Source organism: Macaca thibetana, chromosome 9, assembly GCF_024542745.1.
Source record: "Macaca thibetana thibetana isolate TM-01 chromosome 9, ASM2454274v1, whole genome shotgun sequence".
NCBI classification, from domain to species: Eukaryota; Metazoa; Chordata; class Mammalia; order Primates; family Cercopithecidae; genus Macaca; species Macaca thibetana.
Window position 1 is genome coordinate 42,298,665 of NC_065586.1, and position 244,580 is coordinate 42,543,244.

General features: G+C 42.3%; 2 protein-coding genes across 15 annotated transcripts; one reads left to right on the forward strand and one right to left on the reverse strand.

Annotated features, from left to right (window-relative positions):
* Positions 1-11,966: 11,966 nt before the first annotated feature.
* ALOX5 (arachidonate 5-lipoxygenase) lies at positions 11,967-72,648 on the forward strand. 2 transcript variants are annotated; one of them, XM_050805326.1, is made up of 14 exons: positions 11,967-12,223; positions 20,914-21,112; positions 25,653-25,734; positions 40,985-41,107; positions 50,497-50,603; positions 51,438-51,610; positions 55,257-55,403; positions 66,997-67,200; positions 67,911-67,997; positions 69,574-69,752; positions 69,951-70,072; positions 70,263-70,363; positions 70,650-70,820; positions 72,039-72,648. In XM_050805326.1, exons 1-14 carry the CDS (start codon positions 12,074-12,076, stop codon positions 72,216-72,218), a joined length of 2,025 nt encoding a protein of 674 aa, XP_050661283.1. In that variant the 5' UTR covers positions 11,967-12,073; the 3' UTR covers positions 72,219-72,648. The 2 variants fall into 2 exon arrangements, with proteins under 2 accessions (XP_050661283.1, XP_050661284.1); XM_050805327.1 differs by lacking the exons at positions 11,967-12,223; positions 20,914-21,112 and adding an exon at positions 21,587-21,782.
* Positions 72,649-84,340: 11,692 nt separating this feature from the next.
* MARCHF8 (membrane associated ring-CH-type finger 8) lies at positions 84,341-228,155 on the reverse strand. 13 transcript variants are annotated; one of them, XM_050805342.1, is made up of 10 exons: positions 227,523-228,007; positions 190,189-190,281; positions 177,358-177,448; positions 171,222-171,401; positions 125,886-125,936; positions 93,927-94,015; positions 92,838-93,683; positions 90,925-91,105; positions 88,821-88,968; positions 84,341-88,253 (listed from the first exon to the last, which is right to left on the reverse strand). In XM_050805342.1, the coding sequence occupies exons 4-10, from the start codon at positions 171,321-171,323 to the stop codon at positions 87,949-87,951; spliced, it is 1,722 nt and encodes a 573-aa protein (XP_050661299.1). In that variant the 5' UTR covers positions 171,324-171,401; positions 177,358-177,448; positions 190,189-190,281; positions 227,523-228,007; the 3' UTR covers positions 84,341-87,948. The 13 variants fall into 13 exon arrangements, with proteins under 13 accessions (XP_050661299.1, XP_050661301.1, XP_050661296.1 ...); XM_050805344.1 differs by lacking the exons at positions 177,358-177,448; positions 190,189-190,281 and adding exons at positions 222,608-222,721; positions 224,224-224,274; XM_050805339.1 differs by lacking the exons at positions 177,358-177,448; positions 227,523-228,007 and adding an exon at positions 228,025-228,155.
* Between the last annotated feature and the right edge of the window lie 16,425 nt (positions 228,156-244,580).

A 244,580-nucleotide genomic window follows, 5' to 3' on the forward strand; every position in this document is an offset into this window, starting at 1 on the left:
CCTCAAGTGGGTCACTAAACTCCATGTAGCCTAACTGAGAGACACCTCCCAGTAGGGGCTGACAGACACCTCATACAGGTGGGTGCCACTCTGGGACGAAGCTTCCAGAGGAAGGATCAGGAAGCAATATTTACTCTTCTGCAATATTTGCTGTTCTGCAGCCTCTGCTGGTGATACCCAGGCAAACAGGGTCTGGAATGGACCTCTAGCAAACTCCAACAGACTTGCAGCTAAGGGACCTGACTGTTAGAAGGAAAACTGACAGAAAGGAATAGCATCAGCATTGACAAAAAGGACATCCACACCAAAACCTCATCTGTAGTCACCAACATCAAAGACCAAAGGTAGATAAAACCATAAAGATAGGGAGAAACCAGAGCAGAAAAGCTGAAAATTCTAAAAACCGAGCACCACTTCTCCTCCAAAGGATCACAACTCCTTGCCAGCAATGGGACGAAGCTGGATGGAGAATGATTTTGACAAGTTGGCAGAATTAGGCTTCAGAAGGTTGGTAATAACAAACTACTCCGAACTAAAGGAGCATGTTCTAACCCATCACAAGGAAGCTAAAAACCTTGAAAAAAGGTTAGACGATTGGCTAACTAGAATAAACAGCGTAGAGAAGAACTTACGTGACCTGATGGAGCTGAAAACCATGGCACAAGGACTTCGTGATGCATGCACAACCTTCAATACCTGATTAAATCAAGTGGAAGAAAGGATATCAGTGATCAAAGATCAAATTAACAAAATAAAGCAAGAAGACAAGATTAGAGAAAAAAAGAATAAAAAGAAATGAAAAGTGCCTCCAAGAAATATAAGACTATGTGAAAAGACCAAATCTACGTTTGATTGGTGTACCTGAAAGTGATGGAGAGAATGAAATCAAGTTGGAAAACACTCTTCAGAATATTATCCAGGAGAACTTCCCCAAACTAGCAAGGCAAGCCAACATTCAAACTCAAGAAATACAGAGAACACCACAAAGATACTCCTCAAGAAGAGCAACTCCAAGACCAAGACACATAATTGTCAGATTCACCAAGGTTGAAATGAAGGAAAAAAATGTTAAGAGCAACCAGAGAGAAATGTCGGGTTACCCACAAAGGGAAACGCATCAGGCTAACAGTGGATCTCTCAAGAGACACCCTATAAGCCAGAAGAGAGTAGGGGCCAATATTCAACATTCTTAAAGAAAATAATTTTCAACCCAGAATTTCATATCCAGCCAAACTAAGTTTCATAAGCCAAGAAGAAATAAAATCCTTCACAGAAAAGCAAATGTGAGAGATTTTGTCACCATCAGGCCTGTCTTAAAAGAGCTCCTGAAGGAAGCACTAAACATGGAAAGGAACAACCAGTACCAGCCACTGCAAAAACATGCCAAATTGTAAAGACCATCGATGCTATGAAGAAACTGCAACAATTAACAGGCAAAATAACCAGCTAATATCATAATGACAGGATCAAGTTCGCACATAACAATATTAACCTTAAATGTAAATGGGCTAAATGCCTCAATTAAAAGACACACATGAGTAAATTGGATGGAGTCAAGACCCATCAGTGTGCCGTATTCAGGAGACCCATCTCACATGCAAAGACACACATAGGCTCAAAATAAAGGGATAGAGGAAGATCCACCAAGCAAATGGAAAGAAAAAAAAAAAAAAAGCAAGGGTTGCAATCCTAGTCTCTGATAAAACAGACTTTAAACCAACAAAGATCAAAAGAGACAAAGAAAGCCATTACATAATGGTAAAGGGATCAATGCAACAAGAAGAACTAACTATCCTAAATATATATGCACCCAATACAGGAGCACCCAGATTCATAAAGCTAGTCCTTAAAGACCTACAAAGAGATGTAGACTCCCACACAATAATAATGGGAGACTTTAACACCCCACTGTCAATATTAGGCAGACCAACGAGACAGAAGGTTAACAAGGATATCCAGTAATTGAACTCAGCTCTGCACCGAGCGGACCTAATAGACAGCTAGAGAACTCTACACCCCAAATCAACAGAATATACATTCTTCTCAGCACCACATTGCACTTATTCCAAAATTGACCACATAGTTGGAAGTAAAACACTCCTCAGCAAATGTGAAAGAACAGAAATCACAACAAACTGTCTCTCAGACCACAGTGCAAACAAATTAGAACCCAGGATTTAAAAACTCACTCAAAACTGCACAACTACATGGAAACTGAACAAAGTGCTCCTGAGTGACTACTGGGTAAATAACAAAATGAAAGCAGATATAAAGATGTTCTTTGAAACCAATGAGAACAAAGACACAATGTACCAGAATCTCTGGGTCACATTTAAAGCAGTGTGTAGAGGGAAATTTATAGCACTAAAAGCCCACAAGAGAAAGCAGGAAAGAACTAAAATTGACACCTAACATCACAACGAAAAGAACTAGAGAAGCAAGAGCAACACATTCAAAAGCTAGCAGAAGGCAAGAAATAACTAAGATCAGTGTAGAACTGAAGGATATAGAGACACAAAAACCCTTCAAAAAAATCAATGAATCCAGGAGCTGGTTTTTGAAAAGATCAACAAAATTGATAGACCACTAGCAAGACTAACAAAGAAGAAAAGAGAGAAGAATCAAATAGACACAATAAAAAAAGATAAAGGGGATATCACCATTGATCCCGCAGAAATACTAACTACCATTAGAGAATACTATAAACACGTCTACACAATTCAATAGAAAATCTAGAAGAAATGGGTAAATTCCTGGACACATACACCCTCCCAAGACTAAACAGGAAGAAGTAGAATCTCTAAATAGACCAATAACAGGCTATGAAATTGAGGCAATAATTAATAGCCTACTAACCAAAAAATTCCAGGACCAGATGGATTTACAGCCGAATTCTACCAGAGGTACAAAGAGGAGCTGGTACCATTCCTTCTGAAACTATTCCAATCAATAGCAAAAAAGGGAATCCTCCCTAACTCATTTTATGAGGCCAGCATCATCCTGATACCAAAGCCTGGCAGAGACACAACAAAAAAAGAGAACTTTAGACTAATATCCCTGATGAATATCGATGCAAAAATCCTCAACAAAATACTGGCAAACCCGACCAGGTACAGTGGCTCACGCCTGTAATCCCAGCACTTTGGGAGGCCGAGGTGGGCGGATCACGAGGTCAGGAGATCGAGATCATCCTGGCTAACACGGTGAAACCCCGTCTCTATTAAAAACACAAAAAATTAGCCAGGCGTGGTGGCAGGCGCCTGTAGTCCCAGCTACTTGGGAGGCTGAGGTAGGAGAATGGCGTGAACCCAGGAGGCAGAGCTTGCAGTGAGCCAAGATTGTGCCACTGCACTCCAGCCTGGGGAACAGAGTGAGACTCGGTCTCAAAAAAAAAAAAAAAAAAAAAAAGAGAAAAAGAAAAAATACTGGCAAACCGAATCCAGTAGCACATCAAAAAACTTATCCACCACAATCCAGTAGGCTTCATCCCTGGGTTGCAAGGCTGGTTCAACACACACAAATCAATAAATGTAATCCATCACATAAACAGAACCGATGACAAAAACTACATGATTATCTCAATAGATGCAGAAAAGACCTTTGACAAAATCCAAGAGCCCTTCATGCTAAAAACTCTCAATAAACTATGTATTGATGGGACATATCTCAAAATAATAAGAACTATTTGTGAGAAACCCACAGCCAATATGCTGAATGTGCAAAAATTGGAAGCATTCCCTTTGAAAACTGGCATAAGACAAGGATGCCCTCTCTCACCACTCCTATTCAACATAGTATTGGAAGAGCTGGCCAGGGCAATCAGACAACAGAAAGAAATAAAGGGTATTCAATTAGGAAAAGAAGAAGTCAAATTGTCTCTGTTTGCAGATGACATGATTGTGTATTCAGAAAACCCCATCGTCTCAGCCCAAAATCTCCTTAAGCTGATAAAGAACTTCAGCAAAGTCTCAAGATACAAAATCAATGTTCAAGCATCACAAGTATTCCTATACACCAATAACAGACAAACAGAGAGCCAGATCATGAGTGACCACCCATTCACAGTTGCTGCAAAGAGAATAAAATACCTAGGAATCCAACTTACAAGGGATGTGAAGGAACTCTTCAAGGACAACTACAAACAACTGTTCAATGAAATAAAAGAGGACACAAACAAATGGAAGAACATTTCATGCTAATGGATAGGAAGAATCAATATCATGAAAATGGCCATACTGCCCAAGGTAATTTATAGATTCAATGGCAGCCCTATCAAGTTACCAATGACTTTCTTCACAGAATTGGGAAAAACTACTTTAAAGTTCATATGGAACCAAAAAAGAGCCCGCATAACCAAGACAATTCTAAGCAAAAAGAACAAAGTTGGAGGCATCACACTACTTGACTTCAAACTATACTACCAGGCTACAGTAACAAAAACAGCATGGTACTGGTACCAAAACAGATATATAGACCAATGGAAAAGAACAGAGGCCTCAGAAATAACACCACACATCTAAAACAATCTGACCTTTGACAAACCTGACAAAAACAAGAAATGGGGAAAGGATTCCCTATTTAATAAATGGTGCTGGGAAAACAGGTTAACCATATGTAGAAAGCTGAAACTGGATCCCTTCCTTACATCTTATACAAAAATTAGTTCAAGAAGGATTAAAGACTTAAATGTAAGACCATTTAACCATAAAACCCTAGAAGAAAACCTAGGCAATACCATTCAGGACATAGGCATGGGCAAAGACTTCATGACTAAAACACCAAAAGCAATGGCAACAAAAGCCAACATTGACAAACAGGATCTAATTAAACTAAAGAGCTTCTGCACAGCAAAAGAAACTACCATCAGAGTGAACAGGCAACATACAGAATGGGAAAAAATTTTTGCAATCTACCCATCTGACAAAGGGCTAATATCCAGAATCTACAAAGAGCCTAAACAAATTTACAAGAAAAAAACAATCCTATCAAAAAGTGGGCAAAGTATAAGAACAGACACTTCTCAAAAGAAGACATTTATGCAGCCAACAGACACATGAAAAAATGTTCATCATCACTGGTCATCAGAGAAATGCAAATCAAAACGACAATGAGATACCATCTCATGACAGTTAGAATAGTGATCATTAAAAAGTCAGGAAACAACAGATGCTGGAGAGGACGTGGAGAAATAGGAATGCTTTTCCACTGTTGGTGGGAGTGTAAATTAGTTCAATCATTGTGGAAGACAGTGTGCCGATTCCTCAAGGATCTAGAATTAGAAATACCATTTGACCCAGCCATCCCATTATGGGGTGTATACCAAAAGGATTATAAATGGTGCAACTATAAAGACATGCACACATATGTTTGTTGTGGCACTATTCACAATAGCAAAGACTTCTAACAAACCCAGATGTCCATCAATGATAGATTGGATTAAGAAAATGTGGCACATATACACCATGGAATACTATGCATCCACAAAAAAGGATGAGTTCATGTCCTTTGCAGGGACATAGATGAAGCTGGAAACCATCATTCTCCGCAAACTATGACAAGAACAGAAAAACAAACACCACATGTTCTCACTCATAGGTGGGAACTGAACAATGAGAACACTTGGACACAGGGCAGGGAACATCACACACCAGGGCCTGTCGGTGGGTGGTGGGCTGGGGGAGGGATAGCATTAGGAGAAACACCTAATGTAAATGACGAGTTGATGGATGCAACAAACCAACATGGCACATGTATACCTATGTAAGAAACCTGCACGTTGTGCACAAGTACCCTAGAACTTAAAGTATAATAAAAATAAAAAATTAAAAAAAGAAAATGTTACTAGCAAATTGTAGATGAGTATAACTAATATAACTCTGCATGTGCACATATGTGTCTGGATACACATGGAAAGTATTCAGGTATATACACCAAATTGTTAAAATAAATCCGCTTCCAACATTAGGAGTGGCTGGGAAGCAGATGGCTTTCAATTTTGCACTTTCCATGGTGCCAGGGTAACACCAGATCACAATAGTAAATAGCAAAAATAGCAACCTTAAGTTTAGATTTTCTTATCTAAATTTCAATTCTGTGAAAAAGTTTCCATTTCCCTTTTTCACATCGGGATAGTAGAATGCAGTTTAGAAAGAGTGAGATCACTTGTTAGACTGTACAATTTTTAAGCATCAGTGAAGTATACCATTAAACTTCTCTACCAATCCATTCTCTAAACTTTCCAGCCCCCAAAAAAGAAATACATAAAATTGAAATGAAGAAAACAATACAAAAGATCAAGAAAAATGAAACATTGGTTTTTAAAAAGATAAACAAAAGTGACAAACATTTAGCCAGACTAAGAAAAAGAAAAGATCCAAATAAATAAAAACAGAGATGAAAAAGCAGACATTATAACTGATACTGCAGAAATTCAAAGGATCATTAGTGGCTACTGTGAGCAACTATATACCAAAAATTGGAAAATCTTGAAGAAATGGATAAGTTCCTAGACACACACAACCTACCAAGATTCAACCATGAAGAAATTCAAAATCTGAACAGACCAAAAACAAGTAACAAGATCAAAGCCATAATAAAAATTCTCCCAACAAAGAAAAGCCTGAGACCCAATGGCTTCACTGCTGAATTCTATCAAACACTTAAAGAAGAACTAATCCCAATCCTACTCAAACTATTCCAAAAAATAGAAGAGGAGGGAATATTTCCAAACTTATTCTATTAGGCTGTTACTGCTCCAATATCAAAACCAAAGGCACATCAAAAAAAGAAAACTATAGGCCAATATCTCACATGAATATTCATGCAGAAATCCTCAAAAAATGCTAGCAAACTGAATCCAACAACACATTAAAAATCATTCATTACGACCAAATGGGATTTATCCCAGGGATGCAAGTATGGTTCAACATATACAAATCAATCAATGTAACATATCATATCAACAGAATGAAGAAGAAAAACCATATGGTCATGTTAATTGATGCTGTAAAAGTACTTGAGAGAATTCAACATCTCTTCATGACAAAAACCCTCAAAAAAACTGGAGATAGAAGGAACATACCTCAACATAATAAACAGACATATATGACAGACTTACAGCTAGAATCATACTAAATGGGGAGAAACCGAAAGCCTTTCCTCTAAGATCTGGAACAAGACAAGGATGCTGATTTTCATCAGTGTTAGTGGAACATAGTACTGAAAGTCCTAGCTAGAACAGACAAAAGACAGAAATAAAGGGCATCCAAACTGGGAAGAGAAATGTTGGATTACCCTTGTTCGCAGATAGTATGATCTGTTTGGAAAAAACCTAAAGACTCCATTAAAAAAAGACTAGAACTGATAAATTCAGTAAAGTTTCACGATACAAAGTTAACATACAAAATCCATAGCATTTCTATATGCCAATAGCAAACAATCTGAAAAGGAAATCAAGGAAGTAATCCCATTTCCCATTTGCAATAGCTATAAATAAAATTAATAATAATCTCATCTCTTCAATAAGTGGTGTTGGGAAAACTGCATGTCCACATACAAAAGAATAAAATTAGACCCTTTTAATATACAAAACTGGACCCAAGTTAATATACAGAAATTAACTTGAAATGAATTAAAGACTTAAATGTAAGATCTGAAACCAAAAACTCTTAGAGGGAAACATAGGGGAAAAGCTCCTTGACATTGGCCTTGACGATAATTTTTTGGGATATTACACCAAAAGCACAGACTTTTGAAAAAATAAACAAGTAGGACTACATCAAACTAAAAAGCTTCTGCATGGCAAAAGAAAGTCAACAATATGAAAAGGCAACCTACAGAATGGAGGGAAATATTTGCAAACCATATACCTGATAAGAAGTTAATATCAAAATATGCAAAGTATGTAAGGAACTCACATATCTTAATAGCAAAAAAGTAATAACCTGTTTTATAATGGACAAAGGGCCTGAATAGACATTTTTTCAAAGAAGACACACAGATGGCCAACGAGTGTAGGAGAAGACGTTCAACATCACTAATCATCAGAGAAATGCAAATCAAAACCACAATGAGATATCACCCCACACCTGTTAGGAAAGCTATTATGAAAAATGCAAGAGACAATGAATATTGGCAAGGGCATGGAGAAAAAAGAACCCTTGTACACTGTTGGTAGAAATGTAAATTGCAATGCCATTATGGAAAATAGAATGGAGGTTCCTCAAAAAATAAAAATAGAACTACCATACAATCTAGCAATTCCACTTATGAATGCACATCTAAAGGAATCAAATCACAATGTCAAAGAGATATCTGTACTTCCATGTTTACTGCAGCTTTATTCCCAGTAGCTATGATAATGAAAAAATCTAAATGTCCACCAATGGATAAAGAAAATGTGGTTGGTGTGTGTGGGTGTGTGTGTGCATTTATACATATGCAATGGACTATTTTTCAGCCATAACAAAGAAGGAAACCCTGCCATTTGTGACAATATGAATGAACCCAGAGGACATTATGCTAAGTGAAATAAGCCAGAAACAGAAAGACAAATATTGTATGATCTCACTTACATGTGGAATCTAAAAATTTCAAACTTGAAGACCTATAAAGTAGAACAGTATTTATCAGGAGGTAGGGGATGTGGGGAACAAAAAAAATGTTGGGCAAAGAGTATAAACTTTCAGTTATAAGATGAAGGCCAGGTGAAATGGCTCATGTTGGTAATTCCAACACTTTGGAAGGCTGCGGCGGAGGGATTGCTTGAGACCAGCCTAGGCAAGAAAGTGAGACCTCCTCTCTACAAAAAATAAAAGAATTAGCTGGGAGTGGTGGCACATACTGTAGTCCCAGCTATTCAGGTGGCTGAGGTGGGAGGATCATTTGAAACTAGAAAGTCAAGGCTGCAGTCAGCCAAAATTGTGCCACTGCATTGCAGCCTGGGTGACAGAGTGAAACCCTGTCTCAAAAAAAAAAAGATGAATAAGTTCTGGGGATCAAATGTACAGCATAGTGACTATAGTCTATAACTGTGTTATTACTTTAAATTGGATAAGAGCAGATTTTAAGCATCCCCAGCACCCCCTACAAAAACACACGCACAAACGGTAACTATAGATGGTGATGGATATGTTAATTTGACTGTCACAATCAGCATTCAATATATAAATATATCAAATCATCACATTTTACACCTTGAAATAGAAATTTTTATTTGTCAATCAAATATTTTTAAATAAAAATAATCATAATATTAATATAGCATAAAGGAAAAATTGCATATCTCAACTGATACAGGAAACTATTTTGATAAGAGTCAGTATCCTTTCATGATAAAAACACTTTAAAACAAAAGGAATAAAAGAGAACTCCCGCAACCTGATAGATGACACCTGTGAAAACCCCCAGCCGGCATCAGACTTAATAGTGAAAGGCTGGGCGTTCACCTCTTGAACCAGGAACAAGACAAAGATGCCTACTTTTGCCACTTCCGTTTTACCTTGTACTGAGGTTCTGGCTAGGGCAATTATCCATGAAAAAGAAATAAAAGGCTTCCAGATAAAAGAAGAAGTAAAACTATCTCTACTCGCTCATGACATGATCTTGCATATAGAAAATATGCACATGTGCATACGCACAAACCATTAGAACTAATAAACAAGTTCAGCAAGTTTGCAGAATATAAAATGAATGTACAAAAATCAAGTGTTTTTCAATACACTAGCAATTAACAATCCCAAAATGAATTAAAATTCTCTTTACAATAGTATCAAAAATAAATTATTTAGAAATAAAAAAGTGCACTGAAAACTACAAAATATTTTGAAATAAATCAGAAAAGATTTAAGTAAATTGATCACTTGAACCCGGGAAGCAGAGGTTGTAGTGAGCCGAGATTGCACCATTGCACTTCAGCCTGGGCAACAGAGGGAGACTCCATCTCGAAAAAAAAAAAAAGGAAAGAAAGGGAAGGGAAGGGAACAGAAGGGAAGGGAAGGGGAGCGGAGGGGAGGGAAAGGGAGGGGAGGGAAAGGGAGGGGAGAGAAAGGGAGGGGAAGGGAGGGGAGGGAAAGATAATATTTAAATAAACTGAAACATATTCTTTGGATCAGAAGACTTAATATTGTTAAAGTGACAATATTCCCCAAATTGATCTGTAGCTTCACCTCAACCCCTATCGATATCCCAGCTTGCTTTTTGGCTGAAATTGACGAGCTGATTCTATAATTTATAAGGAATCTCAAAGGATCCAGAATAACCAAAACAATATTGAAAAATAAAGAACAGCGTTGGTGGATTAACATTTTCCAATTTCAAAACTTACTATAACACTGAGGTAATCAAGTAGTGTCGCACTGTATAGCATGTACATTACAGATCAATGGACTAGAATCGAATGTCCAGAAATAAACCGTTATGTTTATAATGAATTACTTTTTAATAAGGTGTCAAGACAACGCAATGGGAAAAGAATAATGAATTCAACAAATGATGCATGGACAACCGGACATGCACATGCAACACAATGAATTTGAATTCCTCTATCACAGCATGCATAACAACTAACTTAAAACGGATCACGAATGTAAATGAAAAGCTAAAATTATAATAATCCTAGAGGAAAACGTACGAGTAAATCTTTAAGATCTTATTGTAGGCAGTGGTTTCTTAGATATGACCCCAACATCACAAAAGAAATTGGACTTAAATATTTTTGTGCTTCAAATATCATCAAGAAAGTGAAAACACAACCCGCAGAAGCAATAAAAATGCCTGTAAGTCATATATCCGATCAGAGACTTCTATCTAGGATACATAAATAATGCAATTCAATGGTAAAAAAAAAAAAAAAAAAAAAAAAGATAAATAGCCTAATTTTCCAAAGACTCAAGTATCTTAATATACATCTCTCCAAAGATATAGCCAATAAGCATCTGAAAATATGTTCAACGCCATTTGCCAGGTGCACAAAACCAAGATAGCATGAGGAGACGCTACAGGGACTCTGCTGCTTCACAGACATGAAGCGTTGGTGAGAGCGTAGGCAGCCGCCTTTGGGAATTTCACATCCCGGCCGCCCCACGCATGGTGCGCTCGTGTTTAAACTTAGCCGAGATCGTTACACGCGATTGAGTGTGTGCCCGTCAGACCCTGCGCTGCCGACTGGGATGGGGAAGGCGGGAGCCGGGAGTGGGCGGGGACCTGGGGGTCAGGCCCCAGGCGCGGGAAGCCGCCCAGGGGCGCGCAAAACCTTCTCCATATTCCAGACCCCTTCCAAGCATTTGCCTGCCGCGATTTAGAGAGCCGACCCGTGATCCCTGGCCTCCCCTAGACAGCCTCGGACGTCCAGGTGTGGTGACCCAGTCCAGCTTGCCTCCTGCGAGCAATGACCATCTCCCGGCCTGGGCGGGGTCTCGGCGCCCGCCTGCCCCCCGGCCAGAAGCCGCAGGTCCAGCCAGTGAGGACCCCGGCGCTGAGGGAGCCTCTGTGCTCCAGAATCCAAACTTTGTATCAGCGCTGGGGTGGCCTCCTCCAGGAAGCCCTCCTGATTCCCCCATGGGTCGCTCTTCCCCTACAGACTCTCGGAGCACCCCTGCTCTAAATACCGCGGCGTGGCACTGAGAACTTGCGGAGAGCAGAGGCTGCGGCTAGATTTCTAGGGGATCCCCGCAGCTCCACCCCAGCGCCTACAGGCGAAGCCAAGGCAGGCAGGCAGGACAAAGGGTGGAAGCAATGCAGGAGAGACCGAGTGAACGAATGGATGAGGGATGGCAGCCGAGGTTGCCGCAGTCCCCTGGCTGCAGATACAGACACCTTGCTGAGGAGGAGAGACCCAGGAGCGAGGCCCCCTGCCCAGTCCAAGGCGAGGTCCAGCGCAGTCGGCGCCGTGTGAAGGGTGGGAGGGAAGTACTGTGGGGGCCGGGGCGGGGGCGGCCGGGAGCCGGGGGCCAGGCCGGGGCGGGGCCGGGACCGCGGCCCCGACCAGTGGTGGGAGGAGGCTGCGGCGCCAGATTCGGACGCCTGGACAGCCGAGCCGAGGCTCCCCGCGCTCGCTGCGCCCGCGGCCCGTGCCATGCCCTCCTACACGGTCACCGTGGCCACTGGCAGCCAGTGGTTTGCCGGCACTGACGACTACATCTACCTCAGCCTCCTGGGCTCGGCGGGCTGCAGCGAGAAGCACCTGCTGGACAAGCCCTTCTACAACGACTTCGAGCGCGGCGCGGTGAGCGTGGGCGGGGCGCGGGCTGGGGGGCGTCCGGGACCCGGTTTGGAACGCAGAGGCCTGGGCCGGGGCGCTGAGGGCCCGTCGGGGCGGCCCGGACAGGGGTGGGGGTGTCTAGGACTCCGTCGGGGCGGGCAGAACAGCGGTGGGGCGCGCCCTGGGCTCCCAGCGGCCGGTAGGTACCCCGGTGGGGAAGCGTCCAGGACCCCTGACTGCGGCCGCGACCCGCGTGGGAAACGGGAGACTTCCCGCCTGCCGTCTGCAGGGCGCCGCACGTCTTCCCTGGGAGGAGAAGGCCCAAGGTTTCCTCTCCACTTCAAGATCTGGGTTCGGAGGCTCTGGAGCCGCCTTCACTGGTCCGCATTTCTTGTGCCACCGCTTCCTCAGGCCCCTTCCGCAGGTGGCACTGGGAGGGAGAGGCAGAGGGGTCATGCTCACAGAACTCTGAGGGCACCTCAGAGCAGCATGCTGTGAGCCGTGGGGGAGGGTGCAGGTCAGCGGGTCCAGAGGCCTGAGTTTTGTCCAGACATGACCATCAGCTCACTCTACCTTTAGTCTGGGCCTCAGTTTCCCCAGCTGTAAAGTGAAGGGTTGACTTCAGTCTGGTCCATGAGTCGTGGGTGAGCCCAGGCCCATCTGGTGGCTCAGACAGCACCTGGGCAGCTTACATTCTCAGGACAGGCCCCAGAGAAAATTAAAGGGAAGGAACAGAACCCAGGCGAGGAGAGGCCTTTCTTAAATGGAGGGCCTGCACTCCCTCCCAGCAGAATGTACACCAGGGAACACTTCCACGCTAGGTGTGAGGACTCGGGGGAGCCCTCAGCATTTGGAAGCTAGTTCCTAATGCTGATCTGGACCTGAATTCCAGCCCCAGGACTCTTTTCCATGAGCATGGGCAGGTCGCAGTTCTCACTGAGCCTTTAATGAAATGCCTACGCCTGTAATCCCAGCACTTTGGGAGGCCGAGGCGGGCGGATCACGAGCTCAGAAGATCGAGACCATCCTGGCTAACACGGTGAAACCCCGTCTTTACTAAAAATACAAAAAATTAGCCGGGCGTGGTGGTGCATGCCTGTAGTCCCAGCTACTTGGGAGGCTGAGGCAGGAGAATGGCGTGAACCCAGGAGGCGGAGCTTGCAGTGAGCCGAGATGGTGCCACTGCACTCCAGCCTGGGCGACAAAGTGAGACTCCGTCTCAAAAAAAAAAAAAAAAAAAAAAAAAAAAAAAAAAAAAAAAAAAAAAAAAAAAAAAAAACCAGAAATGCCTACTTCAGTACCTGGCAGAGGAAGCGCTCCATAAATGACTGGTAATAGTCCCAGACATACTGCATGTGCACAGGGAATATCAGTTCCCTTCCACCCCCACCCCAGCTCCTAACTGGACCAAAAAGATTTAGACTTTACCAAGCTGCCTTCTCACCATTTAGTTTACTATTTGATCAAACCGTATGAAATTGCTTATAATGGACAAATACAACTGGCAAGTTCATGTTTCAACTGATTATTCTTGGATAAAATTTGCCATCTTTTAGGTGTGCAGAGCCTGAAGTAAGTAAAAATGATTCTTTTTATGGATTCCAACCTCTCCATGAGTTCGATTCCTATCCAGGAGCCTCAGACCCTCTCTGTAGCACGACATGGTCCTCAGCCAAGGTCGTTAGCAACCTGGCTTGAGCTCCCTTCAAGAAGAGTTAGGCATTGAGTACAAGACCAACCTTCAGTTGCTTAGTTGCCCCAGTCAGGGAACTGGCCCTGAGGACTGCTGTGCCTTGGAGTTAATGTGTCATCCATTTAGGGTGATGGCTCGCTCTGCCATTTCTGATGCACCTTCATTTACTTCCGTTATTTCATGGATTCCCCCACACCTAGGGGAGAAGGACAGGATACAGAGTACTTCCCCTTTGTAAGTGCTTTCCCCTCCCCATTCTCCTCCACACATCATAAGGTTCTAGAAGCACAGGCCATCGGTGTGCTCACACTGCGTGGCACGGGCTTTTCCCCCTGGAGGGGACACCCTAACATGGCCATAGCGGGCTCTTCGGACGAAGAGTGAAGGCACTGTTTTGTCTACTATCTCCCTCTCTGGGTCTGTCTTCCCCACCCTGAGAAGTCATTCAAATGACATTATAATTAAACACCTCAGCCGGAATCCCGGGTGCAAATTTCAGGAGAGGTTTGCATGTCACATTTCCATTGGGTTGAGAGGGCTCTAAATCAGGGGGTGGGGGGGATGGGGGTGGGGGCTACCGCAGGGTGGGGAACCAGCTAAGGCTGAAAGTTTCCTTGAAAAATTCAGCTTTTGAGAAAGTTCCTGTTGATGCAAAGTTACTCCACACTTTCTCTTGCCCAGCCCAAAACTACTTCCTCATTCTCCCAGCTTGGTATCTGTAAAGACAATCATCCTTTTTGGGTAAAGGTAAAAGAAAAACCCTAGAGGAGGTACTTGCTGAGAAGACAAGGTTATCCCATTTTACAGGGAAAAGTGTTAAAATCTGTATTGTTAACAGTAGTAATGATAGCAATAACAATAAAGGTATTGCCACACAATTCAATCATTTCCAAGTTATTGGCAGGTCCACATCCCCCTCCTCTAGGGCATAGTTCAGTCGAATAATGAACAGGACTGATTTTTTCCTTGATAAAAGTGAGTCACAAGTCCCTTGTTATTCTCATCAGAGTTCTGCATAGTGGTTCAGTCAGGACTGGGAATCAAGCTCTTTGCAGGTGGGATTATCCTATAAACAGTTGTGTCTTCCTTGGCTCCCCACTGTCTGCTGGAGAAAGCCAGGATCCTACACAGAATGGCCTTATTTCCAGAGGCTAACCCAAGTCTAGGCAAATTTAACAAATTGATTTGTTTCTTTTTTTTTTTTTTTTTTTTTGAGACGGAGTCTCGCTCTGTCACCCAGGCTGGAGTGCAGTGGCCGGATCTCAGCTCACTGCAAGCTCCGCCTCCCGGGTTCACGCCATTCTCCTGCCTCAGCCTCCCGAGTAGCTGGGACTACAGGCGCCCGCCACCTCGCCCGGCTAGTTTTTTGTATTTTTTTAGTAGAGACGGGGTTTCACCGTGTTAACCAGGATGGTCTCGATCTCCTGACCTCGTGATCCGCCCGTCTCGGCCTCCCAAAGTGCTGGGATTACAGGCTTGAGCCACCGCGCCCGGCCTGATTTGTTTCTTTAACTCTGTAAATTTAAAGTAATTCAGATCGGATACGATGACTGTAACAGATCTGAAGGTTTCTGAGAAATCTTAGTTGGCCCATTTCATTCCGTGCTAGTACTTTTAAGAAAGCTAAGGGTAATAGGGTGGTGTTTAATATATGATACTTGAATGTGTTCAACAAGTGTAGAAAAGTCTTATAACGATACATGCTTCTTAAATATAGTCAGTGAGTATTCTAACATTCATGAAAAATTAATTCTAGAATACCTCTTTCTTGTGAATGGAAATATATTAGTGGAGCATAAATATTTCTTTGTTATGACCCTCAATCCCTCTGTCATCTCCCAGTCTTCCCCTCTGAGCCATCTTTTCCCTACATTCTGCCCCCTCTTCTGCCTCCTCTTCCTTCCCCTGTTCCCAGTCCCCTCAATGCTCCCCATTTCTGCTCTCTGCCTTAAAACTCTCCCTTCTCTTCTGCTCTGAATTTTTCTCTACACTGTCTTCCAGCCACCTCTTGGAGGCCCCTTCTCTGCTCCCTCAATCTCCGGCTCTCTGTCCCACATTTTCCCCTTCTCTGCCCCTTGGTCTCCCTATCCACTGTCCCCATCCCTCTCTCCATCCCTTGCTCTCCCCAGCTCTTCCCCATAACCTCCTCCTCTCTCATCCCGAGTCTCTGTTTTATCTGACCCCCAGTCTTCCTCTCTGTTCTACAGCCTCCTCCTTCCACAAGCCCCTCATTGGTCCCCCTCCAATATGCGTAGCCTGGAGCTGGGGCACACATCCTTGCTTCTGCAGAGAGATCCATTTCCCTGTCCCAGCAACAGCAGAAATCTGATGAAAGGCAGATGAAAACTTTCCTAAAATGCTGATAGAAAGCTCACATGAAAACTGACCAACTCACACTTTGCTGAAATATTCAAAAGCTTTAAAACTACATATCCAATAAAAAGTTAAAAGCAATAAGCAAAATCAGCAAAGTGGCCCCTTGTGAAAGGAGGCCGGTGAGTTGCAGGTGTTCCCTTGTCTCTCTCCAGCATCTGCACCACCACGCCACCCACTTCTGTCCCCAGAAACTGTGCCCAGCCTTCCTCCTCCCACGTGTGAATTCCCCTGGGGACCCTGCCCTCCCAGTTCTCCACATCTGAAATGTCCTACCCATGCCCGTCCTCCTGCTAACCTCCCCTCTGAAATCTGATCAGCACCCAAAAGCTGCCTCAAATACCCTCTCTTATGAAGCTTTTACACTGTCCTTCCACGCCACTCCGCATTGCCCCTTTATACTCCATCCAGTGTACGAACCAGGGCTCAAAGCTAGGCCTTCTAGCTTCTGGTTCAGGGCTTTTCTCAAGATGTGGCCTTGGGGAACTGTGGGAGGAACCTGGGCTTGGCCATCACACAGGTGTAGGTTCTGATCTTGAGGCCACCATTGGTCTCTGAGCCTCAGTTTCTATCTATAAAGCAGGACAGTCACCTGCTCGGCCATTCCCAGGTCCAGTGCTTCCTGAGGGCCTGTTGTGGGGTGTCCACTGTTGATAGTGCCCATCATAATTCAATGTGTCACCTGAGAATTTAATGTGTCACATCTAATAGACAAATACAGCATCACCCCAGTGTACTTGGCCCACAGAGGAGGGAGGAAGATGGGCAATGTAGTTCCACACACCTTCCAAAGACCTTACTTGGCAGTTTGACACATGTGACCCTGGTATTTTCCTGGAGGGAGGCCTTTCTCTATCTGTCATTCTTCCAGTAGTACCCCCTGGGATGTTGGAACCACAGCCACCAAGCTTTGTATTTTACTTCCTGAGTTGGGTCGAGGCTGGAGCCCTCCGCCCCTTGTTCACCTCTTATCACATTCAGGCCTGAAGCCAGCACCAGGAAAGTGGCTGGGCTGGCCATAGACCGCCAGACTGCAGGCCTGGCCCCCTCCTGATGTGGAAGGCTCCGTCAGATGGCAGATGGAGTCCTCGTAAATCTGCCTAGTGATTTTACTCCAAGTGAAACTCGGGGCTCTCCACCAGGTGCCTGCAGGTGTGGATAGAGCAGGGGGCCAGGAGTGTCCCAGTCCCCTGTGACTGCACCACAGATGTGCTGGAGGGTCACCCCACTGTCCGCTTCTTCAGAGAAGCTGCTCAGTCTCTTTGTGTGGGTCATCACCCCCAGGCAGACAACAGGCTCTCCCTGTGGGACCTGTGCAGTCCTGGAATGCCTCCTCGGCCCATCTCCCTCTCCTCTTAGTCCAAGGTACTGGGCGCCTCCCTCCTATGAGAGTGTCCCCTTCAGCTTCTCCTGCCCCTCCTCCAGCTTTCCTGGCATCTATCCCCCAGGGACACCTTCCTCCCTCTCCAGCCCCTCAGAGCCACAGGAAAGCCACTTCCCCTGCAGCAGCCACACTCTGGCCCAGGCCCAGGCCTCTGGTGGCCGCCCCTCAGTCCTCACTGCACATGAACTTGCTCTGCCTGCCCCACCAGCACTCAGAATGCCTCCCACTCTCCCTCTGTCCTCACAGCCCTGTCTCCACCCTTTCAGGAGTTCCTTCTGGGCTTTGAGCAAAGGGGTTTGAGGTCACAGGTTCAGTTTCCTCCTCCCATGTGTGCTCTGGTTACTTGGATTGGCACATGTAGTCACGAAGGGGCTGCAACGCAGGGGCCCGTGCTAGCTCACAGGCAGTGCAGGGCCTGGTGTCCTGCAACCTCCTGGATTCGGGAAGGGGCACCGGTGGTTCTGACACACACAACCAGTGGCCTGTGCCTCTGGAGAAAGGAGGCCACCCAGGACGGTGTCACTTCGTTTTCTTAATGGTCCTGTAAGTGAGGGGTTATCATCCTTGGGTAGATGAAGAAACAGCTTCAGAGAATGAAGCAATGTGCCATCCAGCTAGTTGCCTGAAGCTGGGATGTGAATTCAGAGCTCCAGACCCCACGGCCCACCCAGCCTTCTGCCCCTCACTGCCCTCTTCCCATCATTAGTGGGATCAGGAATCTCTGTCTTGGCTCACAACCTGCAGCTGAGGTCTCTGTAAATCCCTGTGGCGTGCAGGGCCTGGCGTGGGGCAGGCCCAATGCGTATCCAGTCCTGGGCCACTCAGCCCCCACTCTACTCCTCCAGATGAGCCTGAGCCCCTGAGATGCTGAGACTCCTGTCCCATCAGAATCTGCCCGCCCTGCCCATGATGGGTGAGGCCTTGTCTGTGGCCCTGCTCTCCTGAGGATGAGCTGTGGCAGGAAGGCTCTTTCTCAGAGGTGAAAGGTGAGGCTGGTACTCTGCCTGCAGGAGGGGGATTCTCGTGGGGCCGAGGCTGGTCCACATGTGGCTGGATCCAAGACATGTCATCCCAGCACATGGGCCTGGTTCCTCTGCCATCAGAAACTGTTCCTAGGACCTCTGGCCTAAACCACAGAGCACAGGGAGGAAGCTTCCGCTTTCTGACCACAAGCGTCTGGCCTCAGTGTCAGCCACCCCAAACTGCTCACAGCGTTCAGAGCCAAGAGGTTTGCGGAAAACACTTGACTTCCCATTCCTCTTAGGAAGCCCTCCAGGGGTCCTCCTGGCAGCTTGGAGGCAGGGCATGGAATGGGGATGCCTGGGCTCAGACAAAGGATGATACCCCTTGCCCCTTCCACTTTGCCATCGTGCTGAGAAGTCTAGGTTCTGCTGCCTTGGATAAAGCTCAAGGGTTGATTAATCTGACTTAGAAAGTGCCTTGGAGGGGCCAGGCACAGTGGCTCATGACTGTAATCCCAGCACTTTGGGAGGCCGAGGCAGGTGGAACTTGAGGTCAGGAGTTCAAGACCAGCCTGGCCAACATGGTGAAACCCTGTCTCTACTAAAAATGCAAAACTTAGCCAGATGTGGTAGCAGGTGCCTGTAGTCCAAGCTACTTGGGAGTCTGAGGCAGAAGAATCACTTGAACCTTGGAAGTGGAGGTTGCAATGAGCCGCGATCGAGACGCTGTACTCCAGCCTGAGCAACACAGTGAGACTCCACCTCAAAATAAAAAAGAAAATGCCTTGGAGGGCATCAAGTCCAGGGCTTTCCAAACCTGCTGGTCATCAGAATATGTAATGCAATGCCTGAGCCTCTCATCCCACCTTCCTGTTTGCCATCCATTGCTGCAGAGACACAAGCCCTCTAGAAGCTATGGCTGCTGCCTCAGAGCCACCTGTGTCCTGGAAGCAGAAGCCTGGCAGGGAGGAGGCCAAGCAGCCTTGTCCCAGAGGCCTGGGCAGCAGCACTGTACACAGCCTGGGGTGGTGCCTTCTAGTTGCAAGGCCAGTCTCACCCTGCCACCAGTAATACCACAGGTGCAGCCGGAGCCGCTTGATCTCACTGTTCTCTAGGCATCACCATGCGGCTGTGAACTGCAGATGTCCCAGGAGGACTCAAATCCATGCAAGTTCCCTGTATCTAAGCCTCACCATTTTCACTCACTTATTAGCTACACTGATAACTGGAAAGAGAGGAAGTGGCTGTGATGGAAAGGCCTGGGGCGGGGCTCCAGCTCTGCTCTAAGTGGCAGAGGTGGGAGTCACTGAGCCTCGCTGTCTTCATCTGTGGAAGGGGTCATAACTCCCCTGCACTCCCAGTGTCGTTGTGGAGATCCACTTTCAGCAAGCCCATCACCAGTTGTAAAGGCCTCCCACAAGGCTGTCCCATGTGGGGGCAACTGCGGACCCTCACTGGGCACAGCCTCACAGGTGCAGGCATGAGCCGGGGCGTCTCCCTATCCTCCAGCCTGAGCTAAGTGCAGACAGCAGACGTTGCCCTCTGAGCAGCACGGCACTGTCCTGGCTCACTGGATTCTCTCTCCTCAAGAGTAGGGCCCAGGACTTGTCCATTTCTGCCACCTGCCTGGGTCTTAGCACTGAGCCTTGTCAGGGGCAGGCCTTCAGTGAATGTCTTGACTAAATGAATTCAGGAGTTCATTTAAGGTGTTCATGAAGCATCTTGGCTCCATGAACTTTAGTGGAGGCAGAACTCTACCTCTTCGCATTTTGGCTAGGCCTGAGAATCGGCATAAGACAGATTCATGGGCAAAAGCATACAGATTTCTTTAATACAAGTTGTACGTGGCATGGGAGCCCTCTTAAAAAGATGAAGACCCCAAGAAGCAGTTAGAGTCAATCCCCCTTAGATACTGCATTGGATGATTAGTTGTGAAAGGTGATAAGGCCAAGGGGCTTGGGCTGGGGCAGGTAATTGGGCAGAGAAGTGACTCGGGAGGTCAGGGCGCGTTGTACAAGATCTGTTTGGATTTATTTTGGCTTCAGCTTCCCAAACTTGATGAAAAGAGTGTTACTTTCCTTTTGGTGTAGGGAGGACATCTTTCACAGGGGACTTTCATCTCCTGCTTCTAAGAAACAGCACGAATGTCAGAGTGATCTTGCACCTGCTGTTTTTTAAGTGCTTTTCATTCAACATAGTCCCTATGCCAGAGCAGCATACTTTGGGGTGACAAATTCTTAATACCTTCAGAACAAAGGCTCAGGAGACCACACATGGCCTGATTGCCTGTCCTCCTTCCCAGGTGGATTCGTACGACGTGACTGTGGATGAGGAACTGGGCGAGATCCAGCTGGTCAAAATCGAGAAGCGCAAGTACTGGCTGCATGACGACTGGTACCTGAAGTACATCACGCTGAAGACGCCCCAAGGGGACTACATCGAGTTCCCCTGCTACCGCTGGATCACCGGTGATGGCGAGGTAGTCCTGAGGGATGGACGCGGTGAGCAGCTCAGGCCCCTTCTGCCCCGGGCTTCCCGAGAACCGAAAGTTCTTCCTGTCCTCAAAGCACTGTAGTCATAGGAGGAATGACACTGCTGTGCAGGGGCGAGAAGTGGGAGGGCTCTGCCCTGTGTCTCGACGCACCTGCAGGAGGCGTGACTTTCTTTGGGATTCATCCAAGCCCCTGAGGGTGGAGCAGGTGGCCCTAGGCTTCACTGCCATCATGTCCTCACTCTGTGCTACAGTTCTACAGGGGAGGGTTGTGCCTCCCTTTTTGTCAGTGGGTAACTAAGGTCCACTGAGGCAGATAGCTATGGGACATGCCCCTGGAGGGGCATTTCTCCAGTTGCCAGGGTGTGACATCACTTTCTAGGTTCATAGCCTGCCCTCTCTGAGATCACAGTAGGGCTCAGGCAAGCTCGGGGTGCCCTTGTGGGCCTGGGGAGTGAAGGGGTGGACAAGGAGCACCCCAAGTGCCAGCTCCGAGGGGCGATGGACAGGCCTGTAAATCACAGTTACCAGTTCTTCAACCCCAAGTCTCACTTTTTGCTGAAAGAGAGAAGAACCTCAAATCTGCTCCCCTTAGTCAGATCCCAGTCAGGAGGCCATTCTTTGTAAGGAACACACAGCTGACCTGGTACAGAGCATCAGAGAGAGAAGCAGGCATCAAGGTCAGCCAAGGCCACTCTCCCTGAATGAACCGCCTTGCACACCCAGCCTCCTAGTGTACCCGGCAAAATCCTACCTCACTTCAAGTCATAACCCTTCTGCTTGCTCTCAGTTTAAACCTGGAAAGATAAGTCTTCAAAGGCCAGGCAGCCACTGTAATAATAAGAGGAAGCCACTGCTTCTGCCATGACAGCTTCAAACTCTTCCTCTTTGACAAGTTTCCTGTAGCTAGTGTGTTTTTCACAGAAGTCTGGTGGGGTAGGTAGGAAGAAATGACTATTATCCCCATTATATAGCTAAGAAAACTGAGACAAAGGATAAAAATGTTATTATGTACCTGCTGTTCTTAAGCTACCAGGCCACATCCCATCGTTTCTGATGTGGAGTTTGACTTAAGAAACCAAATTTCCAGAATATTTCTGAACACGGAGATAAGAGGATTTTTGTCCCCCTACCTAATGACAGGAAAAAAATCACAAAGTTCATTTATTCTTGTGGTCGTCAGAATGTGGAAAGTTGTGGAGAGGGCACTTCTCCTTTTCTGGTAGTTAGAAAATGCTGGCTCTGAAACTCCCTCCTGCCCATCTACCCAAGGTCTCAGTTATGAAGCCCTTCTTCCTGCAGACCCTTCAGCTCATCTCGGGAAAAAACAGATGGTACACTAGGATGAGGGTTTAAGAAAGGGGCATCACAAAGCTGTGGGCCCATGCGCAGAGGGACCATGCAGAGTGTGGGGCCATCAGCACCACTAGTCCTGATGCAGGTGGAGGGAGAAGGTTGTGGGAGTAATCCAGAAGTATCCTGGAGACAGTACCCTTGGAGGAGCTGCGGCCCTCAGTAGAAAGGTGCTGGGGAGTAATTGGCCTCTCCTTGCTCTATATATTCCCTCCTTTCTGGTCAGAGTTCCCAGTGGGAAGCCCATTGAGGCATCTCATTCCAATCACTTTCAGGGATAGCACTGGTTGGAGGGTGAGCATAGAGAAGCTGTCCAGCAATTTTCACTCTCTCTACTGCTGTAAAACCAACCTCCTTGGTAGTTTTAAATAGCCATTTAATTTTGTTCATGCTCTTGCAGGTCAGGAATTTGGGAAAGGCTTCACTGGGCGGTTCATCTGTGGCCATGTAGCATCAGCTTAGGGAACTGGGGCTTCTCCTCTCTAGGCTCCTTGGCCTCTCTGTCCATATGGAGTCTCATTCTTTAAGGCTTCTCACAGAATAGTGTCCTCTGGGTGCTTGCGTTTCTTACATGATGGCTGGCTTCCAAGAGCAAGTTTTCTAAGAGACAGAAAGTTGAAGCTGCCAGTCTCTTCAGGCTTGGGCCTAGAAACTGGCACACTGTAACTTCCACCATATTCTACTGGTCCAAGCAGTCACAGAGCCCACCCAGACTCCAGAGGAGGGGATGCAGATCCCCCATCTCTCAATGGAAGGAATGTCAAAGAATTTGTGGCCTATTATTATTGTTGTTATTATTATTATTATTTTGAGACAAAGTCTCGCTCTGTTGCCCAAGCTGGAAGGCAGTGGCACGATCTCAGCTCACTGCAACCTCTGCCTCCCAGGTTCAAGCGATTCTCCTGCCTCAGCCTCCCAGGTAGCTGGGATTACAGGCTCCAGCCACCATGCCTGGCTAATTTTTGTATTTTTACTAGAGATAGGGTTTTGCCATGTTGGCCAGGGTGGTCTGGAACTCCTGACCTCAGGTGATCCATTTGCCTTGGCCTCCCAAGTTGCTAGGATTACAGTCGTGAGCCACCACGCCCAGCTGTGGCCGATTATTAATCCACCACATGGCACAACAACCAATCCCTTGAACAACCTGGAAATGAGGGGGGGCCAACCTACAAGTGATTCAATTACTCACCATATGATCACCCCTTAAATCTAATATTTCACCACTACACCTTGGGTGAACATGAATGTCAGAGGGCCATTACTGTGGCCCCATGGATCCAGAGCATCTGTGTGAAGGGACAGTTTCATTAAGGCACTGTGTCAGTCCTTGGAACCTGCCCTGCTGAGCTCTTCTGCCATCAGTCCAGGCTTTCTCATCCTGTCATACTCCCAGAACTTCATCAGCCATTGGGTAGATTCTTCAAACACCTTTGGGGCCAGAGGAGAAGGACCATTCTCTTTTTTAAACTTGGCATGTTGCAATTGTGCATGTACTGACTTATTCATACCAGTGAAACTGAAGAGATCCAGCACCTCAGAGTCGAGGTGCCCAAGAGATTAGCTGGTTCCTTAAGGTATATAAGAGATGATGAATGTTGAGTGCCTCCAGAATTACCCCCATAGCCAATGATAACAGTTATTGTCACTATTAATACTCACCTTGCCTTCCGTGGCCTCAAGCCTCCCCTCTTGGCTGGCCTTACATCCCCAGGGGAGAATGCAGAGGTATCCCGCTAATATTCCTTTTTGGGCCCCAGTTCCAAGCTCAAGGATGAAGTTGCCTCAGCCTGGAAGTGCTATGGGGTGGACAGCTCAGAGTGTGGCCTGGGTGTCATCTGAGAACTGGGTCCAGGTCTGCAGTTAGATCAGTACAGAGGTTGAAGCCTATAGTTCCAGCACTTTGGGTGGCCAAGGCGAGAGGATTGTTTGAGTCTAGGATTTTGACACAAGCCTGGGCAACGTAGAGAGACCCCATCTCTACAAAAAAAAAAATTGAAAATTAGCCAGGGGCCAAGGTGGGCGGATCATGAGGTCAGGAGATTTAGACCATCCTAGCTAACACAGTGAAACCCTGTCTCTACTAAAAATACAAAAAATTAGCCGGGCGTGGTGGGACACCTGCAGTTCCAGCTACTCAGGAGGCTGAGGAAGGAGAATGGCGTGAACTCGGGAGGCGGAGCTTGCAGTGAACTGAGATCAGGCCACTGCACTCCAGCCTGGGTGATAGAGCAAGATCCCATCTCAAAAAAAAAAAAAAAAAAATTAACCAGGTGTGGTGGTGTGTGCCTGTAGTCCCAACTACTTAGAAGGCTGAGGTTGGGGAACCACTTGAGTCCTGAAGTTCAAGGCTCCAGGGAGCTATGATCATGCCACTGCACTCTAGCCTGGGAGACAGAGGGAGACCCTGTCTCTAAAAAAAAAATAAAATAAATACAAAATAAAATACAAAGACTCAGAGTAGGGGTTTTGGAAACTTTTAAAGCAAGTTAACAGAACAATTTTATGACTTTTGTACTTAATAAGAAAAAAAATGACTTGCATTTTGAATATCTTTGGGTTTTGTAAATTTCATTTTCATTTTTTCTAGTAATTAATTGTTATTATATTTTACAAAAATATCAATCTGTGTTGAAAAGAAAGTTTTAAAACGTAATGCTTCACCATGAGAGCTACAGAAACTATTCCAGGATCTGTTTTCAGGAGATCTGGGTTCCCCCTACTCACAGCTCTATGGGCTGCATTCACAGGCTTGGCCTTAAGCAATAGTTTAAAGAGTGGTCATGATATGACCTGGTCTGCTGTAAAGGCTCTGAGAAGCAGCCCTGCCCTTAGCTACCTGCTCCAACTCCTGCAGTGAGAGACACGCTGAGAGATAAGATGCTTTCAGAGCCAGGCTTAGAGGGAGGAGCAGAACCCTCAGGCCAATGATGACTATAGGCATGATAATGGTCATTGTTTCCATCCATTGGCATTTGCTGCATGCCAGGTGCTGTGTGGAGGGCTTTCCTGCATTCTCTCCCCAAATGCACACCATGACCCGGAGAAGTAGGCATTATCATCTCCATTTTACATGTGAAGGGGTCAGGGCAACTCTTGGTCACACAGCTTCAGTGATGGAACCCAAGTCCAAGCACATGTGCATTGGGCATTGTTATTGTTCTTCCTAAGGCTCCTCTCATGTTGTTCTTTCTTTACAGCAAAGTTGGCCCGAGATGACCAAATACACATTCTCAAGCAACACCGACGTAAAGAACTGGAAACACGGCAAAAACAGTATCGGTGAGTTATGACATCAGATCAGGTGGTCACGGGGGCCTTGATTTCTTCTAGCTCAAGTGCATGGTATGAAATAAACCCTTTTCACGGCGTATGGCCCATCACTGCTGGAAAGTCACCAAGGCACCAACTCCCAGTGTGGCTGCACAATCCCCAAACTTCACCTTACCTACAACTCCAGACGAGAGATGGAGAGGAGAGTAATGAAACTTTGAATCAATCATATTGGCATGTAGGAAGAGTGGGCAGAAAAGCTTGAGTGTATCTTAATGTTCTCCATTGTGGGAGTTGCCTCTTACTTCTTATGTCTTCTTATAACAATTCAATTATAAAAGTGATATGTGATCAGCAACAAAATTGACAACTCTTCGGCCAACTGACCAGAGGATTCAAACTATTAAAAGCCCAGACCCAGATAACTTCACTGGCTAATTCCATCAAACATTTAAATAATTAATACCAATCTTGCATAAACTCTTTTACGAAATAGCAGGAACACTTCCCAACTCATTGTCTCATACCAGTATTATACCAAAACTAAAGGCATCACAAGAAAACTATAAACCAATATCCCTTAGCAATATAGATATAAACATTTTCAACGAAATACTAGCAAACCTAACTCAGCAATATATAAAAGGCATTAAACAATATGAACATGTGGGATTTAGCCCAGGAATGCAAAGTTGGTTTAACATCCAAAAATCTATTAATCTATTAATTGAATACACCATATCAATAGAGTAAAGAACAAAACAAAGTACATAATCATTTCAATAGACATACAAAAAAAGGCATTTGACAAAATCAACACCCATTCATGATAAAACACTCAAAAAATAGGAATTGAAGAGAGTGTCCTCAACCTGATAAAGGTTTGAAAATTCACAATTAGGCTGGGTGCGGTGACTCATGCCTGTAATCCCAGCACTTTGGGAGGCCGAGGTGGGCAGATCACGAGGTCAAGAGATTGAGACCATCCTGGCCAACATGGTGAAACCCCATCTATACTAAAAATACAAAAAGTGGCTGGGTGTGGTGGCATACGCTTGTAGTCCCAGCTACTCAGGAGGCTGAGGCAGGAGAATCACTTGAATGCAGGAGGCAGAGGTTGCAGTGAGCTGAGATCATGCTACTGCACTCCGGCATGGTGACAGAGCAAAGAAAAAAAAGAAAATTCATGGTTAACATTATACTTCATGATGAAAGATTGAATCCAGAAACAGGATAAGGATGTTCACTTTTGCTACTTCTATTCAACATTGTACTGGAGGGTCTAGCCAGGTCAGTTAGGGAAGTAAAAGATAAGTAAAGGCACCCACACTGGAGTACAGTAAGTAAAACTATCACAATTTACAAATGACATGATCTTATATATAGAAAATCTGAAGGCATTCACCAAAAGAAACTATTAGAACTAATAAACAAGCAAGGTTGCAAGATACAAGATGATCAATTGTTTTTCTGTATATTAACAACCAACGATGTGAAAATAAAAGTAAAAAAAAGTTCAATTTACAATAGCATCAAAACAATAAACATTTATGAATAAATTTAACAAAGTAGTCTGAGACTTGTACAATGAAACTACAAAACATTGTTTAACATAATTAAAAATGATCTAAATAGATTGAAAGACATTTCATGTTCATGAATCAGAGGACTTAATTTTGTTAAAATAGCCATTTTAAAAAAGTAATAACCTGTACGTACATAACAAAGTAATGTGCAAGTTCAACACAACCCTTATCAAAATTCTAGCTGATTTCTTGGCAGAAATTGACAAAGTGTTCCTAAAATTCATATGGAAATGGAAGAGATCCAGAATAGCCAAAACAATCTTGATAAAAAGAAAACAAAAATGGAGGACTTGCACTTCTCAATATCAAAATTACTACACAGCTATGGTATTCAAGACAATGTGATATTGGCATAAGGATAGATACATGGATCAATGAAATAGACTTGAGAGTCCAGAAATAAGCCCTTACACTTATGGCCAATTAATTTTTGACAAAAGTAGCAAGACAATTTAACAGAGAAACAATAGTCTTTTCAAAAAATGTCCCTAGCAAAACTGTATAGCCACATACAAAAGAATGAAGTTGGATCCTTAGCTCACACCATATACATAAATTAACACAAAATCAATCAAATACCTACCTAAATGTAACAGCTAAAACTATAAAACTCTTTTAAGAAAACACAGGAGTAAACCTTCATAATTTTGGATTTGACAAAGGACTCTTTATATGACACCAAAAGCATCAGCAACAAAAGAAAAATAGATAAAATGATGTCATCAAATTTGCAAACCTTTATGTTTCAAAGGACACCATCAAGAAAGTGAAAAGACGAACCACAGAATGGAAGAAATATTTACAAATTGTATATCTGATAAGGGCCTTCCATCCAGAATTTATAAAGAACTCTTAAACTCAATAAAGACAAATAGCCCAATTAAAAAATGAAAAAAATGAGTGAGGATCTGAATAGATATTTCTCCAAGGACCCATTAGTCATCTAGGAAATGCAAATCAACACCACAATGAGATACCACTTGATACTCACTAGGATGGCTAGAATCAAAAAGTCAGACAAGAACAAGTGTTGACAAGGATGTGGAAAAATCAGAACCCTCATACACTGCTGGTAGGAATGTAAAATGGCACAGCTGCGTGGAAAAGAGTCTGCTAGCTCCTAACTGTTCAACAGAGAGTCACAATATGACAGCATTTCCACTCTTAAGCATATTCCCAACAGAAATGGAAACATATGCTCACACAAAAACTTGTACATTGATGATTATAGCAGCATTGCTTGTAACTATCAAAAGGTGTACACAACCCAAATGTCTGTTAATGGATGAGTGGATAAAATATAATATATCTATATAATTTGACCATGAAAAAAGAATGAAATACTGACACTTGCTACAACATGGATGAATCTCGAAAACATTATGCTAAGTGAAAGAAACCAGTCACAAAAGATCATATATTGTATGATTCCTTTTATATGAAATTTCTGGAAGAGAAAAATCTGTACAGACAGAAAGTAGATTACTGGTTGTCTAGGGGCAGGGGGTGAGGAAGTGGTCATGGGAGTGACAGCTAATGGATACAGTGTTCCTTTTGCGGGGGATGAAAATGTTCTACAACTGATGGTTGTCCGTTGTGTAAAAATTAATACTAAACATCCTTGAATTGAACACTTTAAATGGATAAATTTTATAGTATGTGACATATTTCAATAATGCTGCTAGAGAAATTTAAAAATTCAAAATGGATTATAGATCTAAAAGTAAGGGCTAGCAACATAACACTCTTGGAAGAAAACATACGAGTAAGTCTTCATAATCTTGGGTTCAGCAAAGCCTCTTAGATATGGCACCAAGAACGCAGGCAGCAAAAGAAAGTAGCCAAGTTAGACGTCATTAAAATGTAAAAGATCTATACTTCAAAAGACATCATCAATAAAGTGAAAAGGCAACCCACAGAATGGAGAAAATATGTAAATCATATGTCTGATAAGGGACTTGTATCCAGAATATATAAAGAATTCTGACAACTCAATTTAAAAATATTCTGTATGAATAACCCAGTTTAAAAATTAGCAAAGCATTTAATTAAATAGTTCTCCAGAGAAAATTTGTGAATCTCCAATAAGCATGTGAAAATATGCTCAACATTACTAATCATCAGGAAATTTCAAATCAAAACCACAAGATACAATTTCACACCCACTAAAATGGTTAGAATAAAAAAGACAGATAGTAACAAGTGCTGCCAAGGATGTGGAGAAACTGGAACCCTGATGCTGCTACTGGAATGTAAGATGATGCAGCCACTTCAGATAACAGTTTAGTGGTTCCTCAAAATCTTAAACCCAGCTACAATATGACCCAGCAATTCTACTCCTAGTCCTCTACCCAAGAATAATGAAACCATACATCTACACAAAAACTTGTACACACGTATTTATAGCACCATTGTTCACAATAGCCAAAAAGTAGAAACAAGCTAAATTCCATTAACTGAGGAATGAATAAACAAAATATAGTTTATCCATACAATGGGATTTTTTTGGCATTAAAAAGGAATGAATGCTGGGCACGGAGGCTCACACCTGTAATCCTAGCACTTTGGGAGGCTGAGATGGGCAGATCTCTTGAGGTCAGGAGTTTGAGACCAGCCTGGCCAACATGGTGAAACCCTGTGTCTACAAAAATACAAAAATTAGTCAGGCGTGGTGGTGCGCACCTGTAATCCCAGCTGCTCGGGAGGCTAAGGCAGGAGAATCACTTGAACCCGGGAGGCGGAGGTTGCAGTAAGCCTAGATTCCCGCACTGCACTCCAGCCTAGGCGACAGAGCAAGACTCCATTTCAAATAGAAAAAAAAAGAAATGAAATGAGCTACAGATACATGCCAAACACTGAATGAACTTCAAAAATATGCTAAATGGAAAACTCACTTACGGAAGACCCCATATTGTATGATTCTATCTGTATGAAATGTCCAGAATAGGCAAACCCACAGGGTCAGATTAGTAGGTGAGTAGTTACCTAGGACTAGGAGTTGGGGAGGGGGAACAAGGAGTGAGTGTTAATGGGTTCGAGGTGTCCTTTGGGGATGAGATTATTTCAAAATTAGGTTATAATGATGGTTACACATACAACTCTGCAAATACATTAAAATCTTTCAATAGCATACTTTTAAGGGGTGAATTTAATGGTATGTAAAGGTATCTCAATAAAGCTTTTTGGAAGATAATAATAATAACACATTACAGAGTACTCCTCTGGAAATGGGTGGCTGATGGGCTGTATCCAGCCTCTACAAGTGTTTGATGGATCATTGTTGACTTTTGAGTAAACAGAGATATTCTTCAGGCTTCCCCAGTCCACACCTGTCTGTTGTCTATATCAAGGTTTTCTCTCATTTCGTTTCCTGCTTTGGCCCCTGGAAACATTTGAGTCTGTGTCTAAGTGGAAGGAATCATTCTGTATGGACAGTGAAGTTACCTGGGCTGCAGAGGGGCCTTTGGGAGCCAATATTGTGATACTTTTCTACATATTCCTCAATAGTTGAACTTCTTACAAGGAATATGTAGTATATCTGGGTTGTTTTCTTTAACTCAAAAAAGTAAAAGAAGGAAAATAATATAGAAGCAGAAAAATACCTATAATTCATGTTTAGTTGTTTTCACTTTGTCTTATTCACTTTTTAAATGTGGGATTGTGCTATATATACCACTTTGCATCCTCCTTGCTGCACTTTAGCAGTATAGCAAAATCATTTTCCCATATTTTCAAAATCTCCTCATAAACATTATTCTAGTTTCTATGTAATATTCCATTGAATGAATGCCTCATCATTCACTTAAACACCCGGCCTCCCTGGACATTTAGGAGGTTTCTAATTTTTATATTCTTATAAGCAATGTGAAAACCCTTGTATGTGAAATTTGTATGCATTATTAAGTATTTTCCTAGGATAGATGCCCAGATGTGACATTACCAAATAGTAAAAGTTATTAGTACACATTAACAAATTTCTCCTCAAAAATCTTTAACCAGTTTTCATGAGCCATGTAAGGGTCCCTGTTTCACCAAACACTTGCCATAGCTGAGTAGTATCTTCATTTTTCTTAATTTTTCTAAGTTGCAACAGCATCTCTCAGCCCTGTAGCTTCTTCTTCCCCTATGCCCAGCCACCCTGTCAAGGGGTGAGAAATCCCACACCAAGAACACAATTGCCCCATCCTCAAAACTATCTTTAGCTCCATCCCCCTTTTCATCACAAACATTCCATGAAACAGAATAAAGAAACAAGAAACAGCCACACATATGTGGTTACTGAGTCTGTTATGGAGGGCTCGGCTGATGGGTGGCACTGGGCCACTAGATGTGCATCGTGAGGACAGGGGCCTGCCAGCACAGAGGGCTGAAGGAGAAGGAGAAGAAATCGGAATCCACCTCTTGCCATTCAGGAGACTCAGCTTGGGGTTGATTAGACTGAAAAGTTAAAGACAAAACTGTAAGACATTTAGACTACAGATGATTATTCTTCCAGGTCTCAAGCTAAAAGGATTTTTCAAACAAGGCTCAGAACGTGTTAAACACAAAGGAAAAGATTGGTACGTTAAGGACACTCTGTTCATTGAAAGACACCAGGAGAGAGAGAAGGCAAGTCATAGAGTGACTGACGAGAGTTATTCCTAGCATGTGAAGGACCTGCAAATCTTTAAGAAGGGGAGTGTCATTCGCTAGAAAATGGGCAAGAGGTTTGAGTACTCACTGTACAAAATATAAGCAGCAAGTATACAAAAGGTGTTCAGCTTCATTAGGAATCAGAAGATCACAGTGAACTGCTGCTACTACCACACACATGCCCCCCAGATGGGCAACACTTCAACAACTGACAACACCTGAGTATTAAAGAAGATCCAGAGGGCTGGGAACACTCACGTACTGCCCAGCAGGAGGACAAATTGATATGACCTCTGTGGAAAACAATTTAGCAATATCTAGTAAAACTGAAGCTACACTATAATCTATGACCCAGAAATCCTATAGTGGGATCCAAATTTGTGTGCATGTGCGCCTGGATACTCACAACAGCATTACTCATGATGGCCAAAAAATGGCAACAGCTCAATGTCCAACAGCAGTAGAATAGGTAAATAAATTGTCAAGGAAAATTCTACCCAACAAGGAAAATCAACAAACTGCTGCTAACATGGACAAACCTCACCGACGCGGTGTTGAAGGAAAGAAGCCAGGAGCATGTCTGGCCAATTCATAACTTTGGAATTAAATTGTTTAGGGAGGTGTGTCGAAGCGGAACCTTAAACAATAACAAGAAAATGATTATCATAAAGCTGACAATGGTGATTACCGGGGGTGGAAGGAGGGTTGATTGGGAAAGGTAGGGGGTGAGGGTACGGACAACGTTCTGATTTTTGACCTGGATGGTGGTCGTACGGGTGTTTTGTACATTTTTCTGCATGTGTGAGTGTGTGTGTGCATATATACATATCCATACATATTTTATATATTCTATTTCCCCATTGAAAAATCAAAAATAAAACTTATATGCCATTAGTGTCAAGTGTGGGAGAGTAACCTGCTGTGCTGTGGGTCACGTTAAGGGTATATAAATGTGTGATTTGTTTTAGAGTATTTGTGCACAAGCCTCTCAGCTCAGGCACCATATGATGTGTTTCCAGACTTTCGTACCTGGTGCAGTGCACACATTGTACTTGAGCTCTGCCTCCCATCCCAAAGGGCTGTTGTTTCAATGCTTCTTCCTCGACTCCCTCAGCCACCTCTGGCAAAGCCCCTGCAGCCAGTTCTCGGAGTACTTCTGGCCTGTGAATCTGGGTTAAGATAAAATACCTGTAAAATTCGTTTAATTTGTTATAAGCCATTGACACTTTAGTATGAATTAGTGGGGAAATCTAATTAAACTTTGCTATCTACTCATCTAAGATAACACAAACTAGCCCAATTCTCTGGGAGCTGCTTAACATTATCACAATGTTGCAGCAGGGGGCTTCTGGTGAGATAGTTTCCCCCTTTCTTAGATTTAATCATTTTTTTCTTCCTCCTTCCACTCATCTGTCCTTTTCAGAAACCCTCCTTTGCTTCCGTTCAGGAAACACTGAACTTTGCACTGTCTGCACAATCCTGGAGTTCCTCTTTCTCACAAGATTTCTCAGGCTTCTAGATCAGAGTTTGGAAGTAAAGCAATGACTAAGAATAGTCCCCACTATGTCAGAAAGCTGGTGCTTCTCGCCGGCCCTCCTTACTCACTCAGCCACACAGGGAGAAGGAGAAGCAGACCCAGGTCATAGCCCACAGCCTGTGCTCTCCCACTGTGACCGCATCTGTCTGTGTTACATGCACACTCACACACGGCAGTAAATGGCAAAGTGTGGGTGTTTGTTAATCGATGTAATTTAATCTAATCATTCTGTGACCTGCACTTTTCACTCATCATTACGTATTGAAGAGGATCTGGTTGACACGGACAGATGTGGTTCATGCAGTTAACTTCTTCATGGAACATCAGTATCTGAATAACCCAGGTGCTCATCCGCTCTCCTGCTGATGGGCAAGCAGGCTGTCTTTAATTTCTAGCTGTTACAAACCAAGCTACAATGAGCTTTCTCACACATCTCTCTGTGCTCTCACAGAAGAGTTACTGTAGGGAATATTCCAAGAAGTAGAGTTGCAGGGTTGCAGACCACATGTGTTTTTAAGCTTTCTAGATATTGCTGATTGTTTTCCAAAGGCATTCTGCCAGTGGACACCCCAGCAACTGTTTCTGAGATTCACTGTTTCCCTGCATCATCAACACTTCGCATCTTCAGATGTTTTCATTCTTGTGTGTGAAATAGTATCTCATTTATTTTCCTCTTCTTAAACTGCTACTTATTTCTTGCCTTCTGGGAATGCACCATAATTTACTCAGCCATTCCCCTATTCACTGACATTCAGTTCATTTCCCATTTGTAAGTGTGTCTGTTTGTTTTGGGTGCTTGCAGTACAAACAATGCTGTCAGAACCAATCTTGTACAAACATCTTGATGTACTGGTGCTTTAGTTACTGGCAGATCCATTTCCAGAACGCAGACTGCTGGAACAAATCAGCATTTTTTTCATTTTAAGAAATACCAACAAAAATCGTTTCACAAAATTGTATAGTAATTTGCAGTCCTACCAACTGTGTATGAAAAGATACTTTTACCCACCCATACATTTATCAGTACCCGATGACCTTGTTTGACAGTCTACAAACCCCTAAGACCTTGTGGTTGTTTTAATCTGCACTCCCCTGACCACTAATAAGTTAAGCATCACTGCATTGCCTATTTATAAGCTTTTTTTTTTCCCTATTGTTCTTTCAATTATTAATCTAAAGGAGCTCTTTCTATATCAGGATAGTATCCGTTTGTTACATATGTATAGCATTTATTATTTGTCTTCTGTTGCTTTTGCCACAGGAGATTTTGGTTCTTTATTTTATTAACTATGTATTGTTTACATCTATAACTTTTGGGTTTCCTACTTTGCTTAAGAAAGCCCTCTCCACCCCAGTGTTACACAAATACTTCCCCTGTAATTTTGTCTAATACTTTTATAATTTCCTCTTTGAGTTTGCACCTTTCATTCATCTACCTTTTTTTTTTTCTTTTTTTTTTTTTTTTTTTTTTTTTTGAGACAGAGTCTTGCTCTGTTTCCTAGGCTGGAGTGCAGTGGCATGATCACGGTTCACTGCAGCCTCAAACTCCCAGGCTCAATCCATCCTCCCACCTCAGCCTCCCAAGTAGCTGGGGAGTGTAAGTAGCATGGTGGGGAGCACCAAGTAGCATGGTGCACCACCATGCCCCACTCCTGCCACATGTTTTCATACATGCTGCAAAGTAGGGGTGGAACTCTCCCGGTAGCATTCCTTCCTGACTTGGATGACAGGGATGATGTCCTTCCTCCTGACTTGGATGACAGGGATGATGACACCCACAGTACAAGCTGGCATAGGATGGTAGTCGTGAGCTCTGGAGTTGAGTGTCTGGGCTCAACTCACACTTACCGGCACTTTCTCCAGTCCTGTGAAAGTTGTTTAATCTGTCTGTGCCTCAGTTCCCTCGGCTATAAAATGGGGGAAATAACAGTGCCTTCCTTTTAGGGATTTTGAGATAATAAGTTAAACCATGAAAACACAGAGAATAGTATTTGGCACGTAGAAAGCACTGGATAAGTGTTGGCGAGTTTTGTATTATGTACACATAGTTTCTGGGTCTGTTTCTGCACTTCATGTGTTAGCCTATTTTTCTACTTCAGACCCCAGCACCATTTTTTGGTTATCATAACTTTCTAATAAATGTTAATTTCTGTTTCATATCTCACTGTTCTTTCTTAAGATTTTCATAATGAGAATTACTTTGAATTTCACATAACTGTGTTATATGTCGGCATTTTAGTGAGATTCAGTCTTTCTATCCAAGAACACAGCATGTCTTTCCTCCTCTTTAGATCCTGTGTCATGTCCTTCCATAGAATTTCTAGTTTTCTTCATGCAGGTCCTTCACCTTTCTAGCTACTCTACATGTAGCATTTGCTGTTCTGAGCAGGATATTTTTCTGTTTGCAAAAATGTTGCTGGGATAAATGTAAATTACTTGTTTCTTACATTTACTGTACATTGGTCTCTTACTGAATTCTTTCATTGGTTCTAATCACTTATTCTTGTTTGTTTATTGTTAGTGAGCCTGGTTAGTTAATGTGCTCGTATTATCTAAATGATAATAATTTTGTCTCTTACTTTCCATTATCTACATGACTGATATTCTTTTCTTATTGCATGGCTGGAATTCTCAAAACAAGTAGTGGTGGTAGGGATGAACATCGCTCTCATATTTTTGTTTCTTTGTTTACTATTATATTTGCTGTAGTTTTATAATGAATATTCTTTGCTGTATTTAGGAGTTTATTGATTCATTCTAATTTAATTTTTGTTCAGCTGAACGCGTTCAATTAATTTCCTCAGAAGGTTCATGTGTAGTGTAAGATCTGAGTCTGTGCTTGTCCTCCTGTCCCCCCACCCATCCCCTCAAAACAAATTCCTCTGCCTTCATTGATGACAATATGAGAGGCTTAGATGAAGATCTAAAAAAAGTCTGTATACACTTCATTCTTCCCATTTTCAGAATGACAAAGGAGAAATATGATAGTTTGATTGTTTCTTTTCCTAGAGTTTCTATCTCCCTCCCTCCCCCACTTTCTTCCTCTCTCGTTCACTCTCTGCATCTCTTTCCTTCTCTCTCTCTTTCGCTTATGTTCTCCTGCCTCTTGGACATTTTAAATTTTAATCAGTATACACCTAGATGTATCTTTTTCCTTTTTTTTTTCCACCTAAGACTTGTCATTGAGAAAAATGATGAGACGAGTCTCAATCATTTTAGGAGACTTATTTGCGAAAGTTAAGGATGTATGCCTGGGAGACAGCTCTATGTCTTTCTCTGAAGATGATTTTGAGGGCTCCAAATTTAAAGGGGAAAGGGCGGGATATTGAGAAGTACACAATTTTCATGTAAGAGCAGGGCAGGGAAAAATAGTCATTCATGCCTTTGTCTGGCTCAGTGAATCTGCATTTTTTAACATAAGATGATATAAACAAATGGGGCAGAGGAAAATGCAGGGAATCTGCATTTTACATAAGAGAAAATAGACAAAATAGGGCAGGGGAACAATCAGATATGCATTTGTATCTGGTGGGTGACTGCGCTTGTAAAGATAAGCGATCAATTTGCATTGCCATGGTGAAATTTTAACAGTTCACTAGGAATTTCCTTGTGAGCAAAATACGGTGGAGACATGTAGCTTTTCATCATAGCCATCTTATTTAGGAACCAAAAGGGGGAGGCAGGTTTGCATGACACAGTTCCCAGCTCGACATTTCCCTTTGGCTAAATGAGTCTGGGGTCCTAAAATTTAATTTCCTTTCACAGACTTAAGATATTGAAGTATTTTTCAACTTAAGGAAGTTCTTTTATTTATTTGATTTTTTTTCACTTCTCCATATATTACTCTCCTTTTAGAGCTCTTCCTCCTTGCTTATTACATCTGCATCTGGCTTTCATGTCTGTTAATGAAAAGAGTCACACTCTGTGAAGTATTTGAAAAGATTTATTCTGAGCCAAATATGACTGACCAACAGCCCATGATGCAGCCCCAGCAGATCCTGAGAACATGCACCCAAGGTGGTTGGGGTACAGCTTGGTTTTATACATTTTAGACAGACATAAGACATCAGTCTCATGTAAGATGGACAGTGGTTCAATTTGGAAAGGTGAGACAACATGGGGGAGGGGAGCTTCCAGGTCAGAGGCAGATTCAAAGATTTTTGGATTGGCAACTGTTTAAAAGAATTATTATCTAAAAATTTGGAATGTCTAGGTTAAGATAAGGGGTTGTGGAAACAAAGTTTTTATCATGCAGATGAAGCCTCCACATAGCAGGCTTCAGGTAGAATCAATTGTAAATGTTTCTTATCAATCTTAAAGAGTCTGTTCTATCAGACTTAACATCTCTGTGTTGATGTGAATGCTGATCAGCTGTGCCTGAATTCCAGGAAGGAAGAGAGTACAATGAGGCATGTTTAGCCACCCATCCCTATTATGGCCTGAACTAATTTTTCAGGTTAACTTTGAAATGCCCTTGGCCAAGGGAAGGGTCCATCAGTCAGTTGCAGGGCTTAGAATTTTATTTTTGGTTTATATGTTTCTCATAGTTTCATTTATGGCTTCCATTTCTTTGTAGTTTTGCCCTGTATTGGGGTTACATGTTCTTCTATTTTGCACAAAGCACTTCCTGGCACGTAGTAGGTGCTCCATAATTAGTTATTGAATGAACACCTTCTCTCTTCTAGGTGTTAATGAGTTTAACTTAAACCTTTCTCCTTACATATTTTAAATTCAGCCTAAAAGTTTCTCTGTACATAGTGAACTGTAACCTAACTGGACATGTAAACAGACTGTCACCTACTCTCATAGCAAGTAACCAAGTCTCAGCCAATCACAGCAGCCAGACTTCAGCCACTCACAGTGGCCAGCTGTTCAAACTGGGCTCAAGTAAGGCAAATGCTGAGCCATCACCAATCTGGCTCTTTCTGTACCTCATTTCCATTTTCTGTACATCACGTTCCTTTTTCTGCCCATAAATCCTGTCCAACTACAAGGCAGCATCAAAGTCACTCTGAGCTGAATAAAATACCTAGGAATCCAACTTACAAGGTATGTGAAGGACCTCTTCAAGGAGAACTACCAACCACTGCTCAGTGAAATAAAAGAGGACAAAAACAAATGGAAGAACATTCAATGCTCATGGATAGGAAGAATCAATATCATGAAAATGGCCATACTGCTCAAGGTAATTTATAGATTCAATGCCTTCCCCAAGGTAATTTATAGATTCAATGACTTTCTTCACAGAACTGGAAAAAACTACTTTAAAGTTCATATGGAACCAAAAAAGAGCCCACATTGCCAAGTCAATCCTAAGCCAAAAGAACAAAGCTGGAGGCATCACGCTACCTGACTTCAAACTATACTACAAGGCTACAGTAACCAAAACAGCATGGTACTGGTACCAAAACAGAGATATAGACCAATGGAACAGAACAGAGTCCTCAGAAATAATACCACACATCTACAGCCATCTGATCTTTGACAAACTTGACAAAAACAAGAAATGGGGAAAGGATTCCCTATTTAATAAATGGTCCTGGGAAAACTGGCTAGCCATATGTAGAATGCTAAAAATGGATCCCTTCCTTACACCTTATACAAAAATTAATTCAAGATGGATCAAAGACTTAAATATTAGACGTAAAACCATAGAAATCCTAGAAGAAAACCTAGGTAATACCATTCAGGACATAGGCATGGGCAAAGACTTCATGTCTAAAACACCAAAAGCAATGGCAACAAAAGCCAAAATTGACAAATGGGATCTAATTAAACTAAAGAGATTCTGCACAGCAAAAGAAACTACCATCAGAGTGAACAGGCAACCTACAGAATGGGAGAAGATTTTTGCAATCTACTCATCTGACAAAGGGCTAATATCCAGAATCTACAAAGAACTCAAACAAATTTACAAGAAAAAAACAAGCAACCCCATCAAAAAGTGGGCAAACGATATGAACAGACACTTCTCAAAAGAAGACATTTATGCAGCCAACAGACACATGAAAAAATGCTCATCATCACTGGCCATCAGAGAAATGCAAATCAAAACCACAATGAGATACCATGTCACACCAGTCAGAATGGCGATCATTAAAAAATCAGGAAACAACAGGTGCTGGAGAGGATGTGGAGAAATAGGAACACTTTTACACTGTTGGTGGGACTGTAAACTAGTTCAACCATTGTGGAAGACAGCAAGTTTATTAAGAGTGTAAAGCAATAAAGAATGGCTACTCCACAGGCAGAGCAGTAGCGTGGGCTGCTTGACTGAGCATACTTATAGTTACTTCTTGATCATGTGCTAAACAATGGGTGGATTATTCATGAGTTTTCCAGGAAAGGGGTGGGCAATTCCAGGAACTGAGGGTTCCTCCCTTTTTTAGACCATATAGGGTAACTTCCTGACATTGCCATGGCATTTGTAAACTGTCATGGCACTGGTGGGAGTGTCTTTTAGCATGCTAATGCATTATAATTAGCATATAATGAGTAGTGAGGATGACCATAGGTCACTTTCATCACCATCTTAGTTTCATTGGGTTTTGGCCAGCTTCTTTATCACAACCCGTTTTATCAGCGAGGTCTTTGTGCCCTATATCTTGCATCAACGTCCTAACTCATCCTGTGACTTAGAATGCCTAACCTCCTGAGAATGTTGCCCAGTAGGTCTCAGCCTTATTTTACCCAGCCCCTACTCAAGATGGAGTTGCTGTGGTTCAAACACCTCTGACATTTTCACTGCTTAAGTTTAGTCAATAAGTAAACAAAAAGAAAAGCAAAATAAACATTTTTGAAAACGCAAATGCCCAATGCCACAGGATAAGTTTCAAGGATGCCAGGATCTGAGCATGTTTATTGGATGCAGTGCATGGCTTGTCTTTGGGGAAGCTGTTTTGATTGTAATAATCTCTAAACCTGCTATTAGCCAGCAGGTGAGAGAGGGAAGCCTTTTAGCTGTCTGTGTCTGGGTCCCTCTCCCAGGCCACCTGCTGCCTTGTCGTCCTATTGTGAAGGCATAAGAACTGTCCCATTTCCCCAAATGCCACATGCAGGACATGCATGCAGTCCAGGGCACACACTGACCAAGCTGGCAGAATGGTGGATGTCCAGGTTGGGCGTGGCTGGGCAGCCTTAACACCTTCTACCTCCAGTGACTGGCAAGGCAGGCTTCTGCTGTTCAATGTCACCTCTAGTAAGTGAGGTCTCCCTAGACTACCTTCAGAACTTTTTATGCAGTGGTGTGCACCTGTACCACTGTAAGCTCAGTCTCAGGGTTCCCACTCTGATGCTCAGGGCACAGCCAATTTGGTGCCACTGGACTTTGGAAGCGGTCCCAGAAGCTTACTGGACACAGGGTCAGCCTGTGATGTGTTGACTTTAATTGTGGGTACATCAATCTCCCTGTGTAACACCGTCTGACAGTGTGGGCAGCCCTCAGCTGAAGGGGCAGACCAAAGGCCGGCATTTAACCCAATTTCTTCTCCTTTCTCATGCTCAGATGGATGGAGTGGAGCCCTGGCTTTCCCTTGAGCATCGATGCCAAATGCCACAAGGATTTACCCCGTGATATCCAGTTTGATAGTGAAAAAGGAGTGGACTTTGTTCTGAATTACTCCAAAGCGTAAGTTTACGAGAACTGAGGGACTCTGGGCAGCCCCTCCAGTGGCTGGTGCTGGGGGTGGGACCCTCACTCCTTTCCTGATGGGGCCCTTGGGTTGGGGGAACAGCCTAGCTGAGCCAAATGCTTTGATGATATGTTGGCCATAGAGTGGATTCTCAATGCACAATTGCAGGACAACCAGTATCTAAAAAAGTCACAACCTAGAGGACTCCAGACACCAGACATACATGTGTTTTTGGCCCAAAGCCGGGGTCTTTAGTTGGAATGCCTCTTCCCCGTCCACATCTCATCCCCTCTATGGCCACTTCAAAGATGTGAAGGCTTTGTGTCCAGGCTGTCACCAAGATGGCAGGTGCTATGGTGAGAATGGCCAAAATGCCAGTGCTGATCCCATGACATATGTCCCCTGTTCCACCATCACAGCCCCACGAGGGAGTCACAGTCATTGTCTCCATTTTACAGTTGAGGAACTGAGGAATACGGAGGTCGAGTACCTTCCTTGCCCAAGGCCCCCAGCTAATAAGTGGCAGAAATATGGGTTCTGTGCACCTTTGTTTCATCTGAATGGCTGCAGGGCTTTTTAAAGCTTGCCCAGGCTATCAGGAGACTCCAGGCTGCTTATTAAACATATGGATCCCCTGACCCTACCCCAGGGGTAGTGGAGGGGGTCTTTAAATCTGCACATTGACCCTGTAGGGAATTGTAAAAATCATGTCAGTTTGGCAAACCCTAAATCCATGGTTCTGAAACTGGACTAACCCTTATGTAATCCAAAAAGTATGTGAGACAGGTTTCAATCAATTTAGAGGTTTATTTTGCTAAGGTTAAAGACATACATGGAAAAAAGGAACACAAATCCACAGGAACAATTGGTGGTCTGTGCCTTTTTCCAAAGATGCCTTTAAGGGCATCAATATTTAAAGGAGAAAAGCAGGCTGGAGGGAAGAAAGGGAGGGCATAGTCACATTACTGAATCCACATGTTGCAAAGGAAAAGGAGCAGGTAGGGGAATAGTGAGTTATGTATTCCTCTTGCACTCAGTACATCAGCACTTGATAAGGTGGACACTGAGAGCTACCTGTGGGGGTTTTTACCTTTTATCTGTAGCTATCTTAGTTCCTTGCATGACTCAGCTTTCAGCTTAATTTTTCCCTTTTGGCAGAGTGAATTGGGGTCCAAAGATTTTCATTTCCTCTTATACCTAGAATCCTCTGAGGAGCATTAGCACCTCCCAGTGCCAGGCCAACCCCACACCTACAGATGACAGTCTACGAGGGTGGGACCCTGGCCTTGGGTCTGCACACCCAGCAGGTAGACGGGGCTGAGAACTCAGCCAGTCTTCAAAGCTTAAAATAATATTATTTATTCTAAACACTTTGTAGGTGTTTTGGGGAGTACAGTCATCTATTTTAAGCTTCATGGCCATCCTGGGAGGTAAATAATATTATTGACCATTTCTAGGTGAGGAAACTGAGTCTTCAAGGGTCAAGGTCAAGGAGTTTGCCTAAAGTCATTTAGGCAGAAATTGGCAAAACCAGGATTTGAATCTAGGTCTGTTTGTGTCCAAAGCTGGAGTATTTTTCTCCTACCACAATCAGGGTCTCCTAGAGAGAAAAAGTAAAACCAAGCATCTGGATTGGTAATGCAGCAGTACCCAACATCTCCCTGGAAACATCATGGAAGTTAAGGGCTCACTTCCCTTCCCCTACTCTGGGATTGGGATTGCTGATCAAAGCCATGTAGCTTTAGTGGGGTAGGTCCCAGACCAGGATGGGACAAGCAGGACAGAAGGCCCCTATGAAAGAGACAGTTTGGAGAGGATGATAAGGATGGTGAGGTAGTAAGGTGGAGAGTAGTGCCACCTGGGCTTAGTAATGGTGGAGGAGGGAATGGAAGAATACAGGATGGATGGACAATCAAACAGATGGACAAGCAGATGGATGGATTGAGAGATGGATGATGAATGGATGGATGAAGGTAAGGAGGAAGGAGGGAAGAAGAGGTAGATGGTGGATGGATGGAGGGATAGATGAGAAATTGATATATGGATGGATGGATTCATGGATGGTGGGTGGATGGGTGGATGGATGGATGGATGGATGGATGGATGGATGGATGGATACTGAGATGAATGGATGGACAGATGGGTGGATGGATGGATTGATGGATTGATGGCGAATGGATGGTGGGTGGATGGAAGTGTAGACAGAGAGATGGATGGATGGATGGATGGATGGATGGATGGATGGATGAATGAATGGTGGAGTGAAAGTGAAGGCCAGACTGCCTTTCTTATGTCTGCTCAGTGTTTCTGAAGGTCATTGTCATCTCTGTGTCTCAGGAGCCTCTGTATCTTAGCAGCTGTCACAGAATAGGTGCTCATTAAATCCTATTAAAATGAAAGTGTGACCCAGCTGGCCCCTGAGTGCCAACTGGGTCACGCTCCATTTTAACAGCATTTAATGAGTGCCTATCCTATGGTATAGAAGGTATCTGTGCACGTCCTTTTCATGTATCCCCATCACGGCTAACAACAGCCTAGATATATGGTTCTCAATCCTGTGTGTTTAGTGTTACAGACTCCATACTGCCCACTCTGCACAAACCGTGGAAGGAGGGGCAGTCCAGCACAGTTATATTTTAGGGCTACTGGGGGATTCCAGTATATAGCCAGGATTAAGACCACTGGCCTGTATGCCTCCCTGGGCCTCCCCACCCCCCACATAAGGTTGCATCTATTTGCTGAGTCAAGTCCATCTGCTGGGTCCCAGGGAGTGCTTCCTTCTCTCCCAGCTCCACCATCTCTCCTGAGTGAGGGCAGGAGCATCTTTCCAGCTGCCTCCCTGGACTCCATCTCTCAAGACACGGGGAGGGCTCATTCTCAAGTGCATGTATAATTTGTTGGAGGCTCGCTCTAAAAAGTAAATATAATTTCTTGGTTGGCTCAGCTGCAGGTGAGAGCCCAGATGTCTCTGCCCAGAAATGGAGACACATCAGTAGGGCCGTGCCCGCCCCTGCAGTCTCTCGGGTCCTACATGCATAGGATGCTCCACCGTGGGGATCCAGCAGGGCTTTGCAGAGCACCTCTAGTCTCTGACCTGGCTGTTTCCTGTGCCACACCCGCCTGCCCCACTTCTTGGCTAAGACATGGGTGAGGAGCCCCTTCTTGCAGAAGCTTCTAGAAGCCCCTGGCCTCAGTGAGGTCCCCTCCTCTGTGCTCCCCAGTGCCGCCCACCCTGCCCTCGGCCCCAGAAGTGCTGCAGCCCACTTTTCTCCACATCGTCCTGTCACTTAGCCCCTTGAGTGATGGCCTATTGACAGGAGAAGAGCAAAGGAATCCTGAAAGGGGCCCTTCTGCCCCTCTTGGCACAGCAGGCTGTACCGTAAGCTTAGCCCCGCCTCTGAGCACCGCATCTGTGCTGGCACAGTGGATGGAGACCCTTAAGGTCTGCTGGGGAGAGAAGAGGTGTCCCTGCATTTGAGGAGCTGAGGCAAGGGGGCTGCGCCACAAGGAAGCAGCTTAGAGGAGCCATTGTGGGGATGAGGGGTGCCTGGGAGAGGGCTCTGGGCCGGTGAGGGTGGGGGAGACCCTAGGGAAGTCATCTAAGTTCCCTGAGCATCAGTGTCCTCAAATGAACAATGAGACTCGGCCCCAGCTCCTCCTCAGGGTTGTTGTGAGATTAAAATGGGACCGCATACATCAGACCCTCAGAGAAGTTTCTCCCTAAAGACAGCCTTAGTCTTCTCCATTCTTGGTTCAGGCCCTCTGGGACCCCATCTCCACCATCACACACCGGCCTAGGGCTGCACTCTTGGAAGGGCCCCTGCGCTTGCGGGGTGGGCAGGGGACCCTCGCTCCACCTGGGCGTTCTCTCTGATGGGGCCCAGGAAGGCTTTGCAGCCGTGGGCCATCTGTCCAGGCCTTACTGGGCCCAGGCAGAGGTACGTGGGACCTGGAGAATGGCACAGGGGATTGCAGCGGAGAGAGACTGTGGGCACAGGTGTGGCGAGGCCAGGCCGCCGAGAGCCAAGTGGTTTGCGAAATTTCCTGGTGGTGTGGAGGGAAGAGCAGTTGATGTGTTCACCACCCCACAGCCTGTTTGCAGCCTGGAAGACGATTGCAGGGGGTGGCAGGGCTGAAAAGACAATGTCCCCGTTAAAGGAAATTGAGAAAGAGAGTTTCCTTCCTAGTGGGGCGGGACAGTGCAGATAGGCGGCCGGTCCTGGAAGAGGTGGGGGCCAGGGGTGGGGGGCTCACACGCCCTGCTATTTCCCTCTATGAGAATGGGCGGGAGCAGCTCCGGAAAGGGTCGCGGATGGAGCCGCCCTCACCCCAGGACCCCGCCCTCACCCAGGACGCCAGGGGTGTCTTCCGGTGAAGGCGGCATAGGAAGCGCCAGTCTGTGCCGCAGTGTAAGTAGAGGCGCTCTGAGCCCGAGTTTCCCACGTCCAGGGATAAATAGGGAGCTGTGACAGTCAAGCCGCGCGGAGGTTGTCCTGGCTGCCTTTGTGGTCAGGTGAAGGCACAGACGCAGGGAGGTCGGGCGTGCGCCGGCAGGCGGAGAGCAGGCCACTGGGGAGAGGCCGAGAGAGAACGCGGGGCACCCGGCCCGGGGGGTCATTTACAAGGGACGCTGGGCACGAAGGAGGCTGGGGCGAAGTTGAGTCCAGGGGTTGGGTTGAGGGAGCTGTGCAGCGGGGCTGAGCGGAGAAGGTGACGAGGGACTCCTGGTAAAGGACGGGGGAGAGGGGACCTGGGGGCAGGCAGAGGCCTAGGGGGTGCGCTCTGAGGGCAGCCCCTCCCACCGGCCCTGTCCCAGCCCCACAGGCCGGCCACATGCCCTGTGCTCCAGACGACCCAGCTACATGGATGGCAGCGTCCTGAAGGGGGATAAGGGGTAGGGAGTGGGTGCGGAGGCTCACGCCTGTAATCCCAGTGTTCGAGAAGGCCCGAGCGGGATGAGCGTTTGAGCCGGGGGGGTGGAAGCTGCAGTGATCTGCACCACTGAACTCCCGCCTGGACAACAGAGTGAGACCCTGTCTCAAAAGACAAAAACAAAAGGCACCAGGGGTGCAGGGAAGGAGCGATAGTCCCCCAGGCAAGGAGCGATAGTCCCCCAGGCAAGGAAGGCTGCAGAGGGGCCAGGCCAGGAGATAAGGGCCCTGAGCTCAGTGGAAGGGCAGAGTGCGTGTGGAGGAAGGGAGGGACTCACGAGCACCAGGAAGAATGAGGGCCCAGGCTGGGTGTCGGGAGAAGTGATGGCGAAGGAAAGAGAGGCGGGAAGAGGAGGGAGCCTGCTGGCCTGGCATTGGAAAGCAAAGCGTGCGTTTGTATATGGGAAGAAGACCCCATCCCCTCTTATCGTCATCCCAGCTCAGAAACCATTTGGCCCCGTCACCAAAGCACTCATAGGAACCGCTTTTCCTGTGACACAAGTAGAATTCTCCCACTTAACTTCCCAAATGCTACCCTAAAACCTCTGAAATCCTTGGAAATTTTCAAAATAATCCCCTCCTATTAACTGATGCCAATAAAACGTACTGACTTTCATTAAATTTTGTTGTGAGATCAGAGATGTGTCCCACTGTAAAATAAATTTGTTTGGAAAATGTAGGGGGGAATCCATCTAAAATTTAGACAAGGCTAGAAAATTTCAATGTTATTTGCTAAGGTAGCATCATATTGTTGTTAAAAAGGCGTCATAAAATAAGACGAAGAGTTAATACAAAACATGAAGTCATGTTTCCCTCAACAAAAACGATCTGTTCTGTAGTCAAATTAATTTGGAAAACATTGCAACCTCTTCAGCAGTGGTTATCAAAGTATAGCTTGCGTCAGAATCCCCTGGGGCCCTTGTTAAAATCTGGATGGCTACACTCACCCCCTAGTGTGGGTTAAACTCTGTGCCCACTGGCAGGAAACTGAAACTCGTGGCTGAAATCACCGAGGAGGCCTTCCCTGTTAAACCTCTGGCTGGGGACAGCTTGGTTTCCTCGCCGCTTCTGAGTAACTCTGGCACGCAGTTCCTCCTAGCCACCTGCTGTGCCTGGAAGGGGGCCAGCCCTCCTCAGCAGGCTTTGCCCCCGCCCTGCACAGCACAACTGTGGCATGAAAAATGGAAAAGCTGTTAGCAGAAGGAAAGAGCAGGGAGACAGAGGTCAGGTGAACCTCCATGGCCTCGTTAAAGGAAATTGAGAGAGTTTCCTTCGAGTGAGGCGGAACAGTAGAGAAATAAGGCCGGTCCTGGGAGAAGTAGGGGTGAGGGGTGGGGCTCACCTGGCACACGGCCAACAGCTGGTGCCCAGTTTGGGCCACAGTTTGGCACAGGAGAAAGCTGAAAGTGCAGGAGAAAGCTTGGTCACCACCCCGAGACCAGGTGATCAAGGTGGCTGTTACCTGCCTGTGTGACCTTACCTGGTGCCCTCTCTGGCCTGCAGGTTCCTTCTTTTTACAAAAGCGGATCTTTGAAGCCCTGAATATTCCAGTTATCTATAAGGATATAGAAATATTTTGCCTCTAGATGACACGCAAATATGTTCCTCCTAACTCCACTTCTTCCTGGATCTGTGGCTTCCTCTGAAAACTGCCACGTCCACCCTGTTTTCAGAGCAAACCTCCTGTTTTGAGGTCAAACAGACCCAGCTGGGGAGATGGTGACTCACTCCTGGTTCCTCCAAAGAACAGGGGTGAGCAACCACCCGGGACCTCAGGCGCCCCAGCACAGGGCCTCTTTCTGGAGCACCATCTGGTGCTGGGCCATCTTCAGGCCCTACAGGGCTCTCGGGGCTTGGGAAGGACTCTCATCTCCCAGAAATAAGTTCTTTTCCCCACCCAGACTGACACCAGATGCTACAGTGAGGCTTACTCCTCTAGTTTGACAAGCGTTCCTAGCCCAGGACACTCAGCTGACAAGAGGTGCTGGGGGAGGAAGGAGGCAGCAAGGCTGAAAGAAGCTTCTCTGGGTATTCCGGTGCCTGGCTGCTGGTCGTAGCCTTGGTGAGGCCACAGCAGCCTCCCTGGAAGGCTGCAGCAAGAATCTGGGTAAAAGCCCCTCCTTCCCCACGAGGGGCTGGATCCAAGTGAAGAAGGTACCAGAAGGACTGGAAGATGATGCTGGCATTATTCGACAGCTCCAGGTTGCTGTAGCACTGAGCACCTACTGTATGCAGCCCATCACAAAGCCGGCCACACCGCCCAGACTGTGCCATGGCAACTTCCAGCAGTACACCCTCTTGGCCACCTGCAGGCTGCTTTTTTGTCCTGACACATGAGGAGAAAAAGACAGTACTCACAAAGGCTTCCAGCCTTGTGGTCCCGGTACCCTCTCCTGAGCATCATGGCCTCCTCGGAGACCCAGGGTAGCCAGGACAAAGGAGAGAAGCATTTGCTAAGCTAAGGAAGGATGGAAGGGGATTGCTGTTCTGCCCGGATGCGCCCCTAGGCCTGGCAGGGCAAGCAGGACAGACCCCCAGTGTCTCCTGCTTATCCTAAGAGTTCCCCTGTGTGGTTGCTCCAGTTTGCTGCCTTCATGCGTGGTCACAGGGTAATTCTCCTGGTACGACAGAGCTGGGATGTCACCAAGCCCTGTGTCCCATCAGCCAGGCTCTCCCCAGCCTCCATTCTCTGATTCTGCTGGATCAGGAGGATGTGGGGAGGTCCCTGACTCCCCAGATTTCCCCATGACAAGGTGTGTGTGTCTACAGCTCAGACCCAGCCACACTCCACCTGAGAAGTGGGGGATCCTGGCCACGTAGGGCTGCCTCCTCGGGGGTGGGCAGGAAGAGGAGCCACTGGAGGAATGCCCCGGGCACAATCCCCTGCACCAGGGTGAGGTCACCTTTTCGTCCACGAGGCGGTGCTGCATGAGCCCCTCTGGACACTAGGAGGCCTGGGCTCAATGCTGAGTAAAGTGCAGGCATGACTGTGCCCTCAGCATGCATAGGGCAGCGGGCACCGATTCAGACACATGAGTTTGCACCTAAGCTGCAGTAAGAGCTACAGAGGAAATGAACGGAGACAGCATCACTCCAGGGAGCCCTCCAGACGCACTCACCCCATACGTGCAGTAGGAGAATGGCGTAGCCTATTGGGACAGCCACATCAAAATACCACAGACCACATGGCTTAAACTGCAGACATTTGTCTCTCACAGGTCTGGAGGCTAGAAGTCCAAGATCAGGGTGCCAGCCAATCCACTTGCTGGTGAGGGCCCTCTTCCCAGCTTGCAGATGTCTCTCTGTGTTCCCATAGTATGGTCACGTGGCAGAGGAGAGATGGGGACAGGGCATGAATAAGCCCTCTGGTGCCTTCCTTTTCTTAGGAGGATGCTAATCCCATCATGGGTGCCCCACCCTCGTGACCTCATCTAACCCTAATCACCTCCCAAAGGCCCCACCTCCTAATGCCATCACACTGGGGGTCAGGGCTTCAACATGTGAATATGGGGGCCACAATTTAGCCCACAGCAGAAAAGAAAGGGGCACTGAGCATTCCAGCCTGAAGGAAACAGATGTGCAAAGGCCCAAGGCAAAGGCCTGGGCTCTGAGGGGCAGCCAGAGTCAAGGCTGAAGAGTGGGCAGTGATCGAGCACTGACAGTGGGGAGGAAACAAGCTAACTTGTTAATCTCAGTCTTTTGTGTGCCAGAGAGAGAAACTGAGGCAGCCTGTGCCATGGTGAACACTGGGCAGCATTCCCACGCTCCTGTGCTGCACCCTGCAGGGTTATGGAGGAAGCCTGGGAAGCCTCTCCCCTCTTTTCCAGCTTTCCTGGACCCATCCCACACCCTGCCTCCTCCAGGAAGCCCTGGGGGTTGCTCACACACACATCTCACTCCTTGGTACCTGCAGCCTGCATTCTGAATTTAGCAAGCTCTGGCCTTGGGTTTCTATTTTCTCGTCTTGTGCAGTGAGCATTTGGAAACTTCTGTCCTCAGCACCAAGCATGGAGCCATTTAGCAGAAAATAAATGAGTTTTCAAGTCAATTGAACTGTTCGTCTCCCCAAAATCCAGGCAACACAGTAGAGCAGCTGGATCTCTGTTCCTGGAAGCTTTCTCAGGGACTGGCCCACTGAGTGGGGGACAGCAAGTGCCTGATGAGTGAATGAATGAATGAATGAACACATGTGTGAATGGAATTCAAGGCACTGTAGGCTATTCTGGAGGGTATTGGCCTGTCTCTTCGACAGGTGAGGTGCAGTAGGAACAGCATCCCGTATAGATGCCAGTTTCTGTCCTGGTTCTGAAAAGCCAATCACCTGTCTCTGCAGAGCTGCCTGGGGCCGTGGGGGCGGGGTGTGTTGTGGGGACCCCTGAGAGCTCACTGTGAAGGGGCTCTGCAGAGGGAGGCATGGCTGGTGTGTACAAGGTGACCTCTCTCCTGGTCTGCAGGATGGAGAACCTGTTCATCAACCGCTTCATGCACATGTTCCAGTCTTCCTGGAATGACTTTGCCGACTTTGAGAAAATCTTCGTCAAGATCAGCAACACTATTTCTGGTGAGTGTGCCTCTGGGGGCTCTAGTGGTGCTGGGGACAGGGGATGCTGCTCTTCTGTCTGAGACTTACCGCGAAATTGACAAGGGCTTTCCTGCCTGCTGCAGCATGGGGGCCTCGCTGCCACCATGCCACCCTGGCCGGCACCCCCTACACTCCACAGCTTTTGCATCACTGTGGTCACACTTGTGCCCAGAGGTTTCTCCTCCTCAGATATTCAAGCTCCAGCACCCTCGACCTCATTTCACCATCGAAGTCTGAAAAGTATCAGAACTTTTTCTTGGCACAAATCAATCATTTGTGCTTCTGACCAGAGCAAAGGCAGAACTTGGCTTGTGTTTTAGGCATTTACATGAAAGCAACTTTGGGTTCCTTTGGATAAGGATGTGTTTGGTGAGAGCACTAGCTTTATAGTGGCCAGTCATGGCATGGGAAGGACGTTAAGGAGGCAGGAATGGCTGGACAAGAAGAGGTGCTGAAATCAGGACATGGGGAACCAAACTTGGAAAACTGTCCCCAGGGACTCTCCTCCACGCCCCTCCTCCTTTCATCCTGGACTATCCATGCTGGGCTGAAGGACCTGAGTTCATGAGAGACGGGTGCCCCGGGAGGCTTCTGAGCCACTAAGGGCCAGCTCAGGGATGATGAGATGGTGCCACAGCCTGACCCAGTGATGGGCAGGGGACAGCAGTTGGAGCTGTGTCCATCCAGGGAGCACTTGGGGGAGGAGACCAAGCAGGGACTCTGCTCTGCAGAGGTCAGGTGAGGTCAGGAGGGCCACGGTCCTGGCTGCCCTCTGCTCAGAGCTCAGGGTGGGCCTCGCTTCTCTCCTGGTAGAGCGGGTCATGAATCATTGGCAGGAAGACCTGATGTTTGGCTACCAGTTCCTGAATGGCTGCAACCCTGTGTTGATCCGGCGCTGCACAGAGCTGCCGGAGAAGTTCCCGGTGACCACGGAGATGGTGGAGTGCAGCCTGGAGCGACAGCTCAGCTTGGAGCAGGAGGTCCAGGTAGGGGTTGATGGGCTGGGGAAGTGGCCAAGGTCACAGTCTGTCAGGTGGAAGCCACTTCCTCCTGACCAGTGCTCATAGGCCCCCAAGACACTAACTGCAGGCCCATCTGGCCTGGAGCAGCCGCTTCCTTTTCCTGGCAGCAGTGTCAGCCAGGGTCCTGGGCATTATGCAGACTGTCTTGTACAATATCAGAGGAGGAATTGCGGGGAATGTTTCTCCATGATGTTCGAGTCTGGGAACATAATGTCAATATTTTCACTATCAGTATTAATAATTACAGGAGCTATCCTTGATTAGGGGCCTGTGGTGGGACAGGCATTGTGACAGGTGCTTTATATACACAGTCATCAGTTGTCACCCACCTTGCAAAGGGGAGAACAGTGGAGAAAGAAGTAGATCTTGTGTGAGAATAAAAAAGGGGCATGAGGAGAAACTCAACAGAATGTTTGACTTTCTCGTTAGAAATGCTGCTGCCTGTGCTCCTGTCGCACCCTCCTCCCCACCCTCACCTGCAGACTCAGCTGCCTCCGGCTGCAAGGCTGACCTAGTCTTGAGACAGAAGTTCAAACCAGCTCCATCTGAATCTGGTGGGGCTCAGCAACAGGTGCTAGCCCATCAGCCTGCCTCTTCCCCATGGAACCAGTGTGATGGGGCCTTCTGCCACCCAGGCCCTGCTGCCTGTCCCCAGGTGTCCAGGTGGCCTCTGCTGCTTCCAGTCTTTTAAGCTCAGCTTACCCTGGGGCCCTAGTTGGAGAGGGATGGTTGGTGCCCTTTAGAGATAAACCTACAGCCCCAGTACCTGGCCCATCTGAATCTAGAGGGCCACCCACCCAGCTGAAGTCCCTGGACAAGTCTCCTGCCCCAGTGCAGGCAGCGCTTCCTAACCTCCTCCTCCTGCACCCAGCCAGGCCCAGACCACTTCCTGGTCATGGGAACAGCTGACAGTTACAATCCCCCATACACTGAGACAGCATCTGTGTTCCTGAGTGGACTGAATTGCTAGACTTAGTAACATTGATTCGGTGGCTATAGGTTTCAAACTTCAAGTCAGAGATCAAAGAGATTAAGCCATATAGAATCCTAGAATTGGAAGACTCTGAGCAGCCATCTGTGCACCCAGCAGCCAAGGAGTCGCCGTCCTCAGCACTTGGGCAGGGCAACAGCCTCCCACAGGGAGTCCTGGCCACCTCCAGGACACGTGGGTTATGGGTCGCCTTTCCTTTGAGCTGACCTACCCCTCACTGACTAGACGCTTTTTGTTTTGTTTTGGTTTGTTTTGTTTTTGTTTTGTTTGAGACGGAGTCTCCCTCTGTCGCCCAGGCTGGAGTGCAGTGGCCAGATCTCAGATCTCAGCTCACTGCAAGCTCCGCCTCCCGGGTTTAGGCCATTCTCCTACCTTAGCCTCCCAAGTAGCTGGGACACTGACTAGACTCTTAACACACACACACCTTCCCATCTCCTACACACCAGCATGATTCTTAATCCCCACAGTCATTCATGCTGCCCATCTGGCAGCACCTTAGTGATCTACAGCAAGCTTGTGGCCTACTAAAAATGCCTACATTGTTTTGTAAAATGTGCAGTTATTTTCTGGAACATGAAGAGGGAAATCATATCCCTGTTGTTGGTATTGATTCAGTGTTACAGCTCAAGTTTGTTTGAGTTCTTAGTCTTTGTATTTGGATTCTTTGGTTTCAGATTACAAAAATCAACTCCATCTGGTTTAATCCAAGAACTCTATTGGCTCAGGCAACAGTAAAAAGCAATGCTAACTCATTTGGGACCAGACCAGGGCTCAGATCATCCCCTGCACTGTCTCTCTCTCTCCATGTCTCAATCCTCTGCCTCCGGTGGATTTTTCCTCAGGAGGGTTTCCTTACCTGGAGGTAAAGAATGATCGCCAGCAGCTTCAGATTTACCTTCCACCAGCTTAGCAAACACCACCCCCTCCCAGCAAGAAAGACCCTGTTTCCTAACACTCCCAGCAGATGTCTTAGGCCATCCTCGGGCCTCACTGATTCTGTGAGCCCGTGCCCACGGCCAGGAGAATGGAGTCCCAGAGGGGACAGGGACGCTAGACAGGCAAGAACTCCAGTGTCAGCAGCAGAATCCTAAAACGTCAGAACTGAGAGATCGGCCTGCCCCTCGTTTTTCAGAAAGATGCAAGGGAGGCCTGGAATAACAGAGAAATGCTGCAATCTGTGGCCCCAAATCCCAGGCCTCCTGTTCCCAGTATCAGGTTCACCAGCCTGGGTGGTCTCAAGATTGGATTAGCAGCCATTCCTTCTGGGTAGAGTCTGATGGTCACTTCAGCTCTCAAAGTCCAGCTGTCCAGCCGTCGTCCTAGAAGGCAAGACAGCAATGTGCCCGACCAGCCCGAGGGTCTCCACCTGCCTCCCTCCCCAACACAAGGTGCCCTGAGCCCCTCCGCGGGAAAAGTCCCCGTTTCCCCGCTCCCCCCCCCCCCCCCCCCCCCCCCCCCCCCCCCCCCCCGCGCTCCCCCGCCATCGCGACAGATGCTCAGAGCTCATCCTTGGTGTCAAACGACACAAAGCAGGAGGGCGGTGGCCAGGCTCCGAGCTCCCGCGGTCCTGGGTGGGTGGCTTCAGTCCTGCGTGCCGCCGAGCAGCGATCGGTGAAGCTGTAGCGGGGCGCTCTGGATGTCTCCAGGCGGAGTAGACCCCGACCCCTCCGCAGTCGGGACCCTCACCCTTTCCTTCATCACTCAGGAAACAGAAAAGGCTTCAGAAGGAGCGGCCATACCCCCGGCCTAAGCGCTGCACAGCAGCCCTGCACCTGGCCTTCCTAGGGGCCCCTCTGCCGGACCCACTGCGCGGCTCCCAGCGGTCGCCCGCCTCCCATTTCATGGGCACGCTCGTTGTGTGTCGAGGGGTGTTAATTCCTACAGAAAAGGGCACGGATCCGAGGGTCAGCAAGCCCGACGAATTTACACCAATGACCCGCCGTGTCGCCAGTCTCAGACCAGGGCACAACAGGCCAACCCTGCAGACCACCCCACCTGCCCAGCCACTGCCCCTTCCCCCTCTGCTTCTGCAGCCCCTCTCCCGCCATACGCTCATTCCCGCCCCCGCAGACCTTCCCTACCTCCTGGAGCCCCCCCTCAACCCCTGTAGATTCCCCTGCCCGTGCAGAACCCCCTCTCCCTTCCCCTGCAGCCTCCCTACCCGACCCGGTGGACAGCCCTGCCCCGCTTCCTGTCTCTTCCTCCCAAGGGAGATCCCTGTCCTGGCTCTGACTGGGGTTGAGTTCGCCCAGTTTTGACCTCTGCGTAGAGTCCGGCAGCATCATTTTTTGACATTTAACTGGTCGCATCTATTTCACCTAACCTCTCCTTTCTTCTTATAATCTGACACTCAGGGCGGTCTCTCATCTTTCCTGCCAGTCAAGCAGGTTTCAGACGCTACAAATGCAGAGTGAGCTGCTGCCATTCCTTCACCTTACCCCGAACTACCACAACCTGTGAACACCCTCCATGTGAATCAATCAGCCTTTGACACATTCTAAACTCGGCTGAGTCGCAGGAAAGGGAGAGGGGGCCCCAGAGATCATCACTCTTTCCTCAGGCCTGATTTTTGGCCCATCTGCTGAGCCTGATTTGGACACATCTCTCTGCCTCCTGCAGCAAGGGAACATTTTCATCGTGGACTTTGAGCTACTGGATGGCATCGATGCCAACAAAACAGACCCCTGCACACTCCAGTTCCTGGCCGCTCCCATCTGCTTGCTGTATAAGAACCTGGCCAACAAGATCGTCCCCATTGCCATCCAGGTAAGCTGCCTCCAGGCACACCTTTCTGAGCAGCTCAGTCCTCCTCGATCCAGGGCTCCTGGGTGGCTCCACTCCAGCTCGGGAAGCTATGTCTTGAAAGACACTAGGGCTTCCTGCCGGCCCTGAGGTGGGCTGTCCATAGGGCGGAGAGGGCTGTACTCCCCAAGGCACACTTGAGAAGCCCCTGGCCAGTCGAGCGAGGCACACTGTGGAGGACCTGCCCTGGGATGATATTCTTCACTCTCCACCCAGCGCCCTGACCAAGGGCCCCCAATCAAGGTGCTGCCAGGGGCCAGGCAGGTGAAGCTGTGGGCTGAGCTAGAGACCAAAACCACTGAGGGGCACCATGGGCGCTGGGGCCAGGAGCCAGGCCAGTTCTGGTATGCCACCTTTGATAATGATGTGAGTTTTTACGTCCACCTGAGATGAGGGAGGAGGAAGAGGGAGACCCTGGATGAAAGGCAGGTGGGCACAGGGCTTTGTCTCCACCTATTCCTGGCACCAGCCTACTGCCAGGCTGGGAGCTGGTGTGCAGACAGCAGGGACCAAGGCCAGGACTGGACTGGGCATAGGTCCCTGGGGGTAGGAAAGAACTGCACAGGGGATGCCGTGGGAGACTGGCAGATGAGCATTCAGCAAATAATGTCCATGAACTGGACCTTGGGAGCTGTGGACACAGTAGCAGCTGGATAGGTCAGGCACCAGCCACATGCCAAGGCTATCCTACGGGTTAACCTGCACAGTCCACAATCCCTCACCCTCGATTCTAAATCTAAAGAATCTAAAAACTGCTGCATGTTTCAAAACTGTGCAGCAAATTCATTGTTTGTGAACAAACCTTTTTGAAGCAATAGGTGAGGTTATTTAGAGCCTTTTTCCCATTCAATGTGATAGGCATGTGGATCACTGCAGAAATACTGCTCTGTTTGATTGTAAAATAGTACGTTGCCCTCGACCTGGGGTGGGAGGGGGTATGGCACATAATGAAGTATACCCACTGCTAAAATCCTAAACATTCTGGATTCTGAAGCACACTTAACCACTGGGGTTTTAGATAACCTATCTTTATTTGTGTAATCATCACCACAACCCTCCCAGGTAGTGGGCTCTATTGATGTTGATCACTTTACCCAGATAAGGAAACTGAGGGACAGGTGCCCACTGCCAGCCACAGAGCTAGGATTCAAGCCAGGTCATCTGATTCTCCAGCTTCCAGGCTCCCCACGGTCTCCCAGGGGCATGTGCCCTCAGAGGAGCTTCCCGTCTGTTACTAGAGAGAAGCCCTGTGCCAAAGGAACTGAAGCAGTAGGTAAAGGGACAGGTGACCTAAAAGAAGATGAAATTCCTGCAAGATCCCCAGAGATCCCAGGCACCACCGATGGTGCCTTCAAAAGCTTTTCTCAGAGACCTCTTGGAGCAGCCTGGAGTCAGGGGCCTAGCTTAAATTCCAGCTCAGCCACTTGCTAACAGGATGTGGGACCTTGAGAAAGCCACAGACTGTTCCTGGGTCTCTTTCTTCTTCTGAAAATGGAAACTTTGCAAACCATAAAGACCCAAGCAAATGAAAGTCAGAGGATAGTAAATCCAAGATCTAGTTCTTTGAAAGGTCCAAAAAATAATAATAATAACCTCCTCATGAGGCTGACGGAAAAAAAGAGAGAGAGAGAGAAAAAAAAACATATTCAAGATTCGGAATAAAAAAGGAGTCATAAAAAGAGTAATTACATTGTCGTGCACCATGGTGGTGCACAACTGTAGTCCCAGCTACGTGGGAGGCTGAGGCAGGAGGCTCACTTGAGGCTGTAGTGTGCTATGATCACACCTGTGAATAGCCACGGCACTCTAGCCTGAGCAACATAGCAAGACCCCGTCTCTTAAAAAAGAGCAATTATGATTATATACTTTTTTAATGAGAGTAATATAGCAACACATTTGAAAAACTAGAGGAAATGGATTAAAAACCTAGGAAAAGATAAATTAGAAGAAATTGTAGAAAATAGGCCAATTTCCATATAGTGATTGGAAACAGACCCACATGGCGAGCAGCTGAGTCTCACCCAGCTACTAGACAGCCAACATTTCCAGGGCTCTTTATCAGCCCCAAATTGATCCTATAAAGCTGGCGTAAGCTTAGTTCTGAAATTGGATACAGGCAGACTTCAAAAGAAGGCTGAAGACCAATCTAAGTATTAAATAAAGATTGAAGAGAAATCTAAGGGTGATATTAACAAAGTGAGTGCAGCAGTGTATTAAATGACTACATGTAATAACCAAGTAGGGCTTATTCCAGATATTTCAATATCAAGAGAGTTACCACCATAATTTATTACACCAGTAAGGATAAAGTTTGTGATTATATCAATTCACACTAAAAGTGAATTTAATAACATTTAATAGCCACAACAAATAAAAATTAATAGGAGGAACCTTACTTTATATGATAAAGCTAGCTAACATCAAAAAGGTGCAACTCTAATGCCATTTCCATTAAAATAATAAATAAGAATGCTGATATCGCTGTTTTTATTTGACATTATTTTAGAGGTCATACCACATGATAAAACAGAAAAACAATCAATAAACGTATTGTCAAAGAACAGGGAACATTATTCTTTCTGGTAATGCTATGGTAGACCTAGAAAACATAAAAGATTCTAATTTTTTTAAAAGCTTAAGTTCATTTGGCAAAGAGTTTAGATAAATATATTTCTTAAAAAAAATAGCCTTTCTCCATACCAACAATAAAATATAACGTCCATATAAGGAAAAACTATAAAGTTATTATTATTATTATTTATTATTATTATTTTGAGATGGAGTCTCGCTCTGTCACCCAGGTTGGAGTGCAGTGGCATGATCTCGGCTCACTGCAACCTCTGCCTCCCGGGTTCAAGCAATGATCCTGCCTCAGCCTCCCAAGTAGCTGGGATTACCATGCCCAGCTAATTTTTTGTATTTTTAGTAGAGACGGTGTTTCACCATGTTGGCCAGGCTGGTCTGGAACTCCTGACCTTGTGATTCGCCTGCCTCAGCCTCCCAAAGTGTTGGGATTACAGGTGTGAGCTACCGCACCTGGCCAACTATGAAGTTATTTTAAAGGATATACAATGAACTCTTAACAGTGATTTGATATTGGGGAGGAAACTGTATATCATCATAATGTCAGTTCTACCAAATTCTATTATAAAAACTTAATGCACTTTCAAGTAAAATTTCAGCCAGAATTTTTTATCTTTCTTGGTGGAGGTGTGGTGGTGGTGAAGAGGAACTAAAAAGGAGAGAAAACAATTAAAAAATTGAAGGATTCATGTGGAAAAAGAAATCTGGCATAGTAAAAAATTTTTTGAAAAAAATAAAAACCACATAGAGAGGCAGGGCAACCAAGTCTAAAAAAAAAAAAAGAAAAAAGAAAAGAAAATTTAATAGAAAAAATTAAGTATGGTGGTGCATACCTGTAATCCCAACTGCTCAGGAGGCTGAGGTGGGAAGATGGCTTGAGTCCAGGAGTTCAGGCTGCAGTGAGCCATGAAAGCTCCACTGCACTTCACACTGGGCAACAGAGTGACACCCTGCCTTTAAAAAAAAAAGAAAAAGAAAAAGAAAAGAAAACACAGAGGGAACACTTTCCTTGCTGGATTTGTAAGGTTACTGTTAAGCTGTGCTTGAAAACAGAGAGAACTGGGGGACAGTATAGAGTAAGATCCAGAAATAGACTCCTCTACAGAGGAATTTAATGTATCACAATGGAGGTTTTTCAACTCAGTGAAAAGGGGATATTATTTTAATGGTGCTATCACACTTTGCATAAGAAGAAAATTAAGTTGGACTACTCTGTCATGCCATTTACAAAAATAAATCTCATCATGTAGAGTTGCTTAGAAGAAAAAGAAAAAAAGAAATTCAGATGAAATAAAAATTAAAATGAAAAAAGTAAATGAATTTAGAAAAACTATGCGGAGACTCAGAAGACTTTTAGAAGGAAAAGGAAACCAAGAAGTTATAAGGGGAAAGCTAAGCATATTTGATTGTGTAATGTTTTAAAACTTAAATGATAAAATAAACCATAAACAAAGCCAAAAAGCAAAATAGAGATTGAGGGGAATAACTGTAACAGACGTGACAGCTAAGAAATGCCTATCTATGACATACAATTAGCTCCTTTATATTGGCAGGAAAATACAAATACTCTAGTGGAAAAATGGTCAGAGAATATGGATAGGCAATTCACAAAAGAAGAAATGTAAATGGGCAACCAGCATATGGAAAAACTCGTAAATTCACCTGTAGTTAGGGAAATGCAAATGAAAGTTAACAATAAGATATCATTTCTAACCTGTCTGGTTGGAAAAACAAAGGGGTAACTCCCAAACACCAGCAAGGATAGAGCCCCATGCACTGCCCATGAATTGCTGCAGCCTGGCAGTGTTCATGGGATAACTGGTGGGCCTGGGCAGCCCAAGGTCAGAGCTTGGGCCAGCACCGGAGCAGATCCCACAGTACCTGCTGTACCAGGTGCACGTTGGAGTGGGCGGTCAGAGGATCCTGGGGTTGGAGCTGTCGTGGTGAGGACAGTTGTGTTACCGAGCTGGACTGGGGTCTGCTTGCCCAGTGCAGCAAAACAAAACACTGAGATTGGGATAGAATCTAGAACACAAGGCATTTATTGCGGGGACCAAAAAAGAAGAATTGGGCAACTCCCTCTTAAGACAGGAACTCCCTGATGGCTTGCAGGTAAGCGTTTTTAAAGGCGGGGTAAATTTCAGGAAAGCAGAAGTTCACAGGCAAAATCATTAATCAATACTTGGAGGGCACACATTGGTTTTAGCCTAAAAGGGCAGGATATCTTGAAGTGGGGTGGGCTTCCAGGTCATAGGTAGGTTCAAAAATTTGTTGTTTTGCGGTTGGTTAAGGAAGAGAAGTTTTGTTTAAAATTTTGAGTTACCAGAAAGGAATGTTAGCTGTGGCTTGTAGGCGGGACTTCCCCCAGGCCCCCCAGGAAGATACTTAGAACAAAGAGCCGCGCTCAGAGTTCAGTCCTCAGCTCCCTCTTCTCTGAGGTCTCTGTACCAGTGGATCTGTTTGGTGGGGATCCGGGTTTCTGAAAAACAACTCAGAGTCACGAGTTCAGGTGTTCTCTTTAATTTCCAGAGGGAACCAAACACCCCAGGACTCTGGCTTCCTTGGCTGTTGTTTTAGGCTGCTGTTATCCTCTTGCTTGTCAAGTTGCTCATTTACTTCTCAGGGCTAGCTGGATGCCTGGAATTTCCCTTGAAGGAACTCAGAATTTTCTTTCATTTCTATGCCTTGTCGGGAGGCTAGGGGGCTACAGTGCCCTAAGAGGAGGCCCCTGCTCCATCTCAATTGGAGGGGCACTGGAGGGGACTTTATTGTTTAAGTGTCTGACAGCCAGTAGCACTGAACAGGTGTGCACCAGCGAAGTGAACCTGTCCGAGGAACAGTAGGGCAGGCAGTGTCTACTCAAAGAAAACATCCCCACACCCCGAAGGCTCAGCCCTCGCTAGCAGCCACTCAGCAGAAATGAAAGCACAAATGTGGGTAGCAGCAGGAGCATAGTTTGTGATGGGGAAAAAAAATTGAAAACAGTCTGACGGCAGAAGAGGATTGAGTGAGTGAGCCCTTCCATGTCCTCACCATAAAACACTGCAGCATCTTTGAAAGGAATGCTTTAGTTCCCTCCCAACTGACCTGCAGGGGTCTCCACAATAAGTTAATAAAGTGGAAAAACAAGACACAAAGGACCAATAAAGAATACATATCTGTCATATCCAAATAGCTCCTTCAAACTGCTGAGGCAATGGGCATGGTCTGACTTATGTAAAATGAATGCAAGGATGCAGCAGGCCTACTGTGCCGGCATGGGAACACACAGACGTGGTGTCACCAGGTAGGAACACGGTAATGGCCCGGTGGGGGACAGGTGAGCAAAACAAAGAGACAGATATTGATTATAATCGTATTCAGTTGATGGAAAATTGGACAGATAAATGTGCACACATGCAAAGACCTATGAAAGGAGGCTCCCCAGAATTTAGTGGTTATCACTGGGGGCTGGAAGATGAGATGACGTTTTCTTTCTCAGGCTCTCCTGTCATGACTCGAATTTCTTTTTATAATAAGCACGTATTCTTTTCTAATCAGAAACCTAAAGCTACTTCCTTACCCAAAAAACAAATTTAAGAAACACGAATTGCTCAGGGCAAGTTCTGGCATCCCATGGCAGGCCAAGATCCTGGACAGGAGTGGGAGGATGTGAAGGATGGGTTTGGGAAGGCCCAGCTCAGTAGTACAAGAGCTCAAGGGGATGGGCAGGTGAGGCCTGGCGGCGGAAGGCAGAGTGATGGGCTGAAATAGGTAGAGCACCGGGCCCATCCTCATTCAGCTCTTTTTTTACTGGTCAGAACAGTTTATATATATATATATATTAGATTCAGGAGGTACATGTGCAGGTGTGTTACATGGTTATATTGCATGATGCTGGGGTTTAGGCTTCTACTGAACCCATCACTCAAATACTGAGAATAGTACCCAATACCTAGTTTTTCAACCCTTTCCTCCCTCCCTCCCTCCCTCCCCTTCTTGGAGTCCCCAGTGTCTTCTGTTCCCACTTTTATGTCCATGTGTAGGCAGTGCTTAGCTCCCACTTATAAATAAGAACATACAGTATTCGATTTTCTGTTTCTGGGTTAATTCACTTAGGATTATGGCCTAAGTGCCAATCCTAAACTGCATCCATGTTGCTGCAAAGGACATGATTTCATTCTTTTTTATGGCTATGTTGTATTCCATGGAGTACACGTACCACATTTTCTTTATCCGGTGCCACTATCGATGTGCACCTAGGTTGATTACATGATTTTGGTATTGTGAACAGTGCTGCAGTAAACATACGTGTGCATGTGTCCTTTTGGTAAAACAATTTCTTTTCCTTTGGGTAGGTACACAGCAATGGGGTTGCTGGGTTGAATGGTAATTCTACTTGCAGTTCTTTGCAAAATCTCCAACTGCTTTCCACAGGATGCAAGTAATTTACATTGCCACCTACAGTGTGTAAGCATTCCCTTTTATCTATATCCTGCTAACATCTATCCTTTTTTTACTTTTTAATAATAGCCATTCTGACTGGTATCTCTTTGTGGTTTTAATTCGCATTTCTCTGATGATTAGTGATGTTGAGCATTTTTTCATGTGTGTGTTGGCCACTTGTATGTCTTCTTTTGAGAAGTGTCTGTTCCTGTCCTTTGCCCACTTTTTAATGGTGGTGTTTTTTCTTAAGCTCCCTTATAGATTCTGGGTATTAGTCATTTGTAGATGCATAGTTTGCAAATATTTTCTCCCATTCTGTAGGTTGTCTGTTTACTCTGTTGATAGTTTGTTTTTCTGTGCAGAAGCTCTTTAATTTGATTAAGTCTCATTTGTCAATTTGTGTTTTTGTTGCATATGCCTTTGAGGTCTAATCATAAATTCTTTGCCTAGGAAATGTCCATAAGATTTTTTCCTAGGTTTTCTTCTAGAATTTTTAAAGTTTGAAGTCTTACATTTAAGTCTGTAATCCATCTAGAGGTAAATTTTGTATATGGTGGGAGGAAGGGGCCCCGTGTCATTCTTCTGCATATAGGTAGCCAGTTTTTCCAACACCATTTATTGAATAGGATGTCCTTTCCTTATTGTTTATTTTTGTTGATTTTGTCAAAAATCAGTTGGTTGCAGGTACATGGCTTTATTTCTGGGTTCTCTGTTCTGTTCCACTGATCTGTGTGCCTATTTTTGGCACACAGTATACCATGCTGTTTTGGTTATTATAGTCTTGTAGTATAGTTTGAAGTCAGGTAATGTGATGCCTCTAGCTTTGTTTTTTTGGTCTAGGATTGCTTTGGCTATTCAGGCTATTTTTTGGTTCCGTGTGAATTTTAGGATTTTTTTTTTCTAATTCTGTGAAAAATGATGTTGATAATTTGATAGGAATTGCATTCTATCTGTAGATTGCTTTGGGCAGTATGGCCATTTTAATGATATTGGTTCCTCCAACCCATTAGCATGGGATGTTTTTCCATTTTTTTGTGTCATCTATGATTTCTTTCATCAGTGTTTTATAGTTCTCTTTGTAGAACTTTTTCACCTTCTTGGTTGGATGTATTCTTTGGTATTTTATTTTGTGTGTAGGAGACTATTGTAACTGAGATCACGTTCCTGATATGGTTCTCAGCCTGAACATTGTTGGTGCATAGAAATGCTACTGATTTTTAGGCCAGGCACGGTGGCTCATGCCTGTAATCCCAGTACTTTGGGATGCCGAGGTGGGCAGATCACCTGAGGTCACGAGTTCGAGACCAGCCTGGCCAACACGGTGAAACCCCCTCTCTACTGAAAATACAAAAATTAGCCAGGTGTGGTAGCACATGCCCGTAATCCCAGCTACCCAGGAGGCTGAGGCAGGAGAATTGCTTGAACCTGGGAGGTGGAGGTTGCAGAGAGCTGAGATCGCACCACTGCACTCCAGCCTGGGTGATAGAATGAGACTCTGTCTCAAATAAAAAGAAACGCTACTGATTTTTGTACACTGATTTTGTATCTTAAGTGTAGAAAGTCAAAAGGTTTTTTAAAGGTATTTTTTGTTAAAGAATAAATCATAAATGTAAGAAATAATAGTTTTTTCCAAAGACTAACTTTTTTAAAGCCTTTTTGCTTTGTGCTAATAACTTTTTATTAAGCCCTATCATATATAGCTGTGAGATACAAGGGAATGAGTACATTCTATGTCCTTGTACTTTAACCAAGATATTTGCACTGGACGTGCTCACAGGCATGTCCCAGTTTGCAGCCTATGCCCCTTCCTTATTTGGGAATGTCACTACTTTTCTAAGTCCTTTCATAAGCAACTTCCTCTTTTCCTTTGTCTTTCCATTGCTTTTTACCTGTTTAGAAAAGTTTTAAGTTATTAGCCAGTCGGATTTTACTTTAGATTGTGAGGTCTGGCTCCAGCCAGTGGAGACAGGACACAGTAGCAGGGACAAGCTGCGTAAGGAATAAAAATTGCTTCTCTCCATTATTCAGGTGTGCTGTCACCATTGTTCCATCTGTGAGGAGCACCCTTTCTGCAGAAAGTAAAATTGCCTTGCTAAAAAAAACTTTTTGTCTAAATGCTGATTTTTCCTTGCAGTACCAAGGAACAAGCATTCTGTTTCTCATAAGCATTTTACTTATAACACTGAGACTTTACTGAAGTTGTTTATCAAATCTAGGAGTCTTTTGGAGGAATCTTCAGGGTTTTCTAGGTGTAGAATCACATCATGGATGAACAAAGATAATTTGACTTTTTTTTTTTTTTTGGTTTGGATGCCTTTTATTTCTTCCTCTTGCCTAATCGCTCTGAATAGGACTTCCAGTACTCTATTAATAGGAGGGGTGAGAGTGGACATCCTTGCATTGTTCCAGTTTTTAGGGGGAATGCTTTCAATTTTTGCCTGTTAAATATCATGTTGCTGGCTCAGCTCTTTACCTACTGTGTGACATGGGAGAGCTGCTTAAACAGCTGGAGCCTCAATTTCCCCCCATGTAAAATGGGTACAGCAAGGAATACCTGCCTTACAGGGTCAAAGTGAGGATTAAGTGAGATAGTATGGGTAAAGCCCCTAGCACACAACAGGGGGCTCCTTAGCCCCAGAGGATGTCAGGAACATATCAGTGTCCCAGAGCCATCAGGAACATGTCAGAGCATGTGGGAACATGTCAGAGGGTGTCTCAGAGCATGCCAGGCAGCCCAGCACTCTAGGGCACAGATCAGGTATCAGTGGCCCAGGCAGCTCATGTAAATGGGTGTGGCAGTGGGGACCCTGACAGCTGGGACTGTAGAAAAGGGACAAGAGTGTAGTTCTGTGAGAACATGGGTGCAGAGTTCTGAGACCTTCTAATTTTTCAGGAAAACCAGGTCATTCAAATTTTTATGTGAAACTGTCTGATATTTAAAAGCAGTCAACTAATCTCATGTATAAACAGACAGGCACGCCTAGTGTGCAAGTCACACTCTGCTGTCCCTCCTCCCTCCCCCTTCCTTGGTCCTCAGGGAGTTCTGGGGCTGCTGGGGTCTCTCTGACCAGGGTAGAGTCACTGACCACCAGGGCTCTGGAGCATTTGGGATTTGGCTCATCTAAACCAAGACCTGCTGCAAGTGCAAAGTTCACACCTGATTTTTAAGACTTAGAATAAGGAGGTGGGGAATGTGAAATATCTCATTTAATAGTTTTAGATTGGTTTCATGTTGAAGTGATAATATTCTGGATATATTGGGTAAAATAAAACTGTATTAACCTGCATTTCACCTCTTTCCTTTTACTTTTATTAATATGGCTTCCTGAATACATACAACTCCATGTGTGGGTGGCATTATATGTCTATTGGACAGCACTGTTTTCCAAGGAGAGACGCCCAAGGACCCCACTTTCCACAATACTTATAGCAAGTGACACAGCTGTGTGCTCTGGGACAGTTCTCCCTCCCCAGCCATGGCCACTGTGCTTTCCCAGCACCTAAAGTCTGGCCACGCCCCTTCCTGGTCACTCTTGGCTACAGCCCTGCCACCCCCCTCATTCTTTCTGTCAATCCCTCCAATACCTCATGTCTTCATCTGAAAATGGGCAATGCCAGCACCTGCTTCAGGCTCCTGTGAGAGCTCACTGTCAGGTTCTGAGGCTGTGCTGGGCTCTCAGTAAGGTGGCGATGCCTGGGGCTGCTGGCGTGGAGGGACCTGGGGCTGGGTGCCGGGGTGGGGGCAGGAAGGTGAAGCTGTGTGTGCAGAGGCATCAGCAAACCAGGTCACCACAGAGCTTCGGGATTTTATTTTCTGGCATTAAGAGGTGATTGAGGAGGCAGTTAACGTGACATGATTTGCATTTTGGAAAAGAAAAAAACTCACCTTGTCCCAGTATGGAGTGGAAACTGGAAAGGGAAGACAGGCCCAGCCTGTCTGCTACAGGAGGCGCCTGGGCACAGGTGTGGGCTCCAGGCAGAGCTCAAGCTGCAGACCCTGATCTGGGCGGCTCAGCACCAGGAAGGCCCAAGCCTTTGGACAGGACAAGCTGATTTAGGGCAAGAAAAGAAGACAGGAGCACCAGGGCAGACCCTGGGGAGCACCAGCATTTCAGGGAAGAGGAGAGGGAGGAAAGTATGGGCGATCAATGAGAGGCAGTAGAAGAGGGAGCAGGGCAAGGAGGGAAAGGGGGCAGGGATCCCCTCCGCTGCTGGGCCCTCTGCCTGTCCGCTCCTTCCATGCTGCCAGCTCCTGAGGCTATTCCCACAGTAACTGCGAGCCTAGGGATCACTGTCCCCACGTGACAGATGCTGAAGCCGGAGCTTAGAAAGCCCAGTGTGTCATCCAGAGTCATGCAGGTTGTAAGTAATATGGTTGGGACAGGAAACTTCACCCCAGGGCCCTTTACCCCCTCCAGGCTCTTCTGATTCCAAAGTCACTGTTAAAGAAATTCAGATACTTCTGGAACTTCCCAAGAGGCGAAGTTCTCCAACAACTATAATCTGAAGTGAAATACAGCGGTGTGTTTCCTTTCCCCCGATGTATCAGCTCAGCCAAATCCCGGGAGATGAGAACCCTATTTTCCTCCCTTCGGATGCAAAATACGACTGGCTTTTGGCCAAAATCTGGGTCCGTTCCAGTGACTTCCATGTCCACCAGACCATCACCCACCTCCTGCGAACACATCTGGTGTCTGAGGTTTTTGGCATTGCGATGTACCGCCAGCTGCCTGCCGTGCACCCCATTTTCAAGGTACAGCCAGCTACTGCCCCACCTGCTATGGGAGGGCATCTGAGATGTGGAGTGGGAGGGATCGCTGACATCCCACAGGGGGACCTGTGGCTGGGAGTGGGTGGCAGAAAGGGATCCCTGGAGAGATGTTCTCAGAGTCAGTAATGTCCCCAAAGGAAGAAAACAGCTGGGAGCCTGCTGTTCCCCAGGACAACGAGGCCAGGGTGTGGGCCTGACACAGGCGCCTCGCTGGCCAGCCAGTAGAGTTGGAAAAGGCAAATGAGTTCACAGTGATCCTCGGCTGGTGCTGATGGCCGCCCCTGCCATCACTCTCCTTCCCTGTTCCCGAATCTTACAAGCACTGGCTGTTGGGGTGACTGCAGGCTAAAAGTACTCCTGTGTGCCTCAGTTTCCTCACCAGTAAAACAGGTCAAATAGTACAGCTGCCTTACAGAATGATGGTCAGGATTAAAACAGTAAACTCAGGGAGCAAAGAGGTAAGCATTGTACAAGTGCTGGCCAGGACCATCTGAATCATTATCATGCTTAGTAAGCATCAGAGGGGTGCAGGCTTCCAGCACTTAGCCAAAAGATCAGCACCCAGCCTTCACTTCCTCCCTGCGCCCAGCATCATCCTGTAAGGCAGGCCTGGGTGGGGGAGCTGCAGGTCCCTAGGGCACCAGGTCACCTGGTTGGGCCCCCTCTGAGGCCTCCTCCTCTCCCCTCCCCAGCTGCTGGTGGCACACGTGAGATACACCATCGCCATCAACACCAAGGCCCGTGAGCAGCTCATCTGTGAGTGTGGCCTCTTTGACAAGGTGGGTGCCCTCCTACCCTACTTGTTGCCTGGAAGAGCCAAGCCTGGCCACCTTCACTCCCTATTTGATATCTAGACGCCCTTTCAGGAGGCCTGGAAGGGTGAAAGCTGGAGTTTGCTCAGAGCACTGGGTCCAGCATCCTCCTGATGTCTCCAGCCCCTGCCACTCAGCCAGGAGCACTCCTCTAGGTGCACCACCAGCTCTTCCTTCTCGCTGATGGCTCCCGGTCCCCTCCTCCCACTCCTCCCCTCTCCCAGCCTCTGGGACCTGGGTGTAGAACCCCCTCTGGAACACACTCCTTATGGCCCCCTGACCTCCTACACACCAGGAACCTGTGTCTGCCTCTTAATCTGCCACACCCCTGCCACCCTGACTCAGACCTCCCCAGCACTCTGCTTCCCGGGTTGCAACCCTCCCAACCCACTGTCTCCTGCATCAGGGCCTCTAGGCCCTGCCCAACCCTCGCATCCCTCAGACAGCACCCCACCTCGTTTTGAGCCCCCTGTAGCCTTACCAAGCTTGGACTCTCACATGGGCCCTTGCCCCAACCTTCCTCCTTTCCCCAGCCCATTAGTGACCAGGCCAGATGACCACTGAAGTTGAAACACTGTTTGGGTTGCAAATGACAAAACCCAACTCAAACCAGCTGTAGCTGGACAAGACATGCCTTATCTCAAATACCTGGACACAATAGAGGGGCCGGGGCCTCAGCCAGAAATGGATCCAGGGACTCAAGCAATGCCCCAGGGTATAGGCACACTGGCTCCCTCTTTCTCTCTCTTTCACCTGTGTTGGCATCACACTCTCCTGCTGCAGACAGGCCCCCATGGGAGAGGGCGCAGGACCTCATCATAGTAGCTCTACCTCAGGTTCCCATGTGGCCATTATCTCCCGGCCGCATCCAAACAAAGTGCTGGAGGGCAGCTCTGGTTGGTTCTGCTTGAGCTGAATGCCCACCATGGACCAGTCTCTGGCACCCCAGCACCCAAGTCCGTCTTCAAACTTTCTGTGGCACCAACAGCCCAGCCCCCTGGGTGTATTTGCATGTGTGTGTGCAGGTGTACACAGGTATGCCAGTCAGCTTGTGAGTGTGTCTGCGTCGGTCAGCAGCCGGGATCAGGACCAGGATCCCTCCTTGTGGGTCTCTCCAGCCCTCACCTGAGCACACAACAGGCCCTCAACAGAGTTGCATGGGGCCTGGAAACTGAGGGTCACTGAGAGCAATGACTGAGGGTCCTGTGCTCAGCACTAGAGCAGACTTCACAGCCCAGGCCCGCTGGTGCTGGGGTCCCCCACACACCTGCCCACGCCTGCTGCCCTCCTGTGGCTGGGAGCGCACCCTTCCCTCCTGCACTCTGCAGCCCCACGGTTCAGTCCCTTGCATTGGATTGGGCGGGAGGCTCCTCCCTGTCACCTCTCCACCCGCTGCCCTTGTCATTCTCTGCATTAAACATCCCTCCCCCATCTCACAGAAGAAGAGTTTGCCCCTCTGCCTGCCTGGCACATTTCCTCAGGGATGGGTCTGGACAGCTGTGGGAGGAGCCACCCGCTCAGGGCACTCTACCTCCCACTCCAGGCCAACGCCACAGGGGGCGGTGGGCACGTGCAGATGGTGCAGAGGGCCATGAAGGACCTGACCTACGCCTCCCTGTGCTTTCCCGAGGCCATCAAGGCCCGGGGCATGGAGAGTAAAGAGGACATCCCCTACTACTTCTACCGAGACGACGGGCTCCTGGTGTGGGAAGCCATTAGGATGTGAGCGCCTGCGGGGCGGTGGTCCTGGGGGAGGAGCCGGGCCCCCTGCCTGACTGCCTGGGGCGGGCCTGGCCCCCGGCGGCTGGCGCTGAATGGGGAAGGGGTGGAGGGTGCCCAGCGTCCGTGAGGGGGTTGCCGCCGGGCACCGCTCCGCAGACCTGGCTGGATCGCTCACGCCGGCTGCGCCCCCTGAGCCAGGTTCACGGCCGAGGTGGTGGGCATCTACTACGAGAGCGACCAGGTGGTGGAGGAGGACCCAGAGCTGCAGGACTTCGTGAACGACGTCTACGTGTACGGCATGCGGGGCCGCAAGTCCTCAGGTAGGGCCTCAGGGACGTCTCTGGACACGGCTCCCCCGCAGTCGGCAGCGCAGGCGCAGCCGCCGCCCCTCCAGGGTGTCCTGCCCAGCGGGCCCTCCGGCGTCGGGGCAGGGAGACCGGGCACGGGGTGGGCGCCGGGCCCCGGGGTCCCCAGGGACTGGGCCTCAACCCGCCGGTGGTTCCGCCCTAGGCTTCCCCAAGTCGGTCAAGAGCCGGGAGCAGCTGTCGGAGTACCTGACCGTGGTGATCTTCACCGCCTCCGCCCAGCACGCTGCGGTCAACTTCGGCCAGGTAGGCGGGGCCCGCCCGCTGGGCAGAGCTCACTCCCCAGGGCCGCTGCCTCCTCCCCCGCCCCAGCTTTGCACGGGTACCGCACCCTCGGGCAGCCTCGGGGTCTGGCATGGGACTTGCAGGATGGATTCTGCCCGCGCAGCCGAGGGCGCTGGCCGCGGGGGAAGAGGATGGATGGACTGAAGGGCCCGCTGGAGTTGGGGGGCACGGGGAGGACGGGGCCCAGGGGGCAGCTGGGCAGCAGGGTTTCGGGGGTGCCCACGCTCGCTGGCGGTCGTCTCCTCAGTACGACTGGTGCTCCTGGATCCCCAATGCTCCCCCAACCATGCGAGCCCCGCCGCCAACTGCCAAGGGCGTGGTGACCATTGAGCAGATCGTGGACACGCTGCCGGACCGCGGTCGCTCCTGCTGGCATCTGGGTGCAGTGTGGGCGCTGAGCCAGTTCCAGGAAAACGAGGTGAGGCTGGGCAGGGTGGGGCACAGACCCAGGTCACCCCAGGTTAACCGGTTCCTCAGCCTCAGTGCTTTGTGACTGGGGCCTCAGGGCTCACTTGGAGCCAGAAATCCTGACTTCCAAGGCTGGAAGGGCCCAGAGGGCTGCAGCTGCCACCAGGTCTCCCGGCCTGAGCGTGGACAGAGCTCAGGGTGGGCACGGCAGGAGAGCACACAGCCCAGGCTCTGCTCACTGTCACCAGAGGGTCGTGTGTGACACCCCCTCCCCCCAGCTATTGACAAAGCTCTTGCACATGTGTTTTTCCCTGGTACTCCAGAAGGAATGACCAAGAGTTTGCTGGGTTCCTTCAGGACATGTGCATCTCATTTAATCTAACAACCGAATCTGGTGTGTCTTGGTGGATGCACTCGCTTTGGGGTAGCTCAGCACTGCACAGAATGGCCGCTCGGGTCCAACCTGCTCCAGACTGCTGGGCGTCTGAGTTGTTCCTGGCTAATGTGTTGGTCCCTCACTGGACATCCTTGTTTTTGTGCCTTTGCATACGTGTTCAGCATGACCGGACACATTCCTAGCAGACAAATTCCTTGGTCAAAGAATATTGAGACTGAATTGCCCTCCACAGACTAAATCCAAATCCCATTATCAGTAGCCTATGTTTCTTGGACCTTTCCAGCTCAGAAGCTTTGTGATCTTAATCCAATACAGTAGTTTTTTAAAATGATGTCTAGCTCTACCCCGCAGACATCTGTGTGAGCATGCAAATAAGCACAGCACCCCAACAGGGCAGCCACCCCTTCAGGCTCCCTGGCCTGCCTTCTGCCTTCCTGGGCTGGAGAGGCCAGCACTGGCCCCAGCGCCCCTGATGGGAGGTGGGAGTGCTGCATAGGGGTGGCCCGAGAGAGCAGGATACCATGGCTGCAACCACCAGCACCCTCCAGCTTCATCTGCATCATCTTGTAACCACCTGGCAGCAGGCAGTTATTTTCCCACTTATCCATGAAGCCCAGCTCTGGAGCCTTCCTTAGGGAAGCAGATAGGGGGCGACCACACTTGCCTTCCCAAGGCCCTCTTGTCAGGCAGCAGAGGGTGAATATGGGCAGGCAAATAGATGCTCCCTCCTTCATCTCCCAAAGGGTGGCTGGCCCCTTGGGATGAGACAGGCCTGTCAGTTTACACGGGTAGCAGATTGACCTATGTGTGTATCCATGTCTGGGCCCTCAGCTGTTCCTGGGCATGTACCCAGAAGAGCATTTTATCGAGAAGCCTGTGAAGGCGGCTATGGCCCGATTCCGCAAGAACCTCGAGGCCATTGTCAGCGTGATTGCTGAGCGCAACAAGAAGAAGCAGCTGCCATATTACTACTTGTCCCCAGACCGGATTCCTAACAGTGTGGCCATCTGAGCACACTGCCAGTCTCACTATGGGAAGGCCAGCTGCCCCAGCCAGCCGGACTCCAGCCTGCCTGGCAGGCTGTCTGGCCAGGCCTCTTGGCAGTCACGTCTCTTCTTCCGAGGCTAGTACCTTTCTGTTTATTCTTTGATCTTCAGGGAACCCCATAGATTGAGCAAAGTGTAAACACCATAGGGACCCATTCTACGCAGAGCAGGACTGCACAGTGTCCTGTCCACACCCAGCTCAGCATTTCCACACCAAGCAGCAATAACAAATCACGACCACTGATAGATGTCTGTTCTTGTTGGAGACATTGGATGATTATTTTCTGTTCTATTTGTGCTTAGTCCAATTCCTTGCACATAGTGGGTACCCAATTCAATTATTATTGAATGAATTAAGAATTGGTTGCCATAAAAATAAAGCGGTTCATTTAAAACAGGTCTTGTTCCACGTGCTATGTTCCAGTCACCCCAAACAGCTCATTGCCATCTCCTACACCAAGAGAAAAAAAAAAAGCCATAGTCACCGTGATTTTATCAAGGCAAAAGCTTCCCCACCCAAGTCTGGATAGAAGGTGCTTTTTCCCCCACGCAGTATCTGCTATCTTTGGAACACATCCCAAATGCCAGCACCTCTGGGAAGGCATCCTTGGTTCCTGTCTCTTCCCCGGATTTGTCAGAACCTCTGTTGTTGCCCTCTCTGTGGTCTCTCCCTTGGGATAGGAGCCCCTGGAAGGACAGAAAACCCACTTTATTTATGTCTGTGCCCCAGGGCTGGCATAAGGCACCAGCACTCAGCTGTTCCCTTCTTTTCCTCCTGGCACAGCACCTCACTAATGGATATTAGGCGTTGTCTTGGGAGCTGGGGGTTTATTTTTTTCTGAGGCAGGGTTCTTAACATGACATAAAAAATAAAAATGGGCAGGGCACGGTGGCTCACGCCTGTAATCCCAGCACTTTGGGAGGCCAAGGTGGGTGGATCATTTGAGGTCAGAATTCGAGACCAGCCTGGCCAACATGGTGGAAACCCCATCTCTACTGAAAATACAAAAATTAGCCGGGCATAGTAGCAGATACCTGTAATCCCAGCTACTCGGGAGGCTGAGGCAGGAAAATTGCTTGAACCTGGGAGACAGAGGTTGCAGTGAGTGGATGTCGCATCACTGCACTCCAGCCTGGGCAATAGAGTGAGACTCTGTCTCAAATAATAAATAAAGTAAATAAATAAAAATGCATTCTCTTTCCCCAGGCCCAAATAGCAGAGCCAGCTCTGAGCCTGGGCATGGTGACCCATTCTCCCCCTGTGCTCACATGCCCAACTCTCAGCCCTCCAGCCCCTGGCTTCGGAATCATGTCGTCAGGGTCTCCCATGTCTCTGGAAGGTGCTTCCAGTGTGGCAGGCCAGCAGCTCAGTGTCTGGGTAAAGCCTTCTACAGGGCCAGCATGGCATGAGGGGAGGTGTGCCTGCGTTCCTGAAGCCACAAGGCCTTCTGAGGAGACCTGACTATTGGAGTGGGTACTAGAGACTGAGGTCCAGCCCCTTAATGCCACAGCCTCCCTGCCATCCCTTGGAGAATTGCCCACCACACTTATGAATGATCTTCGGGACAGGTGACATAAACGTATAGCCATGGTCGAGGCATTCAGCTCCATGCCACTGTGAGAATGAACATACCAGCTTTTAGAACAAGGCTGTGTGGTCAAGGAGAGAGGAGAAACGAATAGGAGTAGGCAGGGGTGGTGAAGCAGGTCTGACATGAGCAAAAGAGAGACAGGAGGATTGGGTTGGAAAGGCTTCAGACGGCAGAGCACCTCTGAAAGTCTCATGCCAGCTAATGAAGAGTCCTCAAAGTCACCATTACAGAAATCTTACATCTGGCAGAAATGACAGTTATGGTTTGGCATGAACCCCACAGTGGATCCAAACGTGTGGCAGCTGAGATCCTCAGTCAATTATGTTCTCTGCAGCTGGTCCTTCTGGTTCCCTGGGGCAGGGTATCTGAGTAGCACAGCCCCACTGCTACCACAGGAGAGGGAGAATCCCAAATTCTGTGCATAGACTCTGTCTAAACCTCTGGATGACCCCTAAGATACGTGTACATAAGGCAAACTACAAACAGCCCAATTTAGGATAAAACAGCCTGTCTTACTTTGTTTGTGCTGCTATAATAAAATACCTCAGACTGGGTCATTTATACAGAACAGAAATTGATTCCTCACAGTTCTGGAGGCTGGAAGTCTAAGATGAGGCACTAGCAGTTTTGGTGTCTGGTAAGGGAGGGATCAGTGTCTGCTCCCATGAGGGTGCCCTCCATGCTGTGTCCTCACCCAGCAGAAGGGCAAAAAAGGGCGAACATTCTCTAAAGCCTCTTTTGTAAGGACATCAATCCATTCATGAGGACAGAACCCTCATAAATTAATCATTTCCCAAAAGGCCCCTCCTCCTAAGGCCATCACCTTGGGGTTTAAGTTCCAGCACATGATTTTTGGAAGGACACATGCATTCAAATCATAACACAACCAAAGTGATATTTGAACTTTCAAATAGTTTGCAGTTTGAGATCAACTAAGTTAATTGCTTGCTTGAATAAAAAAATCACGGGTGGGCATGATGGCTCACGACTGTAATCCCAGCACTTTGGGAGGCCAAGGTGGGCAGATCACTTGAGGTCAGGAGTTCGAGACCAGTCTGACCAACATGGTGAAACCCCATCTCTACTAAAAATACAAAAATTAGCCACGAGACCAGGCGTGGTGGCTCAAGCCTGTAATCCCAGCACTTTGGGAGGCTGAGGCGGGTGGATCACAAGGTCAAGAGACTGAGACCATCCTGGCCAACATGGTGAAACCCTGTCTCTACTAAAAATGCAAAAATTAGCTGGTGACTACTTGGGAAGCTGAGGCAGGAGAATTGCTTGAACCTGGGAGGCGGAGGTTGCAGTGAGCCAAGATTGTGCCACTGCACTCCAGCCTGAGCAACACAGCGAGACTCTGTCTAAAAAAAAAAAGCCAGGCATGGTGGTGCATGCCTGTAGTCCCAGCTACTCAGGAAGCTGAGGCCAAAAAATCACTTGAACCTGTGAGGCGGAGGTGGCAGTGAGCCGAGATCACACCACTGCACCCCAGCCTGGGCAACAGAGTGAAACTCAATCTCAAAAAAGGAAAAAAAGAAAAAGAAAAAGAGAAACATCAACACTCTTTGGAAGAATATAATAATATAAGAATCTCTACAAAATAACATTCATAATAGCCAGAACATAATCCAAAATTACTCAACATAGAAAGAATTAGGAAAATGTTACCTATTCTCAAAGAAAAAGATAATTAACAGAGACCAATCCCAAGATGATGTTGGAATTAGCAGACAATTATTTTAGTTTTCCTATTTGTGCTCAGTGAGTTAAAGGAAATATGCTCCAATTTATGAAAGGGTTGGAAATATCAACAATAAATTATGCATCATAAGAAGGAAAAGAAGATGAAAATCCTAGAACTAAAAAATATCAGAGGAAAAAAATAAGTGGACTGAAAAAATAACTGAATAACAGAGCAGAGATGACAGGGTAAAGAGAAAGTGAACTTGAAGATACAGCAATAGAAATGATCCAGTCAGAAGTACAGAGATAATTTTTTTAAATAAACAGAGCCACAGAGATCTATGAGGCAATATCAAAACAACTGGCATACATATAATTGAAGTCTTCGGAGAGGGAAGATGAAAGAGAATGAGGCAGAACAAATATCTGAGGAGACCAAGGCCAAAATTTCCCTGAATTTAGTGAAAGATGTCAATTTAAAGCTTCAAGAAGCTTAGCCAAACCCAACTAAAATAAATACAAAGAAAACCATACCTACATAATTCAGAGTTAAACTGCTCAAAACCAGAATTAAAGAGAAAAATCTCAAAGGCAGCAAAACATAACACATAGAGTATAACAAAAACGTGAATTACAGCTAACTTTTATTTATTTTTTAGACAGAGTTTTGCTCTTGTTGCTCAGGCTGGAGTGCAATGGTGGATCTCGGCTCATTGCAACCTCTGCCTCCTGGGTTCAAGCGATTCTCCTGCCTCAGTCTCCCAAATAGCTGGGATTACAGGCATGCGCCACCATACGCGGCTAATTTTTTGTAGTTGGTAGAGGAAGGGTTTCACCATGTTGGTCAGGCTGGTCTTGAACTCCTGACCTCAGGTGATCCACCTGCCTTGGCATCCCAGAGTGCTGGGATTACAGGCATGCACCACCGCACCCAGCCCTACAGCTAACTTTTAATCAGAAACTGTATGGGGCCAAAATATAGTGGAACAGTATTTTTAAAGTATTAAAAGAAAAAAAATTTACTAACACAGAATTCTGTAACCAGCAAAAATATCCTTCAAGTATGAAAACAAAAATTTCAGGTAACATAGAACTAAGAGAATCTGTCACCAACAGATCTGCACCACAAAAACATGCTATAGGAAATTCTTCAGGCTGAAGGGAAATGCTAGATGGAAACTCAGATCCTCAGGAAGGAATGAATAAAACCAGAAGTGGTAGATATTTGGAAAATGCAAAAGACTTTTCCCCTTCTTAATTTCTTTAAAATATATATAACTATTTAAAGCAAGTAGTATAATATTGTCATGTGGTATTTATAATGCATGTAAATATAATACACATGAAGATGGCATAAAAGACAATGGGTAGTAAACGGACTTACTCTGTTACATGGTTTCTACATTTTATATCAAGTGGTACAGTATTAATTCTAGGTAGTTTGTAAAAATTTAGAGAGTTAGATTATAATCCTTAGAGCAACCACTAAAAATAATTTAAAGCAATATAGATAAAAAGCAATCAAGGACTTAAAATGGAATTCTAAAAATTCATAAATAATGAAGACGGGAAAAAGGAACAGAGAAATAAAAACAGAGGTAAAAACAAAAATCAAATAATAAAATCGTAGACATAACTCTAGCCTTATCAATAATGATATCAAATGTTTTAAAATTTTTAATTTAGTTTTTGTAGAAACAGGGTGTCCCTATGTTGCCTAAGCTGGTTTCCAACTCCTAGGCTCAAGTGATCCTCCCACCTCAGCCACCCAAAGTGCTAGGACTACAGGCACAAGCCATCACACCTGGCCCATCAAATGTTAATGGACTAAAAACTCAAAACTAAAAGAGATTATCATAATGCATTTTAAAAATTAATGCCCAACAATATGCTATATGTAAGATATACACTATAAATGCATAATAGAAGCAGAATTTTTTTCTGTCAGATATTTAAGGTTTTTCAGGCCACATACAATTTGTTGTCATATTCTTTTTTTTTTTTTTTTTTTTTTTTTTACTTTAAGTTCTGGGATACATGTGCAGAAGGTGCAGCTTTGTTACATAGGTATACATGTGCCATGGTGGTTTGCTGCACCTATCAACCCCTCATCTAGGGTTTTAAGCCCCACATGGATTAGGCATTTGTCCTAATGCTCTTCACCCACTTGCCCCCCAAATCCCAACAGGCCCCAGTGTGTGATGTTCCCCTTCCTGTGTCCATGTGTTCTCATTGTTCAATTTCCACTCATAAGTGAGAACATGCAGTGTTTGGTTTTCTTTTCCTGTGTTAGTTCGCTGAGAATGATGGCTTCCAGCTTCATCTGTGTCCCTGAAAAGGACATGAACTCATTCTTTTTTATGGCTGCATAGTGTTCCACGGTGTGTATGTGCCACATTTTCTTTATCCAGTCTATCATTAATGGGCATTTGGGTTGGTTCCAAGTCTTTGCTATTGTAATTAGTGCTGCAATAAACATATGAGTGCATGTCTTTATAGTAGAATAATTTAAAATCCTTTGGGGATATACCCAGTAATGGGATTGTTGGGTCAAATGGTATTCCTAGTTCTAAATCCTGGAGGAATCACCACACCATCTTCCACAATGGCTGAACTAACTTACACTCCCACCAACAGGGTAAAAGTGTTCCTATTTCTCTACAGCCTCGCCGGCATCTGTTGTTGCCTTTTTAATGATCGCCATTCTTAAAACAACCTACCTCAAGAGCCTTACAAAAACAGACCATGGACTACATTTGGTCAGTGGGCTGGCATTTTTCTGGCCCTTGATATAAAGAAACAGATAAGACTTGCAAATGGCAAATAAGTACATGGAAAGATGCTCAACATCATTAGTCGTTAAAAAAATGCAAATTAAAATCACAATCAAATACAACTACAAATCTAGACTACTACTACAACTACTAATCTATATCCAGAATGTCAAAAAAGGTCATGATTGACAACACCAAATGTATGGCAAGGATATGGAGTAACTGAACCTTCACACAGTGTTGGTGGGAATGTAAAATGGTGCTCCTGCTTTGGAAAAACATCTCACAGTTTATTATAAAGCTAAACATATCCCTACCCTCTCTGAAACAGTATTCCATTCCCAGGTAATTAAGAGAAATAAAAACATATGTCCACAAAAATATTCTTACCACTTCATAATAGCCAAAAAAACTGGAAATAGTTGAAGTATCTAGTAATAAGAAAACGGATGAAGAAAGGTACAGTCATGCGATGGAGTATTATTCAACAATAAAAAGGAACAAGATAACTGATACAATAGCATGGATGAATTTCAAAAACATGCTGACTGAAAAAAAATCATTACACAAAAGAGTGTATATACTGTATGACTTACAATTACGTTTGGGAGCAGGCTAAAACCAATCTCTGGTGAGAAAGAAAGAAGAACAGGGTTTGATTTTGGTGGGAGTGGGGATGGGGACGGGGTGGACTAGAAAGCAGCATTAAGAAGTTTTCAGGGGCCAGATGCAGAGGCTCATGCCTGTAATCCCAGCACTTTGGGAGGCTGAGGCAGGCAGATCACCTGAGGTCAGGAGTTTGAGACCAGCCTGGTCAAAATGGTGAAACCCCATCTCTACTAAAAATACAAAAATTAGCCGGGAGTGGTTGTAGGTGCCTGTAATCCCAGCTACTCGAGAGGCAGAGGCAGGAGAATCACTTGAACCCAGGCGGAGGCTGCAGTGGGCCGAGATCGTGCCATCGCACTCCAGCCTGGTGGACAAGAGCAAGATTTCGTCTCCAAAAAAAAAAAAAAAAGAAGTTTTCAGGATTGGGATAATGTTCTATATTTGGATAGGGGTTTAGGTTACCTAGATAGATACATTTATCAATAGTCATCAAATGGTACACTTCAGATGTACGCATTTCACTGTATGTAAATATTAACCCAAAATCAAAAAGAACCATGAGCAAATACTGAACTCTAGTGAATGATATGCATACTGAAACTTTTGTGGTGAAGTATAATTATGGCTGCAGTTGACTCTGAAATACATAAAAACCTAAGTTGATGGGTGAATACAGTGATTAATAGATGGAAATCTGTGGTAAAGCATACAGATAACAATGTTAATTGTAGATTCTAGGGTTTATATATATTCTTACTATATAGTTAAACATTTTTATGTTTAAAAATTTTTATAATAAAATGTTGAAAAAGCATGAAATCCTACCTAATGCAGTACGACAAGAAAAGGAGATAAAAGGTATACGTAATGGGAAGTAAGAAATAAAACAGATGACATGCTCATCTATGTAGAAAATCCAAAAGAATGGACAAATAAACTCCTAGGAACTAATAAGTGGTTACAGTAAGGTTGTAAGATACAAGGTTAATATACAAAAGTTAGTCACTCTCTTATTCACCAGTAATGAACAAGTGGAAGTTGAAATTCAAAACAAAGTACTGTTTACATTAACATTCCAAAAATACATACTTAGGTTTAAATCTAATAAAATATACAAGATCTTTATGAGGAAAACTGCAACCCTGATGACAGAAATCAAAGAGAAAATAAATAAACAGATATAAGTAAATATTCCCCAGAAGGACTCAATATTGTCAAGATGTCAGTTCTTCAAAACTTGACTTATAGATTTAATGCAATCCTAATCAAAATTTTGGCAAGTTATGTTGTGGATATTGACAAACTTACTCTAAAGTTTGGATACGGAAGCCAAAGACTCAGAACAGCTAACACAACAATATAGTAGGAAAACAACGAATTTGGAAAATGGATACTACCCAGCTCCAAGACTTACTATAAAGCTACAGTAATCAAAATAGTGCCATACTGGTGAAAGAATAGACAAATAGATCAATGGAACAGAATAGAAAGCCCAGAAATAGACCTTCATAAATACAGTCAACTGATCTTTGACAAAGTAGCACAGACACTACAATGGAGCAAAGATTGCCTTTTCAACAAATGGTGCAGGAACAACTGGATATCTACATGCAAAAACAAACAAGCATGAATCTAGATACAGACCTTATGCTCTTCACAAAAATTAACTCAAAATGGATTATAGATCTAAATGTAAAATTCAAAACTATAAAACTCCCATAACATAGGATAAAACCTAGATGACCTAGGTATGGCTATGACTTCTTAGATATAACACCAAAAACATGGTCCATGAAAGAAATAATTGGTAAGTTAGTCTTAATTAAAATTAAAACCTTCTGCTCTGCAAAAGACCACATTAGGAGAGGGAGGAAATATTTGCAAAGACACAACTGATAAAAGATTGTTACTTAAAATATACAAAGCCCTCTTAAACTTAACAGTAAGGAAACAATCTGATTGAACAATGGGCCAAAGACTTTAACAAACAAAAGAAGATCTACAAATGGCAAGTAAGTATGTGAAAAGAAGCTGCACAGCTGGGGGCGTGGTGGCTCATGCCTGTAATCCCAGCACTTGGGGAGGTTGAGGTGGGTGGATCATCTGAGGTTGGGAGTTTGAGACCAGCCTTGTCCAACATGGAAAAACCTGTCTCTACTAAAAATATAAAATTAGCCAGGCATGATGGTGCATGCCTGTCATCCCAGCTACTTGGGAGGCTGAGGCAGGAGAATCGCTTGAACCTGGGAGGTGGAGGTTGCAGTGAACCAAGATTGCGCCATTGCACTCCAGCCTGGGCAACAAGAGTGAAACTCCATCTCAAAAAAAAAAAAAAAAAAAAAAGCCGCACATTGTATGTTATCAGGGAAATGCAAATTAGAACAATAACGAGATACCACTAAATACATATTAGAATGGCCAAAATTGAGAATACTGACAGCACCAAATATGGAGGAGGATGTGGAGCAATAGGAACTGGAGAGAATGCAAAACGGTATAGCCACTTAGGAAGACAACTTGGCAGTTTCTTACAAAACTAAATATACTCTTACCACACCATCCAGCAATCGCACTCTTTGGTATTTACTTACGTCCCCACAGAAACCCTCATATGGATGTCTAGAGCAGCTTTGTTCATAATTGTCAAAACTTGGAAGCAACCAAAGATGCCCTTTGGTAGGTGAGTAAATAAATAAACTGGTATATCCAGACAATGGAAATATTATTCAGTACTAAAGAGAAATGAGCTATCAAGCCATGAAAAGACGTGGAAGAAACTTAAGTGTGCATCACTAAAATAAGTCCCTCTGAAAAGGGTGCATATTATCAGATTCCAAAGATACAACATTGCAGAAAAGGCAAAACTGTGGAGACAGTAAAAAGACTGCCAGGGGCTAGGGCAGTGGGAGGGATGAATAGGCAGGGCACAGAGGATTTTTAGGGCAGTAACACAACTCTGTATGACACTATAGTGTTGGATACATGTCCAGATTCACAGAATGTAGAACACCAAGAGTGAACCTTGAACTATGGACTTTGGATGAGGATGAGTCAGTGTAGGCTCATGGATTGTAATAAATGCACCACTGTGGGGGGGGGATATTGATAATTGGGGGGCTCTACATGTGTAGGGACAGGAGTAAATAGGCAGTAAACAAGCAATGCTCAATTTCATATATCTGAGAAATGGAGAGTAAAACTTCAGTGACATACAAAGGAGTAACAATCATTTTAGGAACAACTTTAAAAGTAACACTTGTGATGTGGCTCAAGAAAGATTCATTCTCACTGTAGGAAGGTAAGTGAATCATTTTAGAGATCAGTTTTGCAACTTAGAAGATCAAATGCATCTACCCTTTTTCTACTTCTAGAAATCTATCTTCAGAAGTGCCCCTCCCTCCCTCACATACCCCCAAGTGTACCAAAATAAATGACATGGATGTGGACTGCAGCCTTATTTCTAATATCGAAAATTAGTAAACAACCTAAAAATCTATATCCAGGAGGATTTAAAGAAATCCTGCATGAGTTAGAAAGAATAAGGTAGGTGCCTGTGTTCTAACATAGAAAATAAACTGGTTGTTAGATGAAAAAAGCAAGCTGCAAAGTGATGTAATGTGTAAATGCAGTAAGCAAAATACATCATACACACACACACACACACATAGTACTTTCTATATATTTACCTATATGAGCGTGATGCCTTCAACTGCATAGCTGTGGCTCTGGGAGCAGGACCTTGTAACAGGGCCTCTGCCCCTGACTGTCCCAAGGGGCCTTTCCCTGGGAAAGGAACCAGGTTGATTTTCAATCTCTTTTTTTTAATCACCATGCTGACAGCTTTGTCATAGGCCTTTCCCTCCGCTGTACTGATTTTACCTTACAGAAGCTCTCCTTAATGCTTCATCAGAGACTCCCTCTTCTCCAAAGAAAAGCCAGCTGCATTCCCTGGTCATCTGGTTGAGCTCGAGGTGAGCCCCAAGGATCATGTGCCTCCCACCAGCCTGATACCCCAGTGGTGAGGAGTTGCCTCTTGGCTTTCTCGAGGCCAACCAACTCAGAGGTGTGGCAGGATTGTAGGTCACAGTGGCACTTCCAAGGCCCTGGACAGTGACTCAACGCCTCTGTTATCAAGGTATCACACAGGCCGTGCACCAGCAACTCTAGGGACATCCTTCACATTGACAAAGAGTTGGCAAGCTTTTCCTACAAAGGGGCACACGGTAAATATTATAGGCTTTGTAGGCCATACAATCTGTCCCAGCGATTCAACTTTGCCCACTGTAGCAGTGAATCAACCGTAGATAATATGTTAAGTGAATGCACATGGCTGTTTGCTAATAAAGTTTATTGACAAAAACAGAAAGCTGCTTTTGAGCAGTTTACTATCCCGACACAGACTGTGGGGAGTCCCTCGCGGCAGGGTACCCCATCAGTGTGGCCGGTTACATCCTCTCAAGCCTGCCCGCACCCAGACCCTGTCGGGTGTGCCTTCAGAAAAACTCCCAAAATTCCCCAAAAGCATAGTGGCTCCCCCTGAGAGCCACCGCCCTCACCTTACAGGGGCAGGTTCCTCTTTCAGTTCCACCCTTCTCAGCACAGAGCTCAGGGGCCATCCCACCTCCTCTTGGCCATAAGCACAGTCCTTCCTACACAGGCTCAGCCGCTCTGCGGGCCTGTCCCCCACCTGGAGCCACAGGCCTCCACTCCTCGGGACAGCTGTGACCATGGCTCTGCAAAGCAGCCTTGTGCCTAGCTCCCAAGTCAGCTGGCAGCCCAGAATGGAAGAGTTCTGTGGATCACCTCTGAGGCAGCAGCACATCCGGGCAAGCCTGGCTTCCCTCCCCTCACCTCGCGCAACCCCTGACCCTGAGGCCACGCATGTGGTAGGGAAGCTGCAACCAGCCCTCTGCACTCCCAGCCCTGTGGGCAGTTTGCTGTCTGAGGATCGTGGCACTGCCTTCCCTCAGAGGCCTTGCCAGAGTCAGGGGATGCAGTGTGGCAGAGCTGTCACCGGCAACTCTGCTGGTCTCCCTGGTGCTTTCTCAGCTGGGCTGTGCGTCAGGAGCGAGTTTCTATGGATAAGGCTGGTTCATAATCAAGTGCTCCGCGGTCATGTGGTGACACAGACTCAAGTCTATCTTCCCTCAGGGTGGTGAGCGTAGGTAGGGTCTGGGTGTCTGAAGCAAGCACACCTGTGAGAAATGCCTGTTTTCACTCCCATCCCACACACTCAACCAGACACCGCCGGGCCACCCCCGACACACGTGTCTGAGGGAGGCTGAGGAAAACAGATACCTCCAGGAGCCACATATTATTTCCGGATGTGCAAGCCAGACAACCCTGGAAAGGGGGTCAGGGAACTGGAGTGCCTGCCAACATCCCCAGTCTCCCTGCAGGAAAACACTCCCATGGCAAAACTCCTTTGTAAGAAAAGCTTTATTGCTGCAATGAGACGTCCCAGTGTATAGCACAAACCCCTCTGTACAGAGAATTTTTCAAGTGGTAATACTGAGAACCAGTGAACATACACAAAAGAATACAAAACTAGACATTTAGATCACTAGAAACTTTCTAAGGTAAGCAAAATTTCAAATGTGAAGTGCCTTTTAGAAACTACACCACACATGCCAGTGTAAATTTGGTTTACCAATCAATTTCTATAAACATTGCATCTAACTGTGCATTGATCAACTGCACTTCAACAGCTACTTCCAAGACAAAGATAAATGCTTTTAGTTCCCTATGTTTTGGTCTTTCCTTGGGCTAGAAATGGAAACTGCATGTTTCATACCAGATTCAAAAGGGAAAGCAATTCAAGCGCGTATTTGCCTCTAGCCACATCCAGAGCCGTGTGGATCTCACCCGGTTGGTCCCAGCCCTTCTCCAACCCTGAAGCCCACACCAGGGGTGCAGAGGCAGCCCCAGATCATGCAGACACCACCTGAGGCTCCCAAACTGGCCCAGCTACCTGAGGCCTGCATGCCTGTGGCCAGGTAGGACACATGTGCAGGTTTGAAAACTAGGCCTACACGACTGCGAGTGGACTGAAGCAAAAAGGGGAAAAACATTAGAGGCCTGGAGTAGGAAGAGACCTTTTATAAAGTTTTCAGGAAATCCTCACAATAAACTTGGGCACAAAGACCAAATTGCTGAGGCCAGAAGCCTACTTATGGTACTATGACTTATGGGGAGTAGAGGCCAAATCAGAGAGGGCTGGCTAGTGATACCCCAGACACTTGCCTCTTCCCCTTTCCTGGCCTACAAGTACCAGGCCTCTTGGCCCTGAGACCTCATTCTGGGTTTCTATATGGGTCAACCAAATGCCATCCTTTCACTAAAGCCAGGTGCAAAATGAGGGGTGGGGGGGGGAAGCTGGTGAGTACACAGCACCCAAAAGAATCGAGAGAGCAAGTTTTCCGAGGCCACAGGAACACTGGCAGAGCTGGTGGCCACACCAGACGGGAGTACCACATCCCCGCCAGGCTTCATGCTTCACTGCTAGATGCAGGGGGCTAGAAGGGTCTGATGAATCAGGAGCTGAACTAGAACCTTCAAGAAAAGAAAAGGCAAGGGGGTGGCCATGTGCCCCACCAGGAGGGGAAAGAAGAATGTGTGTGGACTGTCCACAGTGAGGCCAGAAATGATGAGATGGTGTTAGGCAGAAAAGAAGGGAGAGGGCTTCCCATGAGAATCTGGTTGGGCATGGGAGGGGTACAGGGCTCAGTTATCAAGGCACCTTTGCCATAGTGGGGTGCCAGCTACACTGGGTGGGCTGCCCAGGGGCTGTCCCTACCTAACTACTTTCCTATCTACAGGATGTCTTGGTGCTTTTCAAGTTCAGCATAAGGGGTTCCATTTGTGAAGTGGGGATTCACACTTAGGAAATCTATCCTGGTCTTCACCTGAAACACCCATTTACTGCTGGGTGGCAGGAACAAGTACACAAAACCAGGGGCCTTGCCTGGGCAGTTCCTAAGGGACACTGGCAGGGCTGACCTGGGATTCAGCTCCCCTGAGTGGACAGTCTGTGGTTGTCTGGGGTCCCCAGGCTGAGAAGGGGTACGGGTAATTGCACTTCAGGGCACAGTGAACATAGGCATGGGCTGGATGTGGCCTGGGAGAAAAGGGAGGCTGCCCTATTTTCAGGAGCTGGCTATGGCTGGACAGTGCCTGCCTGGCCAGAGGAAGGCCACAGCAGAGCCACTCCACAGACTAAGACCTGTGTTGCCAAGGAATCAGACACTGGCTTGGAGAAGACAAAAGGATAAAGCCTGCTACTTTTAAGCCCACATCATAGCTTAGAGATCCTTCAGCCTCCTGGCCTTCAAAACGAACTCCAGGGCTTTCACTCTGAAAGGCAAAGAAATCACCTTGTGCCTGCTTCATCCCCTTAGCAGGACAAACGAAACACCTAAGGCCCAGAGAGACTGAAGGCAGGACCCCCAGCATCTCCCATCTCCTCCCTGCAGGCTGGGTGAGAGAGTGGCCTGGAAAGGAAGCATCTGCGCTACTTACATTGGGTTTCAGGCCCCCCGGCAACTTTCCCGGAGGTAACTATTTGCCTGGAACTAGGAAACTGGGTTTTAAAAACATAATTTTAAGCAGACTTTTTAGAAGGACAAGGCCATTTGATGGTAGTGATTTTGGTTTTGTTTTATGAAAATGGTACAGGTGGTAATCCCTGATGACAGAATGGACTGAGAGTGGGGCCAAGGGCCCCGAATGATCCTGTCTGTTCAGTCCGGTTAAGGCGACAGCTGGGCGGGCGTGTGGCCAGGGAGCAGTGGCACAGCAGACCCTGGCAGTTTGCTCACACCTGGCCCTCGTCCCAGAGCCAGCCCGCCTGCCTTGTGGCCCTGGCAGTGACTCCACAGAACCTCCCCGAGCAGAAACCGCATGGTGGGCCAGCGCTCATCTTGCACGCAAGAGAGAACCTGCAGTGCACACACCCCAGCCAGGGTGGCACATGGCTGCTCTTTCAATGTGAAGCCAGCACCAACTGGAGAGATTTAACTATAAAGGAATATTTTTAAAATATTCAGTTTTGTTATCATTATTCACTTCCTCTCTTTCCATTTAGATCTCATAAACTGTTCTTTTTCAGTGTTAACAAAAAAGAAACATACAGGGCAGGTCTATGAAATAACACCTTGTCATAAAACAGGCCCAAAAGCACAGGAATCATGCTTTAATTGCCATTTAGCATCCATTAATTCCCATGAGATCTGTGATTTAAAAAGCCTCTGGCCTGCTTGTCCTGTCTTAAAGTCATGAGTCTATTTTATGAACAAAACGAATGCCACGCTTCTTAGCATATATAAGGCAAAATGGGTTTTTGATCTCTCATGATGTAAAGGAGATACAAAGGTAAGGAAGGAAAGATTTTTAAATGAGACTTTTTTTGAGTGTCAATCCCACTGGACACACATATTACAAAATAAAGATTTTCTTCTGTAAAGTGCTGTTTGCTCAGTGAATCACGCGCCACCACAGAACACCACAGCCCCACCTGCTCAAGAGCATGGAGGAGGCTGCATCGGCAAAGGGTGGGCAGGAGTCTATGTTTGGGGGTCTGTTTCAATACCATCTCCTGGGGTTCACCGTGGTGCAGAGGGAATCCTCTCATCGTGGCTAGACATTCCCCAATGCTCTGCTCCAGGCTGGGGACTGCTGCAAGCTGGAGGCAGCTGCGGATCAGGGCCTGGGCGCCCCTGCTCCTGCTCTTCCCTTGGGATTGGCATTTTATTCTCTCATTCTGCTCAAGACCATGGGCAGGAACTCTGCTGGCTCCCCATCAGGTCATCGTGGGGTCTTCCACCTTCCCACAGAGCTGCCAGGCAGAGGCAGTACCCAGGTATGCCCGGCCCACAGGAGGATTTTCTAGGAGACTACGGAAGGTTTAGAAAAAGAGAAGCCACTATAGTCACCTGTCCAGTCTATGCTATTAAAGGACATAAGAAAGGTATACAATTGGCAGTAAACAATTTCCTTCGGCTCTTCATGGATGTCCAGGAAAATGACAACCCACACACAATCAGACGTGAATGATTTCTGCTCCAGTGTCTTCAGGCTCTGTGCAACAAGAAGAGTTTGTGTCGGAATAACAGATTCCACGTCCATGTTTATTTTCAAAGTTGGGCTCTGCTAGTGGAGATTTTTCAAAAATATTCTTTTTGCTTGTTTCTGGACAGTTTTGAACATAGATCACTCTATTATAGGCCTTGAGTCTCTTCCACAATTGCACATACACTTTACATTGAACATACATAAAAAGAAGTCCTCCGGTGAAGCCGATGGCCACAACCACCAATTTAGTCCAAAAGGGCCATTCTAGGATTCCTGGAAGGGAAAAACTCAGCCTATTAGATTTTATTTAAGATCTGAAGTAAAGAAAAACACAACTTCTGAACTTCCCATAATCAACTGATTCTGTTGTTGTGGTTGTTTAAGAGATGCAGTCTTGCTATATGTTCCCCAGGCTGGAGCGCAGTGGCTATTCACAGGTGTGATCATGGCACACTACAGCCTTGAACTCCTGAGCCCCCAGCAATCCTCCATTCCTCAGCCTCCTAAGTATCTGGGACTACAAGACTGCACAACTGACCAATGGATTCACAACTCATCCAACGTTGCTTAGTCAAAGAAGAGTGGAAGACAGTGCCCAGCTACTTCCTGCTTTTCCAGGACGCAGTTTGCAGATTCTCATGTTCCAGAATATGAACTCTCCTGACTGGGTTTCAAAAACTACCACCACAGCAAAAGAAACGCCAAAAAGGGGTCTGCTGCCTTCTAACTGATGTCCCTCCTCCAGAAACCCAGACGTTTTTGGCTGACTGGAAAATCCTCTGACCCCAGGACTCCTGTGAGCTATCCCGGCCCCTGTGCTGAGCTTGCTCTTCAACTCACCTGTTGCCTGCCCCTGCTTGATCTCCTCAGCGGTACGGTCAATGAGCACATATAAGGACCAGACCACACACGTGATAGCAATGATGTGGAATGTCACTGAGCACATGATCTTCCTGCGCTCGCTGGACGTCATCTGCAACTTCTCCCACTAGAAAAACAACACAAAGTGTGAGGCTCAGGCTTCTGGAAAAGGGCGCCGGTGGGGTGAGAGCATTGTAGGCAGGTAAGATTGGCTTTCCACCCCACTTCTCCCTTCCCAAACTAGATGCATTCCCACAAGTTTGTTCTCCTAAAACCACTTGGCTTCAACCAGGTACCAGGTGCAGCCAACGTTCTATGCAATGAAAAGAAGCCGGGATCAAGATGAATGTTGAACTACCATCAAAAATCCCCTTGTCTGCTTATTCTTGCAAGCAGACAAAAAATGGCCTGATAAAGAATTCTATGATTTCAGTCCTAATGAAAACAGTATGTTGGCCCAGGACCCAGGTGCTATGTTTTAAGTCTCCCTGATGTGCTGACTGGCATGGACGAGCGGAAGAAGAGGGTTGATGATGCCACAACACACTAGCAGATGGGTCACACTACATTGTGAAGGTGAATGGCAGAAGACGCTCACTCTTTGGTCCTTGCTACTTTGGCAGCAACAGCTCGAAATCGACGCTAAGAGTTCCTGGTACAAGCAGACTCTGCTAGTCCCATCTCCTCTAGGAGCTCATTAATTTACTCCAAATAGCCAGACTTTCTTTTTCATTTACTGGTTTCCGAATCGGGAGAAAACACATAAAGGTAGAGAGAAAGAACAATGTGTAAACACTCTGCACATATCCTTTGCCAACCCTAGTCACAGGCTCTTTCCAGATGGGTCTATGCAGGGTAGTTGAAAATAGAGCCTAAAAGACTTCCTATATTGAGAGATTAGCATAGAGTAGGCACCCAATAAATTACAAGGCTTCTACTGGGCAAAACTTTTTAAGCCGTTTGCGCAAGCCTTCTCTAACATCTGGTTGTTTTCTGCTGGGATTTTATACACTAGCAAGTTCCCTGGTCTTCCTACCTATAACACAGAGTCAGTGCCTCAGTGCCCCATGCTTCCTGCTACTCCTACAACACACGTAGCTTGACACCCTGTTAATGCTCACCCTCACCTTTCTAGGGTATGCTTTACTCCACAGACAGCTTGACCTCTCTAAACTCCTTTCACTCTGCCTGCAAATCCTAGTAATCCTTCAAGAACTGCTCTAAAACCCAAACACCCTGTGAGGCTACCATCGCTCCACTTCCCCAGCACTCTAGCCTATAACGAGCATTTCCTTTTCTGAATGACTGATATGCTCTACCAGCACATCGTTTAGTATTTAATTGGTTAGTACTTGATGATGTGACTTATCTTGCAATTTATATATTAATGTTCTGGGATAGGAACAGTCTTTTATTCTTCCAGACAAAACCGTTTGTGCTGGGCATCTAGAGAGATGTATGAAACAGTCAACATTTAAATAGAAAGCCAGTGCTTTGGACAAAGCTCCTCTCAGAGGGCACAGCGACATGGGTCTCCAGACAGCTGCGTGTCATGCAACGCCTGTGGGTCCTTTCTGAAGACAGCTGCACATCTTGCAACGTTTGTGCTTGCTTTCTTTTCCCTATCCACCTACTCACGCTCCCATCCAGCAAATACTTATGGGTATATACAAATAAATTTACTGTGTACTACACTGTGCTGGGTGCTGAGGAGATACTAATCTCCAACAGACAGTCCTAATCAGAAAGGCAGGACGTCAACAGTTAGTACGTATAAAATTAGGTCCTAAGATATGTCACAAACAGTCTGTGGTTAAAGGCTAGATGACTGACACCGACAAGCAAGCAGTCTTACTTTGAAGGGAAAAGAAGGATTATGAATGGTCAGAAAGAGCTTCTTCCTGAGGAGGGGGACTTGAAAATCGGCACCAGAAACAACAATCTCTACAATGCAAATGTAAGCACCAGCCCCAACTTTTTAAGGAAATGAACGTAGGCAAGCCATGACCTCATAACCTGAGACACCAGCTCTCTGGGGGTCACTGGTTTCAGGAAGGGTGAAGCATCCCTTCCTCCCACGTACTTTTCTCAGCGGTTTCAGCTTGGTCTCCATGATGAACTCATACTTGCAGAGCTCGCAGCAGCGCGTGTCAGAGCTCTTGATCCACTGCTGCAGGCAGGCCTGGTGCACGAAGTGGAGGCTTCCTGTGCAGTGGCAGGGGGTGATCAGGGGGCTCTCATCATCTCCTTCACAGTGGCAGATCCTATAGTGGAAGGAAAACCCGTCATTCCAAGGAGAGTCCCATGACAGGGAAGCTGATGCTTCAGTGGCAGGTCAATCCCCCCAAAGGAAACTCAGAAACAAACATTACAGAAGTGACTACGGGCACAAAAACATAGAAACACAAATGAAAACAATCACTACAAACTAAAAATTTCTAGCTTACCGCACCAACATGGAAAGTCTGGAGGGCATTTGGCAACAGAAAGGAAAAAATGATGTAAGAAATGACAAAGCAGTCATTTTTTGATATGACATGAGAACTTCACTGAAAGATGAATTTAAAGCAACATAGAATCATTTTTGAGAACATAAGATGGTAAAATAATTAGAGGAAAAATTTCTACGTAAAATAAAACCAGCATTCCAACTTCTAAAAATACTAGTGACTTTAAATGATATTTGCTTTTTAGCTATAATCACTGAATTTACCTTCATACCCCACAACTATGTATTTCTGTCGTCTCTCAGGAAGTAAACAAATATCACAGTACCTCTCCTAGACCTAAAACACTCACCATTACAAGATGCTGCAATTTCATCTCTTTTTCTTGGGACTACTAACAGCAGTAAGTGAGAAATTAACTTGAAAGCACTCTCTATTTCCAAGAATTATGCACCAAGATGTAGCTATTAGCCTGAAGGAACTTAACAGGCTTTTAAGAAACAGAGGGGTCTTTTCCAGCAGCTAGAGAACAGTTTGGGGCACCCGTCCTCTGGAAGGAGCCAGGCTCTCAGGCTGTTTGTTTTAGTGAGGGGGTCTCTGATCCAAATGTTAGAAATGATGACAGTTGGCACTAAGGAGTGGAGACTGGGGAAAGGTCAGAATGAGGAGGGCAGAAGAGTCATGACAAAAAGTGAATTATGGAGGCCAGACAAGGATGCTGCATAAGGGAAGACAAAGGGGGGAAACAGAGTTAGGACAGGACATAGGTTGGCTACACCCCAGTTAAAAGGAAGGAAGGAAGGAGCTACTGGAGAACAGCCAGTCCTCACACACCTTTTGGGGGTGGGTGGGGAGCAAGGGTTAAAAAAGAGGCTGGGAGATGCAACAATGCTTAAAATCTGGACCATCAGGCTGGAAAGCTGGAGATACTAGTTTCTTTCTTCCAGTTTCTTTATGCAAAGTCTACTTATTTTTAGTTTAGAAGAGTCAGCTTGGCCTTTAATATGTGTAGCTTCTTCCTCTTTTTTTTTTTTTGTTGTTTTCTTAGACGGAGTTTCACTCTTGTTGCCCAGGCTGGAGTGCAGTGGTGCAATCTCAGCTCACTGCAACCTCCGCCTCCTGGGTTCAAGCAATTCTCCTGCCTCAGCCTCCTGAGTAGCTGGGATTACAGGCGCCCACCACCACGCCCGGCTAATTTTTGTATTTTTAGTAGAGACGGGGTTTCGCCATGTTGGCCAGGCTGGTCTCAAACTCCTGACATCAGGTGATCCACCCGCCTCAGCCTCCCAAATTGCTGGGATTACAGGCGTGAGCCACCACACCCAGCCAGCTTCTTCCTCTTTTACTATTTGTGAAACTATCTTGGGACTCACATCATAAAAATTTTTTCAAATGATACTGATACTCCATTCTTCTGGAGAAAACAATCAACCCACAACTGGTTACAACTTCCTATTACTTCATTTTCCTGAAACTTCACATATTAAAGCAAGATGAGGCTCCCAATGAGAGCAGAGATGGCTAGAATGGCACTTCCTGGCAAACCAACCTGCAGACATCCCCTGATGTGGACACAGGAGATATGGGGGGTAATTTTTCAGAGAAGGGAGAAGGACAATCCAGGTCGCTGTCCTTTTCCGTGGAGCAGAGAGGCGCCCGAAGAACCCTACTCTTCGGTTTTGCAGATGTGCTGTCCTCAAAGACATCGTCATCTCCCATCTCGTCAGAGCAGAAGCCCATACTCCCTGCCAGCCCGCTGGAGGACTTGGCAGTGTGCAGGCGAGCGGCACAGCTCTCCAGCTCATGGAACCTGTGCAGACTGCTGGCGCTCGAGCCGTGCGAGAGTGAGAACAGGTACCGGAGCAGTCGCCGGCTTCGGGACGTGGCCTCGCCATCTGCCTTCTCTTCCAGCAGCAGGCCGGGCCTGCCCCGCTTGCCAGCTTCCACCTCTGAGGCAGTTGAGCGACTGGCAGAAAGGCATGAAACACAAGAATGTTTGGAATTGCCAAGAGGTTTGTGGTTCACGGTTCTTTTTTCTTTATGATGAAACCTGTTAGTTCTGAGACACGGATCTTGAGGGAGTATTAATTTTCCTTCAGAACAAGTTCTTTCCACATAGGCAAAACTTTCTGAAGTATCCTGCGCCTTCTCACCCACATCATTGAGGGACCTTGAGAACTTCAGTGTTCTTCTGGCTTTGGTATTCTTAGCAGGCTTCAAGGCCTGGACCCATTCTGAACCAAAGGAATTTCTCTTTGATGCCTGTGACGCATCCTTACAGATAACTGTCACAGTGAACCCTTGTGTCAGAGAACTCTGGCAGTGAGGAGCTTTCAAGACAACAGCAGACTGCACGGAACTGTGGTGACAACACTCAGAAAACACTGCACTGGAACTGCATGCAGAACAGTGGGATAAAAGCACAGAAAGTAAAAACAATTTTAAAAGAGAATAGACATCATAGTGAGGAAATGAGACTAGCATGGATAACTTGGTGAGCAAACCACACATAAAACTGGGCCAACTGTTTAGACCAAAGGCACATTGAATAAGCAAATGGAAATTCAAGGACCTACAGACACTAATGCTTATTTCTGGCTGCACACTGATCATGGCAGCATCTGAAGCAGAGTGTTACCTGCAGATGTCCTGGCTGGATGGCGTGATAGAAGTGCGAGAGAAGGATGACACCGGAGCCGGAGCTGATGCTGACGGAGGACTCCCAGCCTGCAATGACAGACCTCTGGTCAGTGTTCAGGGAAGAGCCAAGGGGATTGTGTGCACTGTCTCCTGAACGGTGACAGGTAGGAACCCTAGAAATGTCTGCTGTTTCCCGCTGCTCAATGAGTAACACAAATTAGATCCCTCTAAGCCTTGGCAAAACAAATCAAATATCGCTATTTTTTTCCTATCTGTGGATAAAAGTGTAAGAAATGTCTGAGGCTATGGAACACCACTACTAATCTCCTGCAGGTCCAGTGGCCATTTATTTTCTAAGCATCTAAATTGAATTAGTTCATACATAAGTCAAGACACCAAGTACTACAAGTTATCATACAAATGCCAAAGAAATATGAGGCCCCAGGCCTGCCAGCACTGGCTTCCCCAGCACTGTCTCCTAGTTCCAGAGATCACCAAGGCTGGTAGATTTAAGAGTTCTCTCCCACCTCACAACCTCATGCACAGTGCCAGATGCTCCCTGTGTTCCACAAAACCCCACTGCCCGGCCACAGCTCTTCATATAAAACGGAGTCCAGACCACCTGACATTGGGGGACACCAATCCATAGCTCAACCAGGGGCCAAGGTAGAGCACAGAATGCTCCCAATAGGTCTAATCTTGAAACTGTAAATTAAGAAAAATAATCAAGAAAATTTAGATTTGAAAGAAGTACAGCAAGAGGTCATGGGATAGAATACAGCCTCTGAGGTGGTGAATAGTCAAACTTAGAGAAAAAATCTAGGAAGGAAAGGAAGCACCGCAGTGAGGACAGAAATGGACAGAGAGAAATAGGGACAGTGAGTGGCACTGAGCTGAAGATGTGCCACCACCGCTAGAGGGCCCCAGACTTCCACGCCAGCCTCGGATTTCCCAGGCTCCACAGCCCCACAGACCTATGCATATTCATAAAAAAGCATTTGTCCCTCCTTAAGACAGTGAGCCTGAGTGAGAATCTGCTCCATGCAACCCCAACAGCCCCAGGAAAACAGTGCCATGAGTCTGTTATCACTGGAAACGCTGTATCACCACCTACCTTCTGCAGGCCCACCTGCATGGCCCTTGGCCCTGACTCCTTGATACAAAGGAGCTCCACCCTGGCCCACCATTCCCCGACTGAGGCCTAGTCCCTACTCTTTCTAAGTGCCATCCCCAAGGGTGCACTCTCATCCTGGAACTCCACCTATGGGACCCCCGACCTTGGTCAGCAACCAGAACAGATATAGCCATTGCCCGGAAACTCCTCCTCCTCCTACCCCTCACAGCAAATGAAGCAGCCTGGAGAGAGCCAGGAAAGCACTAGGATTAAGGCACCCACCCCATGGCTGCTCCCACTCCCAGTGCAGAGATTCAACGCCACTTTAATCCAAGTCCACCTGAAGAAACAAGATCCAAGAAGCTCCTCGTCAGCATGCTTCAGTGTACGCTGAGATCACGCTGTGCCACTCCATAAGCACATCTTTGAATTCACCAAATAATCTACGTTTATTTTCTAACTGAATATGCATACGGGCATGGCGTATACGGTCTTTAAAAGCATTAGAGGTCAAAGTTCTTAGGAATCTAAAGTTTACTTGGACACATGAAAACAGCATCCTTGAAATAACCCTCCCATCACTACCTTTGTCAATATTCTTCCTAAAACAAAATGAGAGACATCTCGGGATGCCTATGGACACTATGCTGTGACATCCCTTGCATCCTCTAGGCCTGACTGCATAAGCCATTGTCCTCTTTCTTCAACTGCCTTAGACACTGTCCTCTTTCTCCAGCATCCTCCACTCGGGGCACCCATCACTGGCTCCACCTGCCCCAGAGATGAGCACTCAAGGCCTTTTAGTATCATGGGCTTTACTGTTTATACCACAAGGGAGCAGACTGAGAGGGTATCCACGCTAAGGTCCCCAAACTCCTACAGTTCCCCTGTTCTCTGACATTTAGTCCTAATACTATTCTGGGACTGAAAGTCTTCCTGTACTTATTGCTCTCTTCTGTTACTTCTGAGGATGACCAGCTCTGTTCAACACACATAGGCAAGGCTGAAATGTGTCATGGAGACCACAGCCTGATCATGGTGTATTGCAGAGAAGTGAGTGTCTTCATCATCTGTCCCCAGATAGACTTGGAGGAAGAAATACCCACCAATATCAACATGCTTGCCTCTCATTGCTATGAGGTCGCTTCTTCCTCTGCATTGCTGGGTCAAGCATAGTCCCTGGAACTGAGGTATTGAGGGAAGCTCCCTCCCTTCAAGGGATGGCAGCAGAGGAAAGTACCTCTAAGATAAGAGCATGGTCCTCTGGAAACCACATGTACTTTCCTGTATTCTGAAGGGAAGGCAAACCCTGTGGGAGAAGGTGGGGTCTCATCTGGCAAATCGTGCCCAATCACGGTCAGTGTCCTGAGAAGAGGCAGGTTTCTGATGGGAAACTAAAGTTCTGAACTCCAGTACTAAACTACAAGTAATCCACGTCAAAAAGTGTACTCTGGGATAACGATTCCATTCTTGCATGCCCATGATGAGGAGCCAGGCCTGACGGTAGGAGGGCAGAGCCTCGTAACAGAACAAAGCCTGGATCTAGGAAGCAGCCATGCCAGGCACACACATGGCAGGACGTATGTTCATTTCCCTGTGTGATTCCCCGTGTGTGTGCACTTGTAGCAGATGTCAAGGCCAGCATGACAGTAAGAGCAGACCCAAGGAGGAAAAGAGTTCAGGGAGGGCTGGGGAGATTCTGCCCTGCTCAATTTTACATAGGAAACAGGAAACAGCCTTGGCATCCTCTGCCTACATTTCTGCTCTCATTTCACCCTTTCCAATCTTATGAAAACATTACAGGATACTCTCAGCAGGTATGTCCAGTCCAATCCTCATCAAGCCTCCCAACGACAAAGAGTCTCTCTTCTTATTAGATCATAAAATTTTAAGAAAAATTTAAAAATCTACTTACTGTTATTTTACATAAATATAAACTTCAACAAATGCTAACTCCTCCAATAAAAGCAAGAAAACCAGTGAGATTTGTGGGGTCACCACAGCTCCCAGAAGAGGCTCCTTCTGTCACTATCTAAAGAACAGCAAACATTTCAAAGGTCAGAACCAATCCATATGCAGAACGGTCAAGAAAACAATTTTAAAGAGCTTTATTTGTTGCTGCTATACAGCTGAGAGAAATCTATCAACCAACAAAGATCTAAAAGACTGGCTGATCAACAAAAAAATGAAGCTGACAGCTTCAAATATGGTTCCATGGTCAGATTCTGGAAGCCAGTGTAGTCAAAGGCCAGCAATCTCCTCTTAGGCGCTCTGTAGGACAGGACCTTACTAGATGGGACAGGACCTCACTAGATGGGACAGGACCAGCCTGTTCTGCTCTTTCTGAAAGCAGCAGACAGTGTGGCATGTGGGAGCTGGGGGCAGTACTAGCCTCAGCCATCTGTACCATACAAAACTCCGGAGAACACCTACACTCTCCTCTCCACAGGATCAGACCACACACGACTCGACAATTACTAATAAAAGTGCAAATGTTCATCATGCAAAAATCCAAATGTTTCAAGAAAACTTAGGCCCTCTGTTCCTCAAGTTTTTTGTGGGTTGCCAAATGACAGACTTTTCAGTCATGAAAAGGAATATAAAGCAATCTCATTACAAAAAAAAAAATTCTTCTAAAAATCCCCCCTTCTTAAGATGTTGTAATTAATTATGCCAAAACAAACCTCTGGATTTCTATCCAAGCCTAAATACCAGTTTATTTTATTTCTTACAAATGATAAATACTTTTCGACAATTTGTTTTGCTACATCCAAGTCTCTTAGTGGCTGGCTTTCTTATCAAATTCACAGTTTTAAATGACTTTAACAAGGTTGCCAAAGAATATATGGGGAAAAAAAACCTTTCCATATATCCTTGGCAAAAACTGGCATTCCCCTTTTCTGTTCCCTTCTGAGAGTGCCTGCTGTCACTGGAGCAGCTATAGCAGTGTGCTTACCCAGCTGATATCGCACACATCCTTCTCACTGCAGAACACCAGCGCGCCTTCCTTGGCCTCTGGTGCCTTCTGCCAGGTTACTGCCCAGCCTCCTCTATTACCCATGCCCCTCATTTTCTGTGCAACCCTCGACTGGGCCTTCTTTTCACTTATCAGCAAAGCTACTTTTAAACATTTGGGTCTCAGATGCCTAACAAAAGCAGATTTGCCCATCTGATTTATCTCAAAAGCGAGAGGGCCACAGGAATGATCTGTTTGGGTGAGCTTGTTTTTAGGCAAGGAGGAACGTGAAGAGGGGCTGGATAAGGAAGGTTAAGAGGCCAGAAGAGCTCATGGTTAAAACTGACCACCAATTTCAGTACTGCAAATCAATGACTTAGCAGAAACAACGGGAAAAGATGCACACACGGCTCTCAAAACATGAAAAGATGCTTCACTTCTCTCACAATGAGAAATACAAATTAAAACTACAATGAGATACCATCATCAGCCAAGAAAATTAATCAAATAATATGTGTTGGCAGAAGTGTTGGGAAGCAGGTATGCTTATACATTGCTGGTGGGAAAGCAAATGGTAAACCTCCTCAGGATGACAACTGCCCTCAGGAAAACAAAGACACATATACTTTGTCTCGGCAATTCTTTTAGGAATTCATTCTCACACACCTGTGGGAAGAAGTTTGTACACTGCACTAGTTTGTGACAGCAAAGGGCTGGAATCACCCTAAATGCCCATCACCTTGGAGCTGAGGCAACACTGTTCCATCTACAAAAAGAAATACCAGCAGTCATTTAAAAAATGGGAAAAGTTCTCATTATGTCCAGTAATGAACACACAAAGTTAAAGAAGCAGAGAGAGGCACCACTGCCATCTGTGCTCGGGTTGCAGAGACTACCCAGGACGGAGACGAGGGAACTTGGATGGAGGGACATGGACTTGTCACAGAGACCCACAAAACCATAACGCTACTTTACACTGAGCAACATTTCCCAAACAGAAATTCATTTTTAAAATAACATGTGATTGATGATTTAAAAAAGTAAAACAAAACTGCAGAAGCACAACCAACTGCAATGACTTTCCAACTTTGGGATGACAGGTAAAGAAATCAATGTAGTGAGTGACGACCTATGTTTTTAAAAGTACAATAAAATAGAATATGCCAGAATGCATCTGACATAAAATGGATAAAGTCTTCTGAGGTAATTCTGTCTCTCAGATGTGTATGTAAAAGTGAACTGGGTTTCAATATAAAAGCTGCTTCTTACTTTGGATCATGGTCAAAGTCACTTGAAAGTCACTGACTGACTGTATTTCTACACATAAGAAAGAAAAGAAGAAGGTGGCTAAATCAAGAGATCATGTTGGCTGTTGGCCCAGAGGCTCTAGAAGCAAATGGCTCTTTCTAGAAAGGAGGTTTTCCTCTACATGGAAAGCATTTGCCACCCATATAAGGGGTGTGTTGCTATGTAAACAAAACTTAGTGGCTTAAAACTACACAAATGTATCACTTCACAGTTCCCATAGACTAGCGCATGCTGAGATTCTCTGCTCTGGTCAGTCTCCCTCCTTCCTGGAGGCCTCAGGAGAACTGTGTTTACACATTCTCTCGAGTTGTTGGCAGAACACAGCTCCCTGAAGCTTGAGGACTGAGGGCCGGTCTGCTGGCTGACTCCACCTGGGGCAGGCCACAAGCATCTGCAGTCACATGACCCCTCCCATCTTCAAAGCCCACTTGTGCTATCAATCTCTCTGACTTCCCTTTCTGCCACCAGAGAACGTTCTCTGCTTTTTAAGCACTCACGGGATTCCATTGGGCCCATATCTATAACCCCAAATAATCTCCCTTATTTTAAGGTCAACTGTGCCACACAACACAACATGATCATAGGAGTAATAATAGCAATGCATTCCCAGGTTCCAGGCAATTGTGGGGACATTTTTGGGGACCATTTTAGAAATCTTGCTCACCAGATCACTTTTTTATTTGTGCTTCCTGCTCATGAGGTTGCTAGCGGTTACTGCCCTCCCACTTCCAAACTAAGAGATAGGGATCTGCTCCTAACTGCCAACTCAGCAGGCCTGACTTCATACCACAGAGCCAAATAAACTCACTTGGTGTTTACATACTGCACTGTGCAGACTGAGATTACATCTTACCAAACTTTCTGCTTAGCACAGAAGTTACTCCGTCAAACCAATGCTTCATTATGAGTAACTCTGCTTTCAATAAATAAATATCCAGTTGTATTCAACTTCAAAAATGAGCCACAATTAAAAGAAAAGAGGCCATTCTGTGGCTTTTCTGTGGCTTGCTCTGATAAATACATGTTGGCATATGAAGGGCTGTGCCAAGAACAAGCTTTCACAAAGGCAATTAATTAAAACTGACCATTAAAAAAGTAAGTATATACAATATACGATTCACAGAGAAGCATGTACAATAAAAACTACTGAATGCTAATGATTTTCATTATAAACGACTCTCATTAGCATTGCTTAGCAAGTAGCATTAACATGGAATTCTTTTCTATAGTGGCCTTTTAAAGGGAGTTAGAATACTTGAGTAGCAATAAATCCCCAGAACAAAGAGGGGCATATATTACAGCAATGGTGGAGGGGACAGAAGGCCACAGCTGAAGCTGCTTTTTCAGGGCTGTCTTCCTCCATGCTACAGCTGAGGATCTTGCAAATATAATTTGTTTTCAATAAATTACATTGAAGACAATGATTTCTGAGCAAAGGTGGCTTCACAGTCCCAGAAACTACAGCTGTAACCATATAAAAATTCAAAATCACCAGAAATAACATGGTGAAAGGGGCTGTGTTTGTGAGTTACTTATCACTCAAAAGGACCCTTTACTACTGTTGATTTCCTTTAAATATTGACCTTTTCAAATATAGTCAAAATACATTTTCATTGCCAAGAGGCAATAAAATATTTCCTCTGAGAGAATTCTAGGGCAGTGGCCAAAGCACTGGCTTTTGACCCCAAAGTCTCCCCTCTATGTCCTGGGGCCAGTCCACTGAGCACACTACCGAGCAGGAGTTTAATCATTTAAAAAATGAGGTCAACAATCTACAGGGCTGCTACCAGGATCAAATAAGTCAGAGGAGATGCATAAATGCAGCATACACCACTCCAGGCACACCTCCAGTGTGGAGCAAGACTTCCATTGACTACCACTCTTGACTCTTGATGACCTAGAAAGTAAACCTGCAGGTCTCATGTCTGCTACAAAACGCCTCATTCCAACCAAGGTGACCACTGTCCACCCACCTGGGAAGAAAACAGCTTCTGCTCAGGCTACTCATCTGGCCAGCCCTGACCCAAGATGCACAGAGCTCTAAGAGTGAACCCTGAGCCACGGAGCATACTACTGACAAAAACATGGCAGGCAGGAAAGATGACCCTCACTTCCTCTCGACCTAGGCCCTCCTTTCCCAGCAACTGGTGGCCTTTCCCACCCCTCCTCCTCCTCCCAGGAACACTCCCACATCCCAACCCAGCATGACTGGCCCCTCCTCAGGTTTCTCCTTAGAAAGGGCTTTTCATCCCTGTTATGATATCCTCATACCCTGTTCATTTCTTTCATTGCACCTATCAAGGTTTATGAGAAGATGTTACTGGGATATGTTAACTTAGAAGCTGTTGCTGATTGGTCTGGTACACAGTAGGTGTTTAGGGCACATTTGCTCAATGAACTAAACAGCTACCCTCTGGGGAGACTGTGCCTCTACAACAGAGATTCTCAAACTTGTTGGCCACAGGACCTCCTTAACACTCTTAAAAATTACTGAGGCCCCCACAAAGAGCTTTTGTTTATACAGGTTCCATCTCTCCATCTTTGCTATATTAGAACATCTTAAAACACAGGAACATATTCCACCAGCTAAGGAAGATGCTATCTTGCATGTTGCTTAGCTTCTGGAAACTCCACTGCATGCTTGTGGGAGAATGAGAGTCAAAAATGCATATAATCTTAGTATAATTGGGAAATTGTTTTAAACCTGCCCCTCTTCCACCTTCAGGAGACTGAACCAAACTTCAGCCAAAAACTAAACTGTAACCAGTCAGATGAAAAAGTACTGCAAAGACAGTCAGAAATTTTGCAAAAGGGAAGCTGAACAGAAACAACTGCCTCAGTGCTCTGTCAGGGATTCAAGTGAGGCTCAGCGGTGCTGAGACCAACTGATGCCATGCAACTCCTCCAATTCATTCCCTTGTTTTTGTCACTTAGGAATAAGTATCCTGTTTTGGGACAGCTGTTTTCTTCAGAATAAATTAATAAAGAACATTTTGCCTTATTTGTAATCCGTAAGGTCTGAGTAACCTGAGCGTGTCACTGGTCAACTCTGCATTCAGAAACAGAAAGAAGCAAACCATGGTCTTGACAATCACATCCAGGCCTGCCCTCGTGTAGTAAAAGTGGGTCAGCAAGAATTCCCTGTAAGGAATGTCCATCTGATATGTGACATTCTGCTGTATCTCATCCCTGTCTAATGGCAACAACAACCAGAAAATATTCAGGAGGCCTAGAAGGGCCAGTGCTCAAATTCATTGAGATGTGCTTGCCAAGCAATAGAGCAATCATTTTAAGTGCTCATTAAACATGTCCAGTCTGATTCGACCCAGGAATATTTGATTAACAAGAGGTACATATCACAGTCTGCAAGGCCCCAGTCTTGAGCAACTGCCAGAGCCTACAGAGCTGGGCTGGCTGGTGGGCTGGGGGAGAGATGCCTGTGCTACGGGCTTCCACTGCCTTCTCCCTGGGGTAAGTGCTGCCAGTCATGAACTTGCTCAAGAAATTGTGTCACCTGGACCAAATCTGATTCCCAGGGTTGAATGACAAGGCTTCCCTGGCTGTAAAATTACATTGTGTCTATGTACTGCCCTTTCTGCACCACAATTTTCCTCTGAGAGGCATCAAGAGAGGCTCCAAGAAGTCCAGCCCCTATGATTAGCCTAGCCTAGGCCACTTCCTGGTATTAAAGAAATTCCAGCTGAATAGAGTGGGTATAAGCCTCCTCAGGGAATTTCAATCGGCCTCTAAAGGATTTTAGGTCAAAGTACTCACACGAATAGCCACAGCCAACACAATCTTGTGGTTACAGGCAGCCACAATTTTCCAAGCAGGTGACAAATGATCTTTCTACTACAGTTTAACCTCATCCTGGTTGGCTCCTTTCCACCCCTCACATCTGCTTTACATGTCCTCTCCTGAGCCACATCTTCTCTGAGCAGCCCTTCAACTTGGGTTCCCGGTAATTCTCTACCTAAGCTCCTTACTGTTCCGTTGTAGGAATTCTCTCCATCCAAGGTATCGTATGGAGAGGTCTGCGTACTTCCCTCTGCTGTTTGGTTCAGCATTCAAAGCACAATTTCTGGCACACAGTTAGGTGCTGGACAAAATCTGAATGCGTGCAATCCTCGTAAACTCTGCATGGCCTCCTTGTCTCCATGTTAGAGATGAGATGTATTGTCAAATGGTAAGACAGCCTGCAGGTGGGGGCAGTGGTGGCACAGGACACAACGTCCTGAATAGGCAGTCACCTCACGTCATCTGAGTCCACCCTGAGGCCATGCCCAGTACACTGTGCATCACCCCTGCCAGCCATGCTCTATGGCTTCCTGGTACCCCTGAGACAATGGCCCCTTGATAGGCAAAGGCTCACAGCAGAGATGGAAAGTGGGCTTGCCCCATCCCCACCCCTCCCTTCTCTCTACCACACAGCCTCCTGAATACCCGTCTCTGTCAGAGCTCTATCTCACAAAGAGCTGTCACAATGAGTTTAGGTGATATACTGAAGAACATGTTTTTTAATAGTTATATTTTCACATTAAAAAGCTAAACAATCAAAGTCTAGAGGAGGGGCTTCAAGATGGCTGACCAGAGACATCTGGTACCTACCTCCTCTATAAAGAAGAACCAAAATAGCCAGGAAGAATCAGACTTTGAATAGATCATCTAAGAGAGAACATGCATTCAACAGAGAAGTGACAGAAAACACCTAGAGCAGGCAAGGAAAGGGAAGTCAGGCAAGGCAGCCGAGAGGTCCCCCAGTGTGGGGAAAGGGGAAGCGAGTGATCCCCAGCGGTCCACATTCCCACCATGCACTCCTGTAATCCCAGCCATGACAGAGCCCTAGACCCTCACAGGCCTTGAGGCTAACAGAGGGAGCTTCCTGGAGATGAAGAGAAGGCATTGCTCCAGGGAGAGAGCTCATGCTGGGTCCCACACACCCCTGGAGTCCAAGGCAGCTGCAAGAAGACACCATACTGAGAGCCCAACCCTCGGGAGACTGCATCCTGCTGGGGGCCCAACAATCCCTGCTTCTCCACATTCCTGGAACCCCACTGACATTCCTCACCACAACCATCGCAGCAGCTAGCTGCTGCTGCCAGGGATGAAGGGCAAGCCACTTGGCAAAGACCCTGCCGCCCCCCAGCGGTGAAACCACTGCACGCTTTCACAAGCGCCAAGGACAAAGTGAGCAAAGTGTGCACTCCCCAGCCACTACCATACAGCTACTGCCACTGAAAGCAACCCCACTCTTCCCAGTAGTAGCACTGCAGTACAGCCATTGCTGCCTCCACCGGAGCATTCTGCCAGGGCCTTGGAATCACCCAGTCCCTGCCCAACACTGCTAGAGCCTGAATGCATCCCTGGATGGACTGAAGTATGTCCTACTCAGTTTCTGAGTAAACCATCCTGGGACCTGGGGACTGCCCAGCCCATTCCACCACTATTGGAACCTGAGCATTCTGCTTGGGCATCTGAGGTCAGGCACACCCAACCTACCATTACCACCACATCTAGCACCCAATTGAGTACACATTTGGGCCTGAAGACTGGTTCACCCAGCCCATCACAGCCACTGCCGACATCAGTGCAAACTGCTTGGGAGCCAGAGGGTTGTCCTGCCACTGCTGCTGCCATCACCCATATCATGCCTGCTGCCCAGGGGCCCAAGAATTCACCCACCCACCCAGCTCGCCACTGCCACTACCAGCATTTGAGCAAGCTATATGGAGGCCCCCCAAAACTAACCCATCTGACCCGCTAACACTGGTGCCAGTATAAACTGCACTGAGGTCCAAGGGCAGGCATACTCACCCCACTACTGCCACCACTGGGAACAAGGACAGGCCAACCTGGTATCCCTGTCCCCAGCAAAACTTCACTACAGCCTCCACCATACCCTAAGATACTGAGGAAATCACAGACACCACTGACATGATTCATAGCCAAAGAAATAATACCACGACTACACTACTACACACAATGAGAATCAAAGCTAAAGTGCCCTGCATAATCAACACCACAGACACACCCTCAGGAAAAACTCCTCTCCTACAACAGCAAATTAAGAAAACTAGTAAGAGACTGTTACACCAGATGTGCAGAGATTAACATAAGGACACAAGAAATGAAAAATCAAGGAAATATGACACCCATAAAGGAACACAATAATTCTCCAGCAGTAGATTCCAATTCAAAAAGAAATTTATGAAATCCCAAAAACAGAATTCAAAATAATGATATTAAAACTCAGTGAACACTGGGCATGGTGGCTTTCACCTGTAATCCCAGTACTTTGGGAGCCCCAGGCAGGAGGATTGCTTGAGGCTAGGAGTTCGAGACCAGTCTGAGCAACACAGCAAGACCTCGTCTCTATAAAAAATAAAAATAAAAATTAGCTGGGCATGGTGATGTGTGACTGTAGGCCCAGCTACTCAGGAGGTTGAGGTGGGAGGAATGCTTGAGCACAGGAACTGGAAGCTGCAGTGAGCTACGATCACACCACTACACTCCTGCCTGGGCAACAGAGCAAGATCCAGAAGCTCAGTGAGATACACAGGAATACAGAAAAACAATACAAAGAAATGAGAAATGCAATTCAGGATATGAATGAAACATTTTCCAAAAATACATTACAAAAAGAACCAAACAGAAATTCTGGAACTGAAAAATTCATTACCTGAAATACAAAATACACTTGAAATACTCAACAAATAGATCAAGTAAAAGAAATAATTTCAGAACTTGAAGACAGGTCTTTTGAAATAATACAGTAAGACAAAAATGAAATAAAAAAAGGAATAGAAAAGAATGAACAAAGCATACATGGGACACCATAAAATGACCAAATATTCAAATTTTCAGTGTCTCAGAAGACAAACAGAAAACAAAAAAATGGAATATCTAACTAAATAATAGCTGCAAACTTCCCAAATCTTGCAAAACATTTAGACCTCTAGATATAAGAAGCTCAGAGATACCCAAATATAATTCAAGGTCTCCTCCAGAGCACATTATAGTCAAACAGTCAAAAGTCAAAGACAAATAGAGAAGCCTAAAAACAGCAAGAAAAAAACATCTAGTCATTTATAAGTGGACCCCCATCAGACCAACAGGAGACCTGTCAGCAGAAGCCTTACAGGCCAGGAGAGAAGGGGATGATATATTCAAAGTAATGAAAGAAAAAAAAAAGCCAGCCAAATATACTATACCCAGCCAAGTTATCACTCATAAATGAGAAGAAATAAAGTCCTTCTCAGACAAGCAAAAGCTGAGGGAATTCACCATTAGATTGGTCCTATAAGAAATGTTTAAGGGAATCCTACACATGGAAGCACAAGAACAGTATCTGCCATCATGAAACATACCAAAGTATAAAACCTACTGGTACAGCAAACACACAAATAAGGAAGAGAAAGGACTCAAATGTTACCACTACAGAAACCTACCAAACCACAATGATAAACAATAAGAAAGAAGGAAACAAAGGATATACAAAACCAGAAATTATTTAATAAAGTCAGAGGAATAAGCCCTCACATATCAATAATAACCCTGAATGTAAACGAATTAAACTTTCCACTTGAAAGATAAAGACTGGCTGAATGGATTTTAAAAAACATTACTCAACTATATGCCGCGTGCAAGAAACTCATCGCACCTGTACAGATACATAAAGACTGAAAGTACAGGGATGAAAAAAGATATTCTATGCAAATAAAAACCAAAAGCAAGTAGGACTAGCTATACCTATATCAGATAAAACAGACTTTAAGTCAAAAACAGTAAAAACAAAGATAAGTCATTATATAATAAAGGAATGAATTCATCAAGAGGCTATAACACTTCTACACATATCTGCACCCTATACCAGAGCATCCAGATGTATAAAGCAAATATTATTAAATCTAAAGGGAGAGACAGACTTCAATACAACAATAGTTGGGGACTTCAACACCCCACTCCCATCATTAGACAGATCATCTAGGCAGAAAATGAACAAACATTACATTTAAACTGCGTGTTAGGACAATGGACTTAACAGTTACAGAACGTTTCATCCAACAACTACAGAATACACATTTCTCAGCACACAGACCATTCTTCAGGATAGGCCATACGTTAGGACACAAACAAGTCTCAACGAAGTTTTTAAAAACTGAAATCAAGTCAAGTATGTTTCTCAGACCACAATGGTATAAAACTAGAAATCAACTAGAAACTGTACAATTACATGGAAATTAAACAACATGCTCCTCAATGACCACTGGGTGAAGGAAGAAATTAAGGAGAAAACATAAAAATATCTTAAATAAAAATTGAAATAAAACATACCAAAACCTATGGGATACAGCAAAAGCAGTGCTAACAGGGAAGTCCATAGCAATAAACACCTATATCACAAAAGTAGAAAAATTTCAAACAATCAAAGGATGCACCTCAAGGATCTAGAAATCCAATAAAAAACCAAATCCAAAATTAGTAAAAGGAAAGAAATAATAAACATTAGAGGAGAACTAAACTAAACAGGGGCCAAAAAAATACAAAAGGATCAATGAAACAAAAAATTAATTTTTTGAAAAACTAAAATTGATAGACTAGCTAGACTAACCAATAAAAAAAGGCAGAAGACCTAAATAAAATCCGAAATGAAAAAGGAGACATTACAAATGATAACACAGAAATACAAGAGATCATCAGAGACTATTATGAACTATATGCTATCAAACTGGAAAACCTAGAGGAAATGGATAAACACATAACCTACCATGATTGATCTGGAAGAAACAGAAAACTTGGACAGATCAATAAGAAGTAATAAGATTTAAAGAGTAATAAAAAGCCTCCTAACAACGAAAAGTCCAGGATTGGATGGCTTCACTGCCAAATTCTACTAAACTTTCAAAGAAGAAAAATTCTTCTATCTATTCCAAAAAATTGAAAGAGAGAATTCTCTTTAACTCATTCTACCAGCATTATGCTGACACCAAAACCAGACAAGGACGCGACAAAAAAGAAAACTACAGGCCGATATCCCTGATAGGCATAGATGCAAAAATCCTTAACAAAATACTAGTAAAGCAAATCCAATTGCACATCAAAAAGACAGTACATGATTAAGGGAATTTATCCCAAGGATGCAACGGGTATTTCATCACATGCAAATCAATAAATGTGATACATCACGTAAACAGAATGAAGGATAAAATCATATGATCATCTCAATAGAAGCAGAAAAAGCATTTGATAAATTCAACATTCCTTCATGATAAAAACTCTCAACAAACTAGGCAAAGAAAGAAATACCACAATATTAATAAAGGCCATATATGACAAACCCACATGGGGGAAAAGTGAAAGAAAGCCTTCCCTCTAAGAACTGTAACAAGACAAGAATGCCCACTGATATGGTTTGGCTGGGTCTCCACCCAAATCTCATCTTCAATTGTGGCTCCCATAATTCCCACATGTTGTGGCAGGGACTCAGTGGGAGATAACTGAATCATAGGCGCAGTTTCCCCCATACTGTTCTCATGGTAGTGAATAAGTCTCATGAAATCTGATGATTTTTTTTTTTTTTTGTAAGGGGAAGCCCCTTTCACTTGGTTCTCATTTCTCCCTTGTCTGCCGTGATGTAAGTAAGACATGCCTTTAATCGTCCCCCATGATTGTGAGGCCTCCCCAGCCATGTGGAACTGTGAGTCCATTAAACCTCTTTCACTTTAAAAATTACCCAGTCTTGGGTATGTCTTTGTCAGCAGTGTGATAACAAACTAATACAGTAAATTGGTACCAGTAAGTGGGGTGCTGCTATAAAGATAGCTGAAAATGTGGAAGCGACTTTGGATCTTGGTAACAGGCAGAAGTTGGAATGATTTGGAGGGCTCAGAAGAAGACAGGAAAATGTGGGTAAGTTTGGAACTTCCTAGACACTTGTTGAATGGCTTTGACCAAAATGTTGATCATGATATGGACAATGAAATCCAGGCTGGGGTGGTCTCAGATGGAGAGGAGAAACTTGTTGCGAACTGAAGTAAAGGTGACTCTTGCTATGTTTTAGCAAAGAGACTGGCAGCATTTTGCCCCTGATGTGTGGAACTTTGAACTTGAGGGAGATGATTTAGGGTATCTGGCAGAAGAAATTTCTAAGCACCAAAGCATTCAGGAAGTGACTTGGGTACTGTTAAGAACATTCAGTTTTAAAAAGTTTTAAAAGCATTCTCAGAGAAACACAGAATAAAAGCAGAAAATTTGTGGCCTGATGATGCGATAGAAAAGAAAAACCCAGGCTGGGCACAGTGGCTAACGCCTGTAATCCCAGCACTTTGGGAGGCTGAGGCAGGCGTATCACGAGGTCAGGAGATCGAGACCATCCTGGCTAACATGGTGAAACCCCATCTCCGCTAAAAACACAAAAAATTAGCCAAGCATGGTGGCGGGCGTCTGTAGTCCCAGCTACTCAGGAGGCTGAGGCAGGAGAATGGTGTGAACCCATCCGGCAGGCAGAGCTTACAGTGAGCTGAGATCACACCACTGCACTCCTGCCGGGGCGACAGAGCAAGACTCCATCTCAAAAAAAAAAAAAAGATAAAAAAGAAAAGAAAAACCCATTTTCTGAGGAGAAATTCAAGCCAGGTGTGGAAACTTGCATAAGTAACGAACAGCCAAATGTTAATCACCAACTCAATGGGGAAAATGTCTCAAGGGCATGTCAGAGATCTGTGTGGCAGCCAATCCCATCACAGGCCCAGAGGCCTAGGAGGAAAAAAAATGGTTTCAAGGGCTGGGCCCAGGGCCCCCTTGCTGTGTGCAGCCTAGAGACTCGGTGCCCTGCATCCCAGCCACTCTAACCAAAGGTTACAAGCAGCCAGGGTATAGTTCAGGCCGTGGCTTCAGAGGGTGCAAGCCCCAAGCCTTGGCAGCTTCCATGTAGTGTTGAGCCTGCAGGTACACAAATGTCAAGAATTGAGATTTGGGAACCTCCGCCTAGATTTCAGAGAATGTATGAAAATGTCTGGATGTTCAGGCACTGATATGCTGCAAGGATGGAGCCCTCATGGAGAACCTCTGCTAGAGCAGTGTGAAAGGGAAATGTGGGTTGCAAGCCCCCACACACAGTCCCCACTGGGGCACTGCCTAGTGGAGCTGTGAGAAGAGGGCCACCATCCTCCCGACTCCAGAATGGTATATCTACTAACAGCTTGCACTGTGCACCTGGAAAAGCTGCAGACACTCAATGCCAGCTCATGAAAGCAGTCAGGAGAGGGGCTATACCCTGCAAAGCTACAGGGACAGAGTTGCCAAAGGCAGTGGGAGCCCACCTCTTGTATCAGCATGACCTGGATGTGAGACATGGAGTCAAAGGAGATCATTTTGGAGCTTTAAGAATGGACTGACCCATTGGATTCTGGACTTGCATGGGGCCTTTAGACCCTTTGTTTTGGCCAGTTTCTCCCATTTGGAATGGGTGTATTTATCCAATGCCTGTGCCCCCATTGTATCTAGAAAGTAACTAACTTGGTTTTGATTTTACAGGCTCACAGGTGGAGGGGAGTTGCCTTGTCTCAGATGAGACTTTGGACCATGGACTTTTGAGTTAATGCTGAAATGAGTTAAGACTTTGGGGGACTGTTGGGAAGGCATGGGTGGTTTTGAAATGTGAGGACATGAGATTTGGGAGAGGCCAAGGGCAGAATGATATGGTTTGGCTGTGTCCCCACCAAATCTTTTTGAATTGTAGCTCCCATAATTCCCATGTGTCATGGGAGGGACCCAGTGGCGGATAACCGAATCTTGGGGGTGGTTTCCCCCATACTGTTCTTGTGGTAGTGAGTAAGTCTCAAGACATCTGATAGTTTTATAAGGGGAAACCTCTTTCGCTTGGTTCTCATTTCTCCCTTGTCTGCTGCCATGTAAGACGTGCCTTTCGCCTTCTGCCATGATTGTGAGGCCTCCCTAGCTACATGGAACTGTGAGTCCATTACACCTCTTTTTCTTTAAAAATTACCCAGTCTCAGGTATGTGTTTATCAGCAGTGTGAAAACAGACTAATACACCCACTTTCACCACTCCTGTTCAACACAGTACTAGAAGTCCCAGTCAGAGCAATCAGTCAAGAGAAAGAAATAAAAGGCATTCAAATTGGAAAAAAGTAAGTTAATTTGTCCCTTTTTGCAGATGATATGATTTTATACCTAGAAAAATCTAAAGGCTCCATTAGAAAATTTAGATCTGATAAATTCGGAAAAGTTATAGGATACAAAAATAAACATACAAAAATCAGTAGTGTTTCTTTTTTTTTTTTTTTTTTTTTTTTTTTTTTTTGAGACGGAGTCTCGCTCTGTCGCCCAGGCTGGAGTGCAGTGGCTGGATCTCAGCTCACTGCAAGCTCCGCCTCCCGGGTTCACGCCATTCTCCTGCCTCAGCCTCCCGAGTAGCTGGGACTACAGGCGCCCGCCACCTCGCCCGGCTAGTTTTTTGTATTTTTTTAGTAGAGACGGGGTTTCACTGTGTCAGCCAGGATGGTCTCGATCTCCTGACCTCGTGATCCGCCCGTCTCGGCCTCCCAAAGTGCTGGGATTACAGGCTTGAGCCACCACGCCCGGCCTAAAAATCAGTAGTGTTTCTATGTACCAATAATGAACTAGTGGAGAAAGAAATGAAAAAGGCAATCCCATTTAAAATAGCTATACAGGGGGCGGAGCAAGATGGCCGAATAGGAACAGCTCCAGTCTCCAGCTCCCAGCGCGAGTGACACAGAAGACAGGTGATTTCTGCATTATCAACTGAGGTACTGAGTTCATCTCACTGGGGAGTGCCGGACAATCAGTGCTGGTCAGCTGTTACAGCCCGACCAGCGAGAGCTGAAGCAGGGCGAGGCATCGCCTCACCTGGGAAGTGCAAGGCGGAAGGGAATCCCTTTTCCTAGCCAGGGGAACTGAGACACATACCTGGAAAATCGGGTAACTCCCACCCCAATACTGCGCTTTAAGCAACGGGCACACCAGGAGATTATATCCCACACCTGGCCGGGAGGGTCCTATGCCCACGGAGCCTTCCTCATTGCCAGCACAGCAGTCTGCGATCTAATCGCAAGGCAGCAGCGAGGCTGGGGGAGGGGTGCCCGCCATTGCTGAGGCTTAAGGAGGTAAACAAAGCCCTGGGAAGATCGAACTGGGTGGAGTTCACAGCAGCTCAAGAGGCCTGCCAGTCTCTGCAGACTCCACCTCTGGGGACAGGGCACAGCTAAACAACAACAACAACAACAACAAAAGCAGCAGAAACCTCTGCAGACGCAAGTGACTCTGTCTGACAGCTTTGAAGAGAGCAGTGGATCTCCCAACACGGAGGTTGAGATCTGAGAACGGACAGACTGCCTGCTCAAGTGGGTCCCTGACCCCTGAGTAGCCTAACTGGGAGACAGCCTCCACTAGTGGCAGACCCACACCCTACACCTCACACGGTGGAGTACACCCGTAAGAGGAAGCTTGCAAAGCAAGAATCAGACAGGTACACTTGCTGTTCAGCAGTATTCTATCTTCTGCAGCCTCTGCTGCTGACACCCAGGCAAACAGGGTCTGGAGTGGACCTCAAGCAATCTCCAACAGACCTACAGCTGAGGGTCCTGACTGTTAGAAGGAAAACTAACAAACAGGAAGGACACCCACACCAAAACCCCATCAGTACGTCACCATCATCAAAGACCAGAGGCAGATAAAACCACAAAGATGGGGAAAAAGCAGGGCAGAAAAGCTGGAAATTCAAAAAATAAGAGCGCATCTCCCCCTCCAAAGGAACGCAGCTCATCGCCAGCAACGGATCAAAGCTGGACTGAGAATGACTTTGACGAGATGAGAGAAGAAGGCTTCAGTCCATCAAACTTCTCAGAGCTAAAGGAGGAATTACGTACCCCGCGCAAAGAAACTAAAAATCTTGAAAAAAGAGTGGAAGAACTGATAACCACAATAATTAATGCAGAGAAGGCCATAAACGAACAGACAGAGATGAAAACCATGACATGAGAAATAAGTGACAAATGCACAAGCTTCAATAACTGACTCAATCAACTGGAAGAAAGAGTATCAGCGATTGAGGATCAAATGAATGAAATGAAGCGAGAAGAGAAATCTAAAGAAAAAAGAAGAAAAAGAAATGAACAAAGCCTGCAAGAAGTATGGGATTATGTAAAAAGACCAAATCTACGTCTGATTGGGGTGCCTGACAGTGAGGGGGAAAATGGAACCAAGTTGGAAAACACTCTTCAGGATATCATCCAGGAGAACTTCCCCAACCTAGTAGGACAGGCCAACATTCAAATTCAGGAAATACAGAGAACGCCACAAAGATACTCCCCGAGAAGAGCAACTCCAAGACACACAATTGCCAGATTCACCAAAGTTGAAATGAAGGAAAAAATCTTAAGGGCAGCCAGAGAGAAAGGTCGGGTTACCCACAAAGGGAAGCCCATCAGACTAACAGCAGATCTCTCGGCAGAAACTCTACAAGCCAGAAGAGAGTAGGGGCCAATATTCAACATTCTTAAAGAAAAGAATTTTAAACCCAGAATTTCATATCCAGCCAAACTAAGTTTCATAAGTGAAGGAGAAATAAAATCCTTTACAGATAAGCAAATGCTTAGAGATTTTGTCACCACCAGGCCTGCCTTACAAGACACCCTGAAGGAAGCACTAAACATGGAAAGGAACAACCGGTACCAGCCATTGCAAAAACATGCCAAAATGTAAAGACCATTGAGGCTAGGAAGAAACTGCATCAACTAATGAGCAAAATAACCAGTTAATATCATAATGGCAGGATCAAGTTCACACATAACAATATTAACCTTAAATGTAAATGGACTAAATGCTCCAATTAAAAGACACAGACTGGCAAACTGGATAAAGAGTCAAGACCCATCAGTCTGCTGTATTCAGGAGACCCACCTCACATGCAGAGACATATATTGGCTCAAAATAAAGGGATGGAGGAAGATCTACCAAGCAAATGGAGAACAAAAAAAAGCAGGGGTTGCAATACTAGTCTCTGATGAAACAGACTTTAAACCATCAAAGAGCAAAAGAGACAAAGAAGGCCATTACATAATGGTAAAGGGATCAATTCAACAGGAAGAGCTAACTATCCTAAATATATATACACCCAATACAGGAGCACCCAGATTCATAAAGCAAGTCCTTAGAGACTTACAAAGAGACTTAGACTCCCATACAATAATAATGGGAGACTTCAACACCCCATTGTCAACATTAGACAGATCAACGAGACAGAAAGTTAACAAGGATATCCAGGAATTGAACTCATCTCTGCAGCAAGCAGACCTAATAGACATCTATAGAACTCTCCACCCCAAATCAACAGAAGATACATTCTTCTCAGCACCACATCACACTTATTCCAAAATTGACCACATAATTGGAAGTAAAGCACTCCTCAGCAAATGTACAAGAACAGAAATTATAACAAACTGTCTCTCAGACCACAGTGCAATCAAACTAGAACTCAGGACTAAGAAACTCAATCAAAACCGCTCAACTACATGGAAACTGAATAACCTGCTCCTAAATGACTACTGGGTACACAATGAAATGAAGGCAGAAATAAAGATCTTCTTTGAAACCAATGAGAACAAAGATACAACATACCAGAATCTCTGGGACACATTCAAAGCAGTGTGTAGAGGGAAACTTATAGCACTAAATGCCCACAAGAGAAAGCTGGAAAGATCTAAAATTGACACCCTAACATCACAATTAAAAGAACTAGAGAAGCAAGAGCAAACACATTCAAAAGCTAGCAGAAGGCAAGAAATAACTAAGATCAGAGCAGAACTGAAGGACATAGAGACACAAAAAAACCCTCCAAAAAATCAATGAATCCAGGAGTTGGTTTTTGAAAAGATCAACAAAATTGAGAGACCGCTAGCAAGACTAATAAAGAAGAAAAGAGAGAAGAATCAAATAGACGCAATAAAAAATGATAAAGGGGATATCACCACCGACCCCATAGAAATACAAACTACCATCAGAGAATACTATAAACACCTCTATGCAAATAAACTAGAAAATCTAGAAGAAATGGATAATTTCCTGGACACTTACACTCTCCCAAGGCTAAACCAGGAAGAAGCTGAATCCCTAAATAGACCAATAGCAGGCTCTGAAATTGAGGCAATAATTAATAGCCTCCCAACCAAAAAAAGTCCAGGACCAGATGGATTCACAGCTGAATTCTACCAGAGGTACAAGGAGGAGCTGGTACCATTCCTTCTGAAACTATTCCAAACAATAGAAAAAGAGGGAATCCTCCCTAACTCATTTTTTGAGGCCAACATCATCCTGATACCAAAGCCTGGCAGAGACACAACAAAAAAAGAGAATTTTAGACCAATATCCCTGATGAACATTGATGCAAAAATCCTCAAGAAAATACTGGCAAACCGGATCCAGCAGCACATCAAAAAGCTTATCCACCATGATCAAGTCGGCTTCATCCCTGGGATGCAAGGCTGGTTCAACATATGCAAATCAATAAACGTAATCCAGCATATAAACAGAACCAAAGACAAAAACCACATGATTATCTCAATAGATGCAGAAAAGGCCTTTGACAAAATTCAACAGCCCTTCATGTTAAAAACTCTCAATAAATTCAGTATTGATGAAACGTATCTCAAAATAATAAGAGCTATTTATGACAAACCTACAGCCAATATCATACTGAATGGGCAAAACCTGTAAAAATTCCCTTTGAAAACTGGCACAAGACAGGGATGCCCTCTCTCACCACTCCTATTCGACATAGGGTTGGAAGTTCTGGCTAGGGCAATCAGGCAAGAGAAAGAAATAAAGGGTATTCAGATAGGAAAAGAAGAAGTCAAATTGTCCCTGTTTGCAGATGACATGATTGTATATTTAGAAAACCCCATTGTCTCAGCCCAGAATCTCCTTAAGCTGATAAGAAACTTCAGCAAAGTCTCAGGATACAAAATTAATGTGCAAAAATCACAAGCATTCTTATACACCAGTAATAGACAAACAGAGAGCCAAATCATGAATGAACTTCCATTCACAGTTGCTTCAAAGAGGATAAAATACCTAGGAATCCAACTTACAAGGGATGTAAAGGACCTCTTCAAGGAGAACTACAAACCACTGCTCAGTGAAATAAAAGAGGACATAAACAAATGGAAGAACATACCATGCTCATGGATAGGAAGAATCAGTATCATGAAAATGGCCATACTGCCCAAGGTAATTTATAGATTCAATGCCATCCCCATCAAGCTACCAATGACTTTCTTCACAGAATTGGAAAAAACTGCTTTAAAGTTCTTATGGAACCAAAAAAGAGCACACATCTCCAAGACAATCCTAAGTCAAAAGAACAAAGCTGGAGGCATCACGCTACCTGACTTCAAACTATACTACAAGGCTACAGTAACCAAAACAGCATGGTACTGGTACTAAAACAGAGATATAGACCAATGGAACAGAACAGAGTCCTCAGAAATAATATCATACATCTACAGCCATCTGATCTTTGATAAACCTGACAAAAACAAGAAATGGGGAAAGGATTCCCTATTTAATAAATGGTGCTGGGAAAATTGGCTAGCCATAAGTAGAAAGCTGAAACTGAATCCTTTCCTTACTCCTTATACGAAAATTAATTCAAGATGGATTAAAGACTTAAATGTTAGACCTAATACCATAAAAACTCTAGAAGAAAACCTAGGTAATACCATTCAGGACATAGGCATGGGCAAGGACTTCACGTCTAAAACACCAAAAGCAATGGTAACAAAAGCCAAAATTGACAATTGGGATCTAATTAAACTAAAGAGCTTCTGCACAGCAAAAGAAACTACCATCAGAGTGAACAGGCAACCTACAGAATGGGAGAAAATTTTGGCAATCTACTCATCAGACAAAGGGCTAATATCCAGAACCTACAAAGAACTCAAACAAATTTACAGAAAAAACCAAACAACCCCATCAAAAAGTGGGCAAAGGATATGAACAGACATTTCTCAAAAGAGGACATTCATACAGCCAACAGGCACATGAAAAAATGCTCATCATCACTGGCCATCAGAGAAATGCAAATCAAAACCACAATGAGATACCATCTCACACCAGTTAGAATGGCAATCATTAAAAAGTCAGGAAACAACAGGTGCTGGAGAGGATGTGGAGAAATAGGAACACTTTTACACTGTTGGTGGGATTGCAAACTAGTTCAACCATTATGGAAAACAGTATGGCGATTCCTCAAGGATCTAGAACTAGAAGTACCATATGACCCAGCCATCCCATTACTGGGTATATACCCAAAGGATTATAAATTATGCTGCTATAAAGACACATGCACACGTATGTTTACTGCGGCACTATTCACAATAGCAAAGACTTGGAATCAACCCAAATGTCCATCAGTGACAGACAGGATTAAGAAAATGTGGCACATATACACCATGGAATACTATGCAGCCATAAAAAAAGATGAGTTTGTGTCCTTTGTAGGGACATGGCTGCAGCTGGAAACCATCATTCTCAGCAAACTATCGCAAGAACAGAAAACCAAACACCGCATGTTCTCACTCATAGGTGGGAACTGAACAATGAGATCACTTGGACTCAGGAAGGGGAACAACACACACTGGGTCCTATCACGGGGGGGGGGGGAGGGGGGAGGGACTGCACTGGGAGTTATACCTGATATAAATGACAAGTTGATGGGTGCTGATGAGTTGATGGGTGCAGCACACCAACATGGCACAAGTATACATATGTAACAAACCTGCACGTTATGCACATGTACCCTAGAACTTAAAGTATAATTAAAAAAAAAAATAAATAAATAAAATAAAATAGCTATACAAAATAAAATACCTAGAAATCAATTTAATCAAAGAGGTCAAAGACCTTGCAAGAAAAACTACAGAACACTGATGAAAGAAGCTGAAGAGGACACGAACAAATTGAAAGATATCCCATGTCTACAGATTAAAAGAATTAATGTCATTAAAATGACCATATTACTCAAAGCAATCTACAGATTCAATGCAATCGCTATAAAAATGTCAATGTCATTTTACACAGAAACAGAAAAAACAATCCTAAAACCATACGGAACTAAAAAAGAGCACAAATAGCCAAAACAATCCTAATAAAAACAAAGCTGAAAGGATCATACTGCCTGACTTCAAAGGATATTACAAGGCTATAGAAACCAAAATAAGCATGGTGTTGTTATAAAAACAGATACAGGCCAGGAGTGCTGGCTCACACCTGTAATCCCAGCACTTTGGGAGGCCAAGGCAGGTGGATCACCTGACATCAGGAGTTCAAGACCAGCCTGGCCAACATGGTGAAACCCCATCTCTACTAAAAATACAAAAATTAGCCAGGCTTGGTGGTAATCCCACCTGTAATTAGCACCTGTAATCCCAGCTAATCAGGGGGCTGAGGCAGGGAGAACTGCTTGAACCCAGGAGGCAGAGGGTGCAGTCAGCCAAGATAGTGCCACTGCACTCCAGCCTGGGTGACAGAGCAAGACTCTGTCTCAAAAAACAAACAAACAACAACAACAAAACCCAGATACACAGAACGATGGAACAAAATCAACAACACAGAAATAAATCCATGTATTTACTGCGAACTGATTTTCAACAAAGGTACCAAGAACATGCATTAGGGAAAGGGCACCCTCTCAATAAACGGTGCTGGGAAAATTAGAGATCCATACGCAGATGAATGAAACTGAAGTCCTTTCTCTCATCACACACAAAAATCAACTCAAGATGGATTAAACACTCAAACATAAGACCTGAAACTATAAAACTATTAGAAGAAACCACAGGGAGTACACTTCAAGACACTGATCTAGGCAATGATTTTATGGCTAAGACCTCAAAAGCATAGGCAACAAAACCAAAAACAGACAAAAGGGACTCTATTAAACTGAAAAGCTTCTGCGCGGCATAGGAAAACAATCAACAGAGTGAAGACACAACCTGTTGAATGGGAGAAAATATGTGCAAACTACCCATCGAACAAGGGACTAACATACAGAATATGTAAGAAACTCAAACAACATTAAAAACACAAACAATTCCATTAAAAACTGGGCAAAGGACACGACCAGACAGTTCTCAAAAAAAGACATATAAATGACCACAGCTGCCTGAAAAACTGCTCAGCATCACTAATCATCAGGGAATAAAAGATGTTGGTGAAGATGCGGAGAAAAGGAAACTCTTACGTATTGTTGGTGGGAATGTAAATTAGTACAGCCAGTATGAAAAATAGTATGGGAATTCTTCAAAAAACTAAAAATAGAACTACTATATAATACAGCAATCTCACAACAGAGTATTTCCCCAGAGTATTTCACAACAGAGTATTTCCACAGAGGAAAATAAATTAGTATTATCAAAGAGATATCTGTACTCCCATGTTTATCGTAGCACTATTCGCAAAAGATATGGAATCAGCTTAAGTGTCCATCAATGGACAAACAGGTAAAGAATTTGTGACTTATATACAGAATGAAATACTATTCAGCCATACAAAAAGAATGAAATCATGTCATCTGTAGCAACATGGATGGAGGTCATTATGTTAAGTGAAATAAGCCAGACACAGAAAGACAAATATTACATGTTCTCACTCACATGTGGAAGCTAAAGAATTTGATCTCATGGAGGTAGAAAGTAGAATTATAGGTACCAGAGGCTGGGAAGGGTGTACATGGAGCGAGGAGTGAGGGAGAAAGAAAGGTTGGTTAATGGGTACAAAAATACAGTTAGATAGTCACAGTAAGTTCTAATGTTCGATAACAACAGAGTAGGGTGACTACAGTTAACAATATATTATATACTTCAAAATAACTAGAAGAGAGGCTTAAAATGTTTCCGACACATAAACATGATCAATATTCACTGTGAGGGACACCCCAAATACCCTGACTTGATCATTATATCGTCTACGCATGTAACAAAATATCAGAGGTACCCCATAAATATGTACAAATAAACTAAAAAAAGAAAACCAATCAAATGTGATCTCAGATACTACACAATGATATAAAACTTTGAGTCTGTTCTTTAGAAAATGATTAAGCAAACAGCAGCAAGGGAAGTACATAGGGTGAGGATTGAGTGTGGACTGGGGATCTGGGGAACATCCTCCAGAACGGCTCAGCTGGCCCACATGGTCAAGGACCCTGCAGTGAGGTGAAGGTCTGGGCAAGATGCATGGGGGTTTCATGGGGGCTGCATTCCAGTGCCTGTCTTTGTATAAGCATGTCACCTGTGTGACTCAAACTGCCTCAAACTTCTCCAAGCACTCAGTCAATTAAACAGATTTTTTTCCCAAGGAGGACATTCTGCTGCTTCTAAAAATACAAGATATTCTACACATTGCTATCATTACAAACTGTGATAGGTGCTATGAAGAAAAAGAATAACAAAATCCAAATGAGTGATAAAATTTAGATTAAGGGGAGGGTGTTAAGGGTAAGCGACTCTAAAGAAGCTAAGAACTGAAGGAGAAATGAGTTAGGAATTTTAGCCATTCATGCAAAAAAGGGATAAGATTGGGAGAGGCCTCTCGGACAGAACAGCATGTGCAAAGGTGCGCAGGTAGGAATTTGGCTTGTTTGAAAATCGTCAAGGTAGTCACCATACCTAGATCATGACCAAGGGGATATTGTACAGGATCAGGTTCCAAGTGGCCAGGCCCAGGTCACCTTAGATCTGATAGCTCAAGGTAGTGTAATCAGAAACACTGAAGAATTGAAAACAGAAGCATTAGGATTCTATTTACTGGCTGCTGGGTGCTAGACGGTTTGTGATAGATTCTTGAGAAGCTACTGTAGGAGTTTAGGAGGCCGGGCCTGGGAAGTGGCTGGGATGATGAAGAGGGATGAACAATGGGCTGGGTATCAAGTGTCTAGCAGAACACCATGCAAACATTCACTCAACATGTACTGACAACCTCCAGGGCTCCATCCCATCACTGGCTCTGCAGATTTAGGGGTAAACAAAGCATGGCTCTACACTCGTGGAGGTTATATGTGGGGTGAAGGTGCAATGGGAAAAAATTCATGAAAACCCAGGCAGTGATAAGTGCAATCTCGAAAAATAAAAGGAAAAGGTGTCTTTGGACCCCTTAGGACGTTAATTGGAGGTGACAAATTTCATGAAATCCCTTGGTAACAGAGGCTCAACAAATGATATCCATTAACATTGTACTATCAATACAAAATAAGTATTGGGTGAAGACTTCGCCATTGTAATTGCTTAAATATCCCAATATGCTTCTTTTATTAACTCTTTAAGGGGATCAAATCCAGCTGCCCATTTTGAAGAGAGGCAAGCCACCACAGACCTAGCAGCCTCATAAACATCCCATCCAACCTACCTGCTTCCTTCTTTGAAAATGGAGCCTGGTTTTTAAAGTCAATATGCTTGCAATACACACTGAGACACTCTGTAACAAAATCTAGATGGAATACTAGGAGGCAGGATTAAAGGTTTATTTTTTACCTCTTTTCAGCCTCTAAATTTATGCCAGCAAGAGATGAACTACAGAAGCATAAAGCAGACTGCAGTGACTGGCTAATGTGCTGACCATGGCTGGGGTCTAAGAGTCAGCAGAAAAAGTCTCCTGACAGAGACAACGGGGATTTCAGGTAGCATAAAGTATGTCCACATTGTAGCCTCCTTTAATCTCAAGAGTGTGTCTGCTATTCTGAAGATACGATTTTACATGTCACGGCCTAAAACTGGGTTCAAACAGCAGGTTCATTTAATAAATACTCCAATAAAAAAAAACTGACTTCTCAAAAACAGTTATCTTCCACAGGGGGCCTGCCCTCCCTTCCTCAATCCCACTGAACTGGTTCATGCCTAACCACCTTATACAGCATGCTAACTATCTTCGTTACAAAGGGGTACACTTTGCAAAAGAATTTCATGTTGACAGGTTAACCAGGAAGTTCTGTGAGTAATCAAATGTTCTAAAGGCTCACTCCACTCAGATTCTCTCCAATGACTCTAGTAAGCATCCCGGAACTCATTGGACACAGTAAATGTCCAGTCACAAACAGCACACAGTAAAAATGTATGCAAGAAGGGGCTGGGCACAGTGCCTCACACCTGTAATCCCAGAACTTTGGGAGGCCAAGGTGGGTGGATCACGAGGTCAGGAGTTTGAGACCAGCCTGACCAACATAGTGAAACCCCATCTCTACTGAAAATACAAAAATTAGCTGGGCGTGGTGGCATGCACCTGTAATCCCAGCTATTCAGGAGGCTGAGGAAGGAGAATTGCTTAAATCCAGGAGGCGGAGGCTGCAGTGAGCCAAGATTGTGCCATGGCATTCCAGCCTGGGCGACAGAGCGAGACTCTGTCCAAAAAAAAAAAAAAAAAAGTATGCAAGAAGGAAAAAATAATATATGGTTCTCCATTGTTCAGCAATAAATAATAAAGCTACCATTAAATGAACTATCCTGGCCCAATCAACCTAACATCACCAGGATTCAACAAAGTTTGACAAGAGTCAGGTTTGCTGGCTCAGTGTAATAGGTGAGCTGCCCCATGGCTCCATGCAAACATTAATCCCAAGACTCAGAACAACCCTGAAGGTTATATTATTACCCTACCTTTTTTTTTTTTTTTTTTTTTGGAGACAGAGTTTTGCTCTTGTTGCCTAGGCTGGAGTGCAATGGCACGATCTCAGTTCACTGCAACCTCCGCCTCCTGGGTTCAAGCGATTCTCCTGCCTCAGCCTCCCAAGTAGCTGGGATTGCAGATGTGCACTACTACGCCTGGCTATTTTTTGTATTTTTAGTAGAGATGGGGTTTCGTCATGTTGGCCAGACTGGTCTCAAACTCCTGACCTCTGGTGATCTGCCCGCCTCGGCTTCCCAAAGTGCTGGGATTACAGGTATGAATCACCGTGTCTGGCTTACCCTACTTTTACTGATAACTAAATTAAAGTTCAGAGAGATGTCCTTTTTCAAAATCACATGGCTAGTAAGTCATCATCCATGTTAACTCCAAAACCCTTACAAAGTTCAAAATACCCACAACCCAAGCCAAGATGATAGCCTTTCCTCTAGACTTTTTAAGATGGTGGTTTGCAAATGGTTTTTTTTTTTTTTTTTAACTATAGGAAGAAGTTTCCTTTAAATAAAATGTGACTGAAATCCATGAACGAACAGGTACATATTTAAGGCATAAGATGTCCTCCTTCAGAACTGCCCTTGGCTACTAGCTACTAGGGCAAGGCAACATGTGCTACTGAGTGTTTTTTAACACGTTTAATTCAACTTAAGCAAACAGTCCATCTGCAGCTGCACCTTCTCACTTTTCTCCATGCTTAGACACTGATCAGCTCCTTTGAAAGGTGCAAAAATGGGCAGCAATGGTTTACCACTGCATAGTTCTAGCACTGCAGCATTCCTGGCCAAAGGAACAGCAAAAGAAAAGAAATGGAGGTTGGATGGGAAAAAATATTTTGTGAAAGGTATTCCTATGTTTAATGCAAAATTAAGTGGAAAAATAATATAATTAGATTACAAATATGCCTAAGAACAGATGAATGTCTTAAGAAGGTTTGCCAGAGTTTACTTTTAGTTTTAAAAAATAAGGTGACCTGAATGAAAACATATGTGTAGTCAGTACATTAAAATGGCATATAATGTAACTGTTGATTTCAGAGTATCTAGGAGGCCTGAGACAGCAGACAGATTTTGTCACTTGTTCAAATCCTCCCAGCTGAATCTATGTTGTGTTTGGCCACATGCCAAAAACATGGGGAAAAGGTTCACCCTTGCAAAGAACTTTCATGGCCATTAACTGTATGGCAAAGGAGTTGGCCAGAGTCAATGTCTGGGCTGTGAGAGGAGCACTGCCTGGGAGCAAGCGCACTGCATCAGATACACTCTGCTGGTTCCTAGGTCATACCCTGGCACCCAGTGTGCTGCTGGTGGGCTAAAGTGACCACACTACAGGTGAGCAGATGCTGTTGGATGGCTGATTCACTTCCCAAGCCCTCCTTTCCCTAGCTGCCTTCCAGCTAGAGGTGGCCTGTGATCCAGTTCTGGCCAGGGAGATGTAAGCAGATTTCAGGCGGCCAGGTGGGACTTCTGAGAAAACTTTTGCCTTCCTGCTGAAAATGGTGACTCTCAGCTAACAGATCTCTTAATCCTTGATCATTCCTCTAATTCCTGCCAAGGCCACAACCACAATGCCTGAAGGTCCAGCTCTCACCGTAAGACCATCTGTCAAGTAGGAGGTAGCAGAGAGAGGAAAGAGCTTGAGTCCCTGGCAACATCTGTTGCAGGGAGCCGAAGGCCCATGGGACGTGACCAACTCAGCATCCCACTGGAGGCTATATGATCAAACAGCAAACCGTTTATCACGAATGCAGGATATGAGCAAACTCACGACTGCCCCTGCTGACTGCTCCTGCTGACAGAAGGTTTGGCAGAGGCAATCACTACCTGGAGCCGAGGTTAGCTACAGCGACATCTACAGCCTGTTGTTTGAGGAATGCAGTCTTGCAAGCCTACTCTAGACTGAGCAGCTGACCACTTCTTCCACCCCCATTCTCACTATCTGTTTTGACTAATAAATACGGAGGGCTGTGTAAAGCTCAGGGCCCTTGTCCACTAGAGCCAAGGTGCCCCCGACCCCTTTTTCCAAATATAAACTTTTGTCTCTTGTCTTTTATTCCTGCGTTTGCCCCTTGTTCAGTGCCCCTAGGTCCGTGCGGGTTACATAGTGGCGCCCCGAACAGCCACAGAATTGGGTACACTACAATCTGTGAGCAAGTCAGCCCTGGACCACCCACCTCTAGACACCTTGTCAACTGAACCACATAAATCCATAATTATTTAAATCACCATATTTAGCTTTTTGTTACTTTCAGTCAAATATATTCCTTTTTTTTTTTTTTTTTTTTTTGAGACGGAGTCTCGCTCTGTCACCCAGGCTGGAGCGCAGTGGCCAGATCTCAGCTCACTGCAAGCTCCGCCTCCCGGGTTCACGCCATTCTCCTGCCTCAGCCTCCCGAGTAGCTGGGACTACAGGCGCCGCCACCTCGCCCGGCTAGTTTTTTGTATTTTAAAGTAGAGACAGGGTTTCACCGTGTTAGCCAGGCTGGTCTCGATCTCCTGACCTCGTGATCCGCCCGCCTCGGCCTCCCAAAGTGCTGGGATTACAGGCGTGAGCCACCGCGCCCGGCCCAGTCAAATATATTCCTAATTGTGGCAACAGACTCTCCCGTGCCTGAGATTTCTTCTGCCTTAAAGTATATGGTTTTCTGGAAAAAATGGAATTTTCTCCTAGAAATCACTCCCCCCTATACACACTCAAAATTGCCTTACCAGAAAAACATAACTGCCACATACCTCTTATGGTCCCAGAACAGATTATAGAAATGTATTGAGAACTCTGATGTCTTTTCAAAAAAAAGAGTATGAACACATGTAAGGCGTAAGAACACAAAAGCCTCAAGGTAATAAATAACATTTTTCAGTGGCACGCTACCTTAGAAATGTTGCTTGAATGACTCATGGAATGTCCCAAAGTCTTCTCATTCTGCAAGAAAATCAAACAGGTTTTAATTATCAATCTTTGATTAAAATATGCAAAGAACAAGTAATTGATCATAACAACCCTACTGACAAATCATTCCCTGAACTAGAATTTGCAAAGCACAACCTACTATATACTAGATGTATGTAGCCAGGAAGTAAATATTGCACATTTGGGCAAAATGAATTAAACAATAGTCCCTGTCCTAAAGGATTTAACTTTTTATTTAAAAGATTTAATTTTTTTATTATCAGGAAAAAATAAGAGTTTAGAATTCGCTGTTAAAATAAGATAGTATTGTCTTAAGTCACACTTCATGTGGAGGTTCAGATGGTGATAAGTGTCTTAAGACACATTTCAAGTGGAGAGGCTGCATGCTCAGTTGTATGTGACACAGTCGAGGAGCCACTGTGAAAGAGCAAAGAAAGTGGGACGGCTGACCAGCCCTGGGGTGTCTGGCTAACAAAGTGCTGAATACTCAACAGGGACATCACACAGCTCACATCTCCTTCAACTCAGTTCCTCCTCCTGGAGCAGGGAAATCTGGGAGCCACGCTAGCCTCCTTCCTCTCATGCCCCTCCACATTCAGTCACATAGTCTTGTATCAAATTCTTCCTCCTCTCAATCACAACTCATTTTCATTTTTATTGTCAATGCTTTAGTTTAGATTCTCTTCATTTCTCAGCTAGAATTCTTGAAGAATAACGTCCCACCTGGCCTTTTTACCTTTAGGTTGACCTCCCTGATACACAACTATCATAGGCTACACTGTGTATTCCCCTCCCTTCTGTGAAAATTTAGATGTTGATGTCCTAAAATTGTTCCTCAGAACATAATTATTTGGAATAGGGCCTTTAAAGATGTAATTAAGTTTATATGACGTCAATAGTAGTCCCAGCTACTCAGGAGGTGACTCTAATCCTAGTGGACTCTAATCCAATAGGACTGGTGTCCTTGTAAGAAGAGGAGATTATGACACAGACACACACAGATAAAAGACAATGTGAACACAGAGGGAGAAGACGGCCATCTACAAGCCAAGGAGAAACCAGCCCTGCTGCCACCTTGATCTTGGACTTCCAGCCTCCAAACTATAAGAAAATAAATTTTGTTGCTTAAGCCACCTTCTGTATGGCACTTTGTTATGGCAACCCTCAAACAACTATGATCATCTTCCATCCTACAACTTAAAAAAAAAAAAAGTGAACATTCTAAACATAAATCTGATTTTTAAAAATAAAGCCATTTTCCTGCATCTACTCATTCTTGCTCTAAACCCAAATAAGTAACAAAAACTACTGCCTAAAGAAGAGAAGATCTTACTTGTATTTCCTTGCTCTATTCCCTAGGCTGGGAGTGCAGTGGCATGATCATGGTTCACTGCAGCCTTGACCTCTTGGGCTCAAGTGATCCTCCTGCCTCAGCCTCCCGAGGAACTGGGACTATCAAATATTTTTTAGTATTTTAGTATCCTGCCTGACTAAATATTTTGTGTAGAGACAGGGATCACTCTGTCGCCCAGGCTAGAGTGTAGTGGCACAATCACAATCATGGCTCACTGAAGCCTCAACCTCCTGGGCTCAAGTGATCCTCCCGCCTCAGCCTCCTGAGTAGCTAGGACTACAGGTATGTGCCACCACGTCTAAGTATGTTTTGTAGAGACAGGGTCTCACTATGCTGCCCAGGCTGGTCTTGAACTCCTGGCCTCAAGTAATTCTCCCATCTGAGCTTCTCAAAGGACTGGAATTATAGGCATGAGCCACCATACTTGACCTGTTTCTTCATCTTAAGGCAGTCAATTAGTAAATCATAAAGTATGCTCAAATTGTTGTTGGGAGAATGTTACCAAAGAATGCTTCTAAAAGACCAAGTTTCACTCTGGGAGGCTGAGGCGGGCAGACTGCCCGAGGTCAGGAGTTCGAGACCAGCCTGGCCAACATGGTGAAACCCCGTCTCTACTAAAAATACAAAAATTAGCGAGACATGGTGGCGCGCACCTATAATCCCAGCTACTCAGGAGGCTGAGGCAGGAGAATCACCTGAAACTGGGAGGCGGAGGTTGCAGTGAGCTGAGATAGCGCCACTGTACTGCACTCCAGCCTGGGCGACAGAGCAAGACTCCTTCTCAAAAAAAAAAAAAAAAGGACCAAGTTTAACTAACAATTTAATTCAATCATGTTATTCACACATTCATTCACTGGGAATGAAAGCCCCCTGTCCAGAGAACAAGTAATCTCAGTTTCATTCATTAGTCAAGAATGTACTTATAGGTAAACACAGGGCACCGCTGTGAGTCTCAATTTTAAGGCCAAGCTACTGGTGACTTACTATTAACTTTTAGTGCAGTCTACTAAGTTAAAACAAAGATACCACAGGCCTTGGATTATCTATACAGAAAGCCAATTATAACCACTGCCACATTACTTACTATCTCACAAGGAATGGTTGGTTTGACACCATCTGGAAATCTACAGAGAAATACTAAGAGAAGCAATAAATCATATCCTCAGACCTTTCTGACATTAATTATTCAACAGAGAATGGATATTGGGGTGAGGGAGACCTACCTGCTAAGCTAACATTATAAATCCAGATTGAGAGCTAAAGCTGTTCCTTACCCTTTAAGAAATAAATTTGATAATGCAAGCTCTTATTTTGTTTTCTTGTTAGAACAATTCATATTTTACATTGGTAAAACCAAACAAGTAACAAGCCCCAGAAAACACAGATGTTGTAAAGCCTGAAACCTGTCAATATTTGACAAAATCCACTACTTGGTAGGATCTCAACAGTTCAGTTCCAACAGACCACCTTTTATTTTCCCCCAATAAACACTGCTTTTTTTGTTTTTTGAGACAGAGTCTCACTCTGTTGCCCAGGCTGGAGTACAGTGATGCCATATCGGCTCACTGCATGCTCCGCCTCCCGGGTTCACGCCGTTCTCCTGCCTCAGCCTCCCAAGTAGCTGGGACTACAGGCACCCGCAACCACGCCCAGCTAATTTTTTGTATTGTTAGTAGAGACTGGGTTTCACCGTGTTAGCCAGGATGGTCTCGATCTCCTGACCTCGTGATCTGCCCGCCTTGGCCTCCCAAAGTGTTGGGATTACAGGCATGAGCCACTGCACCCAGCCTAAACACTGCTCTTTAAATGTCCATTTATTTGGACTTAAAATATATAGTTCAAGACAACAGAGATATTTTTCAGAAAGCAAATCCCAAGACTCATTCAAATCAGTCCCTCTTTCCACACTTATTTACTATGCAACTACTATGTGCAAACAAACTGTGTCAGGCACAGAATATGGACAAAAATCTCACTCCTAACCATGTGCCAATGATAATATTGAGAATCCCTCATGTGAAATGCTTGGAACCAGAAGTGTTTCATATTTCTGAGTTTTTTGGACTTTGGAATATTTGCATTATACTTACTGGTGGAGCATCCCAAATCTGAGAATTCAAAATCTGAAAGGTGACAATGAGCATTTACTTTGAGTGTCATGCTGGCATTCCAAAGTTTCAGATTTTGAAGCATGCTGGATTTCGAGTTTTTGGATTAGGGACGCTCAACATGTATTACCACTGAACTCCTCTGAAAAAGTGTTTTGGTGAGAAACGTCCAAACTAGGGAAGAGCTTAAGAACGACATAAAAGAAGCACATACAAGTATGACCCCACTCTGCCCTATAGTCAGAATGGTATCTTGCTTCTGAATGAGAAGTAAAGTTTGCCAAGCAACGATGTAAAGAAGTGGAATTAGACATACCAAAGAGAAAAAAGTTCCAGTTCAAGCCCAAACTAAGCTTTAATGCCCAAGTAATAAAAACCTTGGCAAATTATTTACAGCTCTTTAACACATTCAGTCACTGCTTACTGGATACCACCATCTTGTGACCCCAGGAGAGATGGAAGCCTCGCTGCATCTTCCTTCTTTCCTCAGAAAAGGTACTAGGAGATGCCACACACTTCCCTGGCTTTCATCTCCACATCCCTCTGGTGGGCTCTTTACATCTACATTAAACGTAAGAGCTCCTCAGAACACAGCCCCATGCCCTCTAGATTTCATCTGTTTTCTCCTTAGCCAGTGCTTCTCCAACTCTGGACACTTAACCATTTAGGGATCTTGCTAAAATGCAGATTGTGGTTTGTTAGATCTAGGGTGGATTGAGATTTCTGCATTTCCAAAAAGCTCCCAGGTGACTCCCATGCTGCTGTTCCCAGACCACAGTTTGGGGTGCAAGTTTTCATTCCAAATCCTGAACCAGAAAAATCAATAAAGGCTATGAGTTTCGTTTGTTTGTTTTTAAGACAAGGTTTTTCCATGTTGTCCAGGCTGGAGGGCAGTGGCTATTCATGGGTACCATCATGTCATGCTACAGTCTCTAATTCCTGGGCTCAAGTGATCCTCCCACCTCAACCTACCAAGTAGCTGAGACTACAGGCATACTACTGCATCCAAATTATGACTCATGTTTTAAAAAGCAAATTATGACTATTTTAAAAGTAAATTCCTACGTAAAAGATGGCTATGAGCCCACAATAGAGTTAGTAGAAATAAATCAATCAGGAAACACAGCGATACAGATTGGGAAAGACTGAGTCTGAGAGTGTGAGAAAACAAAGTTTTCTTAATGTAAGAAGCTACCAAATCACAAAGAGAAGCTATGCTGAAGAATAAGGCACACTTTACAATTTAATCAGTGCTGTAAATGATGCTTTGCAAGTCCACATGCGGCTCCAACAGAATGTACTTGTGGATAGCGTCAAGGCATAAAACTCACATAAACCAAATACACCCTGGAAAGCAGAAACCAATAATTATCAAGAAGACAATGAGGTGAGATGCCTAAGCAACTTTTTCGGATTCTGTATGAAAGAGTCAAACAATAGGACTTCATCATGTGGGGTTTTCCTGAAACTCTGACCAGGACTGGTCCTTAAAAAACAAACAAAATATGTGGGCAATGAACACTGCTAACTGCATACTCAATACCCATTTCCCTTTGTCCCCACCAAAAGAACCCTGACTTTGTCCTGAGCAGCAACAAACCCAGTTAAAAGTTCTCACTTTCCCACACTACTTTGCAGTTAAGGAAAAATATTAAATATATAAAAAGTTCTTTTGAAAGAAATTAACTAAAGATTTCCTGGGAAAACATTTTGCTTTCCTGATATTGCCATTGCCCATTTCTCTGGAATTCCTCCTTCCTCAACCAGCCTGGAAAATAGACATTATACCAGGAAGTAAAGCAATTCACTTTGGGACTATGAAGAAGTTACTAGAAGTCTGAAATCTTTTCGTCTCAGGTCCCCTTTATCCTGTAAAAAATGATTAAGGGCCAGGCATGGTGACTTACACCTGTAATCACAGCACTTGGGAGGCCGAGGTGGGAGGACCACCTGAGTTCAGGAGTTCGAGACCAGCCTGGCCAACATGGTGAAACACCATCTCTACTAGAAATACAAAAATTAGCTGGGTGTGGTGGCGTATGCCTGTAATGCCAGCAACTTGGGAGGCTGAGGCAGGAGAATCACTTGAACCTGAAAGGCGGAGGCTGCAGTGAGCCAAGATCACGCCACTGCACTCCAACCTGGGCAACAAGAGCAAAACTCCATCTCAAAAAAAAAAAAAAAGATTAAGGACTCCCAAAACCTTTGGATTATGTAAGGTTTTATCTATGGATATTTGCCATATTAGAAATTAAAATTAACAGTGTAAAAAATATATCTCTTAATTCATTTAGCATTAGCAATAAACCCGGTAAATATAAGTAGCATTTCAATGAAGTTAACTATTTTCTCAAAAAAACAAAAATTAGTGAGCAGAGTGGTACTCTTGTACATTTCTGTAAATCTCATTGTTTAATAGAAGACAGCTAGATTCCTGCATCTGTTTTTGTGTTAAATCTCTTCTGATCTGTTGCTTTTGTGAGGACCCATTCAAAACTCAGAGTTGATATAATCATGATTTGAAGCTGAAGACATCTGATATTCAATGAATGCAGGAAGAAGCCTTCTCCATACTTCCCTTATATGATTAAAAGCAGAAACTGTGACAAATGAGGCTGCCACAAATTCCCTCTTCAAGGGTTTACTCCCAGGAAGGAGATCGAGAGTAAACCTACCATAATTCCCCTGTCCAGGAGGACCTTTATGGCCATGAAGAAGAAGAAAAGACACTCCCATCTGCACAAACATTATCACAAGCTTTCTTATCTCTTAATTTGTTAGGAAGGGAGGGGAGGGGAGGAGAGGGGAGGCAGGCAGGAAGGTGGGGAGGGGAGGAGGGGAGGGGAGGGCTGAGAAAGAAAAGGAAAAAAAAAGAGAAAAGAGAAAAAAACAAAAGAGAAGAATGTGGAGAGGAGAGGAGAGGAGAAAGGAAAGGAAAAAAAAGAGAAAAGAGAAAAAAACAAAAGAGAAGAAAGGAGAGGAGAGGGGAGAGAGAAGAGAGGAGAGGTGAGGGGAGAAAAGAAAAACCAAAAGCAGCAGGAAACAACACATCACATTCTCCATAGTACATGGGAACCACAAAAAGATTAACAGCTGACTTATCCTCAGAAACAGGGAGGCCAGAGACAGCGGAAGGACATAAAAAACTGAAAGAAAGGCTGGGCGCGGTGGCTCACGCCTGTAATCCCAGCACTTCGGGAGGCTGAGGCGGTGGATCACGAGGTCAGATCGAGACCATCCTGGCTAACACGGTGAAACCCTATCTCTACTAAAAATACAAAAAAATTTAGCTGGGTGTGGTGGTGTGTGCCTGTAGTCCCAGCTACTCGGGAGGCTGAGGCAGGAGAATGGCTTGAACCCGGGAGGCAGTGCTTGCAGTGAGCCGAGATCGCGCCACTGCACTCCTGCCTGGGAGACAGAGCGAGACTCCATGTCAAAAAAAAAAAAAAAAAAAAGAACTGAAAGAAAAAAAAAAGTGAACCAGGATAATTATATTCAGCAAAACTATCTTCAAAAATGAAGATGAAAAATGCATTCATAAACAGAAACTCAGAGAATTCATTGCAAGTGGATACACCTGAAAAGAAATACTAAAGGAAGTTTTTTGAGTTGAAAGCATGTACTGCCAAACAGTAGTCAAAAGTAACTGTGTAACTACAAAAGACAAAATAAATGCATATATATATATATTCCTTTCTTAAATAATTTAAAAAGCAATTATATAAAAACTATGTATATAACTGTATTGTTAAACCTATAACATAAAGAAATGTAACGTATTTAAAAATAAGAGATAGGTGGGTACAAAGCTGTCATCATTATACTAATATCAGACAAAACAGAATTCAGAAAATTTTACCAGAGATAAAGAGGGACTTTTACTAGGAAAGCTTGGCATAAGGAAAGGACATCACATAGAACCTCAAATACACTGAAACAAATGAAGATAATAAGGAGTGCTAAGTTTAAAATAACAAACTGTATAAACATATAACACTCTCCTTTCCTTTATGTCTTTGAAAGACAGTTATATAAATAACTGCTACAATGTACTGTTGGGTTTGTAACATATAAAGATATGTATAAACAATTATTAGCAAAGAAACAGAGGTAGCTAGGAGGAATCATTTTATGTCTTACAGGAATTAAATCAATATGAATCTGAAGAGTCTGTTAGAAAAATACATATATATTGTAAACCCTCAAACAACCATTAAGAAAATAATTTTTAAATAGCATTAGAAATAATTTTTTAAAAAATCATTTAAGGAATTAAAATATTACAATACAAAATAAAGCAAAAGAAAGCAATAAAGGAAAAAGGAACAAAAATGGCAAGACACATAGAAAACAAAAAGCAAAATGGCAAACAAATCAAACCATATCAATAATAGCATGAACTGCAAATGGATTAACCAATCAACAGGAAGGTTGTCAGGATGTACAAGAACACAAAATCCAGTTGTATTCTAAGTTCAGGAGACACAATTGAGACTCAAAATTATAAGCAGGATTACAGTAAAAGCAGCAGAAAAGCACATAGCACAAAAACCACCACCATAAAAAGGGGCAGTCATTATATTAATATCAGATAAAAAAGACTTAGGAAAATTTTATGAGAGCTAAAGACGGACTTTTACTATGATAAGGTCAACCATCATGAAGGTATAATATTTATAAATATATAAGCACCTAACATGAAAACCACAAAGCAAGAACTGACAAGAGTTGAGTGAAAAACAGATGAATACTTGCAGACTTCAAAATACTGCTTTCAACAATGAACAGCCAAGCTATGTAAAAGACTTGAACAGCACTAAACCAACTTGACCTAACAGACATCCATAGAATACAAAACCCAACAACAGAATATACATTCTTCTCAAGTGCACATGGAAAAGTCTCCACGACAGACTATACAGTAGTCCACAAAACAAACATCAGTAAATGTAACAGGACTCAAATCATATAAAATATGATTCTGGCTACAACAGAGTTAAACTTTAGAGTTAAATGTTATTGTTTATCAACAGCAGAGAGAAATTACCAAATTCACAAATGTGGAAATCAAACAATGAAATCTGAAATAACTGGTAGGTCAAAAAAGAACTCACCAAAACAAAACTAGGAAATTTATTTGAGATTAATAAAAATGAAGTCACAAAATACCACACTTACACAATGCAACTAAAATAGTGCTTAGGGGGATATTTACAGCTGTAAATGACAAGGTTAAAGAAAGGTACAGATAAAATGCAGTCATATGTAAGTCAGAAAGAAAGGCCTACCAGAAACCAAATTTTCTGGCAACATGATTTTGGACTTCTTGTCTCCAAAAATGTGAGAAATTAAATTTCTGTTATTTAAGCCACCCAGCCTGTGGTATTTTGTTACAGCAGCCTGAACAGACTAATACAAACATCTACTAAAAAACTACAGGTAACATTATACCTAATGGTGAAAGATTGAATGCTTACTCCCTAAATTATAACAACAATTATATCTGCTTTCACCATTTCTTTTTAAAATTTTAATTGTGGCAAAATACACATAATGTAAATACACCATCATATCAAGTATGCATAATACAAAATTCACCATCTTAACCATTTTAAGTGTACAGTTCAGTACTAAGTATATTCACATTGTTGCACAATCTACAGAACTTTTTCATCTTTCAAAAACTGAAACTCTATACTCATTAAACAATTCCCTATATCTTCCTACCCCCAAAATATTTTTAAAAATTTTTACTTTCTGTTTCTATGATTCTGACTACTCTAGATAATTTTTGTATTTTTAGTAGAGATGGCATTTCACCATGTTGGCCAGACTGGTCTCAAACTCTTGACCTCAGGCGATCCTCCCTCCTCGGCCTCCCAAAGTGCTAGGACAACTGGTGTGAGCCACTGTGCCTGGCCAGAATCCATTTCTTTTTAAGACAAATATGAAACTATATGCAATAAATGTACCATATTTTAATTATTCATTCAACCTTTGATGGACACTTGTATTGCTTCCACCCTTTGGCACTGTAAATAATGTGGCTATGAACACAGGTATACAAATATCTCTTTGAGACCTGGCTTTCAATTCTTCTGGGTATATACCCAGAAGTGGAACTGCTGGGTCATACAGTAATAATTATCTTTTACTTTTTGAGGAACTCCCATACTGTTTTCCATTGTGGTTGCACTATTTTACATTCCTATGAGCAGTGCACAATCAGGTTCCACTTTGTTCAGATCCTCAACACATTTTAAAAATATATATAACAGCCATCCTTGATGGTTGTAAAGTGATATCTCACTGTGGTTTTGATGTGTATTTCCCTAATTATCAGTGATGTTGACCATCTTTTCATATGCCTACCAGTCATCTGTATATTTTCTTTGGAAAAGTGTCTATTCAAGCATTTTAGAATCAGATTATTTGTTGTTGTTGAGAGGTAGAAGTTCTTTATATATTCTAGATATTATCCCTTTATCAGACACATGATTTGTAAATATCGTCTCCCATTCCCTAAGTGGCCTTTCCACCCTGTCTACTGTATCCTTTGATGCCCAAAAGTTTTAAATTTTGATGTAGTCTAATTTCTCTATTTTCACTTCTGTTGCCTTTGCAAGTGTCCTATCCAAGAAATTTTTGCCAAATCCAATATCAAGAAGCTTCTTTCCCTATGTTTTAAGAATTTTATAGTTTTAAGTCTTAGATCCATTTTGAGTTCATCTTTCTACATGGTGTAAAGTAAGGGTCCAATTGTATTCTTTTGCATCTTAATATCCAGACCCCTGCCATCCCCCACCAATATTATTTGTTGAAAAGATTGCCCTTTCCTCACTGACTAGTCTTGGCGCCATTGTGGGAAATCATTTGGTCAAATATGTGAGGCTTTATTTCTGGGGCTCTCTATTCTATTCCATTGGTTTCTATGTCTATCTTATGCCAGTACCACACTAACTTGTTTACTGTAGCTTTGTAATAAGTTTTGAAGTCAGGAAGCATCAAACCATCACTTTGTTCTTTTTGTTCAAGATTGTTTTGGCTATTCAGGATCCCTTGTGATTCCATATAAATTAATAGGACAGATTTTTCTATTTCCGTAAAACAAAATTCACTGAGATTTTGATAAGGATTATACTGAATATACAGATTGATTTGGGCAGTACTGTCATTTTAACAATATTAAGTTTTTCAATAAACACAGGATGTCTTCCCATTTATTTTATGTCTTCTTTAATTTCTTTCATCAATATATTGTAGTTTTCTGTGTATAAGTCTTTACCACTTTGGTTAAGTTTATTCCTAAATATTTTATGCATTTTGATGCCATTGTAAATAGGACTGTTTTCTCAATATCCTTTTTGGATTGCTCATTATTAGTACATAGAAACACAGCTGATTCGTGTGTGTGTTGATTTTATAACTTGAAACTTTGCTGAATTCATTTAGTCTGGTTTTTTGTTTTGCATGGAATCTTTAGGGTTTTCTATACAAAAAATTGTGTCATAGGTAAAGAGAGATAATTTTACTTCCTTCCAATTTTGATGCTTTTTACCTCTTTTCCTTGCCTAATTGCTCTGGCTAGGATTTCCAGTAATGTGTTGAACAGCTGTGGCAAAACCAGGCAACCTTATCTTGATCCTGATCTTAGAGGAAAATTTTTTACATTTTTGCCAATGACTATAATGTCAGCTGCAGACTTTTCATATATGGCCTTTATTATGTTGAGGTAGTTTCCGTCTATTCCCAGTTCTTGAATGTTTTCTACTATTCTTATTCATCGCAGTGCCAAAAGTTCTAGCCACCACAATTAGGAAAATAAAGGAAATAAAAGGCATATATATCAGAATGAAAGACATAAAAATCTCTATCTACAAATGACATGAATGCTTATGTAGAAAATCATAAGGAATCAACAATAAGTAGCAACAACAAAGTCCTAGAATGAGTCCAGCAAAGTCAGAGGATACAAAATAGACACACGAAAATTAGCTGCATTGCTATATATATATGTGTGTGTATATATACATATATGACACACACACACATAGTAATGAACAAAAGAACTCACAATTACTATTATACAGCCACTTTAAAAAACCTGAAGTATTTAGGTGCACATCAAGCAAAACATGAATCTGACTGCTGACACTGCAAAAAAAATTGATCAAAAATGACCTCAACATATAAAAAGACATACTGTTCCTGGAATGAAAAATTCAACATAATGAAAGCTGACAACTCTTCCCCAAACTGATGAACAGCTTAAACATAATTCCTATCAAAATTCTAGCAAGTTTTTTTTTTTTTTTCCAGATATAGACAGGTTATTCTAAGATTTATATGGATAGGCAAAGGAACTAGAATACTTAAAACAATCCTAAAGAATCCTAAAAGAATAAAAAACTGGGAGAAATCCATCCATCCAATTTCAAGAACTAATATATAGCCAGAGTAATCACTACTGTGTGGTACTAGTGAAGAACCAGACATAACCATATGGAACAGGATAGAGAATCCAGAAATCAACCCATACAATATGCCCAACTGATTCTTAAGAAAGCAATTCAATAGAGGAAAGAGCATTTTCAACAAATGATCCTGGAACAAAGCAATAAACTTTGACTTGAATCTCAAACTTATATAAAAATTAACTCAAAATAGTTAAGGGACTTAATGTATAATCTAAAATCATAAAACATTTTTAAAATAGGAGAAAATCTTCAGGATTTAAGGCTGGGCAAAGAGTTCTTACACTAGACACCCAAGCAGCATCCATTTAAGAAACTGACCAATTAAACTTCATCAAAATTAGAAATGTTTGCTCCATGAAAGACCCTGTTAAAAGGCTGAAAATAAAAGCTATAGCCTGGGAGAAAATATTTGCAAATGAATATCCAATTAAGGACTAGTATTTAGAATATAGAAAGAATTCTTAGACCTGAACACTTTAAAAAATCCAATTAGAAAATAGGCAAGAGATATAAGGGACATTTTAATGAATACGATACTCAGATGGCAAATCAGCACATGAGAAGATGTACAACATCACTGGCCATTAGATAAATGGAATTAAAAATCACAATGAGATATTACTACACACCTATCAGAACGGCTAAATTTTTTTTTTAAATAATGACATCACCAAATGTTGATGAGGATACAGAGAAACTAGATCACTTATATACTGCTTGCAGGAAAACAAAATGACAGTTACCCTGGAAAAAATTTTGGAAGTTTCTTTAAACATTAAACATGAAATAGCTATTGCTCTCCTGAAGATTTACCTTGGAGAAATGAAAACACATGTTCACATAAAAACTTATAGGTGTCTATAGCAGCTTTGTTCAAACAAATGTCCTTCAACAGGTAAACGGTTAGAAAACTGTGGTCCATGCTTGCCATGGAAAACTACTCCAGCAGTAAAAAGGAACAAACTATTGATATAAACACAAATCCGGAAGAAATCTCCAGAGAATTACACTTAATTTTAAAAGCCAATCCCAAATGGCTACAAATTATTTCAAACAATAAAGGAGAAAGTACGGTGCTGGCAAATATTTGAAGAAATACTTGTTAAAATTTTCCCAAGTTTGGAGAAGGACATAAACCTATGCATTCAAAAAACCGAATGAACTACAAGAAACCTGTGCCCAGGCATACCATAGTCAAATTAATGAAGACAAGAAGAAATCTGGAAAGTAGAGAGAGAAAAAGGATACATTACTTACAGAGGGATAATGAGTCAAATGACTGTGTCTTGCTCATCAGGAAACCCTCAAGATCGGTAGTCAGAAGTAACATCATTTTTCAAATATTGACAAAAGAGAAGTGTTTACCCAAAATTAAATATGTGGTGAAAATATATTTCAGGAATGAAGGGAAATGAAGACAGTCACAGACAAACAGTAACAAGATTAGCAACCAACAGATCTGCTTAAAAGAAATTCATCACATGGAAGGAAAATGATACCAGAAAACAATGTGTAATATCAGCAATAAAGAAAGAGCAACAGAAAGGCTAAGCATTCAGACAAAAACAATTGACTATTCTTTTTCTCTTGATTCTTTACATTTGATGGCTGAAAGCAAATAATAATAATAATAATAATAATAATAATACATCCTATGAGGGGCTTTGAAAGTATGCAATGTAGAATGTAAGATAACTATAACAGAAAGGGGGAAAGTGAAAGTTGTGGTATATTTTCCATATTAGATTAAAGTTTCTACACTGCAATTGAAGTAGCAAAATATTGATTCTAAATAGACTCTGAGATGTATTTTGTAACTCATTTTTAAAAAAGCAAAGAGACAGTCAAACTCCAAATAGATAAACATAGCAATTAAGTGTACATAAACACTGCAATTACAAGACACAAATGTGGAGAACTGACTTTTTAAAAAACAACCAATTATATGTTATCTATAGGAAACTCACTTCACTGATATAGGTAGTATAAAATAAAGGAATGGGAAAATATATACCAAGCAAACACAAATAAAAATATCCAAAAGGTAGAAACAACTCAAACGTCCATCAACACATAAACGGAGAGACAAAATGTGGTATTATCCATACAATGGAATATCAGTCAGTCATTAAAAGGATATAAGTACTGATACATATAATATGAATGAACCTTGAAAACACTATGCTATGTGAAAGAAGCCAGTAGCAAAAGATCATATATTTTATGATTCCATCTATATAAAACGTCCAAAATAGGCAAATCCACAAAGACAAAAAGTAAATTCGCAGTTGCCAAGGATTGCGTGGATGGGAAAATGGGGGAGTAACTGCTAATGGATAGAGGGTTTCATTTCGGGGTGATGAAAATGTTCTGGACTAGCACAGTGGTGGCAGCTGTACAAACTTATGAATACACTAAAAATCTACTAATTGGGCACTTTAAAAGGGTGATTTAATGGTATGAAAGCTGTATCTCAACGTCTGAAAAATACTAAGATCTGGCCTGGCACAGTGGCTCACGCCTGTAATGCCAGCACTTTGGGAGGCCAAGGCGGGCAGATCACCTAAGGTTGGGAGTTCAAGACCAGCCTGACCAACATGTAGAAACCCCCTGTCTACTAAAAATACAAAATTAGGGGGCAATGTGGCACATGCCTGTAATCCAAGCTACTTGGGAGGCTGAGACAGGAGAATCGCTTGAACCCAGGAGGCAGAGGTTGCGGTGAGCCGAGATCGCACCATTGCACTCCAGCCTGGGCAACAAGAGCAAAACTCCGTCTCAAAAAGAAACTAAACTCCAAAAAATAACCTATGATATATAAAACACTGTGCTATACACCTTGAGTAAATAACTCCAGTGTGTTTTCTATATAAGCTAATCAATACAGGACACCAGCTATCTAATTACAAGCCATTAGCACAAAGCTAGCACTGGATATTGGAAATTCAAGTAAATGGACACTCAGAATCTAACAACAAAACACCATATAGTATGAATTTCATTCTTATACTGTAAACATGGTGAATAAATATAGCCAATTTTCTTTCTAGATGGTGTTTCCTAAATTTAAAGAGGATACTAATGGCTATAATCATAGTTAAGGATGTCAAGATTCATGTTCATGTATCTGGCATGTTTAAAAGAAAAATATGCCAATTTGGTGAAAATACTGTCACTTTTAGCACTTACTGTGTCCCTCTTCATCTTGAGTAGGGGCTTATACTGAGTGGCCAGAGATCACTAACAATTCTGACATTCTACAAAGGTGGCTCTACATTCTGCATTTCTACTTTTATAAGAGACATACATTTTGTTTCATTGCTTTTGAGCTGTTATATATACAATTGAGCACTTACGCCTTCTTGCCTTTCATCAAGATCTCACTGTTCAAAAACTAAGACATATTATTAATACAGCTACTCCTGAAGAAGAAACAAGGATTGCCTACTTCACAGCCCAGGATCAAGACCTGCCTTGATGGCTCCCTCCATGGCTCAGTTTCTCCATATCACAAATCAGAGTTTCCAACACTATTCTCTCCTTTACCTTCCCCTGAAGAGCACTGAACTTCTCAGCATTGACTTTCAGTAGGATTGGGTCCCCAGTCCCAGTCCTAGGGGTAGACACTATCCTAAAACAATCCCTGTGGCAAGAAACTGCCTGACTTCACTTATATCTATGAAGCCAATTTCACATATTATGGTGTGTTACTTCCAACTACCCAGTTGCTATCGCCAAATTCTGTTACAGTTAAGTTGCTATCCGTTTATTTGTTTTTAATCAATACCACAGGCTTATAATTAATTGCCAGATGTGATCTAGTTTCTGTTTGAGCCAGAAAACTTCTGTTTCCCAGCAACATTCTACCCCTACTTTTTCCCACAGTGACTGCTTGAAGAACAGGATAACATTAATTGCTTCAGGCCAATTAGAGACATCTCCTAGAGCTGCAGGTGATTCTATCCTATTCAAACCACATGGCTGTGAAATTTGGGACCTCCAACAGATTATTTCCCAATGGGGATTTGGTTTTATGGTCTGGCCATTATATAAAAATCTCTAATCTTTGTGAATGGGTTAATGGGTGAGCAACTATAGTCTGGTTTGTTAGTTTTTTCTGTTTGTCTATTTGTTCTCACCACGAATCAATTAAGAATTCATGCTCACTGGGAAGAGAGCAGCTCTTTGACACGGACTGATGAGTTTTCTAATTCTGTATTTGCCATGGCCCCAGAGTTGAAATTTCAGAATTGAAGTCATAAACTCTTTCTGCATCTGCATGTCTGTGTAATTCAGAAAGGCTGCTGTCTTTCATTGCGTGAAGGTGCAATAATTTTCTACCTCAGAATGGGATTAACAAATTAGATTATAAAATCTATTACATTATGAAATCTCTTAAAGTAATATATTCTGATTTACTCATAGAGGTAAACAAGGACATATATAAACAGAATATTCCTAAATTTCCCAGAAAATAAGGAAGTTGAAGATCTAACACTTTCAAGAAACCAATTATTGAGCTGTGTTAAGAAATCAAGTTCACATAAAAAAAGCAAATCTTTGGAAATGGGACCAGTTTAATATTTACAGTTTAATACAAACAGTTGTATCTTTACTGATTTATCAATATTAAGTATAAGCATAGATTTTTATTCTATTTGAGTATGTCATTCACAAACCTATACAGGTTTACTGATTGAATAAACTAGCATTACTTCTACTTAATGTTTAAGATTATGGAAAAGGCAAATTTGTGTTCAACCAAACAAAATCATTATTCTGATGACCTTGTATTTCAACAGTAATTATGTCTTGCAATATATCAGCTTGAAGACAAATTTCCAAGATCTTTACGAAACTTAAAAACTTGAACTGGTATTAATTTGAATTAACTAATGAATATGCACTCAATACCAAGATCATTTCTAAGTAAGACTGAATGCTGAGACATTTACAACTAAGCATAAATTTAAGTTAATATTGTCACGTGCGTCCATGTGAAGAGACCACCAAACAGGCTTTGTGTGAGCAATAAAGCTTTTTAATCACCTGGGTGCAGATGGGCTGAGTCTAAAAAGAGAGCCAGCAAAGGGAGTTAGGCATGGGGCAGTTTTATAGGATTTGGGTAGGTAGTGGAAATTTTTCACTTCTTTTGTGATTCGTCAGTTGCTTCAGGCGATCTGGATGCATACGTGCAGGCCTGGGCTCAGAGATCTCACAAATACACTTGTTTCTTATTGTTATATGCTACAAAGAGGCTATGTCTTTGGCTTTTTTAATCAGTTAAATGTGTTCATGTTTGCCACTCTGAGACTTGTACACAATGAAAGTGTACACACACAGTTAAAGTTGTGTTAGCTCTGGATGTTAGCTCTGCCAGTTTGCTAAAACAGTGACATGCAACAGCTCACACTTATCCATTCCCTAGTTTTCTCTGTGTAATAGAAGTTACTTTGGCTAAAAGTTATCAATAACATGTGAATGAGACTACTAGAACAATGGTGGCAGGCAGGTACAACACTATGTGTAAGGTAGTACAATAGGTTTTGTTTATTAAGGGGAAAAAAAATAGTTTTGTCCTAAAACAAAAGGGTTGGTTGTTCCAGAATGAGAAAGAGGGTTGTCTCAGTCTGTTTGCATTACTAGAAAGGAATACCTCAGGCTGGGTAATTTATAAAGAAAAGAGGATTATTTGGCTCATGGTTCTGCAGGCTATACAAGAAGAATGGTGCCAGGATCTGCCTCTGGAGAGACACTCAAAAAGCTTCCCATTCATGGTACAGGATGTACCTCTTGTTACCAGTGATCTTAAGGAAAACAGAGATTACAAGGTGAGAGGAAGGACGAAAGGTCAAGAGAGCAAGTAAGGAGGTGTCAGGCTCTTCTTAACAATCTGATCTCACAGCAACTAAGTGAGAATTCATGCATTACCCAGAGGGCATTAAGCCATTCATGAGGGATCCGCCTCTATGACCCAAACCCCTCTCAGCAGGCCCTACCTCCAACACTGGGGATAACATTTCAATATGAAATTTGGAGGGCACAAATATCGAAACTACATCAGCTGTGAAGGACAAAACTTAAATTGATAGAGAAAGTTGTAGAAGATTTGAGAAAAGATGATTTTAGTTGCCTTGGCCAAAATTAGCTCAGTTCTGATGGGCTAATTCCTAAGATTTTATAAAAGTGCTTGTAGTTCCTGTAGTATCAAATATTACACTGATACAAAACTGGAGTTTGGTTTTCTCAGTTGAAATTAGAAAATGTTCCACGGTGAAACCCAGTCTCTACTAAAAAATACAAAAAATAAAAATAAAAAATAAAACTAGCCAGGCAAGGTGGCGGGTGCCTGTAGTCCCAGCTACTCGGGAGGCTGAGGCAGGAGAATGGCGTAAACCTGGGAGGCAGAGCTTGCAGTGAGCTGAGATCAGGCCACTGCACTCCAGCCTGGGTGACACAGCAAGACTCCGTCTCAAAAAAAAAAAAAAGAAAGAAATTAGAAAATTTTCTTCGATTATTGATCCGCCCTTAGTAAGAGATTGTAAGATATCTGCTGTCTACATAACAAAGATTCTGTGTTTTACCAAAATAGTTTTCGGTGCTTTTCACATTGATTGTACGATGTCCTTGATTAAATATTTCTCACTTATGAAAGAGTCAAATGCTTTATAATCATGTAACCTTCAGTTTATTTTCAAATATTTGGATGTCACTTTGAAATGAGTAGGCAAGTATTTCTCAGGCACCTGTGATCTGATTCCTAAGTGTTGAAATCGCCTGATAACTTTTCATTTATGTCTTTACAAATTCAAATCCTAAATGTAAAATAAAATAAATTTGAGATACTTTTGAGCCTAAAACTCTGAGATTTCTAAAAGGGCCCATGAAAGATGACAAAAATTTATTCTTTCACAGTTAAAAAAAAAAAAAAAAAGGTACTGGAAATAATTGTGTTTGTTATTATTGATGAAATTGCATGGGAGGAATTAGCAAATCAGAAGAGATTTGTCAATGCTTTCACTGTCATGATTAGTGTCTATTTATCAAAGCCCTGACACTCTGCACTGTAAAGCTGTTATCAGTCTTATGTTTTAAAATGTTAACTTGGTTACAACTTCACTTTTTAAACGTGAATGCATCATCTTCTGGGCCAGGGGTTTTCAATTAGGGATTCACATAATTTACTACGGAGATGGAGTTTCATTAATATACAGAAGCTTAGGACCTACTCCAGACTTACTAGATCTTTTCACTTGATATTCTGGATACATTATTGGTACATAATATCTAGGATTATTGCTATATTTCAAGATTCATTTCTCTGTAAAGTTTATGCTCATCTGCTTTTATAAATCAGATATAACGTTTATTACATCCTTTATAGAGTTCATTATTACATTTTAAATTGCCTAAAATTTTTTGATTGACTTTATTATCTTGTCTTGCATGTCGCAGAAACCAGTGTCAGTTACATTTTTCTCGAAATAAACTCTCATCAGATCCTTTATTTTTTGAAAATGATCAGTAAAAAATTAACTGCAGCCATTTTAAGTGTTTTTATCCACAGCCACCTATTTGTTGCTGTTTTACTCTGATGCTTCCCTCAGAGCCTTTTCAATCAGCTACAGGCTAGAAGGAATCAGAACCCATGGAAAAGGACTATGCCAGGTACAGGCTTCTAATGACATTGCTTAAACAACTTTCAGACCATACCAGTGGCCTAAGTTAGAAATTCCAGGACTTTTATGAGGAAGCCAATTGGTTGATAATACTACTAACCCCACATCCAGTGGAACAAAAATTAAGTAGATATGGCTGAATGAGCTAATGAGGGATGACTGTAGTTTTTGTCTGGAATATTGTTGATACTGTTCAAATGTATTTTCCAGACATATAACGAAGCCTTTTCTCTTTCTTCTTAAAGCTATCTATAACTCATAATTGAGTAGACTGTGCTTTTGTATACTGAAATGAAACACTTGTAAACATCTTATTCTCCCTGCCTGAGCCCTCCAAAGTTCAGAAACTTAATAAATATCTATTTTCAGGGCAATAAAGTTATTTGCATAGATTAAATAAGAATCTCTCCTCCTTTTTACTAGGACTTAAGTCGAAATACGGGTTTTGCAACTAAACTCACATTTGAAAATGATGCTCATTCAATCAAATATGACTAAACACTTTTAAGGAAAGTGTTCTGGAACTAAGGAACCAAGATTGACTTTACAGAATCATGCTTACAAAGCCTTCTTTGGAAAAACTGGCTTACAGAGTTCCCAGCCTTGCAAATGAGTAAGAAAAACCACTTCCTGGGAGGCCCAGGAGTCTTAGGATATTTTAGGGACCTCAAGAAATGAGGAATTCTTATAAATAAAACAGGTGAGATCTGATACAGAGTTATTGGTATGGCTTCCTAGCCTTAAGATCACTAGTAACAAGAGGCTTTAAAAAATCCAATCTGAAATTCCTAAAGAAAACGTGCAGCACAGTAAACTTAAGAACTTTAAGGAACTTTTAACACTCTTGCTGTGCCCAGCTGAACATCACCTGTAACTGATTCTGGGGAAAGAAGACTAAACATCTCATACATGCCTGACTTGAAGCGTAGGCTAGGGAGAAGACGGAATGGGAGAGAGCAGTACAGTCTCTCAAATTTTTAAACAAATTCTAACATCAGGAGATTGGAAACTAGAATTATTCAGCTTGCAGATGCTTTTAGCTTGTGCACAGAGAGAAGGCCATGTGAGGACATAGAGAGAAGGCAGCTGTCTGCAGGCCAGCAAGAGAAGCGCCCCCCAGAAACTGCACATTGCCAGACCCTGATCTTGGACTTTCCTACCTCCAGAACTTTGAGAAAATGAATTCCATTATTTAAGCCATGCAGTCTGTGGTACTTTCTTATGGCAGCCCAAGCAGACTAATACAGTTACTAAAATGGATTCAGGAAAATTATGACATAATCTACATCTATCTCAAATATAAAAGCAAAAGTCAAGTCGTCTTAAGGAATAACAAAAATGGCAAGTTTTTACAAGTTCAATTTTGAAATAAAATTTAGTACATATTTGAGTCACTGCAATTTTAACTCAGGAAAAAAGCAATTACATCACAGAAGTTAAGACAGGAAAATCTACTTCTTATAAAACTATATTTCAACAAACTAAGGTAATTTATTTAAAGTAATGTCAAACTGCATCAATATTTGTCTTCAGTATAATAGTATAATCCAAATTTATAGTAATGTGATTATCTGTTTCCACCACTGCTTTCTTTTTTAAACATTATTGTGGCAATAACAAAGTAACAAGTAACTAGAAAATATGAGACAACCAAGCACAAGACCATAACAGCCACCCATTTGTTCTAGGCCATTCATCTAGAGTCTCTGGATTTCAGCTTTCTCCCTATAAAGTGGACTACATGGAAGTGGAAGGAGGAGGGGAGTAGTTAATGAAGATGACCCCTTTGGTTTCTCTGAGAGTTACATGTCTATGGGAAATATGTTGCCCTGCTTAGCACTACACACTGTAGCTGAAAATTCACCCCCAAAGTTATGAATAAATGGATTTGTAGTTCCCCAAGCCTTTCTGATATAGACTGATAAATGCTTTTTAAAAGTTACAGATAACATATGATTAGAATCATAATCTTTTAGTAATGTACTAAAGAATACAATCTTTTTCAAATGCCTTCTCCATTAAGTATTTTTCATTTTCATTTTCTGAATATGAAATAATGGTTTGCTGAAAACAAAGGTCTTTGCATTCACTGCTGACTCTTTAAAAATCTTATACATTATACATTAGTAAAATGAACAGATAAATTTCTGCCATTTTAAAATAATGTATCCAATAAATACACAAAAACCTTGAAATAATCTGTCAATACAAGTCAGAATTCATTTGCTGTAAAAATTATAGAAATTATAACACTGCAACTACTTCATACAGTGCTATATTAGCAAGTAACCTTTCTAGAAAGATAGTTAATGGTCTTTAGTGCAGAATGTACTCATTCAGGAACACATTTATTAACCACCTACTATGAGCCAAAGTACACGTCCAGCCCCTGGGAATGGTGAGTGAATAAAACAAAGATCCCTGCTGTTGTGGAGCTTATGAAAACAGTGTAGAAAGAGACTGTCCATTTTCTCTGGTTATCTCAGAGCTCAGAGCTTATGTGTTCAGGGCATGTTTGTTAGATTTTTAAAACTATAAATGATATATTTACTGACGAAACAGTATATTCAATTTGGCCTGGATTCCTTAATACTCTGGCTCTTTTCATCTTTACTATTTGCATGTCCCCACAGCTCAAGAACATCTCATAGCCTCAGCAAAGTTAACAGAGACGGCATCCACACAAAATCAGACAGAGGGAGCAAGTGGCAACACTGGAACGGATCTGCCAAATGAAATTACATGTCTGGCTTATACACACACATGAGAAATAATACCACCAAACAGAACAAAGACCTTTTGTTCTGTCTTCTATGCATTTTTCCATCCTATGAGAAGCTAAAAGATCTTCCCAGAATGAATGCTCCAGCAGAAAGAATTGGAGTGGCTTCTGAAAACAATACTTCCTCTAGAAAACAGCAATAGAGCCTGAAGCTGTGTTCATTCTAATTATGAACTCAGTTGTCTTTCTCGGGGTTTTTCAAAGCCATAACTCCATAATTTAAGTGTGCAATATTATATCAATGAAAAAAAAATTTACATCAAGAATAAGATGATACATTTTAAAATGCTATAATTTATATATTTAAATGCTTACTGGCTTAAGAATACTTTTCGCAATTTCAAGAAACAGTTTTGTTAGAAACAAAGCATATCTTTGAAAATGAAATTAAAATTAAACTGTTAAGTTTTTCTGGCTGGGAACCTCAAGAGTGAGGCATCCTTGAGCAACTCCAGGTTCTACACATCTGTTCCATAAAGCCTAATGGCATCCCTGAATCAGTGAGAAACCAGGCACAGCTGACAGGGCACGTCTCCTACCTGAAGCTTCATTTTCCAACAAGAATGCATTGGTGTGTGCTCAGTGCAGCGCTTCCCCACAGCATGGTCCCTGTGCTTGACACCAGGGGACGGGTGCTGCCTGCACAGCAGCTGCCACCCTACAGCTGCCAGCAGCGGCACATGGCTGGCTGTCACAGCTGGACTTGTGAGGGCTTGCTGAAGCCCTCAGCATACCACTCCTGCCATCAAACTGGACTACTTCCTCCAGCTGATTTTCAAGGAACGAGGAAGTGAATGAATAATTCATGACAAGTCCATTCCAGCAACCAATTTCGCCTCTGCCCATAGTCTCTCCATAGCAATCTGCAATGTAAAGATTCTAAGACTTACTTGGTGCCATACAAGGAATGAAAGTTCAGTTTCCCGTCAATGACAGTAAATGTTACAGGATCTGTTTGCTCTTCCTGTATGCTAACCTGCCACCCAGACTTACTTGTAATATTTTTTTTAATGTAGAAAAGGTAAATGATTAACCACAGATGTCTGACAGAACGAAACAAAAATTTTTTTCTCCATAAAATCCACCCTACATAATGAGTTCTGGATGCAGAAAGAGCAGCAAAATGCTTGCCCTGCGATCAGCAGGTCAGTATTTACATTTAGCAAAAGATCAGTTCCTGCAGACGATCATCACAGGGTGGGGGAGGGGAGCTCTGCGTATCAATGCCAGGAACCACTTCAAGGGGGAATTTTCCTGGTCTCAGGCTATAAATAAATCGTTGGTCTCATTGGTATTCTTCTAGGAAGTACATGAATATTCATTTTCACCAATTTGTCCAAGCTTACATATTTCCAAATGAATCATATCTAAAGAAGTCAATTTTCTGCAACTTAAAATCATCATTCCAAGACAAACTTCAACCAGAGAAGGGAAGGCCCATAATGGTATCATCTCAGCTGCACCTGTAGGCAGTCCAATCACCTGTAATGTTCTCCACCTGTTTCTCATAGCCGTCCTTTTTTCTCACTGCTGCAGTGTTTTTCTTCTGAACTCACTGTAAACATCTCAAGCTTCTGCTGTCAGTAAGGTAATTTTTCAGCCATGAGTATTCTGTTCCTCGCTGCTTCTAATTTATTTCTTCTGCAACAAATAAGTTCCCTAAGTGTTTTCTTGGCCTTGTATTTTCCCTTTTCACATCCTTCTGTTATTTTATCACTTCTGAACTTGTTTTATAAACTTCTAGTTTCTACTATACTATTCCACAGTAGTTGGGAATTCTTTTCCTTTTTTGCAGGGAAATCATGATTTCTTCCAGAACAGACTCTGCAACCTTCCACACACACTGAGCCTTTCACTATCCTGACGTGTGTACAGAGGCCTCACCATGTCCCCTCCATTGCCTTCCACTTCACAAGGACATTGGATCTGGCTTGTGTGTGTGTGACGCTGTGTTGTCTAGGGGAACCCTTCCTCTTCCAGCTATTGGGAGCTGGTGCCGCATTCAAGCAGCTTTCTGCAGGCGTGCTGGGGAGAGGGCAGTTCATGGAGTGTGGTAAAGAGACAAAGGAACCAGTCTCTATTGAAAGCCCTAACTCTGCTCTCTTCTCTCAGGGATATCCTTTTCCTCAACATTCTGTAATCCCCTCAATGTCTTACGAGATTTCACGTCCACCAGAAAGTGTCTAGCCCAAGTTGTTCTCTTCCCCTTTTGAAGTGACATTCCTTTTACTCCAAATCCTGACCACCCACTCCCCTATTCCATCCCATGAATGAGAGGATAAGAGGGCCTATCACCTGAGGCTCACAATGTGTCCCTTCTTCCACTTCCTGTTCTCTAAAGAGACTTATTTCCTTGATGTTCTCTTCTGCCCTGCATTCTGCTAACTCCCAGTTTCCTGAAGATAATCAGCTCTAAGGTTGATCACTATTCTTCTTGTCTTCTCTACTTCCTTCCCTGCCTAGACACAGGAGATCACTAAAACAGTGATATCCAGTGTGTTTCACTTTGCTAATTATTTTTTGTAGAGACAAGGTATTGCTATGTTGCCCAGGCTGGTCTCAAACTCCTGGCCTCAAGGGATCTTCCTACCTCGGCCTCTCAAAATGGTAGGATTATAGGTGTGAGCCATCGTGCCTAGCTCAAACTGATTAAGAATCAAGTGTGGGCCAGGCACGGTGGCTCAGGCCTGTAATCCCAGCACTTTGGGGGGCCAAGGAGGGTGGATCACCTGAGGTCAGGAGTTCAAGACCAGCCTGGCCAACATAGTGAAACCCCATTTCTACTAAAATTACAAAAATTAGCTGGGCATGGTGGCGCACGCCTGTAATCCCGCTACTTAGGAAGCTGACACAGGAGAATCGCTTGAACCTGGGAGGCGGAGGTTGCAATGAACTGAGATCGCTCCACTGCGCTCCAGCCTGGGTAACAGAACGAGACTTTGTCTCAAAAAAAAAAAAAAAAAAATCAAGTGTGGCCAAGAGTGCTTAAAAAAATCCACAGAATTAACAGTGACATAAAGATCATTTAGTCCAACCCAATCCAAAGCCTCAATCCTATAAGATGGCAGCCCCAGCTGTTTCAACACTCCCAGACAGCTCTCCAGTCACCTGCCAAGGCAGCTAAATCTATTCACTCTGCTAAGATATATATATGTATCTCCTTATTACAGCCAGGCTCATCCTTTTTGGCCTGCAGTATGTATGGGAACACTGGCTTGTAAAAGCAAATTAAAAGGACGGTTTGGCACAATGGTGGCAACAGTGGTGAGTAGTACAACATGAACAAGTCAAAACATAGACACCAAATTTCCCTGGAGTATCAGCTAGTTGACAGTAGAGTTGTGAATCTACTAGCACTTAACCAAGTTATTAAAAACTTTTCTTATGGACTATACACATGAACAGTTCTACAGATGTTTTAGGGCTTCCTTCCATTACCCATCCCAAGAATAGTAATATGAATATAATGTAAAAGGAGAACCTCTTCTATAAAAAGGGCTCATATAATAGTTTGGATATTTGTCTCTACCAAATCTCATGTTGAAATCTAATTCCCAATGTTGGAGGTGTGGCCTGGTGGGACGTGATTGGATCATGCGGGCTGATCCCTCACGAATGGTTTTTAGCACCATCCCCTTGGTGCTGTCCTCATGATACAGTGATTTCTCAGGAGATCTGGTCATTTAAGAATGTGTGGCACCTCCCCCGACCTCTTGCTCCTGCTCTCACCATGTGAGACAACACTCTCCCTCTGTCTTCTGTAAGCAGCCCAAGGCCTCACCAGAAGCTGAATAGATGCCAGTGTCATGCTTCCTGTACAGCCTACAGAACCATGAGGCAATTAAACCTCTTCTTTATGAATTAACCAGTCTCAGGTATTTCTTTACAGCAACAAGACAGCCTAACATAAGGGCTTATAACTGCTGTTACTAAAACTTCAGAAAAAAAGACTCTGGAATACAGTGCCCTTAACATTTTCTTGTATACCTTAATGAAAGTCTATATTCTCCATGTCCTCCTTAGCAGACTGATGTCTGGGTGAACAAACCTTAAATATATAACATGTGCAAGGATTTGCAATGTTTTTTCATGACAAATGGCAAACAAACATAAGGGACTGCTAGGCAATATTAATTATAAGTGATAAAGTAACCCTCCAATTTTAAGATAATCATGATCTTAACAATCTATGTTTCTTGAATATTTTAAGTTAAAACTTAATTTTTTTGCATTATCAGGTACTTCTCCCAGAGACTAGCCTTCCTGGCAGCTAATACAAAAGGTGATGAGCGCACATCATATCCCAGGTGTCTCATAAAGAATTCTGGTTGCTCTTGATTGTCTGAGGTAAGAGGCCTGATGACTAGAGGGGCAGGCTTTCATAAGAATTACCAATGAAACCAAGGTGATGATTATCAGGCAAGTCCTTCCAACCTTCAGAAGAACTCTGCACTAAAGTTGGACAGCCCCCCAAATATCTGTGATTCTATGATCACAGTGCCACATCAATACAGAAAAGAGAGCTCCGATGACACAGAATGCAGTTTGCAGCTTGATGACGTGTGTATTCTCGCACTGCTGACATTACAATCAAGACCTCAGAACTCTTAAGACAACAACGGTATGTCCTTGAGGCAGTAGGAAAGTATCAACAACCTACCTGCCTGCAGTTCACTCATTCACGGATTTTCCCTGCCTAGACCACTGCTCTAAAGACTCTGACCTGAAGAACTTTTGCTTTCCATGATCTTCAAAACCTGCCTCCTCAAACATTGCCTAATACTCTAGACGAGACATCCAGTTTGCTCTGGCCTTTACTGTATATCTGTTTGGTCCTTCCAGAATATTGGGACTTCCTCAACTCCTAACAGATTGCCCAAGGGAGTGTCCTGCGGAATGGAAATCCGTTTCCACATTATCTCTGTAATGCCAATCCTGCTGATCTCAGTTTAGCAGCAAACTATAACCCTTGGACACTGGTATGGTTCTAGAGCCCTCTTGTAACTTTCAAGAGCACTCCCAAAGCTACCAGTATCCTATCATTGCTCTAGGCCAGAATGGTTCTAATAAAGCATGTGTTATATCTAGGCCAGAATGGTTCTAATAAAGCATGTGTTATATACTAATCAAAATGGCTTAGCTTTTAAAACACTGTACTTGTCAGAGAACCTAGTAACACCTTCGTAACACTTCTTTTGTCAGTGTTACAAAATAAGTAACAAGGATCCCACCACTGTAAAAGTTCTCAAAGATATGCTGGAAGGGTGTCTGCACACACAAAAAAACTTCTGACAGATTTTACCAACTGCTGTCTTTTTTGATCTGCTCTTACAATGAAAATATAAAATATGTGAGTAAAAATTTAAAGTGCCATTCATAAAGGATTGAATAAATCTTCAATCAAGCATGGGTATCATGTGGATACCATCCCTTTGTTCATGAATAAGATATCCGTACAATAAGGAGTTCTTACTCTATTACATGAAAGAAACATATAAACAACTAACAGGTATGACTACGTGGCAAAATCAAATAAACACCATATCAGAGATATAGATGTTAGTTTCTCATATCCTCCCACTACCACCCATCCAACCAAAATGAGAACAGAAAGGAAGGAGACATAAGGGAAGGTTTGGGAAGTCAGTAAGTAGACTACTGCAATAATCTAGACCAAGGGTCAGCAAACTTTTTCTGCAAAGAGCCAGAGAGTAAATATTTTATGCTTTGAAAGTCATATTCTCTATTACACTACTCAATTCTGCCATTGTCAGACAAAAGTAGTCACAAGGAAATGAGCATGGCTCTATTCCAATAAAACTGTATTTATGAAAACTGAAATTTTGACTTCATATCATTTTCATGTATCATAAAATATTAATCTCTTGACTTTTTTCCAACCATTTAAAAATGTAAAAACCATTTTTAGCTGGCAAGTCATAAAAAACAGCAGTGGCTGGATTTGGACCATGGGCTATGATTTGCCAACCCCTGACCTACACAGCTGCCTGAAATAGGGCAGTAGCACCAGGGCAGAGAGGAAGGACGGACAAAGAAAACATTTCAGAGGTGGAATCAGTAAAACTTATTGATGAGTGGGACGTTAAGAGCAAAGACAGCAAAGGGAGCTCCCTAGTTTCTAGCCCAGGTGACTCAGAGGGAATGTCATGAACAAATAAGAGCAGCAGCTCTCCTTCACCTGAGGAGGACAACAGCACCTGGAGTACACCACTCACTGCCCAGGTGATGAGAACTACGCAAACTCAGCAACAGTGACCCAAGACTCAAATCCCACCTCCATCAGTTACCACATACCCAACCTTTTTGATTCTCAGCTTCCAAATCAATCCATAAAGTGATCATGACAACAACAGTAATGCCTACTTCAAAGGGTTGCAGTGAGGATTCCATTTAGTGAGTTAACATACGGGAAGTTCTTGGGACAGTGCCTGGCTCACAGTAAATGATATGTAAGTGTTAGCCATTATTGGAAATAAAAAAATTTTAATCCATAAATATGAGTTATAGAGGCAATTTATAAATACTGTATGTTGGCCTACTTAAATACAGTAAAAAACAGTATTCACAGTAATAAACATTCTTAAGCATTTAAGCCATCTGTGAATATTTGACATAGTATATAGCATCATTTAAGCTAAATAATATCAAATTAAGTTCCTTTCATACTGGGGAAAAAAAAAATCAATGCTGAAGTAGTGCTGGCCAGGATAAATTGTATAAAGGTATGTGTGGTTCAGGGCAAAGCAAAGTCAGTCTTGAGAGTTAGAATTGGACAAGGGTCTAAAATAGGTGACAAGTACAATTCTGGCCTGGGCTAGTCACCAGATTTCTGGGGGACTCCATCAGGCGCTTTTGTTATGTTCTAAGCACTTACCTAGCCTACAAATTCCATTCCGCTACACGAGGGGGCATGAAGCAAATACCAATGTGAGCTTAAAACCTGCTGCAATTACTGTACTTCTAAAAACAAATCAGTCTGACAGCAAGAATATAATTACATTTTTTATTAGGAGATAGAAATACAAAATATTTTATGAGGATTAAATATAATTGGAATATTTCATATGATTTGATAAAAAGCACTAACTACTTTGTTGAATGATACACATTTCAAATGCAAGAAATCACAAAAATCACATATTTTTAACTTTGTTATCTGTAATATCTTGAAAAGTTGCTGTTCAAAGGTATATTGCTTTCTAATTACCCATCCTAGCAACTAAACCTGTGAACAGCTAAAAAAAAATCAACTTATCTTTAATTACGTTACATTTTTTAGAAAACTATTTTCATCACTTGAAACTCATTCTGCTTTGCTTTTAAGGGTCTTTCCCCCAAAAGTTCTTCATTGAAGAACAATTGATGGGGAATGAAGTCACTTTTATCAATCTACCTACAATATATCTGAATCCAGAATGTGCCCAAATATCTTTGTTTTGAAGCCTATTGAATAAGACAGGAAAAGATAAATTGCCTAGGCAGGTATATCATGATTTGATTAATCAGTAAAAAGATTACCCAAAACCAATAATTCCAAGTATTCCTTCGTTTGATGACCTGATTTTTATTCCCTAGGACAATGCAGCGCAGTAAAATTAAGGGACATAGTAAAATGTAGGGGCCTTTCCTTCTTCAGAGTGGAAAACTCGCTGCTCAGAAATGTGGGTGCGTGAACAGTTTTAGGCTCAAGTGTATGCGGAAAGTAAAGATCTGAAAATGGATTCCTTAAAACTGCCCATGCTTCTGCTCCTTTTGAAAAGTCTGCCTGTGCCTCCCAGACATGGCGCAAACCAGTGTTTACATAAGATAACAAAAAATTTAGAATCAGATTTAAAATTATATGAATACCTAGGAAGTGTGAGATAACTTGCCCATTGGCCTTTAAATTGTTTCATATAATTTGCTGTTTACTATTGTCTACTGCAACTCTTTCTTCAGCTCATATTTGGCAAGCATATTCTTTTATTTCCCAAAACTTTTGATTTGAAAAACTTTAAATCTACAGAAAAGCTAAAAGAATAGTATAATGAATACCTGTCTGTCCTTCACCTAGAAGCATCAACTGTTATAAAATTTGCCCATTTAGTTTTTCCTTTTCTGATACACATATTCTGATGCATAAAATTAACCATAATTCTATCATTATCAACTAATATATAGAAAATATTCAGCTTTCCCAGTTGTCCAAAAAACACAACTTACAGTTATTTATGTTTTCTAACAGGTTCCATCAAGGTACACATATTACACTGGTTGTCTTTTTAGTTTTTTATAATCTAAAATAGTCCTCCCACATTTTTCTGTTTTTAATGATAAACAACTTTTCAAAGCCAGCAGTTCAAAGTTCAAATTTCCCCCAAAAAACTCTTCATATTAATTTTACAAAATAATATTTTCAGTTTTTATCAAAGTTTTGTTGGTAAAAGATGCTAGCCTTGTGACTGTTAGATTTGGCGTGACAACTCTCAGTGGATTGGTGTGGGAGGGCCACTGAGGCCAGAAGGACACTACCTGGGAGTGGACACACTGTGAGAGTAACCACAAAGTAACCATTTCATCTCCACCACTTTCCAGAAAATAAGCAGTCTCCTCCAAGTTCAGTAAGAACCCAAGGTTACACTGCTAATTAGGTGAAAAGACCTTTCCTCTCAGGGAACAGACATCTACACACCTTGGTTAACAATCCTGGGGTGTAATACAAATCAATTGAGCACATCTTTCCCAATGTGGGTGTATGACTCTGCTTAGAAGTGCTAATTACGTACATAGCTAGTAATACATAAACACTATACCTTAATCAGCCTAAGCCTAACTTAAAACCAAAGCCCTGAGGCAAAAGATGCTATTAAGATGTCCCTGTAACTCAACTGCTGTTCACGTATTACCTGAACAGTGTGAATCCAACAGCAGTCCCCTACTCTGCTTTTAAAAAAACAGGCTTCTGAAATGTGGTAAATTGAGTTCTTCAGAAACAAACATGAAAAACACACAAATTCAGCATTAGGATGACTGGATGAAAGGGATGACAGTTCATTCCCTATGCAAAAGTGGTATGGAAGATATGAAACATTCCAAGCCAGGTGTGATGGCTCGTGTCTATAATCCCAACACTTGGCCTCCCAAGTGAGCTATAATTGCACCCCCGCACTTCAACTTGGGCAACAGAATGAGACCCCTGTCTCTTAAAAACACAAAACTATTTGATGCACAGATGAATGAAAAAATATGTGTGTGCAGACCATATTCATGTGCAATCATTTTTTTTAGAGGAAACAAAACAATATGGAAAAAAATATACAGTCAGGTGACCATGAATAAGGCATTTATCTTTGGAGCTGTTTTATTCATGTGTAAAATAAGGAAGTCATCTCAATAACATCACATATCGAAAGCCATTAACAATGATTACAGGATACTAGGACTGTAGTATTATTTACTGCAATCTCTGCATTAAGAAATAAATTAGGGGCCCAGTAGGGTGGTTCACACCTATAATCCCAAGACTTTGGACGCCAAGGTGGGAGGGTGGCTGGAGGCCAGGAGTTTGAGGCCAGTCTTGGCAACACAGCAAGATCTCATCTCTTCAAAATAAAAAATTTAGCCAGGCGTGATGGCGTATGCCTATAGTCCCAGCTATTCAGGAGGCTGGGATGGGAGGATCACTTGAGCCCAGCAGTTCAAGGCTGCAGTGAGCTATGATCATCCACTGCAGTCCAGCCTGTGAGAGTGAGACCCGGTCTCTAAACTAAATAAAAAAAACAAAGAGTGAAAAATAAATAAATATATTTGAGTGGTTTTCTTATTTTCAAGTTACTGATAGAAAATCTGAAAAATTATCTGCCACCTAGCTGTCCAATTCACACAGGACAGCTACAAGACAGTAGTGACAACCAAGAAATTACAATCATCAAGTCCTACAGTGATACCTAGACAAGCGTATTCATACACCACCTTGACTCAACTTATATGCAACATACTGAAATCAACTGCAAATGCTTCACTTACCACATAACCAGACAAGACTCTTGGTTTTACCTAGATTATGTGAACTCTTAACTAGCAAACTATCACTAGACCAACATCCACAGAGGTCAACTACAGTTATTCTGTGCATTCCTTCCATCTCTAAACTCTAAATAAATAAACAGCAAACCATTACCAGTTCTCAAGTTTTATGCTGAGATAGGTAAGCTGCTAATATATAAAATAGCTGGAATTGATATTGTTGGTTTTTTACTAAAAATATTTAAAATTGCAGGACCTCAAAGCTGCACATAATTTTATCTGCATTTAAGCTTCAAAAATCTACATATGCAAAAGAAAATGTAGATGTAGCCGTTCAAATGGGTCAACTTGAATTTAATGTTTTATAATAGAATGCTCTTTTTTAATCTCTAGAAAAACATCAAAACTTACCTTTATTCTCAAAGAAAACAAGCTTACAAAGCAGAAAATGACCATTTAGTAAAGAAGTCATCTTTGGTTCTTAAATGTTAAGCATGCTACAACTTTATATACATGTTTGAGCCAACTAGGAGATAGTCCCAAGGGGTTTCAGTGATAGCTGTGATTACCAAACAGGAAATACATGCTTGGAAGCAGAAGTGAAAGAATCACTCCAGGGACCAAGGAGAGGTAAACAGGTGACAAAGAAATTCTGGTTTCCAAGTATGAGCATATTAATCTCTTGCGGCCCTTGCAGGTAAGGTAGATGGATGATTCAAGAAGCCACACAAATGATCTCACAGATGGTGATCCCTAACCAGACAGTAATCTGCAACAGGTTTATTTTAAAGATGCATATTCATCTCTTCATGTAAACATACTTCTATAAAAAAGCTAGGAATGGTCTAAAAGACAGTAACTAGAATGTTGAGAGACTCAACTAATAGTACATGACATAAGGGATTTTTATCCTGCAGATAAGACTGGCAATTCCTGGAAGCAAAAAGTAAAAGTGTCAGTAAGAGAAAGCTATAGACAGTTTATTCTTATACTGGATCTGAAATCTCTGGTAGCGGAAAAAAAAAAAAGACACAAAGCAACTGTCTTTGGAAGTAGGGGGTTAGCATCAGGGCTGATGCCCTAATGGTGCCCTAAAAACAAACTGGCCATGACAATACAGAGTAGGTTCAAGCATTAAACTGGGAGTTTGCCCATATGGCTCTGGAGATACTGCAATGTTAAAACTCAAGAGGTTTTCTCCAGGTTCCTTATATTAGGTTTTTATTATTTAAAAGGGAAGAATTTATCTAATAGAGAAAAGAGAATAATTTTTAATAGTAAAAGTGTGGTGATTCTGTCTAAAAATATTGTTATCACTTGAACATTGTGAGGTCATTTTTTCAAAAGATGTTAGGTACAAATGAATACAGTATGATCTGTCAACATTCATGTATTTTTAGGGCAAATATGAAATGTGTTTACATGACCATCATCCTGATGCTGCATGGTAAAATCTCCTTTTAACCTCAGTAGTAGGACAACAGGGCCAAAATAGGACTGTTTATAAATATATAAAATACCACTTTTATTTTCTATGTACCTTACTTTAAAATAAATTGATCACTGAATTACCTTCTTGCCTATCACCTTTCAGGAATCCTGGGATACAGATCATTTCTTTCAGGATCTCATTATCAAGGAGTACAGGGCAGAAAGTTGAAAAATGTGTTTTTTGGACAATCTTACAACTTGGGTTCCAGACATGTAGAAGAATTCCAGATAATTTATGTAGAGACTCCACCTTCAAGGAGGGAGAGCACAACTCCCCGCTCTTTAAAGTGGGCTATGCATAGTGACTTCCTTCCAAAGAACAAAGTACAAAAGGGGAGAAAAAGAGTAACTTTATAGCGGAGAGACCTGAGAGTCACCATATCAGCCAGGTGGTCAAGAAAATCAGTCACAAATCATGTTGATAGTGTACTTGATTTGTTGTGATGAACTGGTACATTGTATCTGTGGACTTCCATCCCAAAACCTATAACCCTAGTCTAGTCATGAGAAAAATATCAGACAATTCCCATAGAAAGACATTCCACAAAATACTTGATCAGTACTCTTCAAAACTGTCAAAGTAATCTAAAACAAGGAAAATCTGAGAAACTGTCATAGCCCAGGGGAGCCTACGGAGATACAATAACAAAATGTAATATGCTACATCCTAAGACGAGATCCTAGAACAAAAAAAGTAAAAAGTTAAAAAGTAGGGAAATCTGAATAAAGTACGGACTTTAAAACTAAAATGTATTCACATTAGTTCACTAACTGTGATGAATGCAGCACACTATTTTAAGATGTTAATAATATGAGAAACTGGAAGCTCGGTTCAAGATGGCTAACTAGATGCAGCTAGTATATGCCTCTTCCACGAAAAGCTCCAAACCGGCAAGCAGATATTCACCCTTCAAATAGGTAATCTGAAACAGAACACTGGAATTCAACTGAAAAGTAACAGGAATCACTGATCACAAAGGAGAAGGAAGCAAGGCAGGTGCTCAGTCAGGATTGCTAAGAGATGGAAGAAGCTTCTAGATGCTGGGAAAGGGTAGACGAGAGACTCCCAGGGTTCCATATTCTCACCATGGACTTTTGCAATGCTAGCTGTGGGAGACCCCCTTGACCCTCACAGGTCTCCAGCCTAACAGAGTGAGTTACCTGGAGACTAACAGAGGCATTGCTCAAACTCACATGGAGTACACAGGCTTCTGAGCCCTGAGAAGCTGCTGCTATCAGCCAGCAAGTCAGGCTGGAAGAGGGAAGGCCAGGTACTTTTACACAGCCCAAAGGGCAAATGATGCCACCATCACTGCTGCTCCAGGCTGCTGTGGTACTGAGATGTAAGCAAATCACACTCCGTACAAACTGCCTACCTCCCCCACAGATGCCTACCTAGCTGCTCCCACTGAGAGGAGCCTACTCTTCCTGGTGGCAGACCCACAACACAGGATTGCTTGAGGCTAACAGTTTGAGACCAGCCTGGGCAACAAAGTGAGACCCCATCTTTGCAAAAAATTTTCAAATTAGCCAGGCAAGGTGGCATGTGCCTGTAGTTCCATTGATTCGGAAGGCTGAGGCAGGAGGATCACTTGAGCCCAGGTCAAGGGTACAGTGAGCTGTGATTGCATGACTGCACTTTAGCCTGGGTGAAAAAGTGAGACACAGTTTTAAAAAAATAAAAATAAAAAGATCAAGCATAAACACTTCTGTGGCCACCTCAGCTTGCTCTTACCTGCAAGCACCACCTATTAGCCTGGAGGTCCAATTGTACAACCCAATACAAAATTTGCTGACATAAGCAAACAGCATAGGAATAAGTATATCAAAACCTCTGCCACCCTAGTTCTGCAGGAGACTATGAACCTGCTCATACACCCAATACATTGCTACTACAACTGGCATTTGAGAAAGTCAACCCACTAAGGCTATCTATAACCAAGGAAATATTTTGCCATCTGAAAGTACACAGAACCAAAGTCAGAAGACCCTACACGACATAAATTATAGTCATATCCTCAAGGGGGGGAATCCTGTCCAAATAAAAGTAATTTCAAAAATAAGAAAAAGATAGTTTATCCAGATGAGAAGAAACCAAATAATTCTGGACATATGAAAAAACTGTTACAACACCCACAAAGGATCACACTAACTCTAGTAATGGATCCTAACCAAAATGAGATCTTTGTAACAGCAGATAAATAATTCAAAATAATTGATTTTAAAGAAGTTCAATGATATCCAACAGAAAATTGAAATCCAACACAAAGAAATTTTTTAAAATTCAGGATTTTAATGAAAATTTAGCAAAGCAATAGATTTTTCTTTAAAAAGAAAAAACAGAACTCCTAAAAATGAAAAATTCATTGAGGAAATTATGAAATACAGTTGAAAGCTTTAAAAATAAACTGGACCAGGCAAAAGAAAGAAACTCAGAGAGTGCAGACAGGTCTCTCACATTAACAAAGTCAGAGCAAACTAAAGAAACAAGAATTTTTAAAAAATGAACAAAGCCCTCAAAAAGTATGGGATTAAATAAAACATGAAAATCTATGAGTGCTAGGTATTCCTGAGGGAAAAGAAAAAGTAAAAAGTTTGGAAAACCTATTTGAGGAAATAATTGAAGGAAAACTTTCCTAGTCTTCCTACAGATTTAGACAATCACCTACAAGAGATTAAGAGAACTCCAGGTAGATGCATTGCAAGATAGACTTCACCAAAATAATCATCAAACTATCTGAAGTCAATGTGAAGGGAAAAATCCTAAAAAAGCACCTAATCACCTATAAAGAGAGTCACATCAGACTTACAGTGGACTTCTCAGCAGAAACTTTGCAGGCCAGAAGAAACTGGGGTACTATTCTCAGACTTCTTAAAGAAAAAAGCAAATAGTCAACCACAAATTTTATATCCAACTAGAATAAACTTCATAAAGCAGAAATAAATGTTTTCCCACACAAGCAAACACTAAGGGAATTTGTCATCATTAGACCAGATCTGCAAGAAACATTCAAGGGAGTTCTAAACATGGAAATGAAAGGTTAATACTTGCCATCATAAAACACACAAAAGTATAAAACTCATAGGTCTTAAAAAACAACTACATGCATAAGACTATAAAGCAACTAGATCAAATTATGACAGAAACAAATCTTCACCTATCAACTTTGAATGTAAATGGATTAAATGCACCATTTAAAAGATACAGATTGGGGCCAGGCACAGTGGCTCACATCTGTAATCCTAGCACCTTGGGAGACCAAGGGGGAAGGATAACTCGAGACCAGGAGCTTAAGACCAGCCTGAACAACACAGTGACAAAGTTTTTTTTTAATTAGCTGGGCATTGTGCCACACCTGTAGTAACAGCTGCATGGGAGACTGAGGCAGAAGGATCGCTTGACCCCACAAGTTTCCAACCTGGGCAACAGAGCAAGATCCTGTCTCTTAAGAAAAAAAAAAAGATATAGATCCACTAAATGGATTTTAAAACTATAATCCAATCATATGCTGCTTACCAAAAAAAAAAAACCATCTAATTTGTAAAGATACTTATCAACTCAAGGCAAAGGGGTGAAAAAAGATATTCCACACAAAAAGAAACCAAAAGCAAGCAGGAGTAGCTATACTTACATCAGATAAAACAGACAATATAAATCAACAACAGTAACAGAAGACAAAAGAAGTAATTATATAATAATAAACAGATCAATTCAACAGGATAACAATCTTATATATGTATATACCCTACACCAGAACACCCAGATTCATAAAGCAAATACTACTAGACCTAAGAAAAGAGCTAAAAAGCAATGCAATAATAGTGGGAGATATAGGATGTTTGTCCCCTCCAAATCTCATGTTGAAAGGTGATACCCTATGTTGGAGGTGGGTCCTAGTGGGAGGTGTTTGGGTCATGGGGGCAGATCCCTCATGAATGGCTTGGTGTCATCCCTGTAGTAATGAATGAGTTCTTGCTCTATTAGTTTACACAAAAGCTGGTTGTTTAAAAGAGTCTGGCGCTTCCTCCTTCTGTCATGCTCCTTCTAGTCAAGTGATATACTGGCTCCTCTCTGTCTTCCACCATGAGTAAAAGTATCCTGAGGCTTCACCAGAGCAGATGCTAGCACTGTGCTTCTTGTACAGTCTACAGAATGGTGAGCCAAATAAACATCTCATTTATAAATTACCCAGCCTTGGGCATTCCTTCATAGCACAAGACGGGACTTCAACACCCCACTGACAGCACTAGACAGAACACTGAGACAGAAGAAAAAAAAAAAAAACCCACTGGATTTAATTTGGACTATAGAACAAATAGACCTAACAGATGTTTATACAACAAGCTACCCAACAATCACGGAATATTCATTCTTCTTATTAGCATGTGCAACATTCTCCAAGACAGACCTCATCTTAAGAAATGAAGCAAGTCTCAATAAATTTTTAAAAAACTGAAATCATTTCAAGTGGCTTCTCAGACTACAGTGAAAAAAACCTAAAGTCAATTCCAAGAAGGACTCTCAAATCTATACAAATACATGGAAATTAACCTGCTCCTGGATGGTTTTTGGGTCAGTGATGAAATTAAGATGGAAGTTTAAAAATTTTTTAAACAAATAAAAGTATAGACACAACATACCAAAACCTCTGGAATACAGCAAAAGCTGATAGTGCTGACCGTAAACAGATTCAAGAAAGAAAAGTTTATAGTGTTAAATGCCTAAATTAAAAAAACAGACCACAAGCTAACCTGACATAGCACCTCAAGGAACTAGAAAAACAAGAACAAACCAAACCAAAGCTAGCAGAAGAAAAGAAATTATGAAGAGCAGAACTAAGTGAAATTCAGTTCATAAAAACCCAAAAGACAAAGAAACAAAAAGTTGCTTCACTGAAAAGATAAACAAAATTGACAGACTACTAGCTACACTAACCAAGAAGACAATTCAAATAAGCACAATCAGAAATGAAAAAGACATTACAAATGATACCACAAAAATACAAAAGATTATCAGAGTCTACTATGAACATCTCTACACTCGCGAACTAGAAAACCTAGATGAAATGGGTAAATTCCTAAAGACACACATCCTCTCAAGAATGAACCAAGAAGAAAAGGAAAACCTGAAGAGACCAATAACCAGTAAGAAGACTTAACCAGTAATAAAAATTTTTTTAAAAATCTCCCAACAACAAAAATCCCCAGGAGCCGCTGAATTCACAGCCAAATTCTACCAGGAGCAGAAGAACAGGTACCAATCCTATTGACACTGTTCCCCCAAATTGAAGAAAATCCTCTCTAACTCATTCTATGAAGCCAGTATCACCATAACACCAAATCCAAGCAAGGACACACAAAAACAGAAACAGAATCAATCAATACCCCTAATGAAAACAGATGCAAAAACGCTCAAGAAAATACTAGCAAACCAAATCCAACAGCACATCAAAAAAGATAGTACACCACAATCAAGTGGGTTATATTCCAGGGATACAAGTATGGTTTAACACACAAAAATCAATAAATGTGATCTGCCACATAAACAGGATTAAAAACAAAAACCATACTATTATCTCGATAGACACAGAAAAAGCATTTGATAAAATTCAGCATCCTTTCATGATAAAAATCACTCAACAACTTGGTGTAGTAAGAACATACCTCAAAATAATAAAACCCATATACAAGAATCCCACAGCCAACATCATACTGAATGGGGAAAGGTTGAAAGCATTCCCCTTGAGAAATGGAACAAGACAAGGATCTCCACTCTGGCCACTCTTATTCAACACAGTACTAAAAGTCCTATCGGGCCAGAGCAGTAAGGCAAGAGAAAGAAAGAAAGAAAAGACATCTAAATTGTAAAAGAGGAAGTTAAACTATCTCTGTTTGCTGATGGTATCATTTTATACCTGGAAAGCCCTAAGACTCCTCCAAAACACTCCTAAATTTGATTAATTCAGTAGAGTTTCAGGATACAAAATCGACCTACAAAAATCAGTAGTATTTCTTTTGTTTAGTTGAGGTTTGTTTGTATTTGAAACAGGGTCTCACTCTGCTACCCAGGCTGGAGTGCAGTGGCGCGGTCACAGCTCACTGCAGCCTCGACCTCCTGGGCTCGTGATCCTCCCACCTCAGCATCCCAAGTTACTGGGACTAGAGGCACGTGCCACCATACCCAGCTAATTTTTGTATTTTTTGTTGAGAGGAGGAATCAGTAGCATTTCTATACAACAATAATATAATCGAGCTGAGAACCAAATCAAGAACCAAACCAAGAAGTCAATCCCATTTACAATAGCTACCAAAAAATAATAAAATACCCAGGAATAGTCTCAACCAAGGATGTGAAAAATCTCTACAAGAAAAACTACAAAACATTGATAAAAGAAATCGCATATGACACAAACATGATCATGGGTTAGAAGAATCAGTATCATTAAAATGACCATACTACCCAAAGAAATTTGCAGATTCAATGCAATTCCTATAAAAATACTAACATCGTTGGATTAGAAAAAACAATCCTAAAATACATATGGAACCAGAAAAGAGCCTGAATGGCCAAAGCAATGGTAAGCAAAAAGAACAATACTTGAGGCATCACATTACTTGACTTTCAAATTGTACTATAAGGCTATAATAACCAAAACTATTATAAAAACAGACATGTAGATCAATGAAACAGATTACAGAACCCAAAATTAAAGACACATGCCTACAGTCAAATGGTCTCCATCAAAGTCAACAAAAACATACACTAGTGGAAGAACACCCTATTCTATATGTGGTACTTGGGAGAACTGGGTAACCATACACGGAAGAATAACACTGGACCCGTGTCTCTCACCATAAACAAAAATCAACTCAAGATGGATTAAAAACCTGAAAGTATAAAGACCTGAAAGACCTGAAACTATAAAGATTCTAGATGAAAACCTACGAAAAACTCTTCTGGACATTGGTCTAAGACAAAGAATTCATGCCTAGGACCTCAAAAAGAAAGCTACAAAAATGCAAACAGACAAATGGGACTTAATTAAAATAAAAAGCTTCTACACAGCAAATAAGTAATCAATAGAGAAAACAGACAATCTACAGAACAGGAGAAAATATGTGCAAACTATATATCTTACAAAAGGCTAATCTGTAGACTCTATAAGGAACTCAACTCAACAAGAAAAAAATAACCTTATTAAAAAATGGGCAAAGGGCATGAACACATATTTTGCAAAAGATGACATACAAATGGCCAAGAAACATTTAAAAAGTTGAACATCACTAATAACCAGGGAAATGCAAATAAAAGCAATGAAATACCATTTCACACCAGTCAGAATGGCTATCATTCAAGTGTCAAAAAAATCAATAACAGATGTTGGCAAGGATGCAGATAAAAGGGAATGTTCATAGACTGTTGTTGGGAGTGTAAACGAGTACAGCTTCTATGGAAAAAAAAATATGGAGACAGCTCAAAGAACTAATAGAAATACCACTTGATCCAGTGATCTCACTACTGGCGATCTATCCAAAGGGAAAGAAATCATTATATCAAAAAGATACCTGCACTCAAATATTTATTGCGTGACTACTCACAATAGCAAAAATATAAAATCAATCTAAGTGTCCATCAACGGATGACTGGATAAAGTAATCCACACCATGGAATACTACTCAGCTATATAAAAAAAAAAAAAAGAATTCATGTTTTTTGCAGCAACATGGATAGAACTGGAGGTAACTATCTTAAGTGAAATAACTCAGAAAGAGCAAGTCAAATAGCTCATATTCTCACTTACAGGTGGGAGCTGAAAAATGTGTACACACGGGCATACAGAGTGAAATAATAACACTGGAGACTCAGAAAGGTGGGAGGATGGGAGTGGGTGAGGGACGAGAAATTACCTCATGGGTGTTTATGTACACTATTAAGGTGATATTTACCACTATGCAATGTATCTGTGTAACAACACTGCACTTGTACTAAATCTATAAATAACAACAATATGAGAAACTGGGTGTTGGGTATATGAAAATACTCCATCCTAGCTTAACAATTTTTCTATAAATCTAAAACTAGTCTAAAGTAAATTTTTACTTAAAAACGAAACTGGGCCAGGTGCAGTGGCTCACACTTGCAGTCCCAGCAATTTGGGAGGCCAAGATGGGAGGACTGCTTAAGTCCAGGAGTTTGAGACCAGCCTGTGCAATAGCAAGACCCGGAATCTACAAAATGAAAGAAAAACTTATCCAGGCCATATACATATAGCTGGTCTATAGTCCCAGCTACTTGGGATGTTGAGGCAGGAGGATCATTAGAGACCAGGAGTTTGTGGCTGCGGTGTGCTGTGATCATGCCACTGCATGCTACCCTGGACAACAGAGCAAGATCTGTACTCAAAAATAAGCAAAAATGCCGGGCGCGGTGGCTCAAGCCTGTAATCCCAGCACTTTGGGAGGCCGAGACGGGCGGATCACGAGGTCAGGAGTTCGAGACCATCCTGGCTAACACGGTGAAACCCCGTCTCTACTAAAAAATACAAAAAAACTAGCCGGGCGAGGTGGCGGGCGCCTGTAGTCCCGGCTACTCGGGAGGCTGAGGCAGGAGAATGGCGTAAAAACCCGGGAGGCAGAGCTTGCAGTGAGCTGAGATCCGGCCACTGCACTCCAGCCTGGGCAACACAGCGAGACTCCGTCTCAAAAAAAAAAAAAAAATAAGCAAAAAAATAATAACAAAAATGAAAATAAAACTGACTGAAGTTATCAAGTGAGGGACAAAAGCAAACTCAGAATAGTCACACATGCCAGCAATGACAGAAAAGAGCACTAAAACTGTCATTATAGCTGTTATTTCATATGCTAAAAAAGTTGAATAGAGACATGGAAGATATAAAAAAGATCCAAGCCAAATGTCTAGTGATAAAAACATGTCTGAGATGAAAAATACAAAAGATGGAATTACTGGCAGAGTAGATATGGAAAAAGAAAATATTAATGAAATTATATACAAAGTAATTGGAATATCCAAAATAAAATGCAGGAAAAAAAATAACCTTAAAAAATTAAAAGTGCAGCAGTGGACAACTTTAAGCCAGTCAATGTGTATAATGGAGTCCCCAAATAAAGAATGAGGGGACAGAAAAAGTATCTGAAGAATAGCCAAAAAGCTCCAAATTCTACGAAAACTGTAAACCCACTGATCCACAAACACAACTTCAGAATGCAAGCAACAAATAAAAAATATTTTTTAAATAAAGCTGAAAGAAGTCACTGTCAGCCAACTCACACTGTAAGAAATGCTAAAGTCCTTTAGACAAAAGAAAAATGATGTATGGAAATACACCAGAAATGGTAATTACCTGAGTACATGAATCTACTATTATTTAAAAGAAAATTATTTAAAGTATTTCTTTAAAAATATATTCTAGGGTTTAAAATTTATTAAAAGACAATAATGAAAAGGCCAGAAGGAAAGAAATGAAAGTATACTATTGTAAGGTTCTCATACTGTATTTGAAATAATAGATCATCTCGCCAGGCGCAGTGGCTCACGCCTGTAATCCCAGCACTTTGGGAGGCCGAGGTAGGCAGATCACGAGGTCAGGAGATCAAGACCATCCTGGCTAACACGGTGAAACCCCGTCTCTACTAAAAATACAAAAAATTAGCCGGGCGTGGTGGCAGGTGCCTGTAGTCCCAGCTACTCGGGAGGCTGAGGCAAGAGAATGGCGTGAACCCAGGAGGTAGAGCTTGCAGTGAGCCGAGATCGTGCCACTGCACTCCAGCCTGGGGGACAGAGCAAGACTCCATCTCAAAAAAATAATAATAATAATAATAGATCATCTCCACAGTGACATGATCCCATATCACTGAAACTTAATTCATATTCATTCATTCATTCATTCAGTCATTCATCAACTGTATTGACAACTGTATAAAAGTCATCAACCCTCTGTAGAAGATTATAGTTATGGGCTTCAGCGAGGGTGTGTTAACAGATTAGACTAAGCAAACAAGTGGATTATTTGCATCTAAGTAAAATGCAAGGGTTCGCTCTTCTTACAGGATTCAGGAGTAATATCTCCCAAGCACAGGAGGATCAGAAATCATAGCAAAAGATTTTGGGTTGAACTTGTGCCAGGAAAAGCTGCATAAATACAAATAGGCTCCACTGGACAAAAATTTACCTTTCAAATCAATCCTGATACCACATTTGAGACCCTAGAAACACAACCACTATTTTCATCCTGTGCCACTGCTGCTGAAGCTCTCATGAGGTCCTGTAAGTTCCTGGTTCAACTGCTCTTCCACTTCTGCCACCTCATCTGGGCTCCACGACACCCTGAATTGTCAGGCTGCCACTGGGTGTTCAAAATATCCCCACACTAAGGTGAGACAGAATAGTTTCTCTTTCTTCCCAATACCAATCAAAATCCCCATTCTACAAATAATTGATTAATGCTATTTATTTAGACCTTAAAAATCCCATCAAATAGATACATTCAATAAGGCTTTATTAAATATCCACCTACAGTAAACCTGCAGTGAGGGTGTATATCAGAAAGAATCTCCCTTCCTGGCCTCACCGTTGGATATTTTCCTTTTTCTATTCCAAACAAGTTTGCATAGCTTCCTCTTACACACACTGCTATGGACTAAATGTTTATGTTTCCCACAAAATTTTTATGCTGGAACTCTAATCCGTAATGTAATGGTATTTGGAGGTGGGGCCTGGAGGAGACTATTAGGTCCTAGGGGTGGAACCCTCTCCATGGGATCAGTTGTCCTGTATGAACAGCCACATGACAGCTTGCTTCCCTCCTCTCTCCATGCCATGTGAGGACACAGCAAGAAGGCAGCTGTTTATAAGTCAGGAAGTAAGACCTCACCAGAATCCAACCATGCTGGCACCCTAATCTCAGACTTCAGCCTCCAGAACTCTGAGAAATAAATGCTTGTTATTTAAACCACCCAGGCTATGGCATTTTGTTACAGCCACTAGGGCAGACTAAGACACACATTAAGAAATTCCAGCCATCTGGTGTCCAAATTTCACACTACAATGAATAGGGAACTAGCAGCATCATGTTCTGAGAATCCAAAGAACTTAGTCACAGTGATTAATCAAAAATAATCAAGCAGATTTAACCGATGAAGGTAAGTCATTTATAACCATTTATAAGCATAATAGTTTACACCAAAATTTGAAAACCTAGAAATCTACAAAAAGACAATTCCTTCTGAGTACAACTATTTGTGTGCTTATCAGTATATTAACAGAGAAAACCTGACCTTTAGAGTTTAAGCATTGTTCTAGGTCATCTTTAATAAAAATTTAATAAAAGTAATGAAACTAAAAAAGATATTCTCCCAGTACCTGTTCTTCCCTCTCCTTTTCTTTGGTCTTACTTCTGTAGACTCTAGCAGAGGTGGCATCCTGGGATGGAATGGCAGAGATCTGATGCAGTGGCATGCTCATCCCAACCTTCTATCTGGTCGTTGTCTTCACAGAAGAGAGTCTCCACTGGTAGAGTCATTTTGGGCCATGGATTTCAAGCTGAGAGAAAATGAAGAGAGAATAAACATAACTCAGCTACAACACTTTAAATTTCCAAGAGTGAGCTTACCATTTTATATTTATATTCATATGTATATTTAAATAAGTTATGGTGACATAAATGTTTGGTCTTCAAAAACAATAGAAGATGAATGTCTAAGGGGAAAATTCTAACATTTCTCATAATAAGATGGCACCATCTGAAAGAGGCAGGTGGATCATGTACACATATAATCAGAGATTAATCTTCCATTGGCTACTTAGGTTTAAAACAAAGCAGTGACATCATTTATTTTAAGAATATTTTTGAAGTTAAACTTTTTTTTATCACGACCAAGCATTTGTCCTGAAATAAGCAGTGATCTTTCCTTAAAACCACTGCCTGTGAGTCCACATAATGGTGAGATCAGAGGTTAGGAAGTCCAAATTAAATTCAAGATATCTATGATCCATACTTAACCTTCCAAAAGTATAGACTTTACATGAGCTGTTGGCAAACATTTCCTATAAAGCGCAAGATACATATTTTAGGCACTGTGGTCCAAGTCTGTTCCAGCTAATTAACTCTGCCACTGTGGCATGAAAGCACCCATAGAGAGTGTGTAAATGGGCCAAGTGCAGTGGCTCATGCCTGTAATCCCAGCACTTTGGGCGACCGAGGCAGGCGAATCACAAGGTCAGGAGATCAAGACCATCCTGGCTACCACGGTGAAACCCCGTCTCTACTAAAAATACAAAAAATTAGCCTAGCATGGTGGCAGGCGCCTGTAGTCCCAGCTACTCAGGAGGCTGAGGCAGGAGAATGGCACAAACCCAGGAGGCAGAGCTCGCAGTGAGCCGAGACCGCACCACTGTACTCCAGCCTGGGCAACAGAGCAAGACTCCGTCTCAAAAAAAAAAAAAAAAAAAAGAGAGAGAGAGAGAGTAAATGAATGAGAGTAGTTATGTACCAATAAAACTTTATTTACAAAAATAGGCAGCAGGCTAGATTTGGCCCACAAGACTGTAGTTTGCCAAATACTGCTGTAAAGGGTTTCCTAGAGAATATGAAGGGTCACCATGACATTCCTGAGAACCATGAGAAAGGCTGCCTTTAGGTAAAATAACAGTGTATGCATAAGATGTCTTCAGTGATTCCAGGTACCTCTGCCCTTTTTCTGGTTTTCTCTTACGCATCCCCCAAAATGTCTAATAATTGACTTGTGTGTTGTTCTCTCTCCCCACTTACCAACTGAGATCTATCCAACTCTGTATACAAAACCAGTTAAATGTAAATTATCCAGACGATTTAATGTAGTAAAATGTTTCATTTTGTTTAAATTTTAACAGAAAATGGAAGCCTTCAACCAAAAGAATGAATCTTGAATTTGGAGATTTTCATTTATTAACCATGTGGTGGGATAGGGGGTGGGGACAAGTGAGGCAGTAGGAAAATGCAGGGTAAACAACAGGGCCTGACAACCCCAAGGTCACATTTGATAAGCAGTCACTTACTCTACCTCTCCCAAAACTCTACTCTGGATCAAACGCAGGCGTTTGTAAGACTGGTGCCAACTCTTGGTAGTGTCCCTAAGCAAGCAGAGGAGCACCAAGACTCACAAAATGGCTTCCTTCACAAAACTCTAGAATCAATGAACAACAAAAAGGAACAAAAACTGGGAGGGATCAACACATAGAAGAAAATTAGCTAAAACAATAATCTGTTTATAAAGTCTAGTTTTACAGTAAGCAGGTGAGTGATCATTGATAATAACAACAAAAAAAGGAAAATAGAATAGGTGATGTTAGTGTCCAGATATCACACACCATCTACTCTATTTCAAGCCTTTGATGAGGAAGATGGAGCACTCCTGTGCCCAAGAAACAGTCTGAATGTTTGTATTCAAGCACATCACACAAGACAAGAGGCACTTACTGCGGAGCTGCCTTGTACTCCCTGAGAGATCACAATAGGCAGTGGTAAGCAGTTTTTTCATCACTAATGCACTAAAGTCCTCTGTTACAGATGACAAACTCCATGGGGCCTCTTGGAATACTTAGTCAAACTGACCATACCCAGAGCCCTATACCTATCATGCCAGTAGCTACCTGTGGTGCTTCTCATATAATCATCATTATTACATCATTGGTACATGCCCATGACAAGCCTGAGAAGGGCTATTTATGGCACGGAAACACAGATGCGAGAGGGTCTCAAAATTTTTGCAGTTTTGAAGGACATCCCTCCTCACTACCACTAAAGTTAGTCTTCTGATATGTACCACCACCACAAGGCAACAGACTTACAATCTCTCTCCTATGCCAGACGTATTTAGGATAAAAATGAGTTTACAAACAAACCATAAAGCAGGCCATACCATTTTTTATGTGAAGACTCACATGAAGAGTATAATCATATATTACTCACATTATTTTCTTTGCATAATTTCCAGACATCTTTTATATCAACTAAATTAATCTTTACATAAGAGTAACAGTTAAACCTCAGCACTATGCCTGACAATCCAGGCATGAGGGCTTCAATTTGACTAATGCTAACTTGCAAAATACAGCACACCTAATATGAACATCCACATCTAGAAGAGATACTGCCAAAGCTGGTTGTTGAGGAAACTAGAAATGGATCCCCATGTTCATGGATCAAAATACTTAATATTGTTAAAATGGCAATTCTTCCCAAGTTGATACAGAGAGTCAAAGCAATCTCTATCAAAAACTGAGCTGACTTCTTTACAGAAATTTGGCAAGCTGATTTGAAAATTTATATAAAATTCAAGGGACTCAGATCTGCCAAAACAATCTCGAAAAAGAAGAACAAAGTTGGAGAGCTCACATTTCCAGACTGCAAAACTTACGACAAAGGAACAGTAATCAAGACTCTGTGGTACTGGAATAAGAATAGATATATCAATGGGATAGAATTTAGAGTTCAGAAATAAACCCACGTATCTATAGTCAGCTGATTTTCAAGAAGGGTGCCAAGATCACTCCTTAGGGAAAGAGTACTGTTTTCAACAAATGGTGCTGGGACAACTGGATAGCCACATGCAAAAGAAATTTGGATCTCTTCCTTACACAAAGAAAAAAATAGACAAACTACACATCATCAAAATAAAAACTTTTGTGCTTCAAAAGACACCACTGAGAAAGGGAAAAAACAGCCAGTCATAGTGGTTCACACCTATAATCCCAGAACTTTGGGAGGCCAAGGCAAGAGAATATCTTGAGGCCAGGAACTCAAGAATGGCCTGGGCAATACAGCAAGACTCAACCTCTATTTAAAAAAAAAAAAAAAAGTGTAAAAGACAAATGACAGAATAGAAGAAAAAGTTTACAAATCATATATGTAATAAGGGACTTGTATCTAGAATACATAAAGAACTCTCTTACGACTCAATAACATAAGGGCAAAGCCAGGTGCAAGTAGTTCACGTCTATAATCTCAGCATTTTGGGAAGCTGAGGTAGGAGGACTGCTTCAGGCCAGGAGTTCAAAACCAGTGTATGAAACATACCGAGGCCCCATCTCCACCAAAATAATAATAATAATAATAAAGACAAATAACCCAATGAAAAATGGGTTAATCAACATCATTAGCCATCATGGAAATACAAATCAAAACTATCAGATATTACTTTAATTATGTTCATAATTAAAGACAAACAGTTAAGTGTTGGCAAGGATGTAGTGAAATTGAAACCCTCATATACTGCTAGTGGGGATCTATGTAGCAGTTTTGAAAAATAGTCTGGCTCTTTCTCAAAATGTTAAATATCATATGACCCAACAACTTCACTCCTAGGGTATACACATCCAAGAGAAATGCAAACATTTCCTCACACGAAAACTTGTCCATGAATGTATCACATTATTCATAATAGCCAAAAGGTGGAAACAACCTAAATGTCCATCATATGATGAATGGATAAATCAAATAAGCTATACCCATTCAACAGAATCATATTCAGCAATAAAAAGAAATAAAGTACTGACACATGCCACAATATGGATGAACCTTTAAAAAATTATGCTAAGTAGGCCTCCTAAGTAGGAGATGGCTACTGTTGCCCTATCTCACTCACCCTTCCAGTTTTGAGAAGGCAATAGAAAGAGTACAAAGTCAGCAATCAGAAGGCAATAGAAAGAGTACAAAGTCAGCAATCACAAACCTAAGTTCAAATCCTGGTTCTAATTGTGGATGTTGGGCAAACTGATGCATTTCTAAGCTGTTTGGTCTCCTCATCTGTAAACCCTTCACAGGGTTTCTGTGAAGATCAAATAAGACTGTGTCCAGGCTGGGTGCGATGGCTCACGCCTGTAATCCCAGCACTTGGGAGGCCAAGGCGGGTGGATCACCTGTGGTCAGGAGTTCTTGACCTAGCCAACATGGCAAAACCCCATCTCTACTAAAAATACAAAAATTAGCCAGGTGTGGTAGTGGGTGCCTATAATCCTAGCTGCTTGGGAGACTGAGGCAGAAGAATTGCTTAACTCGGGAGGCAGAGGTTGCAGTGAGTCGAGATCATACCATTGCAATCCAGCCTGGGTGACAAGAGTGAAACATAGGTGCTCTTAACATCAGCACATCTGCCGGCAGGCTTTTCCAGGCATTTGCAGTGATTTCTCTCACTGCATTACAAAAACCTGCAGGTTTGCTTTGTTTTTCCAGAACTATTTTCTGACCCCCTATGCCTCAGTCAAACACAGATTTATACAACTGGGACCGTGAATCCTTTCTAACATTTATGTGTAATACATAAGCAGCTTGACTCTGAGAGGAAGCAAGGTTGACATCCCCTTCCTAAAAGGAGAGTGGTAGGAAAGGCCAATGCTGGAGACAACCAGTATGGCTTCACAGTCAAACTGTTCTATGCTCTTTCCAGAGATCAACATAAATGAAGATTCTGCCCATTCCAACAACAATGCTTTGGACAAATAATGTGGGGAGCTAGGAGAAGACAAATGCCAGCTGCAGCGTCTCAGAGGAACGGCCACCCCAGGAAGAGTTCACATGCCTCCCTGTACCCTTGTTTGCAGGGTGCCAGACTCTCCAGCAGCACCCTGTTCCTCCCTGCTGTAAATTGTATCTTAACATCCTGACTGGCATTGTTAGAATCAACAACTTGAAGCTAAGCCTGTTTTTATAGGGAGTAAATTTCATGTAAAAAATGAGAAGTCCATGCACAGCAGCTAGCAGAAACAGAAAGAGAAAAAGCAGTAAAAGGAGTGAGGAGATCAATTCTAGGTATCAGCGCTGAATGATCAAAGCCAGACTTAAGGCAGTGGATATGGAGGGAGAAGTGAGGTCATTTGAAAAGCAGGACTAACATAACCTAGTGAGGGATCTAAACTGTCCCATGGTTTCTGGCTGTATACTCCAGAAACCATGTGACAGAGATGCACAGAAAAGCTGCAGGGGAAGGAGGTAAGCTCAACGTGGACAGACTGAGCTTCACATGCCTTTAAGAAACCAAAGACATAGGCCAGGCGGTGGCTCACGCATGTAATCCCAACACTTTGGGAAGCCAGGGCGGGCAGATCACAAGGTCAGGAGTTTGAGACCAGCCTGGCCAATGTGGTGAAACCCAGTCACTACTAAAAATACAAAAATTAGCTGGGCGTGGTAGTGGCGGCCTGTAATCCCAGCTACTCCAGAGGCTGAGGCAGAAGAATCACTTGCACCCGGGAGGCAGAGGTTGCAGTAAGCGGAGAATGCACCATTGCACTCCAGCCTGGGCAACAAGAGCAAGACTCCATCTCAAAAAAAAAAAAAAAAGAAAGAAACCAAAGACACGTTCACAAATGCATATTGGGAGTCACCAGTATATCAAGACACATGAACATACATGGAGAGAATCAGTCATTTATGTCATTTATGACATTATGTAGAACCTGTAGAATCAGTCATTTATGTCATTACGTACTACAAATAAATGCTAAAATACAATATCAATACCTAACATAAGAAAACCTGTATCTTGGGGCAGGCATGGTAGCTCAACAGCAAAGATGGAGTGACACGTACAATCATGGATACCTAAAAAGAACTAACGATATGAATAATAAAAATTATGCAAGTGAAAATATAAAGCAATTACTAACAACAACAAAAACTATAGAAGAAAGAAAATGTAATAATTTGGCTTTAAAATGAACAGTACAAATTTCAACATGGACAACAGTGTAAACATTACGATGATATAAGCAACACTGAGATAACCAAATTGGGAGGATGGGAAGAGGGAAGGTTGGGTAAAAAAGGAAGTCAACAGATAATAGCTAATGTTTGTAAGTCAAGAAACAGTATGAACATATTATTTGAAAACATGGGAGCAACTCTCAGAAGACACATGCGGCTGCCTATGGGGAAGATTCTGCCCATTCCAACAATGCTTTAGACTGTGGAGGACCAGAGCAAAGGACTACTGTTTTTCATTCTAGGACACTGGGTACACCAAGTTCCTAATCACAGTTCTAAAATTCAGAAAACTATCAAAAATTAAAAATTTTTAAAAACCACTCTACCCTTTCTTATTTAACACTAAAACTTAATTGAACTCCTAGGCCAGGCGCGGTGGCTCATGCCCGTAATCCCAGCACTTTGGGAGGCCAAGGCGGGCGGATCACAAAGTCAGGAGATGGAGATTATCCTGGCTAACATGGTGAAACCCTGTCTCTACTAAAAACACAAAAAATTAGCCGGGCATGGTGATGGGCACCTGTAGTCCCAGCTACTTGGGAGGCTGAGGCAGGAGAATGGTGTGAACCCAGGAGGCAAAGCTTGCAGTGAGCCAAGACCGCCCCACTGCACTCCAGCCTGGGCAACAGAGTGAGACTCCGTCTCAACAACAACAACAACAAAAAACTTGATTGAAATCCTTGGGGCCAAAACCTGACCTGAACTGACAGGAAGCTACTCAAAACTATACTTATGCTACTTAGTGTAAATATTACATATACTTCAATGCAGAAATAGCGCATTTGAGTAAGACATCTTACTCCAAGCCTCGATAGGAGTATCTGATAATTTACAGTATATGTAGCAGATTACTTGTCTAAAAACCTGAGAATTTCTAAATTCCAAAATATTTCTAATCCTAGAGTTTTGAATAAGAGAGTTTGGGCTTACAATTCATTTTTCAAAATGAAATGTATTACTTTTATTACATGTATTTTAGTACACATATTACTTTTATTTTTTAGATTTTGAAGATATTTTGAAGAACTCAGTGCAGAGAAAGTATAAAAAGAATAACAGGTATGAGACTCATGTGACCTTAAATGGATCAACACCTAATGCCACACACTTTCCAAAAGTGGCATTATTCCTGGATCATTATTTAGATAATAAAGAGATTACCTTGTCTCATTAAAAATTTGAAAAAGAAAGCAAGAAAACTTCACTTGACTCCTCATTCATATCCTGCTACTGTCCCATCTATACTACTTTTCTAGGAAAAGGTGTCTACACTCACATTCAACATTTCCTCACTTTCTATACACATTTCAACTAACAACAATCTGTCTTCTGTACAGTAAGGTCTACAATGCTCTCCATATTAAGCCTAAAAATTGTTTTGCAGCCCTCATGTTATTTGACTTGATACTTTTACTCTCTTCCTAGTCTTAAAATACTCTTTTGACTTAAATGACCTAACACCGTCCTAGTGTTCCTCCTGCTCCATCTCCACCTCTGCAGATCTATCTCCTATAGTATGACATTGTATGCAGAGATTCCTCAAAGTTTCATTTAACCCTCTCTGATTCTCATTCTGTGCTCCCTTTTCCTGGGTGATTTAATCCATAACTTTGGCTTGAATGCCCACCTTTGCAGATGTTATTTAAAAAGAAAATATTGATAAATCAGACTTTATTGAATTCAAAACTTTTGCACTTTAAAAGATACCATTAATAAAACAAAAGATAAGCCAACGACTGGGGAAAAAATACTTGACAATCATATATCTGATAAAAGACTTGTATCTAGAATAAAGAACTCCTACATAAGACAAACAACATAATTTTAAAATAAACAAAATATATTAACAGACGTTTCATCAAAGATGATATATGACAGCCAGGCTCTCATATATATGTGCCTGTAGTCCTAGTCATTCGGGAGGCTGAGGCAAGAGGGTGGTTTGAGCCCATGAGTTCGAGGCTACAGTGAGCAATATACTCCATTCTGGGCAACAGCGTGAGACCCTGTCTCAAAAAAATAAAATAAAATAATGAAGACATATGAATAGCTAATAAATTCACGAAAAGATGCTGCAAATTAAAACCACAATAATATACCACTATACCCCCCCAGAATGGCTACTACCAAAAACACTAGAATGGCTCCAATCAAAAAGACAGTCAATACTAATTGTTTGATATAGAAAAATTAGATCTCTCACGTATTTCTGGTGAGAATATAAAGTGGTATAGATACTCGGAAAACAGTCTGGCAGTTTCTTGAAAAGTTAAACATAAACTTATCATATGACCCAGGAACTGCAGTCCTTGGAATTCATCCAAGAGATATGAAAACATATGTCCACACAAAGACACACATATGAAAGTGCATAGCGGCATTCCTCGTAATAGCCCAAAACTGGGAATATCCCAAATGTCCACCAACTAAAGAATAGATAAAAATGTGGCTTATCTATACAATGAAATTCTATTCAGCAATTAAAAGGAACAAACCAATCATATACACTACAGCATGGATGAACCTCAAAGACTATGCAAATTGAAACAAGTCAGACACAAAAGACTATATATTATACAATTCTGTTTTTATAAAGTGTCTTGAGAAAGCTGAGAAGGCAGATCAGTGATTGCCTCATGTTGGGTGTAGTTGTGGGTATGATATGACCTGCAAATGGGCAAGAGGGAACTTTGGGGGCAAAGGAAATGTCTCAAACTGGATTACAATGATGCTGCACTGCTTCAAATTTACTAATCACTGAATTGTACACTTGTAACAAGTGAATTTTATGGTGCCTAAATTAAACCTCAAGATACTCATTTAATACAGCTTACAAGGCCCTATGTATCTATCCCACCTCATTTTGTACTACCCCTCTCTCTATAGTCCAGCAACAGCAGTGTTTCTTCAGTCCCCTCAGACCTCCCAGCACCTTCCCACCACAGCCTATTTATATGGTATTCTCTGCCTGCAACACTCTTCCTTCCCCTTCTAGGCTAATTCTTCCTCAACCATCTGACCATCCTGACAGAGGAAATTCCACATTCATAGTTCTTTATAGGATCAATGAAGAACCTCTACTTCATTAACAATGTTCACAGTTAGAATGTTACATTTATTGAGTTATTTAATTAACGACTTTCTCCCCTATTCAGCCGTAAGCTCCCCAAAGGCAGCATATCTCATTTCGCTCACCTTTGTATCTCTCTTTCTGTGGCCTATCACATAAGATCTATTCAATAAATGCTCTCTGAGACAGCAGCCAAAAAGGGCTGAGAATTTCATTTGCAACTCAAACTATTAAGCAACACTGTTCTCTGCGTCTCAAATCCTGATTAAGTACCGTAGTGGAGATTTGGAAACAACTAACAAAAATTCAATGTTTGTCAACCTGGTACAATTCATTTTAAATGGGAAGAAACCCATTGATTTAAATATCTGCAGCAGATTGACCACGTTGCACTTAGTTGAAAATTGAAATGGAATTCAAATATAGCGGAATGTAGTCTAAGTATCTTTAAGAAAAATTTTAAAAGATGACAAGTATAAGTAGTTTAGAATTACTGATCAAAGCATTTTAAGACAGAGGAAAACTTAAGTTTCCTAAGTTATAGATGAGAAATTTCAACCTTTGAGTCAAAAACCCAATTGCTGGTGTTAGTGAGAGGTGACAATGTGCTAGCAGCCCTCACTCTCAGCGCCTCCTCAGCCTCAGGCCTCGGGTCCACTCTGGCGGTGCTTGAGGAGCCCTTCAGTCCGCCACAGCACCCTGGAAGCCCTTCTCTGAGCTGGCTGAGGCCAGAGCCTCTTCCCTCTGCTTGCGGGGAGGTGTGGAGGGAGAGGCAGCTAGTGGGAACGAAGGCTAAGCTGGGGGCCGGTTTGAGTTCTGGCGGGGGTGGGGGTGGGGGTGGGGGTGGGGGTGGGGGTGGGGGTGGAGGCCGGCTCGGAGGGCTCGCACACGGAGCTGCCCGCCAGCACCGCTGGCCCAGGGCAGTGAGGGGCTTAGCACCCAGGCCAGCAGCTGCCGAGGTTGTGCCAGGTCCCCCGCGCTGCCGGCCAGCCATTTCTCGCCAGGCCCTAGGTGCCTCCCCACGGGGCAGGGCTCCAGACCTGCAATCTGCCATGTCTGAGCTCCTCCCCCTGCTGCGGTGGGCTCCCCTACAGGCACCGCCCCCTGCTCCACCGCACCCAGTCCCATCCACAGCCCAAGGGCTGAGGAGTGCAGGCGAGGTTCAGGACTAGCGGGCAGCTCAGCCTGCAGCCCTGGTGCAGGATCCGCTAGGTGAAGCCAGCTGGGCTCCTGAACTGGATGGGGACTTGGAGAACTTTTATATGTAGCCGGAGGATCGTAAATACACCAGTCAGCACTCTGTGTCTAGCTCAAGGTTTGTGAACACACCAGTTGGTACTCTATATCTAGCTAACCTAGTGGAGACTTGGAGGACTAGCACTCTGTGACTCTGTTTAGCTCAAGGATTGTAAATATACCAATCAGCACTCTGTGTCTAGCTCAGGGTTTGTGAAGACACCAACTGGTACCCTGTATCTAGCTAACTAGCACTCTGTGACTGTGTCTACCTCAAGGATTGTAAAGGCACCAATCAGCACTCTGTCAAACTGGACCAATCAGCTCTCTGTAAAATAGACCAATCAACTCTGTAAAATGGCCCAATCAGCAGGATGTGGGTGGGGCCAGATAAAGGAATAAAAGCAGGCTGCCCCAGCCAACCAGCAGCAACCCGCTCAGGTTCCCTTCCACACTGTGGAAGCTTTGTTCTTTCGCTCTTTGCAATAAATCTTGCTGCTGCTGCTGCTCACTCTTTGGGTCCACACTGCAGTTATGAGCTGTAACACTCACCGCGAAGGTCTGCAGCTTCACTCCTGAGGCCAGTGAGACCATGAAACCACCAGGAAGAACGAACAACTCCAGATGCGCTGCCTTTAAGAGCTGTAACACCACAAATGTCTGCAGCTTCACTCCTGACAGCAAGACCACGAACCCACCAGAAGGAAGAAGCTCCAGACACATCTGAACATCTGAAGGAACAAACTCCGGACACACCATCTTTAAGAACTGTAACACTCACCGCGAGGGTCCGCGGCTTCATTCTTGAAGTCAGTGAGACCGAGAACCCACCAATTCCAGACACAATAACAAGTTACAGAAGCTTGCTATCAAATAGTCAAACGAGAGCCCAAATATGGTACTGCACTAGTATCACCTCAAAGCCTTCTTCCCTCCACTCACCCAGGAAAGAAGGCTCCCCCTGCCACATCACATCTCACCCTCTGTCTCACTATCACTTAACCACTTGTTAGCAAGGCTAACCTTAAGCTATAAAGCTATAAAGACTGCTCTGCTCCTGCCTTTTACTGAAATGAAGACCAAAATTAAACTTGAAAGCTCTGAGAAATTTCAGGGAAGATGACAGAGAAACACCACAAGGTCTCCGTATGTTACCCACTAAAAACAAGTCTGATACAAATTTTGTTATGTGGGCTGGCCTGTTAAAACTATTAGCTTTAAAAACAATGAGTTCTTTTTAAAATATAAAAATTAACCTTTGTTTTTGTTTTTGTTTTGAGAAAAGGAGTCTCTCTCTGTTGCCCAGGCTTGAGTGCAGTGGTGTGATCTCGGCTCACTGCAACCTCCACCTCCCTGGTTCAAGCAATTGCCCTGCCTCAGCCTCCTGAGTAGCTGGGATTACAGGCGCACGCCACCACGCCTGGCTAATTTTTTGCATTTTTAATAGAGACAGGGTTTAGCCATGTTGGCCAGACTGATCTCGAATTCCTGACCTCAGGCAATCTGCCCACCTCGGCCTTCCAAAGTGCTGAGATTACAGGCGTGAGCCACCAAGCCCGGCCATGAACTGAAATTTTTTAATGCAACAAGAATAAAGCAGGCCAGGAGTGGTGGCTCACACCTGTAATCCTGACACTTTAGGAAGCCAAGGTGAGTGAATCGCTTAAGCTCCAGGAGTTTGAGACCAGCCTGGGCCACATGGTGAGACCCCATCTCTACTAAAAATACAAAAAAAAATTTGCTGGGCATGGTGGTGCACACCTGTGGTATCAGCTACTTGGGAGACAGGTGGGAGGATCACTTGAGCCCAGGGGACAGAGGTTGCAGTGAGCCAAGATCGTACAACTACACTCCAGCCCGTGTGACAGAAGGAGAACCTGTCTCAAATAAAAAAAAAAAAAAGTAACTACCATAAAATATATATACAATTACCAAGAGTGAAGAAATCATAAGACAAATACATCCCACAGACTAAAGTTTACCCAGACACAAAAGACTGAAGTTTGTTAGTTTTTAACTCTCCTAGAGTAATTTAGAGCATTAGCAGGTGCAGTGGCTTGCACCTGTAGTCCCAGGTACTTGGGAAGCTGAGATGGGAGGACCACTTTAGGACAGGAGTTCGAGACTGGCCTGGGCAACATAGTAAGACTTTGTCCCCCACCAAAAAAATTCAGATCATTACTAGAGGTAATAAAGGGTACAATAAATGTTAAAACAATAATAAATATGCAATACTGAAGATAAGTGGGAAAAAAAATCCAAAACATAAATGATTTAAACAGATAAAAGTATCTGAAGAAACTAAAAAGTATAAACATACTGCCTGTGAGTAATAATGCTGGAGGAAAAAACTAGATGAAAGCACTTGCAAATCATAAGTACTTTACATGATATTTCATTTAAATCTCACAGCAGTGCCAGGAGGGAAAGAAACAAAATTTTATCCCCCTTTCATGCATGGCTTAAAGAAATTAATCAACTTGCCCAAGTTTTCACAGCCATATTTCAAGGACTCTCAGCTGCTAGCATTTGCCTGATCTTACAGAAGGTGCCAACAAAAAAGTTTTATGCAACTAGACCATAACTGCCCCTGACTAACCTGGGATTCCAAGGTGCCACTTTCAGAGATGTTAGAATGGATAAAAATGCACAACTTATGCTTGGCTAAATATGATAGCGTGCAGCAACCTACCAGGTGAACCTAAAATATGTAGTGGTTTTGTTTTTTTTAAATTTCACAGTGGCACTGCTATGGGAAGGACTAAGATAAAACATGATATGTTCCCGTCTTTGTTGTAGTAAAGAAGAGTTATTATAATCCCTATGGATATAGAAGACAACATGGAATTCACATTTGAAGTATTAAAGAGTGACATGCCTTTTGCTGCCTTTTTTGTCTATACAGAGGGACACTTAACGAAAGCAATGGTTATATCTGCCTAAAATTTGGCAAAGATAATAAATTAGATATTTCAAAAGTGGGTTATTTTAAGGCACTAAGATATGCCTCAAACAGGTCTAATTCATGGCAGGTATTTAACTGTATCATTTTGAGTGCACTTACAAATTTGTATCACAAGCCACAGAAAAGAAACACTGCATTTAAAAACTATAGGCCATATCCTTATGTTCTTTCATCTTTATTCTAGTAGACTATGCGAGGTATTTCCAACACACAACCTCAGAGGTTGAAGCCAAGAAGAGTGGCAGAATGGATTCAAGGTGTGCCAACAATGCTACCCAGTAGGAAGAAATTCCATAAAAACTAGGCCCCTAAGGAAAACAACAAAGTCTAAAGCTGGAAGTCTTGTCCAAATGCAAGTGCTTGGCTGAGAGAGAGCTGTCAGGCTGTAGACTGAAAGGCAGTGTATGCAATTTAGAATCCCCAGACTAACAGAGAGAGACCACAGCTGCGTGAGAGTGAGATGCTAATGTGGGGCAGGCAGGACTCAGCTCCAGACAGTGCATGCTATCGGGACTCCTTCCACGACTTGGGAAGACCTCAGTACAACCACTCTGGCAGGTATGTGAATTAGGTAAACAAGGTGTGATTACTGGGAAAAGGGCCTGGACTAATGTCTGGGCTTTCTGAAAGAGTTTGCATCTCACGGAAATTATGGAATAGCCACAGTATTCCCTTGGTAATAGAATACAAAAATACTGAAAACACTCAAAGTTAAGAAAAGGGAAAAGAGAAGATTTGTTAGGGTTCTTTTAGCATTTCACTTCTGAGAAACAGAAGTATGAGTCTAACTGCCTTTGGAGTTGAAAAACACCTTCAATCCATCAAGCACAGAAATAGTCTGCCTTTGGCTAGGTGTGGTGGCTCATGCCTATAATCTTCGGGAGGCCGAGGCAGGTGGATCACCTGAGGTCAGGAGTTCGTGTGACCAGCCTGTCCAACATGGTGAAACCCCATCTCTACTAAAAATGCAAAAATTAGCCAAGTGTTGGGGGGGGGGCGCCTGTAATCCCAGCTACTCAGGAGGCTGAGGAAAGAGAATTGCTTGAACCTGGGAAGTGGAAGTTGCAGTGACCCAAGATCATGCCATTGCACTCCAGCCTGGGTGACAAGAGCAAGACTCCATCTCAAAAAAAGAAGAAAGAAAGAAGAAAAGAAAAAGAAAAGAAATAGTCTACCTTCTCAAACTCCTACAAGAGCTCCTCAGTGCTTGCCCTGCAGAGAACAGTGTCTGATCCCTACAGATAAGGAAAGGGAAGGAGAGGTCAAGGCTCCAGCAGCCCAGAGTTCTCCCTGGGTATTCACCATACCATTAGAGAAGAAACCTATTTACTTTTCTGCCTCCCTCCTTGAAGGCTCAGTAATGAAGCCAAGATTAGAACTGGAGGCATGGATTCCAGCCACTTACCAAAAGATGTTCCATTTTCTCTTGCTATGTAACAAACTACCCAAAACTTTGTTGCTTGAACATCCATGATTTCGTATTTCTCGTAATTCCATGGATTGGCTAGGCAGCTCTTCTGCTGCCCTTACCTGACTTACATAGGCTGCTTCGCTGGGCTCAGCAGGGAAGGCAGGGCCTTCTCCATGTGGCCTTTTCTTCTAGGCTTTTTCACATTGTGGCAGCAGCATCCCAAGACAGTTCACCCACTACACATGGTGCCCCTGCTTACACTGTGTCCGCTGATGTCCCATTCAAGTCACATGATTGAGACCAAAGTCAAGAAGGGGGAAAAGAGACTCTACCACTTGATGGGTGCTGTGGTTTGGATGTGTCCCCCAAGTTCATGTATTGGAAACTTAATCCCCAATGCAACAGTGTTGACGGATGGGACTTGTAAGAGGTGATTAGGCCATGAGGGCTCTGCCCTCACTAATGGATTAATGTTGTTATTGAGGAAGTAGGTTAGTTATCATGGGAGTGGGTTCCTAATAGAACAATTAGTTCAGCCTCCTTCCCTTCTCTCCGTCCCATGAATGTGCTCTCTTGCCCATCTGCCTTCCACCATGGGATGATACAGCAAGAAAGCCCTCACCAGATGTGAGCCCCTCAACCTTGGACTTCCCAGGCTGCAGAAATGTGAGAACTAAATCTCTGTACTTTCTTAATTACCCCATCTCAGGTACTCTGTTACAGCAGCACAACGCGGACTAAGACAATGGGAGAAACAAGTGAAGTCACACTGCAAACAGGCAGAGCTGGGAGCGGTGCAGGTGGGGGGGGGATGGTGATTCATTAGGAACCATTTTGTAAAATTTACCACATATTGTTTTCCCTACTTTTCCCTCTGATAATAATAGTTTTTATCAGCAGAATTTTTTTTCAGGCGTTTTCATACCTATTATATATTCAAAGTTAATTATGATCTTTGTAATATGGGGGAAAAGGTGCTAAACTCTATTTCTACTATAGAACAACATTAATAAATAGATCCAAAAATATTCCCAAGGTTTAGAGACTAGAATTCCTTCTAGCAATCCATACTTCTTGAAGATCTTATGTTCCTTAACAAACACATGGATCTTGTGAAGCATCTTTAGTAGGTTGACAGAGGAAGAAACTGTGGCCAAAGTTTATAACAGAAAAATCGAAGGCCAATTATACTCCATTTGAAGTGCTTCCTGCAGAAAGAATTCTCAGCATGCCACTGTACAACGCAGCATATAAGGACAATGGCATACACTGCTCTGCACCAGCCAGCTTTCATCTCAGGCCGGAACAAGCATAGTCTCTACATACTGCAGTAAACCAGAAAAACCAGAACAGGATTTGCCTCAGTACTCACCTTATCCCCTGACCATCTGAGATATGTCTGCCCAGGTAGGACAAATCTTCTCAAGGACCCCCGTACATGCCATGGTCAACCTTACCCTTGTTCATTCTGTCCCACCTTCTTGGGATGTTCTTCCCTCTTTGCCTATCAGGCCCAAAATTCTCTGGCCTTCAGACCATACCTCAAAGCATCTCTTCTCTACAAGCAAAACACGTTCCCCTTTCCCTTCCTTACTACCCATAGCACTTACCCAATTTCTTTACAGGTGGACATTAATTATATAAAAACAGTCTTTCAATATAAGTGGTGGTTAATTTCACATGTCAACTTGACTAGGCCACAATATCCAGATATTTGGTCAAACATTACTCTGAATGTTTCTGTGAAGGCATTTTTTTAGATAAGATTAACATTTAAATTGGTAGACTTTTTTTTAAGGCAGGACAGGATTTATTCCCATTTTACAGACGAGGAAACACTCAGAGAGGACAAGTGATCCACCTGCTCTAGGTCTCAAGTCAATACATGACTCAGCTGAAATTTCCTCTCCTAGATGTATACACAATGGGAGTAATGCCAGACCTGCTTCTCAAAACAGATATGCACAAGAAAACTGTTTTAGTCTAATTCTTCTGACAACTGGAAAGTAAATATTCACCAGGCCCTGTGCACATAATATTACCATAAGTCAGAAGTCTGTTATTAGGAGCATAAAACCATGGTACCGATTGGGAGTGGGAAGATACACAGAAAGGATACCAAGAGTTTCTGTCAACTGCCCCTGGTCTGAGTTCAACATTTTTTTAAGAGACGCAATTTTTTTTTTTTAGGAGATGGGGTTTCACTATGTTGCCCAGGCTGGACTTGAACTCCTAGGCTCAAACGATCCTCTTGCCTCAGCCTCCCAAGTATCTGGGAATAGAGGTGCCTGTCACCACGCCCAGCTTCTAAATTGGTAGATTCTGAGTAAAACATCCTGCTATGTGGGTGGGCCTCAACCAATCAGTTGAAGGCCTTAATATAAAATGACTGACCTCCCCGAGAAGAGGGAATTCTGCCAGCAGACTGCCTTCAGTCTTCAATTCCAGAATCAACTCTTCCCTGAGCCTCCAGCCTGCCAGCCCACCCTACAGATTTTAGACTTGTCAGTCTCCACCATCATATGAATCAATTCCTTAAAACAAATCTCTCTCTCCCCCCATCTCTATCTATCTATCTATCTATATATACACAGGTATATCTGTACACACACACACAAACACACACACACACACAGACACACACGCCCTATTGGTTTTGTGTGTCTGTTTGGAGAACTCTGACACAATATATCAAACAGTTTAGATCATTCCTTGCAGGGTATAAAGCATGGCCTACTTAAAAGGCTATATACTCCCTGGACTGTTGCATATTTTTTAGCAATCCCTGCAGTCTTCTGTACCATCATGTTTCCTTAGTATTCCCTAAGGTGTTCCATACAGAGCAGGGGTGAAATATTCCAGGAACTTTAATTTGCGCTTCCTTATGACTAAACCTTGTATCCTTCCAGTTTCCTAACCTTTCTGCACCACTGACTGTGATATGTATATATACTAAAGAAGCTGGAAGAAAGAAAAGGAATACTGCTCCCATTTTCCCATGGTGAAATCCCAAAGGTGGTTAATGTCTATTAAAAACTAGTAGTTTTATTACTAACTGGCACACAGGTGGTAGAATGTTTAAAAACAAAAACAAAAACTACAAACTATTATTCACTTTATGATCCCGGAATCCATTCTTTTTCATTTTCTCCACCTAGAAAACACCTTTTAGTGAAAAAACTATAATAAAAGCCAAAAAAAGTTGTAGTCGATCATCAAAATAATAACCCGAGACCAAATTTAAAATAATATAAATGTAAATCAGGAAATGGTTTTTAAAGTCAGCTACCACGTCTTAAGAGATTTTCACTTTATTTTAAATCCCTTTGGGAAGACCTAGAAAATTTCATTCATTTATCCTAAGCAAACAAATGGACAAGCACGTATTTTCATAGTCTGACCCAAACAATGAATTGGTTCATCCATCATTTTCCAAGCATCTTCTAAGTGCCAGGCTCCTACTAGGAACTGGAAAATTTTAGAAGTGAACTGGTGCTATCGTTCCTCCCTTAAAATATATTAGTGAATGCCCAGAAAATAAAGAATGCTCATATTTATTAAGCTACTCTCTTACAATGTGCATATTTCTGCTACTACCAGTTGAGTTGTGTACACTATCAAAAACCTATTGTTTAATCTCCAAACCTGTCTATGTCAGTTGTACTCATTCTGCAATGGTATAATTGAATACTATATAAACTGATCACAAATGGACAAAAATGTGGTTACAAAAGTAAGAAGCTACTATTTCTATAAAACCTAAGTTGAATACTTTGGAAAGCATCCATACAGGCATATTACTTTCCTTAAAATTTTTTGACAAATTGAGTATATATAAAACAACTATAAAAGACTAGAAAACAATTCTAAAATACCAGAATTCTGGCCAGGTGCAGTGGCTCATACCTGTAATCCCACTGCTTTGGGAAGCTGAGGCAGAAGGATCACTTCAGGCCAGGAGTTTGAGACCAGTCTGAGCAACACAGCAAGACCCCATCTCTACAAAAAAAAATTTTAATTAAAAAAAAAAAGATAGAATTCTATGCTCCGATTGCTTCAAACGTTCCTGAAGTCTTAAACAGAGTGAAACTAGAAAACACAAAAGCTACTCTATAAATGTGGCTTTTAACAATAATACAGAACTGAGAGGACCCATAATACTCAAAGAAAGATTACTACCCTAGATTACAAGACTGGCCTTTCGCATCCTCCACTATTCCCAGAACAATCCATCAGTAGCAGTAACATTACACTTGAATACCTCCTGAAGTCAAGTTGTTTTATTTAAAACTGAAATATCCCTCTAAAAAACAACAACAAAATTAAGTATGTATGTACAAGGTATTCACTGCAGCACTGTTTCTAACAGCAAGACACTAAAGACAATCCAAATGTCCATTAATATGGGACTGACAATAAACTATGGTAAATTCACACAATGAAATAGAAAAAAGGCATAAAGAATGCCCCTATATACTTCTATGGAGTAATCAGCAGGAAATAATAGGAAGACAAAAAAGCAAGAAGAAAATTATATGTAGTGAGCTACCATTCACCTAAGATGGGATTAGGAGGCAGAAACTATATGTGTGTGCACATGCATGGATGTGCGCGCGCGCACACACACACACACTCTTGCTCATATGTTTTAAATGGAACGTAGGGAAGAAAAATAGAGGGAACCACAATCAGAGCTAGACTTTTCTGATTCTGCCTTGTTTTACACATTTAGCTCTGGAACCATGTACATGTTTTCCATAATTACTTGTTTAAAAAATAATTGAAAAACTATCATCTCTAAAATTCAAGAGCAACATGAAATGAACCTAAATATTTATTGAATTAGTGGTACAATCATACAAAAAGGAATTACTTCAAATGACTTAAAATAGTTTTACCAGACATCCCTAGAGGAACCTATCCTAAAAATGAAAAGAATTTGGGAAAGTGCTTTTAATTCTTAAACTATTTTCAGTAATCATATTGTTAGTAGTAACACTGATAAGTAATGGTATCAATATGATTTAGAACCAAAATTTTTAGCATGAGACAAATATAAAATTAAAGAAATTCAACAAAATCATCTATTCCTAAGTTTATACTGGAAAAATCAGTATGAAACTCATAAAATATTTTACCTTAAAAACAACGTATTTCCTAGCCCCATCCTCTGAAAAGGCCTAGAAATAACAACCAATCTGTAGTTTCCAGACTGTGGTCACTAAATACAATTTCCCTCTGAAAGGAACCAGAGCTGGTTGAAGAAAGGGATAATTCCAGATCTATGGCTGTTAATGTACAAGATGAACCTGGACATCTTGTCACACAAGAAAGCAAGAAGCCATCAGAGGCACTCATGCCAAAACGACCCAGGAGCTAATGTAAAGGCACTCCCGTTGGCCAAAGAAGGGACAATTTGGGCCAGGTGCAGTGGCACATGCCTGTAATCTCAGCTCTTTGGGAGGCCAAGGCAGGTGAATCACCTGAGGTCAGGAATTCGAGACCAGCCTGACCAAAATGGAGAAACCCCATCTCTAGTAAAAATACAAAATTAGGGCCCATGCCTGTAATCCCAGTACTCTGGAAGGCCAAGGTGGGTGGATTGTCTGAGGTCAGGCATTCAAGACCAGCCTGGCCAACGTGATGAAACCCTGTATCTATTAAAAATACAAAAATTAGCCAGGCGTGGTGGTGCGTGCCTGTTGTCCCAGCTACTTGGGAGGCTGAGGCAAGAGAATCGCTTCAACCCAGAGGTGGAGGCTGCAGTGAGCCGAGACTGCGCCACTGCATTCCAGCCTGGGCAACAGAGTAAGACTCTGTCTCAAAAAAAAAAAAAAAAAATACAAAATACAAAATTAGGTGGGCATGGTAGTGCATGCCTGTAATCCCAGCTACTCAGGAGGCTGAGGGAGGAGAATTGATTGAACCTGGGAGGTAGAGGTTGCAGTGAGCTGAGATCATGCCATTGCACTCCAGTCTGAGCAACAAGAGCGAAATTCGGTCTCAAAAAAAAACGGGACTATTTGATCATTAATAAGAACAACTGCGGCCTGCGGCTGGGTACACTGGTTTGTGCCTTATAGTCCCAGCTACCAGGGAGGGTAAGGAGAGAGGATCACTTGAGACCAGCCCGGGCAACATAGTGAGACTCTGTCATTAATTAATTTAATTAACTCATTAAAGAATAACTGCAATGAACTTAAGAAATCATCAAACATATTAAATTCACATGTTGGCAGGGCGTGATGACTCACACCTGTAATCTCAGTACTTTGGGAGGCCGAGGTGGGAAAATCTCTTGAGGCCAGAAGTGTAAGACCAGCCTAGAGGCAACATAGTGAAATTCCATCTCTCCTAAAATGATTTCTTTTTTAATTAGCTGTGTTTGGTGGTGCATGCCTGTGGTCCCAGCTACTTGGGAGGCTGAGGAAAGAGAATCACTTGAGCCCAGGAGGTTGAGGCTGCAATGAGCCATGATTACACCACTGCACTCCAGCATGAGGGACATTGCAAGACCCTGTCTCAAAAAAAAAAAAAAAAAAAAAGAAAAAGAAAAAGAAAAGAGCATCTGTTTATAATGATATTTTTTTAAATAAAGGAAAAAACACTGGCCATTTTTGGAAATGCTAGGGACCCTCCAAGAGTTATAAGTAAAGAGAAAGAGTCACTCATTTAACCTGACTTCCCTGTATAAGTTATACCTCTGGGTAACTGAATAGTTTGTAAAAAGAAACTTCTCTATAGTAGTATTCCAGCAAATAAATGAAAAAGGAATGATGCAACATCAAGAATTGCAACATCTTGCATGCCCATGATTAAATAATGGATCCAAGTGAAGAATAAGTGGTCACCACTGTTTCAAAGCAAAAAAGTCATTCCGCAAAATTCATATATAATAGTATGAGCAAGCACACAAGATAAACGACATGATTTTTTCAGTAAATAACATTTCAAGAACAAAGAAAATAAGGAGGCCGGGCGCGGTGGCTCAAGCCTGTAATCCCAGCACTTTGGGAGGCCGAGACGGGTGGATCACGAGGTCAGGAGATCAAGACCATCCTGGCTAACATGGTGAAACCCCGTCTCTACTAAAAAATACAAAAAACTAGCCAGGTGAGGTGGCGGGCGCCTGTAGTCCCAGTTACTCGGGAGACTGAGGCAGGAGAATGGCATGAACCCGGGAGGCGGAGCTTGCTGTGAGCTGAGATCCTGCCACTGCACTCCAGCCTGGGCGACAGAGCGAGACTCCGTCTCAAAAAAAAAGAAAAGAAAATAAGGAAAACCTATAGCTTAAAAGATATTAAAGAAAACCTATCAACTGAATGTAATGTGTAGATCTTGTTTAGATCCTGATGCAAAAAATCACAGTGCACACAAACACATACACAAAATTGTGAAATAACTCTGGGATGATAGTGGTATTGTGTGATTTGTTCTAAGAAAAACAGCCCTTATCTTTCACTGAAAGTACTAACATATTTACAGATAAAATGAAAAGAACAAGAATGTACCCTCAAAAATGGACTGGGAGAGGAATATAAAGAAACAAAAGAGGCTATGAGTGGATGCCAGCTAGTGACAGGCACAAGGCGATTCACTGTATTCCTCCTTTACTTCTGTGTATGTTTTAAATTCTCCATAATAAAAGTTTTGAAACTTTGATGTATGACTGTACGTCTGTATGCTTTAATAATAAAATGGTAATGGCATACAAAATTTTTCAGGATTTCCTGCTTTAAGTACAAATGGCTTCTCCAGTTCTTTCTGCAAGAAGCATCTGGGGGTCATGTCCCTTATTTCTCTGAATTATCAACTAAAAGCACAGGGCCTGCTACACAGGAAGTGCTCAATAAATGTTAAACGAATGAATTCTGTTTGCTATACTTCTCTACTCTGCTAAACTTTCCAAAACCCTAATCTATTGATCCAATTTGTAGTAAAGGATGAGTAAATAGAACCAAGTATTAAAAAGATAAAAAATCCAAAACCCTGTACTTAAGCTTTTAAGTCTATGTTCCATAAAAAAAATGCTTGTTTTTTCTTGTGGTAAAAAACACAAAACATAAAATTTATCAAATTAACTATCTGTAAGTGTACAGCATTCAACATTGTGAGACAGATATCCAGAATCTTTTTCATCTTGCAAAACTAAAACTATAACCATTAAACAACAAAAGGTGCTTATTCTTTTTTTTTCTGAGACTGAGTTTCACTCTTGATGCCTGGGCTAGAGTGCAATGGCACAATCTCAGCTCACTGCAACCTCCACCTCCCGGGTTCAAGCAATTCTCCTTGCTTCAGCCTCCCGAGTAGCTGAGATTACAGGTGTGTGCCACCACACCCAGTTAATTTTTCTATTTTTAGTAGAGATGGGGTTTCGCCATGTTGGCCAGGCTGGTCTTGAACTCCTGACCTCAGGTGATCCACCCGCGCCGGCCTCCCAAAGTGCTTGGATTACAGGTGTGAGACACCACGCCTGGCCCAAAAGGTGTTTATTCTTAATACTTCCTACCCACTGTCTACTCTATCCTACACAGACCTCTAGCTACCACAAGCATTCAAAGTATTATTTTCTGACAATATACATTGTGGATCACCAGCACAATAACATCAAATGGAAAACAACCAGTCCTTAAAGAAAATAGGAAAGGTCTGAAGTCTGACTGTAAACAGAAGACCATATGACCTCCTGTGCCGAGGAAAGGAAGACAGGGCTGGAATGTGGTTTCAGGGTCACTCTAAATGGAAGTGAGCAACCAAGACAGGAAGAGGCAGGCCCACAGCTAAGAGGAGGCTGCATGGGCTGCAGAATGACTCATTCCATGTCTGCATTTAACAAAGGCTTATCACTGCTTAGGCAGCCCCATAACAATGATGGAAAGGCCTCTGGTAAGCACATAGAATCAAATTAATAGGGGCCTTAGGTCAGGTACCTAGAGAAGCAATATGCAAATCTCGAATTCAACAGACTTTTAGTTAAATATGCTTATGCAGGTCTACAAAAAAAATGACTTGGCTATAAATTTGGTAGTAACTTAGTATATTATGTAAGAAATATCAGTGATCAGTATCAGTGACCAGTGATCACTGATATTTTTCAATGTGTTACTAGAGTTCTAATTATCTTACGAACTCTTAGTCAATCACTTCTTTTTCAAAAATCACTTTCATACATTATTCTTCAGAAGCATGACTCCCAGCCTGAGTCTGCACTGGGACAACTCCAGGAAAGACAGAGATTTTGTACATGACTGAGGATACTAGCAGGGTCAAGGCAGACAACGACCTGTTAACCAAAAGCACCTAGAAATCTCCAGGGGGGCAGGGATCTTGGGGAATGGACACTCATTCTACAGCAAGAGTCCAGGTTTAATCTAAAGAAAGCCACAGACCATGAGAACAGAGTAGTGGCTTGGAGGACAACATGGTATCTGTCATTCACACTATCCTACATAAAAGCAAGGGATGACAGAGTGGTATTGTGTGATTCATTCTAAGAAAAACAATCAAATTAAAGACATTCTCAACAGGCTCTGAAGAACAGTAAAACTTCAAGGAATCAGCAGCATGGAAAGCAGCAGCTGTTAGACACAGGACTGACAGCAGCATGGGTAATAAGGAACATCCTGATGGCCACAGCCATGACAGTTGCCCTATCAACACAATGACCTTTGCACTACAACAGTGGCTGCACTGCTCTCAGTTCTGCCTCCAGCACTAGCAGGCTGTGTGCACATACAAATACACATATGTATATCTATGTGTAACACCCAGCTACTAACGGTCAGACCGGAGAGCACGCGGAGAGAAAATGGGAGTAGAAGTACAAACGATCTTTCACCTTTTCAATATTAACTGATTTTTTTTATAATTATGTAGTACCACAAATCAAACTTCTATTTTGAATAAAATAGAACACATCGAGGCCTAAAGGGAAGAAATATGTAGTAAAATCAGAAAAATTTAATATAGAATTTATAATAAAGTTCCACTTGTGCTTTGACAATTCTTGCCTTTTAAACCGAGTAATATTCCAAGTAAATACATCTTTAAAAAAAGAAAAGGTATAGTTTAAAATGTAGTAATTTAGGCCAATTTCAATTATTCAGGAGGAATATGAATTTTAGGAAAGGAATGAATAACTTTAGCCCTGTCATCATCCAGAAATTAGAAGTCAGTAAACATACTGTAAATTTAACCTGCCTGTATGCTTTTCAACTCAGGGCTCTGGGTAAGAATGAATGCCATAACAAATGTGAAAATCACTTGTAAACTATACAGTGCTATGTATATAGATGACAGTTAAGTGTCTACCATCACAAATGTGCTATAATTTTTTGATCTGACTTTATAATACAGAACACAATATAATGAATTTTTAAGAAATATAATGGTCCCTAAGGCCCCTTTTTTTTTTTTTTTTTTTTTTTGAGATGGAGTCTCACTCTGTTGCCCAGGCTGGACGGCAGTGACACAATCTCGGCTCACTGCAACCTCTGCCTCCCAGGTTCAAGCGATTCTCCGGCCTCAGCCTCCTGAGTAGCTGAGATTATAGGCATGCGCCACCACGTCCAGCTAATTTTTGTATTTTTTAGTAGAGATGGGGTTTCATTGGCCGTTTCTTCTATTACTAACTCATACACATAAGAATTTGTTTTCATTTAATTGAAGATGCTCTTATGTATACTGATATTTCAATAAACATGAACATTAAATCTTTGAGATTAAAACCTCCATAAATATAACTGGAAACCTGCATTTCCTTCTTGGCTAGAAACCCATAAACAAAAAAAAATTCCAAGTGTGCATTAGACTCATAATGGTTTTCACACAAGAATGAATGGTATAAAAATTTTTAATTCACCAAACATCTTTCTGCAACTGGGTCATTCATTTTCTAAGTTAGAGGCCTTTTATTTTTATAACCTTTGTGGCTTCAAAAATAATTTTAAATACCTTAGAAGTATACACCCTAAGTATACATCACAGCACCCTTCCAAGGGAGGGGGCCTTGGCAGTGAGATTTGAACACAGAATCCTTCCTCCCCTCAACACAGAGACAGGCAGCTGCTCCAAGGATAGCCAATCTGTTGGCTGGGGAAGAGGCTAGTTAGGCAAGCTGGCAAATTAGGCACTAAAAGGGAGGTGAAGCTGAAAGAATACATGGAGTGAAGGAAGATCCTCAAATATTCACAAGCAAGGATGAGGTGAGAGGGAGCTGAGAACCAGAAAAACGAGATATGAAATAGAGAAAAAATAATGTGAACATGAGGAAGCCTTCTGGTTGTAGAAGACAGGTCAGAGTGGTAGGAACAATTGTAGAAAGATGCAAACTTTCTTGGAAGGCCAGGAGGTTTTACAAAAGCTTTGGAAAAGGATTTGGCTGAAGGCAGCCAGACTCTCTTATCCAGTACCTGAAAGCTTAGGTTAGACAACAAGGGGATGTAAATAAACTGATTCAGATAAGTTAGTTTACTTAGGCCTCAGAACCTGGCCTTTAATCATCCTCACACAGGACTGCTCTCTCCAGGGAGGGCGACCATGTTGATTACCCACAAGTGTGTTGACTCAAAGCCATTGTTATTAAATCTGCGCTGAATAAATGCCCGCAATGCCAGCCCGCCACAGCCGAGGCTGCTGACTTTTTACAGCACCCTTCTCGGGGTCTGTGAGCGGCCCAGTCCCCTAGCCCGCTCCCCTAGCCCGTTCTTTCACTGGATACCTGCGTGTGAGTGCATTTTTCATCCATCGTTCAGCCAGGGTCTGCGGGTCAGACCCAGCATCTGGCCTCGTAGAAAGAGTGTAGCAGACATGAAGAGAACAGCAGAAATGCAATGAGCAGTAAGTGCAGCTGTTCCCTAGAATTGTGTTGGATCCTGACAGCTATTCAGCTCCAGTTTCCTTGTAATCTGAAAATAAACGCTTTATTCTTAAAGAACACTGATGTGAGTTTCTGTTCCTTAAAATCAAAAAAGCCTCGTATAAGATACATACAAGGATAAGATATATTTAAATATGCAAGGGAAATTAGGCAAAGAGAAAAAGGAGTATGAAAAAGGTAACAGTCCCTTCCCAGTTCTTTATGATGAAACCATGTCATCTCCATACACAGGAAAAGAATTTCAGTTCTCTATGATGGCAAGGCACCTGTCTAGTGCATTCAAATATGGTAATAACAAAATATGTCAAAAAAGGAACGAAAATAAATCTGGAAAAATACGCTTACAATAAAAAGATTACCATATACATAGAGAAGTACATCTCTATGAGCCAGAGCAAGCAGAAAGAACAAATACCAGATACTGCCTTCACTACCATTTCAGATAATGTAATTATGAAACAGACTTTTTTTTTTTTTTTTTTTTTTTTTTTTTGAGACAGAGTCTGGCTCTGTCGGCCAGGATGGAATGCAGTGGCATGATCTCGGCTCACTGCAACCTCCGTCTCCTGGGCTCAAGCAATTCTTCTGCCTCAGCCTCCCAAGTAGCTGGGATTACAAGCGTGTGCCACCACGCTCGGCTAATTTTTGTATTTTTAGTAGAGACAGGGTTTCACCATGTTGGCCAGTCTGGTCTTGAACTCCTGACCTCAGGTAATCCACCCACCTCGGCCTCACAAAGTGCTGGCATTACAGGCATGAGTCACCACGCTCAGCCAAAACAAATTATTAAATAACAAATTATGTAAAGAACTTTTTAAATGAACAAACAACAAAGTACTAAGAACAGCCAGTTTGAAACAATAAAACATTGCTTTCACAAATTAAAAATCTAAGTATTAAAATGAAAACCAAATGAGTTAATTAAACAGCGTATTAGTCACAGCTAAAGACAGATTACCAAACTACATGCCAAATTGGAAGAAATTACCCAGAGTTAGGGAAATAAAAAATACTAAAGAGATTAAGGGATATTGAGAATAGACTGAGATGGACTCATACATGACTAACTTGAGTCCTAGTGGGAAACAATACAGAGAATAGAAGAGAAGCAATACATGAAGAGGTAAGGGCTGAGAATTTTCAAAAACAGATACAAGATTCAAATCTAGATTTAAGAAGCACAACGTACACCTACCAATATAAGCAAAAAGAAATCCACCCCTAGACTCATAGGCATTGTGGTAAATCGCAAAATAAAGCCAAAGAAAATATTTTAAAGCACAGAGAGCAAAGACAGACTACTACAATTAGCTCTGACTATAGAATTCTCACCAGTAACAAGCCAGCAGACAGTAGAATATTATCTTCGAACTATCAAGGAAACTTGTCAAGTGCCATCATATGCACAGCAAAACTATCCTTCAAGAACAAAGACGAAATCAAGATATTCCCAGCTAAATAACAGAGTTTATGACCAGCAGACGATCATCAAAGAAACCTCGTGCTTAGATAAGTTTATTTAAAAAAAAAAAAAAAAAAAAAAAAGAAAGAAACTTCAGGCCGGGCGCGGTGGCTCACGCCTGTAATCCCAGCACTTTGGGAGGCTGAGGCCAGTGGATCACGAGGTCAGGAGATCAAAACCATCCTGGCTAACACGGTGAAACCGCATCTCCACTAAAAATACAAAAAATCAGCCGGGCGTGGTGGCGGGCGCCTATAATCCCAGCTACTTGGGAGGCTGAGGCAGGAGAATGGCGTGAACCCAGGAGGCGGGGGTTGCAGTGAGCCGAGATCGTGCCACTGCACTCCAGCCTGGGGGACAGAGCAAGACAATGTCTCAAAAAAAAAAAAAAAAAAAAAGAAAGAAAGAAACTTCAAAAGAATATACCGTAGAAAAATGGAAAATGAGCTCAGAATGGAGATCTGAGATGTCAGATGAAATGACGTTCAAGTATTAAACACGTAAGTACCTGTCAGCAAACATTCCCTACGCTAAAAATAATAATAGTTTGCAACAGGATTTAAACAACAGTGGCCGGGCGCGGTGGCTCAAGCCTGTAATCCCAGCACTTTGGGAGGCCGAGACGGGCGGATCACGAGGTCAGGAGATCGAGACCATCCTGGCTAACATGGTGAAACCCCGTCTCTACTAAAAAAATACAAAAAAAAACTAGCTGGGCGAGGTGGCGGGCGCCTGTAGTCCCAGCTACTCGGGAGGCTGAGGCAGGAGAATGGCGTAAACCCGGGAGGCGGAGCTTGCAGTGAGCTGAGATCCGGCCACTGCACTCCAGCCTGGGTGACAGAGCAAGACTCCGTCTCAAAAAAAAAAAAAAAAAAAAAAAAAAAAACAACAGTGAGAAAATTAAAATCTCAAAAATTAGTGTTTAAGCTAAGGGCATGAGGAAGGGGAGGTCATTAAAGTACAGTTGACCTTTTGAACAATACGGGTTTGCACTGTGCAGGCTGACTTATACGTGGGCTTTTTTTTTTTTTAAACCAAACACAGATGAGGGATACAAAACCCACATATATACAGAAAGTCTCTCTCCCTCCCTCCCTTCCTCTCTCCTTCCCCTTCCTTCCAAGACAGAGTCTCACTCTGCCACCCAGGCTGGAATGCTGTGGCACCATCATAACTCACTGCAGCCTCGAACTCCTGGGCTCAAGCGATCCTACTGCCTCAGCTTCCCAAGTAGCTGGGTCTACAGGCCTGCACCACCATACCTGTCTAATTTTTTTATTTTTTGTTGAGACACTGTCTCACTTTGTTGTCCAGGCTCGTCTCGAGCTCCTGGCCTCAAGCAATCCTCCTGCCTCGGCCTCCCAAAGTGCTAGAATTACAGCTGTGAGCCACTGTGCCCAGCCCCGATTTTTCTTAAAGGCAGGTTCTGCTGGGTCAACAGCAGGATATGAATATATGCAGGCTGTAGTATACACGAGGGTCCTGGAACCAATGCTCTGCATATGTGAGAGATGATAAAGTCTTTGTCTTGGCAGGCAATTAAGATAAGGTTCATTCATCTTTGTTAATTTAACTCTATGATAATATCTCAAGAATAAACCACAAAAAGACTTCCAAACCAATACAGAGGAAAAATACCATAAGAAAAAAATCAAGTGAAAAAATCTTAATTATATTTTTAAAAAGAACAAAAAAGAAAAGGAGCACAGAAAGTGTAAACAGCCAGCACAAAGTAAAATGGCAAATATTCATTACAAATATATCAATAATCATAATCTATGTAAATGAATTAAACTTGCCAATTAAAAGACAAATAAGATTATTTTATAAAACATAAACTTCAGTTACATATTATTTACATAAGACATACCCAATGAATAGCACAAAAAGTTTAAAATGAGGACTAAAAAGGTTAAGTAAGCACCAGTCAAAAGTAAATAAGAATTACCATATCAGAATAAGGCTTATTTCAGCTGTTACCCACTGAAAGTAAGAGAAAGTTAACAACACATGGTCTTAATGAGGGAACAGGTATGAAATCTCAGCAAAGAAATAAAAAGTGGCCAGGCGTGGTGGCTCATGCCTGTAATCCCAGCACTTCAAGAGGCCATGGTGGGCCGATTGCCTGAGGTCAGGAGTTCGAAACCAGCCTGGCCAACATGGTGAAACGCTGTCTCTACTAAAAATACAAAAATCAGCCAGATGTGGTGGCAGGAACCTATAATCCCAACTACTCAGGAGGCTGAGCAGGAGAATCGCTTGAACCTGGGAGGCGGAAGCTGCAGTGAGCCGACTGTGCCACTGCACTCCAGCCTGGGCAACAGACTAAGACTCCATCTCAAAAAATTAAAAAAAAAAAACAAAAAAAGTATAAAATAGAAACAAATATAAATTCAAAATCAGAAAAGCTTGAAAAATTTTTTTTTTTTTTTTTTTTTTTTTTTTTTGAGACGGAGTCTCACGCTGTTGCCCAGGCTGGAGTGCAGTGGCGCGATCTCGGCTCACTGCAAGCTCCGCCTCCTGGGTTCACGCCATTCTCCTGCCTCAGCCTCCTGAGTAGCTAGGACTACAGGCGCCCGCCACCGGGCCCGGCTAATTTTTTTTTTTTTTTGTATTTTTAGTAGAGACGGGGTTTCACTGTGGTCTCGATCTCCTGACCTTGTGATCCGCCCGCCTCGGCCTCCCAAAGTGCTGGGATTACAGGCTTGAGCCACCGCGCCCGGCAAAAGCTTGAAAATTAAAACAAAAAATTCACTCTATGATCTTAACAGTAGATTGAATATGACACAGTCAATGAACTGGAAAACAAACCAGTAGGAATTATCCACACTGAAAAACAGAAAAAAAGACTGGAGAAAAATGAACAAACTCTCACAAACTTCTGAGATAATATCAATCATTATGACATGTATATAATCAGAAATGCAGGTGGAGGGGAAGAAAGTGAAACTTTAGCAGAGAAAATATCTGAAGATGCAATAACCAAAAACTTCCCAAATTTAACAAAAAATACTGACTTATAAATCCAAAAGACTCAGTGAACACTAAGTAGGATTAATACAAATAGAAATACACCTGAGCACACTGTAGATAAACTGCTGAAAACCAAAAAGAGAAAAATCTTGAAAGTAACTAAGAATAAACAACAATAACAACGACGACGATAACAGTAACACGACGGCCAACTGATTTTTTTTAATTGGAAAAACAAGTCAGGAAGTAATGTAACAACATCTATAATGCTCAAAGAGAACAATCAGCCCAGAACTCCACATGCAGCAAAAACATCCTTCGACAGTGAAGACAAAATAAAGACATGGTCTGATAAAAACTAAGGAAATTAATCCCCAGCAAATGATAACATAGAAAAATTAGGATCCACCAAAAAAAAAAAAAAAAATAGTACTGGAAGTGTTAAATGTGTGGATAAATGTAAAGAACTATCTTTCAATTTATTCTCTTAATTTCTTTAGAAGACACTCACTGGCTGTTGAAAGCAATAATAACACTGTATCATGGGGCTTATAATGTAGGTGTACATAAAATATATGACAGTAGGTTGTCACCTCTGTAATCCCAGCACTTTAGGAGGCCACGGGGGGTGAATCACTTGAGCCTAGGAGTTCAAGACTAGCCTGGGCAACATGGTGAAACCCCAACTCTACAAAAAGCACGAAAATTAACCAGGCATAGTGGCGCATGCCTGTAGTCCCAGTTACTTAGGAAGCTGAGGTGGGAGGATCGCTTGAACCTAGGAGGCGGAGGATACAGTATGCCAAGACTGTGACACTGCACTCCAGCCTGGGCGAGAGAGTAAGACCCTACATCATAAATACAAAAATAAATATAAATATATATGACAACAACAGCACAATGACTGGGTAGGGAATGGAACTGTGTTATTGCAATTCTTACATTTTATGAGAAGTGGTATGTTAATTCTAAGTAGGCAAGGGTAAGGATGCAACTGCAAAAAAAAAAAAAAAAGTCATTAAATGGAATACTAAAAAACATTCAATTAGCCCAAAAAGAAGTAGAAAAAGAGTAGCAGAAAAAAAAAAAAAGGACACCAGAAGACAAACAGTAAACTAGTAGATCTAAACCCAACTACAGTGAATTGTCATTATTCATAGTAGTTATACTCTATAAAATCATCATGAACACTGAGTTACCAAATATGGAACCACTGCTCTCGGGAAAATAGTACTAAGTCCCTGCAAGCCTCTGGTCCTGCTACCTTAGTCAACTGATCAATACCTAATCTTGTTTTGTATGTGTTTTTGTTTAAAACACTTCATTTAATATCTATTGTTAATTTACTTATATTAAACTCATGGCCAACAGCACTACAATTCTTGTCTGAGTGAAGCTTATCTAATACATGTATTTTCTCCATAGGCACATCACAGCCTCTTGCACTTGGGATCACTAGGTGGCACCTCAGCCCTACATTTGGGGTCATTTTAAACAGCAAAATCACCCCAATAGAAGTATAAAAATGTGGAAAATGTGGCACTGAACAGACTGGGAAAGAACCCTTTTAAAAATTTCTGTGGGTACACAGTAGGTGTATCTATTTATGAGGTACTTTAGATGTTTTGATACAGGTAAGCAATGTGAAATAAGTACATCATGGAGAATAAGGTATCCATACGCTCAAGAGTTTATCCTCTGAGTTATGAACAATCCAATTATACTCTAAGTTATTTTAAAATGTGCAATTATTATTGACTATAACCACGCTATTGTGCTATCAAATAGTAGGTCTTATTCATTCTTTTTTTTTGTACCCATTAACAATACTACCTTCCCTTCAGCCCCCCACTCCCCTTCCTAGCCTCTGGTAACCACCCTTCTACTCTCTACGTCCATGAGTTCAATTGTTTTGATTTTTAGATTCCACAAATAAGTGAGACCATGCAAGGCTTGTCTTTCTGTGCCTGGCTTATTTCACTTAACATAATGATCTCAAGTTCCATCCATATTGCTGCAAATGACTGGATCTCATTCTTTTTGACGGCTGAATAGTAAGTACTCCACTGTGTACCACATTTTCTTTATCCATTCATCTGCTGATGAACGCTTAGGTTGCTGGCAAATCTTAGCTATTGCAAAGTGCTGCAACAAAAATAGGAGTGCAAGTATCTCTTTGACATATTGATTTCTTTTATGGCGGGGAGGGGTGCATACCTAGCGGTGGGATTACTAGATCATATGATAGGTCAATTTTTAGTTTTTTGAGGAACCTCCAAAATGTTCTCCATAGTGGTTAATTTCCATTCATACCAACAGTGTATGAGGGTTTCCTTTCCTCCACATCCTCACCAGCATTTATTATTGCCTGTCTCTTGGATATGACATTTTAATCAGGTAAGATGATATCTCATTGTAGTTTTGATTTGCATTTCTCTGATGATCAATGTTGAGCACCTTTTCATATGTCTGTTTGCCACTTATACTTCTTTTGAGTAATGTCTATTAGAATCTTTTGCCCATTTTTAATTGGATTATTATTTTTTCCTGTAGAGTTAGTTGAACTCCTTATATACTCTGGTTATTAAGCCCTTGCCAGCTGGGTAGTTTGCAAGTATTTTCTCCCATTCTGTGTGTTGTCTCTTCCTTTTGTTGACTGTATCCTTCGCTGTGCAGAAGCAGCTTTTTAACTCGATGTGACCCCATTTGTTCATTTTTTCTTTGGTTGCCTACGCTTGTGGGATATTGCTCAAGGCATTTTTGCCCAGAACAATGTCCTGAAGATTTTCCCCAATGTTTCCTTGTAGTAGTTTCATAGTTTGAGGTCTTAGATTTAAGTCTTTAATCCATTATGATTTGATTTTTGTACACAGTAAGAGATAGGGGTCTAGTTTAATTCTTCTGCATATGGATATCCAGTTTTCCTAGCACAATTTATTGAAGAGACTGTCTTTTCCCCAGAGTATGTTCTTGGTACCTTTGTCAAAAATGAGCTCACTGTACATGTGTGGATTTATTTCTGCGTTCTTAGTTCTCTATTCTGTTCCATTGGTCTATGGGTCTGTTTTGATGCCAGTACCACGCTGTTTTGGTTACTGTATCTCCGTAGTATAATTTGAAGTCAGGTAATGTAATTCCTCCAGTCTTGTTCTTTTGCTTAGAACAGCTTTGGCAATTCTGGGTCTTTTGTTGTTCCACAAAAATTTTAGGATTTTTTTTTTCTGTGAAGAATGTCATTCATATTTTGGTAGGATTTGCATTTAATCTATAGACTGCTTTGAGTAGTATGGACACTTTAACAATACTGATTCTTCCAATCCATGAACATGTAATATTTTTCCATTTTTTGGGGTCCTCTTCAATTTCTTGCATCAGTGTTTTATAGTTTTCATTATAGAGAGCTTTCATTTATTTGGTCAATTCCTAGTTGTTTTATTTTATGTGTGGCTTCCAAACGGGATACTTTTTTATTTCTTTTTCACATTGTTCACTGGTGACAAACAGAAATGCTACTGATTTTGGTATGTTAATTTTGTATCCTGCAACTTCACTGAATTTACCAGTTCTAATAGTTTTCTTGTGGAGTCTTTTAGGTTTTTCCAAATACAAGATTGTATCATCTGTAAACAAGGATAATTTGACTTCTTCCTTTCCAATCTGGATACCCTTTATATCCTTCTCTTGTCTGACTGCTCTAGCTAGAACTTCTAGTACTGCGTTGAATAGCAGTGGTGACGGTGGGCATCCTTGTCATATTCCCAATCTTGGAGCAGGGGTGTCCAATTTTTGGTTTCCCTGGACCACACTGGAAGAATTGTCTTGAACCACACATAAAATATACTAACACTACGCCAGGTGTGGTGGCTCACACCTGTAATCTTAGCACTTTGGGAGGCTGAGGCAGGCAGATCACAAGGTCAAGAGATCGTGACCATCCTGGTCAACATGGTGAAACCCCATCTCTACTAAAAATACAAAAATTAGCTGGGTGTGGTGGCGTGCACCTATAATCCCAGCTATTCAGGAGGCTGAAGCAGGAGAATCACTTGAACCAGGGAGGCGGAGATTGTAGTGAGCTGAGATTGCACCACTGCACTCCAGCCTGGTGACAGAGCAAGACTGCATCTCAAAAAAAAAAAAAAAAAAAAAAAAAAATACACTAACACTAATGATAGCTGATGAGCTTTAAAAAAAATTGCAAAAAAAAAAAAATGTTTTAAAAAAGTTTACAAATTTGTATTGGACCATATGCGGCCCTTGAGCCACGGATTGGACAAACTTGCCTTAGAGGAAAGGCTTTCAGTTTTTCCCTATTCAGTATTATACTAGTTGTGAGTATGTCATATATGGCTTTAATTATGTTGAGGTATGTTCCTCCTATCCCCAGTTTTTTGAGGGTTTTTCAACATAAAGAGATGTTACATTTCATCAAATGTTTTTTCAGCACTAATTGAAATGATCACACGGTTTTTATCTCATTCTGTTGATATGATGTACCATACAAACTGATTTGCATATGCTGAAGCATCCTTGCATCCCAGGGATAAATCCCACTTGGTCATGTTGAATGATCTTTCTAATAATATATTGCTCAATTTAGTTTGCTAGTATTTCGCTGAGGATTTTTGTCTCAATATTCAGAGATATTGGCCTGCAGTTTTCTTTTCTTGATGTGTGGAAAAGGACCCTTGTTTTTCAAAGTATGAGAGCTGAAACAAGAAGGCAGAGTGTCACCTTATTTGACCTCAGTTGGGAAAAATATGTCAAGATAACTCAAATTTTTCGCTACTCTGTGCATGTCTGTGAATGACTACAGGAACACTGTAAGTATTGATTTAGGGGTTACAAATAAATTTTGCGATTTTCACATGTATGGAATCCTCAAGTAATGAGGATCAATTGTGTATCATTAAGGAGACTAAATAAATATTCCAATTAAAATGTACCGTTTTTTCAGATTGGGGAGAAGAAAAAAACAAGACCCAATTATGTCTACAAGAGATACCTTTTAAATATAAAGACACGGGTTAAAATAAAGAGGATGGAAAGATAAACCACACAGCACTAATAATAGAGTGAAAAGCACAACACTTTCCACAACTGACACAAGATAAAACTTTTAAAATCTAAACAGCCATATATCTATTAAGTAAGTTAAAATGGTTAGCCTACCCTTTTACAAAAAGAAAACTCAAAACTCAGATGGTTTCACTGGTGAAGTCTATCAGACACATGTGGAAGAAAATAAAGGAGTAAACAATTCCCAACTCATTTAGAAGGTTTGCATAAACCCATTACCAAAACATTTTTAATTATAAAAAAACTATAAAACATGACCATAGTTGATTAACACAGATGAAAACATCCTCAGCAAAACAATGGAAAGATCAAAATCAGTAACTTACAAAAATAATAATAATATATCATGATACTGCAGTATTTACTCCAGGAATATAAAATTTGGATTCACGTATAAAAGGCAATTTCATTTACCATAATACCAGAAGTGATGAAAGCATCTGACAAAGTTCCATATCCATTCTGGGTTAAAAAAAAAAAAAAATTTAGCACACCTACAAACAGAAAGAAATTTCCTCTATCATATAAACCTACAGCAAATAACATAATGAAATTCTGAGGACGTTCCCTCAAAGACTGGCAACATGGCAAAGATGGTGACAGAAATTGCACCAAGTCTATCCAACATTATAGCATACAGAAGATCCTATTAAATGTAATAAGCAAGGAAAAGAAATACTATGCATAAATATTTGAAAGGAAGTTATAAAACTTTCTTTTCAGAGGCTAATTGTTAACAAATAAATTCTTAAGAATTATGTCAGTCTAGCAAGATTCATCTAAGTAAGTTTGGCAAAGTTGCAGGATGGCAGGTCAATATACAGAACAATTGTATTTCTTTTTTTTTTTTTTTTTTTTGAGAAGGAGTCTCGCTCCACCCCCCAGGTTGGAGTGCAGTGACCAGATCTCAGCTCACTGCAAGCCCCGCCTCCCAGGTTCACGCCATTCTCCTGCCTCAGCCTCTCGAGTAACTGGGACTACAGGCGCCCGCCACCTCGCCCGGCTAGTTTTTTGTATTTTTTAGTAGAGACGGGGTTTCACCGTGTTAGCCAGGATGGTCTCGATCTCCTGACCTCGTGATTCGCCCGTCTTGGCCTCCCAAAGTGCTGGCATTATAGGCTTGAGCCACCGCGCCCAGCCGAACAATTGTATTTCTATCTTCCACCAACAAAATGAAATTTTAAAAACATTTCTTAATACCAAAAAGCAAATTACTTAAGAATAAACTTAACAAAAGACATGGAAGCCCCGTATACTGAAAACCACAAAACACTGCTGAAATTAAATACCTAAGTAAATGAAGATACATACCATGTTTGTAATTTGAAAATTTCAACACTGTCAAGATGTTGATTCTGCCCAAATCACAATTCCAACTACATTCCCACCAGGCACTTTTATAGAAATTAGGCTTTTGATTCTAAAATGTATATGAAAATTCAAAGGACCTAGAACAGCCAAACAATCTCGAAAAAGAACAAAGTTGAATGATTTAAACTATCTGACTTCAAGGCTTCTTACAGAGCTACAATAATCAAGAGAGTATTGTGCTGCCCTAAAGACAAACAAACAGATCAAGAGAACAGAATACAAAGTCCAGAAACAGACTCACACATATACAGTTAACTGATTTTCAGAGGAGGCATCAAGGCAATTCAACGGGGAATGAAAAGCCTTTTCAACAAACCATGCTAGATCAGTTGGATATCCAATACAGAAAAATGATGAACTTCAACCCCTATCTCAAACTATTGATAAAAAATAATTTGAGATTGATCATAGATCTAAACCTAAAGCCAAAACTATAAAACTTCTAGAAATAAATATAGCATATATTTGCACAGAGTGTGGGCAAGATGCAAGAAAAGCATTTGACAAAATTCAACCTAAGGAAGATGCAAGAAGTACCACTCCCTCATGGTGTTAAATTAATACGGATAGAATCAATATGAAATCATAGTTGCTAATATGTAAGTGTGTATACATAGGTGTTGCTAGGGTATGAATGTGTCCCCCGAAATTCTCATGTTGAAACTTAATCACGGTCTGGTATCCTGGCTCAAGCCTGTAATCCTAGCACTCTGGGAGGCCAAGGCAGAAGAACTGTTTGAGCTCAGGAACACAAAACTAGCCTGCATAACACAGTGAGGCTTCATCTCTACTAAAAATAAAAATAAAATTAAAAAAAAAAACTAGCCAGGCATGGTGGCATGCACCTTAAAGCGTCCCAGCTTAAAAGTCCCAGCTACGCAGGAAGCTAAGGCGGGAGGATCACTGGAGCTCAGGAGGTCAAGGTTGCAGTGAGCACTACTGCACTCCAGCCTGGGTGATAAAGTGAGACTCTGTCTCTAAACAAAAAGAGAAAAGAAAAACAAAGAAACTAAATTGCCAATGCTAATATTAAGACTCGAGGACTTCACGGAGGTGATTAAATCATGAGGGCACAGCCTTAATGAATGGGATTAGGGACCTCATAAAAGAGCCAGAGGGTGAAATAAGCCAGGCACAAAAAGACAAACATCACATGTTCTCACTTATTTGTGGAATCTAAAAATCAAAACAATTGAACTAATGAACATAGAGAGTAGAAAGATGGTTACTGGAGGCTGGGAAGGGTAATGGGGGGCTGTGGGGAAGGTGGGGATGGTTAATGGGCACAAAAAAAAAATAGAAAGGATGAATAAGACCTACTATTTGATAGAACAACAGAATGACTATAGTCAATAATAACATATATTTTAAAATGAGAGTGTAATTGGATTGCTTGTTACACAAAGGATAAATGCATGAGGGGATGGATACCCTATTCTCCACGATATGATTATTTCACATTGCATGCCTGTATCAAAACATCTCATGCACCTCATAAATATATACATACCTACTATGTGCCCACAAAAATTAAAAATTAAAAATATTATTTAAAAAAAGGGCTGGAGGGAGTTAGCTCCCTCTTTAGAGACCCTATCTCTAAAAAAATTGTTTAATAAAAAATTAAAACATGGATATACACATATGTATTTACACACACACAAACATATCCTAGCTGTGGCCACTGAGTAGGCCTAGAAATAATGACACACCAGTTGCAATAAGCACGTCATATATCCAGATCTTGATTTCCAAATACCATTCATTCCTCACTAATAGTAACAATGCTCCTCTAAGAAAAGCTAATTTGAGGCCGGGTGCGGTGGCTCACGCCTGTAATCCCAGCACTTTCGGAGGCCGAGGCGGGCAGATCACGAGGTCAGGAGATCAAGACCATCTTGGCTAACACAGTGAAACCCCGTCTCTACTAAAAATACAAAAAAAAAAAAAAAAAAAAAAAAAAAAAAAATTAGCTGGGCGTAGTGGCAGGCGCCTGTAGTCCCAGCTAGTCAGGAGGCTGAGGCAGGAGAATGGCGTGAACCCGGGAGGCAGAGCTCATAGTAAGCCCAGATCGCACCACTGCACTCCAGCCGGGGGACAGGGCAAGACTCCTTCTCAAAAAATAAATAAATAAAAAGAAAAGCTGATTTGAGGGGTGGGTCACACACAATGAGCCCAAAGCATCTTTTTGCACCAGAAGGTAAATAAGTACTCAAAGAATTGTGGAGACATATAAAAAGAACACAGAAGCCAGTCTGAAAGAGTTTACACAGACCAAATTTGGGACGATTTTAGTATCAAAATAATCACAGTAATGAATTACAGACCACTAAATACATATATGAATCATTCAAATAAATAATTGAACAAATAAATAAATGGGGCGTGGAGGGAGGAGGGAAAGGTCTTCCTTACAGTAGAATGCCAGTCAATAGCTACAGAAGGAAGCATGCAGTTGGAAAGTCATCATTGGAGGCTAAAACTTGTGGGTGAAAGTTTGATGAGGAACACGATATATCACAGTGTCAATACATATTAACTTCAAAGAGAAAAACAGTATCACCGCAGTAGAGAAATCTGGCAGATACCAACTTAACCAACTGTTTGATGTTATCAGCAATACTGGAACAAACTGACATCAGGTTGCTCCTAATATGTTGCACTGAGAAAAATAAAAATCACTTTTTTGTTATCCTTGCATAAAATGCATGAACTGAATCTAACCATGAGGAAACTTCAGACAAGTAAAAAATGAGGGACATTCTAAAAAAATAACTGATCTGTATTCTTCCAAAAGATCAATGTCAAGAATGACAATGAGAGGTTAACAAAGTACTCCAGATTAAAGGAGACTAAAATATGACAATTAATTTCACAGTGATTCTGGACTGGATACTGGACATGGAAAACAAAAGGGCAATAAAGGACATTATAGTATTGAAATTGCACTATAAATCAAATAACAACACTGTACCAATTGTTAAATTCCTTGACTGGTAATTTTACTGTGGTTACACAAGAGAATACCCTGGCTCTTAGAAATACATGTTGAAGTGTTCTTAGGACTTATACAACTTAAACTCAAATGAATCACAAAAAAATGCATTTATATATATGCATATAAAGAAAAGGGGAAAGAGTGATAAAGCTAACAAGGTAAAATACAAACAACTGGTGAATCTTAGTAAATAATATGTAGTAATTCCCTATACTCTTTGTGGTTTTTTTTTTTTTGAGACACGTAATCTCAGTTCACTGCAACTTCCACCTACGGGGTTCAAGCGATTCTCCTGCCTCAGCCTCCCGACTAGCTGGGATTACAGGAGCCTGCCACCATGCCCAGCTAATTTTTGTATTTTTAGTAGAGATGGGGTTTCACTGTGTTGGCCAAGCTGGTCTTGAAACCCCTGACCTCAGGTGATCATCCTGCCTCAGCCTCCCAAAGTGCTGGGATTACAAATGCGAGCCACCGCGCCCGGCCTGTGTACTTTTTCTGTAAGTTACACATAAAGCAAAAGACATAAACTAGGTAAGCTGTTTTTTTACAAAAATGATAGACAAAAAGCCCTACCCTTCATATATAAAGAAGCTATATAAAGCAAATTGCTTTTAAAAAACACTGTAACACCTCCAAAAGATTAATAGGAAAAGGACATGTACAGTCAATTGCAAAAAAGAAGCTAATGAACTTTTAAAGGAAAACAAAAACAAAAAGTCAATGAAAGATGAGATGTTTTCCACCTGTTAAACCGATGACGTTTTCTTTTTAGAAAATATCAACACTGGCAAGGATGCCCTAAAATGGCCACTCAACACCTTGCTAGTGGAAGCATTAATTAGAATCCTTTAGGAAAGCAGTTCAGCAATATGAATCAACAGCCTTAAAAATATCCACACCAGGCCAGGCACAGTGGCTCACGCCTGTAATCCTAGCACTTTGGGAGGCAGACGCGGGTGGATTACCTGAGGTCAGGAGTTCGAGACCAGCCTGGCCAACATGGTGAAATCCTGTCTCTATTAAAAATACAAAAGTTAGCCAGATGCAGTGGTGGGCACCTGTAATCCCAGCTACTCGGGAGGCTGAGGCAGGAGAATTGCTTGAACTCGGGAGGCAGAGGTTGCAGTGAGCCGCGATCATACCACTGCACTCCAGCCTGCAAGAATCCGTCCCCCCCAAAAAAAAAAATCCACACCATTCTAGTTAATAACACTATCTGAAAGAAATAATCTAAACTATGGACTAAAATTTATGCTGAAGATATTCATCAAATGATAACTGTAATAGCAAAACTCTTTGAAACAATCCATGTTAAACAATACAGAAATCATTAAGTAAACCACTTAGGATATAACCACAAAATGCAATATGCAGTCATTAAAAGTTATTTAAAATCAGAAAATATGACATAATAAATGTTAAGAGAATAAAGTTTACAAAATGGGCAGTTAGGATGATCTTAAGTAAAAAAAAAAAAAAAATTCATAAAGCTCAGAACAGACATATTATAAACAGTGACTGTTTGAAAATGAATATAAGCAGGGAATGTGAACACTTGTCCCAGTCTCCAGTTTATGAGATCTTACCCCTCACCACCTGTGAACTACCACTGCTTACATGACGGTGCCTGTCTCACTCCCTGTGCACTCCAAGTATTTCTTGAGGCCATAGTATCATAACTGGCTGCATTCAGTAAACATCTGCTGCTTCAAATTTATAAACTCTCCCACCTCATTTCATACATGTAAAAAATGGATCTAGCTATTTAAGTCACCTGAAAATTGAAACTATACTGAACATGAAGTTCGTCAAGAACAGGTTTCACTTTTCTCTGCTTCTTTCAAATAAAAACATTAAGGAGGAAACATGCTTGGAGCTTTCTTTCGTTAACAACAGAATCCAAGGCAGGCTTGAGACAATATAAAGATACCACATACCTAATTAGTACTGTGCGCTAGGACCACCAGTGATGTCGTCGGTTTATTTTCAAGTCAAAGAACATTTGCTTTAGCAGTCTAATCTTAGCTACCACAAAAAAAAAAAAAAAAAAAAAAAAAAAAAAAAAAAAAACCACACACACACACACACACTCACACACACCCATCTGTGTGCTGCAGTGCTCAGCCACTACCCAAGGCCATACCTGACTCCAGCTCCGCCGTATTCCCCACTGATTCCACCTTCTACTTGGCAACTTCTGCCTAATTAGCTGAGCAGAGCACAGTCAGGCTAGAGGAGGCTGTGAGCAAGGCTGGGAACATGGAGAAACCAGACAAGAGTAGGAAGACCTTAACCGTGGCAGAGGGCCAACTGAGCGGCATTCGTAAGTCTGTGGTTGTCAACAGGAGCAATTTATCACCCCAGGGGATTTTGCCAGTGTCTTGGAGATATTTTTAATTGCCACAACTGTGGGGGTGCTAATGGCGCCTAGTAGGAAGAGGCCAGGGATGCAACTAAACATCCTACAATACAAAGAACAGTTCCCCACAACAAAGAATTATCCAACCCCAACTCTCAACAGAGTTAAGGTCAAGAAATCCTACCACAGACTGATGCATTCACTAGTACAGTGGAGTCTACTGTACAGTACAATTCAGCAGGAACAAGACACCCAGTGGTTAGAGGAGACCTGAGGTAGTTCAGGAAATGTAAACACACACATTACCTCCTCACTCAGATGCTAAGGTGACCAAAATTCTACCTCAAGAATTGGGAATGAGGGCATTGTAATTAATTAATTAATTTAATAAAACTAGTAAGAATGCTTTTTTCCCCCAAAGGCTTGCTCCTATAAATATCTTATATTTAAAGACTGCTTCACAGCAAAAACTGTAAGATAATACTATCAAAATTGCCCAGACTGGTAAACATCTCCAGAAAACTTGGCAACACACATAGTCAATGACAAATTTAGTTGTGTATCTCAACAGGACCTAAAAACTCAAACTCAAAGTTCCCAGCTTAGTTTAAGGGGAAGTGTCAAGTTTTCAAAGATCACTCAAAAAGAAGAAAAGGGCTGCTTTCCCAGATGAATCATCAAGAACTACACAAGACTTAGAAGAGTAACATTTCAAAACTGAGAACACTACACTTAGGCATTTCAACCAAAAAAAAAAAATGCAAATTTTTAAAAAAAGTGTATGAATCATCATTATTAAAATTTGGTTAAAGTCATGACCAATGAGTCAAGCCATAATAGGTTTTTTAAAATTATTTTAACAACCTTATGCCATTGATTTCCACCTGTGGGAGGCCAGGTTAGAGAAGTCATCTGGTAGTATCCCTGGCTGGCTGGGGCTTAAATAACTTCAACCTGTCTCTAAAGCATCATTTTGCCTATCTACCTTGACCTCTGTCCTTTCAGTGTCAGGAAATACCCATCACTTAGGGTGGCCCACTTCAATGTTGGACAGGAATTAACTGTTAAGAGTGTGTCTGTTACGCTGAATCAAGAGAACCTCCCGTTCAACTACAGGTATTAGTTTTGAATCACGTGAAACGAGCCTAATTATTCTCTATACAGCAGCCCTTCAAGTTTCCATATTATCTTGTCTTTCTCACCCAAGCCTTTTTCTTCTCCAAGTTATAAAATGCACTCTCCCCACAAGCTGTTACAGTTAGCTATTTAAGTGATACAATTAAGATTCAACAGGAGACCAAAAAAACCAGAATGGCAGAACTGAGAGGAATCAGAGACCAGCCAGTTCAAACCTAATTCCATTTTTAAAAATGAGTAAACAAGGCAGAGAGAAGCAAGGCTGCTTGTCAGAGGTCAAGCTATTCAGAAAAGTCAGGAGCAGAATTCAAGTTTCCTAACTCTTTTGCCCCTCAGAACTGTACACCAAGTTGTACAGATGTTGTGTGAAAGGACTGACAGTTTTTGTTTTATGAAAATACACAGACTGAGAGAAAAGATGATCCATCTAGCAAGAATTTGTATTAAAAAGTGATGCAGGTGAAAAAAACTAGGTAATTTAACTTAAAAATTACATAAGAAAGGAAATGTAGTCACAGACTACTACCTGATTTGCAGATGAATGGTTGTCACTAAATATTTCTTATTGATTTCACTAAAAATAGGGATGTAACCATAGTCAGAGTGGGAAGAGGCAAATGAGGAGTTTAAGATGTCCAAATCCTCAACTATCAAAATAAGAAGGCAATGCATAACATTTAAAGTGGATAAATAAATAACAGTGGAATAACATGTTTAGAAATATTAAAAATAGGTACTGTAACAAGAAAAGTTTGCCTCTATTTTTCATTGTAAGACTTTATGCTCCCTATTTTTAAAGTGTCCAAGTATTATTTTGATAAAAATTTCAACATTAATTTTAAGATACAGAAAAATAAGGGACTGGTAATAGATAATGTCGTAGGCAGGTGAACAGGGGAAAGAGCACCAAAACACCATTAGTCGGAGTACAGATTGAAATGAAAATGGGACAACCAACTATCCAATTTAAATCCCCTTTGACCAGGCAATTCCACTTCTAGGGCTCTAGACTGTAAGAATACATCCATAAATGTTCAAAAACATATATACAAGAATGATCACTGTGACACCATTTTAAAAAATACAAATCAGAGCACACTAAATATCCACTAACAGGGGAAGGGTTGAATAATTCACAAATATATGTACCCGTATATTCTTCATTCATCCCACAAAAATTTATTGATTGCTAGGTACTAAGTACAGAATAGTAAACAAAAGTCAACCGGCAAAGGAATACTACATAATTATTAAAAGGGAGAATGCAGATCTGTATGTACTGATCTAGGTGAAAAAGCATACTTCAAAATATATGTAGTATGATCCCACTTTTATTAAAAGACCCAGTATAACTAGATGAGACTTTTTCTTTATGTACTTACAGTATTTGAATTTTTTAGCATTGTAATATTACCTGTGTAAGCTCCTTTAAAGACAATAAAGACATTTGCTTGTCAGATTGAATAAAAGTAGTAACAAAAGAAAGCAAAAAAGAATGGAGGGAAGGAAAGAATCTACTTTTTGTAAGTCTCTCTATACAGTAAAACAGGGAAGATGCACATGATTTTCACTTCCAGATTTTACCAATATATATGCAGTCTTTATATATATCTTCAAGAAATTCTCTCACACATTCACAAGGAGAACTAAGAAACAATCTAAATTTTCATCAATGAAAGAATGAACCAATTGTGATCTATTCATACAATAAAACACCATACAGTAGTTATTAAAACTCAAACCACAAAAGCACAAATCTGAGGGAAAACCTCATGTGTTAGAGAGTACATACAGAATAAAATTATTTATGTAAAACTTTTTAAAAAGCAACCAAAAAAACTGTCTTTACTTATAAATATGGACCCATAGATTAAAAACACCATGAGATACCACTTCTCAGCCTAAATATCTGACAATATTGAGTGACAATATTAACGACACGGAACAAGAACTCCAATGTCTGCTAAGGTAAATGTATACTGGCACCACCACTGCAGAAAACAACATATTATATAGAGTGGTAGTGAGAAATCTAAAGATAGTCCCCCAAGATTCCTGCCCCTGGTTATTCAAATACTAATTTGAGTATAGCTGTGAAACGACCATGGAGATAAAATAGAAAGAGTAATCTAGATTATCCCAGTGGACCCAATCAAATCATATGAGTCCTTAAAAGTAGAGAATGGGGCCGGGCGCGGTGGCTCAAGCCTGTAATCCCAGCACTTTGGGAGGCCGAGGCGGGCGGATCACGAGGTCAGGAGATCGAGACCATCCTGGCTGACACAGTGAAACCCCGTCTCTACTAAAAAAATACAAAAAAAAACTAGCCGGGCGAGGTGGCAGGCGCCTGTAGTCCCAGCTACTGGGGAGGCTGAGGCAGGAGAATTGCGTGAACCCGGGAGGCGGAGCCTGCAGTGAGCTGAGATCCGGCCACTGCACTCCAGCCTGGGCGGCAGAGCGAGACTCCGTCTCAAAAAAAAAAAAAAAAAAAAAAAAAAAAGTAGAGAATGGTCTCCATCTAGAAAAGGAAAAAAATATTAGAGAGATTCAAAGCATGAGAGAGATTCAACCTCCTACTGCCAGCTTATAAGACGAAGAAAGAAAGAGGGTCACAAGGCAAGGAACGAGTGGCCTGTAGAAGCTGAGAATGACCACCAGCTGACATCCAGCAAGGACACATGGACCTTAGTCCTACAACCATATGAACTGAATTCTACCAACAACCCAAATAAGTGTGGGAGTTGATTTCTCTCCAGAGCCTGTAGAAAAGAATGCAGCCCTACTGACAACTTGATTTCAGCCTCATAAAACCCATAGCAGATAACGCAGCCAAGCCTACTGCACTTTTGACCTATAGGACCATGAGATTTTAAAATGTGTGTTGTTTTAAGCCTCTAAGTTTGTGGTAATTTGTTATATAGCAACAGAAAACTACCACTTCTAGAAAAGTTGAAGAAATGCATTATCCTACAACCCAGCAACTATACACCTGACCATACGCAAAGAGAAACTCTTACCCAAGAGCACAAAAAGACATGCACAATGTTCACATCACCATTGCTCATGACAGATTTAAAAAAAATTGACAATCCAGTCATTCATCAATACTACAAAGGACTAATTGTGGAATATTCATAATGTAACACAATAAGACAAGGAGATACCAATGAACTACAGCCATACAAAAATACGAATGAGTCTCAAATCTCACATTATACAGAATAAAAAAGCAAATGAAAGTACACACACAATACAATTCTAGTTATAAAGTTCAACGCATGCAGGGCAAAACAACACATTTCAAGATACAAATGTTATAAAACTATAGCAATTAAACAATAAAAACAAAATTCAGGGTAGCAGTTATGTCTCTGGGGACATAACAGAATGGGATCAGAGAAGAGAGACCAAGGGCATCAAAAGTAATGTAGATTGTTCCTAACTGGTGATTACAAAGTAATAGCACTTGGCCAGGCGTGGTGGCTCACGCCTGTAATCCCAGCACTTTGGGAGGCCGAGGCGAATGTATCACAAGGTCAGCGAATCGAGACCATCCTGGCTAACACGGTGAAACCTCGTCTCTACTAAACATACAAAAAATTAGCCGGGCATGGTGGTGGGTGCCTGTAGTCCTAGCTACTCAGGAGGCTGAGGCAGGAGAATGGCGTGAACCCTGGAGGTGGAGCTTGCAGTGAGCAGAGATGGCGCCACTGCACTCCAGCCTGGGTGACAGAGCAAGACTCCGTCTCAAAAAAAAAAAAAAAACCACAAAATAACAGCACTTACATTCTATACAAAATTTATAAATATTGTAATATCTACTCAATATTTGAAAAAAAAATCTAGATAATCAAACTTCTATATAACAAAAAAACTTTTTTCTTTTCTTTTGCAAAGATATGTTCATTGAAAGGACTAATTAAAATAATATAAAAAGTCCAATCATTTTTTTTAATCACCTAAAATTCTCACCACCTAGACATAATCAGTAACAATTTGCTTAACATCCTTTTAGGCATTTCCTATGAGTATACATACATTTAAATATTTTACATAAAATCTCAGTATATATATACATAGGTATATGTTCTGTCTATAAATGTTTAGACCCTTTTGAAAAACAACTATATTAAGACATAATTTACATAAAATAAAATGCACCCATCTTAAGTACAATGTTAAGTTCTGACAAAAGTGTATAAAAAGTGTATATTTAGTATAACCACCACCCAATCAAAATACAGAGAATTCCATCACCATAGAAAGTTCTCTTCTGCTCCTCTGCAGTCAATCCCCACCCCTACCTATAACCTCAGGCAACCACTAATCTGCTTTCTTAATGTTTTGGTGGTTCTAGAATTACATATGAATCAAATCATACAGAATGTAGTCTTTCGTCTGGCTTCTTTTGCTCAATATAATGTTTTTAATTTCATAGAGTGACACTGTGCAATTCATTCCTTTTTTCTCCTGAGTAATAGTCCATTGCAGACTTGATAGACTATACCGTTTCCAGTGTTGAGCACTGAGTATTGTTGTACAAGTCATTTGTGAATTTAAGGTTTTATTTTATACCCAGGGGTGTAATGTCTAGGTCATACAGTAAGTGCAAGTTTAAGTTAATAGGAAACTGTTAAACAGTTTTCCAAAGTGCCTGTACACTCCTATCAGCAATTTATGTAAAATTCTGATTGCTCTACGTCCTCAGCAACGCTTGGTATTGTTAGTCTTTTTCATTTTGACCATTCTTGTAGGCAAAAAGTTGTTCATAATTATAATTTCCTTTAATAACTAAATATGTTGAGAATTTTTAATATGTCTACTAGAATTTCAAATACCTTCTTTTGATAAGTTGCTCCACAATTTTTTTTTTTTTTTTTTTTTTTTTTTTTTTTACCAATTTTGCCATTTGAGTTCTCTAACTTCTTACTAATTTATTGAAGTTTTTTATATAATGCTGGGTAAAAGTCCTTTGTCACATATATAAATTGTCAACATTTGCTCCCAGTCTATAGTATACTGTTTCTTTTCCTTAACAATGTCTCCTAAAGTGCAGGAGATTTAATTTTATTGAGTAATAAAAATTTAATTTTATTGAGTCAATAAAAATTTAATTGTATTGAGTCCAATTTAACATTTTTAAAATGTTGTAGTTAGTGCTTTTTGTACCATATATAAGACTAAATGGTTTCTCCCTCAAATTGACCACAAAACACGGATATCTGCTCTCACCACTTCTATCATAATATTGGACTTGAGGTCCTCACAAGTGTAATAAGGCAAAAAAAGAAACAGAAAGCACATGATTAGAAAAGAAAATGTAAAACTGTCTTTATTCAATGACTGTATGTGGAGAAAATCCAACCAAAAGACTACCAGAACTAGTAAGTGGATTTAGAAAGGCCACAAGACACAAAGACAATATACAAAAATCAGCTGTATTTTTACATATTAGCAAGGAATACTTGAGAAATGATTTTTTAATCCCATTTACAATGGCATTAAAAATGTAAGATATTAAGATATAAATTCAACAAAATATGCACAGGACCTGTACACTGCAAAACTAAAAAACATGTTGCAAGAAATTAAAGAACTAAATAAATGGAGAGCTATAACATGTTCATGTAGTGGAAGGTTCAATGACATTAAAATAGCAATTCTCCATAAACTGATCTACAGAGTCAAGGCAATCCCAACTGAAATCCCAAGTTGTTTTTTTTTTTTTTTTTTAAACTAACAAGCTGATTTTAAAATACTTTTGAAAACACAAAGGACCTAGAATACCCAGAAAATTTTTGAAAATAAAGAACAAAATTGGAGGATTTATACTAACCAATTTCAACCTTTACATAAAGTTATAGAAATAAAGACAATGTGGTACCAACATAAGAACAGACAGCAAAAGCAACAGGAGAGAGTCCAAAAGCAGATCCACACATACATCACCAGTTTACTTTCAACAAAAATGCCAACAGAACTCAATGGGCAAAGGATAGAGAAAGGGGAAGAAACTCAATAGGGAAAGAACTACCTTTTCAACAAATGATATTTAAAAATGTATATTAGACCAGCTAGCTTGAGCCCAAGGCCTCCTCAGGCAAAAAAAATAAAATTAAAATTAAAATTAAAAAATTGTTTATTCATAAAGGAAAATAAAGAACCCAGACCCATAGCTCATACCAAACACTCTATCAACCCCTAAAAATTGATCATGAACCTTAATATTGGAGCTAAAACTATAAAACCTCTAGAATAAAACACAGGAGAAAATTCAGCAGGCTTTTTTTCACATAACATTTCAGCTATCCTTACATGCTAATAAATATATTTTTTTCACTTTGTCAAAGGTAAGAAAAAAAGGAGAAAATCCTTACAAACTTTGAAAACATCTCTTCATTTCTTAAATGAAATTTCGAAATGCTTTCCTTATCCATATGGTCATACAACATTTCTTCAACTGAAGAACAGAAATATTCACAGGAAAAGAACAAAAATCTTTTTAACCTCCTTTCATATAGTTCCTACAAGAATGGGTTGGCTTCTATGAGACTGTAGTTTTGCCTCGATGATTCTTTTTTGAGTGCCTTTTCTGAAGTCATAATATCTCCCAACATATTAATACCACTTATAAGTTTTAAATATAAAACAGTTACCAGAAAACCATGACAATATGTGAAATGTTATGTACTGCTATATTGTCTTAAAATTGCCTGTTTTGGTTGATAAAGACTTGTAATGTATTATACAGAGATAACACACTTTCAAAATTGTAATAAAAGGAATTTTAGCCATTTTAAGTATAATTTATCCCCAATAATTTACACGATATCTCAATAAATGTGTGCATCATTGCCTATTGGTTATGAATTGTGGTTAACAAAATAAGGAACGAAAGAATCCATTATAGGCCGGGCGCGGTGGCTCACGCCTGTAATCCCAGCACTTTGGTAGGCCGAGGCAGGTGGATCACGAGGTCAAGAGATTGAGACCATCCTGGCTAACACAGTGAAACCCCGTCTCTACTAAAAATACAAAAAATTAGCAGGGCACGGTGGCGGGCACCTGTAGAAGGCTACTCGGAAAGCTCAGGCAGAAGAATGGCGTGAACACGGGAGGTGGAGCTTGCAGTGAGCCGAGATCTCACCACTGCACTCCAGCATGGACCACAGAGCGAGACTGTTTCAAAAAAAAAAAAAAAGAATCCATTATACTATAATTTAGTAATTTAGCCACCACAGTTTTCCAGAAAACTAAAATTAAAAAAAAACATATTGCAATGCTGCTACTTATGTATGAGTGATTTAATACTGCATACAAGTTACCCCAAAACTCAGTAGTTTAAAACAATGGACATTTATTCACAGTTACCACAGGCCAGAAATCTAGGCACAGCTTAGCTGGGTACTTCTGGGTCAAAGTCTATCAGGGGATTGCACTCAAGCTGCTGGCCAAGCTGTGGGATCCTCTGAAGGCCTCTATGTATGAAAAGGATATGCTTTCCATCTCACTCACATGGTTATAGGCAAGTCTCAGTCCCTACCACCTGGGATTCTCCAGGAGGCATAAAACATGGCATCTTTGTTAAAAAAAAAATTTCCTTCTTTCCATCAATGGCTTTTTTGCAGGTGTGCAATTCAATAGTTTTTAGCAAATGCACAGAATTGTACAACCATCACCATAATCAATTTTAGAATATTTTCATCACCCCAAAAAGAAACTCAGTCCTCTTTAGCAGTCAAACCCATTTTTCCCCAACCCCTACCCCAACACCAGTTCTAGGCAACCAGTACTCTATTATCTGAGTCTATATTTGTATTCTGGACATTCCATATACCTGTAATCACACAATTTGTGGCCTTTTGTGACTTTATCACTTAGAAAGTTTTCAAAGTTCATCCATTTGTAGCATGAGTCAGTATTTAATTCCTTTTTATTCCTGAATAATAGTCCACTGCATGGATAAACCACATTATTTAAACCATTCATCAGTTGATGTATGTTTGAGTTGTTTCAACATTTTGGCTACTATGGCTACTGCTACTGTGAACATGTACATACAAATTTTTGCGTAGATATGTTTTCGTTTCTCTTGGGTATATACCTAGGAGTGGAACTGCTTTGTCATGCCTTATCCCATATTTAGCCATTTCAAGAACTGCCAGACTGTTTCTCAAAGCAGTTGCTCCACTTTACATTCCAACATGTAGATTCCAATTTCTCCACGTCACCAACACTTATTATTACCTTTTTTATTATACATAGCCATCTTAGTTTACTAAGATGGTTACTTAGACGGTCACTTAGTAACCGTCTTAGTTACTTAGTTGGTGTGACATGGTATCTTACTGTGGTTCTGATTTCCATTTATATGGTGACTAATGATGTAAAACATCTTTTCATGTGCTTACTGGCTATTTGTATGTCTTGTCTGAAAAACTGTCTACTCAAATCCTTTGTCCATTTTTTTTAGTTATTTTTCCTTTTATGACTGAAGTATAAGAGTTCCTTAAATACTCTGGATACTAGACCTTTAATAGATACACGGTTTCTCATACCAAACACTGGGGAGCAGGTAGACAGGATAAAAACAGGAACTCTCACACTGCTTATAGGACAGTAAAACAGTACAACTACATTGGAAAGCAATATGTATTTAGTAAAGTTACTGGTGTACACACCTGACAAACAACAACTGCAATCCTAGACGTATATTCCAGAGAAATTCTTACCTTTGAAGAAAAACATGGATGAAACTTGGTAACTAATTTTAAAAGTTGCAGGAAAAAAAATCCATATAGCATGATGCCATTTATATAAAGTTTAAAAATATGCATAAGCAAACAGTATTTTGGGGGATATACATGTATAAAGTAAAATAACATTATCAAGAAAGCAGGCCAGGTGCAGTGGCTCACACCTGCAATCCCAGCACTTTGGGAGGCTGAGGCAGGCAGATCACTTGAGGTCAGGAGTTTGAGACCATTCTGGCCAACATGGTGAAAGCCTGTCTCTACAAAAATACAAAAATTAATAGGGCATGGTGGCACATGCCCATAGTCCCAGCTACTCGGGAGGCTGAGGCAGGAGAATCGCTTCAACCCAAGAGGCAGAGTTGCAATGAGCCAAGAGGGCGTCACTGTACTTCATCCAGCCTGAGTGACAGAGCAAAACTCTGTCTCAAAAAAAAAAAAAAAAAAGAAAGTAAAGAAATGATAGACACAGAATTCAGCATGCTGGTTACTTTTGAGAGGAAGGAAGAAGTACACAGGAGGTTTCAAGGCTATTGGTAATGTTCTATTTTTTCAATACATACTTTTATACGCGTGACACATTTAATAAACACTTTTTCAAAGAGCTTCACTGACAACTGAAGGTCTTTTTAATACAGAAAGACACCAAAGCAGTTCAAAGCAAATATAAAGCAGATGAGAACATCACAGTGAACCAAAAACCACATATACACAATATTGTAAAGTATTTTAAATCCAACAAAGCGTATGTTTTGTAGAACTGAGAAGACAGATTCCCTGCCCTTATCCGCTTTTTTCCGCCGTTGTGTCCACCTCTGTCTTTCTGATCCCACCTTTACCCCCAGGTCCTGAATCCACTTCTACCTCTTCCAGAGTTTTTCTCTTCAATATATCAATCTGAAGAGCACACACCCTTCCTCTCAATTTCCATAGCACTTGTATCTCTTCAAAGCCTTCATCATATTATCCTCAGATTACACGTTTTAACTCCTCTATCAGAAATAAACACCTGGAGAACTAGAACACTGGTCACATCATCAAACTGACTCTCCAAAAGCAAATTTTTTATTGACTATTGATTGAATAAATGAATTAGAAAATTCAGGCATTTCCAAGTGAGTTAAGAAATTGGATCTGGTCTAGTTATTAAAAAAAAAAATGAAAAGTTTAAAATTACACTTCTTGAAAAAGAATTTCAAAATTGAAAATCCTTCAATACAGCAAAGACAAAGCTGACAACCGTCAGATAAAATATAAAATGTTTATACTGTATATACTGATAATTTTCCATACTCCATATTCACAGGGGACAAAATTAGAAGGCATAAGAAGAACTTCCTGATTACTTGGCATCAGAACAGTCCACGGCTTTAGAAAATGTAATCAACCACAAACCTGGGGAACATGTAGGGTTGTAAAGCATCTTTTACGGGGGGGGGGGGGGGGGGGGGGGGGGGGGGGGGGGGGGGGGGGGGCGGGGGGAAGCACATACCATTTCAAGGCTCAAAAAAATGAAGCCACTTTTAGAAATTTCAGCAATATTTTTAACTTCCTTTCAGATATTTTAAACTACTTACCACCAAAGTTATAAACCTAAACATTATGTGATTATGGTAGAAATGGAACTGCTACATAAGGGAAAAAGAAACAAACCACAAGTGAATCAACGACATTCCTCCTGAACCAGACGCTACTACTGACAACAATTAGTGTTTCCTGGCTGCTTAAATCAATTCATTCCCAGCTCTGCTTTGAGCTGGCACTAATTTAAAGGAAACAAAAATGTTGGAGCTAAGGCTGCCAGATTTAGCAAATATAAATACAGCAAGCCCAGTTAAACTTTAATTTCAGACAAACAACGAATCATTTTTTTAGTACAAGTATGCCCCCATGTAGTATTTATAGTAAAAATGTATTCACTTTATCTGAAATTCGTATCACTAGGCATCCTGTGTTTTATCTGGCAAACCTAGCTGGAGCCAAAAGGTAGAATAGTAATCAATCCAGTTTCCTCATTTTGCAGCAGAAACTGAGAACCAAAGAAAGGAAATGACTTGCTTAAGCTTAAGCCAAAGATCAGGGAAGTAAGTTGACTTTGAAAAGAGAAAACCTTTCCACTAGGTCACCTTGGGTATCACTTATAGTCCATTCCACTTCCAATTCTTGCTCAACTCACAGAAGCAATAAGCAGACAAGCTGTAAAAGGGTATCGTTTCCCTCTTTTAACATTAAACTTCAAGTTTCAGTACATCTCTTAAAACCATAGTCTCCAAAATCCATTAGGAAACTATGTGTTACTCTTTAAAAAAAAAAAAAAAAAAAAAAACCTGAAAATTTTGTCTACACACTACCACCTCATACTGTTTACATGTTCACTCACCATATGAAACAGAACATCTTTTTCTCTTAAACTCAATTTTCTCAAAATCCAAAATTCTCTTGCTCCAGGGTCTCAAGATTTCACACGAGGGCATGTTCACATTATTCCATGACTCTCAACGACTTGAGTTCATATACTCCTTCAGTTTTCATATTTTTTAGAGTTTTCATGTTTTTCTGATATGTCCTAACCTATCCGGTTGGTCTCAAAAGTCTTCCATTCCCATTCTGTATCTGAGCAACTAAATCAGCAATGAGGCATGAAGTCTCACTATTATAAACATACACTTACTTCCCCAGGGACTGGGATGCAAGGAAAGATGGAACAAGAAACGTCTTTATCAGAAATTTCGGGGCCAAAAAAGGCCCCGAAGTATGGTATGTGAGGGTTATGCTAATTGTCTCTGTAATTACATAGCATGCAATCGAACAAAATAAGGAGAAAGATAACAGAAAACTCCACATATGCAAAGAATTCATTTTCCAGATCCTATCAAATTAAAAAATACACAAAACATTTCCTCAACTCCATACGGAGCTCCTCAACCTATGACTTCCATGGGTCCTTAAGGGTAGTTAGCGCGGGGGTGGGTCGTGAGAATAGTGATAATGAGGCAGAAAAGGGTTCCATTTATTTTTACAATCTGGGCTTCCAAATAGATTTTAAGAAAAAAAAGGTTTTGTTGCATTAAAGAAACATGAAAACGGTAACATAAACCATTATAACCCCCACCCAATAAGTTTTCTATTAAAAACTTCAGCCAGGTGAACAGGAATCCGAATCATTTAAGATGAAAACGGATTTAAAGATCAACGAAAAGTTAGCAACTAAAGGACAAAATAGCTACCTATGCTTTCCTTCTGGCACCCCGAATGTACGCAGGTCTCTCAAGATCACACGTCAGACGTGGAAGGTCCTCACAGATTACTAGTCCGAGCTTCCATTTTACAGATGTGCAAACTCAGGCCAAGGACGACGGCTGACGGGCTCAAGGTCTCACAGCCCGTCAGGGAAAAGACCTGGCACCCCGGGCATCCGGCCTAGGGCCCTTGGCGCAGACTGCTTCTGCGGTTCCTGGTTCGACTCGGCCCGGCCCCAGGAGCAGACGCCAGCACCAGGGCAGAAGGACCCACGGCCCCGAGTCGCGCTGCCTCTCCGCGTGCTCCACGCCGGGCCCCCAGCCCAGGGGCAGCGCAGGTCCGGGGCCTTGGCGGCCCACCTGTCGCGGACCGGGCGGCCGGCAGCCACACCCCCTGCCCGGGCCGGGGGCTCGGCCGCCCTTATTGGCGGCCAGCAGGGACAGCTGCGAGCGGCGTGGAGGAGTGGATCCTAGAAGCCCCAAGAGTTACCTCAGGTGGGCTCTGAGCTGGCGGCGCAACCGCCCCGGCCCTCCTCCAGCATGCCCGAGACGCGGACGTAGCAGGGCCGAACCTCCGCCAGCGCGTTGCCTGTTTACACCCTACGCCCCTCCGCGTGAGGACGCCGACTGGCAGGTCACGTGACGCAGGCGTCACGTGTCCGGCCGGGTTGGGTGGAGGCGTTCCCCGGGTGGCCACAGCGCGCTGGGGGCCGGCTGCTGCGGGTGCGGCTGCGCGACACCTCTGTGCTTCCACCCCTTCGCTGTGCCCAGGCGAGGACCCACCAGGCTTGGAACCGAAGACTTCCCCAGCTCTGCCTTTGTCGTTTAGTGTGTCGTGGGCCTGACTACATGTGTTATTAATACTAGTGTTTTGGAAGGAAAAGGAAATTTTGTCTGGCAAAAGGATGTTGTACTTGGAGAAGAAAGTGGAAAATACTTTCTTACCTGAGGCTATCAAACGGGAGGGAAAGCGAAGGAATAAGTAGTAATGGTTTTTGCCTTGACAGATTTTTGTTTGCTTTCGCTCTGTAATCTGGACTGAAAGATAGATGCCCACAGCATAGCCCTCTGAGCCAGAGAAAGCATGTGAAAGAGGTTTATACGACTTCCTACTTTTAAATTGTATTTTAATTTTTATCAGAAATCATCTTTGTGTACATACACGTCTAAATATTTGATTCGGCATTCATCTTTTGTCCACATAAAACTTAATTATTCCTCTGTCACTTTCATCATTGTCTACCAAATCCCAATTTTCCTAGATCAAACTTCCCAGAAATAGTTTCAACCACTGCTAATTTTATTTGTCCCATAATAATGCATAAAATGTGACTAATTTGTATTTCTTAGTAAATTCATGAGTGAATTATAAGCAAATCCTCTCAAATATTCCACAGTTGTTCTGTTGTCCAGGAGTGATCTATCATATAGCTAATCAATTCTTCCCTACAATTCTGACCACTTTGCATTGTTGGCTAAGTAAAGAGCAGATTGTCAGGTTCAAAACAGTGTGCTCAAAATATCCTCTGGATCAGCAAGGTCAAAACATCTTCATTTCCGTAACACACTTAGAATACAGTATTACAAAGAACAGAAAATGATGAATTTTCTCCATTTGTCGTTTACTATGGAAAATAGGTTATCAAGGCCGGTTGCCAGAATCTGGTTGACTCTACTGCTTCTGGCAGCAGGTGTTCCATGAAGGCAGTACCAATATCTTCCATTGGTATAGCTGATGCCTAGACCAGGCTTGGTGAGCAAAAGAATTGGTTGACTGATCTATGGATATGGAATCCTATCATCCTTCTGCAGGAAGCGGCAGAACCTTCGTAGTTTAACAGGGATCTGTGAGCTAAGCAGGGCTGATAAGCAGTACTCATGGAGGCAAAGATAGGGTGAGTCCTGGCTCAGCCATTACTGTCTAGGCAATTTTCTTAACCTTTCCGAGCCTCTCTTCAGCTATCTAAAAGACATCTACTGAATAGAGTGGTTATGAGACAAAATGAGGTAATGCCTGTATAACACTTTTAAGTGCCCAACACATATATGGTCTTTGTCAACGGGTATTAGTATAGGAGGTCAGAGTCCTGAGGGAAAGGGAGCTGACAACTTGAACATGTCCAGGTCCTGGGTCCAGATTCTTGCCACCTGGAGTGCTGTTCAAGAAGGGATTGCCCGCCAGGTGTGGGGGCTCACATCTGTAATCCTAGCACTTTGGAAGGCTGAGGCAGGCAGATCACCTGAGCTCAGGAGTTCAAGACCAGCCTGGCCAACATGGCCTGGCCAATATGAAACCTCCTCCTTACTAAAAATACAAAAATTAGCCAGGCATGGTGGCGGGCATCTCTAATCCCAGCTACTCAGGAGGCTGAGACAGGAGAAACGCTTAAACCTCGGAGGCAGATGCTGCAGTGAGCCAAGATCATGCCACTGCATGCCAGCCTGGGTGACAGAGTGAGACGCCGTCTCCAAAAAAAGGAAGGGATTGCCAGCAAGGAAACAAAGCACAATTGGGATGAAACCGTTGCACTCAGAATGTAAAGCAGCCAGTAAGGGAATTGCTCACAGGGCACCAGGTGCTCACTCCAAGAGGCATTCTGGCCTTGTGGCAACAGCTTAATTCCAAATCCTCCCTGCTTGTGTTAATGGGGACTCCTAATACACTGCCTTTCCTTAGCCTTAACCCACATAGGGAAATTACCTACCCTCTCTTAGAGTTTGTGGGACATGAAGAGATAAGAATTCAGGCTTCAGCCAAGTGACCAGTGTTATCTCCAGAGCCAGTCACACTGACTCCCCACCAAATGGTTAAATACATGAACCCATTCAACCCTGTTCTAGTTTGTGTGTGTGGTGTTTTTGTTTTGAGATGAGTTTTGCTCTTATTGCCCAGGCTAGAGTGCAATGATGCGACCTCAGCTCACTGCAACCTCCACCTACCAGGTTCAAGCAATTCTCCTGTCTCAGCCTCCTGAATAACTGGGATTACAGGTGCCCACCACCACACCCAGCTAATTTTTGGTATTTTTAGTAGAGATAGGGTTTCACCATGTTGGCCAGGCTGGTCTCCAACTCCTGACCGCTGGTGATCTGCCCACCTTGGCCTCCCAAAGTGCTGGTGTGCCCAGAGTTGGTTCCTTTCAGTGGGTTCTTGGTCTCGCTGACTTCAAGAATGAAGCCACGGATCTCCGTGGTGAGTGTTACAGCTCTTAAAGGTGGCACGGACCCAAAGAGTGAGCAGCAGCAAAATTTATTGTGAAGAGCAAAACAACAAAGCTTCCACACTGTGGAAGGGGGACGCAAGCAGGTTGCTTCTGCTGGCAGGGGTGGCCAGCTTTTATTCCCTTATGTATCCCCACCCACATCCTGCTGATTGGTCCATTTTACAGAGTGCTGATTGGCCTATTTTACAGAGTGCTGAATGGTCCCTTTTACAGAGTGCTGACTGGTGCATTTACAATCCTTTAGCTAGACACAAAAAAGTTCTCCAAGTCCCTACTGGACCCAGGAAGTCCAGCCAGCTTCATCTCCCGCTGGGACTACAAGTGTGAGCCACTGCGCCCAGCCATGTTCTAGTTCTTTAAAGAGTTTCATTGCAAAAAATAAAATGTGTTATGTATGACAAATATACAGTGCATGGCTGTATAATGGCACCCAATCTAATACAGCAGATATACTAGTGTTCCCACTAGAATAGATGAATGTAAGGACTAATGGGGAGCTTGCAAACAAAGGAAGAAACTAGCAATAACCTACTAAAGTGTTGAAAAGCTATGTATGTGGTAGAGCCAACCTTGAATTCACGTTTCCTGGTCCCAAATCTAACTGCCTTTTTTTTTTTTTTTTGCCTTGATATAAGACTTTTTCCGTTTTATTAGTAACCTTTATAAAGATACAGTTTCACCAGACTCCAGTTCACCGGACTGGAATTCAGAGGAGAGATATAGCGATATAAATTGAAGATTAGGCAGTGGTATTCAAAAAGCCACATGATTGGATGCGATCACACAGAGCAGTAATTTTCGTATCTTTGACCTCAACCCAAAATACAAAATACATTTTACATATTAACCGAATACATGTATATAATTTAAAAGTTTCCAGAAACAAATTTACCATTCCTACGTGTGATGCATGATTTCTTCTGTTTAAATTTTTCACTCCCAACTCTATTGATTTTTTTTAACCCAGTAACAGTTGTGGCCTACAGTTTGAAAATCATTGAAAATCACTGATCTAGGACTTTCACAAGTCTGAATTGCATAATTGCAGCAAAAGAGACTGAAAGGCTAGACATGTGGCACTGTAGAGATAAGAAGGAAACTGAGAAGAAGCAATCAGAGGTAAGAGGAGAACTGGAACAGAGGAGTCCTGATCAAGTGAAGAAAATGTTTCAAGAGAGAAGTGCCTAAAGGTGTCATTTGCACTGAGAGGCTGAGTCAGATGAGGATTGACCTCTGAACTGGCAGTGTAGAGATCACTGAGACCTTGGGAACAGAGCAATTAAGATAAAGTGGTAGGGTTAAAAGCCTGATTCTTGAGGTAATAGATGGTGCCGACAAGTAAATACAAGCATTGTTCTCTTCCTGTAAAGGAGAGCAGGGAAATAGGATCATAGCAGGTAAGAGATGTGGGATTGAGGTTTTCTGTTTAAATATTTATATGCTAATACAAATGCTGTAGTAACTGGATGTACAAGAGAGTGACAACTGTAGGAAGGAAAATCTTGAGTAGATTGGAGGAGTCATCCTAAGATAAGGAAGAAACAAGAGAAAAGGAATGGCTGGCCACAGATACAGACAGCTTGGTAGATTTGTTGTTGAACATGAAACTGACCCAGTAGCCCCACAGACAGTTCTTTTGGCCAAACATAGAAAGTGACCCTTCTTTTCTTAAAGCTCAAAACTTACATTTGTTTTATCTGAGTTCCTTTCTCAGGAAGGACCCCTGGCCTCTCAAAAAGTATCAAAGAACTGAAACTTACCAGATCACCACATTCAGACAATGAGATGCCAGACCTTTACTTTTATTTCCTTACCCCTGGGTAATTCCTGTTTTCTAACACATTGTTATACTTCTTCCCTGCTATATAAACCCTAAATTTTAGTCAGTCAGGGAGATGGATTTGAGACTGACCTCCCCATCTCCTTGGCTGAAACACGTGATTAAACTCTTCTTCCTCAGCAGTGAGCTGCAAGACTTAGACAGAACCCCTGATGTTTCTGTAACGGATGCATGTGGAATTTCTCTACTGATTGTTGATAGTTTAATAAAATAAACGCTGAGCGTGAGGAGAGGGAGAGAGGTACTGGTGGTTTGAGAAAGGAGGAGAGCATGTAACTATCATCCAGGAGCGTGCTACAGCCCAGCCAAACCCAGCCCTAGGACCTCCCACGTGGGTGACTGCTGTGTATTTCTCTCGACTTCCATCCTTGCCTCCTTACAGTCTTTTTTTTTTTTTTCTACACAATCACCAAAGTGACTTTTCAAAACCTAAGTCAGAGCATGTCAACCCCAAAATTTTCCCAATTCAGAATAAAATCCAAAAGTGCTTGGCTCTAAAGTCCTGCATGATCTAGCCCCTACTTCTCATCGTCCTCTTACTTGCTTTGCTCTAGCCACCTGGCTTCCTTGCTGTTCCTTACTTTCCTCAAGAGTAGAACATTTCCTTCCATTTCCTCACTTCCTTTGTGGCTTCTTTAAATGTGACTCTCTCAGGTTGCCTTTGACCATTCTTTGTGAAACAGCACTCCTATCAATGTCACCTTTCCCTGCTTGGTTTTTGTTATTAGCACTTATTGCCATCTCTGGCAGAGATATTTATAGCAAATTAAAAATATCTATTTGCTACCAGCCCCCTTCATATAACCCTTGCAATTAGGTCAGGCCCTATAACCAATGGCCTGCTGCAGTGATCTACACCACATGTTGCAGTGGCGAAGTCACAGAGTGGACACAACCTGAATCACTGAGTCACTGACTAGGTCAGCTGTCCTGGGAAGTTGCCTGGCTCAGTGAGTTTTCCATGGTGGAAAAATAAACCTTGTTGTGTTAAATCACTGAGCTTTTGGGATTCATTTGTTACCGCAGCATAATGTATTATCTGATACGGTCTAAATTATGTCCCTCCACCCCCAAAATTCATTTGTTGAAGTCCTAACTTCCGGATCTCAGAATGTGACTGCATTTTGAGATAGGGTCCTTAAAAAGGAGATTAAAAAAGGAGATCAGAGTGGGCCCTAATCCAATATGACAGATGTCTTCAGAAGAGGTGATTAGGTCGGGTGCGGTGGCTCATCCCTGTAATCCCAGCACTTTAAAGAGGCCGAGGTGGATGGATCACGAGGTCAAGAGTTCGAGACCAGCCTAACCAATATGATGAAACCCCATCTCTACCAAAAATACAAAAATTAGCCAGGTGTGGTGGAGTGCACCTGTAATCCCAGCTACTCAGGAGGCTGAAGCAGGAGAATCACTTGAACCTGGGAGGCGGAGGTTGCAGTGAGTCAAGATAGCACCTTTGCCCTCCAGCCTGGGCGGCAGAGCAAGGCTCCATCTCAAAAACAACAACCAACAACAACAACAAAAAAACCGGAGATTAGGACGCAAACACACACAGAGGAAAGACTATGAGAGCACACAAGGAGAAGACGGTCATCTGCAAGGCAAAGCGGCTTCGGAAGAAATCAGCTCTTCTGACACCTTGATCTTAAGAGTTACAGCCTCCAAAAATGTGAGTAAATTAATTTGTCTCTGAAGCCACTCAGTCTGTGATACTTTGTTACGGCAGTCCTACAAATGAATGCAGAATCCTAACACCATCTGGCATATTTGTTTTGTTTATTTCCTCTAGAATGTAAGTGTGTGATGAAAGCAAGGATGTTTAGTTCCAACACTGTATCCACGGTATTTAATTGAGCCTGACACCTACCAGAGGCTCAATCAGTATCTATTAAATGACTGAATACTGTATTTTAATGAAAAAGTTCGAAGAAAATCTTTCTGGGGCTGTACTCATTTTGCTAACTTTCTCTAATAAATTTTTAGACTCCTCTGCATTGAACTTTATTTTCATTTATAATTTTGCTAGTTTGCTTTTCTTTCTTAAGGTAAGGTTGATGTGAATTTGGTTGAAATATTTCAGGACAACTGCAATTTTATTCAATTTCCAGTATTCACTTTTTTCCTAATTTCCATTTCCTCCTTTATTTTGGTTTTCTGACGTCTTTTCTCGTTTTAGATTATAGTTTTTCTCTCTTGGTAACATGGACATTTCCATATTCAATCCTTTCTGGAACAAAGAATATAGCAGTATAAATATTTTGGTAATGACAGCTTCGATGGTGCTCTCAACAACTTAATAGGTACTACTTTATTTATTTTATTTATTTTTTTTTTTTTTTTTTTGAGATGGAGCCTCACTCTGTCGCCCAGAATAGAGTGCAGTGGCGCAATCTCGGCTCACTGCAAGCTCCACCTCCCAGGTTCATGCCATTCTCCTGCCTCAGCCTCCCAAGTAGCTGGGACTACAGGCGCCTGCCACCACGCCTGGCTAATTTTTCGTATTTTTTAGTAGAGACAGGGTTTCACCATGTTAGTCAGGATGGTCTCCATCTCCTGACCTCGTGATCTGCCCACCGCGGCCTCCCAAAGTGCTGGGATTACAGGCGTGAGCCACCGCACCCGGCTGGAAAAGAGTAACTTTATAATGGAGAGACCTGACAAACTCCTCAGCCAGGTAGTGAAGGTCAACATCAGCAGGCATAAATCATGTTGCTAGTGTGTTCACTTGATACCATTAGTGAGAATGACACTTCAGTAGTCTTCCTCTCAAAACCCACAACCCCAGTGTAACCATGAGGAAAACATTAGACACTGTCCATTGAGGCACATTCTACACAATACCTGACCAGTACTTCTCAACACTGTCAAGGTTATCGAAAAGAAAGAAAGTCTGAGAAACTGTCACAGCCAAGAGTACGGGGACATGCTGACAGATATCATGTGGTACCCTGGATGGGGTCCTGAAACAGAAAAAGGAAAGCTGAGGGAATCTGAAGAAAGCATGGACTTTAAATAATGTCTCATTATTGGTTCATTAATTGTAACAAGTATACCATAGTAACGTAAGATGTTCATAGGGGAGAGTGGGTGTGAGATGTATAGGAGCTCAACTATCTTTGCAAAGAGCAAGACTCCGTCTCAAAAAAATAAATAAATAAAAATAAAATAAAGTTACTCTTCCCCATTTCCAGACTGCACTCCTTGGAAGAAAGTCATTATGCATAGCCCACACCTAAGGCCTGAGGCGTTTCTCCTCCTCCTCCTTGAGAGTGGAGTATCTACAGAATTCTTCTGTGTGGAGAATACGGCCCTTCTCCCTTATTTATTAATCTATTTATTTATATCAGTATAGAATCATGGATATTTATTTTATACTGAGTTATAAACCAATACTACTGTATTTTGTTGCTCAAATTGTTTTAGATTTAGCCATTGAGAATGCTTTCATTTGGTTCCTGTGTCCCCCTGGCATACCCCATCGTTCTTGTAACTTTTTGCTATCTTGGGGTTTTTTTTCAGTACTTCTTTACTTTATGGCACTTTAAGACATATTTTTGGCCAGGCGCGGTGGCTCATGCCTGTCATCCCAACGCTTTAGGAGGCCAAGGCGGGCAGATCACCTGAGGTCAGGAGTTCAAGACCAGCCTGGCCAACATGTTGAAACCCTGTCTGTACTAAAAATACCAAAAAAAAACTAGCCAGGCATGGTGGCAGATGCCTGAAATCCCAGCTACTCGGGAGGCTGAGGCAGGAGAATTGCTTGAACCCAGGAGGTGGAGGTTGCAGTGAGACAAGTTCACGCCATTGCACTCCAGCCTGGGCAACAAGAGTGAGACTCCATCTCAAAAAAAAAAAAAAAAAAAAAAAAAAAAGTCCTGCCCCAGTTCCACAAGCAGGCATCTCTCCAAGGAGCCGTGTGCCCTCTTTAGAGAATGGTATTAGAAAGTAAGATATGGGCACTACCTGTGCTCATTGCTGCTAGGATATGGTTGTGTCTAGGTCCTCTCAGCTGACATCACAACGAAATATATTCACATAATAAAACATGATTTACCAGTACAAAGAAATGAGCTAACAGTAAAAGATTAGCCTACTATTTGTCTGTATCTTTCTACTTCAGGTGTTTCTTACAGGCAGCAAGGTACCAGATTTTATTTTTTTAATCCTATCTGTAATTGTTTCTTTTTATTAAAGACTAAAGTCTATTAGTATTTATTCTATCCTTTATCAACCTTTTCTCCCCTCAAGGTCTTTATTTTATAAGTAATTCTATTGATATTAGTTGTGGCAAAGTAGGACTGAATATCATTAAATACTAAAGATATGATTATAATTTTAAAATACTATATAGACTAAACCTCAACCTTATTATTTTTTTTTTTCTATTCTATGCATTTAATAAAATGTTTCATTTCTTTCTTGGGCAAATTGCATATGAGTTTTTGGGCTGATTTAGTGTTCCTACATTCTCTTCATTAGGATTTTATTCTTTATATTTTCCTTCTATCTCAACAAACCTTAAATACTCTTTTGGAATCAAATCATCTTCTGTAGCAGATATTGTAGATCATTAACTCAATCTTTTTTTCCAAACTTGTTCTCCCTTGATTGAAACTGCTATAATGGAAAGGCTACCCTTTTAACAGATTCTGATCAATGAAGTATAGGCTGAAGTCTCTCAGCAGGGCACCCATTCCTAAATAAAGAGAATAAAGTTTGACTAGGAAAAAGTCCTTCAGAATATACAGTTGTCCCTTGGTATCTGTCAACAATTGGCTCCAGTATCCCCTACAGATACCAAAATCCACAGATGCTTAAGTCTCTTATATAAAATGGTATAGTATTTGCACATAACCTACAAACATCCTCCTGTATAATTTAAATCTGCTCTAGATTACATATAATACCTCATACAGCATAAGTGCTATGTAAATAGTTGTTATACTGTATTGTTTAGGGAATAATGACAAGAAAATTCTATACATGTTCAGTACAGATGCAACCATCTATTTTTTCGAATATTTTCAATCCTTGGTTGAATCCATGAACATGGAACCCATGGATACAGATATGATTTGGCTCTGTGTCCCCACCCAAATCTCATCTAGTAGCTCCCATAATCCCCATGTGTTGTTGGAGGTTCCCTGTAGGAGATAACTGAATCATGGGGGCAGGTCTTTCCCTTGCTGTTCTCATGATAGTAAGTTTCACAAGATCTGATGGTTTAAAAATGGGAGTTTTGGCCAGGTGTGGTAGCTCACGCCTATAATCCCAGCACTTTGGGAGGCCAAGGTGGGGAGATCACTTGAGGTCAGGAGTTTGAGACCAGCCTGGCCAACATGGGAAAACCTGGTCTCTACTAAAAGTACAAAAAAGTTAGCCAGGCATGGTGGCGCATGCCTGTAGTCCCAGCTACTCGAGGGGCTGAGGCGGGAGAATCACTTGAATCTTGGAGGGGGAGGTTGCAGTGAGCTGAGATTGTGCCGCCGCACTCTAACGTGGGTGACAGAGTAAGACTCCATCTCAAAAATAATAATAATAAATGAATAAAAATGGGCATTTCCCTGCACAAACTCTTCTTCTCTTGTCTGCTGCCATATGAGAGGTGGCTTTCACCTTCCATCATGATTGTGAGGCCTCCCCAACCACGTGAAACTGTAAGTCCAATAAACCTCTTTCTTTTGTAAATTGCCCAATCTTAGGTATGTCCTTATCAGCAGCGTGAAAACGGACTAATACAGATACGAAGGGCCGGCTATATATATTTTTTCTCCTAGGCCTCTCCCCCATCACCTCCCTTACCACTTTCCTAGCTAATTTTCATTACTCTTTCAGAAGTTTCAACTTCAAGAGTCCTGTACTAGGTCAGGTGCCTGTCTTGCATACTTGCATAGCTCCACATACTTCCCCTTTATAGTATTTATCAAAATTATAATTATATAATGACACACTTAGTTGTTTAAAGCCTGCCTATATTGCAATGTAAACTCCACCTGTCTAATTTACTACTATATTCCAAACACTAATTACAGTCCCGTGCACCTGGGAAGCACTCCATAAACATCTGAATGAATAAATTTGCAAAAGATTACCAAATAAAGCATAGTTACCAAGTATATATAAGTTAAGCAACACTTCCACTCTTATCCTTAGGCCCCACCCATGCTAATCGGTCATATTCTTACTTCCTTGCTGTGTACAAAATTCTCAAACATTTGAGAAAAGTCAACAGTATAAAAGAAAGAAATTATGACTGACAAAGAATCCAAGAGAATGAATTGGAAAAAATTCAATTAAAATAAAACATCTGTTTCTAGGAATAAGGCTGAATAGGTTAATTGGGCCACTCCTCAAACTGAAAATGCTGGATAAAAAAATTTAAAAGTATATATGCTTAAAGAATCAAAGAACTGGGACAATTCTCAAGAATCACTGGGATAAAATCTAAGTGAAAGTATGCATCCAAAATGGTACACAGAGCACTGAAATCCTGTGTCCTATGTGCATGTGACAAACCAAGTAGTGTGACTTTGATTCCCATGGCTTCCCAAAGCCAGGGAGACACAAGTCAAAGCTCAATGTCACCTAAGGGAGACCCTCCTCTCCCCAAAACTGGGATCCCACTCTATCTCCCAACCCCCAAGTCTGCAAAAGAAGGGTACTCTGAGGCTGGTAGAGAGGGAACTTGAGGAGTGGAGGAGGATATGAGAAATTATAAACAAAAGCCAGTCCCCAGGGGACTAAATGGGGGAGGGAAAAGGGGGAAGGGGGAGGGGGAAGGGAAAGGGAAGGAAGGGGGAAAGAGAAAGAAAGGAGGAGTTAGGTAAGAGTGTGTCCTTGTTCAGGGAAAACACATACTAGAAATACAGATGGATGGGCATGATGTCTGTATCTTACTCTCAAATGGTTCAGAAAAAGGCTAATGGTAATTGCTAAACACGTGTTGACAGAGAGTGCAGATATGGTGAAATATTAATAGCTGGGAACCAAGAAAGTTCTTTTTCTACACTTATAACTTTTCTATAAAGTTGAAAGTATTTCAAAATAAATTATAAGAATACTAAATTAAGACAAAAGTCAAATGATTATGTGAAAAATATCTTCAAGAATAATAATTCTCAATATATTAATTATATGATTAGTAACCTTAATACGGACAGTCTTAATCTGATGATAAGATCCAGGTATATTTTTCCTATGACATTAATAAACAAGAAAAGTAATGGGAAAACAAAAACCCATGAGCTTCACAATAAAAAGAAATTAAAAAGCAAAATAAACTATGGCATAATTTTAGGCAAATGAAGGAATTTAAGGGGAATCAGTTTTATCTCTCTGTTTAGAAAATGAACCTTTGCCTATCACAGGTTTAGTGATCTTGGATTACAGAAAAGATATCATACTCTCATACTAATTAGATCTTCAGTAAATATTTCTAAAAATGTAATATTTTAACTTTATTAATGTCAGATTTTAAGTCAATTCTAAAAACAAGGCAGAAAAGGTTATAATTTAACAGAATGTAATATGCTTTAGGGCTAACAGATACTACTTAAAGTGGATAGATCAGTAAAAAGACTTAGCACATTCTTTTTTTTCTTTTTTCTTTTTTTTTGAGATGGAGTCTTCTTATGATCTCAGCTCACTGCAACCTCCACCTCCTGGATTCAAGCAATTCTCCTGCCTCAGCCTCCCAAGTAGCTGGGATTACAGGTGCACACCATCACGCCTGGCTAATTTTTTATATTTTTAGTAGAGATGGGGTTTCATCATGCTGGCCAGGCTGGTCTTGAACTCCTGACCTTGTGATCCACCCACCTCGGCCTCCCAAAGTGCTGGGATTACAGGCATGAGCCACCGTGCCTGGCTCTTTTTTTTTTTTTTAGATGGAGTCCTGCTCTGTTGCCCAGGCTGGAGGGCAGTGGCATGATCTTGGCTCACTGCAATCTCCGCCTTCCGGGTTCAAGCGATTCTCCTGCCTCAGCCTCCTGAGTAGCTGGGATTACAGGCATCCACCACCACACCTGGCTAATTTTTGTATTTCTAGTAGAGACGGTGTTTCACCACATTGGCCAGGCTGGTCTCGAACGCCTGACCTCAGGTGATCTAACTGCCTCTGCCTCCCAAAGTGCTGGGATTATGGGCGTGAGCCACCACACCCAGCCGAGACTTAGTACATTCTTAAAAACATTTTCATTCATTCAACAAGTATTTATTGAGGGCTTAAGCACAATGCCTGGTGATGGCTTGGGAACAAGGATGGATAGATGGGCAGGAGAGCAATTCCTGCTCTCATGGACTTGCCATCTTGTGCAACTCAAAGGCTCACACAATTAAACCTGTTGTGGATTTCCTTTCAGGGAAGGAAAATGGTATCAAGAGGAAGGGCACTGACCTAGATAGGAATATATCCTGGCAGGCTTCCTTTCAGAAGTAATGATGGATTTGACATCTGAAAGAAGAGTGGGTGTTAACAAGAGAAAACAGGCTGGAAAAGCTAAAAGAAAGTGAATCTAGGCAAATCCCAGGAAACCTAGGGACATAGTGCAAGATGAGGCTGGAGAAGTAAGAATGGGCTACACCAAAGAAGCCTTACTAGGAAGAGGAAAGTTTAAAGATTTGGCTCTGCCATAGACTGAATGTTTATGTCTTCCCAAAATTCACTGAATTCATTAGGGTGAAATCTAATTCCCAGTGTGATGGTATTTTGAGATGGGGCCTTAGGGAAGTGATTAGGTAATCACGGCAGAGCCTTCATTAATGGGATTAGAGCCCTTATAAAAGAGACCCAAAAGGGAGGCCCCTTGTGCCTTCCACCACGTGGACACAATGAAAATATGGTCACCTATGAAGAAGTAGGCCCTCACCAGACAACAGATCTGCTAGTGCCTTGATACTGGACTTCCCAATCTCCAGAACTGTAAGAAATACATTTCTGTAGTTTTTATAGCATTCTGTTATAGCAGGCCAAACAGAGTAACACAGGGTCTATCCTAAGAACAAAGGAAGTCACTGAAATATTTCAAACACTGATGTGCTCAAAGTTTTGTTTCTGTAAGCTCACTCTGGCTAAGTGTAGAAACAGGCTGTAAAGGGCATAGAAGTAATTCAGGGAGCCTAGTTAGGAACCTATTGCAATAGCTCAGGTAAAAGCTGTGGTAACATGGACTAGTCTAACTGCAGTAAAGCAGGGAATTTGAAATAACTGACTTATGGACTGAATGTATGTGTCCCCCCTCCCCCAAATTCCTATGTTGAGGCCCTAACCCGTGTGTGGCTGTATTTGGAGTAAGAAAGTAATTAAGGCTAAAGAGGTCATGAGAGTAGAGCCCTAATCTAATAGGACTGATATCCTTATAAGAACACTGAAGAGTTGCTCTCTCCCCACTGCCCCCACCCTGCTGCACATCCTCTTGTAATTACACTGCCTTATTTAGAGAATGAGAGGGGAAAAAAGTCTGTACATGTTCAACATAGATGCAAATATATCCTTTTTTAACTGAAATATTTTTATCCCCAGTTGGTTGAATCTATGGATGTGGAACCCTTAGATATGGAGGACCAACTATATTTTGTTGTGGCAGCCTGAGCAGATAAATACAGATTTTGGTGCCAAAAAGTGTGGTATTTCTTAACAAATACCTAAAAATATGGAAGTGGCTTTGGAACTGGGTAACGGTGAGAGGCTGGAGTAGTTTTAACATGCATGCTAAAAAAAGATAGTCTATAGTGTCCTGAAGGACTGTTGATAGCTGTGGTCCAACAGGTGATTGGATTAAAGGTAACTCTTACAAGGACTCAGAAAGAAAAGAGGAGAGCCAGAGAGAAAGCCTCCGTATTCTTACAGAATATATATATCATCATCAACAGAATGTTCATGGGCATGATGGACTTTAAAGGCCCGATCTGGTGAAGTCTTAGGTAGAAATGCAGAACAGGTTAATAGAAACAAAGGAGATTCTTGTTATAAAATGGAAATAACTTAGCTGAGTTGTGTTCTAGTGTTTTGTGGAAGGCGGAAATTGTGAGCAATGAAACTGGATCTAAATTTAGCTAAAGAGATTTCTAAGCAAAATATTGAAGGAGCAACTTGGTTTCTCTACCACTTAAAACGCAAGAAGATTAACTGAAGGAATTTTAAGCAAAAAGAAACTAGAACTTGAAGATATAGAAAATTCTCAGCCTATCCACATTGCAAAGAAATGAGAAAGCTTGTTTTGAAGAGAACATTAAAGGTGTGGCTGAACAACCATTTGATAACATTAGTGTGGGTATGAACCACAGATTTAGTCAGCCACCCGAGCAGAAGCCAAGAATAGAGATGGGATTGTACCAACAGAGATACTGCCAGCTGGGACTAAAGGGGACAGGAAAATCAGAATGGAATGAAAGAAAGCTGTAGGACTTCTCAGATTCTACAGAAACAGACAACCGAACTATCTGGCTATGAGCATGAGCTATCCTTTTAAAAAGTGAAGAATGGCCCCAAAAGTGATTCAAATATTGTCCGCGAACCACAGCCTGCCACTGTCACCACAGGCCTAAGAGGCAGGGCTAGTTCCTCCTCCATTTCAAAGGATGAGGCCTTTTCATTCATGGGAGGCCAGGATCCTACTGACCAGTGTCTCAGGGACAAGGCTGAGGCCCAGTGCCATAAGGGTGACAATGCCACCCAAGGGGGCCTGGAGAGCATTGCATCAAACCAAAAAGAATAATTCTACAGCCTTAAGAGCTAATAAGATTTGCCTTGCCAGGTTTGGGGACTTGCTTGGGACTTGTCATCCTTTTTTTCTTTCTTTTTTCTCCTTTCTGAGATGGAATGTCTTTCCTATGCCCATCTCATCATTGTGTTTTGGAAGAGCATACTGTCTGGTTTCACAGGTTCACAGCTGGAGAGGAATTTTGCCTCAGACTGAATGGTACCAAAAGTCTTGGCCATACCTGATTTATGCTTAAATTAGGCTTTGGATTTTAGACTTTAGAGTTGATATTTAAACAAGTTAAGGCTTTTAGTGTTCTTGGGATAGAATGGAATATATCTACATGTGACAAGAACATAGATTTTGGCAGGCCACGGCCAGTATGTTATAGACTGAATGCATGTACTCCCCACTTCAAAATTCCCATTTTGAGGCCCTAACCCCCAGTGTGGCTACATTTGGATTAAGACAGCAATTAAGATTAAATTAGGTAATAAGGGTGGGGCCCTGATCTGACAAGACTACTGTCCTTTTAAGAAGAGACACCAGATAGCACTCATGCTCTTCTCCTACCCACAACCCGCTTTGTGTGTACACAATGAGAAAAGGCCATGTGAGGACATAGCAAGAAGGCAGCTATCTGCAAGCCAGGAAGAGAGCCCTCACCAGAAACTGACCCTGTTGGACCTTGATCTGAGACTTCTAGCTTATAGAACTCTCAGAAAAATTTCTGTAGGTTGTGTTATTTTGTTATGGCAGCCTGAACACAGTAATACACTGATAAAAATTAGGAAGTATTGGGGTAATGTGTTGTTAAGCTAATTCCTCATTTTTAATAGTAGAGTAGAATAAAATAATGTCTAAAATATACTGGCTAGTGTTATGATGGTAACAACTAGAAAAACTAAAATTGATTATTAGAAGAAATTGGAGGGGGGTGTCAATGATAAAATTTTACTTTTTAACCCTTAGTTTTACTAAAACCATGTATATTAGTTTCATCAACCATTTCAAAAGTTAAGAAACTTAAAATATCATGCCTTCATTCCTTAAATTTCAGTCATTCTGTTTTACTTTTATAATTTTTGCTATATTAATCCTTGCCAATTTTAAACCGTTTTTAACCTAAATCAATTTATTTTACATTATTTTCAACTTAAATGGCTTATACTTATATTTTCCAATACATTAAACGTATATAATTATTACAAATGTTCACCCATGTAATACCTAAAATTATCTCACGTTCCAGGAGTGGTAGAAGGCTTACACTTTGAAAAAC

Bases quoted from the DNA above. Each gene is read 5' to 3' on its own strand.
- ALOX5 (XM_050805326.1), top strand. From the start codon at position 12,074: ATGCCCTCCTACACGGTCACCGTGGCCACTGGCAGCCAGTGGTTTGCC. The intron at 55,404-66,996 runs GTAAGCTGCCTC...CCGATGTATCAG, and splicing joins TCGTCCCCATTGCCATCCAG to CTCAGCCAAATCCCGGGAGA. The intron at 67,201-67,910 runs GTACAGCCAGCT...TCCCCTCCCCAG, and splicing joins CCGTGCACCCCATTTTCAAG to CTGCTGGTGGCACACGTGAG.
- MARCHF8 (XM_050805343.1), bottom strand. From the start codon at position 171,323: ATGAGCATGCCACTGCATCAGATCTCTGCCATTCCATCCCAGGATGCC. The intron at 125,937-171,221 runs GTACTGGGAGAA...ATTTTCTTGCAG, and splicing joins AAAAGGAGAGGGAAGAACAG to AATGAGAAGACTTTGGGACA. The intron at 88,254-88,820 runs GTGAGTTGAAGA...TTTCCCTTCCAG, and splicing joins CAAGCAGGGGCAGGCAACAG to GAATCCTAGAATGGCCCTTT.